A 237801-nucleotide genomic window follows, 5' to 3' on the forward strand; every position below is an offset into this window, starting at 1 on the left:
CACAAGTATCGTATCAAAAACAGAGGGCAAAAACAGCAAGGTTAGTAGGACTAGGTAACTTGAGACTGGGAAACTTGAGACTGGGAAACGTGAGACTGGGAAACTTGAGACTGGGAAACGTGAGACTGGGAAACGTGAGACTGGGAAACGTGAGACCTGAGTTCAAATCAGAACAAAGACACCGCAAACATCAAGACAAAAAGCCAGGTATAAATACTTGAGTTAATTGGTCACCTGACTCACTGATGAGCAGGTGAAAACAGAAAATTGCGGGAAAGCAAGGACAGGAAGTAAACTGCACCTGCATACACAACAGGCAAATAGTGTTTTCCGTGGCATCCTATAGAGGCACATATCATGACAGATATTTACTTCTTCTATCATACTATTACGGCAGGGATATTTGGCAGTGTGTTGCTATCTTTTAAGTATCTACAATTACGTTAAAGCAGTGAGGGGGAAGAAAGAATCTGGCAGTCTTTTATGTCTTTGTATGTTTCACTGTTTCAGATAAGCAAAGAAGGTGGAGAGGCCTCATTACCCAGTGGGTATAAGACATACAAACACAGAAAATGGGTGTTGCGGTGATGTTCTAAATAAACAGTTTGTAATGGATTTTATTCAGCACAAAAATAGCTACGTACACGAGAAAGCATTACATATGTTTTTATCGTAAATTAAAGGTTGTTTCTTTGGAAGATCCCTCATTGCTGTTCCTTTTGGGTTTGACGTTTTTAGATGACAAATTCAAAGGTGTCTTTGGGTTCTTCTCAAACGACCCGTCAGAGCGTTGCTTCCATTTTGACTGTAAGCTTTTCATTTTGAAGGTTACAAGCATGACACACACATATACAGGAGGAACTCATGACTCATGACAAGAGGGCAGGGTATACTTCACAATGACGTTCACGTTGATGGTGGACAGATAAAACTAACACAGGGATCAATCGAGAAGACACAAATTAAATGGACATTACACATACACCTTTACTAGCCACTATAGGGATACTTAACCCGAACGTTAATGAATTAGTCCGCACAACAGTCCAACACATGCTGAATGCAGGGAACACCCCCAGCACACTACAGTACTGTCAATATCCTACCCGACACACACTGTATAAGATAAAGCTCTTTTGCATGTTATCACAAACAATTTTGTGTGAAACCCTCCACAACAGTCTGTACCATGGAATATTTACAGCCTTACACTAACATTCCAAGAATGGAAGATGGGAACATTTCAGTTATCATGAAACGCCACTCATGCGGTCAAATATTTTAAGACATTCTCATCCCTCCTTTAGTACATAGCACTGAAGAGGGATGTGGTCACACACACACGCACACACACGCACACACACGCACGCACACACACACACACACACACACACACACACACACACACACACAAACACACACACACACACACACACACACACACACACACACACACATCACAGACAGGCGATCCAGGAGAGTCAACAGGCTTGATTCAGGATACCTATGAGAAGTTGACATTAACATGGTAAATCAACTATTTTGTCACCTCCTTATGCCAACACAGCGGGGTCTGGAGATGGAGGCTGGAGCCGGGATGTAGTCACTGTGCAGAGTACATCTGTCTCACACAGACATTAAAGATGCACCTGCACACGTACACACAGAGGTTACCTGGGGTCAAAGTGTAAGACTGGTATTTGTCCATGGAGTTTCCACACAGCAGGGGACCAAGAAGACACTGTTTGAGTTAAAAGGAGACAAAAGTACACAGTCTGTGACGTCACTCTGGATCTGACAAGAACAAGACATGAATGGTATATTGGTGTTGAGAGCAACATACACACATAACAGATAGCACGTCTGTAGTAGAATATTACAGTATTCTGTATTCAGAAACGGTTTTGATGAACACAGAATCACCTAATTGCAGAAAAAGGCCGTTTTATTTTCTTCTCACTGAATGAATGATGAATGTGAATCAGACTTCAGTTTACCTCACAACCACAGCACAGTGACTTACTTAACTTAAAGCAGGGCCTGACTTAGGTGTCACTGACCCAGGCAGCTTGCCGAAGAGAACGTGTACAGTCATCATTAATAGCCGTCTGTTTCCGTCCGGCTTTTCCAGAAACATCTCTCCAGGATGTGGGTAAACTTCACACCAGTGACGGACGATGTTCTGCGATGATGACAGAACCAGGATCCACGGCCCCATAGCAGGTTAATGATCCATCTGCCGTGATGAAACATGACAGATGGCAGCTGGAGGAGAGTGATACATCCTTGTTGTTGGAACATTGCGCCACCATCTCTCACTGATGCATATTGACATTCACATCTTTACCCCCAAAGCCTTCATTATAGGACTCTTTGTACTACACACACACACACACACACACACACACACACACACACACACACACACACACACACACACACAGACACACACTTGATTATTTTATTAGGAGTGACTAATACTGACTAATACATCAACACAGCATCCAAATATTAACAAAGGGCATGTTATGCTACATAAGTCGCAACACACATTGTGCAAATACAGTGGCTTGCAAAGGTATTCAACCCCCCTGAAAGTCATCACCATTTTCACAATTACAAAAGATCAGTATATATTATTGCAAACATTTATGGTGTAGTATATTTCTAAGGGCAATACATTCTGTGCATTCACATCATGCTGTGGTGATATTTCTCATCTGCAGGAACTGGGGAACTTTTTAGAATTGAAGGAGGAATGAATTAAAATAAATTCTTCACAACAACACAAGACAACACCTGTTGCACAAGGCACAAGGCTAGAGCAACACTGGGCTGGCTCAAAAACAGTAAAGTGAATATTCTAGAATGATCCAGTGAAAGCCCTGTTCAACATCCTCCCGAGAATCTGTGGCAGTGCAGTCCAGCGCCACCATCCCATGAACCTAGATGTTCTTTATAAATTCTACCAAGGGGGAGAATGGGGTAAAACACTGAAGGAAAATATCCAAAACTGTTAATGACATACCAAAAGATTTAAGGCTGTCATTGCAGCAAAGGGTGTCTCTACCAAGTATTAATGTCAAGGGGTTCAATACAAAACAGCATATTACACAATTTCACAATGAATATGCTGATTGGGAAAATAAGTGTAAGTATCTTTTGTAAACCAGTTGCATCACTTTAAATGTGTAAATTCGGCTAATTTGCCCTCAAAATCACAACCTCAGTCATGGCAAAACAAAAAGTCCTGGCTCTGGAAATGGGAGACAAAGTGGCTTAGACCGAGCCATACGTTAGTCCAGCCAATCAACAATGTTGCTTCAGGACGACTGAAGGAAGGGGTGTTTTTGATTGGCTGTTAAATTCAAATGGTCTTTTGCCAGGGTGGAGGGATTTTAAGTGACTCAATGAACTGCTGTTAAAATAAGACCGAGCCAATACGGGACCACAATAATTGGGGAAGGACATGATTTAGTCTGCAACTCTATTTAACTCTAATTTCCAAATATACAGTTTGTAACGTAAAATCTTTTCCAAAAAAAAACAGTTGCAGCACAGCTTACACCTGTCAGAGTCTATTTAACACTGCGTAGAACAGTTTGAGTAACACAATAGTGTGGCTCATAACTGGCCACTTATACCAACCGTGTTCTTATAGCCTTTTATTTTCTCACACTCATCAATTTCTCATTTTCTCAAAGCATCAAAGACTTTCTTGCTGTCTTTAAGTATATGGTGGCGTAGGTGAACGCTCTTTAATGTTTTTACAAATGCGTGTTTAAATTTTGTTTAAATATTTACATTATGGTATATATAGTGTACATAAGCTGCCAAGAATGATATGTGAAAGTCATAGGATTGAGTGATGCATCAACAGTCTGCTCTCTTATTATTCTCCAGGATTAGGCATAATGGTAAAAAAAGAAAATTTGCCAAGGTTTAAGAGGACCCATTGGTTTAAGAAAAAACCCATACGTCAATACTTTTCTTGTTCAGCGTGTCAATATTGATCACTTAAAGGTTTATAAAATGCATATAACTAATGTGATGTTTATGATGCATCCACTTTTGCAGCTTATGTTGCAGTGTTGTGACATTCAGTGCATTGTGAAATGGGGGCTTCCTAGCGTAGCTCAAGATCATGCTGCTGTCACTGCAGTCAATGCAGCCACTGCTTCCTGTGGTTTTCAGCTATCTCTTAGTAGATTATCATGATCATTTAAAGGCTCATATAGACACATGCAGTCATAAAATCTGTTATTTTATTCTAATTTTATTTTAATACATTAATTGAATAGACTCAGTAGTCAGGAACTGTGCAGAATATTATAATATGTAAGTGTGTGTGTGTGTGTGTGTGTGTGTGTGTGTGTGTTTTATTTTTTTTCTTCTGAACTATTTTTGAGTTATAACCCATGTTTGTCCATCAAACATATATTTTCCTCGCAAATTTTTGTTAGGATCTTAGGACTGGTCCCTACGCCCACAGGAGGAACAAAGTCTCTTTCAAGTCCAGGCCAGGCCTTCTGTTTGCTGTGTCACCGGCAAGCATCTGCTGTGGGTGTGGAGAAAGTGGGTGTTGAGCAAGTGGTTTATAAGGTGGACACTGCCACAGGTCTTCACTTAGCTTTGACCCTCTGCCCAGCTGAGGAGACAGCCTAGTGACCGCCATGCAGTGGATGACGCCCAGACTCTGGGCCCTGGTGTGGGCACTCGCCTATGCCGCTCAGGCGGACGCCAAGCTTGGTGAGCCATGATTCTGAGATGCCGTGGGCATCAGAAGGGTCTTTCTCCCACTGAAGCATTTTCCTCCGTACATATTTGTTTCTACCAGGGTGAAAATTTGCAGGATTAGGTTTTTTTTATTCGATGGTAGTTGATTTTTTGTGTTTGGGTTGTGATTTCATCAGTTCCTGAGGTGGGCTGTCGTGTATTTTGAGTGATTGAGATTTTGATTTGTACATTTGTTTAAATGTTGCTGTTGTGATCCTAGAAATGGCTTTAAAATGTCATGAAGTATATTCACCAGCTATCTTTTGGTGCTAGGAACATGATATTTGTAGTGCGTTTACTCATTTGAACACAGCAATTTTGAGTCATTGATTGCATGATAAGAAGCTGTGTTAGGGACAAATAAAGTAGACAATGCCTTCCTGTAAAGCATGCTGTTTTTGTTGTTGTGATTTTTGCAGTTCGGAGCTACAATCATGTGAACAGCATCTGCAGCATGTGGGGCAGAGATCACTTCAAGACCTTTGACGGGGACGTCTACCAGTTCCCGGGGATGTGCGAGTATAACCTCGCCTCCGACTGTCACTCGTCCTTCCAGGACTTCTCCATCCACATCAAGAAGCGGGTCGATGACAAAGGCCAGATCACGGTCAGCCGAATCATGGTGACAATTAAGGAGCTGCCCATTCAACTGACCAAACAGCTGATTATGGTTGGGGGAGAAATGTGAGTCTTCATGTTAAACACAGAACCTTTGTGAATGGGTTAGATGATGATTTCATCTTTTATTGGTCCTGCTGCCCAGTGAGTGAAACTTATGACTACTAACTACTGTTTTTAGTTTTGTTTTGTCTCTTGACTGTGCTGCTATGAATTTTTTCTATGAACGATGATTGCCGTTGAGCTGAAGTTCATAGGAACTAATCTAGATGAAAGGGATAATATATTGAACCTGCTCCTACTTAATTTGTCCCCTCATATGAAGTGTCCACTTAGACATCTTGCATATCTCCTCCTTATTCATTGTTAGTACACTATCGTTATCGTGTTCTGCTTTCATCCAGTATACTAGGTATTGTTATATATATGTTTTTACATACCTTTTCCATATGGGGTTTTCACCATGAAACCTGTTGTCATGCACGTAAGTCACGGTTGTGGGTTTGACTCCATAGCGTCTCCACTCCCTACCATGTGTCTGGAGTCTTGATCGAGGAAAACTCGGCGTACACTAAACTCCACTACAAGTTAGGCCTCAGCGTCATGTGGAACAGGGAGGATGCCGTTATGGTAAGACAATTCCAGAAACAGAGAATAAGAGAGAAAGACTTCCCCCTGAATCAGCAGCAGTCTTTAGACACATACGTTGGACACTGCTAACATGCCTAACACTCTTACACATAAATACTGTTGGACACCGCTTACATGCCTAACACCTAACACCCTACTTATGTCAGTTAGTATATATAGTATAAGTATATATATTTCAGTTATTCACTTAATGACCCAGTTCGAGGTCAGGGTCATAGTTTTGAATTTTCTTTGTCATTTCCTGTCTTTCTCCAACTGTTTGTTAGAAAATACTATCGATGAGTAAGTATGTTGTTTAATCTGTGTTTAATATCTTGTCCTGAGTATAACTCAAATGAGGAATCAGTGGTCAGTTTGCTTAGTCAGAGGAAGCCTTCTATGAATGATATGACACTGGGTGTAGTTTTGCAATTTGTGTGCGGTAAAAAACGAATGTGTTGTGAAAACTCAAGATTATGCAATAGATTTTTGAGTTTGCTGAACTCTTGACCACGTAGTGACTTACAGACTAGAGCAGGGGTACTCAATTAGAAACCCAAAAGGTCCACTCGCCAAATTTCCATTCAGTCCAGGGTCCGGAACAGTGACGGTCAAAATCCAAAAACATAACTCCAACAAAAACGTTCAAACTACCGTATGCACAAACGGTTATGTGGTCTGGCCTTATTTGTGTGAAAGGTGACACTTTTTTGTGGTTTAAACTTGGGCATAAAAGGTGTGACGGCCAGGCGGAGGCACTGATGTAAGTGTTCATTAGTGAGTGTGCTCCTGTATTTGTTTTTCACCATATTCATGGTTGAAAAGGCAGACTCACAACAGTATCTATATCCTAAACTGTTGTGTTATACTGCATATTTTCAGTTTAAGTACATTGAGAGCAACTAAACCCAGAAAAAATTCCTTGTATATGAAAATGTACTTGGCCAATAAACATGATTCTGATTCTGATATATGTTGAGGTATGCACGCTCTTGTTGTGTGGCTGATCTAACTATTACACTGCATGTTGCTTGGTATGATTGCAGATGGTTTATTTTTCTGCCCCTTACCTCAGAGTTCTGCGGGTATTTTTGTTCGAAGTGTGCATGCTTTGTTTCATAGTGACGTTTCACGTTACCACTTTTGACAAGGGCAACCGTCTCGTTACAGATTAAACACATCGGTTTTGTGCTCCCCACAGGCAGCACAAATGCATACTTGTCAGTCCACTCTGTCTTAAATTCGCGATTTTTGGAATCAACTTTTCTCTTTTGGTCGGGTTTAAAGCACGCCATGATTTTCGTTCGCTGAGAAAAAAATACCGTTCACATATCTATCTGCCGGCATTGTTGCCATTGACACACACAACATGCGTGACCCACAGAGCTCGCGGCCAACATTGAGTAAGTGAGTGAGTTGTCATAGTGATGTTGTTATATTACAGCTCCTGATTGGACCTCTGGATTGGACACGGAAGATAGAAACCACATCGAGTAGGAAAAAAAATTATAGCGCGAAATCACGCACCAATGAAACCTCGCTTGATCATGATTAAATTAGAATTTTGATTTAGGCTTCGGTCCAAATTTGATTGCGTCTGGGTCCGGATCCGGACCGCGGTCCGCCTATTGAGTACCCCTGGACTAGAGTGTTCTCATTTGAACTGAAATAAGAGTTTCGGCTTCTCTGTTTGAAATGCTTACCAGGTGGAGCTGGACCCTAAATATGCCAATCGCACGTGTGGCCTTTGTGGCGACTACAACGGTGTCCCAGTCTACGATGAGTTCATCAGCCAAGGTGAAGAAGAGCCCAAGGATGAACTAAAATAATTTAGTTCATCATGTCCCCCCCCCCCCTTTATTGAATGTATGCTTCTTTCCTCATTGCTGTTTTGTGTGTTTTGTCATCCTAGGCCGTAAAATAGGTGTTATTGAATTTGGCAACAAACAGAAAATCCACAACCCAAATGTGGATTGTGAGGATCCTTATGAGGAGGAGGAAGATGACGAAGAACAACAACAACAACAACAACAGGAAGTTGACTCGTGTTTGGGACCTGTAAGTGGCACCTTCTGTTCCCTCTGATGTTTCTGCTAGAAAGATCTAAATGGAAGCAAAATGTTAAATAAACCAAATAATCAACTGTGAAAACGATGATATGGTCCCCACAAGGATGGGCATACTTGGGTATTTAGGGGTTTTTAAGCCAGATTTCTCCACCAGTGTTGAGTGGCTGCCACTCAGACAAGTGATGCATAGTCTCAGACTATCAATGACTACATTAAGTAGGTGGTTTGCTCCAAAGCGAATCATGTCTGCGGAGGGAATCAAAGCCATTACCTTGGTCTGTGTAGCATCTTGCTGCGGGTAACCACAGGAACTCAATACGCAGTTGCTTCTAGTGAGTACGTTTTGCATGGTTTATCTTTTGCCGTGCTTGATCTGTGTGTGTGTGTGTGTGTGTGTGTGTGTGTGTGTGTTTGTGTATGTATATGTGTGTGTGTATGTGTGTGTGTGTGTGTGTGTGTTTTTTGTCTTCTGAGCCCCTCTAACCGCTCCGTTTCTTCACCTAATGTGTATAGCGCAGCAGCTGTGCCCAGCGACTCCTCTCTCCTGCCTGGGCCTCGTGTGCCAGCAGGCTGGACCCCAGCCCCTACATCAGCGCCTGTGCCATGGACCTGTGCCACCCTTCGCCGCCCGCAAACGAGTCCTCCATGTGCGCCACGCTGGCAGAGTACTCCCGTCAGTGCTCCCACGCCAGGGGCACCCCACCGAACTGGAGGACACCCACGTTCTGTGGTAAAGACCCGCACACACACACACACACTCACACACACATACACACACGCACTCACACACACATACACACACGCACACACACACACAGGCACACACGCACACACACGCACACACACACACGCACACATACACACACGCATACACACACACACACATACACACACACACACACACACACACACGCACACATACTTCTCACCCTCTAGTCTTTCTTTCTGTGTTTCTTCTTGTTCTTTTTTTTTTAGCCCACAGGCTGGTGAGCAGTCATGTCTAGCTGAACTGCTACATGAATGTATTTAAACTGTTGTTTTTAAGTACATGCTATTAATGTGTTGGCTTGATGTGATGTGATGTGATGCGATTGGAGCTGTTTACTTAAGTTAAAACCCCTAAAGGTCTATTCAGGAAGTAAACAGCACCTTAACAGTATGGCTTATGTGTTCCTGTCTGTCTAGCCATGAAGTGTCCCTACAATATGGTGTACTTGGAAAGTGGATCCCCTTGCATGAACACGTGCACTCACATGGAGACCAACTCACTGTGTGAAGAGCACAACATGGATGGCTGCTTCTGCCCTGAAGGTGAACTTGAGAGAGTGAATGAGTGAGTGAATGAGTGAGTGTGTGAGTGAGTGTGAGAGTGTGTGAGTGAGTGTGTGTGTGTGTGTGAGTGTGTGTGTGCGTGAGTGTGTGTGTGTGAGTGTGTGAGTAATTTGTGTGTGTGTGTGTGAGTGTGTGAGTGAGTGAGTGTGTGTGTGTGTGAGTGAGTGTGTGAGTGAGTGAGTGTGTGTGTGTGTGAGTGAGTGTGTGTGTGAGTGAGTGTGTGAGTGAGTGAGCGCTTATGAGGCATTTCATAGACTTTCAGAGTGAGTGAGAGTGAATTAGTGCATTAGTTGAATGAATGAATGAATGCATGAGTGAGTGAATGAATGAGTGAGTGAGTGAGTGAGTGAGTGAGTGATTATATTATGAGGCTGATAACAAGGCATATTATACTGAGTGTGAGTGAGTCAGTGAGAGAGCGGGTGAGTGAGTGAGAGAGAGTGAGTGAATGAGTGAATGAATGAGTGAGTAAGTGATTATATTATGAGGCTGTTAACAAGGAATATCATACTGAGTTTGAGTGAGTCAGTGAGAGAGCGGGTGAGCAAGTGAGTGATTGAGTGCCTGACCACTGAGACATGTTGATCATTTCTTCAGAAAAGTGGATTTTCAAACACTGTGTAGTTCAGAATGTGAACCATTGCGAAGTTGAACATCAATTGTAGTCATTTTCAAATGCTTATCTAATTTGGAATTCGGAAAGATTGTGGAATTGAAATCCATATTAAAGTCAGTTGAATTTGAGTGAGTGAGTGAGCGAGCGGTAGAGCGAGCGAGTGAACGACGCCTAAGTTAGTGATTAGAGAAGGAGATTGAGTGTGCCAGTGTTTGAGTTAGGAAGATGTTATGAAACTCTACACTCTACAAACATCCTGGCTGATTTCAATATAGAGTTGTTTACCCCCACCCCTCCCCGCTCTCTCTCTATGCTTCAGGAACTGTGTTTGATGACCTTTCAAAAAGCGGATGCATACCCAAAGAGCAGTGTCAGTGCAAGCATGATAGGATCTACAACAACGGGGAGGTGCTGAAGATGGACACTGAGGAATGGTACAACTGCACACATGCATTCCAGCGCTGTACACTGCACATAGGAGTACCCTTGCTGAAAATAGAGTAGACACACACACATGGACACACTGACAGGCGCGCATGCATACACACACACACACACACACACACACACACACACACATACAGACATACATACACACACACGCACACACACACACACGCACACACACACATACACACATGCATACATACACACACACGCACACGCACACACACACACACACACACACACACACATACACACACACACACACACACGCAGGAGCACACACACCGTACATGATCCAGTCAAACACAAAAGCCATTTCCAACTCTCAGCAGCATTGCAATGTTAATTATGATGATGTCGTGAAATCTGGTGAACATCTTCAGTCGATACATTTGTCAGTAAAGTGATGATCAGGAGAGTCAGGAGAGTGATGTTCTGGGAGCCCACTGTGCTGGTGTGCTGTGTTTCAGTGTCTGCCATGAGGGCCGGTGGTCGTGTAAGAGCCATGCCGGTCCAGGGGCGTGTGCAGTGGAGGAGGGGTCTCACGTCACCACCTATGATGGCAAAACATACAACTTCCATGGAAACTGTTTCTATGTGCTCTCCAAGGTACTGTCACTCAAGCAGAGGGTTACGTTTGGAAACTTTTAGTTAACTAATAAACTAGAAAGACTAGAAAAAGTCAAAGCTTTACATTAGAGTTCTATTATTTTTTATTTATTTAAACAAAGAAACTACTAATGTGGTACTTAACATGGACAAACAATACAAGCCATACATGTCCATTTTGACCTCTTCTTATATTTTGTGTTAAAGTATTTGTCTATTTACATTCCACCACATATCATTTCAGTGGAATCTAAGCAATCAAGCATCTCAACAACCAACAATAACTGGATAAAATACTAAACACGGTCATTAGAAAATATTTTGTATGTTTTTTATTATTATTTTCTATACATATTGTGTTTTCTTTCTCCCTTTCTCTCTATATCTATCTCTCACTCTATCTCTCTCTATCTATCTATCTATCTTTCTATCTCTCCCCCTCTCTCTCTCTATCTATATCTATCTATCTCTCCCCCTCTCTCTCTCTGTCACTCTCTCTTCCCTCACCAGGACTGTGTTGGATCAAAGTTCTCCATTTTGGGAGAGTTGGCACCATGTAGTTCCCAGGACTGGGACACCTGCCTTAAGAGAGTTGTTTTCAGACTTCTGAGTGACAAGAGAAATGTGAGTTCAACTTGTGCCCGACTATCATAGAGACAGAATGTGAGTTCAACTTGTGCCTGACTATCATAGAGACAGATCGCACCTCATGTGAGTTCAACTTGTGTCTGACTATCATAGAGACAGAATGTGAGTTCAACTTGTGTCTGACTATCATAGAGACAGAATGTGAGTTCAACTTGTGTCTGACTATCATAGAGACAGAATGTGAGTTCAACTTGTGTCTGACTATCATAGAGACAGAATGTGAGTTCAACTTGTGTCTGACTATCATAGAGACAGAATGTGAGTTCAACTTGTGCCTGACTATCATAGAGACAGATCGCACCTCATGTGAGTTCAACTTGTGCCTGACTATCATAGAGACAGATCGCACCTCATGTGAGTTCAACTTGTGTCTGACTATCATAGAGACAGAATGTGAGTTCAACTTGTGCCTGACTATCATAGAGACAGAATGTGAGTTCAACTTGTGTCTGACTATCATAGAGACAGAATGTGAGTTCAACTTGTGTCTGACTATCATAGAGACAGAATGTGAGTTCAACTTGTGTCTGACTATCATAGAGACAGAATGTGAGTTCAACTTGTGTCTGACTATCATAGAGACAGATCTGACTGTGCCTGACTATCATAGAGACAGATTGTGAGTTCAACTTGTGTCTGACTATCATAGAGACAGATCACAACTCATAGCTAAGAACATGGCTTTCTATGTTAACTACAAACATACTGTCTTTTGTGCTTCAGGACATCGTCATCCAGGCTAATGGTAAAGTGTATCACAACGCAGAGGTCAATTTGCCTTACAGCACTGGTAAGAGGAAATAAACCACATCTAGAATTCAGGACATAAACCTCAGCTGTGTGTGTGTGTGTGTGTGTGTGTGTGTGTGTGTGTGTGTGTGTGTGTGTGTGTGTGTGTGTGTGTGTGTGTGTGTGTGTGTGTGTGTGTGTGTGTGTGTGTGTGTGTGTGTGTGTGTGCGTGTGTGCGTGCGTGTGTGTGAGAGAGACAGAGAGAAAGAGAGAGTGATTGTTCCTATATAGAAACAGTCAAGTATCATACTCATGCCAGTCTATCAAGTAAGGTCTGCCACTTAGCTGGTTAGTAAAATGTACTGATTAAAGTGTTCATATTTGGTGAGTAATCACTTGATAATGACATGAACTATAACTGCAGCTTTATTATGATACTTTATTTGCAAAGGATGAGGATGCATGTATTTTACTAGCTCATTATTCGGTTGACCTCTTTTTTTTTCACACGATTCATCAGTATTATCTCTCTCTTCCCAGGCGATCTGACCATATTCAAGCCCTCCTCCTTCCACATCATCCTGCAAACCCATTTTGGGCTGCAGCTGCAGATCCAGCTGGTTCCCATCATGCAGCTGTACATCTCGCTGGACCCGAGCTTTAGGACTAAGACTTGTGGTGAGTGGCGGACCCGAGCTTTAGGACTAAGACTTGTGGTGAGTGGCGGACCCGAGCTTTAAGACTAAGGCTTGTGGTGAGTGGCGGACCCGAGCTTTAAGACTAAGGCTTGTGGTGAGTGGCGGTAGAGCTTTAGGACTAAGGCTTGTGGTGAGTGGCGGTAGAGCTTTAAGACTAAGGCTTGTGGTGAGTGGCGGACCCGAGCTTTAAGACTAAGGCTTGTGGTGAGTGGCGGTAGAGCTTTAGGACTAAGGCTTGTGGTGAGTGGCGGTAGAGCTTTAAGGCTTGTGGTGAGTGGCGGACCGAGCTTTAGGACTAAGGCTTGTGCTGAGTGGCGGTAGAGCTTTGAGACTAAGGCTTGTGGTGAGTGGCGGACCCGAGCTTTAGGACTAAGGCTTGTGCTGAGTGGCGGTAGAGCTTTGAGACTAAGGCTTGTGGTGAGTGGCGGACCCGAGCTTTAGGACTAAGACTTGTGGTGAGTGGCGGACCCGAGCTTTAAGACTCCACAGCGGCACCCAGTGCAGATCAGAGTTAACCGGAGGCAGCGGGAGTTAGCTTATTCACAATCGTTACATGCTAAAGGGCTTTATGCCATTTTAGCAGGTAATATATATGCAAGCTCTTTACCACAGATTTATCATGCAAGTACTGGTCCTGACAAGAGTGATTCCTGTATGTTTTGTACAGAAAAATAATGACAAAAAAATTAAATAAAAAAAGAAATCACTAAATGTACAGACCTTTTCCATTTGGAAAAACTTGTTTTATTAATTTAAATTCCTGCTCTCTCTTCAGGTTTGTGTGGAAACTACAACATGAAGCTGTCTGATGACCTGAGGAGTCCTCAGGGTATGGTGGAGGGCACTGCATCCTCTTTCGCTAACTCCTGGAAGGCCAAAACCACCTGCGCAGACAGTCCAGACAGGCTGGATGACCCCTGCTCGATCAGTGTTGACAATGGTGAGGCTTTACCCATTCTCTGGGATTATTCTCCACTGAGACAAGTTGATCATTTCTTCAAAAAAAAATTGGACTTTCAAACACTGTTAAACATTGTGAAATTGAACACCAGTTGAAGTCATTTTCAAATGCTATCTAATTTGGAATTTAAAAAAGATCCATATTAAAGTCAATTGAACTCCTCAGATTTCAATCACAACCAACTGAACTACTGAACTGCTCACATTTCATGCTTGTTCACCCCTCTTTTCATGCTTGTTTACCCCTCTTTTCATGCTTGTTTACCCCTCTTTTCATGCTTGTTTACCCCTCTTGTTTACCCCTCTTTTTCTCTCCTTTCAGAGAACTTCGCCGAGCACTGGTGTTCCTTGCTCAAAGACAAAGAGGCCGCTTTTTCAAAATGCCACAAAGCTGTGAACCCAGACATCTACTACAAGGTTCAGTACAGTGATTCTCTTGCTTTTGTCATTCAACACAATCCATAGTATAAAAAAACAACCTCTAAAGAATCAGAGAATTTAGAGATTAAGTCACAGAATCAGACATTAAATCATACATAAACTATGTACTCTGTCTTATATGAAACGTGATCTGAATGTACCTGTAATGAGGAGCTGTCTTGTACACACGGTAGTGAGGTGACTGATGTCTGCTGTGTGCTATCTGACGTGTTTGTAGAGGTGTAAGTACGCCAGCTGCACCTGTGATAGGAGCGAGGAGTGCTTGTGTGCTGTGGTCTCCTCGTACGTGCGCGCCTGCTCCACCAAAGGAGTCTTCCTGCCTGGCTGGAGGGACACCGTGTGCAGTAAGGACCATGCTTACATCAAAAGCTTTTTAAAGACCCGATGAAAGTTACTCATATTTCACATTAATGTCACAGTTAAATTCAGTATTTTTTGGGACTTAACACATAAGAACAACAATATACTAATCATCTCACAATTCAGTGCAATATGTTTTGAATTTGTATATTTGGAATTGGACTTATTTATTTATTATTTATTTGAGTATTCATCACTTGTGAAAATCTTCTGTTGTAAAAAAAGGTGCATTTATAAATATAAAATTGAGTAAAATCGACCTGAACTGAACCGTCCCATCCACAGAGAAGTACACAGACCACTGTCCAGCCACCCAGACCTTCTCCTACCAGCTCCAGGGCTGCCAACGCACATGCCGCTCCCTAGGCTCCGACCGCCAGGCCTGCTCCCCCGACTTCCTGCCTGTGGACGGCTGCTCGTGCCCCGACGGCCTCTACCTGGACGACTCAGGTGTGTGTGTTCCCATGAACAAATGCCCCTGCCAGCACAATGGAGACTACATCAAGCCCGGCAAGTCCATCAACATCAAGGACGAGCACTGGTAAGAACAGATGCCCACACCTTTGCTTCTTACTCTACAACCTCACAAACGTACATTTGGCATGACTCCGCAAATGATTCCTTTTATTTAATTCATTATTTATTTTGCTCACATTATGTGATAATGGTTATATTGTAATTGCATATGCTGATTGTAGTGTTACCTCCTGGTATGAAATGCACCGTATAAATAAAGTTTGAATTGATTTGATTTGTACATCATATACTGATTAAGTATAAGCATATAATCTGCATGTTATTTAGTTTTAAATTCATTACACTGGACATGGGTAAAAAAATATGAATTGTGACAAACTAAATGTGTGTCTTTCAGTGTCTGCACGAATGGGAAGCTCCACTGCCGATCTTGGAAAAGAATGCCCAAGGGTGAGCAAGCTGGCACCATGCTTCTGAACATGATCACACAGATTACTGGCACCATGCTTCTGAACATGATCACACAGATTAATGGCACCGTGCTTCTGAACATGATCACACAGATTACTGGCACCATGCTTCTGAACATGATCACACAGATTACTGGCACCATGCTTCTGAACATGATCACACAGATTACTGGTCTCCTGCTATAGAACGATGAAACTCATTCTTAATAATCTTGCGTCACAATTTTGAATATGATGACAGAGACTACTGTGTGTGTGTGTGTGTGTGTGTGTGTGTGTGTGTGTGTGTGTGTGTGTGTGTGTGTGTGTGTGTGTGTGTGTGTGTGTGTGTGTGTGTGTGATTCCCCTACTCCTAGGCTGTCAACTGCTACAGAATGATAAAACTCACGTCGTAGCTGATGAGTCATTGCTAGAGAGTCATTGCTAATTTGTGTGTGATTCCCCCACCTTCAGGCTGTCCCGCTCCCAAGGTCTTCTTCAACTGCTCTGCCGTGGACAACAACGATGCTGAGATGGAGTGTGTCAGGACCTGCATGCAGCGAAATGTTGACTGTGTGAGTCTTCCTTTCTCCTCAGCAGCTGATAGCATCACAGCATGTCTGTACCTAATGATGCAAAAGTGACTAAATGTTTATTTAGGTCTAGGTTTAGGTATTTTAGAAGATGACAGATTAATTTAATTTTTTAGGTGTTTTAGCAGATGTTCTATATGTTGTGTTCCCCACTGTATCAGTTAGCCTGCAGACTGAGCTGTTGCAGAAAGCTGAGGAATAGGCGAGCCAAGCTAGCATCCTCTAGTCATGAACAGAGATGATGTTGAAAATATCTTGAGTGTTTTCTGAGAGCGTGTTTCTCTGGACAGATCGCAATGGAGTGCGAGTCTGGTTGCCGGTGCCCTGCTGGTTTGTTGGATGATGGCAGGGGGCACTGTGTGGAGGAACACAACTGCCCGTGCCACCATGACGGCCACTTCTACTCCTCGGGCGCTCAGATCCCGCTAAAATGCAACAACTGGTGGGTGACTGTGAAATATCACCCTCATTTGTAATGCTTTTTCCAGTAAGGTCTTGACAATTATATATGTTAAGCATCCTTAGATACTATGTACTTTATGAAAATGTACTTCTTATAGAAGTAGATAGTTTTACAAGATGAACTTCGGGTTAGGTAGAGGAATATCCAATAATGTGTACTTATAGGTAAAATGTAAAGACATTTGCAATATTTTTTAGGAAGGTTGAAAGGATCAAAATACATGCCACAGCACATGAAGCTAACAGTGAGCCATGTTTGTCTAATGTCATCCAGCACTTGCAATAGTGGACAGTGGATCTGTTCAGATAAGACGTGTTCAAGCACCTGCACCATCTATGGAAGTGGACATTACCAGACTTTTGATGATCAGAGGTTTGGATTCAATGGAGAATGTAGCTATGTCGCTGTTCAGGTACTAAAATAATACTACAAAAAAAAGTTGTTTTACAATACAAAAGAGTTAAACATTACAGGGCATAACTACGTACCGCTTTATCTGACTGGAAATTCAATATGCTCAGTCAACACAGATGTTGTGCATTGCAGTAATGTGGGTTTGACAGGTGTTATCTTTCACAACACTGTGTTGTGTGATTGATTTGTGATTTATTCACTGGAAGCTCTGATGCTCTGAAGACTCAGGGTTGTATCTGTCTGGAGCACTAGGATGAAATTGGTTTTAGTTTTGCATATTATTATATTATATTTGGCTAAAGGTCTTTGGTATGGATTGCAGTAGAGTCACTTTTCTCTCTCCTAACAGGACAAATGTGGGGACACACCTGGCAGCTTCAATGTGATCACTGAGAATGTACCTTGTGGAACCACTGGAACCACATGCTCGAAATCCGTCAGGATTGTTTTAGGGGTAACACAGTGCATTTCCTATTTCTCAAAAGCTATATTTTTTCCTTCGTACTGCAGATGTTGATGTAATTGGCTTTTACATAACCATTCTGACGCCAAACACACACCAGCACACTTAATTTCTTAGAAACCTTGTTTCTCTCTACACACTGTATACAAATGCAGTGTGTCTGATTCACATGTCTCTGAAACCTGACTTTCTCTGTGTATCCTGTTTTTGATTTGAACAGAGAACGGAAGTGAAACTGTCTGATGGGGCGTATGAGGAGATTGACCTGGGGGGAACTGGGCCTCCGATCAAGTATACAGTGCGGAATGTGGGCCTGTATCTCGTCATAGAGTCAGTCATCGGCCTCACTGCATTCTGGGACAGAAGAACAACAGTTCGCGTTATTCTGCAGCCGGAACTCATGGTGAGTAAATGACTAGGCCTATGGGCTTTTTATACTTTTTGTCACACTTTAGTCTTTCTCCGATAAACTTCCCACTGTGAACAGGCTCTCTAATACATATATTCATACTTTACGTCACACTTTAGTCTTTCTCCGATAAACGTCCCACTGTGAACAGGGTCTCTAATACATATATTCATACTTTACATCACACTTTAGTCTTTCTCCGATAAACCTCCCACTGTGAACAGGCTCTCTAATACATATATTCATACTTTAAGTCACACTTTAGTCTTTCTCCGATAAAAGTCTAAACAGAAACCACAGAAAGCTCAATATACAAAGACAGTGACTGGATGTGTTAATATTGTCTATAAATAAGTAATGTAATGGCTAGTAATGGCTTGATAAAATATATTACAATAATATATAATATAATACAATAACATTGGCCCTCATTCTCGAACATTTTCTGAAGTTTCTTCTGAAATGTTTCTTACGGGCTTCGGAAAAACAACGTAAGCAAAAGACATCCGCCAAATTCATGCACGCTTGAAAATGCGGTCCTACGCAGCAGAAGTTTTCTGGGCTGTGCTCCCCCGGAAGAGTTTTCTTAAATTGAAAGCGCGTTCTCGTGCTCCTGAATTTGCATACATACACGCCCTGCCAGCTCCTTATAAGGGCACGCAACCGTAGTGACGTGTGCAGTCGGAATCGACCGAATCTACACGAAAGCAACTCGTAAACGAGTCATGTCAAAGCGGTTTCGTGTACATTACATTTAGTCATTTAGCAGACACTTTTGTCCAAAGCGACGTACAAGGGATAGAACAGTCAAGCTACGAGCAATAGAGACCTAGTGTAACAATAAATACTACTTTACATAAGAAATAGAAAAACGAAATAGGAAATAAAAACGAAGTGCAGGAATGTAACTGCTATAAGTGCAAGTTAAGCACTAGTCGAAGTGCCAGTTAGGAAGGGAGGTGCTCTCTGAAGAGTTGGGTCTTCAAAAGCTTCTTAAAGGTAGAGAGGGACGCGCCTGCTCTGGTAGTGCTAGGCAGTTCGTTCCACCAACGTGGAACTACTTGAAAATTCTGGATTGCCGTACTTGCACAGACGGCAGTGCCAAACGACGCTCACTAGACGAGCGCAGCATTCCGGTGTAGTCCTTTTATTTATTTTATGACATCACGGTGCCTCGTAGAATCATGACTATAGGCCTACATGTGAAACGTAATTGTTAATGATACTTTAATCCGAGGATCTGTAGAGTTGATGTGAACGCAATCACCAACGATTTCTCACAAATTCATTAACACGGAGAGTTTTCTTAAATGCGATTCCTCAAAAAACCACAAGATGGCCCACGGGGCCATCTTGTGGTTTTTTAAGGAATCGCATTTGAGAAAACTCTGGCCGAGTTACGACTGCTATTTCGAGTTCGGAAAGTCTTCTGAAGTTCAGAGCAAATCCCAGATGAGAAAACTTTCATGAATGCCGAATGTTGTCCTAAATCCAATTCCTCTTAAATTCCTCTTAAATTCCTCTTAAATTCTTCTTAACTGCGTTCGAGAATGAGGCCCATTGTTGTCAGTGAATCATCATGCAGTAAGCTAAAGGGCTGTGATTTTTGATGGCTCCACAGGGTAAGGTATGTGGTCTGTGTGGAAACTTCAACGGAGACGGCAAGGACGACTTCACCACTCAGGGTCAGCTGCTCGTCAGCGACGTCCTGGAGTTCGCCAACAGCTGGAAAGTATCTACCTGTCCAGACGCAGAAGACAACTTTGACCCCTGCTTTAAAACGCCCAATCGACACACGTGGGCGAAGATGCAGTGTGGCATCATTAACTCAGACACCTTCAAAAACTGTCACCCGAAGGTATGTGGGGCTTTTGAACAGGGTCTTAAAATGTTCTTCAACATTTGATGTTAGCTAGCATGTAAAGGTAAAGGACTGGTATTTGGCAGACGCGTTTATTCAAAGCGACATACAGACAACCTGCAGCAATCCAGAATCGGACCCAGGTCAACCGCTTGAACCTAGGTCAGGCGGCAACACTAACCACTGCACCACCGCACCCAGCATATGCAGCAACATGTCATGTTATCATGTAGTGATACTCTTAAGCAGGCCTACAGTATAATGTATTGCGCAACAGAGAATAACAACATAAATGTAATTATATGAAACTATGTTTAGTGTTATGCGCTGTCACGGACTGAAAATTAGGGTGCTCTACTGTACTTGGTGTAACCTGATCTTTTTTATATGTATATGCGCAGGTGAACCCTAATCCCTTCTTTGAGAACTGTGTGAAAGACTCCTGCGCCTGTGACAATGGTGGAGACTGTGAGTGCTTCTGTACGGCTGTGGCTGCCTACGCACAGGCCTGTAATGAAGCCGGGGTCTGTGTGGCTTGGAGGACCCCAGATATATGTCGTGAGTACCTGAGAATTATGACGCTCAGTCTTTTTCAGGTTATATTTTCAAAGCAGTGCAAAGCCTCCTTTTAGGAGTAAACCAGCGACAATTTTGCAATTATGATGAATGATTGTGATGAATTCGGAGAATCGTGTCTTTCTCAGTTCACTTTCCAACACAGTGTGAAGCCTGCTTTGAGGATGGGGTCACATAATCATGCTCACAGCATACTTAATGTACACTGTGCATCGTGTGCATTTACAGAGTGAACCAGTGTACATATATACACTGTACTCCATAACTTGTTGAGATGACTTAAGTTTGAAGTTGGTCGAAGTTGGTAACTGTCAAACTTCCAAATGAAAACCCATAAAATGACAACAACAATCATGATTTAAAAGCAGTTTGCTTCAAAGATTGTCTGTCTTTTGCCCAAAATGACTGTTACAACGGCACACTGTGTGAATTAGAGGTTATTTTTTCAAAGCAGTGCAAAGCCTCCTTTTAGGATGGCTAGCCAACGGTGAGTAAACCTCACACCCCAACACCTTAAGAGATGGATAGAGATGCCATGGAACATTAGTGCTATCAATCTGTGCTGTACGTAGCTTTCTAAAAAGCTTGACATTTTATGCTCTGATGACATAAGTATGATGACACGCATGAAACATCCGCCTTCTGTGCTTACATGTAAATGTTTGTTTGAATTTTAGCCGTTTACTGTGACTATTACAACGGCCCACTTAATTGCACATGGCACTACAGCCCTTGCCACACCCCCTGCTACAAGACCTGCCTCAACCCTGAGGGAATCTGCAGCGCCCCGATTCCCAATCTGGAAGGTGAGATGGGGTTTTAGATTAGTTTGTTAGATTCAACGTTATTGTTATTGTGCAGAGAATAGTTACACATAGTTAGCATCTTACCAGAAGCGTACAAAAATAATATTATTTACTGAAGTGCAGGTTTGAGTACGTACTACAGCATAAGTGATGTGCTTTAATTATGATCATAAATTACTAAAATGTCAGTTATTTTAATGTCCAGGTGGTAATACTGAGCAACATAGAATATATGAGGAAGACAAACAGAATATATATATATGTATGTATATATATATATAGAGAGAGAGAGAGAGAGAGAGAGAGAGAGATAGATAGATAGAATATGAGGAATATAGAAAAGGTGAAGACTTTACTTAATGTTCTTTTAATCTGGAGTGATTAAAGCACCAAAAAGGTAAATCCTGTTGCTTTGCAGGTTGTTACCCCATCTGTCCTGAGGACAAGCCCATATTTGATGAGGAAAAGCAGATTTGCGTTGAGGAATGTGAAGGATGCATCATCAATGATCACGTGTACAAACCAGGCGAGGAGGTCCCCACTGACAAACTCTGCAATTCATGGTAAGTCATGTAAATGGTGTAGTAAAAATGATGCGTATTGCAAATGTCATTGCGCAAAGCATGCCATGTGAAGTATTAAGAAGGACTGGGGTGGTTGTTTCTGTCCTTGAGAAAAAACATGCTGATACTCCCTGCTCTTTCCTACATTTACATTTAGTCATTTAGCAGACGCTTTTGTCCAAAGCGACGTACAAGGGAGAGAACAGTCAAGCTAAGAGCAATAAAAAACCTGGTGTAACACATAAATACTACTTTACATAAGAAATAGAAAAACGACCTAGAAAGGAAAAAGAAGTGCAGGAATGTAACTGCTGAAGTGCAAGTTAAGCGCTAGTCAAGGTGCCAGTTAGGAAAGGAGGTGCTCTCTGAAAAGTTGGGTCTTCAAAAGCTTCTTGAAGGTAGAGAGGGACGCCCCTGCTCTGGTAGTACTAGGCAGTTTGTTCCACCAACGTAACTCTGTTAAATAGACACGGCATGTGAGAGATTTCATCCTATTCTCAAAGACTGCTTTTCTGTTCACTCTGTGTGTTTCTGATCCTCCTGCAGAAGTCCAATAAACGTATTACTAATATGTAATTAAAAGACTGATCTCGCATTAGACTGGTTATTATCAGATTTTCACCACAATGACCAGTCTAGTTAAGAAATATTCATAATTTCCCCCAGAACAACCTCTTTACATGATAAACACAATATAAACACATGTATGAACTTTCAAAAAAATGTATTCTACAATGCACTGTAGTAAAATATAAATTTTGTGAAAAAGTAAATGTACTGTAAAAATATGCAACTGTTACATAAAATAATTCCATGTATTTACCCATATAAAAAAAGGTCTTTCTGGATCCATTGTTCCAAAACAAGTGAACTGATTCATGGCCCTTTTATCTATCTATCCTTAGGTTCTGATTGGCCCATGGCCCTTTTATCTATCTATCCTTAGGTTCTGATTGGCCCATGGCCCTTTTATCTATCTATCCTTAGGTTCTGATTGGTGTGTGACCAATTTCTGACTCTTAGTGTTGTGTGTTAGTTGGGTTTGAGCTATGATGACTTGAATTGATGATATTAAATGCTAGTGCTTGCTAAATGAGCCCATGGTGCAGTTACTGATATATTAAGGGAGTTGTGTGTGTGCACAAAACAATTAAACAAATGTGAATCATGTGTGAAAACAGGAGAATAGTGTTTATAGTTTTGGGAAATGGGTCTGTCTTTAGGTAGATAGCGTCATGGTTTGGGATGTTTAGTTTATAGGCCTAGTTATAGTGTGTAAGTAATCGAGAAAAACTGTAATGCATAACTGTGTTGTTTTTTGCAGTATCTGTAACCAAAATGGAAATCTTACCTGCAACCGAATTCCTGGTAAGCTACAAGAAATAACTTGAAATATGACATTTGGAAAATAAGCTTCCTCTACAGCATTATTAAACATGTCTGCTCATCTTTGTTAGGGTGTTGTGTGTACAATGGAACTGAGTATGAAGAAAATGAAGTTATTTACAATGTGACGGACAAAATGGGGATGTGCTACTATGCTATCTGCATAAACCAGACAGTTATTCATGAGAGTAAGCCTTGCATTCCCACACCATCACCACCAACACCAACGCAAACAACAGCACCCCCAGAACCAACATCTACAACAGGGAAAACTACTGTGGTGAGCCCAACCCCTGGAACACCATCTACACCCAGTCCTACACCAACCGAAACAACAGGACCAACAACCCCTGGAACATCTCCCACAACCCCAGCTTCTGGCACTCCACCACTGATATCTACACCAACACCAACCAAACCTCCAGGAACACCATCTACAACAGAGAAAACCACAGTGGTTACTCTGACCTCTGGAACATGGCCCACATCCATTCCATCAGAACCTCCGATGCAATCAACAACAATAACAACCCCACGAACAGAACCCACAACATGCGCTCCCTTGTGTGAATGGACCGAATGGTTTGATGTCGACACACCCCATGAAATAGTGGATGATGATGATGAAACATATGAAAATATTAAGGAAAACGGTAAAACGATTTGTGATAAACCAGAAGACATAAGGTGTAGGGCTGTAGGCTATGAGGATTCCACCTTTGAGGAATTTATCAGCGTGACGAGTCAAGATGTTCAATGCAATGTTTCATTTGGGTTGCTGTGTGAGCAACACAAACAAACACGTCCACCTAAAAAGTGCTATGACTACGAGATCCAAGTATATTGCTGCACACCATGCATCCACCCACCGACACCAACAACAGTCTCATCAGAGAAAACTACTGTATCAAGCCCGCCACCATCATCAACACTAACCTCAACAACAGGGCGCCCAATATCAACCACGACAATGTATACCCCAAGAACAGTATCTACAACAGTGGAACCAACAGTGACAACAGCAGCAACTAGTGCCGGATCGTCAGCAACAGAAACACCAGTTGTAACAACTATGTTTACTGTGAGAACAGAGTCCACCTTGTCCCCTCACTTTACATCAGCCCCTCAAGAAGTGTTTACTACCTCAACAGTAACAAACCCAGAAACATCCACAACCACAGGACCTCCAAAGCCAACGCCACCAATCGGAACCCCAGAAGTATCGCCTACAACAGGGAGAACTACTGTGGTGAGCCCAACCCCTGAAACAGCCCCTCCACCCAGTCCATCCACAACCACAGGACCTCCAAAGCCAACGCCACCAATCGGAACCCCAGAAGTATCGCCTACAACAGGGAGAACTACAGCCCCTCCACCCAGTCCATCCACAACCACAACCACAGGACCTCCAAAGCCAACGCCACCAATTGGAACCCCAGAAGCATCGCCTACAACAGGGAGAACTACTGTGGTGAGCCCAACCCCTGAAACAGCCCCTCCACCCAGTCCATCCACAACCACAACCACAGGACCTCCAAAGCCAACGCCACCAATCGGAACCCCAGAAGCATCGCCTACAACAGGGAGAACTACAGCCCCTCTACCCAGTCCATCCACAACCACAACCACAGGACCTCCAAAGCCAACGCCAACAATCGGAACCCCAGAAGCATCGCCTACAACAGGGAGAACTACTGTGGTGAGCCCAACCCCTGAAACAGCCCCTCCACCCAGTCCATCCACAACCACAACCACAGGACCTCCAAAGCCAACGCCACCAATCGGAACCCCAGAAGCATCGCCTACAACAGGGAAAACTACAGCCCCTCCACCCAGTCCATCCACAACCACAACCACAGGACCTCCAAAGCCAACGCCACCAATCGGAACCCCAGAAGCATCGCCTACAACAGGGAGAACTACTGTGGTGAGTCCAACCCCTGAAACAGCCCCACCACCCAGTCCATCCACAACCACAACCACAGGACCTCCAAAGCCAACGCCACCAATCGGAACCCCAGAAGCATCGCCTACAACAGGGAGAACTACTGTGGTGAGTCCAACCCCTGAAACAGCCCCTCCACCCAGTCCATCCACAACCACAACCACAGGACCTCCAAAGCCAACGCCACCAATCGGAACCCCAGAAGCATCGCCTACAACAGGGAGAACTACAGCCCCTCTACCCAGTCCATCCACAACCACAACCACAGGACCTCCAAAGCCAACGCCACCAATCGGAACCCCAGAAGCATCGCCTACAACAGGGAGAACTACTGTGGTGAGTCCAACCCCTGAAACAGCCCCTCCACCCAGTCCATCCACAACCACAACCACAGGACCTCCAAAGCCAACGCCACCAATCGGAACCCCAGAAGCATCGCCTACAACAGGGAGAACTACTGTGGTGAGTCCAACCCCTGAAACAGCCCCTCCACCCAGTCCATCCACAACCACAACCACAGGACCTCCAAAGCCAACGCCACCAATCGGAACCCCAGAAGCATCGCCTACAACAGGGAGAACTACAGCCCCTCTACCCAGTCCATCCACAACCACAACCACAGGACCTCCAAAGCCAACGCCACCAATCGGAACCCCAGAAGCATCGCCTACAACAGGGAGAACTACTGTGGTGAGTCCAACCCCTGAAACAGCCCCTCCACCCAGTCCATCCACAACCACAACCACAGGACCTCCAAAGCCAACGCCACCAATCGGAACCCCAGAAGCATCGCCTACAACAGGGAGAACTACAGCCCCTCCACCCAGTCCATCCACAACCACAACCACAGGACCTCCAAAGCCAACGCCACCAATTGGAACCCCAGAAGCATCGCCTACAACAGGGAGAACTACTGTGGTGAGTCCAACCCCTGAAACAGCCCCTCCACCCAGTCCATCCACAACCACAACCACAGGACCTCCAAAGCCAACGCCACCAATCGGAACCCCAGAAGCATCGCCTACAACAGGGAGAACTACAGCCCCTCCACCCAGTCCATCCACAACCACAACCACAGGACCTCCAAAGCCAACGCCACCAATCGGAACCCCAGAAGCATCGCCTACAACAGGGATAACTACTGTGGTGAGTCCAACCCCTGAAACAGCCCCTCCACCCAGTCCATCCACAACCACAACCACAGGACCTCCAAAGCCAACGCCACCAATTGGAACCCCAGAAGCATCGCCTACAACAGGGAGAACTACAGCCCCTCCACCCAGTCCATCCACAACCACAACCACAGGACCTCCAAAGCCAACGCCACCAATCGGAACCCCAGAAGCATCGCCTACAACAGGGAGAACTACTGTGGTGAGTCCAACCCCTGAAACAGCCCCTCCACCCAGTCCATCCACAACCACAAGACCTTTAACGGCACCAATCGGAACCCCAGAACCATCGCCTACAACAGGGAGAACTACTGTGGTGAGTCCAACCCCTGGAACAGCCCCTCCACCCAGTCCTACACCAACCGAGACAACAGGACCTCCAACAACCCCTGGAACATCTCCCACAACCCCAGTTTCTGGCACTCCACCACTGATATCTACACCAACACCAACCAAACCTCCAGGAACACCATCTACAACAGAGAAAACCACAGTGGTTACTCCGACCTCTGGAACATGGCCCACATCCATACCATCAGAACCTCCGATGCAATCAACAACAATAACAACCCCAGGACCAGAATCCACAACATGCGCTCCCTCGTGTGAATGGACCGAATGGTTTGATGTCGACACACCCCATGAAATAGTGGATGATGATGATGAAACATATGAAAATATTAAGGAAAACGGTAAAACGATTTGTGATAAACCAGAAGACATAAGGTGTAGGGCTATAGGCTATGAGGATTTCACCTTTGAGGAATTTATCAGCCAGACGAGTCAAGATGTTCAATGCAATGTTTCATTTGGGTTGCTGTGTGAGCAACACAAACAAACACGTCCACCTAAAAAGTGCTATGACTACGAGATCCAAGTATATTGCTGCACACCATGCATCCACCCACCGACACCAACAACAGTCTCATCAGAGAAAACTACTGTATCAAGCCCGCCACCATCATCAACACTAACCTCAACAACAGGGCGCCCAATATCAACCACGACAATGTATACCCCAAGAACAGTATCTACAACAGTGGAACCAACAGTGACAACAGCAGCAACCAGTACCGGATCATTAGCAACAAAAACACCAGTTGTAACAACTATGTTTACTGTGAGAACAGAGTCCACCTTGTCCACTCACATGACATCATCCCCTCAAGAAGTGTTTACTACCTCAACAGTAACAAACCCAGAAACATCCACAACCACAGGAGCTCCAAAGCCAACGCCACCAATCGGAACCCCAGAAGCATCGCCTACAACAGGGAGAACTACTGTGGTGAGTCCAACCCCTGAAACAGCCCCTCCACCCAGTCCATCCACAACCACAACCACAGGACCTCCAAAGCCAACGCCACCAATCGGAACCCCAGAAGCATCACCTACAACAGGGAGAACTACAGCCCCTCCACCCAGTCCATCCACAACCACAACCACAGGACCTCCAAAGCCAACGCCACCAATCGGAACCCCAGAAGCATCGCCTACAACAGGGAGAACTACAGCCCCTCTACCCAGTCCATCCACAACCACAACCACAGGACCTCCAAAGCCAACGCCACCAATCGGAACCCCAGAAGCATCCCCTACAACAGGGAGAACTACAGCCCCTCCACCCAGTCCATCCACAACCACAACCACAGGACCTCCAAAGCCAACGCCACCAATCGGAACCCCAGAAGCATCACCTACAACAGGGAGAACTACTGTGGTGAGTCCAACCCCTGAAACAGCCCCTCCACCCAGTCCATCCACAACCACAACCACAGGACCTCCAAAGCCAACGCCACCAATCGGAACCCCAGAAGCATCACCTACAACAGGGAGAACTACAGCCCCTCCACCCAGTCCATCCACAACCACAACCACAGGACCTCCAAAGCCAACGCCACCAATCGGAACCCCAGAAGCATCGCCTACAACAGGGAGAACTACAGCCCCTCTACCCAGTCCATCCACAACCACAACCACAGGACCTCCAAAGCCAACGCCACCAATCGGAACCCCAGAAGCATCACCTACAACAGGGAGAACTACAGCCCCTCCACCCAGTCCATCCACAACCACAACCACAGGACCTCCAAAGCCAACGCCACCAATCGGAACCCCAGAAGCATCACCTACAACAGGGAGAACTACTGTGGTGAGTCCAACCCCTGAAACAGCCCCTCCACCCAGTCCATCCACAACCACAACCACAGGACCTCCAAAGCCAACGCCACCAATCGGAACCCCAGAAGCATCACCTACAACAGGGAGAACTACAGCCCCTCCACCCAGTCCATCCACAACCACAACCACAGGACCTCCAAAGCCAACGCCACCAATCGGAACCCCAGAAGCATCGCCTGCAACAGGGAGAACTACAGCCCCTCCACCCAGTCCATCCACAACCACAACCACAGGACCTCCAAAGCCAACGCTACCAATCGGAACCCCAGAAGCATCGCCTACAACAGGGAGAACTACAGCCCCTCTACCCAGTCCATCCACAACCACAACCACAGGACCTCCAAAGCCAACGCCACCAATCGGAACCCCAGAAGTATCACCTACAACAGGGAGAACTACTGTGGTGAGTCCAACCCCTGAAACAGCCCCTCCACCCAGTCCATCCACAACCACAGGACCTCCAAAGCCAACGCCACCAATCGGAACCCCAGAAGCATCACCTACAACAGGGAGAACTACAGCCCCTCCACCCAGTCCATCCACAACCACAACCACAGGACCTCCAAAGCCAACGCCACCAATCGGAACCCCAGAAGCATCGCCTACAACAGGGATAACTACTGTGGTGAGTCCAACCCCTGAAACAGCCCCTCCACCCAGTCCAACCACAACCACAACCACAGGACCTCCAAAGCCAACGCCACCAATCGGAACCCCAGAAGCATCACCTACAACAGGGAGAACTACTGTGGTGAGTCCAACCCCTGAAACAGCCCCTCCACCCAGTCCATCCACAACCACAACCACAGGACCTCCAAAGCCAACGCCACCAATCGGAACCCCAGAAGCATCGCCTACAACAGGGAGAACTACAGCCCCTCCACCCAGTCCATCCACAACCACAACCACAGGACCTCCAAAGCCAACGCCACCAATCGGAACCCCAGAAGTATCGCCTACAACTGGGAGAACTACAGCCCCTCCACCCAGTCCATCCACAACCACAACCACAGGACCTCCAAAGCCAACGCCACCAATCGGAACCCCAGAAGCATCGCCTACAACAGGGAGAACTACTGTGGTGAGTCCAACCCCTGAAACAGCCCCTCCACCCATTCCATCCACAACCACAACCACAGGACCTCCAAAGCCAACGCCACCAATCGGAACCCCAGAAGCATCGCCTACAACAGGGAGAACTACAGCCCCTCCACCCAGTCCATCCACAACCACAACCACAGGACCTCCAAAGCCAACGCCACCAATCGGAACCCCAGAAGCATCGCCTACAACAGGGAGAACTACAGCCCCTCTACCCAGTCCATCCACAACCACAACCACAGGACCTCCAAAGCCAACGCTACCAATCGGAACCCCAGAAGCATCGCCTACAACAGGGAGAACTACAGCCCCTCTACCCAGTCCATCCACAACCACAACCACAGGACCTCCAAAGCCAACGCCACCAATCGGAACCCCAGAAGTATCACCTACAACAGGGAGAACTACTGTGGTGAGTCCAACCCCTGAAACAGCCCCTCCACCCAGTCCATCCACAACCACGACCACAGGACCTCCAAAGCCAACGCCACCAATCGGAACCCCAGAAGCATCGCCTACAACAGGGAGAACTACAGCCCCTCCACCCAGTCCATCCACAACCACAACCACAGGACCTCCAAAGCCAACGCCACCAATCGGAACCCCAGAAGCATCGCCTACAACAGGGAGAACTACAGCCCCTCTACCCAGTCCATCCACAACCACAACCACAGGACCTCCAAAGCCAACGCTACCAATCGGAACCCCAGAAGCATCGCCTACAACAGGGAGAACTACAGCCCCTCCACCCAGTCCATCCACAACCACAACCACAACCACAGGACCTCCAAAGCCAACGCCACCAATCGGAACCCCAGAAGCATCGCCTACAACAGGGAGAACTACTGTGGTGAGTCCAACCCCTGAAACAGCCCCTCCACCCAGTCCATCCACAACCACAACCACAGGACCTCCAAAGCCAACGCCACCAATCGGAACCCCAGAAGCATCGCCTACAACAGGGAGAACTACAGCCCCTCCACCCAGTCCATCCACAACCACAACCACAACCACAGGACCTCCAAAGCCAACGCCACCAATCGGAACCCCAGAAGCATCGCCTACAACAGGGAGAACTACAGCCCCTCTACCCAGTCCATCCACAACCACAACCACAGGACCTCCAAAGCCAACGCTACCAATCGGAACCCCAGAAGCATCGCCTACAACAGGGAGAACTACAGCCCCTCCACCCAGTCCATCCACAACCACAACCACAGGACCTCCAAAGCCAACGCCACCAATCGGAACCCCAGAAGCATCGCCTACAACAGGGAGAACTACAGCCCCTCTACCCAGTCCATCCACAACCACAACCACAGGACCTCCAAAGCCAACGCCACCAATCGGAACCCCAGAAGTATCACCTACAGCAGGGAGAACTACTGTGGTGAGTCCAACCCCTGAAACAGCCCCTCCACCCAGTCCATCCACAACCACAACCACAGGACCTCCAAAGCCAACGCCACCAATCGGAACCCCAGAAGCATCACCTACAACAGGGAGAACTACAGCCCCTCCACCCAGTCCATCCACAACCACAACCACAGGACCTCCAAAGCCAACGCCACCAATCGGAACCCCAGAAGCATCACCTACAACAGGGAGAACTACAGCCCCTCCACCCAGTCCATCCACAACCACAACCACAGGACCTCCAAAGCCAACGCCACCAATCGGAACCCCAGAAGCATCGCCTACAACAGGGAGAACTACTGTGGTAAGACCAACCCCTGAAACAGCCCCTCCACCCAATCCATCCACAACCACAACCACAGGACCTCCAAAGCCAACGCCACCAATCGGAACCCCAGAAGCATCGCCTACAACAGGGAGAACTACTGTGGTGAGTCCAACCCCTGAAACTGCCCCTCCACCCAGTCCATCCACAACCACAACCACAGTACCTCCAAAGCCAACGCCACCAATCGGAACCCCAGAAGCATCACCTACAACAGGGAGAACTACAGCCCCTCCACCCAGTCCATCCACAACCACAACCACAGGACCTCCAAAGCCAACGCCACCAATCGGAACCCCAGAAGCATCGCCTACAACAGGGAGAACTACTGTGGTAAGACCAACCCCTGAAACAGCCCCTCCACCCAGTCCATCCACAACCACAACCACAGGACCTCCAAAGCCAACGCCACCAATTGGAACCCCAGAAGCATCGCCTACAACAGGGAGAACTACTGTGGTGAGTCCAACCCCTGAAACAGCCCCTCCACCCAGTCCATCCACAACCACAACCACAGGACCTCCAAAGTCAACGCCACCAATCGGAACCCCAGAAGCATCGCCTACAACAGGGAGAACTACAGCCCCTCCACCCAGTCCATCCACAACCACAACCACAGGACCTCCAAAGCCAACGCCACCAATCGGAACCCCAGAAGCATCGCCTACAACAGGGAGAACTACTGTGGTGAGCCCAACCCCTGAAACAGCCCCTCCACCCAGTCCATCCACAACCACAACCACAGGACCTTCAACACCAACCACACCAACCACACCAATAAGAACCCCAGAACCGACTACTCCATGTGTCTGCACAGTAAATGGGACCCAGTACAAACCTGGTAAGATGTTAACTCTTTTTTCTGTATTACAATCCAGAAGTGCTTTCATTACTTTACACCTCTGCTAATTTAGATACAAACTCAACTAGGTTAAATGGCATTTCAATTTATTTTATTGAAATATTAAATACTGAAGAATTACTGCCTTTACAATCTTAACTCCCTTGATATGGATTTTTTATTTTATACATATTGAACTACAACAAACACTTAAAACACAGCAACTTCCCTCGAAATCAAGAATTTTAGGCCGCAACTATCTCAAATAATGTCACCAATATCACCATGATTCCTTTAAGTGCCTGTCGGTAGCCCCCTTTTTTTAGCCATGCATAGTCTCTATTTATGAACATGTTTTGTGGTATATCATTTTTAGTTGGTCATTTTAAAAGTAGATCATAAGCCAAAAAAGTGTGGGCACCCCTGCCCTAGATAGTAGCCTCTGCCATCGGTGTGTGAATGGGTAGATGTCTGAGGCATTAAAATATAAAGCACTTTGAGTGCTCTATGAATAGAAAGGCGCTATATAAATTCAGTCCATTAACCATTAAATGGCAGTGATGGCCAATATAAACTCCTAAAAAAAAGTTCGGGCCGCTACCCACACGGTTAGCTGTGTTGCTCTTTCAACGAATACACGATCCTTACAAGTTTTACCTCGTTGTAAAGGTGACTAATCAGGCTTTCCAACAACATAAAATACAATACCAATTGGTTTTATTAAAGGGGAGGAATAATCGACCAAAATAACGTTTCCGAACTTTTTTTGAGGAGTTTATATACATGAGTGTTGTATATACAAAGGAAGGTGGAACATTCGTTTTTGTAGTAACCCTCGTGGTCTGTTTATGTTGCATACTGTTGAAGTGTTGTAATGTTTGAAATGTGATTACGTATAAATTAGTAAGTAAATTAGGAGTAAATTAATGAAACTGAAGTGAAATTGTAAACTAAATGAGATTCAAAAGAAAAATTATAAGGCACAACAACTGTTTAACATCTCTGCTTGTTAATGTTTCCAGGCGATATCATCTATGATAAGCATAACATTGGCTCAGGGATCTGTCTCACAATGATTTGCTCCGCTATCTGTGAGATTCAGAACAGCACAGCACCTTGTCCCACACCCACCCCCGTTCCCACTCCCACTCCTACTCCCACTGTCACTCCAGACTGTCCTGAGTGGGACAAAGTGGTGAGTAACCACTGATGAAGTACTTTCTCGAAAGGTTAAAAGAGTTACTGAAGTGAACTAAGTGAAATGTCAATGATATCATTTTAAAACGTGTTGATCATTACAAAAGTATGATGTAAATGGTTTCTTCATACATGTCAACCCCTTCGGATGCCCACCTGTATAACGCTCTGGAAAAAATACGGAAAGTCCATAGAGAATCTGTATGATCCAGAGTCCACAACTGCATGTTACATTGTAACTATAAAAATGTTGTTGAAGTTAAATTAAAGTGTACGGCAGTGTAACAATGCAACGATTATTAACAGCACACTAATAGTTCACCACGGACACTGTTGTACAAAATGATATACAGAGCATACAAAGTCATATTTCCCTCTTTGTTTTCCTTAGCAAAATGAGACCTTTTGGATCTGCAACTGCACACTGGCACGCTGCATTGAGGACAACATCATTGAGATTATCCCTTACGAGTGTCCACCTCTCGAGACTCTCACCTGTGCTAACGGAAAGAAACCAGTGCTAGTTTGGGATGAGAACCTCTGCTGCCAAAAATACGCCTGTGACTGTATGTCCCTTGATTATTACTTACTCATTTAACGGAGAAATCTTAACTGAGGTTTAAAAGCAACCAAATCTTAACTGAAATGTTTAAAAGCAACCAAATCTTAACTGAAAGGTTTAAAAGCAACCAGTGCTGGTTTGGGATGAGAATGTCTGCTACCAAAATACGCCTGTGACTGTATGTGCCGTCATGATAACATAATTGTTGAACTGAAAAGTTTTAGATAGTATATACGTGAACATGCTTACCTCAGCTGCTATTTTAATTTGTTTTACATTAACACCAGAAAGGTATTTATGCTGTCCATAGTTTATGCCTGAGATATGACTGTTGTTCATTTTAACTTCAGTTGGTGGGTTGAACATATATATATATTTGAATACATGTTGAATACTAAATATAACCATAAATTATGTTTTTTAGGTTACTGTGAAGGATGGGGAGATCCCCACTATGTGACATTTGATGGGCTTTCCTATAGCCACCAAGGAAACTGCACCTATGTGCTAATGGAGGAGATCCACCCCGTGTTCGATTTTAAAATCTACGTTGACAATGTCAAGTGCGACCCCAGAGAGGATGTGTCCTGTCCACGCTCCGTCATCATCTCACACAAGTCAGACGTCATCACGCTGAAGAACAACAACCTCATGGGCCCGGCCAAACTGGAGGTAGGTTACGGTACCTCAGGTGCGGAACCCACCTAGGCAGCATTTGGAGGTAGGATGGCTAGTCACCCACCTAGGGAGCATATGGAGGTAGGATGGCTAGTAGTCACCCACCTAGGGAGCATATGGAGGTAGGATGGCTAGTAGTCACCCACCTAGGCAGCATTTGGAGGTAGGATGGCTAGTCACCCACCTAGAGAGCATATGGAGGTAGGATGGCTAGTCACCCACCTAGGCAGCATTTGGAGGTAGGATGGCTAGTCACCCACCTAGGCAGCATTTGGAGGTAGGATGGCTAGTCACCCACCTAGGCAGCATTTCGAGGTAGGATTGCTAAAATCACAGATTCATAGACAGCAGAGGGTTGCAAGGGAGCAGCCAGCTGCTTTCCATTTTGGATGCAGCCAAGGAGTGACTGGAACAGGATTCAGAGGTAGCATTACTAAGGCAACTCATTTGTTAGAGTTTCCCGTTTTGGATGCAGCCGAAGGGTGACTTTAACAGCATTGACTTTAATATTTTGTATGTTGTCTTACTGAAAATTATTACTTGTTATGGATGTTTTACCGCATAGATCTTCAGTACATGAAATTCAATCAAACGGGACTTCTCACCACCATGAATTATCAGTACTAGGTATAAATTAAATAAACACTTTTGAAATCTTCATGAGGAATAACCAAGGCTTTTGTATCTCTGCTTGTCCCATTCTTCATATTTAGGCACAGAAGGATGGCACCACACTGAAGCTTCCGCATGCAAAGAACGGGATTAGGGTCTCAGGCTCTGGTCTGAAACTGATCTATGAGATTCCAAAGTTGCAAATAGTGGTGACCTTCGGAATAGTAGGGTTCACAGTCAACCTTCCTTTCCAGCTTTTCGGCAATAACACACAAGGACACTGCGGTGAGACCGGCTAATCCTTCTCTGTGCTACTTACTTAAGGGATAGTAAATTCAAGTGACAGGACAGTGTCTCCAACATATGTTGAAATTTAACATAATGCCATAGCTTTAGTATGTAGAGAAATGTAGATGTAGAGAAATGTATGTAGACAGATACTGCTGAATGCCTGTTGAAGTTTGCTCTGAGACACTTAAGTCCTGTGTGTGTGTGTGTATGTGTGTGTTTGTGAGGCTGTGTGCGGGTTTGTGAGACTGTGTGTGTGTGTTTATGAGACTGTGTCTGTCTGTGTGTGTGTGTGTGTGTGTGTATGTGTGTGTGTGTGTGTGTGTGTGTGTGTGTGTGTGTGTGTGTGTGTGTGTGTGTGTGCGTACATGCGTGCTTCACTCTCTCAGGAACCTGCAACAACAACCCACACGATGACTGCAGGCTGCCTGACGGCCGGCTCGTTGACAGCTGTGCTGTGATGGCTGACTTCTGGCCTGCCCAAGACGTCTACAGACCAGACTGTCCGGTGCCCGATGTGGTGCCCACTGGCATGCCACTCCCATTGCCATCACTCAGACCTTGTGGCGAACACCCAGTGTGTGATCTCATCAAGAGCGAGTAAGTCAGAGGGCATTTTCTTGGGCATTTCCCCCCTGGCATCACCACACGTAGGTGAAGTTCAGGTCCACATGGCCTGCACATTACTGTACAGTCTGAATGGCCGAGTTTCATTTCAAATGTGTTCATTTAGGAAACACTTTTATCCAAAGCTAGGTACCATACAGGTACACTTTTTCTCAGCATGTGTACAAGTGACATCTTTTTTTAATTTGTCAGATGCTTTTAACCTGATATTGATATTTGAATTTATTAAAGGAACAGTGTAGTTTTTAGTGGAATCTAGTGGCTAAGTTGCTGAGTTGCAACCAGCTGAATACCATTCCCATGTGAGAGTACCTACGGTGGACATCAAACGCTATAACAATGCGAAAAGCCCTATCTTGAGCCAGTGTTTTGGTTTATCAATTCTGGGCTACTGTAGAAACATGGCAGGACCTGCGGACTTGCTCCCTATGTTGTTACAAAGGGCTCATTATAGGCTAACGAAAACATATCGATTCATAATCACAAATAATTATACACTAATGAAAACATAATTATGAATACTATATTCCATTTCTACTAATAGATGCCACTAAAAACTACACACTATGCCTTTAATGAAGTAGATCCTTTTCCCAAAGCAACTTCCTTGCATGTCGTCTGAGGCCTCTGTTGTTGTTGTGCTCAGTTTGTTTGCAGAGTGTCATCCGCACATCTCTCCCGACCGCTTCTTCGACGGATGCGTGTTTGACAGCTGTCACATGGTCAATCCGGTTGTTCAGTGCACCAGCTTGCAGATCTATGCGGATGCTTGCATCCAGGTCGACGTGTGTGTCAACTGGAGGAACCACACCACTCTGTGTGGTAGGCCTGCATTCTCTCACTGATACACAATACTGTTGACATATCTCACACTTACACAGACTACCCAAGTGGAGTTGCTTTTACATTAAACAGTGTTTTGGTAAATCTTTCAAAACGTAAAAAAAACAGTCAACACTGCACATATCCAGACTCTTTGCTGTCTTCACTGATTAATGGATTGTATTTGACTGTATATCATTCAAATACATCTTCTCACTGTAACCTGTGTAGCCAGCGACTGCCCAGCTGACAAGGTCTACAAGCCTTGCGGTCCCGCTGAACAGCCAACATGTGATGAAAGGTAAGTGGCATCTCCTGATCTGTGCTAACATGATTTCTCCTGTTAAATAACATGTCCCATGAAGCTTCTTTTCACTTTACTGTTCATTACACAAGCTGAGTTTCCATCCAACCCAGTTCAAGCGCATTCATGAAACTCCGGCTGAAGAAATAATCAGCTGTGTCGCTAACACTTAGTTGCAAATCACGGAGTTAATCTACCGCTCTCTAGGGAATACATTTCTTATTCGACCCAAAAGATTTAAATGAGATTTTCATGTGTTTCCACTCAGGATTTCCTATTCAAATGCTCAAAATGTACATTAAATAGATTCCTATTCAAATGTTCAAAATGTACATTGAATAGTTTCCTACTGAAATGCTCAAAATGTACATTAAATAGTTGGACGGAACCAAGCTATAATCTGTTACACAAACCTACCTGAGTAATCTGAGGCTGCATTTCTATTCATAGATGTATGATGACATTTCAAGGCTTTTGCTTTTACACACCGTAGGTTTAAGCATTAATATTTGTGGATGTGTTTGAATTGCAGTCTCAGTGGCCCAGGCATGAATGTGGTCACGGAGGGCTGCTTCTGTCCTGAGGGCACCAAACTCTTCAGCAAAGACTCCTCTGTGTGTGTGGACAAATGTGGTGGGTTAATTATATCATATTATATTAGATTACATTACATTATATTATATATTATATTATATATATCATTACATTACATTACATTACATTACATTATATTATATTATATTATGTTATATCGTATTGGTGCAAGAGTTCACTGAGTTCACGCTAATTAACTGGTGAACTTCTGTTTATCTAGGATGTTTGGATCCTGATGGTAAAGCACGAGAGGTGAGTTTGACTTAGCATTTCCTTATCCTCACAACAGGAACCGGTCTGGTATAGTGAGCAACCTGAATGGTGCTATGTATTATAACGACATGCTGTCTAACAGTCACGTTAATGGGCAATATAAGGAAAGCATTTCACCCCATACTTTTGACTTTTTGACCATTAATAATTATAACCATGTGTGTATGTGGTTGTGTGTGTGTTTGTGTTTTGTGTGTCTTTTGGTAGTTCGACGAGAGGTTTGAGCACAACTGTCAGGACTGTGTATGCGAGGAGTCCACCAAAGCCATCAGCTGCAAGTCGAAGCAGTGCCCGCCACCCAGTATCACCCCCTGTGCTCAACCAGGTTTCGTCCTGGTCAACACAACCGACCCATCTAACCCCTGCTGCACACTGCTCACCTGCCGTGAGTGTCCCCCCCTCTTCATCCTACTGGGTTCACATGGGAGATGCAGGGGGTACAGAGAACACTGTGGGGGGAACAGAGAACGCTGTGGGGGGGGGGCTGTTAAAGAAAACGCTGTGTAAACCTCAGTCCTACTCGCTCTATTCTGCACGTCTACAATGCACGAATCACAGTCCTGCACCGGACTCAAACCTGAAACCACACCTTTGGTCATGGGAGGCAGGTGGGCTGACAAGGAGGCTGAAACCCACGGGTGCTACCATCTATCGCCGGCACGTCTCTTAAGGCGTAAGGCCTGGCAGTGAGGTTTGGTGTTGGTGTTATAGTGGTTAGCATTGCCACCCTCCAGGCAGTCAACCCGGGTTTAATTCCCAGCCTGCAGGATGCCTATGTAAATAGATGACAGCAATAGTAAATAAATGTAAATACCGGTTTACTTAGTGCTTCACAGCTCCCTACCAGCAGGCTGCACTTGCACCTGTAGGTTTCAGCCTCTGTGCTGCTGGCTCATTCACCTGCCATGCCTGAGATCGCGGGTTTGACCGTAGTGTGAAACGGTCCTTCTCGCAATGCAGAATATAGAGGTGCAGTCCTTGATTATAATCCATTGCACTTTTCTTCTCACGTTCCTCTGGCTGTCCATCTTGTGTGTGCGCTTAAAAAAAGGAGAAGTTTTTGTTCAGAATATGGGAAGAAAAACAAAGTCGCTCAGACCGAGTCCATACACTATTCCAGCCAATCAACAAGTAGCTTCAGGAACATTGAAGGGAGGGGTTTACTTTGATTGGCTGTTGAGCTCAAATAACTTTCGCCACAATCGAGGACCATACCTTGAAAAGGTAGTGACAGACCATCAGTGACAGAAATGGAAATGGGGATAGAAACACTTACAATACAATAGCCAGTCGGCTTGGTAGTTGGTAGTCGACAGTGTTTTAGTAGTTGGCTTGGAAAGTGTTTTAGTAGTTGGTTTGGAAAGTGTTTTAGTAGTCGGCTTGGACAGTGTTTTAGTGTTTCAGTGTTATAATACACCACGTAAGATAGTGACTTTCATTGATTTAAGATGGCACCTAAAAAGACAAAACTTGCTGATGCCTTTCTAATGTGCTTCAAACCTTTGTACGTGTTTCAATACATTGCCATCGTCAATGCGTGAGCACAAATATATTAACACGTGAATACATACAAACTTTCTAGTGTTTCCTCAAAAAGCACTTTTTTCTGTCTGCATTTTCTTCCTTCAGGATGCGACAGCTCACTGTGTCCTACCCCTAATAAGAGATGCTCTGCGGGCTACGAGCCAGTGCTAATGCTAACAGAGGGAAAATGTTGCCAGGAGATCGGCTGTGGTATCCCCCTATTCTTCATCTCATTCATATCAGCATACTATTTTGTTTATTTTCCTATTTTGACTCAGAGTAACTGTGTTTGTTTGTACTGTTCCCAGAGCCCAAGCCAGTCTGTCTACACAAACAGTTGGAATATAAGGTAATCTCACTAAACCTTCATGCAAAGAAATGAATTAATAAAATAAAATAAATCTTTCCATTGAGGATCTCAAAAGGACATTTCCAGTTTTAATTTACAGTACATAACAGTACATATAGAGTAAACTGTATATATAACAGCAGTAAGGAGTTTTAATCTTAAACTATTGAGCTTACTACCTACACGGCATCGCAAACTTTGCAGACACCCCCAAAAGCCCAGTTGGCACTGATATAAGCTTATTATTATTATTATTATTATTATTATTATTATTATTATTATTATTATAAGCTTGCTAACTGTTGTCTATTTTGGAGATATAGTTAACTATGTCGTGCTGTCACAGTTTTTCTTATATTGTTGTGGGGAGTTCGGCCCAGAACACAGAACTGCACAGTGCATACCCTGCATGGCTAGATGTGTATTTAGTGTATTCATGAAAATTAATTTGAAGAAGATACCAAAACTAGATGAAAACAAAACATTCCTCAAAAAGTGGTCAAACTGTTGCATAGTGTTGCTTTGAATAGGTAATGTGAAGGTAAGCTTTGAGGTAATGTGAAAAGCATTTACTTTAGTTTGAAAATGAGTTTATAGAGTTTATATAAAAGATCATAGTTACGATTTAGCAGAGTATACTACTGCATTAGCTAATGTTCATTCATTCTTGCACATGTGTCTGGTGTTTTTCTTGCTCTTTAGCCTGGAGAGAGCGTACCAGTGATACCCTGTCAAGACTGCAAATGCTCTGAAGAGAAAGATCCCAAGTCACCATGGTTAGAAGTCAAATGCCATATGATGAATTGTAATGAAGACTGCGAACCTGTGAGGACACTTATCGCATACATCATGAATACTATTGTTTTATTTAGTTCACTTTTCTGTGTGTGTCTACTACTACAAGTGTAGTTGTAATTGTGTTTTTTAGTACACACATTATTCAATTATTTACTCTTTCTCTCTCTCTATCGCTTTTTCTCTCTCTCTCTCTCTCTCGTTCCTGCTGCTGTTTTCTCTCTGTGTTCCTCTCCTCCTGACAGGGATATGAATACCAGACTGACGATTATGACTACGATGCGTGCTGCGGCGAGTGCATCCAGACTCACTGCGCTCTTAACGTCAGCGGAACAGTGCAACTGCTGGAGGTGCAGTATAGCAGACATGAGCTGAAGCACCAATCTCAACTCTATGTGACCCTGTCACCAATCTCAACTCTATGTGACCCTGTCACCAATCTCAGCTCTATGTGACCCTGTCACCAATCTCAGCTCCAGCTCTAGCCATCCACACTGTGTAAACCAACAGTGTACCATCCCAATCGAGAAGAGTGAAATGTATACTCCAGTTCCCAGTAATGGTTTCAATGGCCTGTCAAACACAGAGGAAGAAGTACAGTATCCCATGTGTAACATGCCTTGATATTCACTCATTCCATGACTGTTGAATAAGTTACAAACACTAGATGTGTGTGCTGATCTTGGGTACCCTCCACGGTACAAAACATGAACATCCATTTGACATATTTCTAGTGAAATGATGCTACTATTCTATCCTATACTATTCCACCTGAGTGGTGTTTGATTGCCCACTATACTGTATGTGAACCTGCCCCCTCTTCTACATCTGAACTGTGTGCCTTTGTCCTGTGTGTGTCCATAGCCTGGCAGCACCTGGTTCCCCCATGACAGCAAATGTGTGGCATACAGCTGCACTAAAGTGGGAGACAAATTTATAGCTTTCAAGTCAGACATCCAGTGTCCCCCATTCAAGGAGAGCAACTGCCAGCCTGTAAGTATTTGCCATAGTGGAGAGGCTGTACTTACTTACACACATTCACACATACACACACACACACCCACACACACAAACACACACACACACACGGGACACGCGTGCCTTTTAAATACAAGCATTCTTATTTAGTGTCCATTGTATAACACCCAGTATGTTAAGCTAATTGTAAAGGTAGATCCCAGATTTGGTATATTCTTGTAGATTGTCATATTACGGAAGGGCATCGAGCAAACCAATGAGCAAAGTCTGTCGCGCATGAAATTAAGCTAATATGTGGTGTGTGGGAGCCTTGCACATTGTTTGTGCTAAGGATCTTGCTCATGGTATTAAATGAGCAAAATGATTTTGCCGAGTTATTAAATGAGCTTTATGCTAATTGAGTAGCATTCATGCTCCTTGTTTGTTTCTTTGCTCATTACCAGTTGCCCATCAATAAAATTAGGGTCCTATATTTCTAAAGTGGTGTCATTTTTCCTCCTTAGGGAACCATTCAGACTCTCTCCAATGGCTGCTGCAAAGTTTGTAAGTATGCCATACCAAATACATTTTAAAAATGACAATAAATTGGGCGTGGGTTCTGGACAGCCGTGCATATTCATGTAAATTCTATGCAAACTGCAAACCTTCTTAGCGCTGATCACACTGCATTTGCTGGAAGTGAACCGTGTGAGCTGAGCAAATAGCTCCTCTGTAAACACAGTCCGTCTCCACAGGTGAGCAGGTGAGCACCGGCTGCCAGGTAGAGACGATGCTGAAGACAATCACTTACCAAGGCTGCCAGTCTCAGGAAGAGGTGGAGATATCCCACTGTGAGGGATCCTGCAATGCATTCAGCAAGTGAGTCTCACAGACTGTGCATCTGATGAACACTTGGATGTGCATGTGTAAATCCTGTTTGATTTGAACACACACACACACACACACACACACACACACACACATACACACACACACACAAACAAACAGACTGCAGTATTAACAAACAAGTATGATTAATTGCTGTAGTATTATTTTAGGCCTATTTTTTTTTTATATAACGGCTTACATCTGTCTCTCACACACACGTACACACCCTTCAATCTCGTCCTCCCAAAGATGTCAAATGCAGACACCTACTTTGAATACTTAGTGTTACATCAAAACTTACATCAACCCTGAGAAGAGTCAAGCTCTCCCACGAATACCAAAGAACTGACAAATAGACAAAGGCAGGCTAAAGATAGATCCCATTGAGGAGAGACCTCAGTTACTAACGCATGCATGCAGAGGTTACATTTACATTTACATTTAGTCATTTAGCAGACGCTTTTGTCCAAAGCGACGTACAAAGGAGAGAATAGTCAAGCTACGAGCAATAGAACCTGGTGTAACAATAAATACTACTTTACATACGTAAGAAATATAACAAAATGAAATAAAAAAAGAAAAAGAAGTGCAGAAATGTAACTGCTGTAATTGCAAGTTACGCACTAGTCGAAGTGCCGGTTAGGACGGGAAGTGCTCTCTGAAGAGTTGGGTCTTCAAAAGCTTCTTAAAGGTAGAGAGGGACACCCCTGCTCTGGTAGTGCTAGGCAGTTCATTCCACCAACGTGGAACTACAAATGAGAATAGTCTGGACTGCCGTACTTGCACAGACTGCGGTCCTCATCTTAATGCCTCCGTGAAGGGCAGCGCCGGTCCAGTGGACCAGGACCTCACTGACCCCTCTTCCCTGCTCCACAGGTACTCCGAGCTGGAGGCCTCGATGAAGCACACCTGCACGTGCTGCCGTGAGTCCCGCACCAGCAACCGCACTGTGAGTCTCACCTGCCTGGACGGCTCCAAGGTGCCCCACACCTACATGCACGTGGAGGAGTGCCAGTGCAGCGCCAAGCTCTGCGACGACAGCAGCCCGTGGGCACCGCGCCGCACAGGGACGGGCTCGTTCGGCAGGGTCACGCCGAGAAGGAGGATCAGCACCGGAGGCCAGAGCCCCATAGTCAAGAGAAGCCTTTCAGACAGAGGGGGTTAGAGACAATAGAGATGCGTATACATGGTCCTGACCTTTTGCTGTCATGATGATGTTGATCTCTCTCAACCCCACCAAACCTAGTTCATTACACATGTTAGAGTGAAATGCACAGGGACTATGCTATCTTATGTCACTTTAAAGCGCTTTATTAGTTTATCTGTTAACTACTGCATATGTTTAAATGTCTCAATAATATATCCTTGCTTCCTGTGGTATATATATATATATATAATATATCCTTGTTCTTCTTATGAATTAAACTGCAATTACAAAAAAAACTGTTTATGTGTATGTCAATGTTTTGTTGTTGCATTGTATTTTCTCAAGAGTTGGAGTTGGAATGGTCTTATCCAGGGTTGCAAAATTCCGGGAATATTCAAAGTTGGAAACTTTCCATGGGAATATATACGGGAATTAACGGGAATATATAGGAATTAACAGGAATATATGGGAATTAACAGGACATTTTGGGGTTATTTATACTAACTGTATTTACCTTGTCATATGGCAGACAATGGGCCTCTTAAGTGTCTTCTTAAATATCTTCTTATGAACTTCGAAAGACCAACCTAAGATAAGATCTCCCCCGGATTCATGAATGCCTGGAAATGTTTTCTTAAACTGCCAAAGTGATTCTTAAATTGAACGCAATTACTCGTAAACCTTAATTTGCATATATAAACATCCCACCAGCTTCTTATAAGGGCATAGCAACGTGTGCAGAATCCACAGGCAACGCGAAAGCAACTTGAAGCGGAAAGCGAACACCGGTCTGTTATGCCGTGTAGTGCATTTTAAAATACTACTCTCACACGGCCAGCGTGGGTTTTGCTCGAACTTTACTGGAACGACTTTCAACATGTAACCATCACATCTACAGTCGTATGGCTAGTGCATTCTGGGTAATGCAGTTCACTTAATCTGCACATAACAACACACAGTCCATTAAACGCAGACCTAACTTAATAGAATGGATGTGAACGCAATCACCAACGATTTCTAACAAATTCAGCCCTATAGAACATGGGCGCACTCCAATCTGACAGATTTACGACTGCTATTTAGCGTTATAGGCTAATTTTTGCAACAAAAAAAAAAAACATTTTTCAAAATTTCCAAAATTCCCGAGTTTAATTTCCCATGGAAAGTTTCCGGAAAGTTTCCGCCCCTTTGCAACCCTAGTCTTATCTTATAAACAGATTTCTATGAACAGGCCTCGAAAATGGAAGCTTATTGTCAGCTTATTGTCAGATGTGAGGTTTTGGACTTGGGGAGCATCTCTTACATTACAGAAGAAAGACATGCCCAGTCCCACTCTGATAGGGAGGCATTGGTTTTTGAAAGACTGACTATCCCATGCTTACAAAAAAAGACCTGGTTTAATACTAATTTTTCCCCAATTGCATCCTTAACATCAGATTATACAAAACACACACCTCGGTCAACACTCCCTGAAGCGTTTCCTCTGGTTGCTCACTAAGTTACCTGTCCAGGTGAGGATGCCAGATCCCATCCCTAACTCCACCCTCAGTTTAAACACTCAAAGCACACTAGCAGTGTATATAAGAGGGACACGGAGGCTCTACCAGCCTCATCCTACCCGTTCCTGACTCTTACGGGCACTGCAAGCATGGCACTCTGCTGGATGCTACGACTGATCGTGGCCCTGGCATACCTGACACAGCGGTCCGCGTCTACAACAGGTTGGCAGTTATGACCTGTTCGATTCGATTTTAGTTTGATATTAGTTAGTGTGGTGGACAGTTAGGAGCTTGTAGTATTAAGAGCGGTAAAATTCGTAATTCAAATGTTACATGGGTACCACACAATTTGTGTCTGTAATATAATGACCTGCATTAGACTTACAATATTCTCATAGTGAAATGCAACTTGACATTTCACAAAAAATATATCTATTTGTTGCAAAAGCGCCATCTTAAAGTCCATTTAAGGTACATTGTCTGGTTTAACACACAGGTGCGAGTCCGGCTCACAGTGGTGAAGTTTGCAGCACATGGGGTAACTTCCATTACAAGACATTTGACGGGGATTTCTTCCAGCTGCCCTCCTCCTGTAACTACATACTAGCGTCTCTGTGCGAGGACCCCAGTGACCTCAACATCCAGCTCAGGAGGGTCGTACAGAACAGCCAACCCACCATCACGGCACTCTTCATGAAGCTGGAGGGAGTCGCTATACAAATCTCCGATGAGTCCATCACCATAGATAACGAGAAGTAAGTATCTTACACATGGTAAAGTGATGAGATGAGATGAGATGAGATGAGATGAGAATTAATTTAGAAACACTGCTCATGACTTAAGAATGTATTAATCAAGTGCCTTATATTAAAAATGACCTTGTATGCTGACATTAGAAACATTTATGGCGGCAGAATGAGATAAATCTTAAGTATATAAACCCTGCGCAATGTTAGTGAAATTGCTTCACTTTCATCCTTGTGCTGTGAGTGAGCCCGATTGCAATTGTTACTGAATAAATATACTGATCTACTAAACTACTTAACTCTACTTATAAATATACTGATCTACTGAACTCCGGAGTCCTGAGATAACTTGAGTGAATTTTCACCTAACAATGTGTGTGATGAGATGAGATGAGATGAAATTATTATCACATAATTTTAAAATGCACCTCATATTTCATCCTAGAGTCAACCTGCCTTTCTCTGCCTATGGACTCCATATTGAGAAAACAGAGTCCCACCTGAAGATCACAGGAAAACTCGGAGTGGTCCTCACCTGGAAGAAAGACGACTCTGTCTCGGTATGTTCCTATGTATCTATTTCGCGGCCTGGTTCGAAAATGAATTTGTGTTTACTTGTGTGTGATAACACTGACAGTTACCTGAAGTTTTATGTAAACCAGTAGTAGCATGCCATGAACAGCAGAATTTCACATACCTTTCTTAACACAAACTACTATTGTGGCACCCTGGAAGGAGGCCAATAAGTCCCCAGTTGCTCTTTGTAAAGCCCCTCAGGGGCTCCCAGTAATAGTCATTGATTGCTCTAGCCGCTCCCAGAGTTAGGTATATGGACTGTAGGTGTCAAACAAGAAAGGTAGGACTTGTCTGCAAAAGACTGTGCAACTACAAGACAGAGAATGGCGGCTAAAAAAGACCCCACTGTTGCTAAAGAGCAAGCTCTTCCTGTCAGGCTTAAATAAGGCAGAACAGAAGTGCTTTTCGCAGTTCTTTTCAGCAGATAATTAAGCATATTCAATTAACCTTAATACATCTTAAAAGTCAGCAGAGTGTGGCTTCAGAAGAGGAAACATGCTCAGAGAACTTTTCCCAGATAAATTAAGCTTTAAACAAATCACCATTTGTTTGTTTTGTCTTATGTTCAGCTTCATCCATCCATGCGTCACACCAGGAAAATGTTGTTTCCTGCGTATACAGTGCAGAGACAATGTAAAGTTGCTCAAGAGCAAGCTTTTCCTGTCAGGCTTAAATAAGGCAGAACAGAAGAAGGAAGGGTTGAAAATCGCAGTGCTTTTCAGCAGATGATTAAGCATATTCAAATAACCTTAATACATCTTAAAAGTGAGCAGAGTGTAACTTAAGAAGAGGTAACCTGCTCAGAGAACTTTTCCCAGATAAATTAAGCTTTAAAAAAATCACCATTTGTTTGTTTTGTCTTATATTTGGCTTCATCCATCCATGCGTCACACCAGGAAATGTTGTTACCTGCGTATACAGTGCAGAGAGAATACAAAGTTAGTAAACACTAGCCCAAAAACCAGGCAGTCAGTAAATCAATTGATTTGTCTATTTCAACTTTGTGAAAAAAAAATTCACCTTGTGTTTGCCGTACACCCCTTGGGCTCTGTAAAGCACTTTGATACAACGTTTATTGTCAAGGGCACTATATGAACTAATACAACTGAATTGGATCGAATTTCACTTGAGATTTTTGAACCTGCCACTCTGCTGGTAGAACAAGGTTGCCAGCAACATCAGCATTGTGGGTTTGATTCTTGGGGTGCGCACAGACCGATGTGATGAGGGCCATTGTTCTTTTAGATGCAGGCACAGCAAAAACTGTATTTCATGTGGGGTGGGGTGCTACTAAAAGAAGTCATACTTTAAAATTGCCGTCTTACGGATGCAAAAACCGATGTGGACCTAGTTGAAACGTATCAGGTTTTAATAAATGTTTATATTATAAAAAAAATGTTTTAATGTAAAAATTATTTTAACCTAGGATAGGTCAGCTGGATAGAAATGTCTGCTAAGTAAATACATTTGTAATGCCTGAGGGGCTTGAGGTAAATGGGACTGTTATCAAGACACATATCTGTGGAAATAACCTCCCTGGGAATCTTGATGATCTTATAAGTGGTTTCTATTTGTTCAAGATTGTTAATCAAACATTACTCATCAGTGAACTTAATGAACACTGACAGCTTCAGTATTATGTCAACAAGACACTGGCAAATATATACATTTTCCATTGCAATGAGTAATATAATGAACAAACAAAGAAATGTCAACATTGACTCAAAGTACATATTTTCTTGGATTCTTCACCATTGTATGCAAATGTGTGACTTGAGTAGGCTGTAGGGATATTGATTCATGATTAAAGTAAGATACGACGTGAATACACATACCATAATAGCACTGAAGCCCTGGAAAATTTGATTGGTCAATCTGAGAAGTTCCTTACTGTTACTAAAAAACACTGTACCTAATACAGCATAGGGGCCGTTTCACTTTGAATGCCTTGCTTTGCTTTTAGGTGGAGCTGGCAGCCAAGCACAGAAACAAAACATGCGGGCTTTGTGGAGACTTCAATGGTGTCAAGATCTTTGATGAGTTCATTGAAAATGGTATGTCATCCACTCATAATATACTGTATGTTTAAGTGTCTTTGAGAACTTTGAAAAGTGCTATATAAATGTGATGTATTATTATTTGTATTATTACTATTATTACTATTATTATGTGTGCTCACATCCATAACATGCTTCCTGTGCTGAATTACTTTAGATCATGTGAGCCTCATGGCAGTGGTTGGGGAATGTAATTTTTTTTGTATGATTTAGATGAGAGACTGGAAGTTGCTGATTATGGTAGCAAATGGAAAAAAGATGGCCCAACTGAGTCCTGTGAGGAAGTTGATCTTAGGCCGAAGGATGAATGCCAAAATGCGGTAGGTGTTTCATTCTGACAGGTATTTAACAGGATGGTAAAAGTAGTTAGGAGCCCTTCTGACATTTTGTCCACACCAGCTCTTATTTCCCTAAATGGTTCAGCAAGAAACTTTTCTTTTGTCTACATCTGACTTGTCTGTTACCACCATGGCCAGCTCAGCACCCACGCTCCAAGTTTGAACTTTCATGAAAAGCAACTGGGCAGAAATATTTTTGATCTGTTCTTTTGTTTTGTTTTGTTTTAAATGTGCAACTAAACCAGACTTTCTGGTTTTCCCTTTCTGCAGACGGACATATGTAGAAGGTGGCTTACGCTTCCTGCGTTCAGCAGCTGCCAGTCGCTGGTCCCCGTGCAGCAGTACGTGGATGCGTGCGAGAAGGACGTGTGTCAGTGCAACAGCAGCAGGGAGGTGTGCATGTGCGACACGCTCGCCGAGTTCTCACGCCAGTGCGGCCACGCCGGGGGGAAACCCCAAGAGTGGAGGACCCCTGACTTCTGCAGTACGTAACCATTTCCTACAGTAGACCAAAGACATGCCGGTGTCCCCTAGTAGGCTTAAGGGCCTTGATTGGGCCCTTTCAATGATGCTCACTTTGTTTGATAAGAACTGCCAAAGTTATTGACCTCCATCAACCTATAAGTCAGTAAAAAGGAACATATTGCAGCATAGTATTGAATAGTACCTAATAATGTGCAGTGCCCAGTGACACCGCAAGAAGATACCCATTACATAGAATCCCAACTCAGACAGTTCAACTCCTTACTCCCAACCAATCAATCACTTGCTGCTTCAAACAGGAGCAACGTGCCCTTCGAATATGGAGCACCAGGAGTGTGGGAACCCATGCGCCGACACCTGCTCTAACCAGGACAGGAGTAAGCTGTGTGAGGAACACTGCACTGATGGGTGCTTCTGCCCCAATGGTAAGATCAACAGGACACACTAGGGTCTCTCAAAAATCGAAATTAATGACCTGATGATTAACCAGATAACTGGGCAAAATACCATCAATAATAATAGTCTTGCAACATATGTATATGTAAATGGGGCCAAATATGTCATATTAATATTATATCATTATCTATAATATATAATATATATATAGATCTGTGATCTATTCAGACTTTGAAAACATGTATTTTATATAATAATAATAATAACTACAACAAAATATGCACCAACACGAAACACTGAGAAATGTACTCTCTCAGTACAACTAATTTTGTCTGTCTTGCCCCTAAGGAACTGTTTTTGATGACATCACACAGAAGGGCTGTGTCCAACTGAATGACTGTCCCTGCTATTACAAAGGCAAGGTGTACAAGGTTGGAGAGTCATACTCCAGACCCTGCCAGAACTGGTGAGAATGACGAGGGAATGTTACATTATTTGTCCATTAGTATTTGTAATGCACAAGTATGCCACACTTACCACTGGACTAGTTGGGATTAACAGTTTCATTGAACTGCCTGACTGAAGACACCTGAGTGCTATAATTTAGATTTACATCAAACACAAACAACAGGACTCGAACCAAATAAACAACTCTGTTAAATGTCTTAGAGTTAATTTAATCGTAGATTCCCTTTGTTAGCATCTCAGGCTTTGTGAACAATCTGTGTTCTTGCACTGATGTCCTTATGAAGTCCTAAATATGTGAAATTATCAAAAGGCTGGCCAGTAGACACCCGTCCACATCCTACATTGTTTGCTTTCAGTTTTGCAAATGATCCGGTAGCTGCCCTTAAAAAATCCATGAAAAAACACGCTAACGGTCTTCACGCATAACGTATGAATGCTGTCTGCATCACACAAGCCCACAATCAGTCTGTGCCATTTTGTTGAAAATGCTTCTCCTTATAGTACCTGTGAACAAGGCCGCTGGAGCTGCACCCAGCTGGACTGCCCAGGCACCTGTTCCCTGGCGGGTGGTTCCCACATCAGCACCTTCGATGGCGAGACGTACACCTTTCACGGAGAGTGCTCCTACGTGCTCGCAGCGGTCAGAGACACACACAACTGTTACACTTACATTCTATGATTTCTATGTCCTTTTGTTTCAGCGGTCACAGAACGTTTATTCTCAAACACAGAACGTTATTTTTACTCCTTTTAACTTTTATGTATATAGTCATGATTTTTTATCGTCAATTTGGTACAACTCCTTTAAATTTACTTTAATACACAAAGTGGCAGTAAGTTTTTGTTCAGTCTGGCATGTAGATAGCAATTTAGTAGGAAGTCTTTATTGTAATTCTATAGCTACATCTCTGTATAGTCATGATGACTCTCTTTCATCAAGGTCTGCCTCACCTGACTTGTTGCTGTTTTACATTTAGTTTACATTTGCATTTAGTCATTTAGCAGACGCTTTTATCCAAAGCGACGTACAAAGGAGACACCAACACCAACCCTTACATGCACGCTAACACTGGCTCTTTTTTCTCTCTTACAGCTGGGTAACATAACAGTCCTGGCAGAGATCAGATCGTGTGAGGAGAGTCCCACGGTGTCCTGCTTGAAGTCTGTCACTCTAAATGCATTTGGAACTATTGTGAGTCATCATCTTTAAAGATAATGTAACATTCAAATGGCAAATGATAAAATCAAACGGCGAAATAGATTGTTATCACCCGTTTGAAAGCCAGCGTCACTGGCTAAAAGGAGTGCAGTCGACACCTTTGTATTATTATTGCTATTATTTAATTTGATTCTGTTGATCACACATTTTTTTAACTCAACAGGTCATCATCAAATCAACCCTGAGTGTGTCAGTCAATGGAATGGTTACCACAATGCCGTTGGTCCACCGTGAGTGCTTGGTGCTTACTCAAACAATGCCTGAGCAACCTTATCATTTGTTTTTTCCTTTACATTTTTGATGTGTATTTCTTACAGAACACGTTTTTCTTTTTGCACTCATGACAGACCATTTGAAAATCTTTAATATGTTGCTTGCTATATAAAAATGTGTGTTTGCAAACCAGTCAGACTTGAAAATACTGTTATTTCGTTTTAATGACAAAAACAGCTAAAAGAAATTGCAAGTGCAAAAACTGTAAAGAAAAAACACTAACACCATCACAGTCAGTAGGAGGACGTTCTTTCTTTCTCCTTTTCTTGAGTGTTTCTTTGTGGTTCCTTTTCCTGATTTCATGCTCATGTGACATATGACCACTCATCTACATGAGTGTCTGTAACTAAGTAAAACTGTAAACTAAAGAACAACCTACATTACAGACAGTACTTTAAGCTCAGGCAGTTGGTTATGTTTTATGTTTTGTCTTTGCCACTTTAGCCTAAATACACACCTTGTTTGTTTGTGAGTACACACACTGCCTTTCCCACCATGCCTTTTTCATGATCTCTGCATTATTTTCTTCTTGCTTAAAGGCCACTTCATGATCTCTGCATTATTTTCTCCTTGCTTAAAGGCCACTTAATGATCTCTGCATTATTTTCTCTTTGCTTAAAGGCCACTTTATGATCTTCAAGCCCTCCACATTCTACATCATTGTTCACACCTATACTGGGCTTCAAGTGGAGATTCAGCTGACCCCCATCATGCAGGTTAACATCATAGCCAGCACCGCTTCCAAATCAAAAACAAGCGGTACGTTGTTTCTGTGTGTTATCTCTTTCTACTGTAGTTATCAGTTACATACATGTCCTATTGGTTAACTTTATATCACATATTCATTATACAATATTTTTCTTCCTGTGAAAAACAAAAATGCTACTAGACGTACAAAAACTGTTTTCACATAGTTTTGTTGTTGATCTTCCTTCAGTGTTAAGTATTATGGTTGGAGGGTTTTATGTTAAATTATATAGAGCATGTTATCACAAAATCAGTTCAGTGCACATTTTTATACTTGTCAGCAACCTGTTATATATTCCTTGCTCAGGTCTGTGTGGAAACTTTAATGATGTCCTGAATGACGACTTCAAAACCGAGAGTGGGTTGACTGAGGGAAATGCGGTGACTTTTGCCAACACCTGGAAGGCCCTGTACAGCTGTCCGGATGTGAAGCAAACCAATGACGACCCCTGTGACATGAGTGTGAGCAGAGGTAGGCCTACTGCTCTGATGTTCCTTAGGAACAGACTGCTCCAGAATCCCAGATTGCTCTAGAATCACCTGTTCTAGAATCCCAGATTGTTCCAGAATAATTTACTATCTAGGCTGTATCTTTAACAGTATACGCACAATCTGTTTTGGCTTGTCAATACTAGCATTAATGGGAGAATTTATCAGGCCATATATTCAATATAGTCACAGTTTGGTTAGTTAACATGTTAAATTACATAGTAAATTGTTAAATAGAAAAGGATAGAAATACATAGTGGTTGAGTATTCCATAACCACGTGGCTGCAGAAATGTTTGCAAAATCAATGTATAAACCGCAGTTAATAGTCAGGACATGACAGTATTTGTACATACAGTGTACTGGACAGAATAAAAGGGCCCTCTCTGTGTCTTTGTTACAGCCAACTATGCCAAGGAATGGTGTTCCCTGCTCACTGCTCCCAATGGACTTTTCTCCCCCTGTCACTCAGAAATCAGTCCAAAATTCTACAAAGACGTGAGAATCCTTTGACCGTGTACTTACTGCTACATAAAACGGGCGCTAGTTAAAAAAAAGATGTATTGGTGTTATATGTTACAACATCGTATGAAGAGTTGCTTGTGTTTTGTGACAATGGTTACTTTAGTTTTAGGCTTTGTGAAGCCTTTTGTATGCCCTATTGTTAACAGTGTTTTATAAACAAACACATAACAACAATAACAACAACTAATAGTAGTAGTAGTAGTAGTGACGTAAATCAACCAAAATATCTCCTAAATCATGTTTGTCTCAGTAGAGGTGTGTATCAGTGATGTTATGTTCCTGTTACTTGCTGTAGAACTGTATGTACGACAGCTGCAACTGCCACAAGAGTGAGGACTGCATGTGCGCGGCTTTGTCCTCCTACGTTCAGGCCTGTTCAGCCAGGGGCATCCTGTTCCCAGGCTGGAGGAACACCACCTGTGGTAAGACCCCCCTCCACAGAACCACGTCACACTCTCATCCAAACACTCCACGTATGTAGTTAGCACCAGTGCTTAGAGTTAGTGGCAAGTTTCATTGTAACGCCAAAACGTCACATACTAACTAGTGTAAGTGCATTTGTACAGGTAGCTTGCGTACAAGTTAAAACAAGCGCTACTTAGTAATGTTGCAAGGATATCTGCTGCAAATATCAGCCATTTGCATTCTAGCTTTGTGGCACTGGTGGTCTTTAATTAAAAGTAAATAAAAAGTTTTAAAAAATACGCTGTGCAATAACTGCATGTACTTGAAACAACCATGATGCATTCATGAACAGTACTGAAACGCTTCAGTACAATTATAATGTAAAAAAGAAAAACGTTAAAAAATGTGTATTTGAAATCTTTAGAAATCAGTTAGTGTATTTCAGCATAAAAAATACAGGTCTTTTGCAGGGAATTCATTTTTGACAAATGGTTGAGAGTGCCAATGCAAATGCCCTAGCGTACCTATGTCAGTTATCGGACAGTGTCAAACATCGGCCATTCTGTTAAACAATCAAAATGCTAAGTTTAATAATGGATTAAAAATCTATAACTTCAGTTTAATAATGGATTCACATGAGAATGTGAACGTTTGCCGATAACACACGCCGTCCGATAAATAACACCGTTACGATACTGGATGTTTCCTTTACAGGCAATGCTACGACCTGTCCCCAGACCATGGTCTACTCATACAACACAGTGAGCTGTGAACGGACTTGTTTATCGCTTAGCAACCAAGAGCCCAGCTGTCGGGTGAAGTTCGGACCAGTGGATGGTTGTAGCTGTGCACAGGGCACCTACATGAATGACAAGGGCGAGTGCGTGTTGGCGACCGCCTGTCCCTGTGTTCACAACAACGAAATCTTGCAGCCACAAGAAATCATCAAGAAGGGTGGGATTTCTTGGTAAGATGATGTGACAAGAGTCATTTCATTGTACAGAAGGAACTTATAAACTGCTGTCTGCTCCAAAGTAAAGTTATTAAATATGTATAGTTGACATTTCACCTTCTCCAGTTGTTCTTCTGTTTATTGGGCTAACAACCTTAACAGTGTGTAGTTTTTAGTGGCATCTATTAGTAGAAATTGAATATAGCTTTCACAATTATGTTTTCATGGTATACAATTACCTTTAACTATGAATCATTGTGTTTTCGTCATCTTAGAATGTAGCCTAGAACAGACAAACCAAAACATTGACTTAAGATAGGGCTTTTCACGTTGTTATGGCATTTGATGATCACAGCTGGTACTCGCACACGCTTGTAAAGGGAAGGGCATTCAGCTGGTTGCAATTCAGCAACCTCACCACTAGGTGCCACTAAAAACTACACTCTGTACCTTTAACTTAGCACCTCAACCAGTATGTGTGTGTGCACGATCTTGGACTTCACTTAAACCTATTTCATGACAGCAGTTTGCATTTGACAACAACGTTAACTTAGTAAAGGTTAGATATACTTGTAATTTGCTCCTTGCTACCACATTCCTTGCTCCCAATTCTAACAACTGACTTCAATGTTAGCATCATGCTCTACCAATTGACTGACAACTGACCTCAATGTTAGCATCATGCTCTACCAATTGACTGACAACTGACCTCAATGTTAGCATCATGCTCTACCAATTGACTGACAACTGACCTCAATGTTAGCATCATGCTCTACCAATTGACTGACAGTACTTCTCGCTTGTTGAGACGTTGCTTGTTTGTGTTGTGACGTTCCAATATTGCATAGATTTTTAACGGCTGTGTTGACTGAGAGAGTGTTATTTTTATACAGTACCTGCAGACGTGGAGCACTGCACTGCACTGGACATTCACATGAAGAAAGTGAGTAAATCATTAGTTTTTCATCTTTAATAATTCAATTAAATTTTATTTATTTAGTGTCAAAACAATAAAATTGTCTTAAGGCGCTTTACAGAGCCCAGGGCCTGAACCCCCTTAGAGCAAGCACACATAATAACACTGGAAACATTTAGGAGACACCTGATATGAACAAGATACAAACATCCCTTACAAACATCCTCTCACAAATAAATGTCTATCATGAATAAATGACTTATCTCACAATAAATGCAAACGCCATGACAAACATAAATTACCTCAGGAGCTACCAACTAGCTGTTATTAAATCAAGGAGGAGGCAGTCAAGCAACTCCTGCAGAGGGATTGTGAATGTACAGCCACAAAACCATACCTGGGTCATGCAGCCGTGCTGTTTAGTTTGTGGTTACAGGCACATAGAGCTATTAACAGGCCAAATTTATCTTCATGTTTCTCTCTTTTGGAAACACCACAGTTACCTGAAAGGGTAGAAAATAGAAAAACATCTTTTTTTTTTTGGTAGGATAAGTTCATGGTATTTTAACAAACATGGGTCAGATGTTGCTTGTAGGTTGGTAGTTTAAGATTGATTATTTAGAATGTACTATTAATGTAAAAATTAATGGGGAAACATACGTTTAATATAATTTTGCTAATAATATTACTAAAAGTTCTTGTAGTTCAGCTGACAAAACGACTTCACTAAACACACAAAGCATATACAGACAGACACATGCTAATATGCTAAATGTTTTTTTTTTTTACTCTGTTTTTTCTTTTCAGCCTGCTCAAGTAGTATGATCTATGTGAACTGCACCACCTCCCTGCTGGGAGCAAAGGGTGCAGAGTGTCAGAGAACCTGTCATACAGGATACGATGGCTGTGTAAGTCAAATCTGTCTAATGTTAAATGTCTGTCTGAAGTCTAACGTTAGCCTGACAGTACAGCCAAAGTAAGTCAATGGTGTAAAGTACGTCAAGCATTAAATATATGTAATTATATACAGTAACAGAAGTGAGTACTGCCTGGTGCAATATCACTTAAATGTCAAATGATTAAAAATGGTTTCACCTTCGGGTAATTGCATTACTTCTAAGTTGAACAGTAGGATATTTGGTCTTATTTGAAACAGTTCAGATTCAGGCCCCACAGTAGGAGGTCAATGCAACACAAGTCAGCACACCTTTCGTTACAGAGATTCAAATCTTCTATCTTTTCAAAACTTGTATGATCGCCTTTATTTTTGACAACAGACTCGTGGAGGATACCTGTGTTTTGGTATACTCTTTAAAATATCTAATCTTGCAGTTCTGTTGGTTTGGTTTTTAAATTATCATGGGTTTTCTAACTTTGTTGCACAGAGTCTCTACTTTAAGGCCTGTATTTTTCAATATAATCTTTCTAAAGTATTTGTTTTTGATTGTTCATAAGAGGAAATACTCCACTTCATCATTTGACATTTAAGTGATAATGCATAGATGTGTATTCACTTCTTTGGTATATATATGTTTATAATACGGGTCGATGAAATCAAGCATTCTGATTGGTTGAAAGGAGGTCACGGGGTGTACTGTATTGAGCCATAATGTACTGTACAGCTGTTTACATTTACCTGAGCAGTGCGCACTCAAAATATACTACCTTAGTTAGAAAAAAACAAAGTATTTGCTTTGCGTCGGGCCTAACAACACCCTTGAACAGTACATTATTGACGATACAGCACTGCCTCTCGTACCTTATTGCTTAAATATAACACACTGCAGATATAAGTATAAAGGTATGAATGTGATTTACTATTGTTATGTGACTATTATATAGTATTATATAATGTTATTATTATAACATCTCTCTGTAGGTTAGCACACAGTGTGCATCTGGCTGCATGTGTCCCTCTGGTCGACTGTCTGATGGGAGAGGTGGGTGCGTGAAGGAAGAGGACTGTCCGTGTGTCCACTACGGTGTCTACTATCAGCCAGGAGATACCGTCAAGGACGACTGCAACACATGGTGAGGGCTTGCGTAAATATACTTCTCATCTAGATCAGGGATTTTCAACTGGGGGTCCGCGACCCCCTGGTGGTCTGCAACGGCATTGCAGGAGGTCCGCGACATGAGCCTATGTTGATCAGTTCACCATTGAATTTTTTTTTTTTCACTTTGATATTTCAACACATTTCCAGATTACTCTTGAATATCGTGGAAAATATCTAAAATAAGAAAAATATGTCAATCTAAATAGTCTGAATAGCCAAGTCGCTTTGCCTGAAATATACCGATGTAGACCCATATTCAGCGAAGAAATTACACTGACTAAGTGCTACAGGCGGAATATGTGCGCTGGGGGAGGGGCGTGGCGGCGGCGGTTAGTGATCTACCCTGATTATTTCACATATTTAAGTGTTATAGGCAGAATATCTGTGCAGGGAAGGGGGCGTGGCGGCGGCGGTTACAAACACAGCACATCAGTGGGCCGCAAAGTACTTTCTAGTCAGAATGGTGGTCCCTGGGACAAAACCAGTTGAAAACCCCTGATCTAGATCATGCTGGATACAGGCTCATGCTATTGGATGGTGCTTGACTGTAGGAACAAAACAAATGTGAGGTATTTAGGTCTTTCAAAGGATTTTTCTGATATGTTTCACATTTGTGGTGTCTGTTTGTGATATAGCACTTGCAGAAACAGAAAGTGGCAATGCACAGATGAAAAATGCTACAGCACTTGTGCGATCTATGGTGATGGACATTACGTAACCTTTGACGGGAAACGCTACACATTCGATGGAGAATGTGATTATATACTCACTGAGGTACTATACACAGTATATGACACACAGTCAATTCTTAAACCCATTCAATAATTTATGTACATGTTGATTTTTCTACGTTTCTATGTTTTACCACTAAACAACATATTATATGTTTACTTTTCTGTATGAGCCCCAGACACACATTGTGGTCTCTGCCTTATTCATATGGTTCACAGGCGTGAATGAATGGCTTCATCTCTTACCTCGCTTTAAAAGAGTGTTTATTGTTATTGTTATTGTGTATTGTTATTGTTTATTGTTGTGGTCATGACCTGCAGGATGCCAGTCGTTCAGATAACGGCTCATTCCACATCATCACTGAGAATATCCGCTGTGGGACAACGGGGACTACGTGCTCCAAAGCTATTAAGATCTTTGTTGGGGTGAGTGGACATCCTCTGTATATCTTTAAAGCAGCAGAAAGGAGTTTTTGGTCTACTTACTAGCAACTGGCGAGCTAACTAAAAGGCATGCAAAAACCTTGCAAACAACCAGCAGCCCAGCTAGTACTGATAAAAGCTAACATGTTAACAGGTGTCTTTCGGTGATGTAGTTGGCAGTGTCGTTGAAGCATTTCTTACTGGATGGCTACTGTGTCTCTCTGTCCTTCACCTGACTATATGCCATCAAAATGAAAAAATGCATGAATAAATGCCTGTCAAAACACACCACAAATTGTTGCATAGTGTTGATATCAAATCAATATATACAGTATGTCAAATGAATAAATCAACCTAACCTATTGAATATATAAAGTACAACTAAAATCCACCAGTCAGGATTTTGTTGCTGTAGTATCAATGTCATCACTGAGATAAAGACATGTTCTGCTTCTTTCACTGATTCAATTACTACCTGTATCAATTGTAAAATCTTACAGGGAAATGAGATTAAACTGTCAGAGGATGATACCGAAGTTATTAAACAAAGCGACCATTCAGAGCCATATCATATCCACACCATCGGGATATATCTGGTGATCGAGACGAGACGATTCATTCTGATGTGGGATAAAAAGACAACTCTTATGATAAGACTGAGCCCAGAATTACAGGTAAGTGAATGGAATATCTGAATACAAATAGGCCGTACTTTTCATGACTTTAATCTTATTTTAGCGAAACCTCAGGCCTGTCCACACTGCCAACAATAACTATAACGATTACTGTAAATATATCAATATGAGCATCCATACTGACCAACAATTAAGGAAGTCTCTCAGAAATATCCTTTATGTTTCAATACGACACCTTTAAAATTTTATGAATTCTGATCGGCTATCTGATTTCTATTATTCACACAATCACTCTAAAAGTGATGCCCACCAATATCGTTCTTCGTGCCATTATTGTTATAGTGTGCAGTGTGGATGTTGCCGTTATTGTTATAGTGTGCAGTGTGGACGTTGCCGTTATTGTTATAGTGTCCAGTGTGGATGTTGCCGTTCTTATCAGCTATTGCAATATTTAGAACTAAACTACAGTTATCATTGCAAGTGTGGACTGGCCACAAGAACAACATTTCCTGACTCAACACGTCCCTAAAAAGCCATATAACAGTAGGGTAAATAACCAATGAAAAAGACATATTCAGACTTAGTCATTACATAAAAGCTATAGTTTGGCTTTGGCAATGTATGTGCAGAGTGTTAAAGTGGCATTAATAAACACTGATAATATGTGTCGTATACGTGTAGTTAACTGTATGTAACGTTTCCACTGTTGAAAAATGATATAGTTCATCATCAGCCCAAAACTGTAATTTATAATTTTGTGATTGCACTTGACCAGGGCAAGGTCCGTGGCCTTTGTGGAAACTACGACGGCAACGGCAACAATGAACTCATCACTAGGGCAGGGGCGGACGTCCTTGATGTTTTGTCCTTCGGGAACAGCTGGACCTTCTCTGCTAGCTGTCCACAGGCGGTGGAGGTGAAAAACCCATGCGTCACCAAGCCCCACAGGGAGGCCTGGGCACACAAACAGTGCAGCATCATCAAGAGCAAGGTGTTCGGTGACTGCCACCTTCGGGTAAGTTCACACACACAGAACAGAAATATGGGATGGGATTGGGGGCAAATGAGAGCGCCTCCCTTCGATAATCGACTGCAGGCACTGAAAGGGGTGTTACTTCAGAGACCGGAAGAAGAGAAAGCTAAAACACTGACTGCTCAAACAGCCATTCTACAGTTTCTTTATAGTTAGTGAGGCAAACAGACTCAGACTCCATGTTGTCAAAGCCTTCTAAGAATATTTAGCCTCATTTAGGCGAAAACAAGCAGTTTACTTCGACATGCTGGCTTGTTTCATAGAATTCCCCTGTATAGCCGTTTTGCGGATGGCAGTTTTAGCATTCTAACTCAATAGTGGGCCGATTTTGATCTGTAATTGTACTTAGTATAAGTTTGGACCCAAAAAGATCTAAAAAAAAGAGCACAGGTTGAAAATCCTGAAGTTTCCCCTTTAAAGGCATACGGTAAAGAACTGGTATTTAGCAGATGCTTTCATCCCTTTAAGTGGCGATGCTTTTGGGAAATCCTCCGAAAAATACTCTGATAAATTTAAAAGGATCCAAAAGAGGGATTCTACAAACTACTTAAGCGTATGTCGCTTTTTGGAAACGGAAAACAAACAAGGTGGCTCGGACTGAGCCATACACTATTCCAGCCAATCAATGCATTGCTTCAGGAGCACGGAAAGAAGGGATGTTATTTTGATCAGCTGTTGAACTCAAATGTCAACAACCTTTGGCCAGAATCGCTGACTGCACCTCAGACTGCACCTCCTCTTACTCAACCTGAAATACACTATCCTCCTGGACATCTACACTGTCACATTCAATGCATATTGTACCATAGGGTCAGACCCATTCTTGTATCTGTAAACACCCCACTCCTTGTGAACATGTTCTCCCTATGTGTATGTGATTTATGTATGTACGTCTGTGAGTTGTATAAGTGTATAAGTGTATAAGCTACTGGATGACCTAAATTTCCCTCTGGATTAATAAAGTATCCATCTATCTATCTATCTCTCTCTCTCTCTCTGTCTCTCTCTCTATCTCTCTCTCTCCCTCTCTCTATCTATCTGTCGCTCCTTCTAGGTGGACTCCTCTCAATACTACGCTGCATGCGTGAGGGACACGTGTGCCTGTGACAGCGGGGGGGACTGCGATTGCTTCTGCACAGCCGTGGCGGCCTACGCTGCAGCATGCAGGGCTAAGGGTGCCTGCGTCTCCTGGAGGAGGCCTCACATCTGCCGTGAGTGCCCACACCACAAACAATCACAATAGAAACAAAGGAAACACACCAAAAAAAGGCTATGCTGTCGGTAGAGGATGGGTGGTAACCAGAGAATGGGTGGTAAGTCAGGAAGTAAAGAAGTAATTCTGGTCTCTGATTGGTTAAGACCTCTACCATCCATTCTCTGGTTACCACGCATCCTTTACCGACATATGCTGTCTCCGGAGGAGGCTCAGTATCTGCCGGAAGCACTCACACAACAAAAAAACATAAAACATCCAAACAAACAAAACACAAAAAAACTGTCCATATTACAAGGAAAAGAAAATCCAACAGCCCTGATGCACAGCACTTTCTCCAGACTGAGAAAGTTAGCAAATCCAATCCAGTCCAATCATGATTTTTGCAGTGATTTGGGAGAAATTAGTTCATTTCCAATAGTTTCCAACGTGCTAAAATGTCTGTAGAAAACTTCAACTGAACTCAGTGCAATGAAAACATTTGTATTTTTTCCCTATCCAGCACTATTTTGTGACTACTACAATCAGCCTGATGGGTGTGAATGGCACTACAAACCTTGTCAGGCACCATGCATGAAGACCTGCACTAACCCCTCAGGAAAATGTCTTGACCACATCCCACTCATTGAGGGTACATTTCTCATACAGTAATCTGATGCACATCTGTAACATTTAACCTTCAGTGATAGGCTGGAGGTAACTCTATATCAGTGTTTTTCTTGTTTTTGTTTTCTATCTGGTGTGTTTTTATTTACCTCCTTTGTTTTTTCTTGTAATCGTGCTTTTAACTCGTATTTCTTATTCCTTTTAGTAATGTATACTTGTGTTGTTAATTGATCTGCTTTGACTGGAAAGCACTTGGTCATGTCAACAGGTCAACTCCTATTGTTTTTAAATGTGCTGTATAAAAAAAAGTGACTTGACATGATAGTGTTTACAATCTCAAAACACAAGAAAATTTAGTTGGAGTGGAGGTCAACGTTAATGCCTGCTGTTGGATTAAGTCTCACCATTCTTATCTTTGAAAAACAGCCCTCCTCGCAACTAATTACCGGGGCTGACTAATGTGCCGTGGGTCCGTACTTTTCATAGCTTTCGCCAGACACCATGCTGCCTAGCCTCCTAAACAACGCCCCTGTAATGTTCCCTCCACACATGTTTTTAGGATGCTTTCCTAACTGCCCTAATGAGAGGCCTTACTTTGAGGAGAAAACCATGACGTGTGTATCAGGTAATGCGCTGTTTTTTTACTTTGACTTCTAAACAGGTAAAAACATTGAAGGAACAAAATACATTGAGCATTTTTTCTCAGGTTAGGCAAAAAACCTTTGTTTCTGTTTATTATCTCATAACAGCTTGCGACTGCGAGTACAACGGGAAAACATATAAATTCGGAGAAGTCATCTACGAAACAAATGATGGAGACGGATACTGTTTAGAAGCTGTCTGTGGAGTGAATGCAACTGTGTCCAGGTTTATCACTAAATGTCCGACTACGACAGCACCGTCTACACCTTTCACATTCACCACAAGTAAGTTCTGTGTTCATCATTTAGGTTTTTCAAAATAGTGGTCTCTCTTCATCAGAAACATTTCATTTCTGTGCACATCACAAAAAATGACTGACACAGCGTAAAGAAATGCATGAAACAGGAACTATCAACCGTGACACATATAATGGACTGAAGCATAAGGAATTCATGTTCCTCCACAACATTGCTGTTATGATAGGTTGAAAGACAACAACAATAACTAAATACCGCCCATTTATAAACTGTCACAGAAACCCTAAAAGAAAATGGCCGAATATTAGAATTTCTGTTTCATGCCTTCTTGTTTACACACACTAGTCCGCACCTTTGGTGATGGGTAAATGACACCTATGTTTTTTAACAAACTGCTGTAACGTTCTGCAACCAGGGTGTTCTCTTGTTATTGTGTGCCAAAGTATATCAATGAGAATGGGAAAATGACTTTTATATATCTATGAGAAAATTACTGTTTTCGCAAACAACTTGGAACTTGGTTTTTATCTCTCTTTCCTTATTCAATTCAATTTAATTTTATTTATATATAGTGCCAAAACAATGAAATTGTCTCAAGGGGCTTTACAGAGCCCAGGGCCTGAACCGTATTATCTCTTTTTATGTATAACTTTAACCATGACGCAGTTACATATTACAAAACTTTGCTCTGAGTATAATGCACATAGCATAACGTATGGCAGTAGCACTCCCTGAAATTATTAGCTTATTCAGTTGTGTCATATTACATTCATTATGTCATGTTTAGAATATGTTTGATAACCTATTCATCTGGAAATGCTAGTCATTTGTCAGTAATTACTAATTTTGTTAAATAATTGTAGCCCTCTATGACACTGGAAGTGTATGAAAACTTGACAAACAATAGATCTTAATTTTTTTACCATTTGTATCACGTTTTTTTGCCAGCCACTCCGACAACAACCCAGACCATCACAACAACAACAACAACAACCATAACCCCGACAACAGCCTCAACAACAACAACACAACCAACCAGTACATCCACTGAAATCACAAGCACTGAGACAACAGGCTCAACTACTACAGTTTGTCCGTACGAATTAGTGTGTAAATGGACTGACTGGATAGACAACAGTTATCCAAAGCCTGGAGTAGACGGAGAGGACATTGAAACACTGGAAAACATCACATGCCATATTTATCGAGAGGTCCAGTGTAGGGCCAAAATGCTTCCATTGTATCGCATACAAGAACTTGGCCAAGTAGTGCAATGTGGTCCTTCTGGATTAATCTGTAGAAACAGAGACCAGTCCAATGAAACCTGCCGTAATTATGAAATACGTGTCAGATGCTGCACATGTCCAAGTACAACAATCCCAACTACTACCACAGAGAGCACGATAACAACATCAACAATCTCTCCAACTACACCTACTGTGACCACAACGGCCAGCACGACTACAAAAGAACTCACAACCACAAGAATTACAACTGGACCAACAACTACAACACAGAGCACCACTACACCAACAACACCAAATATAACTACCACCACTGTTGGCACATCCACACCGACGACTCCAACAGAGAGCACAAGCACACTGACAACAACTAGCCCAACGACCACCACAGAAAGTACCACGGCAGGAACCACAAGTACTCCTACTACGACCACCACAGGCACAACGACAGTCACAACTACAACACCCCCAACCACAACAACATTCACAACTACAACATCAACAATCTCTCCACCTACACCTACTGTGAGCACAACGGCTGGCGCAACTACATCAGAACAGACAACCACACAAATTACAATCATCCCAACATCTACAACACAGAGCACCACTTCATCAACAACACCTCAACCAACTACAACAACTTTGACCACATCCACACCAACAACTCCAACAGAGAGCACAAGCACCCTAACAACAACTAGCCCAACGACCACCACAGAAAGTACCACGGCAGGAACCACAAGTACTTCTACTACGACTACCCAACCAACTGTGAGAACAGGGGCTCCTCCCTCAACATCTTCTTCTAGAACGGAACCTCAAGTAAAATATTCAACTACTGCAACACAGAGCACCACTTCATCAACAACACCTCAACCAACTACAACAACTTTGACCACATCCACACCAACAACTCAAACAGAGAGCACAAGCACCCTAACAACAACTAGCCCAACGACCACCACAGAAAGTACCACGGCAGGAACCACAAGTACTCCTACTACGACCACCACAGGCACAACAACATTCACAACTACAACAACCCCAACCACAACAACAACTACAACAGAGAGTTCAAGCACATTGACAACAACTAGCCCAACAACTACGACACAAAGTACCACTACAGAAACAACTGGAAGTCTGACTACAACAACCCCGACATCAGCCTCAACAACACAACCAACAAGTACATCCACTGAAATCACAAGCACTCAGACAACAGGCTCAACTACTACAGCTTGTCCGTACGAATTAGTGTGTAAATGGACTGACTGGATAGACAACAGTTATCCAAACCCTGGAGTAGACGGAGAGGACAATGAAACACTAGAAAATATCACATGCCATACTTATGGAGAGGTCCAGTGTAGGGCCAAACAGCTTCCAATGACTCCCATAAAAGATATTGGCCAAGTAGTGCAATGTGGTCCAGCTCCATTTGGATTCATCTGCAGAAACAGAGAGCAGTCCAATGGAACCTGCCGTAATTATGAAATACGTGTCAGATGCTGCACATGTCCAAGTACAACATCCCCAACAACAACAACAACAGTCACAACTACAATATCAACAATCTCTCCAACTACACCTACTGTGAGCACAACGGCTAGCGCAACTACAACAGAACAGACAACCACACAAATTACAATCATCCCAACATCTACAACACAGAGCACCACTTCATCAACAACACCTCAACCAACTACAACAACTTTGACCACATCCACACCAACAACTCCAACAGAGAGCACAAGCACCCTAACAACAACTAGCCCAACGACCACCACAGAAAGTACCACGGCAGGAACCACAAGTACTCCTACTACGACCACCACAGGCACAACAACATTCACAACTACAACAACCCCAACCACAACAACAACTACAACAGAGAGTTCAAGCACATTGACAACAACTAGCCCAACAACTACGACACAAAGTACCACTACAGAAACAACTGGAAGTCTGACTACAACAACCCCGACATCAGCCTCAACAACACAACCAACAAGTACATCCACTGAAATCACAAGCACTCAGACAACAGGCTCAACTACTACAGTTTGTCCGTACGAATTAGTGTGTAAATGGACCGACTGGATAGACAACAGTTATCCAAACCCTGAGGTAGACGGAGAGGACAATGAAACACTAGAAAACATCACATGCCATACTTATGGAGAGGTCCAGTGTAGGGCCAAACAGCTTCCAATGACTCCCATAAAAGATATTGGCCAAGTAGTGCAATGTGGTCCATCTCCATTTGGATTCATCTGCAGAAACAGAGACCAGTCCAATGGAACCTGCCGTAATTATGAAATACGTGTCAGATGCTGCACATGTCCAAGTACAACATCCCCAACAACAACAACAGTCACAACTACAACATCAACAATCTCTCCACCTACACCTACTGTGAGCACAACGGCTGGCGCAACTACATCAGAACAGACAACCACACAAATTACAATCATCCCAACCACTACAACACAGAGCACCACTTCATCAACAACACCTCAACCAACTACAACAACTTTGACCACATCCACACCAACAACTCAAACAGAGAGCACAAGCACCCTAACAACAACTAGCCCAACGACCACCACAGAAAGTACCACGGCAGGAACCACAAGTACTCCTACTACGACCACCACAGGCACAACAACATTCACAACTACAACAACCCCAACCACAACAACAACTACAACAGAGAGTTCAAGCACATTGACAACAACTAGCCCAACAACTACGACACAAAGTACCACTACAGAAACAACTGGAAGTCTGACTACAACAACCCCGACATCAGCCTCAACAACACAACCAACAAGTACATCCACTGAAATCACAAGCACTCAGACAACAGGCTCAACTACTACAGCTTGTCCGTACGAATTAGTTTGTAAATGGACTGACTGGATAGACAACAGTTATCCAAACCCTGGAGTAGACGGAGAGGACAATGAAACACTAGAAAATATCACATGCCATACTTATGGAGAGGTCCAGTGTAGGGCCAAACAGCTTCCAATGACTCCCATAAAAGATATTGGCCAAGTAGTGCAATGTGGTCCAGCTCCATTTGGATTCATCTGCAGAAACAGAGACCAGTCCAATGGAACCTGCCGTAATTATGAAATACGTGTCAGATGCTGCACATGTCCAAGTACAACATCCCCAACAACAACAACAACAGTCACAACTACAACATCAACAATCTCTCCAACTACACCTACTGTGAGCACAACGGCTAGCGCAACTACAACAGAACAGACAACCACACAAATTACAATCATCCCAACATCTACAACACAGAGCACCACTTCATCAACAACACCTCAACCAACTACAACAACTTTGACCACATCCACACCAACAACTCCAACAGAGAGCACAAGCACCCTAACAACAACTAGCCCAACGACCACCACAGAAAGTACCACGGCAGGAACCACAAGTACTCCTACTACGACCACCACAGGCACAACGACAGTCACAACTACAACAACCCCAACCACAACAACAACTACAACAGAGAGTTCAAGCACATTGACAACAACTAGCCCAACAACTACGACACAAAGTACCACTACAGAAACAACTGGAAGTCTGACTACAACAACCCCGACATCAGCCTCAACAACACAACCAACAAGTACATCCACTGAAATCACAAGCACTCAGACAACAGGCTCAACTACTACAGTTTGTCCGTACGAATTAGTGTGTAAATGGACCGACTGGATAGACAACAGTTATCCAAACCCTGAGGTAGACGGAGAGGACAATGAAACACTAGAAAACATCACATGCCATACTTATGGAGAGGTCCAGTGTAGGGCCAAACAGCTTCCAATGACTCCCATAAAAGATATTGGCCAAGTAGTGCAATGTGGTCCATCTCCATTTGGATTCATCTGCAGAAACAGAGACCAGTCCAATGGAACCTGCCGTAATTATGAAATACGTGTCAGATGCTGCACATGTCCAAGTACAACATCCCCAACAACAACAACAGTCACAACTACAACATCAACAATCTCTCCACCTACACCTACTGTGAGCACAACGGCTGGCGCAACTACATCAGAACAGACAACCACACAAATTACAATCATCCCAACCACTACAACACAGAGCACCACTTCATCAACAACACCTCAACCAACTACAACAACTTTGACCACATCCACACCAACAACTCAAACAGAGAGCACAAGCACCCTAACAACAACTAGCCCAACGACCACCACAGAAAGTACCACGGCAGGAACCACAAGTACTCCTACTACGACCACCACAGGCACAACAACATTCACAACTACAACAACCCCAACCACAACAACAACTACAACAGAGAGTTCAAGCACATTGACAACAACTAGCCCAACAACTACGACACAAAGTACCACTACAGAAACAACTGGAAGTCTGACTACAACAACCCCGACATCAGCCTCAACAACACAACCAACAAGTACATCCACTGAAATCACAAGCACTCAGACAACAGGCTCAACTACTACAGCTTGTCCGTACGAATTAGTTTGTAAATGGACTGACTGGATAGACAACAGTTATCCAAACCCTGGAGTAGACGGAGAGGACAATGAAACACTAGAAAATATCACATGCCATACTTATGGAGAGGTCCAGTGTAGGGCCAAACAGCTTCCAATGACTCCCATAAAAGATATTGGCCAAGTAGTGCAATGTGGTCCAGCTCCATTTGGATTCATCTGCAGAAACAGAGACCAGTCCAATGGAACCTGCCGTAATTATGAAATACGTGTCAGATGCTGCACATGTCCAAGTACAACATCCCCAACAACAACAACAACAGTCACAACTACAACATCAACAATCTCTCCAACTACACCTACTGTGAGCACAACGGCTAGCGCAACTACAACAGAACAGACAACCACACAAATTACAATCATCCCAACATCTACAACACAGAGCACCACTTCATCAACAACACCTCAACCAACTACAACAACTTTGACCACATCCACACCAACAACTCCAACAGAGAGCACAAGCACCCTAACAACAACTAGCCCAACGACCACCACAGAAAGTACCACGGCAGGAACCACAAGTACTCCTACTACGACCACCACAGGCACAACAACATTCACAACTACAACAACCCCAACCACAACAACAACTACAACAGAGAGTTCAAGCACATTGACAACAACTAGCCCAACAACTACGACACAAAGTACCACTACAGAAACAACTGGAAGTCTGACTACAACAACCCCGACATCAGCCTCAACAACACAACCAACAAGTACATCCACTGAAATCACAAGCACTCAGACAACAGGCTCAACTACTACAGTTTGTCCGTACGAATTAGTGTGTAAATGGACCGACTGGATAGACAACAGTTATCCAAACCCTGAGGTAGACGGAGAGGACAATGAAACACTAGAAAACATCACATGCCATACTTATGGAGAGGTCCAGTGTAGGGCCAAACAGCTTCCAATGACTCCCATAAAAGATATTGGCCAAGTAGTGCAATGTGGTCCATCTCCATTTGGATTCATCTGCAGAAACAGAGACCAGTCCAATGGAACCTGCCGTAATTATGAAATACGTGTCAGATGCTGCACATGTCCAAGTACAACATCCCCAACAACAACAACAGTCACAACTACAACATCAACAATCTCTCCACCTACACCTACTGTGAGCACAACGGCTGGCGCAACTACATCAGAACAGACAACCACACAAATTACAATCATCCCAACCACTACAACACAGAGCACCACTTCATCAACAACACCTCAACCAACTACAACAACTTTGACCACATCCACACCAACAACTCCAACAGAGAGCACAAGCACAATAACAACAACTAGCCCAACGACCACCACAGAAAGTACCACGGCAGGAACCACAAGTACTTATACTACGACTACCCAACCAACTGTGAGAACAGGGGCTCCTCCCTCAACATCTTCTTCTAGAACGGAACCTCAAGTAAAATATTCAACTACTGCAACACAGAGCACCACTTCATCAACAACACCTCAACCAACTACAACAACTTTGACCACATCCACACCAACAACTCAAACAGAGAGCACAAGCACCCTAACAACAACTAGCCCAACGACCACCACAGAAAGTACCACGGCAGGAACCACAAGTACTCCTACTACGACCACCACAGGCACAACAACATTCACAACTACAACAACCCCAACCACAACAACAACTACAACAGAGAGTTCAAGCACATTGACAACAACTAGCCCAACAACTACGACACAAAGTACCACTACAGAAACAACTGGAAGTCTGACTACAACAACCCCGACATCAGCCTCAACAACACAACCAACAAGTACATCCACTGAAATCACAAGCACTCAGACAACAGGCTCAACTACTACAGCTTGTCCGTACGAATTAGTTTGTAAATGGACTGACTGGATAGACAACAGTTATCCAAACCCTGGAGTAGACGGAGAGGACAATGAAACACTAGAAAATATCACATGCCATACTTATGGAGAGGTCCAGTGTAGGGCCAAACAGCTTCCAATGACTCCCATAAAAGATATTGGCCAAGTAGTGCAATGTGGTCCAGCTCCATTTGGATTCATCTGCAGAAACAGAGACCAGTCCAATGGAACCTGCCGTAATTATGAAATACGTGTCAGATGCTGCACATGTCCAAGTACAACATCCCCAACAACAACAACAACAGTCACAACTACAACATCAACAATCTCTCCAACTACACCTACTGTGAGCACAACGGCTAGCGCAACTACAACAGAACAGACAACCACACAAATTACAATCATCCCAACATCTACAACACAGAGCACCACTTCATCAACAACACCTCAACCAACTACAACAACTTTGACCACATCCACACCAACAACTCCAACAGAGAGCACAAGCACCCTAACAACAACTAGCCCAACGACCACCACAGAAAGTACCACGGCAGGAACCACAAGTACTCCTACTACGACCACCACAGGCACAACAACATTCACAACTACAACAACCCCAACCACAACAACAACTACAACAGAGAGTTCAAGCACATTGACAACAACTAGCCCAACAACTACGACACAAAGTACCACTACAGAAACAACTGGAAGTCTGACTACAACAACCCCGACATCAGCCTCAACAACACAACCAACAAGTCCATCCACTGAAATCACAAGCACTCAGACAACAGGCTCAACTACTACAGTTTGTCCGTATGAATTAGTGTGTAAATGGACCGACTGGATAGACAACAGTTATCCAAACCCTGAGGTAGACGGAGAGGACAATGAAACACTAGAAAACATCACATGCCATACTTATGGAGAGGTCCAGTGTAGGGCCAAACAGCTTCCAATGACTCCCATAAAAGATATTGGCCAAGTAGTGCAATGTGGTCCAGCTCCATTTGGATTCATCTGCAGAAACAGAGAGCAGTCCAATGGAACCTGCCGTAATTATGAAATACGTGTCAGATGCTGCACATGTCCAAGTACAACACCCCCAACCACAACAACATTCACAACTACAACATCAACAATCTCTCCACCTACACCTACTGTGAGCACAACGGCTAGCGCAACTACAACAGAACAGACAACCACACAAATTACAATCATCCCAACCACTACAACACAGAGCACCACTTCATCAACAACACCTCAACCAACTACAACAACTTTGACCACATCCACACCAACAACTCCAACAGAGAGCACAAGCACCCTGACAACAACTAGCCCAACGACCACCACAGAAAGTACCACGGCAGGAACCACAAGTACTCCTACTACGACCACCACAGGCACAACGACAGTCACAACTACAACAACCCCAACCACAACAACATTCACAACTACAACAACCCCAACCACAACAACAACTCCAACAGAGAGTTCAAGCACATTGACAACAACTAGCCCAACAACTACGACACAAAGTACCACTACAGAAACAACTGGAAGTCTGACTACAACAACCCCGACATCAGCCTCAACAACACAACCAACAAGTACATCCACTGAAATCACAAGCACTCAGACAACAGGCTCAACTACTACAGTTTGTCCGTACGAATTAGTGTGTAAATGGACCGACTGGATAGACAACAGTTATCCAAACCCTGAGGTAGACGGAGAGGACAATGAAACACTAGAAAACATCACATGCCATACTTATGGAGAGGTCCAGTGTAGGGCCAAACAGCTTCCAATGACTCCCATAAAAGATATTGGCCAAGTAGTGCAATGTGGTCCAGCTCCATTTGGATTCATCTGCAGAAACAGAGACCAGTCCAATGGAACCTGCCGTAATTATGAAATACGTGTCAGATGCTGCACATGTCCAAGTACAACATCCCCAACAACAACAACAACAGTCACAACTACAACATCAACAATCTCTCCAACTACACCTACTGTGAGCACAACGGCTAGCGCAACTACAACAGAACAGACAACCACACAAATTACAATCATCCCAACATCTACAACACAGAGCACCACTTCATCAACAACACCTCAACCAACTACAACAACTTTGACCACATCCACACCAACAACTCAAACAGAGAGCACAAGCACCCTAACAACAACTAGCCCAACGACCACCACAGAAAGTACCACGGCAGGAACCACAAGTACTCCTACTACGACCACCACAGGCACAACAACATTCACAACTACAACAACCCCAACCACAACAACAACTACAACAGAGAGTTCAAGCACATTGACAACAACTAGCCCAACAACTACGACACAAAGTACCACTACAGAAACAACTGGAAGTCTGACTACAACAACCCCGACATCAGCCTCAACAACACAACCAACAAGTACATCCACTGAAATCACAAGCACTCAGACAACAGGCTCAACTACTACAGTTTGTCCGTACGAATTAGTGTGTAAATGGACCGACTGGATAGACAACAGTTATCCAAACCCTGGAGTAGACGGAGAGGACAATGAAACACTAGAAAACATCACATGCCATACTTATGGAGAGGTCCAGTGTAGGGCCAAACAGCTTCCAATGACTCCCATAAAAGATATTGGCCAAGTAGTGCAATGTGGTCCAGCTCCATTTGGATTCATCTGCAGAAACAGAGAGCAGTCCAATGGAACCTGCCGTAATTATGAAATACGTGTCAGATGCTGCACATGTCCAAGTACAACATCCCCAACAACAACAACAACAGTCACAACTACAACATCAACAATCTCTCCAACTACACCTACTGTGAGCACAACGGCTAGCGCAACTACAACAGAACAGACAACCACACAAATTACAATCATCCCAACATCTACAACACAGAGCACCACTTCATCAACAACACCTCAACCAACTACAACAACTTTGACCACATCCACACCAACAACTCCAACAGAGAGCACAAGCACCCTGACAACAACTAGCCCAACGACCACCACAGAAAGTACCACGGCAGGAACCACAAGTACTCCTACTACGACCACCACAGGCACAACGACAGTCACAACTACAACAACCCCAACCACAACAACATTCACAACTACAACAACCCCAACCACAACAACAACTCCAACAGAGAGTTCAAGCACATTGACAACAACTAGCCCAACAACTACGACACAAAGTACCACTACAGAAACAACTGGAAGTCTGACTACAACAACCCCGACATCAGCCTCAACAACACAACCAACAAGTACATCCACTGAAATCACAAGCACTCGGACAACAGGCTCAACTACTACAGTTTGTCCGTACGAATTAGTGTGTAAATGGACCGACTGGATAGACAACAGTTATCCAAACCCTGGAGTAGACGGAGAGGACAATGAAACACTAGAAAACATCACATGCCATACTTATGGAGAGGTCCAGTGTAGGGCCAAACAGCTTCCAATGACTCCCATAAAAGATATTGGCCAAGTAGTGCAATGTGGTCCAGCTCCATTTGGATTCATCTGCAGAAACAGAGACCAGTCCAATGGAACCTGCCGTAATTATGAAATACGTGTCAGATGCTGCACATGTCCAAGTACAACATCCCCAACAACAACAACAACAGTCACAACTACAACATCAACAATCTCTCCAACTACACCTACTGTGAGCACAACGGCTAGCGCAACTACAACAGAACAGACAACCACACAAATTACAATCATCCCAACATCTACAACACAGAGCACCACTTCATCAACAACACCTCAACCAACTACAACAACTTTGACCACATCCACACCAACAACTCAAACAGAGAGCACAAGCACCCTGACAACAACTAGCCCAACGACCACCACAGAAAGTACCACGGCAGGAACCACAAGTACTCCTACTACGACCACCACAGGCACAACGACAGTCACAACTACAACAACCCCAACCACAACAACATTCACAACTACAACAACCCCAACCACAACAACAACTCCAACAGAGAGTTCAAGCACATTGACAACAACTAGCCCAACAACTACGACACAAAGTACCACTACAGAAACAACTGGAAGTCTGACTACAACAACCCCGACATCAGCCTCAACAACACAACCAACAAGTACATCCACTGAAATCACAAGCACTCGGACAACAGGCTCAACTACTACAGTTTGTCCGTACGAATTAGTGTGTAAATGGACCGACTGGATAGACAACAGTTATCCAAACCCTGGAGTAGACGGAGAGGACAATGAAACACTAGAAAACATCACATGCCATACTTATGGAGAGGTCCAGTGTAGGGCCAAACAGCTTCCAATGACTCCCATAAAAGATATTGGCCAAGTAGTGCAATGTGGTCCAGCTCCATTTGGATTCATCTGCAGAAACAGAGACCAGTCCAATGGAACCTGCCGTAATTATGAAATACGTGTCAGATGCTGCACATGTCCAAGTACAACATCCCCAACCACAACAACAACAGTCACAACTACAACATCAACAATCTCTCCAACTACACCTACTGTGAGCACAACGGCTAGCGCAACTACAACAGAACAGACAACCACACAAATTACAATCATCCCAACATCTACAACACAGAGCACCACTTCATCAACAACACCTCAACCAACTACAACAACTTTGACCACATCCACACCAACAACTCCAACAGAGAGCACAAGCACCCTAACAACAACTAGCCCAACGACCACCACAGAAAGTACCACGGCAGGAACCACAAGTACTCCTACTACGACCACCACAGGCACAACAACATTCACAACTACAACAACCCCAACCACAACAACAACTACAACAGAGAGTTCAAGCACATTGACAACAACTAGCCCAACAACTACGACACAAAGTACCACTACAGAAACAACTGGAAGTCTGACTACAACAACCCCGACATCAGCCTCAACAACACAACCAACAAGTACATCCACTGAAATCACAAGCACTCAGACAACAGGCTCAACTACTACAGTTTGTCCGTACGAATTAGTGTGTAAATGGACCGACTGGATAGACAACAGTTATCCAAACCCTGGAGTAGACGGAGAGGACAATGAAACACTAGAAAACATCACATGCCATACTTATGGAGAGGTCCAGTGTAGGGCCAAACAGCTTCCAATGACTCCCATAAAAGATATTGGCCAAGTAGTGCAATGTGGTCCAGCTCCATTTGGATTCATCTGCAGAAACAGAGAGCAGTCCAATGGAACCTGCCGTAATTATGAAATACGTGTCAGATGCTGCACATGTCCAAGTACAACATCCCCAACAACAACAACAGTCACAACTACAACATCAACAATCTCTCCAACTACACCTACTGTGAGCACAACGGCTGGCGCAACTACAACAGAACAGACAACCACACAGATTACAATCATCCCAACATCTACAACACAGAGCACCACTTCATCAACAACACCTCAACCAACTACAACAACACCAACAGAGAGCACAAGCACACTAACAACAACTAGCACAACGACCACCACAGAAAGTACCACAGCAGGAACCACAAGTACTCCTACTACGACCACCAGAGGCACAACGACAGTCACAACTACAACACCCCCAACCACAACAACATTCACAACTACAACATCAACAATCTCTCCACCTACACCTACTGTGAGCACAACGGCTGGCGCAACTACATCAGAACAGACAACCACACAAATTACAATCATCCCAACCACTACAACACAGAGCACCACTTCATCAACAACACCTCAACCAACTACAACAACTTTGACCACATCCACACCAACAACTCCAACAGAGAGCACAAGCACAATAACAACAACTAGCCCAACGACCACCACAGAAAGTACCACGGCAGGAACCACAAGTACTCCTACTACGACTACCCAACCAACTGTGAGAACAGGGGCTCCTCCCTCAACATCTTCTTCTAGAACGGAACCTCAAGTAAAATATTCAACTACTGCAACACAGAGCACCACTTCATCAACAACACCTCAACCAACTACAACAACTTTGACCACATCCACACCAACAACTCAAACAGAGAGCACAAGCACCCTAACAACAACTAGCCCGACGACCACCACAGAAAGTACCACGGCAGGAACCACAAGTACTCCTACTACGACCACCACAGGCACAACAACATTCACAACTACAACAACCCCAACCACAACAACAACTACAACAGAGAGTTCAAGCACATTGACAACAACTAGCCCAACAACTACGACACAAAGTACCACTACAGAAACAACTGGAAGTCTGACTACAACAACCCCGACATCAGCCTCAACAACACAACCAACAAGTACATCCACTGAAATCACAAGCACTCAGACAACAGGCTCAACTACTACAGCTTGTCCGTACAAATTAGTGTGTAAATGGACTGACTGGATAGACAACAGTTATCCAAACCCTGGAGTAGACGGAGAGGACAATGAAACACTAGAAAACATCACATGCCATACTTATGGAGAGGTCCAGTGTAGGGCCAAACAGCTTCCAATGACTCCCATAAAAGATATTGGCCAAGTAGTGCAATGTGGTCCAGCTCCATTTGGATTCATCTGCAGAAACAGAGAGCAGTCCAATGGAACCTGCCGTAATTATGAAATACGTGTCAGATGCTGCACATGTCCAAGTACAACATCCCCAACAACAACAACAGTCACAACTACAACATCAACAATCTCTCCACCTACACCTACTGTGAGCACAACGGCTGGCGCAACTACATCAGAACAGACAACCACACAAATTACAATCATCCCAACATCTACAACACAGAGCACCACTTCATCAACAACACCTCAACCAACTACAACAACTTTGACCACATCCACACCAACAACTCCAACAGAGAGCACAAGCACCCTAACAACAACTAGCCCAACAACCACCACAGAAAGTACCACGGCAGGAACCACAAGTACTCCTACTACGACCACCACAGGCACAACGACAGTCACAACTACAACACCCCCAACCACAACAACAACAGTCACAACTACAACATCAACAATCTCTCCAACTACACCTACTGTGAGCACAACGGCTGGCGCAACTACAACAGAACAGACAACCACACAAATTACAATCATCCCAACAACTACAACACAGAGCACCACTTCATCAACAACACCTCAACCAACTACAACAACTTTGACCACATCCACACCAACAACTCCAACAGAGAGCACAAGCACACTAACAACAACTAGCCCAACGACTACAACAGAAAGTACCACGGCAGGAACCACAAGTACTCCTATTACGACCACCACAGGCACAACGACAGTCACAACTACAACAACCCCAACCACAACAACAACTACAACAGAGAGTTCAAGCACATTGACAACAACTAGCCCAACAACTACGACACAAAGTACCACTACAGAAACAACTGGAAGTCTGACTACAACAACCCCCACATCAGCCTCAACAACACAACCAACAAGTACATCCACTGAAATCACAAGCACTCAGACAACAGGCTCAACTACTACAGTTTGTCCGTACGAATTAGTGTGTAAATGGACCGACTGGATAGACAACAGTTATCCAAACCCTGGAGTAGACGGAGAGGACAATGAAACACTAGAAAATATCACATGCCATACTTATGGAGAGGTCCAGTGTAGGGCCAAACAGCTTCCAATGACTCCCATAAAAGATATTGGCCAAGTAGTGCAATGTGGTCCAGCTCCATTTGGATTCATCTGCAGAAACAGAGAGCAGTCCAATGGAACCTGCCGTAATTATGAAATACGTGTCAGATGCTGCACATGTCCAAGTACAACACCCCCAACCACAACAACATTCACAACTACAACATCAACAATCTCTCCACCTACACCTACTGTGAGCACAACGGCTGGCGCAACTACATCAGAACAGACAACCACACAAATTACAATCATCCCAACATCTACAACACAGAGCACCACTTCATCAACAACACCTCAACCAACTACAACAACTTTGACCACATCCACACCAACAACTCCAACAGAGAGCACAAGCACCCTAACAACAACTAGCCCAACAACCACCACAGAAAGTACCACGGCAGGAACCACAAGTACTCCTACTACGACTACCACAGGCACAACGACAGTCACAACTACAACACCTCCAACCACAACAACATTCACAACTACAACATCAACAATCTCTCCACCTACACCTACTGTGAGCACAACGGCTAGCGCAACTACAACAGAACAGACAACCACACAAATTACAATCATCCCAACATCTACAACACAGAGCACCACTTCATCAACAACACCTCAACCAACTACAACAACTCCAACAGAGAGCACAAGCACACTAACAACAACTAGCCCAACGACCATCACAGAAAGTACCACAGCAGGAACCACAAGTACTCCTACTACGACCACAACAGGCACAACGACAGTCACAACTACAACACCCCCAACCACAACAACCTTCACAACTACAAAATCAACAATCTCTCCACCTACCCCTACTGTGAGCACAACGGCTAGCGCAACTACAACAGAACAGACAACCACACAAATTACAATCATCCCAACCACTACAACACAGAGCACCACTTCATCAACAACACCTCAACCAACTACAACAACTTTGACCCCATCCACACCAACAACTCCAACAGAGAGCACAAGCACCCTAACAACAACTAGCCCAACGACCACCACAGAAAGTACCACGGCAGGAACCACAAGTACTCCTACTACGACCACCACAGGCACAACGACAGTCACAACTACAACACCCCCAACCACAACATCAACAGTCACAACTACAACATCAACAATCTCTCCACCTACACCTACTGTGAGCACAACGGCTAGCGCAACTACAACAGAACAGACAACCACACAAATTACAATCATCCCAACCACTACAACACAGAGCACCACTTCATCAACAACACCTCAACCAACTACAACAACCCCAACCACAACAACAACTCCAACAGAGAGTTCAAGCACATTGACAACAACTAGCCCAACAACTACGACACAAAGTACCACTACAGAAACAACTGGAAGTCTGACTACAACAACCCCCACATCAGCCTCAACAACACAACCAACAAGTACATCCACTGAAATCACAAGCACTCAGACAACAGGCTCAACTACTACAGTTTGTCCGTACGAATTAGTGTGTAAATGGACCGACTGGATAGACAACAGTTATCCAAACCCTGGAGTAGACGGAGAGGACAATGAAACACTAGAAAACATCACATGCCATACTTATGGAGAGGTCCAGTGTAGGGCCAAACAGCTTCCAATGACTCCCATAAAAGATATTGGCCAAGTAGTGCAATGTGGTCCAGCTCCATTTGGATTCATCTGCAGAAACAGAGACCAGTCCAATGGAACCTGCCGTAATTATGAAATACGTGTCAGATGCTGCACATGTCCAAGTACAACATCCCCAACAACAACAACAACAGTCATAACTACAACATCAACAATCTCTCCAACTACACCTACTGTGAGCACAACGGCTGGCGCAACTACAACAGAACAGACAACCACACAAATTACAATCATCCCAACAACTACAACACAGAGCACCACTTCATCAACAACACCTCAACCAACTACAACAACTTTGACCACATCCACACCAACAACTCCAACGACCACCACAGAAAGTACCACGGCAGGAACCACAAGTACTTCTACTACGACTACCCAGCCAACTGTGAGAACAGGGGCTCCTCCCTCAACATCTTCTTCTAGAACGGAACCTCAAGTAAAATATTCAACTACTGCAACACAGAGCACCAGTTCATCAACAACACCTCAACCAACTACAACAACTCCAACAGAGAGCACAAGCACACTAACAACAACTAGCCCAACGACCACCACAGAAAGTACTACGGCAGGAACGACAAGGACTCCTACTACGACCACAATAGGCACAACGACAGTCACAACTACAACACCCCCAACCACAACAACATTTACAACTACAACATCAACAATCTCTCCAACTACACCTACTGTGAGCACAACAGAATGCTTCTGTAGATTCGGATCTACATATTACCCACCAGGTAACTTGTGTTTTTATACATTTAAATATATATACAACCTACAAATTTCTAATTGATAACCAAGTCTGGCAGTCAAAACAATGTGTTAAAGGGCTTCCAGGTAAAACAAAATACTGAATGTTCCTCTCTTTTCTTTACAAATCAGGCTCTTACATGTACAATAAAACCGATGCGGGTGGCTGGTGTTATACTGCATATTGCAATGCTTCATGTCAAGTTGAGAAAGAGACAAGGCCCTGCCATTTCACTTCCCCTCATCCCATTACAACATCTAGCATACCTTGCACTCATGTGATACCACCAAAGACGGTGAGAGACATTTGTTTCTTTTACTTCATATTTTAATAATTTAGTCTGAGTTATGAGAGAATGCTGATCTATAACCTGTTGTTATTGCTCCAATGACAGCACGGAGAAACTTGGACTAAAAATTGCACCACATACACTTGTGTGAATGGTGAAGTGACCTCTGAACCGGTGCAGTGCAACCCCCAAGCCCAGGAGAAACCTCAGTGTGAAAATGGACTCTCTCCTGTAAAGGTCTATGATGGCTGTTGTTACCACTATGAGTGTCAATGTAAGTTGAACAGGTTTGAATAAGAAACCAAGATCTGATATCACATGCTTTGAACCATTTATCATAAACATGTCATGAAAGGTGTTCATGGTGGATCATAGGAGTTTGGTTACTGTTATCTATCAGAAATACGTTAGATAGTGTGTGTGTGTGTTACACACTACAGTGTCATGTGACCATTTTCAGAAGTTTTCATGACAGTCACAACCCATGACCGCTAATATTAACACGTGCCCTGGGTGATGAGCATTGTTGGAGCTTTCTTGGTAATCGCTGATAATGGGAACATGATAATGTTAAATCATTACACAGTAATGACCCTGATATCTTAGGATAGAATATGGCATCATCAACCATGACATATTTATATTAGGATGTAGGGAATTTTAAGGGACTCTGGAGAGACACTGAAGAGGCTGGCAGCCGCATACCAACAAGTTGAAAACACATTGAGCTCCAAACCAAAGGGCCTTCAGAGAGGCATAACAGTTTTTGTCTACAACTAGTGAGCTAACTAGGTAACAACCAAACAACGTTTGCTTGCAATGGCCTGGACCTGGGGCACAGAACTACACAGTGAACAGCCTAGACAGCTAGTGCGCATTACTGGTGTGTTTATCAGTCCTTCACGTGACTATATAGCAACCACATTCATTTATGGATATTGAATAGTTTCAGTAAGATGAACATGAACACATTTTAGGGAATTTTAAGAACTTTGTCTTTTTCCTGGTTTACATTGTTAAATGTCTCCCACACAGGTACATGCACTGGAATGGGAGATCCTTATATCACCTTTGACGGGACATATTATGCTTACCATGGAAACTGCACATATGTTTTAGTCAAAGAGATAATAGCAAAATACAATTTCAGCGTTCACATCAAGAAGAGCTACTGTGACAACTCAAGCCACTTGGCCTGCCAACAGTACTTAACCGTTTACTACAAGTCACACAAGGTCCTGCTTGAACAGCAAGTAAATCCAAAGGTTAGTGTGGTGTGAGGAATTTGGAAAACATGTGAGCAGGCTTGTTGGGAATATACTTACTGCCTGAAGATTCACTTCCTGGTGCATTCTCTGTTGTCTATGCATACAGAGCTGTGTGCTTCACAGCAAAAATCATACGTATCCCGTCTGTATTTATATGCAAGTATACAGTACGTATGTATGTAAATATGTGTCTATATATATGTAATTATGTGAAATCATATGCAAATGTATGTAATATGGTATCCTCAACAGCTGTGCGAGTTTTTGCACTAACATAGTTTTGGGGCATAGTTACCTCTGCAACCACACCATAACATATTACATATATTGTAAAATACACTGTATTGTCTTCTTGCAGGTACATGTAAATGGCAGAAGAGCATTCCCCACCTTTTCTAACAATGATTTCATCATAAGAAGCACAGGGATTGAACTACGAATGGACATCCCTGACATTAAAACGACAGTGGTTTTCAAAGGCTCTACATTCTACATCACCCTGCCCAACTCGCTTTTCCATGGCAACACGGAGGGCCACTGTGGTAAGAACATGATAATTCATGTGGTTCACGCAAGTGTGGGAGTGGGATGGGGGAGTATGAACCTAGGGTTGACACTGGGTTCAAACCTTGCTTAGGGTAAGGGAAGGGGATAGGGGTAGGATAGGCCTCTGGGGATGTACATATAACTATAAGTGTGTAATTTCGTTTTTTGATTTCCACTTCTCTTATGATGAAATCAGGAAACTGTGACAACAACCGCACCAATGACTGCAGCCTTCCCAACGGCCAGACTAAACCGTCATGCCCCGAGACGGCTCGGCACTGGGTAGTGAACGCCTCTGAATGCCCTGCGCCACCAACAACACCCCCCACGGCCCCACCACCTACTTGCAAGCCTGCTCCGCTCTGTGAGATCATTCTAAGCAAGTGAGGAAACCTCCACCCCTCCTCTCACACACACACACACACCCCATTTAAGACTCTGACCCCCCCCCCAAAAAAGGCAAGAGTAACAGTTGGGGCGAGGGGGTGAAATATTTACAGATTGTGTATACTTTTTGAACTGTCATTCTGTCTAAGTTCCATGTATGCTAAGAAGAAAAAGCTCCCCCTCCCCCCATTTGCCATTGCATACCTCGCACATATACAATATATATAATTCCTCTAGAACGATTAGTTGGTCAACAAACACACAGTTGGCCATATCCAATCATGCAAAATTGTGATGAAGTTCTGCGATCGCACAGAAGCAGTCTGAGAGTGAGGAGGACTCAAACTGAAGCACAGGGCATTTGTGCGAACAACAGTGTACCTGTATATCCGTATAACAGCATACGTGAGTGCAGACTTTTGAGCAAGAGCAAAGCACATTTGCATGCGAGAAGGGGCTATTTGAGAGAGAGGGCAGGTTTTGAAGAAAAACATTACAAAATCTTAATGTGAAATGAATAAATAATGCTCTCAAATTGAAACACTACGCTCTTGATTAAAGAACCTCCATACATCTGCTATATGAATTGTATAGCAGTACCGTACAGAAATCTACACGTATCCCACTTACTCTGTGACTCTTTCTTCCTGTCGAAGGGTTTTTGAAAAGTGTCGGGAAGTTTTGCCGTACGAGTGGTACTACAAGGCCTGCCAAGACAGCGTGTGTGGGGGTAACAACAGCTCAGGCTGCCACAGTCTGGGAGCCTTTGCTGAGGCCTGTGCGAAATACTCAGAGAAATACTGTGTTGAGTGGAGGAGTCTTACCAAAGGGGTTTGTGGTACGTCGATATTTACACTATATACAGAATCTCTACAATCAGCCAAGTTATGCAAGGACAGTGCAACAGCCATATTTGCAAAATAAACATCAGTCAGAACAATTCTTAGGTTGTAATATAGGTTTATAACTGCTGAGAAATGCTGAAACTACATCAATTTCTTCCATTTAATAGAGCACGAGTGTCCAAAAAATAAAGTGTACAAGTCATGTGGATCCGTAATACAGAAGACATGTAGGTAAGGTAACAACTATCAATGACATCAATCAATGACACCACACTTTTGGTGGTGTGTTAGTGGTGGATATGTATATGTTTATCTTTATTATTTTGAACTATATTCTACACAAGCGCTTATGAAATTGATTGAGCTATATACGTATTTCAAATCAAGGGTGAATAGACATTGTTAGTATGGGAAAAATACTGTCCTTATCCTAAGACCTCTAACACCCTAACATGTCTAACTCAAACTTAAGCTGTGTTAACGTCTGTTTTGAAGCTGTCAGAGTCTGTTTTACATACTTATCCTATGGAGTAGACTGTGTTTCTGTTTGGTGTTTGTCCTTATTACAGTCACTAGCAAAACTAACCTGTTACCTAATTTTCATGTATGTCTGATATGTATGTATACAGCTGTACAGAGGAGACAGACTGCCAGGGTGATGAACAGTTGTGTCCCAGCACGAAAGCAGAAGGCTGTTACTGCGCTGAAGGAAAGGATATCTTCAGTCCCTACTCAGATGAGTGTGTAGTTTGCCATGGTAAGTCACGGCAAACAAGGGTGTGTTTCATTCTCGTGCTTCTAGACCCCCGATAACTATCCGAAGGGACAATAGTTGAGAATTATTTTTGTGTTCATGTTGGGGTTTATTTTTGGACTTTTTGCCTTTAATCAGACAGGATAGTGAAGGTTTTTGACAGGAAATGAGATGGAAAGAAGAGGTGGGGAGTGGGATCGGGAAATTACCTCGGGTCGGATTCGAACCCGGGTCCCCATGGGCGCTCAAGCCCGTTCATGCGCCGCAGCCCCAATAAATTGTATTATTTTATTAACATTTATTAAATGTATCTTATAATTTCAGATGTTTGCACAGGCCCTGGTGGCATGCCCAAGAAGGTAGGTTTGAAAGACAACTGCCCTGCCACAATAGTGCTGTGGCCTAGCTAGCCTGGCCTAGTATTTGTTTACAGTTAATATTAGTTATATTCTTAAGAACGTGTTGGCATTGCACTTAGATATCAGTGTTTTTTCTAAATCGTGGTAACTTTGACATAGCTGCCATGTTTTACATTAACCTTATCTTCTTCTTGACCTTGTCTTTGACCTTGCCATCCGTGTGTAATTTGTTGTGAAGCTTGGCGAGACCTGGCGTTATGGGTGTAAGGAGTGTGAGTGCAGCTTCGCCTCTTTGTCCGTTGAGTGCTGGCCTGTCCAGTGCGATCCCAAGCCCATCACCTGCCCACTGGGCAAAAGGAAAGTTAGTAAGACTGTGGACTGCTGCATGCAGTATGAATGTGGTAAGTGAATACAGGGTGGAGATATATTATATTTACATTATCTATTATTGTCAATTTGTTTTATGAAGTAACCATATAACAGTGTATACCACTTAGTATATAATATTGGAAATGTATGCTTAAGTCTGCTTTACCTTTGACTATTTTCGATACCTATTTTTCTCTCCTCAGAACCTAAAGAAGTTTGCGTTTTCGACAACACGGAACGGCAGGTAAGAGTAGCATTACTGTAAATATGTAGGCATCGTTGTGTCGTCATTCACTGATCACAAATATCATTGCTGTTTCAACTCTCTTCAAACTCTGAAATCTATACAATGTAGGCATATTGCCAAGTTTTGGGAACTTATATAGCCTTTTGAGTTTATTACCAGAATATTACATCGACAGAGAAAGCCTGCTATTATTCAGTAGACTATTTAATCTAAACAGGGAATTTAGCCCCCCTGAGCAAGGGGAGCTGAGGTACAGTATTAAGAGAGTGTTGTCCCCTTATCTGTTAAATATATACATTATACTCTACAATCATCGACCAATTTACATGGCAACAACTGACATAAAAAAAGGTCTGAATGATCATTTAAATATATAATCCTGTTGCTGTAATGGTAATATGTCCAATACCTTTGCGAGGCAGAACTTATGAGGTAATTTCCTTTAGCGCATAGTTGTTTTTTTTTGCCACACAAATACACTAACATTACCTCTATGATTTATGAGAAAACTAACTTGACTAAGTAATCATCCCCAATTACCTCTCTCACTGACAGCCTGGTGAGAAGTGGTCACCTTCCAATGATACGTGTGTGAAATACACCTGTACTAAACAAAATCATCAGTTTGTGGTCGTGGAGGTCATAACCACTTGTCCTAGGATCAACACTGAAGACTGCATACCCGTACGTAACTAACACCATCTGAATCAAGTCTGTGACATATCTGTCCCACACCTACAGTTTTATGTTGGCCTTTGCATTGTGTTCTGTGTCTTTACCCAATCTCAGATGGAAGCCTTTGACTTTTAACTTTTAACTTTTAACATCTTTTAACTTTATTTCCACCTTTAATCGTTTTTAGGGCACTGTGCGCACCGATGCCGCTGGATGTTGCAAGATCTGTGAGTAAACACGATATGCTTGTTATGACATTGTCAATACAAGAATACCCAAATATTATGTTTCCTTTCAAATTACGAATATACATTACTTTGTTTTTAACCCTGTTTTTACCCCGTTCAGTATTTCCTTGTTTTAGGTTGTTTTTGTTACTCACATTTGTAACACATGCCTCTAAACTTTCCATTTGCTGTCTTACCTGGCAGGCACTCCGAAGAGCTGCAAAGTCTCAAAGAAGGAGGCCTACCTGGAGATCAGTGACTGTAACTCCACAGCTCCTGTAGAGCTGACTGTCTGCTCTGGGGCTTGTGCCACTTACTCCATGTGGGTTTCACTGCTGCCTCTGGCAAATCCTGACAGCACAATATGCACACAAAGCCACAAATGATGTCTGAAGACACATAATTGTAGCACCAGCTTAATATTGAATTAATAGCTATTATTTATAAATGAATACAATTATATAATATAGTAAATTAATAAACTAATTATATGTGTATACATTCAGCTTGATAACATCATCAAGATGCATTGAAATGAGTAAAACTGTTTGATTGTCTATATTCACGTCTATATTCTAAGCCTGGACCGCAGAGACTATACTCTACACCATACTGTACTATACTATACGTGCTTTACACAGCTGCAGAACTGCAGAGAGTAATTGACTATATTCGACTATTACTTGTAGATTCGTGTATACACCCTCTGATTGCTGATGTGTCATTGTCTTACTTTATGCTTTTCTTGTCTTCAGTACGTTTCACATTGGGCATGTTTTTCTGACTGCCGTGTCCTTTCCTACCCCATCTGCAGGTATTCGTCTGAGATGAACACTGTGATGCACAACTGCGCTTGCTGTCAAGAACAGAGAACAAGTGAGAAACAGGCAGAGATGCGCTGTACCAACGGGACAACCATCACCCACTCCTACGTCTACATCGAAGAGTGCGGCTGCGAGACACAAAAGTGTGTGGAGAAAATAAATGGATAAAACTCTATTTATATTTTCACCCTTGCCCTTAATGGTCATGAGCGAGATGCATCAATCTAAGCTCAGCCTTGATATACTTAGTTGAGCAAACCATCCTCACAAGTTAAGATTTGTTCTGTAGGGCAGAAACTATTCTTTATAAACATAATGTAGTAAATGTTATTATTCCGATAAATCTCTTTGAATCATTAAACATTGTCTGTTACAAAGTAATTTCTATCTCTTCTGTGACTTTTTGCTCATAGAATCATCAATATATAAATACTTTCTGTATAATTTTTTATCTGTTGGTGTGGTGATGCATGTTTTAAAATATATTCATTTCTATTAAAGTCTATGAACAGCATTAAGTGCATTTGTATTGCTTATAAACACCATTTCGACATCTTTCAGCTGTGAAGAATACTACAACTACTTACTTATCACAGCATTGAACACTCTTAGGCCTGCCTATCTATAATAGTCTTGCTATGATGCAGGAATCAAGAATGTTGTGCTATTTATTACAGTCTACTGATATAGTATGGACTGGATGGCAGGGATCTTACATGCAGGGGTAGAAAAAGAAGCTAACACATGAGAAAAACTACACCAGGGCATTTACGCACCGGGGCATTTATGCACAACACACTGACTCTTATCGCTATCAGAAAATACATCAACACAAAAAGGGTTACTTTTCACAAATATGTGGGGTACAGGTGGTACAGGAGGTAAAGAAGTCGTTTAGTAATCAGAAGGTTGCTAGTTCGATTCCCTGTCGAAGTGTCCTTGAGCAAGACACTGAACCCCTAATTGCTCCTGATGTGCAGTGTGCCATCAGTGTAAATGTAAAATGTGTATACATTGTAAGTCGCACATATGTAAGTCGCTTTGGATAAAAGCGTCTGCTAAATGACTAAATGTAATGTAAATGTAAATACATTAATCACAAAATCAACGTGAACAGGGACACACAGAATTGTGGGAACTACACACAATCAGGAAAAGCACTCGGAACACACAACCTCACTCACGCACTACAATAATTGTATAACTTTTAAGAATATATTTATGTCTATGTGCCAAGCACTCCCACCCCTAACAATCTTTACACCTGCCCAAGAACATTTTAAATACTGTATGTATGCTAGGTAGGGTTGCAGTATTGTGAAACCCATATGTCTACATTGCCTAATAGAATGTCTGTGGGTCACAAACAGAAAAGGCACAACAGGTTTAATGTGATATAATCCATGATTGAAATGTAATCTTTTCCTACATAAACAAACCTCTACTGTACTTTGCTAGTCCCCTGACTATTGTAGCGATCTCACTGAGTCAGGTGTATTTTTAGCTTTCTTGACATTTATTAACACACAATTACAAGAATGCAGACACTGATTACAGAATGGCAACTGGAGCAGGCTTATATGTGAAGACACATCAGACTTGGTGGACCAATATCTGTAATGGACTGTAATGTTGTGAGGAAATTAAGCCAAAATTGGTCAGCCATACTGGCAAAGTTGGAGGCAGAGTATGTGCAGTAAGTGCTTTTTGGAGCCAGAGCATGCACAGTAACATAGACGTTATAAGGGAGGAGACAAATCACTGACGGGAAAATTAATGGGGTAAGTAAGCGGGACTCCATACAGCTAAACATGGCAGATTTGTAACTGGAAGTCCTGCCCTGTATTATAAAGAGCCAATCACATTGTTGGAAATGCCATAACTGACCCTGCATTTCCACTGTAGATGTATCATGAGCGGGGTAGAATTAATGCATGACAGCATCCCACAGTGGAGACAGTCTAGACTAGGAGGCGAAGAAAAGAAACAAAGTGAGTGGGCAGAACTCAGATGACTATGCCTATATTTACTTAATGGTTATGGTGATAAGGAACAATGGTTTCACAGCATTTGCGGGCAAAGGTCATGCTATGAGAGAGAGAAAAAAATGGTTAGTAAACATCAATTTGATTAACAGATAAAGATATATCTTATGATTTAGATAAACAATTAATTGCAGGTAATATGGACACTTTATCCATATTTATACCTTATCACATAATACGATAGATTAGAAGGAGATGAAGAGAGGGAGGCTGTCAGGCATGGTGTAGCCTATGGGATTTTGTAACTAAAAATACTCTTAGACATTAACATAAGAAACACCAAACACTTGAAATTAGAACACTAAAACCAAATTTACAGACATAACATTGTATACTAGAACATGACAAGCACAACACGGAAGTACAGACACATATACATCATTCACGCTACACGCCACAATATAATTTCCCCGCTCACTCACCTATTGGAGTTCAGTTCACATTTGTAAAATGTCTCTTTTGAAATAACCAGCCTAGACACACTTAAGATACGTTTGTATCGTTTGTTGTAACGTTGAAGTCAATTGTGTTAATATTTAAATAACTTTTATGTTATAATGACTTGTCATGACATTTTGTCCGCATTTCTGGTAGCCTAATTGGAACACACCTCTGTGGAACAAGATAACGGTTTTCTGTATACTTGTTCATCCCGAACTGTGTTTAATGTAACAATCCGTTCGCACTGACAGCGAAAGCGCGGAGCTAGCTAATCTTCAGACAGTACTGAAAATAGGCAAGGTTAGATGCAGGATTGTGTCAGCGTTTGACAGATACTTATTGCTGTTGAGGTCTCCATTTTCTCAGAAGACAGAATTTTGAAATATGACGCATATTACGAGAACCCGTTCAGGGAGACTAAAGTTAAGTGAGCTACATGGCCTTTGTTGTGTTCCTATCGGATACATTTATATGTGACACAATTTAGTTGTACCACAGTGTCGATGGAAGAGTCGATGGCGGTGGGGTATGACACGTTAGTCGTTACTTTTCACCGTTTGGGATATATGTAAATGACTGAAGGCACTGTAACCAGTTTCTTCGCTGCGTCCTCCATCTGAACGGTACTCGGACAGGGAGAAGTTCTTTGACCAGGTATTGTATGTTGTCTTTAATGGGTAGTGTGAAATGTCAAGAGGAAAACCGTTTCATTGCTAGGAAAAGGCTAGCTAGCTAACTTGTTGGCAGACCCTTTGACATGCTAAGAATATAACGTTAGCCACTTAACTTAGTCAGCTAGGTAGTTGGCTAAGTAACGTCTGCGTGGTCTTATTTATGAAACTTTGGACATTTAACTGTGTATTTCAGAGAGTGGAAACAGCCATGTGTGCCAGTATTGTTCCCAAAGAGGTTAACTGTACTTTAGCCAACGTAAAATGATCATGACAGGACAAGGTGCCAGGCAAGCAAAGCATGTTCGCTTGGTTAAGTCAGCTAATGCTTTAGGCTGCCAGTTCGTTCAGCTGCTGAAGTTTGTTATATAGAAAGCTTGATAACTCTTTGTTACCTGTTATCAAAAATATAGGTGTCGCTAAATTATATGGGGCTGCTGCTGGTAAACCCTAAACTTTGGCGAGTATGTAGCTAGCTCGCTGGCTAGCTAACGTGCCGTCAAATCGGCGACACCTACAAGGGGTAGAATTCTGATGGAATACTGGACTGTAATGGTTGTAAACATATTATCATTATTTGCACATTAGGAAATGCTCATAGTTGCACTTATGATATTGTTATTGTGTGTACATGCAATTCGTTTAGCCTTTGCTGCTCCTGTTGTGGACTGAGTGCTTCTGAGATGTTGCGTTTCGGATTTTAAACATGATGATGTATGTCTTGTAATTATCTGTTGAAACAGCCATGACGGCACTGTCGGAGGAAGTGTTGCTTGTGGTAAAGAGGGTTCGGCAAAGGAAACAGGATGGAACCTTGTATTTGATGGCTGAACGCATCGCATGGGGTCCAGAGGGCAAAGATCGCTTCTCTGTCAGTCTCCTCTACGCTGACATCCGATGTAAGTTGTGCATTGGTGCGCTCATCTTCTGCATGAAGTTTAAGATGCAAATAACTTTTTAGACAGTTATCTTGATACTTGCCAGAAGTATGGACTGGTGATGGGTAACTCTGGATAACTTTTTTCTGGCAAACCTATCTGTACAGTTGTTGTTATCAAATATTGCATCATTGGTGTATTTGATTTTGTGTGTGGGAGGGGGGGACGGACCTGTAACCTGCCACCAAGGCGGATTGTGGGAAAGTCAGAGAGAGGACCCAAAGGGAATACAGAATGCAACTTTGGAACTAAGACTGCAAATCCTTTGTCTTAAAGGTCAGAAAATCAGCCCGGATGGGAAAGCCAAGATCCAGCTACAGCTAGTTCTGCACACTGGAGACAGCACCACCTTTCACTTTGCCAATGAGAGCAGTGCCCTCAAGGACCGGGAGGCCACGAAAGAACTGCTCCAGCAGCTGCTACCCAAGTTCAAAAAGAAAGCCAACAAGGAATTAGAGGAAAAGAACAGGTGACGATTATGTGACATGGTTTGCGCCTTTACTCTCTGTCTTCAATATTTACATACACACACACACACACACACACACACACACACACACACAGATACATTCACACACACAAAGATTTGTGTTAAATGAAGCACTCCTTAAGGCATGCTACTTAATCAGTAACCTGGAGCAGGAAGGCAGAGAATCATATCTTTAACCTTGAAGACTGATATTGTATAGGCTCCAATGATTTGATGTATATAGGCAGGCTATCCAAATAGTTATTGAATGATCAGTAATGATATTCTGAGTTGAGCATGTCAAATGCTCATAAGCCATTTTTACATTTGGTGCCTCTTTCACCAAACTCCAATTCCCAGGATGCTGCAGGAAGACCCTGTGCTGTTCCAACTCTACAAGGACCTGGTTGTGAGTCAGGTGATCAGTGCTGAGGAGTTCTGGGCCAATCGCGTGAGCACGCCTTCAGTGGAAAGTTCCCTCTCCAACAATAAACAGGAAGTGGGAATATCAGCTGCTTTCCTGGTGAGCAGATGTGTCCAATATATTTACATATCTAATGATGGGGTGTGTCCACCATATTTAGATATCTAATGATGGGGATTACAAAGTTGAAATCAGTGCAACAGTGCACTGTTATTAAAAATCTCTAGCTGTGTTAAGTCAGTAAAATATACTGTTTAGCCCAGTTGTTCTGTTCAACAAATAACATTAAAAAACAATTTATGTTATTTTACTATTTTTACTTTTTTTATCAGTATACTCTGTTGTGTCGTGGGATGCCTGCTGAAACCAGACAATTTGCTCATGTGACAATGTGTACGTTTCAACACTGGTGTCTTTGTTTCCCTGACTCACAGGCAGATATTAGGCCACAGACGGACGGCTGTAACGGTTTAAGATACAACCTGACTGCTGACATCATTGAGTCTATCTTCAGAACCTACCCTGCAGGTGAGCGTTGTTGTTTGGCTGAAGTTAAAGCAGCATAACGGAACAATTGCTAATCGCTAACGAGATGCTAGCGGCTAAAACTAGCGAAACCTCTTGAAATGTGCTTACTTTGACACTATGACAAACTAGTTAGTCAACAACTGTCCTAACACAGTCAAACATCAATCAAGTAAGTGCAACACAAGACAAAGCAAGACGGCAAATAAGCTACAGTGTTTCCCCTAGGTTAACAGCTTGGGGGGGGGGGGGGTGCGGCATGGTGTGCGGCGCGCCGACACAAACGCTTAAAGGAATCATGGTGTTCATGTGTTTCTTTTAATGACAGCAGTCAATATAACAACTAAACATCGGAACATGTCTTTTTATGACAATTATCCACAAAGTATGCAGCTTTTGTCGCTGCAGTGGTGTATCTTTCTGGGCTTCTAGAAGAAAAAAAATTGAGATATTTGCGGCCTAAAATTCCTGATTTCGCAGGAGCTTTTCCAAAAAGTTGCGATGACAGTTTTTATTTTTAGGTTTTTGTTGCAATGAAATTCGCGAAACAAGTGAAAGTTGCGATAAAAAGTTGTGAATTGTCCTCTTTGTAATTATAATTGAGTTATTTGTTGAAAAATAATTGATTAATAAACAAACATTAATTCATCAAGAACAAAACGATTGAGAAATGGTCCTCTTAATAACCTCACCAATATGCCAAACAAAAGATTACCAGGACTACAAAAATGTAGCAAAATAGGCTTTACTTATCCACAACGAAGTGCACATGTTGGCATTACAAAAGGACCAGTAAGACTGAATAAAATGGTATGAATGTCTCAGCCTTCATATGACGGGGGGAAAAAAACAGCCTGTGTCACTATGATCTGTCTCGTCATCTGACGTCCTGCCTGTGTTTCTGCCGTTCTCATTGCTTATCAATCTGTTTTGCTATCCTTGTTTATTTATTTTATCCGTATAGGTGTTGATGTTCAATTTCATATATTAATTTGAAGTCGTCCAATTTCAAGTCATCCATTCTTCAACACTAGCTGCTACCTTGTCTTCAAACAGAAAGTAACGTTAAATCTCCATGGCAACAGCTCTTGAGGGTTTGGCAAATAATCGGATTTATTGCTTCCTTCATTATTCACAGCAAAATAAATAATTTTCGTTACATTTCATAGATTTATTACCAGACTCTATGTAAAAAGGGCCACGCACAACTCGCGGAAAATAATAAAAAATGGAAGCCAGATCTATTTCTGAATTTTCGGTGCGGACATTCTGTATGTACGTTCTGTTTCCACGTCTGTTTTAGCCATTCTCACTGGGCCTCATTGTCGACCTTACCTAGGAAAAGATCTCTGCCGGATTCATGAACGCCTGGATATTATTTTTTTAAAGCTTAAAAGTGTCCGTAGCTGTGCACTGATTCTTAAGCCCAATTATCTCCGCTGGTGGGAGCGTGCTCACCTGTGTGTGCGCGCACGTGTCTGTGTGTGTGTGTTTGTGCGCATCGCGGCGGAACTCCGCCATGCGCGATACAGAGAGCAGAGAATTGTAAATGCGCGACCATGTAGAGACAGAAATTACATGCCGTCGTGTAAATAAGATAAATAACATAAGGCTATTTATTTTGTTTAATAAAAGAACAAGCTATAGACCTGTTGGGTAGGGGAAACACTGAGCTACTTACTAGTTCGGCAGACAGTGGAAACCGGGCGGCTTCAGCCAAACCTACATAACCCAGTAATATGCCTACGGACCCTGGTATGGCAACGGCACGGAAGCGGTTCTCCATATTAAAAGTCATTGTAGCACCCCAATTTTTTTTAAGCTGTTATTTTAAGGTGAAACTGCTTATCCTAACCCTAACCCTGAAGTACAATTACTGCATAATGCCACTTTAAGTCATCACATCAGATTGAGTACACCTCGCTGGTATGTTTCTGTGAAGGGTTGCTTAAACTATACTTTGGATATGTGAACGTTATGCTGTCTCAAGGTCTGTCTGTATCTCTTTCTCTTTGTTCGATTTACTTATTAAAGTGGATAAATCATCTGGCAGCATCCGCTTTTACTTTTTGTCAGTGTTTTTTGCGCACGTTTAGTATCTCACTGCCATTTGTTGTATTTCTCTTTGTGTCTAACTCACATATGCACTCTCTCTCTCTGTCTGTCTGCAGTCAAACAGAAGTATGCAGAGAATGTGCCTCATAACCTTACTGAGAAGGAGTTCTGGACACGCTTCTTTCAGTCCCATTACTTCCACAGGGATCGCATCAGCACTGGCATGCAGGACATCTTCTCCGAGTGCGCCAAGCAGGACGAGCTGGGTGAGAGGCCACACTGACCCAGACGTGTCATTTAGGCAGCGTGACAACCAGAGTCATGTGCAAATGGTTTTGTGTGTGTGTGTGTTAGTGTGTGTGAGCGTGATCTACAGATAGAGAGAGAGCAACAAACAGCAGTAGCGTAGACACAAGTAGTAAACACTCAGTTAAACATTCGGCTCTTAGATGCTTCTAAAGTTAAGTAGTGCACTTGGACTCCCATGTATCAGTTTCTCAGTACTTAGGTTCTTGTGGAACCCACTCGGGTTCTTAAAGTAAGTAGAAGTGAAGTGGTGTTGGATAGCAGTCCACTTGATGAACTCAACCACCCATGTTACAGCTCTCAAAACATCTCAGAGAGGGTCCGTCGACAGACAAAACACCATGTACACGCAAAGCACCGGAGTCTTTGGAATATTTTTGGAGAAATGCTTTTGTTAACTGTCATCTAAAGTCTAAAATCCTTACCCCCAGGCTTGAAATCTATGGTGGTTCAAGGTGTCAAGAACCCAATGGTAGACCTTTTGTCGCTGGAGGATAAGAGCTTGGATGAGGTAAGACCTAACACAGATAAAGGTTATACTATTAAATATAATTATTTCGAGTATAATGAAATATATGTTTATATTTCAAAATATATAGATATATTATATACTTTTTTTCTAAAATTTTACTGATCTCATCTGGTTTGTGTTCCTCTTTACAGGGGTATGGTAGCAAAGTAGCCGCCTCCACCTCGAACAGCAAACCCACAGTGAAGGAGAACAGCAACTCTGCCATCATCAAGCGCTTCAATCACCACAGCTCCATGGTCCTCGCCGCTGGGATGAAGAAAGGGTGTGTGTGTGCGTGATCATGTTCATCTTGTGAGCAGGATGAGTCATGCCATTGACCCCAGACCCTGTTTATAAATGCATCTTGGGCTATCAGTTTACAAGGGGACAGCGGCAAATACAAGTGTAAACAACCACAAAAATGTATTGTGATCCGATCACTCAAAACATTTGCTGAGGCAGTCTGGAACTCATTGGACCACGTATCTTTTGTAGTATAGACGCTAATGCGTCCTGATGCATCCCCGACAATCTTTGGAGACTTCTAGTGGAAGTGACCTAGCCAGTAACGAAATCTGAACCGCTGGACACCTTGGGGACACATGATAGACACAGGTGTAAACAGGCGATGTGTCTCCAAGATGTCCAAGATGCATTTTTAAACCAGGTATAAACAGGGTCTTAGTAAATTCCTCTTGGAACCCGTTTGAAGTCAATATAGTAGATCTCTAAACTGTGTGTGTGTTTAAATTCTGTCTGTGTTCTGATGTTGATGTGACTTAATTACTCTTGGAACACATTGATTTTGAATTGTGGTTTTCTAAATTGTGCACATATGTATGTGTGTGGATCTGCATGTCTGTCTGTACGTGTGTGTGTGTAAACAGTTGGCATAGTGCCGTTCTGTCTCATCCATAATTGGAAGTCTCCGCATTTGGTAGGAAAGGTGCCATAAGCTTTGTTGTTGAGTCACATGTTTGAATCATGTCTGAGCAATCAATACATCTGTGGAGTAAAGAAGTAAAATGTGTGTGTTTTAGGGATGGTCCTAATGACCAGGCCAGTGAAACTAGCAGCACAGACGGGAACTCCAGGGACTCGGACTTCTTCCAGCTGCCCATTAAAAAGGTATGGAAGCGCTGAGCGGCTGGAAGACCAGCTGAACAGCAATTTAAAGGTGCGGTCTGTGATTCTAATCCAGTACCCTTTTTTTGTCAAATTTAGCGAATGGCTCTGTCTGTTCAGCGTGTGTGGTCAAAAAACAAAACTCTGGTGTTCGTACACGGTCCTGGCTCTGTAAACAGGAAACGAGCATAGTGGCTCAGACCGCGCCACAAACGATTCCAGCCAATCATCGCCGTTGCTTTAGCGCTACGGAAGGGAGGGGTGTAGTTTGATTTGCTGTTGATCAACTTTTGCCAGAATCACAGACTGCACCTGTAACCACTGCTGTCAGTCAGTCATACCTGAACACTTGCATAAAGCGCAAAGTGTTCAAAGCAGTGTGCAATGAAGTGTGTTTAGATATGTCAGACTTAGGAAGTAGTTCAGAGTGCTCTGGCCTTTTACAGATATACTGACAAATTTCCCTTGGTTACGCAAAGGAAAGAGGGTCAGGTTCCTCTTGCTGTATGATTTCTCGAGTATAAGTCTATAAAATGCAGCTTGCTGTGACTGACATTAATTCTTGTATTTGTAGCTGAAGCTGCAAGAGGCCATTGAGTATGAGGACTTGCAGAATGGCACAGGACCCAGAACAGTTGCCCTTAACTTGAAGAAGTCTGACAGGTACGCAGCCCTTTGAGCTCAGGGGGTGTATATAGACAGGTGACTTGTGGAGATGTCACAAAAAAGTATCTCAAACGTTAAATGTCTGTGTGCAGTCAGCCTTCACATCATGATTATGATTTTTCTGTCATTAAGTCCTTTAGAGCTCACTGTCCATTTTCTGTGTCTGTCTCTGTCTGTCTGTCTGTCTGTCTGTCTCTCTCTCTTCCAGGTATGCTCACGGTCCAGTGCCTCTGCAATCTCACCAGTACACCACCACCCAGGACATAATCACAGCGGTTAACTGCATCCAGCACGAGATGGTCTTCTACAAACCTAGCCTTACACAGGTACCTAGTTTACCTTTTTTCTTGGCACTGGAAAGTGATTATAAGAAGTTTATAGAAAATAATCTAAAAGAATATAAGTCCAGAGAAGTTAATTATTATGTCCTACATCAGACATTCTGAGACAACATTTATAGTAGTCATCCCATTTTAAGAGGATTTCAGCAATGTGAACTCATCAAGCCCCTGATATAATATCTGATGCCTGGTGCAGCCAAGTAGTCATATCAGGGTTTTGTGTTCACAGAAGTAGCATTTCAAAGCACTAAAAGTCTTAATGTGCGGCTTTGTGGTAGCTTGACAACACGGCTTTGTAATCTGCAAACCTAACCGTGTTACAAAGGCTCTAAAATTCCCAGTTGGACTAGATGAAGATGATGATGACTTTATCCAAGAAGATTTACAGAGTGTGTGTTTGTTTGTTTGTTTGTGTAGCACACGAAAACTCATTTAATGTCTGCTGTCACAGGTGATGTCCAGCAGTGCTGCTAGCTCTGCCATCGCTGCTCTGTCACCAGGAGGAGTCCTTATGCAAACCTGTGCTCAGCAGACCATGAACCGTGAGTGCGCTCTCACTCTCACTCGCTCTCACTCTCACTCACTCACTCGCTTTCTCACACACTCTCCATCACTCACTCTCTCTCACTGTCTCGCTCTCCCTCTCACTCGTGCTTTTTTTTCGCTAGAAGAACAAACATTTAACAGTGTAACTGGTTTAACAACACAATATGATTTTTGGCTGGCTCTGCTACTTCCTAGTATCTCGTATGAGTTGCACAGTGCTTGAACAGTGCACAAACACTCATGCCTAACTTAAGCAAACTCCATACCAAACCCTCAAAACTAGAAAAGAAATTGCTGTGATTTTTCTGAGCCCACTGTTGTTTGGATAGATGCACTGTGATTTTTAACAGTGTGACCAAATACTGTGTTTTGTATTTTTAAATGGCTGTGTGCGTATGTGTCTCTCAGAACTAGTGCCCAGTGACTTGCAAGCGGAGTTGAAACAGTTGTACACGGCTGCAGGAGAGCTTCTGAGGCACTTCTGGACCTGTTTCCCAATCAACACACCCTTCTTGGAAGAAAAAGTAAGACTTCCCTACCAGCCAGTGGAACTGGATGTCTCTGACATCCAGTACAATCAGAACCCACTATGCTGATCTGCCCAGATAAAAACACATCACACAATCAGTCAATAACCATGACAATAAAATATTGAGATTGATGTCGAAAAATAAATGTGTGATCTTCACAGGCAGAGAAGATGAGGTCTAACCTGGAGAGATTTCAGATGGCCAAGCTTCGTCCTTTTCAAGAAAAAGTCCAGCGGCAGTATTTGAGCACTAACGTAAGGCCCAACTCTCTTTATGCTGCACAAGAGCCTTTTTATTAATATATTAATCCAATTATTAATTTTATTTAATAGAATATAAATAATAAAATAATACAATATTAAATGGAAACACTGCAGGTGATCAGCAGTATAGTGTTCGTCATTTGTTTGCATTGAAACTGAGACATTCAGTCTATATTCACCAATAGATTTACATTTCCTCATTCTGGTATCCAAAGCGACTTACAAGTGAGAAGCAACACTCAAGCAAATGTTGATTTGCTGACTGAGGGATTTTGTTTGTTTTTGTTTTTGCTAGCGCAACAAAATACTAGATGGAGGAGGCACCATAATTTCACACTCAAACCTCTCAACACTTGAAAGTACTCAGAGTGGCATTCTGAATGTAATTCCTTTGCTTATCCCCTTCCCAACCCCTACAGATCACTGGTCACCTGGAGGAGATGCTGCAGGCAGCCTACAACAAGTTTCATGCCTGGCAGACTCGGCGAATGATGCGAAAAACCTGAAGGACTCGTCACATGGGCTGTATATGTAAACATCATCGAAGGACTTACAATGATGGAGACAGACAAGTGATGAGAGAGAGAGAGAGAGAGAGAGATGGGATGGGGGGGGGGGGGGGTGAGAGAAGACTCTCCTAACTGAGGCCTTCTAGCCTGCTGAGATGTGGCCTGCGACGTTAACGTCTCCTGTTGGGGCGAGTGACAGTTGTGTGTACGGGCATTGGGTGGGGTTTTGTCACGGCCCTGTCGGCCCAGCACAGAGCAGCTGTGGTGACCATGCACAACTGTACTTCTGTTCTGTTTGGTCCCTTTTTTGTTTTCCTGAGGAGGTTGTTTGGCACCCCGATCACAGACGTGGCGTGACGTGACCAGGCCTGCTGTCAAACAGTGTTGTATCACGACCAAACCGTTGGGTTTTCATAGAGACATTATAGGAGGGGGGAGGGGGGGGGATTCTCAGGAAATAAAGACCTGCAATGCAAAAGGACTGGAGGAGGAGCACAGCAATGTGGTGATCCATGATATGGAGGACTAATTAAAACAGACAAAAAAGATGATCAATGTAGACCCTTCTGATAGTATTAACTGCGTTGAGGAGACTCCCTCCCAAGAGTTTGGGCTACAGAGAGAGAAAGTTGATTAAAGCAATACCAAATGTAATACATGATGTGTGTGTGTCTGGTGGGGCTGAAACACTGCCCACTGCACTGGTGTTTTGTTCTGTTTTTTTTAAACGTCTGCACGTTCTAGCTGCACTGAGGAAGCTCTGGATGTTGCTGAAAATAAAAATACAAACATCATGAATTCCTTTTGTGCATTTGGAGGGGGGGAAAATAGTTCTGAAAGAAGACAACTGCTACTTCCTCAAAAATAGTTAGTATTTTATTTACTTCCTGAAATAACATCCTTATCAGGTGTATTCCTTTTTCTACTTGTGATGTATCTCAGATTTGGTCTCATCACTGTGGGAAAATGAGAAAATATACTGCCTTTGTTAAGGAGCTGAAGGGAGGTGTGAAAATGACACTTCTGTCTCAGAAAAATAGTAATTATAGCATGCATTTTAGGGATAGCTTGTACAGAGTATTTCTCCGCAGTGTGATCTGTTCATCCAAAGAGATTCTAACATGGTGATCATGGCTGCAGTCCTTTCAGGGCGGTGATTTTGTCGACCACTGTAGACCATACCTGGGTCCCCTGGGCCACTCAAATTTCAGTCAATACGGGGGCTGTAATGGATGCAGTAAGTGCACCGACACACGCCTCTGCAAATGCGCCTGAATCATAGATGCGAACAAGAATTAGTGCCATTCCTTTTTACGGACGATGTTCTGACGCGCTGATGTGATGGTCAATTGAAATTTAGGAATCTTTGTAAAGGACTTAAACTTACAACACTATTGTCATATCATCTGGAAACGCTCCATAGGCACGAGATACGTGCGCAGCCCCCTTCAAAAAGTAGTGCCGGTTGAAGCAGTGCGCGAATCCAAACGTACCATTTCAACTTTCGCTATCGCTACTGTCAAACATTGACAGCCCAGACAGAGTTAACATGGACATGTTTTTGCACCGCCTGTAAACCTGGACTTTGGGATGACACAAATACAGCATCGTGGACAGTAACACCAGGTTTGTCCGCAACAATCTGAGTCAATTTAAAGCTTTAGTTACTAACTTACATGCTAGCCTGGAAATGATTAAGCTAACGAGAGTCTACAGTAAAGGAACCAGGTTGAGTAGCCAGGCAGAGATGGGGGAAACGACACAAGTTGGGGCACGCTAGCTTATAAACCAAAGCCACTAACTAACTTAGCTAAGGATATGTTACTGTTACTCTGTATTAGTTTACTTGTCAAGTGAATAACATACAATATGTTTGAGAAAGTTAAGTTACTGTAATATCAGAACGGCACTATTTTATGCTTGCTCTGGCTAACGTAATTGAATGCACTCTGGCAGAAGTATGAGTCCCGTGACACTGGGTCATGCTGTTTCATGCTAAGTAGTCAACACTCAGCCACCGGTAGAAAGAAGCGAGTCCTCTCAAAACCGTTGATTTGGTTCATGTATGGCTTTCTCGTTGACATTCGAAGACCAACTTGAGTTAACATCCAACCATTACAAACAAGTTGCTTTTTGGTAGCTAACGGCAGCTTGAGGAACCCATGCCAGTCCCAATGGCTGAGCAGAAGCCGTGCCCTGGAATGTGTGGGTTTGCTGTCAAATTTACATATTGTTGTTAGAGTTGACTTTATGTTTACATTACGTCACTGTCTCTTAGTACTTAATTAAGTTAGCAGCGTCTGACAAGTTGTTACCTTCCAACTGAGTTGTTCACACATCATTTAGCTGACTCGTGATAAATCACTGATTAAAGCTAGCTGAGTTCAATAGGTTAATCTTTCCAGTTGATTGGAGTACAGTGGTACTGTACGTGTGGCCATAATAACTTAATCCTGTCACTGTTGTTGCGTTGGTGCCTTGTCCTTTAACTGATGTTTAGCAGCTGAGAAGAAAACAATGGTGGTCATGCGTTTGCAATTGAGGATGCTTCGGATCATATGACGGTAACCCATGGAGCTAGTGATGAGGTAGCAGAAGGACTAAACGTAGTCTCAAGTTCTGATTGATAAGCAGACTGTTGAGATAAGTGGGTGTGGGGTTCTGTGATTCCTCTTTTCTCCTTTGCTTAGAAAACAAATCGGTTTGCAGAACAAGATGCCTTAGGTTCTGCTATACAGCCTATATACCCATTGGCATTCCATTTATTTATTTGGCATATCCCAAGAAGAGGCCATTTCTCTCGCATTCAGTCTCATCTTTTCACTTGTCTCAGCTCTACAGGATGATTCCTGTCCTTCCGGAGTCCAGCACCCATGTTCTGGCAGAGTTCGACTGCCTGGACCCACTGCTCTCTGCGCTGCGGCTGGACTCGGGCAGACTCAAGGTACCCACACCCTGTCCATTGACTGGCTGTGTCATGCGTGAAGTAAAACTACGTGACTTGAATAGTTTGAGGTACATTTAGAGTGTTTCGCAGGTGAATTCTAAGGCTGCGTTGGCTTTTGTTTACCTTTTGGTCAATCTGGCCTGCCTGTGGTTAATGTGTAGCAGTAGCTAGAATGTAGGTCTGAGAGCTGTGGTAGATGTGTGTGTGTGTGTGTGTGTGTGTGTCTGTGCATAGATGTGGTTCTCTGGATGTGGATGTGGAGTGTGTCTCTTTACATCTCTGTTTGTGTATGTATGTATCTGTGTCAGCATGTGTACATATACAAACAAACTACACTACTATGTGTGTGCATTTGTGTGTTGCAGTGCACATGTCTGGCCGTGTCCAGGAAGTGGCTTGCTCTGGGGACATCTGCCGGGGGTCTGCATCTCATTCAGAGAGAGGGCTGGAAGCAGAGACTCATCCTCACACACAAGGTGATTATAAGTGTTATTGGTGTGTTTGTTTGTTTGTTTGTTTGGACTTATTGGATTTGTTAGTGATAACAAAAAGTACCTTCACTACCAACCAAGGATAATTTATGAATTCACAGATAGATTAATCAGTTCCTGAAAAGCGTCAGGTTTTCTGTCCATTTTCACCATCTGTGACATATATGTATTTTTTATTATGTGTTATAATATTTATTATATATGTTTTATTTATTATATTATTTATTATTTTAATATGCTCATGTCCGTTGTGAAATTGGTGGTCATCTCATAAGCCTATTTGCTGTGTTATCAGGAAGGAGCCATAACCCAGGTTGCTTGCTGCCCTCACGATGAAGACTTTATCGCCGTTGCCACAAGGTAGTTATTTTCCCAACTCTGTTCCTCTTCCCTTTTCTTCCTGTCTGGGTGACGTTTATTTGTAGTGTTTCTGTATTTTATTGCACTGGACACTGTGTGCATTTGTGTGCATCAGGTATAGTTTATATTTTGGCTTATAATCTTATAGTGTGTCTGACATGTTTGCGTGGCGGTTGTGTGTGTGTGTGTGTGTGTGTGTGTTTTTATGTGTGTATTTATGAGTGTGTGTGCTGTTTTTTACAGTTAGGGGTGTGTGTGTGTGTGTGAGTGTGAGTGTGAGAGAGCATGGTGGTGCTGGTGTCTGCATGTGTGTGTGTGTTTCTTGTAGTCAGGGTGCGATTGTGTGTGCATGCACACATGTGTGTGTATTGTCTGAGGGAGTCAGGGTGTATTTATCAGGGTTCCTGCGGGTCCTTAAAAAGTCTTAAAATGTCTTAAATTAAAATTCGGGTAATTAAGGTCTTAAATTGTCTTAAATTTCACGTAAAGTTGCTGTAGGTATTATTTTTTTGGCCGGTGCGCTTAATGACGATGAGAAAGCACAGTGGCGCATCGTAAAACATCTAATAGTTGATTAATTTAGTATTGTGTGAAATGAGTCTCCGTAAAATTGAATAGCTGTTTACAGTACGTCGGCTACAGACGCTGACGTCAGGCTGCGTGTCGCCATTACGCGGTTGTCGATGTGAGGTTCGACACACACACACACACACACACACTTGGGTATCTCCAAGTAACCTGTGAACGCAAGCTGTCATGAACATTTCTTTCAAGCTTGTTTGTTTGGCCAACCCATGTCACCATGACACGCTTTTTATTTCGAGTCTTCTGGTCTGTAATAGACAGGTGTATTACAAGACATGTCTTTCGGGTGAAAGCGTTGGTTTTGAGCGGCCTTTTTAAGATGGAATTTACGGTAACGTGTAACGTTGGTACGCTGCAATAACGTTATGCTATCTAACGTAGGCTAACGTGCTAAAGTCAGACAGTTGGCTGACAGACGCTTTGCAAATCACATCAACCATTTTTGCTGGTTACAATAACGGTGCTATCGGATAGTACAGTGTCTTTTTCTCGGTAACTTTTGACAAATCTAAGCGTGAAAACGCCGAAAAATTTACATTTACATAAAAGACATGGCCGTCAGGCGAGTTTGGTCCGGAGTTTAGCTGCTAAAGTTATCTTCTGTCCTGTCGTTTGAAGCAAACCTTTTAGCTCTGGCATTGGTCTCCCATTATGTATTTATCACTTCACTGGATTGGAAGACCATTTTCCAGGCTCTTGCATGCCCCGTTCATTGAGGCAGAGGTTAGGTTTGCCTCCCCTATGTGCTTTTTCACTGTGGTTTTATGACAGATCAGCAAGACTAAATAGCTTCTTCACATACGTGAAATACATTACATTACCTATTCTATGGATACAAACGACATATAATAACAGTGTCTACAAATATTTCAGTGATGACAAACAATGAGAAAGCAAAAGTCATGCGCTCAACCCAGTGTGTTAGGGATTGCACAATCTGAGATGAGGCGCAGCTCGTTGCTGCCTCACCTCGCGAGTCGCCTCTGTTTGAACAGGACATGGTCAAATTCAGCGATTTTAATTATAAAAATGATCGGAATCATACAGACATTTTATTTAAAGCACAGATCAGTAGATACATATTTATTTAGTTTTTTTTACTTTTTATGAGGCTCTGCCTCCCCTGACCACACGTCCCTATCTGTAATCTGAAACACTGACCCGTTTTCTACTGCCGGGCGCTTCACTGCAACTGAACAAATTTACCACTCTCCTACTTCAGTTTGTTTTCAGAATGAGAGAATTTTAGGAGGAGGATGCCATTACTGTGGCTCAACTAGAGGCAGTTTGGGTTGGCCTGTGCCCCTGCAACATTCAACACAGGAATGTTTATGATTGAACTGTTACCAGAGCACACAATTGTTTACAACAGCAAAGCTCTTCATAGATCTAGCCTCATCATTTTGTTGTCAAAGTGCACCAGATTGATGCATTGGACTTTAAAATGTGCAAAATGTTCTTATATATAAAATATATTCCCCGGGGAGCATGCCCGCATCGTTGTCACCTTTTTCATCCCTGATGAGTTTGCACCCCTGAATTGAGTATTCCAAAGAAATTGTGACATTTTTGGGTCTTAAATTATATTTGTTGAGGTCTTAAAAAGGTCTTAAAAAGCATTACATTTTACTTTTGAAATGGTGCAAGAACCCTGTTTATGCATGTGTGTATTTATTGTGTGTGTGACAATCAGGGTGTGTTTATGCATATGTGTATTTATTGTGTGTGTGTGTGTGTGTGTGTGTGTGTGACAGTCAGGGGGTGGTGGTGGTGTGGGAGCTGCAGCTGGAGCGTCGGGGTCGGCCTGAGCGAGCGTGTGTGTCCTGGGAGCACCGTGGCCAGGCTATCACTGCTCTGTGCTGGGACACCGCCAGCCTGCGCGTCTTTGCCGCGGACGCTGGGGGAAAGGTGTCTTTCATCCGCGCTGGCTCCTCCAAACTCGGCAAGGTAATGGTGCCAGGGTTGGGTAGCAGTGCTAACACGTGATTGGCTGCTCACTGAATGTCTCGGGATCATGATACATTGCTACGGGCTTGTGTTTGGTCTTGCAGTTTGTGCCTGATGTAATTGGGTGCATGTTTGCAGTTGAGTTTGAAATATCTAAATGAAAATGAAATTTTTGTTTTTAGACTTGTTTAAATTAATGGTCTCAACGTTATTACGTGTGTGTGTGTGTGTGTGTGTGTGTGTGTGTGTGTGTGTGTGTGTGTGTGTGTGTGTGTGCATACAAACATACAGGGCTCTGCGTTCGTGATCTTCCCCGTGCAGACAGTCACCACAGTGGACTCCAAGGTGGTGCAGCTGGGCTACCAGGAGGGCCGGCTGCTTGTGTCCTCCCTGAGCCGCTGCTACCTGTGCGACACAGACAGGTGTGTGTGAGTGACTGTGAGTGCGTGTGTGGGAATGTGACTGTGTGGGAGTGTTGGAGTGTGACTGTGAGTGCGCGTGTGTGTGTGTGTGTTTGTGAGAAAGAAAGTGAAAGAAAGAAAGAAAGAAAGAAAGAAAGAAAGAGTGCCTATTAATGGTTCCAGTGCACAGCTCTGTTACGCCGTGACACTTGTGCATGCATTTGCCAAGAGGGCTCGAATACGGATGTATTTATTTCAACCATTGTCATTGTCATTGTCATTACTTCTATTCAGAACTTTCTCAGAGTCTTTCTCCCTCTATCCCAAATCCCACCTCTGTTTTCCTTCCTTCCTTCCTTCCTTCCTATTTATCTATTTCTGCTACACTCTTTCTCTTTCTATCTTTTTCTTTCTTCCTTTCTCTTTTCAACTCACAATGTGTCTCCGTTTGGGAGAAAATGGTGTGTGGTGGAGCCAGACGTCTCCATTAATGACTCTTAATGACATTTATAACGTTTAAAAAAAAAAAAAAAATGGTTCAAAACTTTTCTCTCTTTCTCTTTCTGTTTTGCTACCCCCCCCCCCCCCCCCCTTCTCTTTGTCTTTCATTTGTCCCAGAGAGAAGTTCTGGAGAGTGGGTAATAAGGAGCGTGACGGGGAGTACGGGGCGTGTTACCTGCCCCAGGCGCGGGGATCTGGGGGGAGTCCCCCCCCCCTGCTGTACTGTGCGCGGCCCGGCTCGCGTATGTGGGAGGCCAGCTTCGGTGGGGAGGTGCAGAGCACACACCAGTTCAAACAGCTGCTCGCCTGCACACCAGTGCCCCTCATCACCTACAAGTACGCACCTGTTTGTGTGTGTTTGTGTGTTTGTGTGTGTGTATGTGTGTTTTTGTCTGTGTGTGTGTGTGTGTGTATCTGTCTTTGGGCGCACCTGTGTGTGTTGGCACCTTGTCAGATCAAGTGTGCATGTATTTGATCACAAGAGTGTGTGATAGCACCATGCCAGGTGTAGTCTCAACTTGTTTAAGAGTGTGTTCATGTTTGCGCGAGTTTGGCTGATTCAATACTGACTGTGCATTTGCCTGACTTTGTCTTATGAAACTTTAATTACATTTTGCAGTAGTCTGTATTTACATTCCTCTGTCTGAAATATTCCTCTGTCTACCAGGAAATCAACCGCACCTGAAATGACTGCGCTTGAAATGACCCAGATGTTTCTGTTGTGTTTCGCAGGCATGAGCCACACTATAACCCCAACCAGAAGAGTCCTCAGTCTCTGGCTTTCCCAAAGCTGTTGCACCTTGGGTAAAAACATCAAGTCTCTGGTTTTCACTGCTGTATTGCAAATATTGTATTATGTGGATCTAAACCACCAGATGCAGTATAGTTTAAAATGCTGTGAATGGATAGAAAATAAAATAGTGAAATAAGCCACAGGATCTAATCTTCTTTCAGGTGATTTTTGAGTAAGTGTGTGTCCTCCGTTCTGATATAATCTGTGTGTATGTGTGTACTATGCAGAGATCAGCACCTTCTGACCTGGACTGATTCTGCCATCTATATCTTCACACCTCAGAGTGACCAAGTGCTCTTATGGACAGAGGTTAAAGGTTAGAGTCTCCCTGTTTCTGTTTACTGCTTGAAAGGTGCCGTCCTCAATTACAATCCAATGCACTTACTGTCAGATTCATCAAATTTCTTATTTCCTTGAGCTGTCCATTGTGTGTGTGTGCTCAAAACTCTGGTGTTCCTACATGTTGCTGCACACGATGAGGTGGTTCTTGGTTCCTGCTGTGGTCAGTGTGCGAGTGAGTTTATTTTGTGTCTAAAGGCATTGTGGAGGTGGCAGTGTTTCGCAACGAGCTCTTCTGTCTCTATGGTGACGGCCGCCTGTCACACTTCTCGTTGCTGTCAGCCGAGCGTTGCGTGGAGAGGTTGCTACGGCGAGAGGCCTGGACGCTGGCAGCCACTGTCTGCTGCATGTTCCCGCACACTATTGCGTCCAGCAGGGTTAGTTAGCAACACACACACACACTGCATCATGTCCCAACATGGCATTACCTGCTGGCCTTTACACACATACACATACACACACACACACACACACACACACACACACACACACACACACACACACACACACACACAGAAACAGAGATAGCACATCTTCCACACACACACAAACACAAACTATATGCATTTTAAATATAATATTAACTAAAGTCAATGCATCTGCTTTAGGTTGTAGATCATTTTAGAGTTTTCATGTCTGTCCCTCCTGCACCTAACCCACCCAACAGGCCAGGAAGTCCGTCCCTATGGACCGTCTGGAGCACCTCAAGTCTCAGCTCAGCGCCGCCTCCCACACTGAGCTGATTGGTCAGCTTGAGGACGTCATCACCAAGCTGGAGCCCCTAGACTCCGCCTGCAGCAGCCGCCGTAGCAGTATCTCCTCCCACGTGAGTCGCGTTAGCGTTAGCGTTAGCACTCTGGTCAGGTGCTTTTGACATCACCAACTCTCCATCCTTACTACCTCATGTTTATGATCTCAGAGAAAAACAGTCTGTTGCTGATACTTGAGTTATGTATCTTGGAAGTGTGGATTGAGTTTGTTGGTTGATGCTAGCTTGTATAGTGCTGTGCGGTGTGTACACGTCACTTCCTAGCACGTTAAAAGATAAGAGTTGTATTAATAACATGCTTCCTCCCTTGGAGTGTAGCATCCTTGCTTACTGATTCCAGCCTCAGATGGTGCATAACACCAGTTACATTAGATAAGGATTGCACAAAAAAACAGGCAAGTCTATGTACAGGGAAGTCAATGTGCAGGAGTACTGTAGTGCCCACAAGCTGAACCAAAAGACACAAACTCTCTTTTATTTCTTGTGCTCTTAAATTGTGTCTCAAATTTGATGTTGATGTTGATCACTATAATGCTTGACGCACTTCAGGTTTCACCGTTTTAAAAAACTGTTTTTTATGCTGCTGTACCCTGCCATGTTTAACTTTAATAAATGAGTCTGAGAAAGGCAGGGTGGTCTATGTAAAAAAAAAAAAGGCCACCTTAAAAATGAGTGTCCTTGAACCAGCATAAATCAAATAGAACATCTATATGGATATATGTTTTAGTTTAAATGTTATTTTTACGTATCATAATTTGTCCTTTTAGGAGAGCTTCAATGTTCTGGACTGTGGAATCTACCGGGTCATCAGCCGCAGGGGAAGCCAATCAGATGAGGACACCGGCTCCCTGGTCAGCCAATCAATGCTTGAGGAGGAGCGACTGAAGGAGTTTAGCTTTACTCAAGAGGAAGAGCCAGGGGAGCCGGGTAAGGGCGGAGCCTCTGGCAGACTCCACCACTGAAAAAGGGACACACCCCTTTTTAGAATTTCCCACTTTTCTCAGGACCAACATCTGACCTTGGACCTTTGTTAAATCCTAGGTGGATGTTGTTTAGTATTCGAAAGCAGGTCTTTAAAAGGCTATACAATAGCTTTTTACTTTTTATTACTGTGAAATAACTCAGGAAAATTGTTGATGAGATTTGTTGATGAGCTGAGAATTTGAAAGCAGCTGAAATAAAAGACAAAACAAAACAAAGCCCATTGAGGTTTTCATTACATCTTTGTCACGCTGCCGTCGCCTGTGCCTCCCTATACTTTAGTTTCTTTGGTTTGGTGTTCTACATTCTACGGCATCTACAGCTCATGTGTTTTTGCAGTAAGCCTTTGCTCAAATCCTCAAGTATGAGATCACAAATATGTCAAATATATCCCCCCATTTGTTGTTATGACAGATCATTTAATGATGATCTAATCTAATGATCCAACAGTAACCTGAACCTAAACTCAGGACCTGAACACCCTGTATCCCTAGGCAACAAGCTGTCATGGCATCAAATGACATCATGACAATTTTAAGTAGTGGTAACGTGACTAAATTGATCTGCCATGGCCACATCTGACATTTGCTGTGACATGTTTCTGATTGGCTCACCAAATAGGGATTGAGTAAAGCTTTACTTGTTTTGCTACATCTGCTTGCATCATCTCATCTCCGTCTTCTTCCACCTTCCATGTTTTCCCTCCTTCCTCTCCTCCTCCACCTCCTCTCCACTGCTCTTCCTTTCGTTCTTTTATTTATCTGTCTCCATCTCTGTCCTCTCTTCTCCTCCTCCTCCTCCTCTCGTCTTCTCTCTCTTCCTCTCCTCCTCTCTCCTCCTCTCCTCCTCTCTTTTCCTCTCCTCTCTCCTCTCTCTTCCTCTCCTCCTCTCTCCTCCTCCTCCTCCTCTCGTCTTCTCTCTCTTCCTCTCCTCTGTCCTCCCCTCCTCCTGTGTCCAATGACCCTCCCATCATGCCCTGGGGCTCAGACGTGCATCAGGGAGAGCGAGCGGAGGCCGAGCGCGTGGAGCCAGGGCTGCAGTTCCACCTCCCACTCTCATTCCGCCACAAACCACCACGCATTGCCCTGCAGGCCGTCCGAGACAGGTGACACATACACACACACACACACACACACACACACACACACACACAGACACACAGACACACACACAATCACATCAACCTCTACAAATACATGACACACTCTGTGAAAAGGGTGGCCTTCACACATACATACAGCCTTCTCACACACATCTCCAAACTCCAAATCTGTTGACATGAATAGATAAAACAATAGTGCACACACACTCCACCTTCTCAGAGAGTAGTGCGACTCATGCAGTCACACTCGCACATCCATCCAGCCTCAAACATACACTACAAACCTTTTAAGATATCTATCCAAAGAGTCTTTAAGCACAGGCAAGGGGTACAAACCTGCAGTGTTGGTTTCACTCTTAGATCATTTTTATGTTGATTATTTATTTAGTACACATATATTTAAAAAATCCACACTGTCGTACAAGTGAGAGCAAAACATCAACATTACAATAAAAATGAGTAAAAACATGAAACCTTGAGTTTCTGGCATATTCCCAATACTGGGTGTTGAGCTAAGGTTTGACAACTACAGGAAGTAGGTTTTTGTTTTTGGTCCATGAGAAACACCTGGCAGTGGGAAGCTCAGTGGTGCGGTCTGATGGAGACCGATAGAGAGAGGAAGGGAAGTGAAACTGACCCCTCAGAATAGCAGCCCAGTGTGATTGAGCTTCCTCTTTCGTACTGTGTACATGGCTGCTATATAAATGCATCAGTTCCCCTCCACTGTAGTCTGCTTACTCTAACCAGTGGCGCTGACGGTCGCATGATATGGTATGTACGCAGGGATGTTTTGCTTGGCATGTCATCAGTGTTAACTGTTCAGTTATATTGACCCTAGAGGAAACACAGAACGATCTTTTGACCTCATGGCATTTGGAGTGCTAAAATTGTAGCTGTGTGAATCTCATGCTGTGTTGATGTTTGCTTGAAACTTTACTGTGTTACGTAACGTTTTCCCCCTTTCTGAGTAAACTTTCCAGTAATGACATTTCATTTTCTCTTACTTTATTCTTTCATGTTTTATTGTATACTGACATAAGACAATGACTGTAGGTCAGTATTTGCCAAGCGCTTTTATGATTTTGTTTGTAAAAAGTTTATTCTAAAAAAGCAGAACTTCAGAAACCGTAAGTGAATCAGTGGTTATCATTACTCTGCCATGTTTGTATTGATTTCATGTTTCCGTGTGTGTGTGTGTGTGTGTGTGTGTGTGTGTGTGTGTGTGTGTGTATTGCAGTGTGTCTAGTTTTGTGAAGAAGACCACAGAGAAGATCAACACCCTTCAGATGAATGCTGACCTTTGGCCTCGGCCTGACCTCAGGGACGGGTCACAGGGAGAGGTCATCATCACCACCATCACCCCCTTCCCAGAGGTGGAGGACCACGAGTGAGTTCTACGCTTATCTTACATGGTCACCTGTTATTAAATAAATGGTAAATGTAACACTTACAAAGAAAAAAATGGAAAATGCATACAGTAGTTTTGTAAATGTTTGGGTTTAAATAATCAACAAATGTCACAATACAAATCACTGAGAAATACTAATATCATAAAAAAAAGAAGTTTCATTTACATGAACCTCTGAAATTCTTGTTTAAATATTGTAATCATTTTTAAATGAAATATATTCTTCTTGAATACTTTCTAAATTTGGTTTACTTCATGGATGAACAGTAGTCTATGAAAGGATAAGTAGAAGAGGCAATGCATGTCAAAGTGCTTGTCAGCACAACACAGGGTATCACTGAGGCGGTGCGCTGTAGGTACAGTGAATACTTGTTTTGGACTTCCTGTAATAACTAAGCATGTCTGTTCCCCAGGCCCACTGGAGAGCAGTCGAGTGCCGAGAATGACCTACAGGAGCTCAGAGCAGCCACAGAGAAAGCCATGTGAGTCTCCTTCAACACACACACACACGCACATACTACATATACATCACACACACAACTACAGGCGTGCACACATACACATACGTCACACGCACGCACACATACACGCACACACACACACACACACACACAAACACATACGACATGCGCACATACACATACGTCACACACACACACTCACACACACACACGTTCCCCATCACAGCATTTACATGAAGTAATTCCACAGAAGCTTTGGGGCTGTCCTGTATTCCCATGTGTGTCGGTACCTACACGCCATGGTGTATTTTTACACATTGTTGGTGTATTTTATACACATTGTGGGTCTGTGTATTTACCCACCAAGAAAACAAAGAGTTTGTCTTTCCCAACGCATGAATTTGCGTATAAATATATATATACAGACGTGGACAAAATTGTTGGTACCCTTCCGTTAAAGAAAGAAAAACCCACAATGGTCACTGAAATAACTTGAAACTGACAAGCTCCAGTTTTGTCTCATCTTTCCAAAGGACATTCTCCCAGAAGCCCTGTGGCTTGTCAATATGCATTTTGGCAAATTCCAGTCTCGCCTTTTATATGATTTGCTTTCAACCAACAGTGGTGTCCTCCTCGGTCGACTTTGGCTCAAACAGCGACGTATGGTGCGATCTGACACTGATGTACCTTGACCTTGGAGTTCACCTCTACTCTAATCTCGTTGGAAGTTGTTCTGGGCTCTTTGGTTACCATTCGTATTATCCGTCTCTTCAATTTGTCATCAATTTTCCTCTTGCGGCCACATCCAGGGAGGTTGGCTACAGTCCCCTGGACCTTAAACTTCTGAATAATATGTGCAACTGTAGTCACAGGAATATCAAGCTGCTTGGAGATGGTCTTATAGCCTTTACCTTTAACATGCTTGTCTATAACTTTCTTTCTAATCTCCTGAAACAACTCTGTCCTTAGCTTTCTGTGGTCCATGTTCAGTGTGGTACACATCCTGATACCAAACACCACAGTGACTACTTTTCACCCTTTAAAAAGGCAGACTGACTGATTACAAGTTTGAAGACACCTGTAATGCTAATTAAAGGACACGCCTTAGTTTAACATGTCCCTATGGTCAAATTATTTTCAATCTTTTCTAGGGGTACCATCATTTTTGTCCAGGCCAGTTTGATTAGTTTATTTTTTTTAATTATTCTGTTGAACCACAATTCAAAAGCAATGTCTGATTTTCATTAGTTAATTTTCAGTACATTTGTATTTATTATTACTTTTGTCAGTTTCAAGTTATTTCAGTGACCATTGTGGCTTTTTCTTCCTTTAGCGGAAGGGTACCAACAATTTTGTCCACGTCTGTATATACAGATGCATATATTTTTTAATAAATTGTTTTTATTAACAAATCTTAATTTGTTTTAGTATTTAGTTGGTTTAAATTCAGCAACCTAACCACTAGATGCCTCTAAATCCTACACAATGCACATACAAATAAAAATACAAAATCTAGAAACAATCCGTACATAAATTTAGACTGGAATGAATTGACACCAAAGCACGTATCTCATCTCATAGTTCTCCCTAGCATAGGTGTTGATGATGTGGACATGAGGAAAACACTGAGCTTTGATTAACTTAAAGAGGAGGGAAATGCCTGTGGACATGCATTAGGCATGTGCCCATGTATGTGATCCTTGCAGATCACATGTTGATAACAGGAGAGACCATCACAGTCATGTTACTCAGGGCCTAAGGCCGTGACATTATCAGGCATTGACAGTCAGGGCCTAAACCCTTGACATTATCAGGCATTAACAGTACAGCACTTCTCCAGCAGAGCTACATTGACATGATTAGGGGACTCCTCAGCCACCACATTCACCCCTCATTAGCAGCCTAACGGGTCTGGGGACACTTCATGCTCCAAATCAGCCGCAGGAACTCATCACAGTTCTGTGTGAAAATGTTCTATAGCCTGTGTAGGCCCCGATGGCACATTCTATAGCCTTTGTAGGCTGCTATGAAATGTTCTATAACCTGTGTAGGCTGCTATGAAATGTGAGAATGGCTACCCCTAGTTTATTTCATGCACCTGGATAGTCTCAGGTGTCAGGATTGGTTGCCATGAAATGAAAGGCATGAGTGATTTAGGATGACTTGGGATAAGGTGACATGTCAGAAAAAAGAGGTTTTTTTTGTTGTTGTTTTTTTTATGATAGACTCTTTTGAATAATTTCAAAGTAATATGAAAGTATGTAAAGTTTTAAATGAAAGCATTCATTTAGAGCAGTCCCTTATGTGGTGTCCTCTGTGCTGCTGTGAACAGAGCTCAGGTCCAGGATCTGCATGTTCTGTTGGACCCAGCCAGTTTGGAGGAGGCCCTGCTGGAGTGGCTTCCAGTGTTGGAGCGGGTTCTGGGCCCAGAGGATCTTACAGAACCGGATCTGGAGCGGGAGGAAGATGGTGAAGAGGAGGAGGGTTTATTGGAGAGAGAGCTAGAGGTTCTGTCCTGCTCTGCAGCTCAGCATTCCGAAGAGGTCACAGGGTCAACAAAGAGGGGTTCAGAGGACCCTAAACTCCTGGCGGCTGAGAAGGACCTGAGAGAGACCAGTAGCGCTAGGCAGCACAAAGACATGGAGCCAATCTGCCTGCTTTCGTCGCGACCTTTGCCCTCTGACCTCCAGGCTGACATCTCCCAGCTGACCTCCCTCTGCCTGGACGTGGGCTGCGTGAGCCGGCGGGGCCCTGAGGCGGGACTGAGTGGAGAAGAAGGAGGGAGTGTGTGTGTGGAGAGTGTGTGTGTTTTTCTGAGGCGCTATTTCTTCCTGCTGGACCAGGAACACACACGCAGGGTGTGTATGCAGAGGTACAGACAGCATCCGGGGGTCCTGAAGGATTTCATAGCGGGAATGCTAGGTGAGGACTCAAAGCCTAAAAGAGTGTGTTTGTCTGTTCATGTGTAGTATGTGTATTTTCACTTCAGCTGCCTGGTAGTCTGGGTGTTATTGACCATGGCACACCAGTATGAACTGGGATTTGTTTTCATTGTTTTCATTTTTTGCCATTCAATTCTTCTTATTGACAATTTTTCATTGCTGTTGACAGATTTATCCGTATCAGCTAAATTTGCCTATTGGTAAAGGTGTTTTGTTTGATTGTGTGTGTGTGTGTGTGTGTGTGTGTGTGTGTGTGTGTGTGTGTGTGTGTGTGTGTGTGTGTGTGTGTGTGTGTGTGTGTGTGTGTGTGTGTGTGTGTGTGTGTGTGTGTGTGTGTGTGTGTGTGTGTGTGTGTGTGTGTGTGTGTGTTGACAGAATACACTCAGTCCAGTAAGGTGGTGGAGATTATCCAGAAGGGGGATCTGCTGAAGTCTCTGAGGAGCCTGAAAGAGCTCCGGCCCTGGAACACCCCTCTACTCCTGTCACACCTGTACAGGTGTGTGTGCGTGTGTGTTTTTGTTTTGTTTTTTGTGTGTTCTTTTTTTGTGTGTTCTTTTTTTGTGTGTTTGTGTGTGTGTGTGTGTGCGTGCGCTGCACCCAATACACTCGTCTGCATACACACATTTACATGAGCACAATGAAAGGCATGACAGTGGTGCTGGAGCGATAACTTGTTTTGCTTTTCTTGAGAAGCAAACTATGTAACATAAATGACGTTAGCGTTGCCGCTCTCTAAGCAGTCGACCCGGTTTCGTTTCCCGAGTCACAGGATAGCTATGTATGTCGCTTGGGATAAAAGCATCGGTTAAATACCGGACCTTTACCTCTACATACATGACGACTACTTGGTATTATGAGAAGCATATTGGTATTGTGGAAAGCATATTGGTATTATGAGACGCATATTGTACCAAGACAGACCCCAGAGCCACAGACACTATGTATTCTTCAGTCATTTAACTGTAGCAGCTGAACATGACAATATGAAGGTATGAAAGAGGATTGGAGATGGTAGTTGTGAATAACTGGTGTGTGTGTGAATAAATTACTTTAGCAGAATAATTTCAGAGTAAAAGGACCATACCGTTTGTTAGCTGGCTGTGTGTTACTTTTGAACTATTTCATACTTCTTATTTCATACTCTTACTTCTGTTCTTTAGACTGTATGAGAAGCATGGGGAGCTAGCCATTCGCTCGTTCCCCCAGTTCTATCCCACAATCCTCCCCTCTGACGTACTGGCCATGGCCCAGCGCAGCCACTTCCTGCCTTACCTGGACAACCTGGTGCAGTCCCGCGCTGAGGAGCAAAGGTGAGAGAGGTCTCTCGTAGCTCACCTGCCAGAGTGCAGAGCTAGTCGTGATGAGGTTAACGATACTAATCGCAGTGATGAGATTAAGGATACTAATTGCAGTGATGAGGTTAAGGGTACTAATCGGAGTGATGAGGTTAAGGGTACTAATCGGAGTTCACAGACTTGTACTTTTCCTTTATTACAAGTTACTTCGGTGCAAAGTTTGTGCAAAATAAAATATCTTGTATTGTTTGCCATGGAGACTGTCAGTGAAGACTGAGTCATACATATTATGTTTTAGTCAGCAGCTCGACTTGGTGAAATTGTAGACTGTTGTGTTGTAAGACCATAAATATTATGGTGTGTGTCATAGGACATATGTTGAGGAATGTGGCTTAAATGTGGTTATAAATGATTAAAGGGGTTTTAACTGAGTGAACATTTTAAGAGCTGTCCAGAGCCTTGTGACATATAACTGGTTTTGGATGACTACTGAATGATTCCAATGCTTTCTCCTCAGACTGACCTTCCTTGGGTCCCTCCTTCAGCCTGAATCCCTGCGACAGGATTGGCTGGAGCTGGCTCTTTCCCATGATTCACCACAAAGGAGTGACACTTTAACAGAAGAGGGACAACCTCGGTACAGTCTCCGAAAGCACCATTGTTGTTCCATTGTTGAGATTTTGTTATTTTCCAGCCGTGGATTCTGATGCAGTGTGTCTCTCTGTCCCATAGGTGGCACTCTCATTATTTCAGCTGGGGGTACGGCCGCCTCCTCTCCCTCCTTATCCGTCAGCCGGCTGACCTAGCGTCGAAACAGAAGATGCTGGACACATGCAAAAGACATGGGTGAGAGATAGATATTCATATATAATCACCTGTGCTGATGTCGGTGTTTAACAGAACCCAGCACCCTCACGACTAAATGCCACTAAAAACTATACACTGTACCTTTAAACCTCTCTGTGTGGACTCTCTTGCTCCCCTCAGGTACTGGACGGGCTACCTGCAGCTGTGCAGTGAGCTACAGCGCCGCCCAGAGGCCTTTGCTGCCATCTGCAGTCTGGATGACATGAGTCTGCTGGAGTTGCCCAATGGTAAATGTTGTGAACTACCCTACCAGCCAGCTACTGGTTTTCACTGTTCTTTACTTAGCTCTGACATAGTCAGCTTTGTGCGTAAAATCTGGACAAATTTTGAAGTAATGTTTTGGGTTATATTAGATTAGATTAGTATTTGAAAGTAATGTATTAGATGTTACAAAATATTGGAACATACCAGATGTTTTTTTCTAAAGTTTTTTTTTTTCTACCTTTTTTTTTACTGTTTTACTTTAATATGTTTTCTCTGTTCCTTCATCCCCCTGTTGTTGTGTCCAGGTATTGTGCCTCAGACCCTGGAAGAGTGGAAGCTGCTGATACAGCTCGCCCAGCAAAGCTGCAGGGGGAGTTTGGACGCGACCAATGGAGCCACTAGCACTAGCGCTAACAACAGTAGCACTGTTAACGGTAGCAGCACGGCTAATGGTATCATTAATGGTAACATTAGTAACAGTGCTAATGGAACCAGCTGTGCTATTGGCGCTAGCGGTGCTAGTGAAGCTAGCGCTACCAGTCCCAGCAGTGCTAATGGAACCAGCTGTGCTACTGGGGCTAGCGATGCTAGTGGAGCTAGTGCTTCCTGCCCCAGCAGCGCTAATGGTGGTTTAGCTAACGGCTCTGCAGACAGGAGCAGCCAGATCACCCGAGAGTCCCTGACACTCAGGTTGGCTCGTGTGGCAGGGCCAGACCAGGCCCTGGAGGCCCTGCAGGAGTGTGGGGTCCAGCTGGAGCTGGGGCACCAGTCTACCTGGGTGTGTGACCTGCTGAGGGTGGCAGAGAAGAGACAGAGGTGAGCCAGAGGGTCCCCTGCTGGTGGATCAGTAGCACTGACATATTCTTGCTATTCTAGTGACATGTCGTACATATGTTTTAAAACTGCACCTCCTCACTCATTCGCCTTCATATCCTTTTTCCTCTCTCTCTCTCTCTCTCGCTCTCTCTCTTCTTTGTAGGGCTCTGATCCACACTATGCTGGAGCGATGCGATCGTTTCCTGTGGTCCCAGCATGCCTAGAGTAAAAGGCTGCCTGCCTGTTGCAATACTGGTCAGGTTATCTCAGTTACCTCAACTATGCCCTAATCTCCAGCCCCATGCCACAACCTCCCATGGGACCTCCCTAATACAGCGTCAGCCATTCCAACTGTTACTTAGTATTTCCAAGCACAAATATCATATGGGAATTTTAAAAAGACAGTATTAACATTTTTGTTTCATATTTTAAATGATAATAATAATAATATAATATATGCTTATAATTATTTATCTATTTATCAACATCAGAGGATGATATTTGTATTTGAATCATGGGCCTTATAACAAATCTTGTACTTATTAAGCATAAGATGTGAATGTATGTTTACTTTTTCTGGCCAAAGTTAGATGTGTATTAATCTAACTTCACTAGGAGAGTGGCATCTCACAGTAACACTCACATATTTAAAGCCTTACTCGGCCACTACTCTAAGAGCTGCCTCTGGTTAACTAATAGTTCTGTGGATGCTATCAGAAGTCGCAGGTGTGTAATATTTTTTAAGATTGTCTTCCATTGAAAACATCAATTCTCTCTATAAATAACAGCTCGGTAAAAGTGTGTATGTGTGTCTTGGTGTTTTTATTTGGTTGTTCTATGCTGCCTGTTTCGGTTCCCAGTCATTAGCATACGCTTTCCTGAAGGTGTTATGATCTTATAATGATGCTAATTTCATGTTTGTGTTGACCATCAAGCTCTAAATACATAAGCCAGCTGTACAGAAGAGGTGATTTGTAATAATGTCAGACATGAATGGAGTTTTGGACCATGGTGTGTGTCGAACTTGAAAGCACCGCTCCAAGGTTGGTGAGGTCAGTCCCTCGCTTGCAAGAAAAGAAATATGTTGTTTTTCCTCAAAGTAAACTTCATCATGTTGGTGGCATGGAGTGGACCATCTCAGTCCAAAAACTGCCAACTTTTTAGGCGCGCTTAATTGGAAATCATTTTTGTGTATTTTTCCCAATAAAAGAATAAAGCTGGCAGATAATCCAGGAGTATGAACGTGCTCTGAGATGCCATCTCCCCCAGAACAGGTGTTTGAACAGGCAGCTGTTACTTCAAAGAGAGAGTGTCAGGGCAAAGGAGAACAGTGCACACACACACAGATGGAGGATAGTAAGACCAACAGTCAAATTCACCTGTTCGCTCCAAACACAAACACACCCTAACCTGTTTCCCCTTACCCCCTCCCCGGCCACGTGCTGAAGAGTAATCCTGCCCCCCCGCACACACACACACACACTGGTTTTCTTCCAATCCACCTCCCACACACACCTGTCTTCTTCCAATCCCCCCCCCCCCCCGCACACACACACCTGTCTTCTTCCAATCCCCCCCCCCCACACACACCGTCTTCTTCCAATCCTCCCCTCTGCGACCATCTCTCCTATTGATGACACCAGAGGCCTTGGCCCTGAGTCAGATCAGATAGAGCTCACACACCTGGACGGGTAAGCCAGAGGGAGAAACAGAAGACAAACAGTTCAAATTGGAAAGTGAGGAATAGCAGTGATGTCAGTGGGAAGTCCCAGTTAATTAGACGCACAGCTCAGCGTTGAAGTGTGTGCTCTGAAATAGGACAAGTGATACTGATTATTAGTCAAAATGTTTTTGTCTGCTGTCCATCCCGTTGCATTAAAGCATGGCAGGATTTGACAAGCTGGATGAGGCATTTTGGCACACAAAGTCGGCACAAAGTACATAAGTGATTTAACAATCACTGCATTGCATTTGCTTAAATAGCACAAGCCGATGAAAGTGATCTTGTTTGATAAGTCTCTAACTTATTAATTAATTACACCCCTGTAATTTACATCACTGACCAGGCAGTTTTATCAAAAGCTCACTCTCAACTAGTGTGATACAGTGCAGAAGCAACCTGACCCAGGGAACAGTGCCTGTGATGTCCATTCGCGGTTCCCACACATGTGGTTATGTTTTGTGCTGGATGTTTGACCTCTTCAAAATGTCAAGCAGGCCCTGAAGCATTGGAGTGACTCATGATGAGATCAGTAATATGAAGTAACACACTTTTAATTAAAGGTGGCACATGATATTTGACCTGGTCCCAACAAACCATTTAAGTCGTTTGAGTTCGATGTAGATAAATATCTCCTAGAGAGGTAATAAAAGCTCCCTGCTTTCATTCTTTCACACTGCCTTAGAAGTTGCGTCTCCAGAAGTTTGGCTGAATTGGAGTTTGAAGTGAAAGGTTATTGAAGCAGGAGAAAGAGAGAGAGAGAGAAACAGAGAGAGAAAAGGAACATTCAGTGGTGTTTGATGTTGAATACTTGTCACCAGAGGCAAAGATAACAGGATTCTGCACATATTTGAGGACGCTGCCAGCCTATAAAAGACAACTGTCCGAAACCAGGAGCGGTAGATCCTCACACATGCCAGCACACACCCACTCACACACCCCCTCCGCAAAAAATGACCTGCACTTTTAAAATGTCAAACACACCGACATAAAACTCACACAAGTGCAGACAGTAGCAACAGGAACGCTTGTAGTTGACCTCAACAACTTAGTTGCCACAGCAGGACATACATTGTCACAATTCCACTAAACTGACTTTGGTGGTCGGCTCACTCTTCTGATGCATCAAACCAACATAATGGTAATGCTGCACTAAGATTGGGAGACCGCGGAACTCTCAGATGGAATCTGCACCTATGGTAAGAACTGGATATGTTACTCACAATTATAGATTGCAAATTAATGATATCGTTTTTTAAATGATTATTTAATATTATGTATTAGTTATATATAGTAAGTTTTAATTAATGAATTACTTTCTAATTGTCTATTTATGATCTCACTGTTTTGGGTAGTCAGAGGTCTTAAGTGCTTTCATGCAGCTTTCATAAGTGCTTTCATCTTGTGTTTCCCCCACAATCCTTTGGTTTCAGGTGACCCTTTTCCCTCTAACTCTGGTAGTGTGTCTGAAGCTATCATCACCCCACCAGATGCCTACTCCATCACACAACACCACAGGTAAATACCTCATCATTTGATCTGTTAAACACAAAAGCAGGAGGTGGTGGTGTTTTATGATGTGTTGGTCATAGACATTCACAAGGTTAATAGTATTGTGATGGTGCTGAAATTCAATTCTGTTAAATTCAGTAGAAGTACCGTACCTAGATTATTCTCACTCACCTCCACTTCCCTTCTGGACCATACAATGCAGTCTTTTGTATACTAAAGTTGACAATGTACTTTAGTCTGTTAAACCTTTTATATCATGTTTTAGGATTGACATACTGCAGACGTGTCGTGTGTGTGTGTGTTTATATGAGTATACTACATTGTTATCTGTAGTAATCATAACTGAATGTCTCTGAAGGCTATTGTATGTTAACTTGGCATTCCCCTTTCCTATGGCATTTTGAGCAACGTCTTCCTACCACCACATGAAGAACGCAGATTTTCTTTCTCTGATGAAGAAATGCTTTTGTTTGTATGTTGTGTATGATGTGTGTTTTTGTGTATGTTGTGTGTTTGTGTGTATGTTGTGTGTTTGTGTGTATGTTCTCTGCAGAAGTGGTCTATCTGGGTTCAGCATTCGTACAAGAGGCTCTCAAGCAAGCGGTTGAGCTGACCAGAGCTGCTTACACACACACAAATGACAGGTACGTGGCTATGATGGGCCTCAGCCAACATCCAGCCAGTTCATGTTCTTTTCTGTGAATACTGGTCATGCTGGCCCCAGCAGTCGATTGGTGTCAAAGTTATTTTGTTATTTCTGCTTTACATTGGGATTGCAGTCCCATTACTTATACCTAATGGCGTTCAGTTGCTTGTGATTCCTTTTCCTTGTCTCTATTTGTGTTAATTGGTCCTTCACACACACACACTAAGAAAGCCACACACACACACACACACAAACACACAATTTTCTCTCTCTTAGATTTAACTGAGCTTGCTTTATTGCCAGGAATATATACAGTATATCTGGTGATGGTGTATAATGTTGTGACTCTTTCTCTCTCTCTTTCTCTTTATATCTCTCTCTCTCCCTCTCTCTCTCTCACACACACACACACACTCTCTCTCTCTCTCTCTCTCTCCCTCTCTTTCTCTCTCTCTCTATCTCTGCCCCCTCAGAGTGAAAATGTCCCTGTCGGAGGGCTCCCTGAAGCCCAGCGACCTACTGGCCCAGTTCAAGCAGACGGGGCCCCAGACCAGAGCTCACATCAGGGCAGCGGAGGTGCTGGACAACACCGTGGAGCTCATCAGGGAAATGGTCTACACACACACCATGGCCATGCCCAACCTCACCGGTACTGTAACCACTAAGACACACACACACACACACACACACACACACACACACACACACACACACACACACACACACCATGGCCATGCCCAACCTCACCGGTACTGTAACCACTAAGACACACACACACACACACACACACACACACACACACACACACACCATGGCCAAGCCCAACCTCACCGGTACTGTAACCATTAACACACACACACACACACACACACACACACACACACCATGGGCAAGCCCAACCTCACCCGTACTGTAGCCACTAACACACACACACACACTCACACTCACATATACACACACACACACACACACACCATGGCCAATCCCAACCTCACCCGTACTGTAGCCACTAACAATTCTGTGTGTGTGTGTGTGTGTGTGTGTGTGTGTGTGTGTGTGTGTGTGTGTGTGTGTGTGTTTTAGAGCTGTTAAGTGCACAAGATTTTGAGACACTCATGCAGGCTTCAGGCTGCTCCTCAGAGATGCAGAGACCCCTATGTGAGACTGACTGTCTGTCTGACCGTTATCGCTCATTCACAGGACAGTGTAATAACAGGTAAAACACACACACACACACAATTCTATATGTAAAAAAAAAAACGATGTTATTTAACTATGATGTGAACAGGTTCACTTCAGTATAAAATAACTTCATCAAATTCATTATCAAAATTAATGAATGGCTTTCTCTCTGAAGAGTACAGTATTTGGTTGGTGTTAATTCTTGTCTCCACGGGCACTGGTTTTGTTTCTTGTATTGCATACTCACCTAGACAATACCCTTTATGGGGGGCTGCCAACACCCCTTACAAGCGCTGGCTCCCCCCCGAGTATGAGGACACCCACGGAGCCCCCAGAGGCTGGGACCCCGAGCGCATCTACCACAACTACACCTTGCCCCCCGTAGGTCCTCTCATCACCCACTATACTGTCTGACATTCAGGACCAATATTGTACTTTTACTCATTTCTCATTTCTGTTCCATAATCCACGCCAGAACTGGTACAATGACATTATCTCTCTCTCTCTCTCTCTCTCTCTCTCTCTCTCTCTCTCTCTCTCCTCTCACACTCACTCTCACACTCTCTCTCTCTCACACTCACTCACTCTCTCTGTCTCTCTCTCTCTCTCTGTCACTCTCTCTCTCTCAATCACTCACTCACTCACTCACTCAAGATACCTTGAAACAGTGCTAATGTGTGTGCTAATGCTAATGGCTGAACTGTATGGCTGTGTGTGGAGGTGCGCTGTGTGTCTCATAGCGTGCTGTACACCCACAATGAGAACATCTCCATGGACTCATCCCTGTCTCACCTGCTGGTGGAGTGGGGTCAGTGGATCGACCACGACCTGGCTCTGACCCCGCAGACCCCCAGCACGGCCGCCTTCAGGACAGGTGAGGACTGCAGCAGGACCTGCAGCCGAGACTCGCCATGCTTTCCCATAGAGGTGGGTGAGATATGGGGACTCACACAGCTACACACGCACACACTCACACACACTCACACACACTCACAATCATGGCTCCCTGCTTTCCCATACAGGTAGGAGGCATACAGGGGCACATACACAGCCAAATACATTCACACACACACACACACAAACTTATATAAACATACTGTGGTGATCTAGATCTATCTCTCTCGCTCCATTCACTTAGATCCACATACATACACATTCACTCAGACTCAGGTATCTACATGTAAACTGAAGTCTATCTATTCTCTCCATCCCTCTCTCTCTCTCTCTCCATACACTTAGATCCACATACATACATTCACTCAGACTCATGCATCTACATGTTAACTCAAGTCTATCTATTCTCTCCATCCCCTCTCTTTCTCTCCCGTTCAGATCCCTCTCTCCGACCCCCGCACCGGGATCCAGAGCTGCATGCCATTCTTCCGTTCGGCTCCCAGCTGCGTTGGGGCTGGGGCTTTGCCATCAAGCCGCCACAGAGAGCAGCTGAATGGCATCACCTCATTCGTCGACGCCAGCATGGTGTACGGTAGCTCCGACCAATCAGCCGCTGACCTCCGAAACCTGTCCTCCCCTCTCGGCCTACTGGCCCTCAACCCCCATCAATCAGACCAGGGGCTCGCCTTAATGCCCTTCCTGCCCAGGAAGCAGGCTCACCTGGACCCCTGTGGCCCTCGCACTGGGCGTAACGCCACGGAGGCAGAGACGCCGCCAGGCCAGGAGAACATGACCTCCTGTTTCCAGGCAGGTAAGGTCAGACTGTTCACACACATACTGATACACACAAATCACTTTTAATTAGCAATTAAGATGAGATTCTGTTGACATTTACAGAGGTTACAGAAGTTCAGATCGGAGACAGCAGAAGCATTGATCAAATATAAACTCTCATTGTGTCACAGAACAGCAAATAGAGCTTCTGCTAAATGATTAAACATAATGTTTCTAATGTTTCATAATGTTTCTAAATGTTTCTAATGTTTCTTAATGTTTCTAATGTTTCTTAATGTTTCATAATGTTTCATAATGTTTTCTAATGTTTCATAATGTTTCTTAATGATTCTAATGTTTCATAATGTTTCATAATTTCTGAAAAGAAATTAATATAAAAAATGTTAATGTACAAATGGAGAACAGATTCTTACATAATTGTGCACGAAAACACTGAACAGCAGCACCCCTACTACACCCCTACTACACACCAGCCCATACGACTGTGTGTGTGTGTGTGTGTGTGTGTGTGTGTGTCTGTGTGTGTCTGTGTCTGTGTCTGTGTCTGTGTCTGTGTGTGTGTGTGTGTGTGTGTGTGTGTGTGTGTGTGTGTGTGTGTGTGTGTGTTTTTCTCTCTCTGTGTGTCTGTGGGTGAGTGTGTGTGTGTGTGTGTGTGTGGTTGTGCGTGTGTGTGTGTGTGTGTGTGTGTGCTTTTCTCTCTCTGTGTGTCTGTGGGTGAGTGTGTGTGTGTGTGTGTGTGTGTGTGTGTGGTGTGTGTGTGGTGTGTGTTTGTGCATGTGTGTTTGTGCGTGTGTGTTTGTGCATGTGTGTGTGTTGTAGGCGACTCGCGGGCGAATGAGCACCTGGGCATGATCGCCCTGCACGCGCTGTTCTTACGGGAGCACAACCGTCTGGCCCGCGAGCTGAAGCAGCTCAACCCCCACTGGGCCCCAGACACACTCTACCAGGAGGCCCGCAAGATCATGGGGGCCGTCCACCAGGTGATGGAGACGCGGTCCTCAGCGTAGACAGCACCCTTTCCACCAAAATACCAATGAAGGGCCTGACGTCTGATAATCAAAGTAGCAGAGTATTAGCCCAGCACTATCAGACTATTCAGACATCTACATTTTCACTGGGATATATTGCAGTCGTAGATGTAAATGTAAAGTAGTATTTATTGTTACACCAGGTTTTTTATTGCTCTTAGCTTGACTGTTCTCTCCCTTGTACGTCGCTTTGGACAAGAGCGTCTGCTAAATAACTAAATGTAAAATCGAAAAGATACCTTGAAGTTTTCTGTTTTGTCAATAATAATAGAATCAAAGTCCCACAACATGTATCTGGTGCTGATGGACTATTAGACTGTCTACTTAGTTTTAGTTGCTAGAGTGTGTGTAAGGCCTCAGAGTTTGAAGTATGTTTGAGCCCTTCTGTCTCATAAGTCGTCTAGTTCAGGAGGTCAGTGTTGTTGATGATGTCCAGACATAATTGAAAACCAGTGGTGCTGCAAGCAGGCCCCTGCCTGCCAAGGGCACAAGGGCGTGTGCTTATGATAATGGCATCTGAGAATAACAGTCCCAAACCATTAGCCTGCTGCTGGCAGACTATACCTCACTCTACTGCCCTGGGGTATAAAGTCTGAAGTTGTAGATTTTCTGTTCTGTCAGCCCAGCAAGTTGCAAGAGTGGGTGAGGTGATAATGTTAGCGTAAGGTTTTGGTGTTTTGAATATAAACTGGAAAAGAGGCGTGTCGTGTAAGTGCTGAGTGCTGTGTGGTTAAAGGCTACAAACCTACAAAGGTGTATGACCCTGACAGAGAGAGTCAGCCTATAAGCCAGTTAAATCAGTGTACCTACCCTCCCAGTGCACAGGATTGAAACCGAGACTGCAGTGACATTGCCCTGTGAGTCAGTTCTCCAAATACGCTGACTGATCGCTTTCTCCTCCGTCTCTCTGTTCATCTCTCTCGTTTCCTCTCACGCCCTCCTTCTCTCTCTCTCTCTTGTATGCTCATTCAATTAAATTAAATTCAGTTTTATTTGAAAAGAACTTTGAATTCTACTTTAATTCTTGCTTGCCCCCCCCACAGATTCTGACATGGGAGCACTATTTACCCCGTGTGTTGGGGGAGGAGGTCACCTCTGAGCTGATCCCTGCGTACGAGGGCTACGTACCCCAGGTCGACCCCAGCATTGCTAACGTCTTTGCGGCCGCGGCGTTCCGCTTCGCCCACGTGACGGTGCAGCCGGTGGTTCCCCGGCTCGGCCCAGGGTACCGGCCCAGCCCCCGGCACCCCACGCTGCCCCTCCACCACTCCCTCTTCGCCTCCTGGAGGGTCATCCACGAGGGTGAGACAGACAGGCTCTTATTACCACTTACTTTAACTTTACTGAACACATTGTCACTGTAAAATCACACACATTTACGACTATTTAGCCATGGGGATTACTTTAATAGAGTTTAATGTCTATCCTAACCTGTTCAGACGGCTTTACATTGATTATTTTGTGGTCTGCTGTTGTCTACATGTCCATAGTGGTGAGTGTACTTTAGTCTGTTAGACCTTTTTATACAATATTTTTAGGATTCCTTCAGTGCTGACCATACGCACTGTACCTCTTTCTCATCCTCTCTCTCTCTCTCCCTATCTCTCTCATCCTCTCTCTCTCTCATCCTCTCTCTCTCTCTCTCTCTCTCATCCTCTCTCTCTCATCCTCTCTGTCTCTCATCCTCTCTCTCTCTCTCTCTCTCTCTCTCTCTCTCTCTCTCTCTCTCTCTCTCTCTTTCTGTTTCTCAGGAGGCATTGACCCCGTGTTGCGAGGTTTGCTGCTGTCCCCGGCAAAGCTGCAGGTCTCAGATCAGATGATGGTGGAGGAGCTGACAGAGAGGCTCTTCCAGGCTCAGGGAGGGCTTCCCTTCGACCTGGGGGCCCTCAACCTGCAGAGGGGCAGAGACCACGGCCTACCTGGTACGAAGCTTTATGCAGATTAACACCCACACACACACACACACAGAAACACACACAGACCCATACCCACACACCCCCCCCCCACACACACACACGCACACGCACACACACACACACACAGACACACACACGCACCCATACCCACACCCACACATACACACCCACACCCCCACACACACTCAGACACACACCCACAAATACACACAGGCATACACACATACACGCACATACACATGTATATGTATATGCACATACACATCACCGTACATACACACACACACACACACACACACTTACACACACACACACACAGAGTCACTCACTCAGAGTCACATTTTCTTACTTTACTTACATACTTTTCTACTACTTACTTTACTGACGTAGATTATGTGCTGACGTCTACTTTCCTGACGTAGATTATGTGCTGACGTCTGCCTTCCTGACGTAGCGGATGCATTCATTATTCTCTTTTAATTACCTTGTGACCATATGACCTTTCATCGCGTTCTCTGCCCCCCTCCTCCTCTCTGCGCCCAGGCTACAGCGCGTGGAGGAGGCTCTGTGGCCTGTCTGACCCCGGCTCTGAGTCTGAGCTGGCAGGCATCATGGGTAATCCGACCCTGGCTCAGAAACTGCTGGCTCTGTACGGCACCCCCCAGAACATGGACGTGTGGGTGGGGGCCATCTCGGAGCCTCCCCTGCCCGGGGGCCGCGTGGGGCCCCTCCTGGCGTGTCTGCTGGCCAAACAGTTCAGGGATCTCAGAGACGGAGACAGGTAGAGTCAGACACAGCTCTCACCTTTGACCTCACACAAGCACACACTGGGCACTGTTTGGGTTGGATTGGTGGACCTGCACACACTGTGTTCTCTCTGCTGTGGACCTGCACACACTGTGTTCTCTCTGCACACACCCTGTTCTCTCTGCTTCAGTCTACTGTCTTGGTGTTAGATAAGGCCCTGACATTTATTCACCCTTTTGGGATCAACTTTTTCTCCATTAAATTCAGTCTTACACTTCAGGTCACTTCTGAGACAGGGACTGATGAGCTGTTTGATACTTGTTCATCTTTTTCACATTGTTATTAATACTGCAGCAAATATGGACCTGTAAGAATTATTTTATGGTGAATGAATGAGTGAATGAATGAATGAATGAATGAATGGATGAATGGATGGATGGATGGATGGATGGATGGATGGATGGATAAATGAATCAACGAACGAACAAACAAACAAACAAACAGACAATGGCAAATAAAAACAACTGCAAATAAATAGTATAATATTTTATAGTATAATAATAAAAAGTAGACACTTAAATAAATACTCAGACAAGCAAAGAAGCTGCTCTTGTTGAGCCCCTGCCTTCATGTTGAGCCCTGCCCTCCTGCTCCTTCGTCAGGTTCTGGTGGCAGAGAGAGGGGATGTTCAGCGGGGCCCAGCGGACGGCGCTGCACGGGGTCTCCCTCTCCCGCATCATCTGCGACAACACACACATCCGGCTGGTGCCGCCAGACCCGTTTACACGCACGCTCCACACAGAGGACCTGCTGCCCTGTGCCCACCCCCTCATACCCCAGCTCAACCTCAGCGCGTGGAGAGAGCCCGACACAGGTCACTTGAGTTTGACTGAAAATGACAAAAAATCCATGGAAATGTATTCATTGAAGGACATTGATTTTATCACATTCAGTGAAAGAAATGGATGCGAGAAGGTCATCATAAGACATGATGTTCATTTGAATTAGTCCACAAAAAAAGACAATACTAACCAACAAAATCTATACTTTTCTTCTTCTTCTCTGTCAGATCCCTTGTGCGGCTTCATCCCCCGTGTCCACCCCGGTTACTGGCAGCTCTGTGACAACACCGTGCTGTACCAGTGTCCCGTCGGCTTCATCCTTGTTGGCCCCTCCCAAATCAGGTGTGACACACACACCCAGCAGTGGACACCAGCGCCCCCTACCTGCCAAGGTAATGCACTACAGGGTCGTGAGGAGAGTTTGTACTATACTTTGCTGCAGGACAAAGATGTTTAGTTACTGGTAGAGAAAAATTGTCTCATTTTATATCACAATATTAACTCTCTTTTGTCATATGGTATAATTTCAACCCTGTTCTGTTGCTCTTGGAAACATGCCGATATTGTCCTTTCAGTTGGGTTGTATCAAACTGTCAAAATCCCTCTCAGGTTCATCCCTTGTATTTTGCGAGGTAACTTGGTAGAGAAAGTAAATGAAAACGCGAGGCTGAATCCTCTAATTGTCTTCCCCTCAGACGTGGACGAGTGTGCGTTTAGTCCCTCAGTCTGTCCCCAGAACACAGAGTGCCACAACACACCTGGCTCTTTTACCTGCGCAGGTAATCAGCATGACTCCTGCACCTATGCTCACTTAGCAGTCATACTGTCAGAATGCCACATAGTGAATATGGACATAATGTGTGTTAAAGGCATTAGCTTGGCCAACCTACTGGGTCTGTATCAACTGTATCTAAGTAAATCACGTGCATACACGTATGACCAGTTCCACCATAAAATATCACGGAAGATCTAAACCTACGGCTGCAGGTACTTTCATTCCATTGCGTGGCATGACTGCTTGTCGATAAACATTCTGTACCCGTCTCCTGTGCCTGTTGGCAGAGCCTGCCCTTGCATCTCCATCTGCGTCTTCAGTGGCGGCGGCAGTCGGGGTGGTGGTGGGTGGAGTGGCTGTGATGCTGCTCATACTGGTGTGTTACAGGAGGTTAGTCTGGTCTGTGACCCATCCCAGCTACAGAATGTCCCCACACAAACAAGAACAGCGGCAGTGACAAAGCACACACACACACACGTCACTACATTTTAACAACAGAAAGGTGGTGTTGTTTAGGTTGTGTTGTGATCATGGAAACCAGGTGACAATAACGCACGACAGGTTTCACACTTGGCTTGCTGATTTGAGTTTCACTGTGATCCCAGAGAACAGCTGCCCGTCTAACACGCTCTGACACGTTTGCTGTTCCAGGTTTTTCCCCATGAAAATCGAGCTCCTGCAGAGGAGCCGCTGCTGTCAGAGGAAGAGATAATGCTCTGGCTCTGGCTGTTCCAACCAATGGACACATCAGTGTGTGCTTCTTTCCTGCCATACTAACTGCCCATTCATGGTTGATGATCATTTAAGGCTGTGAATTATTTTTGTTGATATCATTACATTATTTGTCTGTACAAATTCTCTCAAGAACACTCAAGTATGTATTGACTCAAATTTAACTTTTTCCATAAGATTTACTGGACCTATAGGAAAACCTAAAACCTGTTTGAAATAAATATGCCTATTTATTTTTACATTATTGACCCAGAAAATGTTTTCTATTTATTTGAATGTACTGCACACTGCATTGACACACTCTAGGTAGGCATATGGTGGCAACGTTCTGCAAGACTTAACAGCAAGATATAAAATGACTCTCTCAGCTGTCAGGTAGCTTTAGACATCAAGTCCCATGACATCTCAGAAATAGCTTAAAGTCAGGTTTCCTTTGAGCTTCCCTTGGTTCTTCCAGCTCCTGTCAATATAAATCAAGCTTCAGTCCCATTCGGAAGCATACAGACCTCCCAGCATTCATCGGTTCACTGTGCTTTGTGTCCTGGGGTCATTCCATTCCAGGGCACACTGGCTTCACATTCCAAAAGGCAGAAGTTGTGTGCGTGTGTGTGTGTGTGTAAGGCAGAAGTTGTGTGTGTGTGTGTGTGTGTGTGTAAGGCAGAAGTTGTGTGTGTGAGTGTAAGGCAGACATTGTGTGTGTAAGCCTGACCCTCTGGTAAGTTTGATCTGTGTGTGTTTTTCTCTCATCTGAAACCAGCTTTGCAGCTAAGGGTGTGGCCAGACTTCCTGGCTGTGTCATTTCAGCCTTTAGCAAAGAGGCAGCACATTCAGTCTGTCAGCCTTCATCACAATAAGAAGAACATCCATTGTCCCTTTAGAACACGGTGAAAGAGCTTCAGGAAGCGTATGAATGAAGGAGGACATATAAACACAGAGCATATTCACATCAACGTCAAATACTTGATTACTTGTATGCAATTTAGTCCTCAAGACACTCTTCTCTGCTGGTGTTATGTTGTGTTTATTGACCTGAACGTCCAGAGTGGCATGTTAATAGTGCACTTGAACAAATTCATTTCAGTATCACAGAAGGCAACCCATAGGCTGCACAGGCACAGACAGAGCAGTTACAATGCGGGAGTCTTGAAAGCATATAGGGTGCAGAAAAAGTGTTTCTAATGCAGACATACAGATGTTCAATCATGCAAGTGTCCTCTCCACTCACACCCTGTTTAGAGAGAGGGGGGTGTGGAACTAAAACATCATAAGGGCACAGACCCGTACACACAAATATGGCTGTATATCCGAGCAAAAGCAACAGTCCCTGGGACCGATCATGGCTTCTATATTTATACATTAACATTCTGGAGTGTCTACAGGCTGTGCTGAATGAAGCTGTGCTATAGTACCTGTGTACAACACAGTTCATATATAAAGCTAATCTTCTAACCACTGCCAGGCAGGCAGGAAGGCAAGCATTGGTATAGTGTGGCTCTGGAAGACATGGCAATGTGAAAGACAAGGCAAGTTATCCATTCAGATCATAAACAAAGACATTTAGCAGTACAGATTTATGAAACTAAATATGAACAGTTCAATAAAAAAAACAACACAAGGAGGTCACACTGAGATACATCTTAATCTACATCATTGTAGGACACCATGTACAGCTCATGGGGGATCTGTGAGTCACAAAAACAACCTTGAATGATCTTAAACATAACATGGGAATAATCTTGTGCAAAACAGGGAACCGTTATCTGCTGTGTTAGTTCTCAATGGGGAGTTCTCTGCACCAATTTAGTACTCAGGTGAAACCTATGTGGAGCTTGAAAAGAGAGGGAACTTCAGAGTGGTGCCAACTTAACTTAGATAGATCAACTTGTATTAAGTTTATCTATCTATGTATCTATCTAACTTCTAGACACTGAACACAACACTCTTCAAACTACAGAGCGTGGTTATCAAGCCTGTAGCAGCCGTCAAAGAGCTATCAAGGCCCAACACCATGGGACGTAGAGGAGTGTACAGGTCACTTTGGAGGAGTGTGTGAGGCAGGAGCCGCCTCATTCAGACTGAGTGCACTTGTATAAGGAGTGTGTGAGGCAGCAGCCGCCTCATTCTGACTGAGTGCACTTGTATAAGGAGTGTGGGTCTGTGTTAGTAACGCCTGCAGACAATCCACCCTGCCTGAGATGATCTCAGTGACGCTATGGCTTTGACCTTTGACCTAGAAGTTCACTGCAGTAACACTTGGCCTGCTTGGAGGTGGATGAAGACATATTCTGTGTTACTGACTCCAGACATGAATACACTTCACTACTGTGTAATTATACATATGCAAACATTTCACACGGCTAAACCCCCGATTACTAAGGGGGGGAAATAAATCATCATAATTGGGGTTCTGTGAGAAATAAAAAATAAACGCGATCTCAGCGTCCCTGTTCCCATCTTTATCTCTCTTATCCTCTAGATGCCTTTCAGTGAAAAGTCTCACATGAAGCGTCTTTCAGATTTATCTTGGCTAGATGGGCGAGTCATGACACTGACGTCTCTGTTGAATCAATCGTCTGAGCGCACTGAACAGGAGTGCTCACTGCTGGGTCATAATCCTCAGTTTGGCAACTTGTGATTCTGTCATCTAAGTCATAGCTCACAGTCCACACATCACTCTGTGTGTGTGTGTGTATTGTCACATAATGACAATGAAAGAACAATATTGCTCACAGCCCATTGCTCTGTGTGTGTGTGTGTACTGTCACATAATGACAATGAAAGAAGACACTGGAGATCAACAATATTGCTCATAGCCCATTGCTGTGTGTGTGTGTGTGTGTGTGTGTGTGTGTGTGTGTGTGTGTGTGTGTGTGTTGATAGTGCTCAGATGTTGACTTCCGCCGTTTCCTAGCTCTCATCGTTGACAAAGAAGCCCAGTTTTGCCACGGTCATCTCCCTCCGCAGGCGCATTACTTCCCAAAACATCTGCTCCACTACAGAGAGAAAATAAGATATAATAATATAATAATAATAATAATAACAATATCATTTATATTAACTTTTTACATTACATTCTGGCCATTTTATTGCCATATTTAGATTATATTATTAATTGCTCAAATGTATATTTTACATTTGAAACTTACCCTCTTGCCTCACTAAGCCTTGTTGGATGTACCTTATGTAGGTGAAAAAATTACACACTGCAGTGATCTGAGGATATAAGCATAAGCATTAATCTCATGTTGGAGACAGTCACACACCACATGAATGTAATAAATACGTACATAAATGATGACTGATAACATATATATATATATATATATATATATTATATACTGTATATATATATATATTAGTGCTGTCAAACGATTCAAATATTTAATCGCGATTAATCGCATTTATGTCATAGTTAACTCAAAATTAATCGCGATTAATCGCAAATTTTTATCTATTCTAAATGTCCCTTCATTTATTTATTTTTTCCATCATTTTATTTTTATTTTAATGCCCTTATCAACATGGAAAAGTGGATTGGCTTGCTTTATGCAAATGTTTTATTTTATTGAAAACCAACATTGCCAAACAGGGCGGTACAAAATACAATTATAAAGTGCACATTTCAGGTAAACAAGGACTCAGCCTATAGTGCAGTTAAACCATGGCTTAAAATTTTCTTTTTTTCAAGTTTGCTGGGAACATAGCAGTCAGGCCTCTTATTTCAGAAACAATGAACCGTAACAGTTAGGTTACCAATAAAAGGTAAGCCTACTACTTCTTTGCTTTCAGCCAGCTGCCTGACATTTTCAGACAACAGTGAAGCTCAACACAACTTTTAAAAGTAAACTTTCCATTCAGAAGCTTTTTATCATCCATTTCGCCGTATCGCACTCACTCAAACCGTAACGTTAGCCTACTACACAGTTTGCGAGGCCAAAAAGAACGTTAATCTAAAAAAATTTTTTTTTAAAAATATTTAAAAATCGCGTTAATCGCGCAATAAAAAAATGAACAGCGTTAAAATGGGTTTGCGTTAACGCCGTTAATAACGCGTTAAACTGACAGCACTAATATATATATAAATAACATACATATTTTTATATACACATATATATATATGGTATATATATTATAATATATAATATATAGGATAGACATTCAGCTGTTGTAAATGGAACTTAGCATAAGGCTAAAATTAATCTAAACTAATACAAAAGGGATGATAAAATAATAAATGGAGAGCGTGTGGCACAGAAGCTCACCCGTGCCCGGCTGGAGGGGGAGATGTAGTAGTAACTCTCTTTGTCACCCAGTTTGATGCGATGGCGGCAGGGGCGGGACATGCCACTCAGGGCACACTTCCTGCCAGAGGAAGGGAAAGCCAAACAACAACTCAGAGTCAGATCCTCTCTCTGAGCTCAACCCAGAGTGGGGGAGACACACCCTCACAAAACACACACACACACACACACGCACACACACGCACACACAGGCACACACAGACTCACACACACACACGAACACACACACGTACACGCAGACACACACAGAGCCACACACACACGCACACAGAGTCACACTAGGGAAGCATGCTGAGGCGTTGCCAAACAAACACAAGCAACACATCTGGTTATCTTAACACGATTAACCAACAGAGCACATCCAGTACGGAACTTATGCTCATACCAAACACTCATTTAATTCAGCTCTGATGAAACCTCTCCACAGAGGATGTGTGCAGCACGTTAACAACACACAGCACCTGACTGCTGTTGTGTGTTAGAGCGAGAGAACAGCTTAGAAGAGCAGGGTGTTAATCCAGGCCTGCTGAAGAGCAGTAAGAGACGGTCCCAAAAAAAAAACACACAGAACAGCAGCCAGACTCCCCACCCTGCCCACCAGAACAGAACAGACTGCAGGCCTGGGTGATATTCCAAGTACATGGTTTTGTGACAAACCTGGGTAAGTTAACTCAGTAAGTGGTAAACCTCCTAATAGAAGAGCCCTGTGGCTTCATTCTCCTAGCAAAACAAAGCAATATGGCTCTTCTTTTAGGAGGTTTACCACCTTACTCTGAGTTAATTTACCCAGGTTCGTCACTCAACCACATACTTGGAATCATAGACATATATACCTAGACGCGCTTTTGACTGCTTCAGCCCGTTGCCGTGACGAGTTATGTCGCCGCCATATTGGAGTGGGACCAGGTATATATGTCTATGCTTGGAATAGCCCCCAGGTGAGTGTTCGAGGGTCAGGTCACACAAAGAAACCACACAGATGTTAATGAATGGACTACGCGGCTGTTCAAGCTCCTCTACCAAGCAGGAGAGTCTGTATGCAAATCGTGTGTGTGTGTGTGAAGGAGTGTGTTAGTCAATGTTGGTCTGAAGGGAAATGATTGGCTCCTGCGTCACTTACGTTTCTACAGCACATCTCCAGCCACTGGAAGAAACAATTTCAAATCAGACGGGGATTAAAAAGCGTGATGTGGGGGGGGGCAGAGTGATTTTCTAATGATTCAAATAAAGGAAATGTCAAACTATTTGGGTAACTATAACACAGTCCTCCTCTTTAGGGTCATGTTCACTAGTTTTACTCCCGCTGTACCAACTGGGGTAAAGTCCAGAAGAGATGAATCAGTAAAAAAATCTGACACCATGCAGTTTTCATCGTGAGTGATTACAGTTGAATTATTTGAATCATTACTTTCCCCTCAAAAGTAAACAGTAGGTGTACAGTATGCTGGATGTATATTCTCCATGACCACACAAGAGGAATCCTGGTTATGACCAGAATCAAACAGACTACTAGCAATGTGAAAGAGGTGCAGAAACAGAAATCATAAGACTTGAGCCAAACACCAGCGAAGAGCTTTGGATTTGGATTTCTACTAAGCAATACTTGATATTTGACCTGTCGAGCAAAACCAGGTCAGAATTACTATTACTAGCTTTGAGCACTTGGCACATATCTACTGCAGGCATGCACCAAACTAGCAGTGGGATGCAACTCATTGGTGTAGGAGACAATGGCTACTACAGCAAGATACTACAGCAAGATACTACAAAGGGCCATTGTGACCGTAGCACTACAGCAACACTAGCTAGAATGTATTTTCCACAAACTGACAACATACAACCAGAGCTGTTGAGTCTTTGGGAAGGAGACCCTCAACAGTTACCTGTTTTATAGCCCAGAAAATGTATCTTGTATCTTCATGTATCTTAATTTGGTGTTATTCTTTCAAGTAACATGTGTTAAACATTCCTGCTTTTTAAACTCTCTGTAAATCACTGCACAGTAATTTGTCTGTATGTACAACTATTAGATCACTGTAAAAAAATATATTCTTATTATAATTCAATATTTCCTATAATTACATTTTTATACGAGATTTATTGTGAAATGAACACATGTGTGTATGTGTGTATCTTGACTTTGACTCACTTGGGTCCCCCACACTCAATGGCTGAAGCCTTCACCAGTGGTAGTGCAGTCATGGCCGCCGGCTCAATGGTCAGAGAGTTACTCTCCACCGCACCCTGGACTGACTGCGATAACTAGACAGAGTGAAATCAAATCTAAGACAAAAGTACGAAAGACAAATGGCATGCAACTAGTTTTAAACTCCACTTTCATCCACTACTACTACTACAATTACTATTGATAAATCCACTTAATGAAAAAGAAAGAAAGAGAGAACACTTGTATTTCATGACGATATTCAAACTGAGACTGAGCCCAGTGCTCTCTGACAGAAGAGAGAAGTGTACCTCGGTGCGGGTAAAGGAGAGGCAGGGTCCAATGTCCTCTCTGTAGACCCGGCCCATGAAGGCAGAGGAGCGGTTCAGACTGGGGGCCTCTCTCCAGGACAGGAACTCAGCAAACAGAACCGAATCCAGCTGTGTGTGTGAGTGTGAGTGTGAGTGTGAGGAGAGAGAGAGAGTGAGATGTTGATGATGACATGATGAAACATATGCCAGCATATGCCTATAAATCGAATCTATGTTGCCAACAAAGTCAGTTGATGTCAGTTTTTGAACTGAACTCATCACAAATCATGATTTAAATCTGAACTCATAGTGAACCACAGAAAGAGCACCATTAACAGAGAGTGGCTGAAAGAAAGAAAGAAAGAAAGAAAGAAAAAGAAAGAGAAGATGGGGGAGAGACAGAGTGGCAGCAAGACAACAGGTCAGCAGTATACATCACTGACGACTCCAGAAATGAAGGAAGGTCTCTGTGTGAGTGTGTGTGTGAGTATGTCAGCATTCGGGGTTAAAGCAATGCTGACACTTGCTACAAACTTGACCACAGTGACATGAACTCTCTTAGGGCTGAAACACACCAAGCGCGTTTTTAAAACGGCAGACGCTTCAAAAACGTCTTGGCAAAGTGTGGCGGGCAAAACAGCCGCGGGGGCACCAGGCTGTTTTACCCGGCGCCTAGGAAGCGGAGCTGCGTGCGCAACCTGCCTGGGCCGAGTGTGACATTGATGAGCGGTGCGCCTCCACACCTTGCGCTGGAAAGTTGAGAATCGTTCAACTTTTAAGCGCATCTAAAAAACGCTAAAAAGACGCAACGCGTGGCGGAGAAAAGGCACACACGCAAGGCGCGCCGTACCATAGGAAACAATGCATTTGCTAGCGTCCCGTTTTTAAAAACGCGTTTGGTGTGTTTCGGCCCTTACACAGAACAAATCCACACCTTTCAGCATAAAAAAAACCGACCATTAGAATTTAGATGATTTATCACTCTTTCATAACTCACCCTCTAAAAAGTCTCCAATAACACACACCTGGGCTATTGTCCTTTCAGCAGAAAGGTACGTGAGAAAACATCTACATAGTTTTTTCCACAATAGAAGTCCTTCATCACGAACAAGCAATACCCTTTAAACATGATTGGCTAATGGACTGGAGTGGCAGGGGGTTACCTGGCGACAGTGAGCCCCTGGCACCTCCCCCTGGCGTGGCCAGTAGGGCTCGTAGGTGACGCGGACCGACTGGCCAGGGACCAGACACAGAATCAGAGAAAGGAGAGCAGGAACCGCAGACTGAGAGAGAAAGAGAAAAGACAGAAACAGAGGAGAAGAGATGCGGGAAGAAAAAGAGAGAGAAAGTGCTGGGAGGATCAGGGGAGTGAGGAAGAGAGGAAGGGAAAGTTAAAAATCACACGCAAAAAGAGAGGAAAGGGTATGAAGAAGAGGCTGGGGAGAAGAGAATCAGAGGGGTAGTACAGAGTCTATATTCATTAAAAGCCCCTCAGCAGGTACCCTATCACCGGTGTGTTTACAGTGTTGTAGAATGAACATTCTACAATGCGAGTCCATCGAATAGAACATGGAACCTTAGAATCTTACATTGTTGACGAACGAATTATTTTGTTAGAATGTTCACAACTTCCCTGTTGAAGGGTTAAAACAAGAGAAGGCAGAAGTGAATTGGGTAAAATTGCATTTCCACATTCACGGGCGTCAGCAGAGAAACAGAGTTAGCGCTGCACAAAGGGATACTGTTGTTAGGCCTGTCGAGCATGTCCCACCCAGGCAAGGGCTTGGAGGTACGATTAGCATGCACTCCAGAGCATCGGAGCCGAGATGTGGTCGAGTGTGTTTTCTGTGTGGTTTGTCTGTGAGTGTACGAGTGAGGCTAAGGAGGTTGTCAGAGCTCTTGAGTTGTACTCTGAAGTGGGTGGAAGATGTAGAACTTGCCTATAGAACTACATATGACCATACACTCCTGACAGGCATTGAGCTGAAGAGTACGTTGCTTCCTGCGCATGTTTACCTCTTCAAACAATGACCCACATCAAATCATTCAGATGGACCCCACAGTAAAGTAAACATTGCCTCTACATCCTGTCCAAAATATATTGTCTCTATATAACATATCCTACCTTAACCTTAAGTATGTATACGGGTTTAGTTGGCTTGTGTCTGTGTCTGTGTGTGTGAGTTGTGCCCCATTCACATCAATAGATGTGACATTGATAGTACATCAATAGTTCCTGTCATTGGTCACTGCTGCATCGCTCGTCATGTGTGTTGGCCTTCAGAGTGTGTGCACGCCTGTGTGTGTGTGTGTCCATGATCTCCTACCTCCTTGTCCTCCTTGTTAGCTGCCTGTGTGTCCGTGGGCCCGGGCTCAGTCTGGCTGTGGGGGAGTGTGAGAGCGCTACTGGTGCTCTTGTTTCGGGTGTGCCCCCTCAGTGCCCCCCTGGTGCCCGGGGACTGGAGCTGGGGGTGCAGTTGCCGGTTGGGGGAGGAAGGGGTGGAGGTCAGCACCAGGGTCTTCAGGGCTGTCACCTCTGCCTGGAGGACATCAATCTGGCCAGAGGCAAGAGAGACAGAGGTGGGGGGGGTTATACTGGAGACACTTTCATCTGTGTGCAAAACCATAGAATGCCTTTGTAATCTCTGCAATCAATTAGTGTGACTATTGCATAGTCAAATGCCAACTTGACAAAAACAAAGCACAGAAGAATAGATGTAGAATTAAGGAAGAAAAAGAAAGATGGATAGAAAGAAAGAAAGAAAGAAAGAAAGCAAACAAGACAGAACGAAAGGAAGAAAGAAGCACGAAAATGAGAAGGAAGGATAGAATGAAGAAAGGAAAAGAAGAAAGTTAGAGAAGAAAGTAAGAAAGAAAGTGAGAGACAGAGCGAAAAACAAACCTTTCCCTGAGCCTCTTTCAGCTGTTTTTCAGATGCTGCCTGTTTCACGTTAGCTTCACGCACCATTTTATGGGCCTCCTAAAGAGGGAGAGGGCGGGTGTGGGGGGGAGATGAAGACAGACAGATCCCTGTGAGGTTCATCAAAGCTGTCTCATGTTTTCGGCACAGTTATGCAGTCTGGCACTGCTGCTAGAGGTCGAGGCATCTTCAGGGCATGCTCCAATAACACAGCACATCAGTCAACCAATTCCATTTAAAAACTAACTTCTTTGTAAGTTGGTCCAGAATCGTTTCATAAGGAGTACATAACATATTTGCTTTAATAACTGGGATTGTTTATGTCTTTATCTTGGTACAAGTGGTCTTTAACCATTTGAAGTAGATGTCAGTCTAGAAGCGCATAACAAAACCAAGTTCTGCTTAGCCTACCTCAAAAAGACTGGCAGTCAGTTCTTCCAGCTCCAGCTCAAGCTGCTCCCGAACATGCGAGAGACGTTCACATTCCTCCCCCTTCAGTTTCAACTCCTGCTCAAAGAGGCAAGGGAAAGGAAATATGTGTTTGTTTTGTTACTAATGTGTGTACAAGAGAGAGTGCATAGCGAGGAAGTGACTGTGTACGGCGGTAATAATAGCAAACATTACAGCACCTTCTGAGCGGCATCCAACTGCTCCCGAAGAAACTCGCCACCTTTCTCCCTTATCTCTATAGATGAGCTCCGCAGACGGGACACGTTGTAGTGTTCCCCATCACGAGAGCCCTCCTCCCCCTGAGGCATCGCTGCAGTCTGTCCCCCTCCTGCACTGGGTCCCGGGTCTGGATCCAGATCTACTAGCCTAAAATACAATATGATTGAGAAGATGTAGCCATACGCGTTTGTGGATGACGAAGCGTTACAAGACACTGCAGTTAGCACTAGCCACTGTCCCGTATCACTGCACGTTAGGCAGGAGGACGAATGAGAATGAATACTAACAGCAGACTCAATCCCAGAATATATTGGGTAAACTCAAACTACGCACGTAGCCCCATTACAACGCCCGGGTGCTTTAGTGTCTTCAAAGTTTGATGTAAAGAGGACGAACTGCAGCTGTTTACATAACTTTCAAGATAGGCCATTCTCCCACAGAAAACTTGATCTCCGTTTGGCCGATATCCCTTGGCAGACCCCAGCCCTTACCCTTAGACACGTCGGCCACACTAACAACTTCTCCCCGCGGTGTCCACGGAAACATCCGTTTACGCCCTGCTCCAGTATATTCCTCAAACCTCAACTCAGTTTGGAATGTCAACCTTTGGTCAGACACTATGAATTACGCTGTATGTGCACATATGGACACTGACAGCATACTGCTTGCAACGAAAAGCAGAAAAGTCTGTAGTAGCCTATATTTGCTTATTTGTCAACGGGTAACGCGTTATTGTCCGATCAGCCTGATCTTGTTTGAAGTCATCCTCCTGTCTGAAAGAAAAAAAACAATCTGTGCCGAAGACTACGACTATCTGTCACAAGTCACATGACGAGGAGTTCCAAAAAGTCGACCTCTCCAGGAAACACGTGACCAATTTGGTCTTCAACCCCGCAGTAAAGTAGCCTAGAGTGTGTGTCCCACTTGTGAAAAGTTCACTTTGTTCGGTCTTAACAGCTCTTCCTTTGTTAAATTAGTTTCCAGTGTCTTTCACCCTGGTCACATGAATGCAGTTTACGCTGTTCAGTGATAATGTGATCTCCCTCACCTAGGTCTAAATTCCAAGCTCATGGTCAGTATGGAACTATGGAATTGTTAGGCTAACTATGAGTTTGCAGCATTACATTTGTCAGCGTTCTGACAATTTTGAACCAATTTAAAGAAATTGTCCCAGTCTGGAAAAAACACAGTGCCATCTCATCTAATGATGGTTAGAAAAGCAGTGTAGACAAGCTACATCCTTAATTGCTAGGAGTGGACTTGGTCATGTGATCTGCCTTTGAGACACAGTTATGTTTATTAGACTGCATGTGGACTGCAAAGTGCTTTTAGTTCAAAACAAACGGGTGGTGATGTTATTCTGGAGGCATATTTAAGAGATAAAGAGCACCGGTCTTAACAGAGTCTATTCCTGTGTGTTTTGTTCTTCTTTGGTGTTTTATTGCTATAGAAATTGTAAACAAACATTTTAAACAGAACCCAGATTACACAAGAATTTAGGGAAATCTTGGGTGAATGTTCTACTTTTCCATTACCTTTACAATTACTTCACTGCAGGTCCAGACCTTTTCTGTTTTAAAAACCAAAACTGTTACTTTTTACTGAAATGTGTTTGTGATCTCAATAAGCATAACAGTTAATTCTTCCGTTTTCTGCAACTTACCTACAGGACTAATGAAGCTCACTACCGTACAACCAGGTAATGTCATGAATATCTTTCAGAGCCAGTGAGAGCCGAACAAAGCAGTAATATAGACCTAGAGCAGGAATATAGGCCTAGAGCAAGAATATAGGTCACAGGCTTTGGGAAACTATAACAGCCCATATCACTGCAGTCAGTAGAATATCAGGATACAGACAGTACAAGGCACTTCCACCACACACACACACACACACACACACACACCCACACACACGTAGGCCTCTGTACCTGTTGAGTACTGTTACACACACACACACACACACACACACACACACAAAACATTTCAGGCTTCTTTTTACCTTCCAACAGGACATCTTTCCTCTGCTGCCTTTGCAGTAGACTTGTACTTCGGGGCTCGCTGATCCAGGGTGTCCATTTTGCCAAAAAACACAGAGGAGGAGTACACGGCGATCCCCGAGCCGCCAGCCACCACCAACTCATATCCTGGACCAGATGGGGTGACAGGAGATGGAGAGGAGGAGAGCTGCACCCTGTGGATCCCTTCAAATACATCCATTTTTCAGACACTGCGCCTAGATTAGTCCCAGATCAGCTGGGCTCATGGACCGGGTTTCCTTTGTGCCATGAGTCGTTGAGTTTGCTTTATTTTGTAACAGAATGCATCTCCTCACCAAGAGCCCACTTGCGCAAATACTTGTTTTCTTCTGATGGACTCCACTTTTGGTCTTATCCAGGGACTGGCCTTCAGAACACTGATATGAAACAATATGATAGAGCTTATTTCATGACAATCAAGGACATAAATGTAACAGAGGTTGGCCTTTGTGTCACTATGGCTACAATCATGCTGGCTCGGCATTTTCGTTTTTTTAATCCTCTGGAGCCACTAACCGGTTGCCCCTCCGTTTTCCGTACACTCTTGCTACACTCTTGCTTTCCGTTATTTATGTGACTATTTCAACAGAAGATGCATTGCTTTGTATTCAGCAGATGAATTAGGCCAAACATGTAACGTACCTATTGTTACCACGGAGGGCTGTAGTGCCTCATCAAAAGAACTGTCCAAACGTGCTCCGCTGAAACAGGTGCGTAATTTGAATGACAGTCTATCTGTCTACAAGTCAGCCTGAGACTTTAAAGAAATCGGAGATTTTGTTACGCTGAAATTTAAGAAATAACTTAAACTCACTCGTCCTACCTTTTCACTTTCCACAAACTTTCCAGAATCAAAAAGGCAACGTCCGATTGTCCGCACACGAATGGTCTTCGAGTGGAACTCCAAGACGTGCACAAAATTAGCTATTACATTCCCTACTACAGCTTGCTTCAAATGTTAATCAGATGTTTAGTTAACGTTTCTCAAACACAAACCTGACGAACTTCGCTCTTCTCTTGCCCGAAAGTCGTGGTTAAAGGATTAATCACTAACTCCAGTTCGGTGGCCTGTGTTTCGCATTCTGTCCACCAGAGGGCATACGTGTGTCCTAGTTCCCCTGCTGTTCCTAATTTGGTCGGCCTCCCTCAAAGAATTAAAATCACTATGAAGTTGGATTAAAAGTGTTGAGATTTTTCACACTTCCTTTATCAGTGGTACAAAGGCAAGAAGCACAAACATTACATAACATATGTTATACATGCTATTGTGTTCTTCCGTTATTAAGATATTATACTCCTGGTTGGTGCAGGCACACACAGGGTGATTTGCTCAGATTAACTACTAGGCTACCTAGGTCTCACAATGCACCTTTGTTGCTGAAACAGATTAACACGTCAAGTGACCGGAGATGTGGGCGTCTGTTTCCCCCGTTCTCCTCGCCTCTCCTGCCTCCCTCGCCATTACACTCAATGTGAGGGCTGTCAACACATTTCCCATCCAACACAGTGAGTACAACCAACCTTTCTTACCCATCATCTACTCTACATTCAGCACAGTGTGGTTTTTCCATGACTGACAGATACGCCTGAAATAACTAAACAAGAATAATGTTGTGAAGTCACACTGATCTAACTATAATTTGCGTTTTCTTTCTTTCCCCCTCTCTCTTTTCCTTGCACGCTTTCTCTTGCTCTTGCACCTTTTCTCCCCCCCTCTCCCTTCCAACTTTAATACTAACAGTGCTTTCCATCCTGCCAATTACTCTTACATTTTGGTCCGTTAAGCCTTATGGTGACCGCCTTGCTTTTGTGGGTGTACGTTTCTGTGTGTGAATCTCTCCCTGTTTGCCAATTCAACATGTGAACCCTTCAACAGTGAGTGTGTCAGTGTGGATGCTGTGGAGTTTGTGCTAGCCTGTTAGCATTTTGTTGTGTGACCAGTACAAGTGAGAGACCTTCAGGGCACCCCCCTCCTCCTCCAACACTAACACCAGCACTCGTGGCGCTCTGTGAGGTTGGTCTTCCTTGCCACTAGGGGGCAGCAATGACAGTGACCTACTCACGCAGGGTGGCCGATGCTCGTCTGGGTACCTTCTCCCACCTGCTTCTGCGCTGGAGGGGCAGCATCTACAAGCTGCTCTACAAAGAACTCATCATCTTCATCATCTTCTACTCCGGCCTGAGCGTCATGTACAGGTAAGTGAAACCAAGCTGACTTCACACACAGGTAAACCAGCACAAGGGGCGCTGGAGACGTGGACCGGGTCTGCCATGCTGAACCATTACCTAATGAGTGCTGATTGTCTTTGTGAAACTTTTGGGTTTTACTTTGAACAATGAAGGGCTTATTTGAGAAGAGAGGTGGCCCAGTCTTATTTACAAAGGGCCTGTGTGCCTGTCCAAACTGGTGCACCCTTGATACAACCAATCAGTCTGGTGAAGATGAAGACGAAGATTAATGAAGTCAAGTTAGCTTCTGATTGGGTGAATGGTTAACCGCGCTGCAGCCTCATCAGCCCAGTGTGGAAACGGCTGCTGTTGGTTCACAGCCTTGGAGCCCAAGGTCTGTGGACGGCCTGGAGGATGCCGCTGCTCCCCGGGCGGAGTACACTGACCCTGATGTAATACCAGTGACCTTCACTTCTCCCCAGGGTCCTCTTGAACGAAGAGCAAAGAAGGCTCTTTGAGAAACTGGCCATCAACTGTGACAAGTATGCCAGTCTCATCCCTTTGTCCTTCGTACTGGGTAAGCACAAGAGGATTCATGATGCTCCATTTGATATTAAGCTTTCATGTAATTATTACTGGCAATAATGACAATGGTATATGATTACATAACACAGCAATGTAACTTCTCATCATTCAACCTTCTTACGTATGATTTTCCATTATCATAAAGATGAATTAATCAGATAATTAACCGTAGGCATTTGCACTCAAATTCCACATGCTAGTTTGAGTCAGCAGTGAAGCACAGTACAGCACTGCCATCATTCAGTGTCATATCTCAGGTTTAAATGTTTAATGTATCAACTATCAACACTCCGCTGGGATCAAAGTTTATTATGTTTAAACCTTGCGTATATTTTCTCTATGTTTAACAGTCTGTCTTACAACTTCTAAGCCATTCACAAACCACATAAACAAATGACATAACTAACAATATATGTCCATCTGTGTGTGTGTGTGTGTGTGTGTGTGTCTGTGTGTCTGTGTCTGCATACATGTGTGTGTGTGTGTGTGTCTGTGTCAGGTTTCTATGTGGCACTGGTGGTGTCTCGCTGGTGGGGGCAGTTTGAGAGTGTTCCCTGGCCAGACCGTCTCGGAGCATTGGTGGGCGGTCATGTGAGGGGCGCTGACGAATCAGGTCGCCTCATTCGCCGAACCCTGATGCGCTACGCCAACCTATCAGGCGTGCTCATCTACCGATCTGTCAGCACAGCCGTCTATAAAAGATTCCCCACCATGGAGCACGTGGTCCAGGCAGGTATGTCTTCACTGGCTGAGTGAGATTGAGCACGTGGTCCAGGCAGGTATGTCTTCACTGGCTGATAGAACATCCATCCACACACACAGATGCAGCTCCATTTACTCTGGTCTGTTTAAGACTGGTGCTTTTATTGGGTACCCTAGTTGCTCAAGAAATGTACAATATGGACAATTGATACATGTATGACAGAAAGTTACCTATACCTGAGCTCATACAATCAGCTGAAAACGTCACTTCTAGGGGGGAGGAATCTAGGCAACAGTGGCCTTCTCAAGGCGTTAGACTTTAGAGAGAGAATGGACCACAGCATATGGTTTCAACAGGAAGATGCCCTTGAACTGGGCTGTGATGGTAGCCTTCTGACTTGCCCGTCATTCTTTCATCACAGCCACCACTGTTTCTGTGTCAATGGAAGATGGAACCAGAGTCAAATCTCCCAAAATATTCTTCCATAACAGCAGCAGACTCTGAACAAACAGGATATGATCAGTGCTGGGAAAAATACTTGGAATAATCCAAACAAGCAACTCAGTGTCGGGGGAACAGGCACTTTTATTCACGGCGCGGGGGGGGGGGGGGGGGGGAGTCAGAGCAACTTCACAAGTTCTCAGATCGTAGTCCCAAGGCTCAGAAGGCTGAGCCTCCTCTTATGTTCATTACATATCATTTGCATACATCTTCTTCTCCATGTCTGTTAGGTGTTGTTTGATGTCCGTTTCTGTCATCTCCTCTCATCCTCTTCTTCACCTCCTCTCATCCTCCCTTTCACCTCCTCTCATCTTCCTCTTCACCTCCTCTCATCCTCCCCTTCACCTCCTTCTCTCATCCTCCCCTTCACCTCCTTCTCTCATCCTCCCCTTCATCTCCTCTCATCCTCCCCTTCATCTCCTCTCATCCTCCCCTTCACCTCCTTTCATCCTCCCCTTCATCTCCTCTCATCCTCCCCTTCATCTCCTCTCATCCTCCTCTTCTCCTCTCATCCTCCCCTTCACCTCCTCTCATCCTCCCCTTCATCTCCTCTCATCCTCCTCTTATCCTCCCCTTCATCTCCTCTCATCCTCCCCTTCATCTCCTCTCATCCTGCCCTTCATCTCCTCTCATCCTCCCCTTCAGGTCTGATGACTGCAGAGGAGCTGAGGCAGCTTGAGGAGCTGCCATCTCCACACAACAAGTTCTGGGTTCCCTGCACCTGGTTCGTCAACCTGGCAATGCGGGCCAGAACTGAGGGGCGCATAAACAACGACGTGGCCCTCTCCGCCCTCCTCAGTGTACGTCTGATGTGCCTCAACTGTGCCTCTAAACCCTAAAGGGTGGCATTTAGAACCTTAACTGCATACCCCATTTTGAACCTCTCTTAAAGGGGAACTTCAGGATTTTTAACCTCTCTTAAAGGGAAACTTCAGGATTTTGAACCTCTCTTAAAGGGAAATTTCAGGATTTATCAACCTGGGTCCTATTATTTGGAAATTGGTCCAGTATTGAGTTAGAACGCTATAACTGGCAACGGAAAAACAGCTATACAATGTAATCCCATGGGGCAAGTATCTGCATCAAAGTAAACCACTTCTTTTCGCCACTGACAGGTTCATAATGTTGTTTTAAGTGTCTGACAACAGACAACAGAAAGGATCCCTACAGAGATAGACCTGTGTCTATTTACCTTAATAACTGTAAAGAAACGGTAGAAAGCGACTGTTCTCTACAATAATGAGCCCAGCAGCAAAAGCTGCTTCTTTTTGTGGAAATGTTTCATTCAGGATTTTTTTTTTTTTAAAGAGTATGGAATGTTTTGAATGTATTTGCCTATTTGTTTATTATCAATTATATATTATTAATATTATTATATTATATACCTTAAATCACCCTCTGTTGTTTGCCTTCCAGGAACTGAACACCCTACGCTCCCAGTGTACGAAGCTCTTCAGCTACGATTGGATCAGCCTTCCTCTAGTTTACACTCAGGTTGAGCTTATCTCCAGAGCTTATCTACAATTCTACAATAAGATCTATTATACTTTTATCGCACCAGATTGAGACCAATAATAAAACATCTAACACATATGTCACACTGGTAAAAATAAGGATGATGTAGTATTTCAACAGCAATAGCTGTAGTTGTTGTATGCTGCCGGTCATTTAGCTCAATGCTAAACTAATAGCCATCACCTTTTACTGAAGGTGGTCACCGTGGCCGTGTATAGCTTCTTCCTGGCCTGTTTGATTGGTCGGCAATTTTTGGACCCTAGTCAGGACTACCCAGGCCATGATCTGGATTTCTACGTGCCTGTCTTCACCTTGCTACAGTTCTTTTTCTATGTCGGATGGCTTAAGGTAAGTAACGTGTGTGTGTGTGTGTGTGTGTGTGTGTGTGTGTTTGTGTGTGTGTGTGTGTGTGTGTGTGTGTGTGTGTACACAGTGTGTTTAAATATTGACTTATTAATCAAGGATGCCACTTCACTGCCCTTTCAAGCTTACCTATGAGTTATTTCAGTTCAGGTATAAAGATTTATTTTTAAAGACCCAAAGAAAGACTTTTGATGTATTTTTATATACACTTTCAGGTGGCAGAACAGCTGATAAATCCCTTTGGAGAGGATGATGATGATTTTGAGACCAACTGGCTGGTAGATCGAAATTTACAGGTAATACATCATAAAGTTTTGACTTTACTTTGTTCTGTCACTTTACTTGAGGTAACTTTATTCTGCCATTTACCTTAACCTTTAGTCAATTAATATATACCAAACTAAGCTGTTTCGTTATTGCACACATACTGTCTGTAATAATTCAAATCACATTTTTCCAACAACATCATTAAAACATTTCCCTCTAGAAGTTGAGACTTAATATCAAAGGAAAATGTATAAATATGTGTTTGAATTAATGAACATTATTTAACATCAGCAATGAGTGTGTTTACCTGTAATCTGGAGTAGAGAGAGTGTGTTTACCTGTGTAATCTGGAGTAGAGATAGTGTGTTTACCTGTGTAATCTGGAGTAGAGAGAGTGTGTTTATCTATAATCTGGAGTAGAGAGAGTGTGATTACCTGTAATCTGGAGTAGAGAGAGTGTGTTTACCTGTGTAATCTGGAGTAGAGAGAGTGTTTACCTGTGTAATCTGGAGTAGAGAGAGTGTGTATACCTATGTAATCTGGAGTAGAGAGAGTGTGTTTACCTGTAATATGCCCTCCTCAGGTGTCCCTGCTGGTAGTGGATGAGATGTATGACGGCGTGCCTCAGGTAGAGAGGGATAAGTACTGGGACGAGTCGGAGCCCCAGCCCCCCTACACGGCAGCCAGCGCTGAACACAAGAAGCCCTCATTCATGGGCTCGGCTCTCGACATCAGGTGGGTCCACCCCCCGCTGTGGTATTGCCTCGGCCCCTGATAGGCCACTGAATCTTGGATGTATGAACAGACTGGAACGAACTTACAAACAACAGATACTATGTAGCTGTTATAATAATCACACTTGGTAAAATAAAATAACAGTTTTCACTCAAAGAGATACTGTCCTACCTCTGCAGGCTGTATAGTTTACCTCTTATTGCTACACGTGCTGCAATTTATTATTTATAAGTTATTACAAGAATTACAACTGACACTCTCCTTATATTGATCATTTTAACATAATTTTTATCACTATGAATCTTCTGAGAAAATGGTTCTTGAGACATTCTCAGGTATCAAATGTTGATCTCATCTGTGCCTCTCTATTGATCTCATACGTGCCTCTCTATTGATCTCATACGTGCCTCTCTATTGATCTCACCTGTGCATCTCTATTGATCTCATCTGTGCCTCTCTATTGATCTCACCAGCGTGCCAAAGGAGGAGATGGAGTTCCAGTCCAACCTGGAGCAGATTAAGGAGCACGAGGAGGCCAACCACTCCACCCCTCTGTTGGGGAACCTGAGTCGTCTGCTGCTGGGGATTCAGTCGCCCAGCTTCCCCCGACCCACGCCCACCTCCCGGGTGTCCCTGCTTCGCAGACGCCCCCGTGCCCCTCTCAGCCGCTTCCCCCTCCACCTGCATCAGGAGGGGCCCTCTAATGGGCACGGTCGCCACGACGGCCACCGTCACGAGCGCGACATGGACTACGCCTTCTCTTCCATCCCCATGTCCGAGCGACCCGGCTTCTACAGCTGCCCGCAGACGCCCATCCACTCCATGCCCCCGCCTGTGCCACGCCCGAGACCCACCCGCCGGGCACAGGCCGATTGGGCATACAGCTCCTCCTCACTTGCCCACCACTCTGTGGGCTCCCAGCTCCTGCAGCCTGACACCCCCGGGCACCTGCCCCCGCCGCCGTCCTCCGCGTTCCCATGGCTTGGGGCCGACGGGGACACCTCCTCTGGACCGGCCTTCTCTTTCCCAGACCCTGTCCCCGAGCTCTGCCCCCTCCCGAAGCCCAGGCTCGGGCAGGGTCTTCACTCCCGACACCCTCTGCCCCCTCGGCTCTCCCTGGACACCCCTCCAGCTGCAGACGGTCAGCTAGGACCCCCCAGCGCCAGAGCTGGGGGAGGAGCTGGAGCTGGGGAGCGAATCTTCTCCTTCACCCCTCCCTCCAGGCCACTCATTCACACCACCAACAGTTCAAACAGCATCAACGGCGGTGGCGGTGCCGTTGCCACCGGCTCTCCGGCGAACCTGTGCAACGGCGGCGTGGCTCATGCAAACTTCACCGGCAGCGGCAGCGGCAGCAGCAGCAGCCCCCAGCGACCAATCAGCAACAGCAACGGAGCACTCAGCAGTAGCAGCAACCTCAACCCCATCGGTGCCACGCCTACCAGCAGCCAGCAAGCGGCCAATCAGCAACACTCCCCCAACGACTCCGGGATCTTATTGACTGAGGATCTTCTGAGGGGTCTGGTGGTGCCGGGCGGGGCAGGGACAGGATGAGCCAATTGAGCGAGGGAACAGGAGTAAAAACGGAAGTGTCACAGAGACTAAGGGACCTCTGACTTCCTGGAAACTGAACACTATTCCACTCTGTGATGCTTCTCTGACCAGTCCAATATGGGAACACTGAACAGAATCACCAATTCAACATAAACGAACCATCAGAGTATTATAAACCACCAGTCCCACTTTACTTTAAGTAGCCTTAGATACAATTTATGTCAGTAGTGTGTAAATCAAGTTTTTTTTTAATATATACAATGTATATATAATGTATATAGACTTTTTCCTTTTTACAAACACTGACTGTAAATATGTCTTAAAACATGAACTATATGTAGGAATATAAAACACTATGCTAAAAACATAATAAAAGAATGTACAGAACCTACAAGAAGTATAGTTGTGCTATGGTAGTACTTAAGGCTTCCTAAAATAAAAGTGGACCTATCAACCCACTCCACGGTCTGATGGAAACAGCAGAGGATATAGCACAGAATAACTGGGTTACTGTCATTTTTCAGACGTGATACTTTTCAGGAAGACCTCAAGAGCCTGTTCAGTTCCAGTGCTCCAGTCAATGGGCATGGCCACAGACCAACATGACCTCTCCTCTAAAACGTTTGGATGTTTTCTCTGGCCTATGTGTGTTTGTGTGTGTCTTATGTGGAGCTGTTGTTGTAACTATTCATCTAATACAGTATGTTTTGCTCCAGTTGCCATTCTGTGTACCACAAAGGGTGTTATTCAAGCCGGGCTGATCCTGTACTTCTGATCCCCAAAACATCCTGTTGCGGCTCTGGCCGATGCCAATACCACTGTAATAAGATGCAACATGGGATTTTCTGAGGAATTAAAATATTTTGTACCAGGTACTTCAGGTGTGCTATTTTTCTCTTGGGCACAACACCGGAAAACACGCCACTGTAATTCGACCAAAGGCGGAACAGCCAAAAGCTAAACAGCTTGTGACCCACGAGCCAGAGCTTGAATCTAGGTCCTCTTCCGCCTTCAAATTCAAGCAGTATTAATTTAAATCCACTCATTAAACCAACAATCTCATATGATTTACTATTTGAAAACACATTCAACCGAACAACATGACCTACATACACATTTATAATTCAGTTAAAGGGACATTAAAACTATTCACTTTTTTCTTTTCCTGACAGTCCTTTTCTGAACTGAGGTTTAAGTTTTTGTTTAAAATACCACTGACACAATGTTGGCTGGTTGTTCCAACAGTCTTTTATTGAACGCAGCGTATATAGGAGGAAGATCCTATATACACGCTGTATGTGATATACATGTGTTCTGCATATAATAGAAACTGCAGATGAGCAAGCAGAACACAAATAAATGTAGTACCTGCATTACAGAAGCAGGGATGTCTCTAAAGGGGAAACGGGATTGGGACGGAAAACAGGCTGAGCCTTTCAAAGGGAACATTACACATAAAGTGCTTATGGCTATCATTAGGACCACACTGGTCCTGGGACAGTATTTCCTCCGTAATATATATATGTATATATATACTGAATTTTAATCAAAGCAGCATACAGTACAGTGAGGATGTACATCTTGTCAATAAAACTATGCACAAGCTGTTCTTGATTATGATACGCCCGGGTTGGACAAACCCACATGCGACAGTCACAACAGACCCCTGATAGCAGCTAGTACTGGCCCTGATGTGGTGGTGGTGGCACTACAGTTCTTAAGTGCTCTCCTCCTTGCCCAGAGTGTGCTTGTCGAACAGGTACTCGGCCATGCCGTTCTGTGGCGCGCCCATACGGCGCAGGTTAGCCACCCAGTCGGCCAGCTCTTTGATGGACTTCACCTGCTCGTCCAGGTAGTGCGTCTCTATAAAATCACACAACTGGGAGACACAGGAAACAAGAATGTAGACAGAGAGAGAGGGATACCGAAGGGTGGAAAATGGAAAGCAGAGAGAGAAAAAGGGAAGGAGGGTACAATGAATGAAACTTGTTTTTTTTTTTGTTTCCCCATACCTCTCAACATCAAACATTTCCTCTATAACTCTGTAATACCTCCCACTAGCAAACAAACAAAACCATTGGTAATGCTGACAGCGCTTTATGGTGTGTGTGACTGACTCACGTGCGGGTCTGTGTGGTCAGAAGCGACCTTGTGCAGGTCCAGTAGTGACTGGTTCACACTCTTCTCCAGCTGCAGAGCGCATTCAAGAGCCTCTACACCACTGCCCCACTCATCTCTGTCAGGTTTCTAGAACACACACACACACACACACACACACACACACACACACACACACACACACACACACACACACACAAACAAGACACACACACATACTGTTGCAATCAGAGAAGGGGAGTGGGGGGAAACCACTGAGGAGAGAAGTCTGGAAAATTGTTTCTCGTTCTTCAGAGACCCTCAGCATTGTGCTCCTCAGGCATCTTGCTGCTCCACCATACCTAAGTTTAAACTCATAACTGACGATGCTAACAGTTATTCATTAAATCATGTCTGACCTAAACCTAAGAGCTTGGACAGATCAAGGTAATGCTTTAGTTAGGCATTGCATAAGGGCTGGCCTGGGCATCACTAAAAGTGCCTAAATGAATCCATAGAAACAGCAATTCAGTTGTTCTTCCTCATACCCGAATATCCTGTAGGAAGATCCTCCCTCCTCTCTTGTTCTGCTGACTCATCAGTTTCTCAGCATGCTCCTTCTCTTCCAGGGACTGTGCCCTAAAGAATTTGGCGAAGTTCGGCAAGGCTTTGTCATCCCGGTCAAAGTAATAAGCCTGCAGTTGTCCAAACACAAACATTTTTGTTCACTAGCGCCATTACAGCAATAGCATTAATAACATTTGTATCCTCAGTTCAGCCATCTTACCATGGAGAGGTAAACATACGAGGCATACAGCTCCAGGTTTATCTGCCTGTTTATGGCTGCCTCACAGTCCTGGTGATAATTCTGCCTGACTTGTGAAGTCATGATTCTGCAGAAACAAAACAGGACAAAAACATGTTAAGGAGTATTCATAACATTGACCGTTATGGGGAGAGATCCGCATAAAGTGTTGTGAAATCAATCACGGAACAAATTCACGGAGATGACATCACTGGCCGACACTGCATGAAGGCATAATGAACACAGAAAGGTCTTTGGGGAAGATTACCGTACACTTGGTCTAAACACAACCTACTGGACAATTTTACGGTTAAGTGCAAAATGAGAGGGTACTCTATCTTATTGCACTACAAGGTCTTAACCGCTAATGTACGTCGTGTGCACACTAATAATGTTTCCGTTAAATCGTTTAATTACTGGATTGATTTAACGTTAACCTTTTATTCTAGAGGATATAGCATTGCATCACATTAAGATTCAAAAGCATTTTGTGGGCACTGGGCAGTATGTGAACACACACATATCCCTCAACCGACACACTGGATTGTTCAACTGACATGTACAACTGGCTAATAGGCTTGCCTAGCTAACATTAGCGTCACTGTTTACTCGTGCAATGACTCGTCAGGGATTCAATGGTTTACTTATACGTTAATGGTTTTCAAGCCCAATAAAAGTAGTAAAGTGAGACGACAGTCTGTATACAAAGCTCTTCATCAAGCCCACACTTCCCTTGCACTTGGTCGAAATTGAGGCTACTGGCTAATGTCAGCTAGCTATTTTGGATCTTAAAACGTTTGAATTTCTAAAAGCAACGTCCATCTAATCAGCTTTTAAATCTAAATCAAAGGAGAAATTGTTCTATGCAAATACTCACTGTAAATGAAAACGTCTGTCCTTTGAAGCAACGCTGGTTTAAAATAAAATAGCGACAACCTCACTTTACTGTTTTCAAAACAGCTTGCTAGTGTTCCTACGCTTGACCTCTTTCCTGATTGGTCCACTACAATATTTGTGCGTGTGCGCGGTACGAACCAGCCTGTCTCATCAAAACTGTGGTTGGCTAGTTCTTCCATGATCATGACGTAAACAGACAACAAATAAATAATGCATAAAGGTATATAGTGCAGACACTGCGACAATTACTGCACCACTTTTAACGATCGTTGGGAGTCTTCTTCAGTTACTATACTCTAGTATCTTTTAAGATATAGCCGCCAACGGCATCACTGTGAATTACCAAGGTTTCCTAGGTATGCTTAAAAACCAATAGTTAGGAGAATACAGTTGTAATGTTTAAAAATAAACAAAAAAAGTGAACAGAAATCACGTGAATGTGTCATGTTGAGATTTATTCATCACAGCATCTAAATCAGAACGCGGAGGCCACTTTTGGATCAGATTTATAAGCAGCGATCACACAACACATTTACAGCAAGGTGAAGAAAAAATACAACACAGTAACTGTGTAAAAAAACTCTAAAATGCAGAATTAAAAACAGACAGAAAAATAGAATGACGCATCAGAGGAAAAACAGAATGATGCATCAGAGAGGGAAAAAACAAGTAAAACAATTCACCAATCACATCCACACTATTCCACGCATACGCCCATACACATAATTTTCTTCTACTAGGACAAACTTTATTTGAAAAGATCTTACCAAAACCTGACTAAGTACAAATACAGTTGGAAAAAAAAAAAAAAAAAAATTGAAAATAAAACTTATATCCCAGAATAGTCTCTTCAGTGGGCCAAACTGCCCATTCGAGGAGGTGAGTGCCATACAGCAGAGCTGGTTCTTTTGAAAAAGCGAGGTTTGCTTTTGTTGAATATCCGCTCCAGTTTGGGCATCTCCACGACCCCAAAGTACGCGTGAAGATCCGTAGGGTCGTAGTACTGCTTCATGATGGACTGCTGAAGCTGAAGACCTGGAGATGAAACCAAACAAAAAGAATCAGTGTCACCGTGTGTTTGTGTTTTTCTGACGACTTTGCCAACAAGAGCAGATACGAAACCTACCCTCTGCCCAGGACGGAATGGGTTTCTTTGGTGCCGACTCGTCGTCAGTGGAGTCATCGCTGTTCTGGTCCATCCCGTAGTCTTCAGGGTTGACCAGAGTAGTGATCTTCTTACCTTTCGGAGTGATTTCATAGGACTGTGGAGACCTCTACCAAAAGAAAAAAAAGGGAGAAGATGAAGGTCTTTGTTACATTCTCTAAGAATTGTGGCGTTTCACCATCCCAATTATGTCTGTATTGAATATGGTCTGGAACTCTAAGGATTTAGTGAGATTAGGGGGGGGGGGGGTTCACCAAAAGATATGGAAAGCAATCAAAACTAGTGGGTTAATAAAGCCCTTAAAGAACAGCACCGTGAACTTCCCAAAATCAACCCTAACCTACTACAGTTTTGTCTCCACTGGTTCACCAAATGGCCCTGTAGATTATCAATGAAGGATTTCCAGACCACATTTTGTGTGACAACAGTTGGCAGCAGCAGGTTAGTCAATCATGGACACGGGACGGGTCACCACGACTTTAGTGAGAGGAAAGTGAGGACCACTGCTGGACCCATGGTGCACGTGAACATGTGTGCATGCAAGAATGCCAAAGCACCATGAAACGTGTAAGTGACATGCCTATTTCAACAACTGTTCCAAGTCAAACCCATCACCAATGTACCTCAAGGTCTATTGTGACGTTAGGACATAGCTCTATAGAGGCATCGGGTTCTGATGATTTCCCCACTGGAGTCGTGTTCACTGTTTTCTGGGAGACAGAGAGGCCACGTCACAGGAGGACACCAGCTGGCTAGCTAGCTAGCTAGCTAGCTAGCAGCTGACTGGTGAGACAAGCCTCAATCCCCCAGTCAGAGTGAAACTTAACCTGACATCAAAATGACCAAATGTGAATAAATCTGGCCCTGAATAGAACCATGTCATAGGCTCCAAGCAAAGCAGACATTTTGGAGCAGGGAAATGAAAAATTACCATCTGAAAAGCTGGTCCATGTCTGTCAAGGCTGCTTGACTGATCCCAATTACAATGAGATCTTTGTTTTTACATCAAAATACAAGCTTAAAATCTATAATGGCACTGTACCTCAACATCAACAGTGATATTCAGTGCGGCCCCTTTCTGCACAGACATGTGGTAGAGAGCTGCTCCTTTGCCCACTGGAGTCCTCATGCCCTAAAGGAAAGAAAGAAAAAAGGCTACATTAAAAAGAGTCATGGCAAAAGAGCAAGATTTATGATTGTCCAGAAAATGAGAACTAAGATTTGAGCTAAATCATAAAGCTCAAACTAATGTAGATCAACGGAACAAAGACATTCACACCAAGCAGTTATGGATGCTGTCTGCGATTCGGTTTTCGCGAAATGTTGAGAAAAGGTACTTTGGCTACACAATGAAAGAATGTATCTATTTCTAGGACAGACCGTGTACCTCAAGATCAACTGTGACGTTCAGAGCAGACCCTTTGTTGATGGTTGTGTTGAGCAGAGTTGGCCCTTTGCTGGCTGCGGCCTTCAACTGCGCATTCTAAAGGCAGGAAAGGACACATTAGATTAACTTTACACTACATTAAATAGAAAAAAAAAATCAACATATAAGGGGTTGGGTTTACTTTTTAAGTTGTTAAATTGATACAGAAAAAAAAAAAAAAAAAAAAAAAAAGGAGAACTCCATTGTTCAGTTTACACAGAAACCATTTCTCCATTTCTGCACAGTGCAGACAAAAAGAAAGCAAGCTAAGGAACAGACCCCTGCCGCTCACGCTGAGTAGAATCAAATTCACAATCAGCCTAAAAGATACTGCAGCGTTGAATGTTTGACCCGTCTCAGTTCATACGGGCCATCAGAGAGCACTGTGGCAGCTGAAACCCTGCGGCTGCCATTAACAAGAGCGTGCCGTTATCATTAGCATCATTACGGACCTGTGCTTCATGGGCGGCAGCAACAGCAGCTGCAGCAGCACGTCTCCTCTCGTCCTCAGCCCTCCTCTGTTCATCCTCCTGGGACAGACAAGACACACAGACACTCATCAGATACACCCACATGCCAGTTAACACACCTCTGTCCTGAGGTGAAGCGCACACACACACACACACACACACACACCGTTGGGGGCTGCAGTGACACACACCAGCAGCAGAAGAACAAATTCATAATGGGTACACCATTGCACAAATGAGCCAACATTCTCACCTCTTGGCCATAATATTAAATAAGCATTGAAGTTTAATTAAAACCATTAAGTTATGTATGCTCAATATGGAAAACCTAAAACTGGCATTTAGATAAAGGTTATTCTGTGCATCTTGCAGGCATTGCCCCAGTCCATTTTTAGGTTAACTTCACGCGCCTCTTGAGCCACGAAACAGACGTTGTAACATGGATGTCTTTGTAAAAGAATCCTCTTTGATCCAACTACATGATCTGAAAATAGATTGAGCAACATATTTGAAAGCTGTGGCAATGGCTCCGGCCCTTGAGCTTTAAGGTCTCCTGGCCATATAGGAGAGACAATGGTCATGGTGTCTCACCCTCTTCCTCTTCTCATCCAGGAGCCTCCTCTTCTCGTCTAGCTCCTTCCTCTCCTTATCCCGAGCGGCCCTCTCCAGCTCTACCTGCAGAGCGATGGCCTTCTCCCTCTCCTGCCTCTCCCTGGAGCCGAGGAAACAGAGAGAACTTCTTACTATGCAGTGATCATCAAATGGAATCCCAGACAGTACCCATCCAGCAATACACTAACAGTGCCTATCCACTAGCACAGGACAGGCTAATCAGAAATGGGAAACGTAGCGAGGGTTTGTCAAACGAACCTTTCAGCAGCCTGTCTCTCGAGCTCTCGCTCCTGGTCCCTCTTCAGCTCCAGTTGCCTGCGGGCGTCGGCCAGCTTGCGTGCCCGATCCTCCTCCTCGGCCTTCCTCTTGGCACGCAGTTCAAGCTGCCGCTTCTCCTCCTCATCCTGTAGAGAGAGGTGGAGAGAGAGAGAGAGAGAGAGAGAGAGAGAGAGAGAGAGAGAGAGAGAGAGAGAGAGAGAGAGAGAGAGAGAGAGAGAGAGAGAGAGAGAGAGAGAGAGAGAGAGAGAGAGAGAGAGAGAGAGAGAGAGAGAGAGAGAGACGTTCAACTCCTGTTTTAAAACGTGCTATATAACTATATAAAGTGACTAGACTTGTCTATTTACACAGTAAAAAAATGAGGAAGTTCATAGAGATGGATGGAATTAACTATGTGGGAATACACTGGGCTGGAGCAAATCAACCCATCCATTTTCACACAAATCAGACCAAATGTGCCAGCATATTCCAATTTTACACTCAGGTATGCTCAACATGATACCACCATGCTGAGCTAAACAAAGTCAGCTTCCTTGCAGCGGACCTTGGCGAGCTACAATAAGAGGAGTAATGAACCATGGGTGACCGTGAAGAGGTTCCCCTACCTGCTGAAGCTTCTTCTTCCTGGCCTCTTCCTCTTTATTCCTGCGGACCTCCAGCTCCTGTTGACGCTTGGAGGCCACAATCTTTTTGGCCTGAAAGCAACAACAAGACGCATCGTGTTGACCTTGTTATTAAATCTATAGACATGATGTGAACCTGCAGGTGAAGTGAAATAGAATGTTTCTCTATATTCAAGTGGATTCTATAAAGCTATTTTTGGATGTATTCTCTACCGTCAAGTGCAGGAAAAGGTAAATAAAAGCAAACTCTGAAGACGTACGAGCATTACAAAGTACTGGATATTTTCATAGTACCATCAGAAATTATATTAGCATAGCTTGTATTTAAGCATTGCTATATGCTACATGAGCTACCGGTACACATTGAATCGTTAATCGGCTTGCTAACTGATTGACATACCTGACGGGAAACAGATTCCGTTTGAAAAGTCTGTCACAGTACAGCATTCTTTAACAGCTACTGTAATCCCCGCACCGTTTGATATCAGTGCCTCACCTTATCCTTCTCCACAAACTGGGCCATCTTCTGCTCCAGCTTCTTCCTCTTCTCAAACTCCTCCTTCTCGCCTCGCTCACGGGCCTCCAACACACGCCTCAACCTCTCCTCCCTCTGCCTAAACACAGCACACACACACACGTATAAGCAGGAGTAAGATCCACAATAGGCAACAACATGCTACAATGCAAACAAGTAAACCATAGGGAAAGTGTGTGCCATTTTTATTTCAATGTAACTTATGCTAATGACTTTGCTTTTTAATTGTTCTGTTGAACATATTTAGATTCTGCATTTAGTTTTACTGGTGAAATCGTTATACACAGGCTTAACATGTTCTATAAATGGACAGTGATCTGTATACAGTTAGTGTACTGTTGTTGGCAATTTGCTTAGACACATCTTTGGCCAACCAGTGCAACATACTTTTTCAGCTCTTCGTGTTTCTTCCTCCTCTCGTCTTCCATCTTTTTCTTTCTTTCGTTTTCTTGTTCAGATTTCTTGTTGAAAGCCTCCAGCTTCATACGTTCCCTCTCCTGTGAAGAGTTTTAGACAGCATTAGGTCACATCTACCATGATCACACCAACATCCAACACCAACATGTGCATAGGTTTTTAGCTACAGTGAAACAAAGGAGGTGTCAGTAAATTCTAACTCAACCAAGTTGAGGTGAGGTCTTAACTCAGCCCATGACTGTTAATGCAGTTAAATACAGGAAACATGGAGGGCAACACTTATTTAACCCCTGGAATGGCATTATAAATTCTGCATGAGATTCTTCTAAAGAAAAAAACATTTCGGTTGCAGAATTTATCAAGGAACCATTTCATCCAAATTCCAAAGCTATGAGTGAGGGGAGAGAGGAGGTGGACAAGGGGGAGGTGGGAGAGAGGAGAGGGGGGACTCAACATCCCTTTACTGGCTGATTTTGTTAAAAACATACACCCACACGGACATAAAGCACCAACAACCTCCACCAAGAGATGAAGGTTAGGATGAAGCCGGACGTCAAACGTCCCAAACACACAGATGAGACAGCGCTGCTGAGTTTAATCTGTGCTCAAAGCAGGTGTGCACACATAAAACCCCACAAACGCACACTTACCACTAAACCAACAGACAACTGTGGAAACAAAGGCACCCCAATTAGTAGCGCCGTCACAATATGCCTTCACCAGCACACGCTTTGAGCATATATACACAGCACATACACACACAGTGACAGACAAACACACGCAGACGCACATGGAGACAGCACATACACACGCAGACGCACACTGAGACGGCCAAACACACGCGCGTACCTTGGGGTCAACCCTGCCAGGAGTACTGTGCTTGATGAAGGACATGACTGAGGTGCGGCCCATGGAGCCGGGAGTCATCATCAACAGCTGGTTCTTTTGGACAGTGTGGATGAACGACTTCATGTTGGGTCTCACCGCCTGGTGAGAGACAGAGAAAGAGAAAAAGAGGTCGACATGATGAAACAGCAGGCCAGCATACGCCTAAAAATGAAAACTAGGTTGCCAACCAAGTCAGTTGATGTCAGTTTTTGAAACGTGCCTCTCCTTTGTATAGATCACTTTTTGTTCGAGACTAGACTACAAAACCATTTTACTACGAAGAAACACTGAACGAGATTCCTAACTGCTAATAATGGCTACAGGTACTTGGTCTCTAAAATGTCCATCACACCCATGTAAATAAGAAAGGGTCTTACCGACTGGCTAATTTTAGGAGACACCTTCTTCTTAGGCACATCCTCAGATGTAGAATCTACTCTGCGTTTAAAGCCAAATCGAGACAGCCTGAGAGAGAGAACAGTCAAAAAGAGTTAGGTATTTGTTTCAACAGCTCACACGTACAGACACAAAAATAAAATAAATAAATACACAAAGAAATGGTCACTCACGACTGGGTTCCTGCAGGCTTCTTACCAGAGTCATCTGCAGAGACAAGACGCACATTAAATAAACAGTTAAACACACACACACACACGTTATGTTCCCACTCAGTTCTGATTAAAGATTGTGCTGGGTGCTGATCCCTACAAAATGTTTTCAGTTGTGTATACACATGTTGTGCATGTGTGTAGACTTTCTGTCTGGTTGAAGAACTATCTTGTTCCCAGGTTGCTCCATGTGGAGACACTCAGATTTTAAAATGACCGGTGTGTTTGTTTGACAATTAACAAATTAAGGTTAACTCTTTGCCAGTCAATGACAGGGGCTTTTCATGATTATGGAGGGGGTGGGGAGAGGACGCCAAGCACTGTTGAACCTTCTGGAGGTGTTGTGGGCCTAATTTATCAGAACGCAGACGAACTTGACACCCCCCATGAAATACTCAAAGGTATCTTTTTGTTGTTGTTGTTGTTGTTGTTGTTGTTGTTGTTGTTGTGTGTCGGTATGATGGTTGTAGTGTACCCTGTTGTGTTATAATACTTAGGCTAGGTTATTTGGAATCAGTACTTGCGTGTGTCAGTGACAGGTTTGGCTGCAGTGGGAAGTCCCCAACTAATAGCAAAAAGAATTTAACACCTGTTCCTGTGTACAACAGCAATGACCTTTCCCGCTCTCCAATTTGCACATGTGATCGGAGTCAAATTACAATGACATTTCACTTGGCATTTAAGCATGTCCTAATTACAGTCAAGGAAACCTGTTGTTGGTGAATCATCACTAAGGTGTTAGTCATTCACCTGGTGCTGCTAGAGGGGTGTGGGTTTTCTCAATGCGGGAGGCGGAGCCAGAGGCCATGTTGGTGGGGGTGTTTTTGGCCATGGAGCGCGTGTAGCGGGTGACAGCCTCACCGCTCTTTCCCAGCATCTGCTCTTCCTCCTTTTCCTGCTCAACACAAAGAGTTGCAGGTGATGATAAACCCAAGAAGCATGGCAAAGACTAACTAAATGAAATACCGTCTGCTCAGATTGTTCTCATGTCTGCCCTTTAGTAATAGCACTCAGTCAAAGTTCAGTTCAGTATTTTGGCATTAAATTCACTAAACCAGTTCTCAAGCTCTGCTACATCTTCACTTCATTATCAATCCTTTCTGTTTCTGTGTTGAAGAGGAAGGTGGTTCCCACTGGGGACGGTGTTAATGCCACTGGTTTACCTCTGGATCCTTTGCATCCGGTTCCTGCAGCTTGATCTCTGGCACAGGAGAGGCCTCAGTCACAATGACAGCTGGTTCTTCAACACTAAGGAATGTATAGAGTGTTAAATAAGTGCCATTTTGTCACATTGGACTTTTGTTCTCAATGAGCACCTCCGTGCAAAACAGACCACCACATTTCTCAAGCACACATAAATAAAAACAAAATCTAAAAATACTTCTGCCGTTTAACCCAAAATAACAGAGTAACAAATGTCTCATACAATTCAGTTTGATCGCTTTTTATCCATAAGAACGAAATGTGTGCAAACCTAATGCAATGTTGAAACCCCTTATAGTGACAGTTCTCAATGAAAGTAAGGTTTTGTGATTTTTCTTTTTAATAAAAGCAAAACCATGGCAGCCTTTATGGAAACCATAAAAACGTCAATGCAGGCCTAGGAACGACAAGACTTGAGGTGAGTGGGTTGAGTGAAGGTTCATAAATCAGATACTCACTCTCCAACCTTCTCCTCCCTTTCCATCTCCTCAACCTCCTCTCCATCCGTGTCAAAGCAGATGTCCTCTAAACATACAGGAACAAGATCAGGATCAATAGACAGCAAGAGCAGAGAGGACAGCACTCTTTAATTTGACCTGCCCACCTATGCAATCATGCATGGATCTTTAGCTGTACCGAATCCAGATATGAATCCATTTTTTTTTTTTTTAATACAGAAACACTTTAAAAAATTTTTTTTTTTAAAAAAACACTAAAAAGGGAAAGCATTCATACTCATTCATGCTACACAGTAGGTTTGGGCAATGCCCTTAAATTAAACATCACAATAATTTCAGATTTACCATGATGATAAATCCACAATCCTCATATAACACCCCTGTGCCATGTCAACTCACCACCGACAGAGCTGCCACCGGCTGATCTACTAAGTCTGGCCTTCTTCTTCAGGAAGGAGCGCCTGGAGGCCCTCCTCACCGCTTCCTGTGTCATGCTTCTCCTCAGGCCGGCCAGGGAGTGCCGTGAGGACATTGAACGTCGCACAGAGGTGCGGGACGGACCTTGAGGAGTCTCCTGCACCTCTGCGGTGGTCATTTTGGACACTGATGCACGCCCAACCTGAGCCTCCTCCACTTCCTCTGACTCGTTGACGGCTAGCAGGGTTGGGGAGGAGACGTGGGGAGGCTGGACAGAGTTGACAGGCTCTGTTTCCATGGCTGTAACCGGTGCCTCCCCCTCTTCCTGGATGGGTTTCTCATCCTCGAAGATGTCATCCTCCACTTCCTCTTGAGATGCAGAGTTGAGCTTGTTGCGTGTGCTGCGCTTCACTGGCCCTTGCGCCGCAGCAGATTTGGTGTTGTTCCGGCGGGTTCTGCGCTGGGGCTCCTCAACAGAATCCTCAGGGACAACCTCCGGGTCAGCAGTGGCGGTGGGACTCTCTGGGATTACGTTAAGGGTCAGCTGCACTGAAGAGCGCCGTAGGTTGCTGCGCTTGCCCTTGGAGAGGCTGTGAAAGACAAAGTAAAAGCATGAAGATAGAAAACCAATTGGCTTAACAGGAAAAATAATATTAAAAAGATGTCTCTTTGGTGTACAATAAGCATTGACAAAGGCGATCACAGACATTCTACATCATAACCTGACATCATATTCAAATGACAAGTTGAAGAGAAATATGATACATATTTGACATAAATTGACACAAATTACAGATGGATAAAATCTAACCGTCTTTTGGCTTTATTCTCATTCCCCACAGACACTCGTCTCCTACGACTGGTCTTCTTTTGGGACGGAGTCTTGGGCATCAACTCTGGTTCTGTGTTGAAATCACTGCAACAATAAATAATACAAGGGTAAACTAAAAACATTGATAAGCAACGTGTGATGGAATTTCACAGAAGAGAACTCTTTTCCAACCTGGAAAACATTCTCTGCGCCTCCTGCTCAATCTCCTCCAGCCACACCATGTGGACATTATCAATCTCTTTGAGGAAATCCTCAAGTTTTCCGCTGAAAACCTGCATGAGGTTATTCGTCGACTCCAGTAGGGAACTCATGGCTACGACCCTGTAAGAAAAACAGAACCCACTAATGACTGAAGCAATGACATGTTATTGTGCATTTGTCATCTGAAAAACTACAGAACCGTTCTGGGGTTTCTGTTAACAGTATAATATAACTAGCAATGCAAATGGCCGATAACACAACAAATAAACGTGTCTAACGTTAAGAAATTTGACTGTTGGTAGGTTGTAATCTTGGTGGCTGACGGAGACAGAACAAAGACTTTCAGTTCACAGGTGACCGTGAATCTGCAGTTGCATGGCAGTGCCACGACAAATATTATATGAATCACATCTTGAACGTTTAAACCTGACAGGCAGTTTAGAGAAGGCAGAGCAGTGCAATTCACAAACATCCAAACGAATACAATTTAAATGTTAGTTACACAACGTTAACTAGCTAGCGATAGCTGACCAAGGAAATGGCCTTAGCATACAGGTTGACCTGTTAAAACTTAGGTTGCTTTGTTAGCTAAATTCCCATGCCAAGTTAACACATGTGCATACTATTGAAAAGTTACTTTCCCCCCAAATTGACGTTAACTGTCACGAACATCTGTGGCTGTACAAAGCTTCATTGGGAAACAACACACAACTTTTAGCTGCTAACAGTTATGCGTAGCAACTTGGTTAAATTAGCGGATTTGCAATACGTTTGAAAACATTACGGCTCCCAGTGGCTATTGACTGGCTTGCTAGGGTATATATCTACAATATTGATCCTCATAAATAACGCGACCTAATGTTATTGTTCCACCACAAGACCACCGTTAAGTCGGCTTCGTTAGTGAACGGAGTTGTTGATTTCCAAATTAGCATGCTAGCGATAGCTAGCCAACCAGTTGGGTGTGTAAGGAACTGTTCCTACCTTATTCCCTTTAAAAATACGATCTTCACAGACAAGGTACTGTAATCCTGAATTTTGCCGACCTAATGTTGTAAAAAAAAACTAGCTAGCTAAATTAATTCCTAAAATCTCATCTTTACGCTCATTCAGTACACCTCACTCCACTGACTGCTGCTTTCCACCCGCTCAAACGGTTTAAATAGTTTAAAATTCCAAGAAACCAATGGCAGAATTTTCCTCACCTCTGTTTCAAAAAGCATGTATGCAATTCAACGGAACGTCTGTCAATCGTCACATGACTGTCCAATAAAACATCTAAGGGGGCGGGATTTAAAAGTTAAGGCGGTGTTATCGCAGGCCTCTGAATTATCATTGGGAATTACAACTGGGAGGCGGGACTAAACTCAGAGCTGTGGTTGTTTTAGGTCCGTTTTGTGTCTCTAATTCAAATAATCCAATCGCAACTCCAGTTTAAACCGGAAAGGAAAGTGATGCATTTTGAAGACCAGACCCATGTTCTTATTTACTGTATGGCGCTCATATTTAAGCCAGCCCAGAGCCATGCAGAGAGAGACAGAGGTGGAGGCTCTGTGTAGGTCTAATCATTGTTGAACTTTCTGTATGTTAGGCTACTTCGTTAATATAAATAAAATCACAGTATGTTTCAGGTGGATTTTTGCACTTTTTAAAAATAAGATTGTCCACAATTTCCTCACAACATTCCATTTCTCAGGAACAAAATATTGCCCAACTGGCCTGGGAAATGTGAAAGCATACAGCAAAGTTAATCAGATTATTATTAGTTATTGTGCCATCAGATATGGGTTGTTGTTGACATCATCCAACAGTGTAATATCTGAGGTTTAGTTACGACAAGAATCTTGAATGGCGGAATTGAACGAAATGTTGCCTAGTGGCTAGCCTGTATGTGAAAAGTTCAATCTTCCGCCAAAAACAGTGTCCTCCAACAGACAACAATCTCTTCAGTTTCTCTTTCTGTCTGTCTATTTGAAAGAATTCCATTGTTAAACTTCCCCGTCTGACGAAGCTTGAAGCTGTGAAACTTTGTCTGGTAGATAAGAGCAGTCTTGTCACTGCAGTGACCCCCCTGCAGTGGAATTACCTGAAGGCCTAGCCAGTGGTGTGCCTACTTTAACTGTAGCCGAGGTGAGGCACTGCTTCAAAAAGATCAACCCTCGCAAGGCACCTGGCCAAGATGGCATATAAGGTAGGGCCCTCAGGGGTTGCGCTGACCAGCTAGCAGGGGTCTTCAGTGACATCTTCAACCTTTCCCTCAGCCTGTCTGTGCTCCCCACCTGCTTCAAAAGGACACCAGGGTCAGCTGCAAGAATGACTATCGCCCGGTAGCACTGACCTCTGTCATCATGAAGTGCTTTGAGCGGCTAATCAAATCATTCATTTGCTTAATTTGATACTGATGGATTGATGGATTGACAGAGTCGGATAGTTAAACAATTTGGGAGGTGCACGTCAGGCCACGGAGAGGTGCTCGGAGAGGGTTTGCAACGTCGGAGAGGGCTCTCCGTGTCTCTGTGTGTCCGTAAACGGACAACCATAAATTGCCCTTAAGGAGATGATTGTGGACAGGAAGAGGCGACAGGAGGAGGAGCATGCACCCCTTTACATCAACGGATACGAAGTGGAAAAGGTCAGCTGCTTCAGGTTCCTCGGGGTGAACATCTCACCTGGTCTGCTCACACGGACAAGGTGGTCAAAGCGGCCCAGAAATGCCTCTTCTTCCTGAGGAGACTGAAGAAGTTTGGCATGGACTCAGTCATCCTCACTAACTTTTACAGATGCACAATAGATAGCATCCTGACTGGTTGCATCACAGTGTGGTACGGGAGCTGCACAGCGAAGGCGCAGTGTGGTCAGGTCTGCTGAGTTCATCATCGGCAGGGAGCTCCCAGCCCTGCAGGACACCACACACGATGCTTCAGAAAAGCTGGCAGGATTCTGAAAGACTGCCCACCATCCATCCTTCAGACTTTTTACCCCGTTGCCTTCTGGCAGGCGTTACTGAAGCATTCGGTCTCGTACCCAGAGACTGGAGAACAGTTTCTTTCCAAGGGCTATCAGGCTTTTAAATGGACAGTGATGCACTCTCACCACTTTCTCACTCGCCACACTGTCACTTTCATCTACTGTTTGCACTATGGGTAATATTGCACTACCTGTTACTCCCACACTTGATTTGTCTTTAGGCTAGTATAGGTTATCATATGTGTATTATATGTTTAGCATATTAGATTGTATATTTATTTGTATATTAAGTAGGTTTATGTCTACTTTATGTTCAGAGTACTTATATGTTATGTTATATTATGTTATGTTATGGTAGGTTGTTGTGCGGTGTCTTGTCTTAAGAATTTCAGTGCCCAGTCTGACTCTGTGTTGTTCTGTGCATTTGACAATACAAGACTTGAAACTTGAACATTACACGGGTCCCAAGAAGATGCCTCTACCAGCTCTAAAAAGTGTTCCAAGAACAGCTACTGTCCAAGATAGCAGCAAACAGTCTTTCTAGAGCACAGAGAAGGGACGCTGCTGGCTCTGTCAGCTCCACTCCTCTCCTCTTCCCCTCGACTGGTCGGCCTACAATGTTGTGCAAGATTGTAATAATGGCAGTGCTCCTAGAATGAAGACAATAAGTGTCTTTGGAGCGCTTGACTCACCTCCTGCCCACCCTGGATTCAAGTCCCGTTGCTCCTCCTGCTTTGTTAGATGTCATCAGTTGTGGCTGCAAAGCTAGGTTAAAACCTTGTACATCTGTAAAGTGCAGCTGTGCAGCTGCAGGCCTGGCCTGTACTACTTATTGCTTCTGCAAAGGGAGTGATAGTACCTGTTGCAACATATTCACACAGCAAGAAGAGCATAAAGACAGGGATGAATGGTCTGGAGAAGATGAAGACAGAACAGACGAGGATGATTAGATTAGATTAGATTAGATTCAACTTTATTGTCATTGCACAGAGTACAAGTACTGAGGCAACGAAATGCAGTTTAGCATCCAACCAGAAGTGCAAAATAGCAAAAAGTGCAGAGTATGTGCATATGTAAAGTGTAATAAGTGAATAAATAGATATGTACAGTAAGAAATAGATATGCAATATGAACAGTAAGAAATGGATATGCAATATGAACAGTAATTGGGAGAAGAATAGCAGCAATTGAGGTAAGAAGTGTAGGTATGATAAGTATATGTAAAGTGCAGGTGTAAGTATTAGTGGTGGTAATAAGTGAGATGAAGTGAAAGAGGTATTAGTAATATTATATTTAAGAGGTATTGTATGTTATAAGTACGATTAAGACAGTAATAAGTGGTAGAAAAAACATTCTGGTGCAAATGTTCAGTGGCTGGAGGAGGGTGTGGCAGTCAAGCCAGGGTGGAGGAGGGAAGTACAGTGCAAATGTACAGTGGCTGGAGGAGGGTGTGGCAGTCAGGCCAGGGTGGAGGGGGGAAGTACAGTCACTGAGGGAGATGTGTGTGGGGGTGGGGGGCAGAGTTCAGTAGAGTGACAGCCGCAGGGATGAAGCTGTTCCTGAACCTGCTGGTCCGGGAACGGAGCACCCTGTAGCGCCTCCCAGAGGGGAGGAGGGCAAACAGTCTGTGGCTGGGGTGAGAGCTGTCCTTTTCGATGCTGCGTGCCCTCCGCAGACATCTCTTGCTCTGGACAGCCTCAATTGTGGGGAGTGAGGAACCGGTGATGCGTTGGGCAGTTTTCACCACCCTCTGCAGTGATTTACGGTCCGCGACAGAGCAGCTGCCATACCATACTGAGATGCAGTTTGTGAGGATGCTCTCTATGGTACAGCGGTAGAAATTCTCTAGAATCTGAGGAGACAGATGGGCCTTTTTCAGTCTCCTCAGGAAGAAGAGACGCTGGTGTGCTTTCTTTACCAGGGATGAGGTGTTGAGGGTCCAAGAGAGGTCCTCAGAGATGTGGACACCCAGGAACTTGAAGCTGGCGACACGCTCAACCTCCATCCCGTTGATATGGATGGGGATGTGTGTGCCAGCTTTCATCCTGAAGTCCACAATTAGCTCTTTGGTCTTCTTGGTGTTGAGAGCCAGGTTGTTGTCGGCGCACCACACCGCCAGGTGCTGGACCTCTTCTCTGTAGGCCGACTCATCGTTGTCACTGATGAGGCCAATCACCATTGTGTCGTCTGCAAACTTGACAATGGTATTAGAACCATGTACAGGTGTGCAGTCGTAGGTGAAGAGGGAGTAGAGGAGAGGACTTAGCACACAGCCCTGTGGCACGCCGGTGTTCAGGATGAGGGTTGAGGAGGTGTGGTTCTCTACCCTAACAGACTGGGGTCTGTTGGATAGGAAGTCCAGTATCCGGTTACAGAGGGAAGTGTTGATACCCAGGTGACTGAGTTTCGTGATTAGTTTGGAGGGGATGACAGTGTTGAAAGCTGAACTGAAGTCTATGAACAGCATCCTCACATAGCTGTTGTTATTGTCCAGGTGAGAAAGGGCGGAGTGTAATGCCGTGGATATGGCATCCTCCGTACTCCTGTTCTTGCTGTAGGCGAATTGGAAGGGGTCCAGTGTGGGTGGTAAGCAGGTTTTGAGGTGAGCCAGGACCAGCCTCTCGAAGCACTTCATGATGGTTGGAGTGAGTGCAACTGGGCGGAAGTCATTTAGGCTCACTGCGGAGGAGTGTTTTGGCACTGGCACGATAGAGGTGGTTTTAAAGCACGTGGGGACAGTAGCTTGGGCTAGTGACAGGTTGAATATGTCAGTCAAGACCTCAGCTAGCTGCCCAGCACAGGCCCTGAGCACGCGTCCGGGGACGCCATCAGGGCCAGCAGCCTTACGTGCATTAATCCTGCTCAGTGCAGCACACACGTCGGTGGAGGAGAGTGTGAGAGGCTGGTGGTCTGAGGTGAGCACAGCATTGATGGCAGCCTCCTGGTTGTCCCTGTCGAAGCGTGCATAAAAGCTGTTAAGCTCGTCAGGGAAGGAGGCATCATTGTTTTGGGGGGTGGTGTTGGTGGGTTTGTAGTCTGTTATGGCCTGGATGCCTTGCCACATGCGTCGGGGGTCGGAGTTGTTCTTGAAGTGCTCCTCAATCCTTAGCTTGTGGCAGTGCTTGGCCTGCTTGATGCCCCTCTTCAGGTCAGCCCTGGATGAACTGTAGGCTTGAGCATCACCTGATCTGAAAGCTGAATGATGTTGATGTTGATGTTGATGTTGATGATGAGGATTAGTACAGGGTAGCACTTCCCTTTGTTACTCAATTGTGAGTCACAGCAGATAAAGACAGTGAATAGCTATATTCAGAATCATTATAGAATTCATCATAAACTTGAAGGATCAAAATGTCTCCAAATACTGATGTTATTTAGTTCTCCCAAATGTCAAAATTACCCCAAAACTCATAAAAATCAGCTTAACAAGGGTTATAATGTGACCAAACTTAGTTTAAAAAGTAATTTTGAATTTAGAAAATGTCACTCTCACAATGCTTACCAACCCCTGAAAACACACCAATATTGTATAGTTTGGCCAAGTAGTTCCTTAAATATTGACAATATAGGCGATTATGCAAATTGTCCAACATATGCAAAGCTTCCGGCAGTTTCTGTATGCTGGGGGGACCCATACTATACATTTCTATCATAAAACATTGGCGTAGCTACTCAACATTGGGTTCACCTCGCTGGCAAGCAGACTAGCCTATATAGGTTGTAGTGCATGGCAAAGCAACGTTTGAATCGAGTCACATCACAAATCCAAACCTTCCAGGTTACGGCCACATGGTGGCGATATTGTGCATGGTATCAAGCAGGGAGTTCTTTGTTTGGAGAACGATTCCATCATCTCAGAAAGGATGCGAAGGACAGAATAGTAGAAACCCGTTTTCAAGCAGGTTGTGTGGTGACATTCCCCTTATGAGGACATAACCCAGATCATACAGTAAAGGTACAGACTCTCGTCCAATTATGAGGACAATGTAGTTAAAATAATCACATATTTCACATGTCTTATCTCTTCAATGGCACATTTTGGAATGTTAACGGGTTCAACTTCTTTGATCTATGGCTCTTCACGTTCGGCCCTCATTATGGATCTTTTCGAAATCCTGATAGTAGCCAGAGAATTTGCAACAGTGGACGGCCTCTATAGTAGCCTACTGTACAGATAACTTACTGCAACTGTGAAACTCTGAATTAGTGAGAAGTCGGTTGGTTAATGAAGAAAGAAACACAGCCACTCATGTTAAGTTGCGGTATAGCCCTACCCTCTAAGATTGCATTGGATAATGTGTTATGCATAGTCTTGTAATTTGTTAGTGAGTTGTCTAACGTCTAAATCATCTTCAACGATTTAAGTGTACAATCTTGCCCTTTTTACATAGGCCCTGATCGAGGTTCTTACACGATGACTACAATTCCCAGCATCCTCTGTACGAGTCAGTGGAATGCGGGGTCGGGGTCTGCTCCAAGCAGTCTTGTCTGAACTGGAGCTCAAGCTCGGTTCCTGGGAGAGTCAGAGTGCGACCGGTAGTGTGAGATGCCGTGGAGCTTTGGATGTCACGGAGCAGCTGGGTAGACGATGCAGAGCCCACGAGGACGCAAGGCACATCTGGACTTGATCGATCGACTACAAGGACCAGAATTAGAATTTTAGCAACAGCTGTAGAATTTTCTGAAATTCTACCATTCGGCTGTAACGGACAGAGGCATGTTGCCTGATTGTATCTGAAACCGATGTTAAAAAGTGTCCAGACCTCGATGCTTAAAACGACATACGGACTTCGATGGTCAATGGTAAATTGACAAGAAGAAGCGCTGACGATAACGTTTCATACAATTTGGAGAGGTGGATCAAGATTTGTGAGGTATGTCAAATGAAATAGAACCAGCATGTATCCTCTTTTTTTGTCAGTCGTCTGGATTGTTTGAATCGGGTGAAATTCACTATGCTCTGGGAATGCTAAGTTTTAGGCAATAGCCTAGTCAAGTGTAGCCTACATTGTAAATCGTGGGGGTCAGAATTCGTTGCCAAATTACAGCGTACTCTAGACTTAGATGTGTGGTTTCTGATCCACCTTTCCACCCCAATCACGGTCCCTTCTATGAAACCCATCGCCTTTGTATCCCCATACATCGCATTTCAGGCAGTAGGGTCTTTTCCTCTGTGGACCCCCGCTCCCTACCCATCAGGCTGCGTTGCTAAGATACAGCAGTACCAGTGGATGGTGGATGTTTAGGATCTTCCTGGGGTCAGAGCAGGCTCATCTGAAGCCCCCACGACGCTAGAATAACTGCATTCATTTCAAATAGCCTAGACAAGAGACCTGATCCGAACACATTCCTGTTGTAGTCTCTCTTTCTTAAAGTAAATATGATTTTATGAGATTGGTTTTGAACCACTTGACAGTCTGTTGCTAGTGTTGTAGTATTAAAATCCACACTCCGCAGTATAGTGGCCGTAAACAGACAAACAAACACACAGACAGACACACGCACTGCGTGCCGTAGGCCTGTATGTTTTTTCATTTCAGTCGCTGTGAACGTGGTAATTATCTGAAGCTTTTAATAAATGGCGTCCTCAACAAAGCCAAGTACAAAGTCTAACGTTACCTGACCCTGCACCTTTACCATTAGAACGTTTTGAACTATAATGACTTGCAAATCACGGGACTGAAAAGAAATATGACAATTTGAAGTGCATGCTAAGGGTTTTCTGGCTGGTTTATGGCTGATAACATTTCGTAAAAATTAATAATTAAACCGGGGAAGTTGAATGGTTTAATTATATATAAAGTAGTTTATGGACATAAGAACTAGTCAGTACTACCTGTTAGTGCAGCTTGTTTTCTGTGTAGTGTAGGCATATGCTAGTAAAATATATATATTTTTTTTTGATTGCCATGTGAAACATCATTTGCAGAGGGGAGAAGAAATAGTTCCCATTTAGCAAAAGTATTGTCTAAAAGGATTTTATAGAACTTTGCCTTCCAGACTGTTCAAAAAGTTAGTGTGGCGGACTTCCTGTTGCATGCCAAATGGCCTTTGACTTTATTGCAAGTCACAAGATTTATTTTCAGTATTCTGCATATGAAAGCATTTTAACCTTGGACGGGGACACCAACACATATTATAATACTGTTCAAAAACTTTTATTACTGTAAGTTTATTGTCTGCTGTAAGTCAAACACTAAAAAGAAATAATTAAAATGTCAAATCCATTTTATTATTTGTTTTGTAATTTGGACATTTGGATCACTATTGTGATTGGTTGAAGTATAATTATTTGATTTGATTTGATTAAAAAGATATATTTAATAATTCTCAACTGCAAATGTGGAACTTTACAAAAAAACTGGTTGCAAACTGATCATTTGAAAAGTTATGACACAATGATGATGATTGAACTAAATCAAACATCCTTTCATTGAGTCTGAAAAAAAAAATACATTCATCAGCCCACATTTAAAGTCAAGATATACTCCTAGTATGAAGATTTGTTCTTTGTTCTGTGCACAGATGAAGAGTCACTGCCAGCTGCATAAAGTATGAAGTTATAATATGGTAATATGAAGAAGAGTCAGTCTTAATGTCTGTGCCTGATTAAATAAGTAGATGCATATGACCTTTTACTGATCAAAGTCTAACCCACACAACTGTATTTGTGTGTGTGTGTGTGTTTGGTTGCATAGTAACACAGAGGTCTCAGATTTCAGGTTATTAAACAGGAGATAAATGCATGTAAATGAAGCTGAAAGGGCAGTTAGCGTTGCCTTCCCCAGCGATGGGGGGTGGTGGTAGTGGTGGTGGGTGTCGGGGGGGGGGGGGGGGGGGGGGGGATGTCAGGGGATCCAGTACAGATAGTAGAGCAGAGACAGTAGAAGCACACAGACTTGCTCTCACTGGACTGATGTTGTCATGTGGGATCCATGGATACACGTCTTTAAAAGAAATAGTGATAAGCATTTCTTTCCTATACATCCATCTGATTGCCAGACCTATTACTTTGGCCTACAGACCTATTCATTCCTATTCAGGGAACAACCTTGCAGTTCAATGTACCAAACTGCACAAGACAAAAGAAGAAGAGATCAGAAGGTAGTGGTTTTAATATGGGAATCAATGTGTAGCTATTGTGACACCTTCAAATTGTTGGTTAAGGCTCATTTTGTTTTAAGTTGACAGTTTTCATCTAAGAAAATATTCTTCAGGTGCTTCTGCACATCAGTCTGATCATATTCCATCAGAAGAACATATTCTGACCAGCAGAAATGGAGTTCTATATAGTTGTGGCTGGTCTGGCCTGACACGCCATTGTGTTATGAACTCTGCGTTGTGTTCGTGGATGATGAGGAATGAGTCAAAGACAACTGCTGCCTTGCCAACTGGGGTGTGTGTGTGTGTGTGTGTGTGTGTGTGTGTGTGTGTGGGGGGGGGGTTATTCTGTGTAAAACACCATAGTACAGCGGGTTTCAACGTGCACACCTCTCCTCAGCAAGGCTTTCAGCTGACTCACCAAATGACTTATGTGCCACTACAGTTTTACACATTCAGTCTCACATTAAATCAGTAAAACAAAATACATCTCATTCTGAACAAAACTAAAAACATCTCATTCTGATTGTGTAGTTACAATCACAATGTCTTCTTAAAAGCTATTTTCCCAACTACCTGCTGTAACTTTTAAAATATATTATGAATTAATATTAACTTTAAAGTGTGAACATAAACATATATAGAAATACACATCATGTAAATGAAAAAATCTGAAATATCAACACGAAACAAATGTACATGGCAAAATAACAGAGAGATCTTACATGCCTGTGTAAAACAATAATATCACCACAGCAACTGCATCTGCAGCATACAAAATGACGACTGTCACTTGCAAACTCTATATCGCAAATTCCCAGTAAGTACGTATGTCACCAAAATGTCCAAGGTCACGCAACAAAATGTGCAAAATTAACAAAATAATAATTCCCCAAAAGAAAAATATACAGATGCAAGTATATACATAAAAAACAACAAAATGGCAACAGAAATGGAAAAAATAATTTTTGGTGAAATATAAACCTATTATATTAATACATCGGCTACATAGTTCCAACCATGCCAGTTTGTAATGCAGGAAAAATGTTCAGCTCGTGCACAGTTTAGTTAGTATTTTGATGGTGTTCCATCCCCTAGGCACATTCATTCGTGTGTAAAAAGAAGACTGTGATTTGAATACACAGTTATGCATAAATATATACATTCTGAAAATCTAGTTAATGTAGGCCAAATTATCTATTTTGGAGTTGTTTGCTCCGTAGAGAGTTTGAGAGACGTAGCCAGTTTTGCTACATTGAACTGTGTGCGTCGATCCTCTTTTCTAACTAGGCTAACTTGCTACCGAGGGAATATCTAGTGCCAGGAAAATGTGCTGTAGACTTTGCTATAACTAGGTTAACTTTTCCTAGAGAGGCAGGTGCTGAAGCAACCACTGAACACTGTTAAATAGGTTATTCTATTCGATTGTATTTAAACAAAATAAATAGCTTAGCCCCCACAGCTGCTTAGTGGTGCTTACATATGTTACTGCTGGGTTATGTGAGTCTGTGACATGTCGTTACCCCATTTGCCTTTTTTTCGGCCACATGGACAATCGAGCACTGAGTGAAAGTGAGATTAATATATGGATTTAGGTCTGTCATCGGTGGATGTCAACAAGCGTATGACAAGTTTCGCAACCTGCTCCCTCCATAACCTGGCTCCTGATCTTTGCCAGATGGGAGTGCCTCCCCTGACAGGCGCAGTCATCGCATCAGCTAACAGAAAATTTGATGGCTTTTTCTTGATCCCATTACTAATAGGAACGTCCCAGTCGACGGAATCTGGTCCGAGCACTACATGGGGCCGGCGAGCCGGTGGTGACGTCAGGCAGTCTATTGTTAGACTCTATTGTTTGATTATTCTACTTCATTAGTCACTTCATAAATGTGCTGAGGAGTACTAAGATAGATTAGGCTACATTTAATAAACACTGAATAAGAATGTCATTAAAGTTCAAACACAATACCATATAATATTCTGTTAACGTAATATAACAGTATTATAATGTCTCAGCGTGGAGCGTGTGGAGATGGACTCCCTGGTGTGTGGAGGTGAAGGGTTAACAGGGCCATCCCACAGAGCTCGCTGTGACGGCGTTCCAGAGGCCTGTTGCCCCTGGTTTCCTCTGGATCGATGGTTCCTGCAGCGGGCCTTGGCTCCCAGTCAAGGGAGCCTGTGTGCGAGACCAGCGCACAGGGTGCAGCAGAGGGAGGGAAAGAGAAGGATAGACAGAGAGGAAGTGAAAGAGAGAGAGAGAGAGAGAGAGAGAGAGAGAGGGAGAAACAGAAAGCGAGGGGAGAACTGAGAGGGGAGAAGAGAACTGAGAAAATAGCCTGAGAAAGAAAAAAAAGTGTCTGGAGAGGAGAGTGATGAGAAAGAGAGAGCGAGAAAGATACCAGGAGACAGTAAGAGAGAGAGAGAGAGAGAGAGAGAGAGAGAGTGGCCAAGGCAAAACAATGTGTAGTAGGGAGAGGGAAGCCGGAGGGGATACCGCCAGAGAGGTGCTACTTTGTGTAGATGATGAAGTAAGAAGACATGACATTTGAAAAAGATTGCATTTAGTGGGTCGTTATGGTGCGAAACGATCAAATGGAAAATGATGGAAAATCGAGCAGCCTATTAGTTCTGCCGGGGAGCACACCGTGAAACGTGTTTTTCAGGCGTCAGTCTAAACAGCCTCAGGGTTCATCACAGCACTTTGGCTTTATTTACAAAACCTTCAAAATCTTACGTGGCAGATTAGAAAGATTTTGTCCTAGTAATTTTGGAAATGTGATGAGCTCTGATTTTGGTGGTGCTCGTGTTATGTTTTCAAGGGTCTGGTATTGACTGCTGTAGGATTATCTGTGTATAGTAATTACTTCAGTTTAGAGGTTTTGGGTTCACCTGTGACGTCCAAGTTTCTCTTAAAGGGAACCTGGGCCCTATTTTTAGAACTTTTACAAAGGAAGATTAATGATCAAAATCGCTCCACTATTGAGCTACAACGCTATGACTGGCAACCGCAAAACATTATAAGTGTCTGACATCATGGAAAGGTTCCCTACAGAGACAGACTGTAAAGACTGTAATGACGGTCTCTACCGTTTCTGTAGTTTAAGTTTCTGTTTCTGTAGACTGTTTCTTTACAGTTACTGCAGTAAACAGACACAGGTCTATCTCTGTAGGGATTCCATGTAGTCAGACACTTACAGGCAATTAACCTTATAGACAATTACATTAGGAACCTCTCAATGGCGGAAAAAAAGCTGTTTACTTTGACACGGATGCATGCCCCATGCCATTTTGCGGTTGCCAGTTATAACTCAATACTGGACAGATTTCGATCGTTTTTTGTCGCTAGTAAAAATGTGGACCCAAAAAGATGGGAAAATAGGGTTAAAAAATCCCATGAGTGACATTTAAAAGTTTGTCTCCGTTATGTCTTTGTTGTATTTTGGCTATTGGCTATTTTGAACACTTTAGGTAAAAGGTTTTATTCAAATGAATAACCGTATGTAACAGTAGCCTAATATGTATATAGAGATATAGCAGGATATGACTTTTTCTTCTTTTTCCATTATTCTTGTTTAATTGTGCTTGCAGTTTGTCCTGCACTGCAGTTGATGCTGCAGTATCACTAGTTTTGTCTGTAAGGTAGAGAGCAAGAGTGTGTGTGTGAGAGAGAGAGTTATTAAGAGCAGTAGAGAGAGAGAGAGAGGGAGTGTTTAAGAGCAGTAGAGAGAGAGATAGATGCAGAGAGAGAGAGAGGTAGTGATTAAGAGTAGTAGAGAGAGAGAGAGATGCAGAGAGAGGGGGGGTAGTGATAAAGGACAGTAGAGAGAGAGAGAGAGAGAGGGGGGGTAGTGCTAAAGAGTAGTAGAAAGAGAGAGAGAGAGATGCAGATAGAGGGGGGGTAGTGATAAAGGACAGTAGAGAGAGAGAGAGGGTAGTGATAAAGGGCAGTTAGAGAGAGAGAGAGAAAGAGAGAGAGAGAGAGAGAGAGGGAGGGTAGTGATAAAGAGTAGTGGAGAGAGAGAGAGAGAGGGTAGTGATAAAGAGTAGTAGAGAGAGAGAGAGAGAGAGAGTAGTAGAGAGAGAGAGAGAGAGAGGGTAGTGATAAAGGGCAGAGAGATGGGTCTTATCTGAGTGTTTTCCCCTCCTCGGTGTTCCAGGCCCCCCGGCTCTGTGTGGTTCTCGGTGTGGTTCTCGGTGTGGTTCTCTGTGTGGTTCTCTGTGTGGTTCTCGGTGTGGTTCTCTGTGTGGTTCTCGGTGTGGTTCTCGGTGTGGTTCTCTGTGAGTCATCCTCCTCATCTGCTGAGGGCCCCGAGCTCCCCTCCTGGGCACTGTTTAGTTTCCCATAAACACAGAACACACGGCCATCACTGGAGAGATAGAGAGAGAGGGAGAGATCACCTCGCTGAGAGATGGTAAAATGTCTCTCTGTGATTGTCCCCCTTGTGTTACCTGCGCTGCACTCTGAGCACTGGCTAAACATAGATGCGCCCACTGGGGACATTGGGGACACGCTGGGGACACGGTGATGTTTCGGCGTTGAAAGAGTAAAAGAAAAAGGGAGCAGGCAGAAGTGCAAAGACAGGAAGATGTGGAACCAGGGAGGTCCCACGGCTGACGTCCTGACCACTGCTGGGCAAGATGACCTGAGCTCACAACAGTTCACAGGAACCCTCCTTTTTCACGAACCAGTCTCGCCTCCCCCTTATCTGGATATGGAGGTGGTCTCACTGACAGTGATCTTTTACATGAAGGAACAGAGCGAGGGAGCTCGGCTTACAAAGGTGGTACCCCTTCCCCCATTCGCTACATCACCTCAGTGGTGGTCTGTTTCGGACGCTGGTGAGGTCATACAGGATAAACTGGGTGGCCCACTCTGGGTTTCTATCCATCAGGACAGAACTGACACTGGACGATGGGGGAGGGTAGCGGCTGATGGAGTGAGTGGGCTGTTGTCTCGAAGTGAGCTCCATGAGTGTGTGACCTGGTACACCTGCACTCTGTGTATTTACTGCAAGGACCCCATGTATGTCATAAAATATGTACCGCAAAGCGTTTGCTCACATGCCCTATTATGTATAAAGCATGTATACGCATATATTCCCTACGTGTAGGAAGGGTCCATGTATGTTATAAGATATGTATCCAGCTTGTATTCCTCACCTGTTTGTAGGGTCTTTGTAGGTTATGGGCTATGTATCCACCTTAAATGCATGCATGTTTATGCTATCCTATATATGCAATTGTTACATGGTAGTTGGAATTCCCCCATAAGGAGGGGGAAGACTGTTTGTGTGCACATACTGACCATTGGGGGGGGAAGAGTGTTCGTGCACATACTGACCATTAGGGGGGGAAGAGTGTTTGCGTGCACATACTGACCATTTGAGGGGATCCTTAGGAGCTGTTGCCTAGCTGCTCAGCATAGGGTTGCCATATACGAAAGGCCATTGGAGATTTATGCCAAGAAGACCGGACAATGTCCACTGGTAGAGAACGCCCTATGGTAATCATTATGTATATGATAATCGGTGTAACCATGGATAGGCAGAAGGAATGGCCAATGGAACTTAGAGGAGGACCAACCAAGTTTGAACAGGAGTAAAAACACAAGGACAAAGGACAAATGTGGTTTCAGTCAGTGTGCACGTGTTACCAGTAGGGGCATTAAGTGAAGAAGAAGAATGAATCACTGGGGGGCGGAGAAGCACACACACAGAGCCATGCTGTCTATCTCTCACATGCTGTCTATCTCTCACATACTGTGTCTCTCACATTCTGTCTGTCTCTCACACGCTCAGACCAACCGTGGAATGACTGCTTCCCTGAGAGGAAATGAAAAAAACATGCTGAGCCCCTCTCTCCGTATCCAAGCCCCTGAATATCAGGCCACACACACTCCTCAGTAATGTGAAGTCTGAAACTCACACACACAGATACACACACAGTCTGAAATAGGGCTGAACGATTTGGGAAAATAATCTAATTGCGATTTTTTACCAAAATATTGCGATTGCGATTTAATATGCGATTTTTTTTTTGTATCCTCTTTTTTTCCCAACAAAACAAAATGAATGATTTAAATATGACCAACAGAATATTAGATACATTTAGTGTAAAATATTCTTTCCCACATTTTACATTTTTATTTAACTGCTCATTACAGAAACAAGAACAACAAATAGGTGGCGTTGCCACTGTGCATTTAAGTAATTTAAAAAATGTAATTTTAAGTATAAACACTAGGCATGCACTTTTTAAACACTGTGCAAAATGTACCATCTTAAAAAAAAAAAAAAAAAAAAAACATTTTTTTTTTTTTTTTTTAGACCACGTTTTTTAATCGCTAACGTTGCGGTTAGAAAATCGCGTTCTATCATATCGCGATTAAATCGCAAATGCAATTAATCGTTCAGCCCTAGTCTGAAACATTAATTAGTGTGGAGAACAGAGGAGCAGATGGCTTGTAAGTAGGAGAGTCGCTCTAAACCGCTTCATTTGCCCATTAGCATGGCTGGGAGGAAGATGAGCGGACGGCATTCAAAATGAGTAGGACTGCTAAGATGAGGAAGATGAGGATGTGGACTGTGGACGCGCGCAGCACTAAAGGAACCCTGAAAGGTGTAATGGTCGATCATTACCCCTGTGCTGAAACTAACCCACAGCTAACACACACAGCACACACACACACACACACACACACACACACACACACACACAGACACACACACACACACACACACACACACACACGCTTCGTCTCGTCTTTCTTCCAATTGCTGAAGGTTGAACTGAGGATGGCAGATTTCTTTTGCTCAGCGGGTGGCCTGAACATCCAAATAGTTACTTGTGATTGAAGTATGTGTTTTTTGTTGTAAAATCCCTAAAAATTGTGTCTGGGGAGCGTTCTCAGGGGAATTACTTGTGATCTGTTGCCCGCGCGTATCCTTTAAAAGGCATCAATGCGTGCAGATTTAGAAGGCTTTAATCCATTAAACATGAAATTAGATTAGGCCATTGGTCTAAGCCATTGAAAATGACTATTTTATGATGAGATTAATCCCCCCAAGGCTAGAAAACACTGCTTCCCCGCGAGTGTGGTGTTAACTCTTCAATCCACGGGAGGCCCGTGACAGTGATCAGAGTGACATGCAGTGCGTCGCCACGGTTGCCGTTGTGTAATGGCAGACCAGCTGCATGGAGTGGCGTCTGGAGCGACAGTGACCACACGGCGGGTTAACACTCGCCATTACCCTGTCAGGACATTCTGTTCTTGGTGGTAAATGTGAGAGGTGAAATCCAGTGCCACGGTGTTCGGGTGTGTGTGTGGTGTGTGTGTGTGTATGTGTAGGTGACACGGTGTGTGAGTGTGTGTCTGTGTGAGAGAGAGAGATAAAAGGAGAGGGAGAGTAACAGAGACGGATAAAAGAGAGAGAAATGTGTGTGAATGAAAGAGACAGAGAAAGAGAGACTTAAATAGAGAGAAAGTGTATGTGTGTAAGAGAGACAGAGATAGTGTGTACCTGTGCGTGTGTGTGTGTGTGTATGAAAGAGTAAGATAAAGAGAGAGATAGAGAGAAAATGTGTGTGTGTGTGTGTGTGTGTGTCCAGAGGTTGTGTGAGGGTGGTGGCAGGAGGTCAAACTCAGACAGATGTCCGAACAGCTGCAGGGGGACTGGCACCAGTGCCAAGCCAATCTCACTTGGTCATGTTTGTGTATGTCTGTGTTTGTGTGTGGGCACATCTGTTTTTGTGTTTCTGTTTGCGCACCCGTTGTTTTGTTTGTTGACCGAGGCCAAATCAATCTCATGTAGCGGTGTTTGCATCCCCACACCTGTTTAATTTGAGTTTTAGTTTGTTTATTTTTTTTATATTTTGTGTATATATTCTTTATTTGGATTTGTGGTCGCCATTGTTGCGCATGGCGGAGCGCCGCCAATGTGACGTTGCGACGTATTAAAGTGACGTAAAAGTGACGTTACCTTCCAGGTGGTATATTTCTTGATACCGATTGTGTAGGAGAGGACTGCAACAAGTCAAGTGCACCTCAAGCATCCACATAAAAGTTTATGCTTCTGTGTTGCTCATACTACTAATAGATAATCTGTCTGTGAATTTTATCACTCATTAATTCGTTTTTTAGTTTATGTTGAGTTTAAATTTGGTTTATACAGAAACAAAAATCGTTTTGATTGCAAAAAATCACAAAAACATTGGTGAAATCGTGGAGGGACTGATTTCGTCCCTAGCTAAATCAATTTCGACAGCTGGAGACTGCCTGCCAGCCTGCCAGCCAGCATGTGTTAATGGTGTTTGTAAGCCGTGTGCTAGCAGCCTGGGTGTCTCGACTTGACTGAATGGAGCTGTGGCATAAAATAAATGATTCAGTGAACAAGGGCCGCCGAAAAAACCACCTCCCAGTGGAGAGAGAGCCATCAGGGCGGCTGTGAATCACAGCGCGCTGGTGTTCTGGCTGGAGACATGCATTGATGTGTGTGTGTGTGTGTGTGTGTGAGTGTGTGTGTGTGTGGTTTGCGTGTCTGTCACCTGTCTGAGTGATGCTGAGTGGAAAATCACATACAGGTTCGGCAGTCGCTCGCAGCCTGAGGCGAGATTCCACCTCTGTGTTTTTGGATGCGCGGTCCAGCGCTGCGATTGCTGATAACAGAGAGAAAAAAAAGAGCATCCTGTTTATCACGCCTGGGCTGTTCCCTATGCATCCCCCCCCACCCCAGCCCGTCCACCTCTCTGTTTCATTCTTATTCTCTTCTGCACTCTTTCTGTCTTATCATCTATCGCTCTCCTTCCCTCTTCTTTCCCTCTCTCACCCCTCCCTCTAAGCCCACTTGCTCAAGGACGCAGCCAGGCAGCAGCTTTAAGGAACTAATGCAGTGCTTGCGGGAGAAAATCTAATCTAGAATTCATTTTTCTAATTGGGAACAAAGGAGGGCATTATCCAAGCTTTAGCGGTTCGCCCACGCATGCAATCACAGCCCAACGCAGAGCAGAGCGGCAAAGCACACGCAGTGCTGCCGTACAGGGCCACCCCTCCTGCCCTGCCCGCCTGCCCGCCTGCCTGCCCGTCTATCAGTTCATCTGGTGCTAGGGTGGCGTACTGCAGCCTGCAGAAGTCACCTGTTTGGCTTGGAGTAAACCACCACTTTGTCTGCTTTGTCTGATTGTCGGAGTTCCTCTGGACCGCTGTGTATCCCTGGCTGCTTTGAATGGTTTTGGTACTGTGAATGGTTCTTGTACTGTGAATGGTTCTGGTACTGCGAATGGTTCTGTGATTTTGTGCTCTGGGGTATTTGTTAACAGCATGACCTTCGAATGTTACCGAATCTCACAGAGCTGCTCCCAATCGATGGTGTCCTTGAGTGGTTTCTAAGGCCACTGGTGTGTACCTCTGATGGTGCAATATGCTTGTTTTGTTACTTTGGATGTATGTTGGAGAAATATCCTTGAGGTAGCCATGGCAACATGACTGAATAGAAGGATGTCCTTCCCACCGCATATTGTGACAGTGGATACTGGTACTGCCATTTCAACATTTCAACATTCCTGAGAATTCACTGACGATGTAACTGATAAATGCGTTAAGTGATAAAACCACCATCACGTTAAGTGATGAAAGTCAAAATTTTGCATATGTTTGGTGTGTGTGTGTGTGTCAGTTTGATTGATATTGCCTTTAGCATCTTATCAGCTGTTTGACTTCTAGTCTGTTCAAAATCAGGAGGGGCTGTTTGTCCCTGGATTGTCCCTCTTCTCTGTGTGCACAGTGTTACTCACTCATTCACTCGTTAACTGTCATGGACTGTCTGGAAGGGATGAACAGGTGCGGGAGCACTGAAGTCTTTGTGTTTCTTGGGGAGAGTATCTCACCAGAGAGGCCTAAAGATAGAAGCACATCCCACACAGACCCACTCTGAGGAGTGAAGTGAGACCAACGGGGAAATGTGTCAATGGACGGCCTATGAATGTCTGTTCAGACTTCAAACTGAAGAGCTGAAGACCACCACTATGAAAAAATGAGCCATACTTTAATGGTATTTTACGGTATTTTACACTTCAAGTGGCATATACTGGGTGTTTTGCATGTTTGTTTTACAGTATTCAGTGGAATGACAATACCCAGCTTAAAATACATCTCTTAAGCTCCTTGTGCTGTTTGGCTGTACGATTTCCCTGTAACCAAAAGGTTCGAAAGCTTTAAGTAATCTGAAAATATGTTTTGCTTAGAGGACACACAGTAGGTGTGTGTTTGTGTGTGTGTATGTTAGAGAGAGAAAGGTGTCTGTGTTTGTGCATATGTGTGTAAGAGAGAGGGAGATAGAGAGAGTGTGTGTGTTTTGTGTGTTGCTGTGTATGTGTGTGTGTGTGTGTAAGAGAGAGAGAGATGGAGAGAGAGTATGTGTGTGTGTGTGTGTAAGATAGAGAGAGAGAGTGTGTGTGTAAGAGAGAGAGAAAGAGATAAAGAGAGTGTGTCTGTGTGTGTGTGTGTGTGGTGCAGCAAAGCATCAGCCGAGGGAATAAAGTGGGTCCTGCCTGAGAGCTTGAGGTCCGCTTGTCTAATGAGGTCACCCCATGGGCTGCCCCGTCAGATCCAGATTGCGGCTCCTGTCATCACTTCACTGTCACCACGCTGGCTTAGCCTAGCCTGGCCTAGCCTGGCCTGGCAGCTGAAATGGGCCACTTGGGTGGCAGGGTGCCAGGAGGGCCATACGGAGCACGCCCCGCTGGGCACGTGGCAACACCTCGTCAGGTGTTAAATGGGCATCTGCACCATGGGTAGAGAGTCAGGGTGGCGTAACCAGTGAAAGGGCAGGGAAGGAAGGTGAGGAAGAGAGAGAGAGAGAGGGTGAAAGAAGAGAGAAAGAAAGCAAGAGGGAGAGGGAGATAGAGAGAGAGAGAGAGAGAGAGAGAGAGAGAGAGAGAGAGAGAGAGAGAGAGAGAGAGAACTCATTCACACAGATGTTCTCACCATCATCCGGGCTGCATATTAACTCTAGCCGAGGTAATGATCCCGAGGGCTAATGTAAATTCAGGTATGGTCTGGCGGGCGAAAGGGAAGCCGCCATCAAAGCGCTGCCTGGTGAGGCTGTTTCATTTGGAATCGAAACCCTTTTCATCCTTATCGCCCTTCATCCCCCCAACCACCCCCCACTCCCCCCAACGCTGTTCTCTTATCCCTGCATTTGCATGTGCTGCCCTGTCCTTTCATCTAAGCGTTTCTATTGTGTCTTCACAGGTGTGTAAGGGCCTTAGTTTTCTGGGCGCCGCTGGAAACCGATGCAGTGGGAGAGAACTCCAGAGCCACGCATTTAATCGGGACATCTTCTTCCTTCATCTAACCCAGCGTGTGTGATACACACACACACACACACACACACACACACACACACACACACACAGAGAGAGAGGCCTGCCAGCAGTCACCAATGCCAATCAGGACAGATTGATGGATGCGTTGTCTGGAGGGCAAGTACCATGAGAGGATTCTGATCAGGCAGGGCACCAGCTGGCAGTCCCAGGGGAGCCAATCCAGCGGAGAGAGCCTGAGTTGGGCACGGCGCCGACAGCGGGCAGCGGCCTGGCAGAGAAAAAACCAAGAGTGGGCACGCTGGTGGGCACATAGATTAGGGATTAGGGGATTAGGGATTCCAATGGGTCACGGCTGAACCCCGACCCTACTCCCCTGTCAGAATCTGCACGCCCCCCCCCCCCTCTCTCTCTCCACATCAGACACCATTACGGTTCAGTCAGAGTCCACCTCTGCTGCTGCTGCAGGTATACCAGGACAGAGGCACAAGTACATTTAGACATTACATTTAGTCATTTAGCAGACGTCCAAAGCAACGTACAAGGGAAGTACACACACACACACACACATACACACACACACACATGCGCGCAAATACCCCAAATAACAGCTGCAACCTCTTTTCTCACTTAAGAAGAAAACAGCCTCACGGCTCAATTTTTATTTTTTCACAATTTTCAATCCAGTTGCCTCCTATTTTCATTAATGCCGTCCCTCCCTAAGCGCTTTCAAACTTGTGAAATCTTCTTTTCCAAGACCCTCCACTCTAATCCCCTTTGTGTGCCTGGGCCAGTCTTTAAGTTTTTGATTGTTTGAATTTTTTTTGGCCTGCTCATCTGCTGTCTTTCATCATTTTTGTTTCATTAGGTTATATTTTATTTATTTGTTGATTTTTAATTTCCCATGGCCTTAAAAGGAGGTGAGCAGAGGACACGCACTTGCCCATTGGCTGATCCCTGGTGTCCATCTGGCTCGGCATTGCCCAAAGGGCCCCGCCCCCTAAGACACTAGCAGACCCTGGGGGCAGGGCATCTGGAGGGCAGTTTAATGCCCCCTGCAGTGGCACAGAGCACAGCACAGCACAGCAGCACACTTTGGAACTGAGCGGAACCAGCACTTGGCGTCTGGTCTGGTGTCCTTAGGGTCTGAGTGAGTGAGCAGAGAGGAGAGAACAGAAGAGGAGAGGAGAGGAAGGGGAGAGGACGAGTGGCGACAGCAAAGACAATGCCAGGTAGACTTCTGAGCCAACTTCCTTAACAGAACTGAAGACAAGGGCCCAACGTCTGTGGAGAGAGAGAAAGAGAGAGAGAGAGAGAGGATCTTCAGAAATTAAGAAATAAAGAAAGGGAGTGGAGGAGGAGAGAAAAAGAACGAGAAGAGACAAAGAGAGGGAGTGTGTGGGAAGCCGAGACAGAGGATTGTTGAAAAGCATTTCTTTGAAGATGCAGAGAGCAGCCTCTGTGGCCATGTGTATTTTGTCCAAGCCCACGGGGAAACTCCGCCTTCCGCTCGGCGTAATTGTGAGAGTGTAAAGTGTTCCGCCGCGACTGGACGAGACCTCAGGCAGACGTGGACAATCAGGACCTGCTGACTGCCTCTCGGCCGCAAGACAGGAGAACCAGCAGAGAACAAAAGAGGTAGCAGTGGTTGGTGATTTTGGGGGAGAGAGGAACAATGTGCATTGGCTGAAGAGGAAGTGAGAGGAACGTGTGTTTAGACAGCACGGGACAGGACAGAGCCTCTGGTGCAGAGAGAAATACAGACAGACAGACAACGGACAGACAGACAGACAGACAGACAGACAGACAGACAACAGACAGACAGACAGACAGACAGACAGACAGACAGACAGACAGACAGACAGACAGACAGACAGACAGACAACAGACAGACAGACAGACAGACAACGAACAGACAGACAACGGACAGACAGACAGACAGACAGACAGACAGACAGCGGACAGACAGACAGACAGACAGACAGACAGAGCGGTACGTCCAGTGCTGAGGCTCCTGGCACTGGTGCGAGACTCTGGGCTTGGCAGGCGAGGGAGCCCTCCGTGGCTTGGCAGAGGAGGAGGAACCACTGTGGCACATTTCAGAAGCATTCTGCAACGGCCTGGCGTGACGGACTGAGGAGGAAGAGGGAGAACTGTTTCTCTCTCTCTCTTGCGTGTCCCTGTCTCTGTGACCGTGTGTGTGTGTGTTCTCTCTGACCTCAGACGCTCCGTGGACCGGTGTGTGTGTGTGTGTCCGCCTGCAGGCTGAGTGAGCCTGGGCACAAGGTGGGGACGGTGGCAGGGGCCGGCGTATGGCAGTGGGGGGGGCGCGTGTCGCCAGGGGAGGGTCGGGGCGGCTGGGGGTGGGGGGCATGGGTGCGGACACAGAGGCCCGGGGATCTGCGCCCGCTGCTGGGGGCGGCGGGGGAGAGGACCAGCCGTGTGGGGGGCATGCGCTGCTCCCTGCGTGTGTGGGTGCTGCTGGCATCCCTCGCCTTGCTGTTCCTCACCTCACTGCTGTTCTCGCTGTCGTTGCGGGGAGGCGCTGCTGCGCTGCCCTACCTGGACTCGGAGGGCTGGGAGGAGTCGCGGCGGGTCAAGCTGGTGCCCAACTACGCCGGCGCGCACAGGCCCGGGCCGCTGGACAGCGCCCAGCAGAAGACCTGCGCCTGCCCGCGCTGCGTGGCCGACCCGGGCGTCTCCGACTGGTTCGACGAGAACTACGACCCTGACATCTCACCCGTGTGGACGCGAGACAACATCCAGCTGCCATCAGACGTCTACTACTGGTGGGTGGTAAGTGACCCGATCTCTATGGGCTTGTGTTGCCTTCAAGTGGTGTATTGAGTAGTATGCATAGAGTAGTACAGAGCTATATGCAGCACTGCATTGTTAAAGTGCACTGCATCTGCTAAATGACTAAATGACTAAATGTAAATGTAAATGTAAAGTGATCTGACCAGTGTGTTGTGTTGTCGTTGTGTTGTTGTGTTGTGGATTAGTATGCTAAATGCTTCATTGCATTGTAAAGGTTTAATGCAGTCCATCTTACGTCCCGTCCCGTCCCGTCCTCTCGCAGGGTGAGTTGGTTTTTCGAGAAAAATGCTGAATCGGCTGGTTCTCAGAGGGATGGGGGTGGGGGGTTGGGGGGTGTACACCAGAGGCTGGGTCATTTCTGAAGAGGACATTGAGTAATGTCTGAACATGAAAAAGCAGTGTGTCAGCCAAACTTTACGGCTCCCAAATGCTCCTCGTTATAGGCGAGAAAATGAAGCTGCCTCTGGTCTGTAGTCACTGGAAAACATGAACAAGACCATTGCGTCGTTAGTCAGGTTTGAGCATGGAGCTCGTCCCAGAAGTGCACTTCATTTGGCTGTTTGTATTGTTTACATAACACTAGTGGCTGTTACGTCCTTGGGTTAACCCTCCTCACTGAAAAAGACACCCAGCGAGACGATACGCTGATGCATAAAAACTGCAAACTCCTCACAGGCAGACCGCTGCCAAGCAAGTAAATAATGCATAATGAATGTGTGAGGGGAGGATGAATGATTCAACGCAAGAAAAAAAAGGAACCATAGAGATAAAAAAACAGAGGTCAAGGCTTATTCTTGACAAACTGTTGAAAGCATGTTGCGATCTCGGTAGTGTCCTCTTCATTGGTCCGCCAGTCCGGTGCAAACAAACCGGTCCTCTTACATCAGCTCTCCCTCTGTCACCCTGCGCAGGGCTGTGTGCCACCGGGGGCTTTGGTCGGGGAGGAACGCTGAAGAAAGATAGAGCAGAGCAGAGAGAGAGAGCCGGGCCCCTGTGCCAACGCAACATCTGCCAAGAATTAGTGGCCCCTGCAGAGAGAGCTGGTGGGCAGAGCCAGAAACTGGCATCAGAGAAAGAGAGAGGGGGAGGGAGAGAGAGGGGGAGAGAGAGAGAGAGGGGGTGAGAGAGGGAGAGGAGGGATGAGAGTGAGAATAAGAGGGAGTGGGAAATGGGGGAGAGAGAGATGGAGGAGTGGAGAGAGGGAAGGAGACAGAGAAGGAGAGAGAGAGGGGAAGGGAGAGATAGAGAGGGGGCAGAGAAAGAGAGAGGATGGGAGAGATAGAGAGGGGGCAGAGAAGGAGAGAGAGACAGGAAGGGAGAGATAGAGAGGGGGCAGAGAAAAAGAGAGAGAGAGGAAGCGAGAGATAGAGAAGGGGCAGAGAAGGCAAGAGAGAGAGGAAGCGAGAGGTAGAGAGGGCGCAGAGGAGAGAGAGACAGGAAGGGAGAGATAGAGACGGGGCAGAGAAAGACGGAGAGAGGATGGGAGAGAGAGAGGGGGCAGAGAAGGAGAGAGAAAGAGGAAGGGAGAGATAGAGAGGGGGCAGAGAAGGAGAGAGATAGAAAGGGGGCAGAGAAAGAGAGAGGAAGCGAGAGATAGAGAGGGGGCAGAGAAGGCAAGAGGGAGAGAACGAGAGAGGGGGGTAAGGGGGGTGGTTGAGATGAAAGGAAGGGATTGCCAGTGGGAGCTGGAGTGGAATTGTAATGGCGCGTCTGTGTTGTTTTATTGTGTGTGTGTTTTCCTGTGTGGGTTATGGCACTCGTGGATGAGTTTGTTTGTTTGTTTGTTTGTTTGTTTGTTTCCTCCGCCCAGGAGGTTATTTTTTCGGTTTGGTTGGTTTGTTTGTATGTCTGTCTGTTTGTCTGTCAGCAGGATTTAGCAAAGATTCACCAGGCTGATTTTCATGAAACTTGGCAGAGGGGTGTAGCGCGCGCCAAGGAAGAACTCATTCATTTTTAGTGGGTTCAATTGATTCTTCATAAATATTTAAGGGGATGGCACATTAAAATATATTTTGTTCCAATGTTCGGAGGGTGAAGGGCTGTTGTGCGAAATTGGTGGTGATGGGCAGAAGTCTGACAGGGAGGGTAGTATTCTTATGTGAGTATGTAGGCTAAGTGTGTCGGGAATTGTGATGTTGTATATGTTTAAGCATGTGAGAAACTGAGGCAATGGTTTAATAAAGGAGTGTTAAACCTCTACATCTCTCTCTCTCCCTCTCTCTCTCTCTCTGTCTCTCTCTCTCTGTCTCTCTCTCTCTCTCTCTCTCTCTCTCTCTCTCTCTTTCTCAGATGCTCCAGCCCCAGTTTAAGCCCCACAGTATCCAACAGGTGCTGCTGCGGCTCTTCCAGGTGATCCCCGGCCGCTCCCCCTACGGCTCCTGGGACCCTGGCCGCTGCCTGCGCTGCGCCGTGGTGGGGAATTCTGGGAACCTGCGCGGGGCCGGATACGGACCAGTCATCGACAGACACAACTATATCATGAGGTACCAGACGAAGGGAGAGGAGCAGTGTGTGTGTGTGTGTGTGTGTGTGTGTGTGGGGGGGGGGGGGGGGTGGAAGTAAACAAGTAGGGGATTGAGTCTGAGGGAAAGGAGAGATGTGAAAGCAAGGGAATTGTATACTGATCCAGAGGAAAGCATATCACGGTGGTCACGGTGATGTGTACGGATATAATTGTGGTCTTTTTTTATATGATTGATTGTTACACATATGAGTTGCTCTCTTCGCTTTTTACATGCAAGAACCTGAATGAACAAAGGAACGAGAAGAAGGTGTGAATCTGACGAGAGACGCAGAACAATAAGGCTTCTTAACGAAAGACTAGAGAGAGCAGCAGGGCCAACATCCCCCCCAGAGAAATGCCGAGGTGTTAAAGACTTCCTGCTCTGGTGGGAAAATCGAATGCAGGGCAAAGGGGCATGAAAGATGACAAAAGAGCGAGGGAGAGACGCGTGCTGTGGAGGTGTGGCAGCAGCAGCAGCTTCTCCATTCATCCGCATCTGGCTTCTGCGTTCTCTCCATCTTCCTTTCTACTTCTTTCCAGCTCTTTCATCTTCTTCTATCTTCATTCTTTCCTGAGGCCTCCTTATTTTATTCATTTATTTTAGCATTATTACACTATTGTCTATTTTAGGTGTGTTGGACCTGGTGCTCTTCTCTATATAATCTTGGCACTATTGTAAGTGAGGGTCTTTTCCCTCAATATGTTTTCACGAGACTTAATAAATACATTTAATAGTAATAATAAAATAAATAGAGGAACTAACCAAGCTGTCCCCAGAACGGCCAACCAGTAGCCAATTCTACTCTGCCCACCTGCCCTGCTCTGATTGTAGCTTTCTCATCTATTCTTTTCAGCCCGGGTTGTAACAATTAATTAATTCATCCAAACTTAAAGTGCGGTATTTGATCTCTGTCTCCCTCTCTCATATTTTCAGGGGGCATTATTACGCATTTATTTCAATGACATTTTGATGAAATAATAGCACTTAGCTTTTCTATTGATATTTTATAATGAACTGTTACATAACTGTTCTTCTGTGTGGCCACACGGCCACTGAGGGAAAGCTCAGGCAGTTTCATAAACACAAACCCCAGGCAGTTTCATAAACAGGGGAAAGGGACGTGTAATCTGTGTTATTCGTTTAAATCGCCACTGTGAAAGTTCACATTTCTATACGTCTGACCAGGAGATATTGGGTGATTAAACGTCCCCTTGACCTCGGCTCATAAAGAGGCTTTGAGTCTTAAGAAGATCAAAACATACAGATCAGAAGCGTAATGCACTAAAACCTGAGATCTGTGAAATCCTGCAGCCTGAATCCCACTTAGTAGCACCATAAACCAACCCCAAACAAAAACACAAACATCCCCAAAAACACACACACACACACACACACACAAACACAGACGTTACCACTTATCTCCAGTGCTGAAATATTCATTTATTCATGATAAACGCCACGCAGCCACTGCGGAAACGGCAACCATGCATAAACGATGCTAAAGCCAACGTTTTCCGCGTGCCTACTCGGTTAATGAACGCAGAGGCGGACACAAACAGAGATGCTGTTTCAGGGGAGGAGAGGATGGAGGGAGGGAGAGCAGGAAGGAGGGAGGGAGGGAGGGACGGAGAGGAAAATTGAGAAGAGGTAGAGAGAGATAGACAGAGAGGATGAGATGGGGGAATGGAAGGGGAGAGTGAAATAGACAGAGGACACAGAAAGACAGAGAGAGGAGTGGGGAGAGAGTGTGTTTTTGTGTATAATGAGAAAGAGATAGTGAGGGGGGAAAGTGAATAACAATAATGAAACTCATTACATCACAAGCGCTGTGGCCCTCCTCCCATCTCACCTCTACTCCTTTCCTCTCCTCTCTCCAGTCCTCTCCCCTCTCCCCTCCTCTCCTCTCCTCTCTCCAGTCCTCTACCCCTCTCCTCTCCTCTCCCCCCCCTCTCCTCTCCTCTCCTTCTGTCCTCTCAGGCCTGTGTGAGCAGGTCCTTGTTATTGCTTGTCTATTGTGTGTTTGTCCTTAGTCGCTCAGTCAGACCTGTCAGGCTGCGTGTGGCTCTCTGTAGGGGTTTTGTCCAGTGTGTTTAGAGCCTGACCTTCAGTGATGTGTGTGTGTGTGTGTGTGTGTGTATGTGTGTGTGTGTGTGTGTGTGTGTGTGCGTGTTACTGACTGTGTGTGTATTTGTGTTCAAACCTCCTCCAGGATAAACCTGGCACCCACCGTGGGCTATGAGGAGGACGTGGGCAGCCGAACTACCCACCATTTCATGTACCCGGAGAGTGCCAAGAACCTGGCGGCCAACGTGAGCTTCGTCCTGGTGCCCTTCAAGACACTGGACCTGCTCTGGATCACCAGCGCTCTCTCCACTGGGCAGATCCGCTTGTGAGTTGCCATCGATCGTGCCATCTCGCCCCACACACACACACACACACACACACACACACACACACACACACACACACACACACACACACACACACACACACACACACACACACACACACACGGCTGCCAAGGGCCACCTTTCATGCTGCCACTCAGTGTTGCTTGCTGCCGGTGTAACGGAGCAACAGATCTTGCTCGCAGCGTGACATCAGAAGAAACATCAATACACAAAATGCAGCCTTTCTTTGCCTGTCTACCTAATATCCTGTCTCCCTCCCTCACGATGTCGCCTTCTCTCTCCATCCCTATATCTCTCTCTCTCTCCCTTTCTCCTTCTGTCTCCATCCCTATATCTCTCTCTCTCTCTCCCTTTCTCCTTCTGTCTCTATCCCAATATCTCTCTCTCTTTCTCTGTCTCCATCCATATATCTCTCTTTCTACTTTCCTCCTTCTCTGTGTCTCTCGCTCGCTCCCCCTCTCTGTCTGAGTAGGCAGCTCCTAGAGAGGTACTTCACAGAGTCCAAATGCAGACATGTCAGAAAGCTGCCATTTTGAATGCGTGGCACCTACACACTCTGTTCACAGGTTCAAAGTCACCTGCTGTTCTTACCTTTCCTCTATCTTTCTCTCTCTCTCTCTCACTCACTCTCCCTCTCTCTCTCAGTATGATTCAGGTCAGAACACATGATCAAAACGTTTATTCTGTTGGAAATCATGGAATAGTGTCATCTACAGCTCCCCTTTATAACTTTTCTCATCTGCTCTCTTTCTCTCTCTCTCTCTCTCTATCAATCAATCTCTCTATCTCTCTCTCTCTGAATTCATTGACACTGATTCATTGTGTATTAACTTCTCGCTGCTTGATATTTTTGGCTTTTAGCAATTTAGTCTTGATTTTATTTTTATTGATTACTGGTAGTTAAAGGAAGCTTAAAAGTCTCTCTTTCTCCGTCTCTCTTGCAGTACTTATGCGCCTGTGAAACAGTTTCTGCGAGTGGACAAAGACAAGGTACATTACTCTCTTCTTTATCTCTATAATTTTTCCCGCCTGCCTCCATGTTGTTCAGTGCTCATATTTTGTCTCTTTATCACATTATCTGTGGCAGCATCCAGGCTCTTACTGATAACTCAAGAACATGTCAACAAATATCTGCTGTTATATGTGCTATGGATCCCACGGGCTAATCTCTCTCTCTCACACACACACACACACACACACACACACACACACACACACACACACACACACACACACACGGACACACACTCTCTCTCTCTCTCTCTCTGTCATGACATTTGATAGGTCTTGTACACTAAATTGCTAGTTTATTATGTACACCTAGTAAAAACTATTGCGGTCTAAAACAAAATCCCCTTTCATGTTAGTTATGATGTTCAGTTTATGTTGAAACAGAGAGAGGTGGCGATTCAACTGTGTGATCATTTTGGATGATGTCGTTTGTGGTGCTGTTAAACCAAATTTAATGAAACACAAAGTTATTTCTGTTTTTTTAGCCCAGCCTCACTGATGGAAATGGGCTGATCAAAATAGAAACACGTGTCAGTCCAACGCAATAGAATTCACCACAAACTTCAGCCTACAAAATGAAAACACAAGTTGAATCAATAACCTCTAAATTAGTTTAAACAAATATGATTATAACCTTCGTGAAGCTAAGATTTATGGTGCATTACACTGCATTCGTTTTAGCTCAGTGTTTCTAATAAATTGGCTCCTGTGTGTAGGCCAATGCTGAATATGTTTTAAGGGAGCAGTAGCTTTATGTAAAGGTTTGAATACTGGTTACATAAATTTGTTATAAACCTCAACCTTTCTCTCTCTCACTCTCTCTCTCTCTCCCTCTCCCTCTCCCTCTCCCTCTCCCTCCCCCTCTCCCTCTCCCTCCCTCTCCCTCTCTCTCTCGCTCTCCCATTTATCCTCTGTCCTTCGCCCTCAGGTTCAGATCTTCAACCCGGCCTTCTTCAAGTACATCCACGACCGCTGGACCCGGCACCACGGCCGCTACCCCTCCACTGGCATGCTGGTCCTGTTCTTCGCCCTGCACGTGTGTGATGAGGTGAGTGAGTCTGAGAGGCTGTAAATCAGATTATTAAACCACTCGTCAGAACGCTGCAGAAAGTGCCATTGATTTCAGTGGGCCATCCCAACATGTAGACGTTTGATATTTCTTGATAATGAGCGCTGAAAATGAGTAATGACCACTGCCATTGACAAACAGGTTTTGTGCTTCTCATTCACATCTTTCATATCATGCTGCAAGTAGCCCGTTCACTTATCGTAATGGAAATGTACGTCAGGGTCCTGTCCTTTTTTTTTTTTTTTTAAGAATGACCGGCAAATACATAAGGCTACTCCTTACATAAGCCGCTGTGGTGTTAAGCGGGTTTTGAAAGTTCTGGAATGTAGGCTGCTAGAATGGAACTCCTAATAGTATTGGAATTTACTGGAGTACTTTTCCATTTTTCCACTTTTCCTTTCCATTTTCCATTTTTAAGAACTTAAGCTTACTTCTTAGGCTACTTACCCAATAGGCTGCACACGTATGGACATAACACTGTGTGTAATTGTGCCGCCTGGCTAGTTTCCATCTACTATCTCAGGGCATGTTGATGTAGAGGTTGCCATTTAACCAGTTACAAAACATGATGAGCATTTGTGAAAGAGATAGCCCTCTTGCACTGAACCATTGACCAACATCAACATTGCACAAGAGGACACCTCACATAGACATGATGTTAGTACAGTTGGGAATCAAGCAGAAATCAAGTATCTACACGAGTTAGAATGGATAACAGGAATGTTTGTCTTTGTCTCAGCTGTACAAGTGAATGTAGGTGAATAAGTGTATTTGCCTTTGTCTCACCTGTGCAGGTGAATGTATTTGGCTTCGGCGCCGATAGCCGAGGAAACTGGCACCACTACTGGGAACAGAACCGCTATTCGGGAGAGTTCCGCAAGACGGGGGTCCACGATGCCGACTACGAGGCCCAGATCATTGACTCTCTGTCCAAAGCCGGCAAGATCACCATCTTTCCCGGAAAATGAGGACAAGAGGGGTCGGGATGAGGAGAGTGGATGAACTGAAACACCTACCACCCCACACACTATCTTTAAAAGCAGACTGTGCTTCATCCGCCAGACTGTGTCTTGAGGAACTCTTCCATTGATGTTGTATGTGCTTTGGACTGAGAGGGCTCCAAAAACCAGTCCTAATCAGGACTAAGTGACTCATGTGCCCTGCCCTCAGTGGACAGGCAGTACTCTCCTGTGATTGGTGGCCTACCTCAACACTAAAGAAGACGTGGGCCAGACTGTGGAGCTTCCACCCCTCTTTTTCACTACTCTATGACCTGTGGACACGTTAGTAACAGCAGAGACATGGAGGACAACCACCGCCCACCACTCCCACACCTCTCCCGTTGAGTCCTGGGGGGGGGGGGGGGGGGGGGGGGGGCAAGGGGACAGGATTAATCACACGCCTTAGAATCTCAAACCACCACTGACCTACTAAGAGGGCAGTTAGCGATTAGCAGTACGCTGCCACTGCTACCTCTGGCACCAGCACAGAGCACAGTTGCAGTGAGGTATCTTGCTCCTCTGAAGGCCAGCCAAGAGGACTGGATTCAAGTTTACATGCTCTTATACTGAAGAATTTGTCCCCCACGAATCAGTTGATTTTATTTGTTTTGTTGGTCCTTTGTTGTGTTTTCACAGACCATCATTAATGACACTGTGTGCTTACAGGTATATTATTAGCCTAATCAGTGGTTTTAATGGTTGTTATTGCATATTTCTTTTGCTAACGGGACTGACTAATTATCCTGCTGAAACCAGTGGAGGAGAGAAGACGGCAGAGCTCTCATGAGAGATCACCTACACGCGCCTACAACAACAATGCCGATATGAAAACCACTTGCTAGCAGAATATCTTCGTTAAGCACATATAAATGTGCCCACTCGCTTATTAGTCCCCGCGGTGTCTATCGTCATAGAAACAAAGCAGTCTGTGAAGATGAGTAAGGATGCTTGAGTGCACAGGACAACCCAAACAGACACTAAACAAAAATAGTAGAAGGATGTGCACTGCCCCCTGCTGCCTGTAGTAAGAAACAGCTGTGTTAGTGCCAAATCTTGTATCTGACAAATCGGTTGGGTTGTATGGAAATCAGATGACATCCATGAATCCTAAATAAATACCATTACACAAGACGTTCAGATAGGGGGAACAAAATGTTCCTGCTATATAACTAGCTTACGGCAGAACAGTGGGAGAACAAGATTTCATGTGGTTTAATCATTGCAGCTTTCACCACAAATTCTCAACCTGATTACACATTATTTGTCTGACAATAGAGATTATGTAGGCATGCTTGTCAATGTCCAGGTGACTGCAATATCAGAAAGTAGGTTATGTACTGTATAACTGACTATGTGAGAGGTTTCAGTCTGTAAGGCTACCTAGTCATTCACATCTTTTGACTTTGTCAGCACATCCGTGGTATTTTTTTTGTTCTTTACTATTACTATTAAGATTACTGTTATTATTAAGATGTGTTGGCACATCATAGTCCTTTTAGGATAGACGACAATGGTCCGACGATTGTATTCTCGGATCAGACAGATTCCAAACAAATATTTGAGAACCGAAACCCGTAGCTAACATGTATCAGCCGTACTAAAATGAAAATGACATTGAAGATGCCAAGTGCATGCAGGGCCTCGACGTTTCTCTGGCAAAAGATCTGATAATGGCCAAAGCATACGTGATATTTCAGTTGTTTTTGATGTTATATGTGTACCGATTTTTTTTTTTGGTTGAATCCAAGAACAAAGAATGTGAAGAAGAGGGAGAGATAACTGATCATCATCATTTATTTTTCTAGGCCCTATCAAACTCTTCAAACTATTCAGGTTTAGCATAATCCCTTTTCTCATAATGAAATGATACACATATCAGTTAACTCTAGCTGTGTGAGCACAAGAGTGTACACACATACACATACACATGCTTGCGTGCCTTGTTCTAGCTCTAGAAACAGTACCCCCCTCTGCAATGGGTCTTGAATCCATCTATTTCGAGTTAAACTGAGCCATATGAAAACACAAGCATGCTTTTCCAGAACTGCCCCATTAGTAGCATCCGACTGTTCATTGGTTTACACACGGGGTCCATTAACAGCAAGGTGAAACAATCCATACGAGGCCATTTGAGGTGTAGTCTGGCCTCTCGAGCCAATAATCATCCACTCACACACACTGACCTTCAGAGGGCTTCACAGACCACTATATGAAGGACAAAGTCACAGCCTTTCCCTTGCTTTTAAGTCAATCCCCACCTTTTACCCCCCCCCCCATGTTGGCCTAGCTGAGTGCCTTGAGAACACGTGCAGGCCATGGATGTCGGTGGTTGACTAGTCTGGCACGGAGCAGCGCCAGATCTGGGCCATAACTACGCCAGAACCAGCCCTTACCTGGGGTGTGTGTCCCTCTCACTCACACGTGTTTTCTTCTCTTCACACACACTGCACAGACATGTTGCCCCCACACACAGGTGGAGACTGCTTGTCTCAGAGAAAACCACGGTGTTGGCACGGCGAGGCTACCTGTTGTGTTTGAGTGAAAACGCTGAGCATGCAGGGCGCCCTAGAGGCACAGAGGGTCTTTGACTAAAGATAATTTCCCTCGCTGTTAAGTTAATGAACCACCAACAGGGGAATAGTCTTTATAAGTTAATGTGCAATGCATGGCCAAAGAATTGACATCCCCAAATAAGATAATTCCTGGTCATGTAAATCAGAATTAGAAAAGTAAGTAATTCTACATTTTATATTAGACCCAAAGGCTTTGATGGGCTGATCCCATCTTGATTTGGGGTATGGCCTACATATCTGATTTGGGGTGTGGGCTACATATCTGATTTGGGGTGTGGGCTACATATCTGATTTGGGGTATGGGCTACATATCTGATTTGGGGTATGGGCTACATATCTGATTTGGGGTGTGGGCTACATATCTGATTTGGGGTATGGGCTACATATCTGATTTGGGGTATGGGCTGTGTTCCAGCCTTCACTGAGGAGCAAACATTAGGGGGAGAAATCTGCACACTGCTTAGACAAAATGAGTTATATGCTTACACTCCAATTAATGGTTTTGTGGCTACACACACTTTTTAATTGATTTAATTGGCTAGTTATGCTTTGGGATCACATACTCGTGCCTGGCTTCTTCAGATAAAGGAGTCCTTAAATGAGAGAAGAAAAAAAAAAGGAATTTAAACGATTAAAGGTTTCAATCAGGGTCATTTAATTTTTCTCCTATTTTCAAGTTGGCCCACTCTATCGGGGTCCAAATGGACTTGTTCCGCTCAAGAGGACCGTTCTACTCTACCATGGCATCCACTGACAACCCAGACTGTACATATCCTCACTGTTAACGATGATGTTATTACTGCTCTTAACGATAATCCTCATTAGTCCTCTCGTGACTTATCAAGTCAGTGCTTTCACCATCCCTCTTTTGAAAAGCTCCGATCTCCATAAATGTGTAATTACGGACTGTTTTTATCTTATGCTATTGTAAAAAATAAAAGCAAAATGGAAAGAAACATATGGTCCCCTTTCTGTTGTTTACAGGAAAAAAATTAGCACTTGACTTAATAATGCATTCAGAATCTGACTTGTATATACTTTAAATTCATCAGATCTTAATGGAAATTCCTAATCTTGAAAATTAGATTGCATATACTCATGCCAAAGTAAACAATAAAGAATAATAAATGCTAATCCCCCCCCCCCAAAAAAAAAAAATCACCACTGATTTATTTCACAGGATCTTGAAGTTTTCATGAGCTAATCATAAGATTTAGAGTCTTTGTTGAGAGATAATCAGATTTTCCGGTCGCCCCCAGAGTTGAGGAAGTTCGCTTCAGTGAGGCGACTGAACAAACCCCTCCCTTCAGGGCTATATTAGTCTAAATCAGCATATGGCCAACACAACTCAAATGCAAAGACACACGACACACACACACACGAAAATACACACACACACACAGACACACAACGACACGCGCACACACACCTTGACCCGTGGTTTTATTCCAGAAAGTCAAACTCCTGCAAACATTCAGAGTCTGCAAATGTTCTTATCCACTGGACAACCATGAACATTAACAATTTGTTAACGTACAATAATCCCTTATTTATTAATTCAATTTTTCTTACATGAAATGACATGAAAAAAAAGGGAATGGCTCATGTTGATGTGAAGACTATGTTACAACTAGTGGCATGGTTATGCTCTGCTTGATGACTGAATCAGTATTATAATGTCTACTGGGACCCTCACATTACGACCTCTACGTCCTCCAAGTCCACAGACAGACACAGGAAGAGCTCGACAAACACAATGTCTAAGAGTCTAATGGAATAGAGAACAGGCTTCTATCTCGTTACAAGGAGTTTCCATCATCAATGTTTCCATCATTAGCCTGGTGCTCACAGTGGCCTCTGTCAGCTACGACAGAAGTGGGCGGAGAGAGATCATAGATCAGTTACTCTGCAGCGTGACTCTGCACCTGTCAATCAAAGTTTTAGAAACCAGCCAATCAGAGGGTGTGATGTATTATGGCAAAGCCTTCTATGTGCGTACACGGGCCAATGAGAGAGCTGCTTAGACAGTGGTGGTGGTGATGATGATGGGTAGTGGATGAGGTCATCTTAACATGCACACATCTGTTCAGCTAGTGGAGGCGGCAGCAGCCTGGGGAGGAAGTGGGCAGGGGGGGTTTGGGGGGGGGGGGGGGACTTGGCTGCTGGCCTGCCTAACCACGCTCTTCAGTGAAAGGGTCTGTACAGTGTCCTGCCTGAAGCACCCAACTCAACAGAGATGGAGCACTCCAGTTCATTAAGGGGTTTCTGGGGTTGTGTAATGGTGGACAGGTATTTCTCCGTCTTCCTCTCTCTCTCTCTTCTCTTTGTTCACCAGTACCCAACCCCGGTGTTGCTTATTCACGCCATCCTCTCTAGTTTTCGCCCAGTTTGAGTCGGGCGAACTCGTTGGCCAGCTGCAGGGCCTCCTGCATGCAGTGGACGTTGCGGCCTGTGGCCTGGGCAGACATGTCCTTCCCGCCGCCCTTACCGTCCATGAGGGGGCACACTTCCTGCACCCACTCACTCGCCTTCAAGCCTTGACTGGCCACCTCCTGCAGACCAGAGAGAGAGAGAGAGAGAGAGAGAGAGAGAGAGAGTGTGTGTTAGACATACATGTGGAGAGACAAAAATTTAAAAATTTTGAGAAAAGGGGGAATAAGATTGAGATAGAGAAGTAGGGGAAGAATAATAGACAGTGAAAGAAGCAGAAGATGAAAGAAAGAATGAAGGAAGGGAGGAGAGAGAGCGACGGAAAGTTAAAGACAGTTGCTGTCACCATTTTGCTGTGTTCCAGAACTGTTCCAAAGTAGTTCTAGAACTATGTTGGGAAAGATAAAGAGCTCTTTGTTCTGTTTTGATAGCTGGGTTTGGAGAGGGAGCACTGAGAGCACTGAGACTGACACCGCAGTCTGATCAAAGCAGAGATGGGCACCTCAGATCTCTAGTATTTTAAACTTCAACATCTGCAGTACAGGATGTGAGTGGAACAGAGCACCAGGTTTCTAAAACCCTTGACGAGCCCAGAAGTTAGCCCAGCAGGGTGGTGGCACCCCTAAGGGTATTTGGAGGGTGGCACACCTCGGGTATTTGGAGAGTGGCACCCCTGGGGTATTTGGAGGGTGGCATCCCTGGGGTATTTGGCCTTGGAGGGTGGCAGCCCTGGGGTATTTGGCCTTGGAGGGTGGCACCCCTGGGGTATTTGGCCTTGGAGGGTGGCATACCTTGGGTACTTGGCACAGGCAGATGATCTTGCCGGCATCGGGGTCCACAGTGAAGAGCATAGCGGCGGTCTGCGGGGAGCTGCTCTTCAGCAGTTTCAGGGACTCATTTAGAGCCTGGGGAGGAGAGATGGACAGTCCCATGACAGGGATGGGGAGGATTAAAGGTCAAGAAATTAACCTTTGTTTAAGCCATTCAGGTCATCACTAACCATATCATTACACCGGTTAATACATTTACCAGAGAACAGAATTCCATCACACTCACACACAAGAGTCATTGTGAGTGTGATTGTTTCAACCTTGTTTCAAACCTCAGGCCCATTTTAGTCAATTGTAGATTTGTTTAGGAATGTTTACATCACGGCCGCATTAATTCTGACTCATCAAGCAGCATACAGGAAACATAAAATTCATGTAGTCATGGCAGGAGAGGCTGGGGTGGGGGGGGGGCTGTTTCTGTGTCACCTTGGCGGAGGCTCCACTCTCGATCTCCATCACAAGCAGAGGCTGGTTAGGGCTGCTCTCAATCAACTCCTTTGTCTTCTCTAGAACCTACAAGGAGAAATGGAAAAATGACACTCAGCACACAAACCTCCTCGACCAATCACGAGACTAGGATGCTCCAGTTGAGCAGAGCCATTTAAGGGCAGCAGAGCCATTTCAGAACACTTTTCAGTTCCCGCCTATTTTAACTGACAACATTTCAAAACTCTTACATGACTTTTCAGGGACCTTTAATTAAACTTCACAACCTACAAGTACACAAAATTGTGCAGTTTACTCCACAGGTGGGGCCGAATTATTGAAGGAAAATGAAACATCCTTTTCCATTCTTTCTCCAATAGGCTAGATAGGCTGTATCAATTGAAGAGGGACATTTATCACACTTAAAAATTCACAATTCAAATGTCCAAAGCTAATGTAAAAAAGGGTGTCTAGAACCACAGAAGGATCTATGATATGAAGTAGACCCACGCCAGACGGCCAGATGTGCCCTCGACTCACCCCTCCCCTGCCCCTCTCAATCCGTCTCCTTAACTCACCCTCTTCTGCACGTCGGCCTTGCTGGCGCGGTCCAGGTCATCCATGGTCTTCTTCAAGCCCTTCAGGGTGTCCCTCATCTCATCTTTCTGCCACTGTGAAGTGACTGCAGTGCCCAGAGACTACAACACAGACAGACAGATGGAGAGAGAGAGAGAGAGAGAGAGAGAGAGAGAGAGAGAGAGAGAGAGAGAGAGAGAGAGAGAGAGTGAGATGGAGAGAGAGAGTGAGAGTGAGAGAGAAAGAGAGAGAAAGAAGGCAGAGAATGAGCAGAAGAACAACTTGATTTTTCTACAACAGTTAGAGGGAAAATTATGTGCAATTTCATTCCGACTAATAATACTCCTTCAAATGTTAATTATATCTGTACCTCAAATGACCAACTCTCAGACACTCCAGTGCTGGTGACTGCACACTGAGGAGATATTTCTGGACGTGTGATGTCTGCTCGCTATTAGGAGTCACACACTCACCTCAGTCATGTCAGCGATCTCCTTCTGCACGTCCTTATTGGGGGCAGTCTGAGCCTTAACTTTCTCTGACATGGCAGCCAGACTCTGCCTGAGAGCGTCTGCTTTCCTCTGGGCCTGTCACACACACACACACACACAAAACTTACAGAAACTGCCAACAAAACAAAATCTAAAACTGGCAAGCTAACTCACTAAAAGCCAACAGAACTGTCTTGCAAACACTAACAGCAGCACAGTTGGCACTGGAAAAAGCAAGTTTGCTTGCTAACTGGTGTATTCTGGTGACATACATGTCTTCTGTAAAGACTCTTCTTACAGATTGACCTCTGTCCTTCACATTACCACATGCCATCAAAATGAATCTGAGGCTGTTATACAGACTAGCTACTTACAAATAAATACCATAAAAAAAAAACAGCAAAGACCTGCATAAGGTGCCAGTGAAATGACAGGGACAGAGAGAGAAGGAGCAGAGGTCTGTAGAAAGACTGGCTGATACAGAAATGGCTTCCTCTTAGACTAGATTAAACGACTGTCTGTCTTTCCCTTCATCCAACCTTCTGTGCCTCCGCCCCCGTCACTGCCACGATGCGGCGGACGCCCTTGGCGATGGCCTCTTCGGACACGATGATGAAGGGGCCTGCGTGGCCAGAGTTCTGCAGGTGCCTGAGGTCAAAGGGGAAAGGTCACACAATGAGGACAGGAAAAGAGTGAGTGAAGATTATACGCCCTCTCAAAGTAGGTTTTTCACAGATCTCGTCACAGGCTGTTAGAAATTAAACTATAAAGCTCCTTTTATCTTTAAGGAATTAAGGCTTACCTACAGACACAATGTCAATGATAAACCAGTGTTAACTTTATGGAACAAGTTTACAGACATTCTATGAGGCCGAGGATAGAATGAAGGGGAAATGGCCTTGGTGATAAACAGTTCAATCACTTCAGCTCATTAAACTAGGCACTGCTCAGGCGGTTTTGTTTGTTTACTTTTTTAATTTATAATGAAACATCAGAAACAGTGGAAAGGGGCAAAAAGATGGCAATACTGGAATACTAGCAAACACTGATGTGTCCAAGATTTAGATCATAGGTCTCACAGATGTACTCTTTGGATGAAAAAAAAAATACCTATACTAATACTAATACCTTTCAATCACCTCAAGACTAATGTTAATGAACCTCTGGAATGATTTAAATATAGTATACGTTGTCTGGTAATGTGCATTCATTAACATTAGTGTGGAATCTCCAGCTCTGTTGTTAATGCTGGTAACCAATGAAAAGTGCCCTCCAGCAGTCAAAGAACTGTTACAGCCATTTTGTTTTACAGCTGCACAGCGTTCTACTCACGTTCCACCGCAGAACTCAATGGAGGTGAGGGAACCGGCTGGGCTGTCAGGGTCAGAGAGCAGGTCAGTGACGGGGATGCCGATGGACACGACTCGCACAGGGTCGGGGTAGGTCTCGTCAAACACGGCGCGCAAGCCCTGGATGGCCTTGGCAGCAGCCAGAGGGGCCTCCATAGCATACACAGGCTGCAGGGAGGGAGGGAGCAGGGAGGACAGATAGAGGAGGGCAGAAGGGAGACAAATGTCTTTAGACAACTGGACACAAATTGTGCAAATAGATAAAAGCAAAACAAGATTATATAGTTATATATATAATATAACGTATATATTTTGCATACATAATACATTATGCACATACATAATTTGTCCTCATAATACATTAAGGGCCTACATATCAGTACATACCTATCTACAACCCACCTACATAGCTAACCACACCTACAGCCACTCAACCCCACACAGACCCACTCCTAGCCCCCAGACGCACACAGTGTGTGGTGACCTCTGACCTTGTTGTCTCGGATCAGGGCGCAGGCGATCTCCTCGGTGCGGCGCACTTCCCCGGTGGTGAGGGCTCCTTTGGCGGTGAAGTCGAAGCGCAGGCGGTCGGGGGCCACCATGGACCCGCGCTGGTCCGCCTCGCCCAGGACCCCCCGCAGGGCGAAGTTCAGGATGTGTGTGGCGGTGTGGTTACTCATGATGGGCCTGCGACGTGCCTGGGGGAGAGGGGGGTGGGGGGGAGATGAAGGGCAAGGGACAAAAGTGTGTGAGGGACAAAAGTGTGTGAGGGACAAAAGAGGAGGAGAGTGAAATTGGATTATCACTCATACTACAGATACCTATTCAGAGTATTGCAATTAATTATAAGGCACACACACACACACACACACACACACAGACACAAAGACACACACACACACACACAGAGAATTAAAACCCAAAGAGATGACTCACCTCATCTACGTGTAGAACGAGGCGGTCTCCGACTTTCAGTGTGCCGTAGACAGTCCCCACATGCAGCACGAAGCCTCCCCGCACCTGTGTGTTCTTCACTGTAAACTCCATCTTCTACAAACACACACAGAAGAAAGACTGTTTTTTTCCTCACATGAACACAAACATTATGTAGAAGTGTGGCAGAAATCTATTGACATCTACCACAAACAAACACACACACATCAACAGATGGAGGTATCCAAACACAAGGAGACACTCACACACACACACACAGAAACTGAAACACAGTCAGACATCCAAGGACACAAGGAGACATACGCATTAGGACACTTATAATGTACAGTCAGTCAGTCAGTCAGTCAGTCAGACACACACTTACATCCTCAGCAGAGTCGTTCTCGCGCAGCATGTATCCCTCGTCAAAGGTCTGCCCACCCTGCTCGGCGTAGAAAGACGTCTGGTCGAGCACCACGCCACACTCCTGGCCTGTGGTCACCTCGTCCACGAACGTCCGCTCACGACGCAGAGCCAGCACAGTGCTCACAACCTGCTCAAAGTCTGAGCACAAGAACACCGCTAAATATTACTCACACACTCACAGACTCCAAGTCCCAGAAGAATAAAGAATATGACTCAAACACACACACACACACACACACACACACACACACACACACACACACACACACACACACACACACACACACACACACACACACACACACACACACACACACACACACACACACACACACACACCATCTCAAGGCCCAATCAGGAACACAAGGAAGGAAGCCTGAGCTAACTACAAGTATGGCCACGTCTGTATGCCAATGCTCCAGTGCTCCCTTGAAGTTCTTACGATGCTGTTGTTTGTCCTACTCTGTACTCATCACACAGGCAACTACTGACTGGAGCTCTACTAAGCCTGAAAGGCCTCAGGAACTGTTGATTTTGAATCCATCGCCACGCACCGTAGCTGCCGCTGTCGTCGGAGTTGTAGCGGTACTTGGGGCTGTCGTCCGTGGCTGCGATGCCCTTGTTGCGGAGCTCCTCGATGGCGTAGATGTCCAGCATGAGGTGGTCCGCGTCTCCGGAGCCTTTGCCCTGGGACTTAATCTGTGTTTGTGCATAAAGTATTAGTGTTTAGAACGTAATAATAATAATAATAATAATAATAATAATGCATTTTATTTGTAACGCACTCTTCATTCAGAAGAATCTCAGAGTGCCAAAATCCAAGTAACATTGCGAGTAAGCAAGACAAGCTGTACTACTGTTCTACTGTCTCGTTGTTTTTGTGACAATGACAAATAAAGTACTTTGAACTTTGAACTACTGGCCCTCCTACAGCTGGCAAGGGAGACTAAGGCTTCAACACACGATAAACTGTTTCAGCAGAGGAATGATTTAGCAACTGCATTTTGTCCCATGAAACACTCCTCATTTCTCTTTCAGTCCTTTGTTTTTCTTTTTGTCTCCGTCCCTCGTTACCTGAGCGGCCTTCTTCTCCTCCTCGAAGCCCTCGATGTCCACCCCCATGCCCCTCTCCTCTGCGATCAGGGCTGTGAGGTCCAGGGGGAAGCCGTAGGTGTCGTACAGCAGCCAGGCCGTGTCTCCTGCACAGGGGGGGGGGGGGGGAGAGAGAGAGAGAGACACACGGTCACATTCCTTAACCAGGGAGCAGGTGGCACTTCAACAGACTGTTTACGGGGTGCTTTGCCTCCACAAATGAAAATGGGGCTCACTGTAATGTGCGAGATACTTCATAATTCATGATAGAAAATTATGTTTCTAAGGCGATAAAAAAAAAGATTTTTCATAAGAACCGTTGGTATTAACAATTCAAAAATGCTTTAATATTTCATATTGTCCACATCTCACAGCCTGAATGGTGTTTAGCATAAGTTCTATTTCCAGCACTCAGCTGGCAAAACATTTGTCAGTATTTGCATATTCTTGTGACTTGGAAATGGCTTCCAGATAAACTCATTAGCATTCAATGCTAGCATTCAGTGCTGCAGCAGCTGAGCCCAAAAGCCTGTGAGTTGCTTTGAGTGCCGTCGTATTTCACCTGGGATGGTGGTGCTCTCTCCCAGGCTCTGGATCTTGCGGTCTAGGATGCGGCGCCCTCTGCTGAGGGTCTTGAGGAACTGCACCTCCTCCTCATTAATGATGTCCTTCACCATGTCTGGGTCCTTCTTCAGCTCTGGGAAAGCATCTCCCTAAAAACAAAACACACACACAAACACACACACACACTTAGCCAATAATATCAAAGCTCACGAAGGGTGGAGTAGGGTCCAAAAGACAGGTGTAAACTGCGACAGAACTACTCAATGTGTCAGATGTTGTAGAATATTCCTGTGATGGAGTGCAGTCTCTATTATTGAGCATGTGCTCTGACTGCCATAGCAACAAGCCTGTCTCTAAGGCGCTGTGGACAGGGTGCAGGTTTGTTACATCATAGACTCAGGTTCGAGGTCGGGTGGGACAACTGCTCAACTCTCTAACATTCTCTAACACAAGTACTGTCTTAAGAAACCCAAAACCTTGGGGAAAATGTAACAAGCTTCAGGTGACAGCAACAGCTAACATGAAATACAGAAAAGGAGAAAAAAAAGGGAAAAATGACAAAGACAACAGAAGGGACACAATGGAAAAAAAGACACGAAACCAAACGAACAAGAGGGTTCTCTCACCAGTGATTCGACCACCACGTCCACCAAGGAGGCAAAGAAGCCCCTCTGAGCACCCAGCTTCTCATGAGAGTATCTCACCGCACGCCTCAGAATCCTCCTCAACACGTAACTGTGCGCAGACAGACAGCAGGGGTTAACACAAACACACACGTGAAGGCCTGGTTGATCTGATGCAACCCAGCAACGGCAAGATCAATTTATGTTCAGTTTTGCTCTCTCTCTCTCTCTCTGAGGTGCAAAAGAACCAATAACCACATACGCTGGTGCACTGGATACTCCTGCCAGCTCCTAGTAGAAAAGGAAAGGGAGCCGTGACTCACCCTCTGCCAGTGTTGTCAGGTCTGCCTCCGTCTGATAGGGCAATGGTGATGGTGCGGGCGTGGTCAGCTAACACACGGTAGGCCATGTCAATGCCATCAGTGTCCTCAACGCCAACCTTGCCGGTGTACGGCCTGGCACCAGTGCCCTAAGGACAGGAAACAAACATGGGGCTTTCAGACAAGAAACATCAAGAGGGAATCAAACAGTTAACACACCCTTTAATTACTAGATGTGTTCAAAGTTACCATCAGAAGCTGAAGAATTAAATATTTTTCAAAATAAAAGAAATACTTTAAATTACTTTAAAACCAACCTCTATACTTGTCTACAGACACCAAACTAAGGCTACATATTTGTCATTCTCAAAATACTGTCTACAGAATGTTGGGTTGGTTGTTGGTGATAGCCACTCATAATGCTGATCAGGTTGGTCTGGCAATGTAGTTGCCATGAGAGTAAAGGTGGCACCCTGACCTTCTGGATGGCCTGGAAGTAGGGGACGAAGAGGTCCGTGTCGTAGTTAGACATCTTATTCTGCAGCACGGACACCAGACGCTCCAATCCCATGCCAGTGTCAATGCTCTTCTTGGGCAGAGGCTTCAACTCTGTCTCGGACTCCCTGAAGAACAACAATTAAGCGGCAAAATTAGGGCGGATGAAACTCTGTGCGTGTGTATGCGTGTGTGTGCATGCATAAGTGAGAATGTGAATGTGTGAGAGGGTGGATGTGTGTGAGTATTAAAAAGTGTGTGTGTGTGTGTGTGTGTGTGTGTGTGTGTGTGTGCAAATTCTCACTGCACAAAGTAAACAGTCCCAAAGCATTTTCTTCAGAAACCAGTTTCTGAAAAGGATCAGGTGAAATCAGCTACATAATCATTTCCTCTAAAGTTCAAGGGTGAACACAAACTCCTGTCCACACCTGTTGAACTGGATGAAAACCAAGTTCCAGATCTCCAGCACGTTGGGGTCATCCATGTTGACCAGGTGGGCGGCATCTCGGCCCCCGATGCGGTCGTAGTGGATCTCACTGCAGGGGCCACAGGGGCCCGTGTCCCCCATCTCCCAGAAGTTGTCCTTCATGCTGCCAGGAAGGATGCGGCACTCCTCCATTCTGCCGAAAACAAAGAGAACACATGGAGCAAGAAGTGAGACAAGTGAGATGCAGGTGAGATGACTGTGAGATGTAGGTACAATTAGATAAGAGACAGGTTAGGCACAGGTGAATAGCTGAGAAGTTCAAAACATTTTTTTTTCTTGAAAGGCCCCACTCCACACACACACACTACTCCTACCCTGATGTTAAAACACTGTACAATTCGTTATCACATACTCTTGTTTATAACATGGGGCCTGTCCATGTGCCCTGCTCAAAGGAACGTGTACACACACACACACACACACACACAACATGGGGCCTGTCCATGTGCCCTGCTCAAAGGAACGTGCACACACACACACACACACACACACACACACACACACACACACACACACACACACACACACACACACACACACACACACACACACACACACACACACACACACACACACACACACACACACACAAAAACAGAATGCTGGCCTACAACCAGTTCTTCCAGTTTATAATCAATCTAAATAATATTATTAAAAAAAAAAGAATCAATAAAGAAAAGTGCATTGCCAGTGCTACTCTGAATAACTTGCCCATGCTGTCAAAGCTGTCAAAAATCCACCAATCAGATGAACATCTTTTTTCAGAGGCACCACCAAGACACAGACAAGATGTTGACAAGTGTGGAAAAAACACAGGTAGAAAGGCGAGGAGCTGCCTCTGTAGACACACAGTACATGCTTCTGTACCCCCAGAGGACAGTATCAGTGAGGATGCAACACTACCTGCCCTGAGGGACAGGGTGATGCAGGGAGGGAGAAACATTACATGAGGGAGTTAAACAGGGGAGAGGAAGGAAGGAGAGACAGAGGGACAGAGAGAGATGGAGAGGGGGACAGAGAGAGAGGGAGAGGGGGACAGAGAGAGAGGGAGAGAGAGAGAGAGAGAGGGAGAGAGAGAGAGAGAGAGAGAGTTAAAGAGAGGAGAGGAAAGAGAGAGAGAGAGAGAGAGAGTGCGCTCCTGAGACACAGATCACCAGGAGAAAAATAAGTGTCTGGAGGATTAGAGGACAGAGCGGAACAAAGCAGGAGATCCCCAGAGAGACAATCACTTAGGAATGAAAGTTTTAGATCTTAAATCACAATGATGACATCTGGACCACACCTGTGACCTATTGCTCCCATTAACTGTGTCTAGATTTGACACATTAAAAAAAAGCTACGGTAGAGAGAGCTTGATTTGATTTGCAGAATGAGAAACCAAATTACTGAGCTCTAGATTATAGCACATTTCTTGTCATTATTATAATGAGAAATGTCAATGGGACTTGGCGTGAAACAAAAATGAACTTGGCGGAGAAAACTCCACGTTGTGGAGTTCTTTGCCTCCATCTCGTCGAATATTTTCTTATAACACCCTGGCGGCCATTATCCCTTGGATACTACAGCTATGGTTTACTAACTCCATCTTCCAATGCAGACTCACCCCAGGTCCAGCCAGATCTGTTTGCACTCCAGGTCAGGCTCCAGGCCGGCCTCGGCGTGGCCCCCGAAGTAGGTAACATAGAGGCGCTCGATGGGGATGCCCAACTCCTGAGTCAGCAGCTCCATGGCCATCTTACAGGCCAGTTGCTGCAGAGCAGACACAAGCCACCAGCAGACAAGGAAAGGAGGAATAGAGAGGAGAGGAAGAGAGAAAGGAAGGAAGGACTTGGTTAATTATAGACTGACTGACTGACTGACGCGCACTCTCTTAATGGAGCAGATAGCGCGGAATGCAAATGCATCACAAAATAAATGCTGAATAAAAACAAAACAAAGAGTATACATAAAAGGCAACTAAAAAAAAAAGTTAAACAACATTCAATAAGAATTCCCAAACATCTACCTCTAGACAGATATATAGTTTAAATGCAGTTAATGGGAGAGTTTATAATATGCCAGGCTCTGTTAGACTGCTGTTAACCAGCATCTCCCCTCAAAGGCCTAACCCTTACCTTAAAGTAGTCTCCAAAGGACCAGGAGCCCAACATCTCGAAGAAGGTGTGGTGGTACACGTCCTTCCCCACGTCGTCAAGATCGTTGTGCTTGCCTCCAGCACGGATGCACTTCTGGGTGTTGGCAGCGCGGCGCAGTCTGGCCATGGGGTGCGACGGGTCGATGGTGTTAAGAAATATGGGCTTGAACTACAGGTGGAACAAAAAAAAAACAGGCTCATTCTTTGGTCTTTGATAGAGTCGGACACCATCTTGTAAAGACCTCTGAAGACCTCATCCGCTTCTTCTGATCTGACCTAGTTTCAATTCCCCATAGTGAAATACTCCAACATACAACCAAAGACAACCATTCAGGTTCTCATTCAGATAAATGTGACAACAGTGGTATAGCTTGTGCCAAACTGTTGAAATCAAGTCTCCATTTTATAACTCCCTGCACCGTCTTGCAGCGCAGGCCCAACCTACCCATAATTAATCTGCAGTCAGCCTTTCTGAAGGGCTCATAACAGCTGGCTATGTGTCATGATAGCAGGGCTCACCTGGTTCATGCCGGCGTTGGCAAACAACAGTGTGGGGTCGTCCAGAGGGATGGTGGCGGACGAGTGGACATACTGGTGCTCGTGGCGCCGGAAGAAGTCGATGAACTTTTCCCGGATCTGGGCTGCAGTCAGTGAAGAGTCCATGATGAGAGGGCTGCTAGCACGTGACTGTGAGGGGGGGAAAGCACACACACACACACAAAGGTTGAGGACAAACAGTTGTACAATAACCATCAGGGAGACAGAGGCCACCAGGTGCATTGTGTGCATTAATAACAACAACTCAGACTCTAATTAGTTCAGCCAAATACCAAGAGAGTCACCAAGTTAGGAAGGGATGCAGCATCTATTTGGCAAGGATCCCTGCCCAAAAGCTTATACGTCCTATGGTCCTTTTAATATGTCTGTCCACACCAGATGAGGACCATATCCATTCCACAGTCACAGTATGAAAGAGGACCTGTTGATCGGATCATCCTGATTGGTTCACACCTTCTGTCCAAACAGGCCAAACCTCATGTTTTAAAGACAAAGGTTAGGCTACAGCTTAGTGGACCGAAATGTGCCTGAGGTTAAGAAGGTGAAAACCTAAACCGCTGTTCTACATGAGGAATCCTAGAGCTGCTTTTCACCAGCACAGCCACTAACATTTAGGAGAATAAGAACTTCTGTATTAGTATTGACTAAATGTAAAGTATTGACTGCATGCTGTGCTCTACACTCCACAAACCAATCTGCAGAGAGTCTTTCTTGTGGGGTTATTTTTCCATCACCCTATCCTCTGATGGTCCTTATTCAGCAGTCTGCCTGTGTGCGCCAGGTATCCCCCTGGAGCAGAACCAATGGAATGGTGTAGCTTCACCAAAGATGAGCGTCCTTAGGGAGAGGTGTGCAAAGTAAACAGGCCAGGTCCCCTTCCTACCTACCGCACCCCCTGCAGTGACAACCTCCTGCATGCAAACAGCAACACACCCTCAAAACAACCAGTCACGGCAAGCGCAGGCTGAAATTGCCAATCGTTGCAGAAAACCAAAAGGTTTTTCGCAGTCCTCACACTCCTTAGTATACTGTGATCAACTCTCAATGCACTCTCAGCAGATTTCAAAACGACCAGGGTTGCATTATAGGACAGCAAGACAATTTCATGACTTCTCATAAAATAATAATAACAAAAATCCACACTGGGTTAATGTGTCAGGGGCTCACAAACTCAAGCACCTGACTTCACTGCAAGTACAGTCAATTCAAAGCAATGCAGTCTATTCACCACAACCTTACAAACTGACTAAGTGGTCAAATGCAACTACGGTTTCTCCACAGAGACTCGCAGGACCTGTGAAGGGTTCACCTGACAGCACCCGAGAGCTTTGGCACATAAAACAGTGAGATGCAGACCCATCAGCGACAGCGTATGCACCTATGGTGGGCGAAGACACAAAAATGCTTAACGTTATACCAAACTATGACAACATAAAGTCGTTTTTCAGGCAGAATCGTAATGCACTTCATAAAGATAATAGTAGCTTGAGAGGTAAAACAAATAAGAGCGCATTGGTGTTAATGAACAACCACTGAGAGCTATTTTATGATAACGAATTGCATATGAGCTGACTGGTTATAGCTCACGTTAGCTATTTAGCCTAGCCAAATCTCATAGCTTCCGTCAGCTAGCTAACTCAGTGACAGCTGACCGACTGCTAAGTATGGGACGGAAAGCTTGCCTGTTCCGTATCAACAACACTGGCACATTGAACATACAGCTTAACTGGTTAACACCTAATCACATTCATATTAGGGGGGGCAGACAGCAGTGAAAGCTCGCTACCCATCACAAAGAGCACCTGGTGGCACGAGAAAGCGCTAGCTAACTTTGCTAGTAACTAAACACTGGTCATTCATTGGAGTTAGCTTCGCAGCAAGCTAATCGTTTAAGGGGGTTTAAACGGAGTGGCTCAGCTCTTAATCCCCAAATTTATAGATGGAATAAATACTGCGATATCAGGTACTATGAAAGCCAATTCTACAATGGTCCAAAAATCACTGTCGTACTCACAGTAGTTAATCTTCCCGACACTTCTTTCTGCAGTCACACTGCTTCCCCACGCCGGTGCACTCAAAAAGGGACGTACATCGTTTACCCACGCAGAAATGCCATTGGTCTGTCAGTGACTGCGCCCGAAGACGACTTTCCTGATTGGTGAGAAGAGCTACCCATCTAAACAGACCCGCGCCCAGGGTATGTTACTTTGCGCACACACAACGTGGAGTTGGATGATGCAATAAAATAGTAACAACTCATCTCATGATTTCTGTAGCATGTGATGATGTTTTGTACATTATCTGTACATTATACAGTACCTAATCTGTACAAACAGATGTTTCCAAGAAATTACAAAGTAAACAATCTAAGGGAGTTTTTGTGCAGTCACTTTCTTGGGTTTGGCAGCAGAGTTGTTAAATTACCTGGTCAAATAAAGTCAGTCAATCAATGAATCCTTTTAGGACAATGTCTGATGCGACCATGCTACATATATTTTGTAAAACGGGTCTGACATTTTTTTTAATGTTTCGAAATCATAATATAGGGACAGTGTCTGTTAACTACATTAAACATCAATACAGTCCCTTACTGTGTAGGCCATCGTAAAATAAGTAAATAAATCAGATTAAAGTGTTAATTCAGCCCAACTCCACCCACTGCATAATTCTTAAAGATGCTAAGAAGAGGACACGGGGCTGAGAGGGGGCAGGGCGGGCAGAGCCATACATTAATTATTGTTTTTATAAATATGCACAATATTGTCAATATAAACACCATTATTTATGTGTTTCATCATAGTTCAGTCATATAATTTAGTTCACAGCTCAAAAAAAGCATTTGGTGGTGCAGGTGGCAGCAGGTGAGGGATAGAAATAGCATGAGAGGATGTGTGTGTTGTCCTCCAACCAGCAGGTGGCGATAAGGCTTTGAGTTATAATATTCCAGTCAGTCTGTTTGTGCCTGCAGAAAACTTCCGTGGCGGAACTTATTCTTCTGAGGGACCACGCGGACCATAGTGAACAAAAATGCCAGTGGATCGTAGGCGAATTCGGGGCCCTGATGAATCCCAATCTCCTTATCATTTCATTTCTAAGGAGTCTCAGAAATGCCTCGCTTCTGGGGATCGTCGTTCAGATGACAGCCAGCGCGGCCCCTTGGACATACGGCCGATTTTTGCGCGGTGTGGACTGAACAGTCAAGCTAAAGGCTCTGCTTACATTGAGGCAGGCAATACCAAAATAATCTGCTCTGTGTACGGGCCCCGGGAGACTGAGCGCAAAGATGAAACTGACATGAAATCAGGACGTCTCGTAGCTGACATGCGGTTTGCCCCCTTCGCCTGCCACAAGAGAGGGGCATGGGTTCAGGGTAACGAGGAGAAGGATCTTTCTCTGGGCTTACTTGAGAGTCTTCGGCCGGGAGTCTGCTTGCACAAGTATCCCCGCTCTCAGATTGACGTTTGCGTCATGGTTCTAGAGAGTGACGGCCCGGCGCTGTCCCACGCGGTCACTTGTGCATCCCTGGCCCTCGCTGATGCGGGGATCGAGATGTACGACATGGTGTTGGGATGCACCGTCCGACACACCGGAACGACGCAGCTACTCGACCCCACTTTCTCAGAGGTTCAGGACGACCAGGATGGCGTTTTCGTGGAGAACCAGGGAAGTGTGACCCTTTCTCTGATGCCCAATATGAATCAAGTGTCAGGTTTGCAGTCGGACGGTGTTATGGAACAAGAGTCCCTGAAGGCAGCTGTTCAGGCGTGTATTGAGGGCTGCTACAAACTGTACCCTGTCATTCAACATACCCTGCTGAAGACAGTGCGAAAAAATGCACCTCCTTCAGAGAACTGAGATTTTGATAAGCCATTTTTAAAGGCCATGCCCTTGTAGTTGTATTATTTGCAATAAACACGTATTCAATTGTGTAGACATATTGCTTTATTTGCAGACTTAAGCAGAGAGGGTGCGAGAATGCACTGATAATTATGCTGTTGTACTACAAGGTAACTGATTACAGTACATGCGATTCATAACTAACTTCACAAATTATGTTACACTTATGTTTCAGGAGTACACAAATTTAGTGCAAATATTACAATGACCTAAACCTTTGTAAAAACAAAAGCTTGAAATCTATTTTAAAAGGCACTTTTTCAGAAATGCTGGTACACATATTTATGGGAAGCTTCAGTATTCCACTGCTGTACACATGGAATAGTTTCTACTGTTTATTCTGTTAAAAAAAAAAAAAAAACACAATTTATCTGAGTTGATAATCCTGGGTTTGTTATTTTACGTCCGGTTCCATTTCTTGCGCCGGACAATCACAGTGGCCTCCCCCTTGACATCCCTCAGTCTGTCTGAGTCGAAGTCTACTAACAGTTTTCTCAGGCCTGGGCGGTTTGGCTTGAATGAGAACTTGACCGTCACCTCTTCACCTGGTCCAACATTTGTCCTGTGTGGGAGAAAGAGACCCTTATGGAACAGCAAGATTGGTAGAGTTCCTTTAGGCATGAATTATGACCAGCCTATTTGTGCATCACAGCAGGGTGTGACTACAACCTGACATATTTCTACATAGAGACATCTAGTGTTCACAACAAATTATTTTGGTTCTTCTCGACATGCCGGGTTCCGAGACTTATTTTCTTTTCTGTCTCTGTGGAAGTACACTTCCAATGACGCACAAGCATAGACCTTCTAGTCCATCTCCTCACAGTTCTACAATTTTATTTATTTTATTTGCACATTCCATTTCACATATTTCACACCAATGTTTCCTTCCTGCAGAAACAGCCTTACAACCTCCCAAGGCTGTCTGACTTGAAGAGGCATTTGTCCTGTATTTAGGCAGAGATCATATGTTTACCCAAGGGTCTGGCGAGGGGACCACCCCTGTGGTAATGTTTGGCCTCAGAGTGTCTAGAAGGGCAGTGTGTTGTAGAAGAAATTGCCCTTGGACTGAGATGAGGGGCTTATGTCTGTTTGTTTTTACGTGTTTTGGAGTGGGGGGGTGGCGGGGTATATTCTGTTCGCTCAAGTGAAGCATTGCAGTCCAACAATGTGGCTGAAACTGCATGTCCTGCCAAGGTATCTTGGCCTGAGGCTGTTACTGACGATCCTCACCATACCAGAAATGGAAAACTTCAAATCTAGAGGTTTTATTCAACCCATTCACTAAGGTGGTTGATGTGTCCATTAATTCTATTACCAGATTAGAAAGTCACATGGAGTTTATTACCACAAACTACTAGGGAAGAACGCTCCAAAATATTTCAGGATATAACTGCATGTCTAACATGTGTTTAACATGTTATTACTGCCTAGTTTGACTAAAATCCAATTCCTGATGTCCACGTTGTTAAAATGTTAATAACAAATGTATGTCGTGACACACAAGGCTTGTACTTACGGAGCAGGAACCTCCGTTGCTGCTGTGAGGCCTGCACCTTCCACCGTAAACACTCCGTCTTTCAGCGTGACGGGCAGTGGGTTTGTGAAGGTGATGTGGGCAGTCACCTTCCGAGTGACTACAGCATCTCCTACAACCTGAAGGGAAAACACAAGCCAGCTTTTTATTGTCTGAGCAATAACAGGGTAAGTAAAGGATACGTTTTAGCCAACTTCATCTTTACTTATAAGATTTTTTCCTTCAGTAACACATGAATTCCTAAAGGTACATCTACACCTCTAACTATATACTTGTGCTCATATGTCAGCCTGGTTCCTGGTTACCTTAATGAGCAACTTTGGCATCCGCAATGGGATATTGACTTCCTCTAGGATCACTTCATCCTGATCATTTGACTTGACGAAGGCAGTCACCCTGATCATGTGATGCTCAGACACACAATGTCCGTAGTGGTCATAGCGAAGGCGTAGAACTTCCTTGTGAGCTGAAATACCCAGACGAAAGCTGATTAGTAATCACAATTCAGAGAATTGACAATCACAATTTTAAAGACTTGGAAACATGAAAATATGTCACTGCTTTCATAAATGAGGCTACTAGGATTACATACATTACTTATCTCTGCAATACTTCAAACAGTAAATCATCTAGGTAAGTATCGAGTTGGTTGACTTAGAAAGTACTTTCTGAAGTATTTTAACGTTATTTAAGCATTAGAAGTGGAAGTATTAGCGATGTATGAGGAGACTGTCTTGGGCAAGCAAGGCTCTGACTCACCCTTCTGGGCAGGCACAGTGAGGCGGGAAGTCTTCTTCTGGCACTCGCCCCTGTGCAGGCTGTTATAGGTCACGGCAGTGGACATGACCGTGAGGTGGGCGCGTGTGTCCTCGCTGCCAGCGTTGTGCACCTCCACGATCACGTCAAAGTCTGTCCCGTGGATCGCCTGCGCATGCTTGATGGACAGCTCCAGCTGGCCCTGAACTCCGTTCTGTTGGGAAACCCGCCGCCCGGCCTTCTCGAAAACCTCACGCTCCTTCTCTGAACCTGAAACAACAGGGCAGGATTTTGAGTTTGACTATATCCCAAGGCTCAGTACAGTATTTATAGCCTTGAGTTGCCGATATAAAACAAATATAATTAAAAAAAATCAGGGTTATAAATGTGTTGGTTTGCTGAAGTAAAATAATGCATGATTTTTTACAATGATTCGAGATGAGGTTAATAAACACATTGATTGTAACTTTCATAATCAAGGCTAATTCTGTATTTTGTGCATATCTCTGCACATGTGTGATTCCATGGATGAGAAACTGAAAACTGGATGTTGAAGATCAGTCTCACCTATCTGTCTAATAGTTTTGCACAAAATTACAAATTATTTTCGTGAAGCCAAGGAGGTTTTATCCTTGTACAATTTTGATGTGCGAGTTTAAATGTATTAAACTGTCTTTATTAAACGTTATAAGATTGTCTCTATTGACTGGATCACCTTCTGGGTATTTGTAGTGTGCGGTGACGTCCTCCCGTGTGTCTCCATAGACGCTCTTGGTGCTGATGTTTCGGCCAACTGTCTTCTTGTTGACCGAGGCTTGTAAGCGCTGACCATCGGGGAGAAGGACCCAAAATGCCAGGTCAGCGTTCACCTCGGCAAAGATGAACGGCGCATCGTACTTCACCCCGACCTCCCCCTCGCGTATTGCTCGCACAGGACAAGGCCCACAGCAGTACACACCTAAGAGGGACCAAGACCATGGTTATTCACTCTCTCTCTCTCTGTCTTGAACTCAAGGTCATATATATATATATACTATATATCAATATATATACTGTATATACTGTATATAGTTTTACCTTATACAGTATATCCATGGTCTATATTCACAATATCAATGTTGATAATAGGTTGATAAAAGGTTGATAATAATGGAATTTGTATACAGCATGCAGATCAAATATACAGATACACAGAGAGATATAATTAGATGAATCCTACCATCAATGTATACAGTGTGTAGGTCAAATATGCAGATACTTATACACAGCGAGATATAGTTCGATGAATCCTACCATCAATTTATACAGTGTGTAGGTCAAATATACAGGTACTTATAATATACAGACAGGGATACTTATACACAGAGAGATAAAATAAGATGAATCCCACCATCACTTCTCTCCTGGGGGGTAGGATCAAGAGCCTGCCATCCATCGTATCCTTCTGGAAGGTCCTCTCTAGCCATCCAGGACTCTACCCAGCAGTGGTAGTTCCTGTGCACAGGGGAAGAGAGAGATACGCTTATAGTGACCAAAGCACAGAGAGTCTCACTGAGAGAGAAGTCTCAGGGGACAACCATGGGCGAATATGGCTTAAATGATGACACAGCAAGTATCATGGAGCTAGACATAAATTACAGAGGTGAGAGAGGTTGGATGGGTGTGTGGGAAGGTCTTGAGGCAATTTTATTGTTTTGGCGCTATATAAATAAAATGTAATTTCATTTAATTGAAGGTGGGAGGTCGTGATCTTGTGGGCCTCACCAGATCATGTCCTTTCTCCCGTTAGTGGAGACGCTCTCCATGTTCTCGTCGAGCAGGTAGTCTATCATGAGGTTCCCATCTGTGTCATGGGCAGAGGAGTAGTTTGTGATGCAGCGGGTGGGGATGCCCAGACATCGCAGAACTGCAGGGTGGAGATCAGAAAACCAATGAGAACACAACATTCTGCCATGTGTCGAAGTGACAAAGTGAAAATAGTGTTTTTGGTTCATGTGTGATTGACATACACAAGGCAAACAGTATGAAATAATATGAATTCCCAGGGTCTGCACACATACAGATTCAGGGTAAATTGGTCGAAGAACCAAGTGTGTGGGCTAACCATCTGTACAGGCTGAATTTACACAAATGACTGTTTGCAACTTCAGTCTACTAAGAATCAACCAGCGCATAGACTGTCAGAAATGACACCATCACACTGAAAGCTAAATTATTCCCCACCATATTTTTTACATGAAGCAGGGGGACTCAATACAGCGATACGGTACTGAATGTGATGCCAATGATTCGTCACCTGTGCAGGCCACTCCAGCGAACACCCAGCACTGTCCGTAGCGCACTCTCTGTGCGCCTCCTTCGCTCCAGCGTCTGAGGATGGGCACGCTGCCCGTCCAGCGGGTGGGCGGCACGCCGTCAGAGTAGTCCCCCGTCCAGTTTCCCGTCAGCACCCCGCGGTCATCATTGGAATTCACCTAACGGGAGACAATAACAAACGAGTGTTGATTTGTTTGCTTTTGTTTGTTTGTTTTGTTTGTTAAAACTTCATCATATCATGTCCATGTAGGAAGGAAGAGGACGTTTCCAAAGATGCAATCTTGTACACTATTATTTATCATGGCAAATGAACAACGCCCACTAATCACAAAGCCTTACCCAAATAAAGCATGCGTGTGTGTGTGTGTGTTTGTGTGTGTGTTTGTGTGTGTGTTTGTGTGTGTGTCTTTGTGTGTGTGTGTGTGTGTGTGTGTGTGTGTGTGTACATGCATGCGTGTTTGTGTGTTTGGGTGTGTGTTAGCTTGGGAAGTTGCAGTGAGGTCAGTATACCTGACATCTGCTTCCCTCAGTCTGCCCAGTTTCTTTCTAAGAGCTGGCAGACTCTGACCAGCTCGGCATTGATTTGTAGTGTTAAGTTTCGTTAGTTGTGCAGTTTAATCGATGATGGTATCCAAAACAAACTGTGACGGGAACCCAAAGAAGCAGTCCAAAAGCTGGCACAGTTTACAGAGACACGCAGAGTTGCCAAACTACAGAAAGAGGAGACGAGCTCCAGCGCAGTCCGAGTATCCAACAGCCAGAGTGCAGGCCAACTTTTTTAAGACGTGTACCATTTCATTGGCCATAACTAAGTGATGTCATCAGAGTTTCAGCAACAATTTGTGGTCTGTCCCTAATCATGTGGCCACAGACTACCAACTCAACCACACACTTTCTTACAACTCACAAATAGGCCAGGGCATACATTTAAGTCCGCCGGCGTTTTAATAGTCGAGGAAAAAACTCCCAAGCATGAACACATATTTTTGACTAAAACAAATCCATGTGCAATATCCAATATTCTTCAAACCCTCATCATCGTTGAAAGCAGCAGAGGCCAGGGTAGTCAGAGGTTCATATTGCTGTCTGTATGGAATGGGAGACTTACCATGGCAGTGATGGTTCGGCTGACGTAAACAGGACTGGTTCTGTTGAGGGTGTCCATCTCTGGGTTTTTGAGGGCAGTGGGGGAGTTGTCCAGTATTTCAAAGCAGATGTCCACGATGTCCTTTTCAAACTGTGAGATGATGGAGAGGCTGTTTGTGTCTGTGGTTTTTACATGCGTGTCAAGTATGAGAGTGCCAGTTCACATTACACTGATCAAACAGTTAATCAAAAAACTGTCAGCATTTCAACACTCCTCCATAAATATTCTGCTATCTCTGCAGCTTCAGGCAATAATAAAAATAGTTTTAAACATTGTTCTTGTAGTTATTATAGTTATCTGATTTGTTCTTGTAGTTACAGTAGTTATCTGATCTGATATCCTGTGTTTTCACTAGATGGTGGCATTTCCCCAGAGGCAAACAATCTAGCAGGACTGAAGACTCTTAATTAATCGCCACTTTCTCTTCATCTTCTCCCTCTCCCTCACATTCATTATCTTTCTAACAATCACTTATCTCTCCCTTTCCCTCACCACTTTCCATTCATCCTCTTCCTTCTCTCTCTCTCTCTCTCTCTCTCTCTCTCTCTCTCTCTTATTCCCTTTCTCTGTCCCCTTGTGCCTATTTGGCATGCTTTGGTAAGGGAAGAATAGGCTCTTGTTTGTGCGGGCTGCCATTCTCACACACCCCAAACAGAAATGCCTTACATCCATCAAAGAGGTTACTAGGGCTGGCTGGCTCACGGCGGCTGCCCTGCCACCTAGATGTCACAATTCACACGGGCCACCACCGGCCTGGCAGCACTGACAGAAAAGTGCTGACCGCCTGCCCGTCTCCCAGCTTCCACCTCTGTGCCAAATCAGCCCACAGATCTTGTCACCCCCATTTAATCCCTCCAGTCTACAGTGGTGTTTTCTTGGGCCAACACAAAGGCCTGGTGTGATATCCAGGTCCAAAGGCTAAGTTCAGCTCATATGTGGTTTTATCAAAAGAAAGTCACCAGGTTATTACAGGGGGACTCCAAGAACTCCTAGGAAGGCAGTGGTAGGGTAAAATCACCTGAAACGTTGACATTTTGAGCCACATTACCCTGCAATTCACCTCCCAGCATCAATCTTCAATGTTAACTGCACTTTACCTAACCTGACCACTAGTTCCATGGGTAAATAACGTGTTACCTGTCCTGAGTTTCACCTGTCCTCTGTTCTCTGTGATACCTGTCCTTTAAGTTACCTGCTGTGCCGAGCGTTACCCACCTGTCCAAAGTTCCATGGCAACGAGGTGATGTCGTCCCAGGCGCCCTGGTACAGGAGGCCGTTCTCATTCAGGATGTACTCCTGCAGCAGCTCCTCGTCTGGCACATGCACCGCGTCGGCTGCAGGACAAAACCACACAGATGTAATCCCTCGTTTCAGTACACGAGCACACAGTTGCGCTTGTCAGATGGCATAACTGCATTGGCTGCATACTAACTACACAGAGGATTTCCAGAATCCCATACAAGAGCAGAATTAGTGGTCCAGAGCGTTATGATGGAAAGAGTAATCGAGGAGACAGGAGTAATAATATAGTCAGGGGTAAGAATGGGATGACAAAGACGGACGTGTGTTTTCAAGGAAAAACAAAAATCCAGTTTCATCCAGATTGTGTGTGTGGATACTCGTGAATGCTCTACAAAACAAATGCATAAGGATTATTGTGTGTTTGTGTTTGCATTTGTACATTTATTTTATCTTCCTCTATGAACGCAAACCTCTGAACTCCAGGGCCAGTTATCAAAAGAGAAGTTCAGTGAGAGATGTGATACAATGCAAGTTACATATGACTGTGTGTGTGTGTGTGTGTGTGTGTGTGTGTGTGTGTGTGTGTGTGTGTGTGTGTGTCTGTGTGTGTGTGTGAGTATGTGTGTGTGTGTGTGTGTGTGCGTGCCAGGTGTGTGTGTGTGTGTGCGTGTCTGTGTGTGTGTGTGTGTGTGTGTGTGTGCGTGTATGTGTGTGTGTGTGTGTGTGTGTGTGTGTGTGTGCGTGCCGGGTGTGTCTGTGTGTGTGCGTGTCTGTGTGTGTGTGTGTGTGCGCACCTTTGCACCAGGGATTGAAGAGCAGGTGGAAGCTCTCGGGCGCGGTCTCCTCCAGGATGTGGCCCTCGGGGGACAGCAGGAGCACGGCCAGGTTGTAGGGCCCCACGGGTGCGTCCGCTGGACTGTGCAGCGTCACGAGCAGCTCGCCCTGGGCAGCCTGCTGGCTGAACCACCACTGACCCCCACCCCTCTGGTACTCAGATACTTTCACTGTCACCTCGCCCTGCTTACCTGCACACACACACACACACACACACACACACACACACACAAACAATAAATACACACAATACATACAGTTAGACAATGAGAGAAAAGAAGAAAGTGAGAGAAATGAAAAGAGAAAGAATAAAAGAACTGTCACTTACCGGTAGGTAGGTTTTCAGTGATGACATTTGAAATGTAATACTTACTCACTGCTGCCTTATCTGAACTTCAAACTATGAGGAAGTTTTCTGTTTAGTGAAAGTTCAGTTCCGCTGAGTTCATTTCCTGAACTACAAATTTCATTGCAAACTTTCTGAAAGGCTCCATTGAGCAATCTGGTGCTAATTACTGCGCAGCCTTTTCACACTCGAGCACAAATGCATGTCTTTGCATCGCTTTGCCCTGCCTTGCTGCCTACTGCATCTCAAACGCCATCACTCAAAGCACAGCTTATATGTATGACACCAAGCCCCTTCTGCCTCGGCTGCATTTGAAACTCAAGTTAAATCAGACTTAGATCTCATCATCAGACTCATGGGGGGGCTGGGCGTGGTCGACTCACCCACTCGGAGGACGATGGTGAGCTGGTAATCGGGGGCCTGGGTGGGTTCCCCGGAACACTGCAGGGCGATGGAGAAGGGCTGGCCCCTGCGCACCAGCAGACGGTCCACATCTATCTCTCCTGTGCGGTGAGCGTGGTTGTTCACTTGGCTGCAGAGGTCCACACCTGTGAATACACCTGTGCAACACACAACACATGGACATCAGCCCCAGGTGACATGCGCATATGAGAGGGTTGATCAAACAACCCCTTCCTGTCCAGTAGAACAAAACTAAAATATGGTTTTATGACACGTTCTCAAGGTTTTCTCCTCAACTGGTTATTTGCTTGTATTGCGCTGTACTTGTAAATCGCTTTGCTTTGAATGGAAGCTTCTGTCAAATGAATAAATGTAACTGTAAATGGAATTTAAATGTGCTTGACAGAGATTGTGTGTGAGTAAACATGAACATGGTCTTGTACTTCATAAAGGTTAGGTGGATCTCAGACAGGTCAGACTGCTGAAGTGCTGTAAGCACCCTATTATCACACAGTCAAGAGCCCTCATCCATATTTTTAGAGATGTGGGCTATTTAAAATCCTAGATTAGGCACACAGCATGAACTTATGTTTAGCTGCATAGTGATGTAGAAGTATTTATTTAAGTGTAAAACAATGTTTTCCCTTTTCAAATTTAAACCATTTTTAGGTGACAATTTTATACTCCTACACTCCACACGAATGAAAGCTAATGCTAATACTGAACGGTCTCTCTGGGTTAAAAACATCTCCCAATTACTCCTGGGAATTACACAGTGAAAGGGAGTCTGGCATTGTCTATGGTCTTTATGTAATCTCCAGGCAACGGTAATTGTGGTCCTGTGGAATGGGAGGGTAGACTGGCACAGAGCTCCGTGGGCCGGATGCCAGGGCATATGTCTGAGTACAGTACTGAGTACATTTGAATGACCCGTTCAAGAAAAAAGACGAGCGCAATCACATATATTTGTGACTAATACTAATACTGTATACAGCATATGCAATATCTAAGGCTCTGGTGTTAATGCCTGAAGTCTAAGGCACTGATGTTAAAGTCATCTTTGCAGTTCTCGAGTATGAAAACAGTATTGTGGTATGCAGTTGGAGATATATTACAGGAGATATATTGAGTTCCACAGATCCCTGGCACTTCATAGAGTTCATCACACTGATATGATAAACAGCGCCTCCGTTTAATGCAATGTCCATTGGAGAAGTAGCTACTTACCATGGTCAGCCATTGTTATTGCTCTGTATGTGACAGCGACAAGCGATCACTGGGTCCTCTGTGGGTTCTGCTTCTGTGTAAAAGTGTCCTTAAAAGAGTATGGATTCGCCCTCAGATGCCCTGTTGGGGAAGTTCTTTCACGTTTCTACCTCTTGTCTGCATCAGGACCTTGTATTTATAGAACCCAGGAACAGCCCCCTCCCATCTCTTCTCACTCTCACTCTCTCTCTCTCTTTCTCTATCTCTCTGTCCCTCCCTCCCTCCCTCACACACAGACATACACACATACATACCCACGCGTGAAGGTGCTTCATCTCCGTCAATATTTTACTTCAGTGAGAAAAAAAGTATTTACTATGGAGTGAGTCAACAGGCATTCAGGAGGAACTACCGTCTGCTGCTCTCTCTCTCTCTCTCTTTCTTTCTCTCTCTCTTTCCCTCATCTTGCTCTCTCTCTCTCTCTCTGTCTACCTATCTCTCTTTCACTCTCTCCTCCCCCTCTCTTTCATCCTAGTTCTGACACGCTGCGCTTTGACAGACAGGGTGGGCGCTGGAAGGCACTGGGTCTTCTATGCAATCCACTATGCACTATTCCAGTAAAGGTTGTTGCATCACCAGTTTTTTCCTTTCCCTTTCCCTTTTCTTTCCAGGGCATCTCTGAGCTGACCTCTTTTTTTCTCTCGCCCCTTCCCCTTTCCAAAAAAGCACAAGCCAAGAAGAGAATTGCTCATCGTGTCCAGAGTCCAGACACACAGGACATCATACGAGTACGGAGGAAATACCCTCTGACTCTCCACGTTTACAAATTCAGCTGAATTTGAGTCAGGGGCACGGACTGGACTCCCTCTCGTTTTACCTGACTCCTTCCCAACCGTGGCAAATAGCCAACCTTTCGTTTTAAACTAGTTAAACAGTTCTTCCAGCATGTGGGTCCAGTTTAAATCATGACATCATATGTTTTTACAAAATGTTATTTCTATCTTTAAACCAACCATGAAAACAAGGAAATTAGAATGGTTGCTGTAACCCATAATTATTATTATTTTATTGTCTTATGTTAGAGAATAAACTATTGGTCTTAACAGCTCTCTAACATACTACAGAGATTTCACAGCAGTAAGACTAAAGATAAAATCTTTCTCTAGCATGATGATGCAAAAGCCACAAACTCACTGTCCAGTAAAAGGTTTCAAAATGGAAAGTGAGTACTGGGGACTTTTTAGATATTAGCATCTTCGTCCACAGTTTGTATTTTAGGTTTTTTCACTGTTTTTCTGTTTGGCTTCCAATGCTGTCTACACTTACAGAATGACATTTGCTGAATGCTGTTTTCGTTTTAAAACCCTCTGCTTTTGATATTTGGCCTATAGATGTCATTGTTCTCTTTACCTACTGGTATAGTATATAGGCCTTCAGCTTTTATTGTTCTGTTTACCTACTGGTATAGTATATAGCCCTACAGCTGTCATTGTTCTGTTTACCTACTGGTATAGTATATAGCCCTACAGCTGGTATTGATAAACATTTTGCTCTGATTTAAAATACAGTGTACATTTATATATTTAATATGCTTGAATAAAATCATGTATGAATTCACTTCACAGTCAATATGCCACAGACCTGTTAGTGTGACAAAGTCAGATCTGCTTTAAACCACCCTACCAGTAAGTGTGTCTTCTTGAGTGTGTTTTTTTTACGACACTGCCAGTAAACTCCGGAGCTGAGTCTGCTTTTCTATTTGTTCACCTGAGGAGGAGCAAGCCCAGCAGAGCCTCCTCAAACCTGACATCATTTCTCAGGAATCAGACAGCATTGCAGAGACCAGTTTTCAAATTCCACCATCGTTTTATTTTTATACTGCGTCGCAGATTCTGAAGCCTGTGGTCAGTCGGTTGACCACATTGTGTTAAATAGTTTCTTAAGTTCCAGCGTCTATAAATAAGAGGTGAAGCCTGCTGAATTGTCTGTGGAGTGGAAGAGGAGGAGAACAATAATCTCTCAAACGTCTGACATGACAACGGATTCGCACCCCGCTGCTACATTGCGAAGATGGTGCTTGCTGGAACTGACACACAGACAGACCTCTGTCCCTCAAACTCAGGAGGGAACAACGCCCACTAATCACTAAGCCTTACCCAAATAAAGCATGTGTGTGTGTGTGTGTGTGTGTGTGTGTGTGTGTGTGTGTGTGTGTGTGTGTGTGTGTGTGTGTGTGTGTGACCCTGATCTGAGGAATGCTTGGCCAGTCAGGTTTTGAGAAATTCTGAATCACTGACTACAACGTAGTCTTCCTCTTGGCACTCGAGTGACAGCATGGCCCATGTCTCCACACCTCATAACAAACTTCGCTCTTGTCGACATCTCTTCACCCGTTATATATTACCATTATAGTGCTTCATATGCATGCAGGTTGGAGCTGCCTTCTGCACATTAAAACAGTAAAACAGTCATTCATGGGTATCTTCAGGATAGCTTCCTCCTAATTATGCCTTCACATGAGGTTACAATGAGAGGACTTAGTATTTGAATTCACCATAAGATAATATCCAACAAGGAAAAGAGGAAATCATACTCAAAATAGTCTTGACATAGTATACAAATCAGATTTGTGATTTTGAAAAGAATGGCCATGTACTTGGAGGCAAAACATTTAAAATAAAAAATTTGACTTTAATCCTTTTTCCAGTTTACCTGTATATTTGGCCAGCAGCTAGCACTGATATGGATTAGATGTGCACATCTTTCTCTGGTCTGTCTATAGAGACTTTCACAGCTGTTATTGAGGCCATAAAAGGCAGAATAAATGTTAGGATAACTGGCTTTGGATGTCTGCCTGAAGAAATAACTACACAGTTTGAGGTTGGTCTACTATTCAGTGTAAATTCTGCAAGGGCATTCTCTTTGGACGTTCTGTCACCATATACAGCCAATGTCTATTGTAAGTGCTTCCTGTAAAGCATTTTTCAAGTATTTTCCTTAAAAAAAAAGAAGCTTTTTTAATTTCTCATAGATTCATGTCTCATCATAGATCATGCTTAGCAGTCAGTCTTATTTCTTAACCAGCAAAACTGCTGGCAAGTCAAGTAACTCTGAACCTGCAAATAACCTCTAGGTGGCTGCCTTCTGAGCTAATCATGATCATCAAAAATAAACATCGAGTTAACTGATTACCTTCACCACTCCTCTGACATGAACCTATTTCCATAATACTAAAAACTATCAAGGGTAAAAAATAACTAAGTCTAAAGTAACAGTGAATCGAAAATTAAACAAGGTGCTTAAAAAAACTCATCAATAATAAAAGGACATTTACGGTATTAATGTGTACTCATATGGCCATGACGACTGACGGTTTTTGACCATTTCTGTGACTCACATGTAGCTTGCTGTCATTCGACTTAGAGGAAAAAATACTTCTGAAACACTTCTAAGAAATGCTCATGTTGAAATACTTACGGTACGAGTAGATGGTGCGTAGATGGTGTTGGCACTTTTTGATGTTCACATAATATTAAGTGTCTTGTCATAGGTGCTGAGAAAAAAAGAGTCAGTTATAGGCTCTCAGGCACCTCCTATATGAATGCTGGAGATAATTCAGTCCGGCCATATGATATGAGTAATATCCCTCTGAATAGAACGGTAATGGGACAGAAACTGTAGCGATCACCTAGGTAGGCCTACGCTGCCGGGTTGTAGGGTGAGATGCTGGATTAGCTAACAGACACTGATAGCATATGTACTTTAGTGGGGCAGCTTAGCTAGAAATTCCACAACAATTGTTCATTTTGTGATACAAGCATGACATGTGGTACAGTTATGGCCAAAGGCATTCCAAAAAGAGGTGGATATGGAGCCATCATGGATATACAATATGGCGCCCATGGCATCAATTTTCTTATCAAGGATGGATATTTAATGATATATAGAATATATATTGAATATATAGAATGATAGATAAGAAGTGGGTGTGACTTAAAACGGGAGTTGTTTTATTTTTGCAATTTCATTTGAAACATAGAAAATGGATTGATTGAGTTGGAAATTGGTATTTTAAGACTGCATTTGGTATGGGTTGACTAAAAGTTACTACTTGCTATATTTTGTCTATTAGAAAGTTAGAGAACAGCATCAATTCAAGATCAAGGTTTTTGATCACAAGAGTAAAATAACTATTTACACTGAGTTTTATATTAACTTGAAACTTGAATTGCACAATTGTGAAGGGCATACCACTTCCTGTCTTTAAACTTCTGGCAGACATTGTTCCCCATCTATGTGGTGAGAGCATGATCATATGATATGCTCAACCCCAGATGTGCCATTCTCTCCACAAGTTCCCCCTTGCGTGTGGGAATGCAGCATCAGTCCTATGTATAAAGGTACTGGTGTCTCCTGTGAAGTCCTATGTCTGACAAAACCTGCTGTGCCTGGCGCCCGCTTGTGAATTCAACGCAGTTGCATAAATCAATAACTGGTTCTAGTTTAACTTTATAAAAAGACTGCTTAACAGATTGTATTAATATTTACGACAAGTGGAGACAACAAGACTGGAGATTTACTAGACTAGGAATTATTGGAAGAGACATGTTGATATGAATCATATTTGGACATATTGGACGTATTTTAAGTTAATTTACTTCTCTCCGAACGTAGACTGTCTTTCTGACAGTGCTGGGAATAGTACCTGTGTGAAAGCTATTTTAACAGTTTTTCCTAATGCACATTTCCTAGTAAACCAAATGGTAGTTTTGTTGTCTGGGAGAAAGTGATATGGAGGGTCATTTAATGTAGTACTTAATACTTAACTCGCACTTACAGTAGTTACACTCCTGCACTTTTTTATATTTCTTATGTAAAATAGCATTTATTGTTACACTAGGTCTCTATTGCTCGTAGCTTGATTGTTCTCTCCTTTGTACTTCACTTTGGATAAAAGCGTCTGCTAAATGACTAAATGTAATGCAAATGTAATGGGTAGAATGAGAACAAATATCTCTTAAAGATTTACAACAGCAAACGCCTGAGGCCTCAAAACAACAACTAGATAACTCAATCTGAACAAATAGACTCATTACCTTGTGGTTTGTGTGATCTGCCAAACGGAAAATAACTTTGGCAGATGTGTCCGTTGGACTCCTGGTGTAGGCCTCAACTTAGCCAGTATAGCCAAAGAAAACGGTTGCCACTGGCGGTCATTTTGAGAAATGGCTGCAATGGGCACAATATTGAAAATTCATGATGGCTCTGTCATGGCAAAAAGTGACCGGGTGCTGTCATGGCAAAAAGTGACCGGGTGCCAAAAACCAATATTACATCACCCGGGCTCTTTTTGGCACCCGGTCACTTTTTGCCATGACAGTGCCAAAAAGAGCCCGGGTGATGTAATATTGGCTTTCGAACGACTTTTGAGTGACAGTTGCTATACCAACGCTTGCATTACGTAACCCGGACACTACGTAACCCGGGCACTTTTTGGTCAGTCTCAAGAGTCGTTCGAAAGCCATCAGCTACTTGTTAGTCACTTAATATTGTGCCTAAAACTATTAAGTATTCCGTTTTAGCTACACCTGCCGGTATCCTGTACATCAACATTTGCAGTCAATACTACTTTTTTAATCGCTATATATTGTGGCTAAACAAATTTTTACCCGGTAAATAAAGTGTTCCATTTTAGCCGTTTACATCATCATTTGCATTTCAATTGAAATTGTTTAGAGTAGAAATTCGTTTTTATAACAAGGAGAAAACATACTGATATACGGTGCTTGTTTATCTACCGTTTTAGCAAGCCAGCCAGTTAATTTGCTAACATCTTAAATAATATACGGCGCTTGTTCATCTACCTTTTTAGCAGGCCAGCCAGTTAATTTGCTCACATCTTAAATAATATACGGTACGGTGCTTGTTCATATACCTTTTAAGCAAGCTAGCCAGTTAATTTAATAACATCTTAAATAATATATGGTGCTTGTTCATCTACCTTTTAAGCAAGCCAGCAAGTTAATTTGCTAACATCTTAAATACTATACGGTGCTTGTTCATCTACCTTTTTAGCAAGCCAGCCAGTTCATTTGCTAACATCTTAAATAATATACGGTGCTTGTTCATCTACCTTTTTAGCAAGCCAGCCAGTTCATTTGCTAACATCTTAAATAATTTAAGATCTACCATTATTTGTTGATATAGGCCTATTTAGAAAGACTTGGGAGAGTTCATACTAGCTTGCTAGCTATACACTAAGCAAAATAATGTGCCCCAGCTAACGGAGTAATCGCTAACGAGATGCTAGCGGCGAAACCGGTTGAAATGTACTTACTTTGACACTATAACAAAGTTGTAAGTCAACAACTTTCCTAACACAGTCAAACATCAAGCACATGGTTGTTTTGCTTGGTTTATTGCAGGTAAAATACAGGCAAGCTGGTCTCAGGTAGCGAAGTATAATGCGAGATGCTCTGGGGTAAATTGCGTTATTGAGGTTGTCTGACTTCCAAAAAGAGCCCGGGTGACGTAATGCTAACGTTGGTATGGCAACTGTCACTCAAGAGTCGTTCGAAAGCCAATATTACATCACCCGGGCTCTTTTTGGCACCCGGTCACTTTTTGCCATGACAGCTCCATATCCACATCTTTTTGGAATGCCTTTGGCTATAACTGTACAAAATGTCATGCTTGTATCACAAAATGGACAATTGTTGTGGTTATCTGCACCACTATGTAGCTTGCTGTGTCATTCTACTTAGAAAAGAAGGGAAGCCCCTTGTGAAATGCTCATGGTGAAATGCCTTATGTTACAAGTAGAAGGTGTGTAGATGGTGTTGGCACACTTACAAACCACACGTACCGTCATCATAAACATGGCGTCAATTTCCATTGCTAAGCAAATGACACTCAAATACATTTATCTGTCAATCTGTCAGGTGACACAGGCACAAATGAAATTGAGGTTATGGTAGCAAGCCCTAAACAGCCACTAGACACATTGTCTATGTATCTGTTTACACTTGATGGCATCTCCTTGGCATCTAACACCACTGTTAAAAGTCTTAGTATGACCACTGACTCCACTTGTGTTTGCTCTGGGATTTTGGTCCTTGAGCTGAGAAAGATGCCTTTAGACAATGATCACTGGAATAGCATAGCTAAATACAGCTGAAACTAAGTTTAAAATAAAAATGGAGTGTTTATATATATATAGTGTTGGTTCTGATATACACAATACACAGTACAGTATTTAGAAACCTGAAACCATAAACCTGTAGTATAAGTATACATCTGCATTGCCAGTGGAGTTAGCTTTGGTACTGTCAGGTACTGGGTAGTTGTTGAATGTTTGTAAGATGATGTGTCAGTGTGTTCAGTGGTGTAGGCCTCCATATTGGTAGTTTAAGCTGGTTTGGTGAATGTTTGATGTGTGTCAGCTTCTTTGGTGATATGATACTGCTTGTTCAAGTGTGTTTTGATGAATGACTTATCTCACTGTCTTTGGTGGTGTATGATACAGTTAGGTATTGAATGATACATGTTTGATGTTTAGTGGGTGCTGTGTTGTATTGTCATATAAAGACGACCTCTATGTACTGGAACAAAGAACTGAATCCCATCCTGTGCATCATTAAGTAGAGAGGGGTTAAATCCAGTTCAGTAAAAGTTCAGGAAGACTACATATTCAAAACAAGGAATGTGTCAGGGTTTCAAATGTCAGCGTTGGCAAATGTTATGCTTCTGATATGTCTCTACCTAGGACTTATTACTATTACTATATTGCCAAACATATCAAACTAATTAGCGGTGGGCAGATGCATTTCACAGTGATTAGTAGTTAAATTGCATTTAAAAAAACGTTTTCTTTTGTACAGATACAGTTTACGACATAATTTATTTTCTAAGGACATAACATGCGGCATCAGCTTTGTGGAAGCGCACAAACCAAACCAAAGTACTAGCGGTCTGGCAAAGTGCTGGCATAGTTTGAAAGTTACCTTGTCTGAATGAGGTTGGAATGTAACCTCACCAAACATCCGGCTAGCGGTGCACATATTGGTTAGGACACCTTCTCCGGGCACTCTGACGTCTGAGTAATCTATAGCAAACAACAAATTATAGAAGTTTGGTAAACATGTCTGCCCACCTAAAATAAAGATTGTATTTTCTTGGTCCTGTGTTTTCACTGTCTGCCCCGCGTGTGCAGACATCTTTGTC

At 44.0% G+C, this 237801-nt stretch overlaps 17 protein-coding genes and 4 long non-coding RNA genes across 34 annotated transcripts; 12 read left to right on the forward strand and 9 right to left on the reverse strand.

The window, feature by feature from the left end:
- Positions 1-4618: 4618 nt before the first annotated feature.
- On the forward strand, positions 4619-44287 carry LOC105892413 (mucin-2-like). 2 transcript variants are annotated; one of them, XM_042705461.1, is made up of 51 exons: positions 4619-4749; positions 5196-5460; positions 5910-6024; positions 7731-7821; positions 7937-8082; positions 8607-8823; positions 9279-9404; positions 10361-10475; positions 10959-11097; positions 11608-11721; positions 12469-12535; positions 13015-13152; positions 13948-14112; positions 14455-14549; positions 14791-14917; positions 15219-15474; positions 15808-15860; positions 16334-16434; positions 16743-16894; positions 17189-17327; positions 17679-17783; positions 18013-18195; positions 19823-20059; positions 20464-20620; positions 21316-21444; positions 21863-22007; positions 23332-23375; positions 23465-26542; positions 26645-26759; positions 30252-31240; positions 31445-31570; positions 31799-32050; positions 32153-32374; positions 33397-33569; positions 33963-34137; positions 34558-34805; positions 35525-35708; positions 36101-36311; positions 36985-37160; positions 37392-37461; positions 37997-38097; positions 38279-38310; positions 38539-38716; positions 39961-40065; positions 40164-40204; positions 40907-41029; positions 41245-41349; positions 41864-41992; positions 42481-42520; positions 42712-42835; positions 43721-44287. In XM_042705461.1, the coding sequence occupies exons 1-51, from the start codon at positions 4674-4676 to the stop codon at positions 44007-44009; spliced, it is 10983 nt and encodes a 3660-aa protein (XP_042561395.1). In that variant the 5' UTR covers positions 4619-4673; the 3' UTR covers positions 44010-44287. The 2 variants fall into 2 exon arrangements, with proteins under 2 accessions (XP_042561395.1, XP_042561386.1); XM_042705452.1 differs by lacking the exon at positions 26645-26759 and adding an exon at positions 29375-29932 and having other exon boundaries at positions 23465-26188; positions 30263-31240.
- LOC122130757 lies at positions 26607-28072 on the reverse strand. The gene is made up of 2 exons (XR_006151956.1): positions 27902-28072; positions 26607-26689 (listed from the first exon to the last, which is right to left on the reverse strand). It is a non-coding gene; the product is annotated as an uncharacterized LOC122130757 (long non-coding RNA).
- On the reverse strand, positions 28122-28823 carry LOC116220018. Its single transcript, XR_004163414.2, has 3 exons — positions 28766-28823; positions 28538-28639; positions 28122-28207 (listed from the first exon to the last, which is right to left on the reverse strand). It is a non-coding gene; the product is annotated as an uncharacterized LOC116220018 (long non-coding RNA).
- Positions 30564-31494, reverse strand: LOC116220019. The gene is made up of 2 exons (XR_006151953.1): positions 31388-31494; positions 30564-30619 (listed from the first exon to the last, which is right to left on the reverse strand). It is a non-coding gene; the product is annotated as an uncharacterized LOC116220019 (long non-coding RNA).
- On the reverse strand, positions 31560-31848 carry LOC122130745. Its single transcript, XR_006151952.1, has 2 exons — positions 31742-31848; positions 31560-31615 (listed from the first exon to the last, which is right to left on the reverse strand). It is a non-coding gene; the product is annotated as an uncharacterized LOC122130745 (long non-coding RNA).
- A 1325-nt stretch (positions 44288-45612) lies between the features above and the next one.
- Positions 45613-49725, forward strand: LOC116220017 (mucin-5AC-like). The gene is made up of 6 exons (XM_031564868.1): positions 45613-45712; positions 45987-46245; positions 46682-46796; positions 48776-48866; positions 49083-49189; positions 49478-49725. The coding sequence occupies exons 1-6, from the start codon at positions 45640-45642 to the stop codon at positions 49697-49699; spliced, it is 867 nt and encodes a 288-aa protein (XP_031420728.1). The 5' UTR covers positions 45613-45639; the 3' UTR covers positions 49700-49725.
- Positions 49725-51234, forward strand: LOC122132801 (mucin-5B-like). Its single transcript, XM_042707427.1, has 4 exons — positions 49725-49730; positions 49926-50115; positions 50435-50552; positions 51056-51234. Exons 1-4 carry the CDS (start codon positions 49725-49727, stop codon positions 51231-51233), a joined length of 492 nt encoding a protein of 163 aa, XP_042563361.1. The 3' UTR covers position 51234.
- Positions 51235-51669: 435 nt separating this feature from the next.
- Positions 51670-62201, forward strand: LOC105892415 (mucin-2-like). The gene is made up of 16 exons (XM_031562496.2): positions 51670-51746; positions 51937-52003; positions 52668-52805; positions 53101-53265; positions 53685-53779; positions 54102-54228; positions 54926-55178; positions 55625-55635; positions 55972-56106; positions 56887-56987; positions 57959-58110; positions 58772-58910; positions 59189-59293; positions 59791-59964; positions 60701-60940; positions 62013-62201. Exons 2-16 carry the CDS (start codon positions 51976-51978, stop codon positions 62199-62201), a joined length of 2052 nt encoding a protein of 683 aa, XP_031418356.2. The 5' UTR covers positions 51670-51746; positions 51937-51975.
- A 346-nt stretch (positions 62202-62547) lies between these two features.
- Positions 62548-82151, forward strand: LOC105892416 (mucin-2-like). The gene is made up of 7 exons (XM_042705439.1): positions 62548-62802; positions 63337-63402; positions 63527-63703; positions 64625-76858; positions 79391-81496; positions 81642-81805; positions 81905-82151. The coding sequence occupies exons 1-7, from the start codon at positions 62643-62645 to the stop codon at positions 82094-82096; spliced, it is 15099 nt and encodes a 5032-aa protein (XP_042561373.1). The 5' UTR covers positions 62548-62642; the 3' UTR covers positions 82097-82151.
- Positions 81994-88814, forward strand: LOC105892417 (mucin-2-like). Its single transcript, XM_012818663.3, has 14 exons — positions 81994-82073; positions 82835-83064; positions 83426-83609; positions 83810-83996; positions 84657-84838; positions 85013-85076; positions 85475-85602; positions 85924-85958; positions 86197-86359; positions 86531-86571; positions 87130-87258; positions 87437-87476; positions 87681-87798; positions 88291-88814. The coding sequence occupies exons 2-14, from the start codon at positions 82849-82851 to the stop codon at positions 88466-88468; spliced, it is 1665 nt and encodes a 554-aa protein (XP_012674117.2). The 5' UTR covers positions 81994-82073; positions 82835-82848; the 3' UTR covers positions 88469-88814.
- Positions 88815-91025: 2211 nt separating this feature from the next.
- On the forward strand, positions 91026-101459 carry gtf2h1 (general transcription factor IIH, polypeptide 1). The gene is made up of 15 exons (XM_012818792.2): positions 91026-91440; positions 92201-92356; positions 92672-92864; positions 93225-93387; positions 93723-93816; positions 95985-96134; positions 96606-96685; positions 96838-96968; positions 97726-97813; positions 98385-98473; positions 98685-98802; positions 99269-99359; positions 99772-99887; positions 100055-100147; positions 100576-101459. Exons 2-15 carry the CDS (start codon positions 92203-92205, stop codon positions 100660-100662), a joined length of 1647 nt encoding a protein of 548 aa, XP_012674246.1. The 5' UTR covers positions 91026-91440; positions 92201-92202; the 3' UTR covers positions 100663-101459.
- A 146-nt stretch (positions 101460-101605) lies between these two features.
- On the forward strand, positions 101606-120675 carry hps5 (HPS5 biogenesis of lysosomal organelles complex 2 subunit 2). Of its 3 annotated transcripts, none has more exons than XM_031564870.2 (23): positions 101606-102870; positions 103499-103609; positions 103978-104088; positions 104399-104463; positions 106803-106995; positions 107287-107417; positions 108015-108233; positions 108630-108701; positions 108918-109006; positions 109228-109406; positions 109697-109855; positions 110566-110725; positions 111767-111884; positions 113119-113268; positions 113703-113771; positions 116083-116672; positions 117068-117188; positions 117853-118002; positions 118505-118624; positions 118720-118833; positions 118975-119081; positions 119364-119874; positions 120038-120675. In XM_031564870.2, exons 2-23 carry the CDS (start codon positions 103508-103510, stop codon positions 120096-120098), a joined length of 3591 nt encoding a protein of 1196 aa, XP_031420730.1. In that variant the 5' UTR covers positions 101606-102870; positions 103499-103507; the 3' UTR covers positions 120099-120675. The 3 variants fall into 3 exon arrangements, with proteins under 3 accessions (XP_031420730.1, XP_012674244.1, XP_031420729.1); XM_012818790.3 differs by having other exon boundaries at positions 101606-102291; XM_031564869.2 differs by lacking the exon at positions 101606-102870 and adding an exon at positions 102885-103253.
- A 3557-nt stretch (positions 120676-124232) lies between these two features.
- On the forward strand, positions 124233-132643 carry epx (eosinophil peroxidase). The gene is made up of 15 exons (XM_042707428.1): positions 124233-124406; positions 124874-124968; positions 125186-125315; positions 125410-125414; positions 125675-125861; positions 126267-126639; positions 127443-127603; positions 128695-128953; positions 129403-129573; positions 130111-130348; positions 130977-131188; positions 131384-131548; positions 131852-131935; positions 132219-132321; positions 132583-132643. The coding sequence occupies exons 1-15, from the start codon at positions 124233-124235 to the stop codon at positions 132641-132643; spliced, it is 2418 nt and encodes an 805-aa protein (XP_042563362.1).
- Positions 132644-133665: 1022 nt separating this feature from the next.
- On the reverse strand, positions 133666-146019 carry rab3il1 (RAB3A interacting protein (rabin3)-like 1). Of its 6 annotated transcripts, XM_031564871.2 has the most exons (14): positions 145890-146019; positions 145709-145767; positions 145030-145443; positions 142989-143175; positions 142771-142866; positions 142342-142419; positions 141767-141994; positions 140603-140722; positions 139440-139568; positions 139114-139226; positions 138085-138108; positions 136926-137025; positions 135810-135876; positions 133666-135656 (listed from the first exon to the last, which is right to left on the reverse strand). In XM_031564871.2, exons 3-14 carry the CDS (start codon positions 145245-145247, stop codon positions 135571-135573), a joined length of 1446 nt encoding a protein of 481 aa, XP_031420731.1. In that variant the 5' UTR covers positions 145248-145443; positions 145709-145767; positions 145890-146019; the 3' UTR covers positions 133666-135570. The 6 variants fall into 6 exon arrangements, with proteins under 6 accessions (XP_031420731.1, XP_031420732.1, XP_031420735.1 ...); XM_031564872.2 differs by lacking the exon at positions 145709-145767; XM_031564875.2 differs by lacking the exons at positions 140603-140722; positions 145890-146019 and having other exon boundaries at positions 145709-145796.
- Positions 146020-146209: 190 nt separating this feature from the next.
- Positions 146210-154333, forward strand: best1 (bestrophin 1). Its single transcript, XM_012818666.3, has 9 exons — positions 146210-147262; positions 147718-147812; positions 148320-148553; positions 149670-149824; positions 150441-150518; positions 150735-150887; positions 151118-151198; positions 151753-151904; positions 152378-154333. The coding sequence occupies exons 1-9, from the start codon at positions 147111-147113 to the stop codon at positions 153456-153458; spliced, it is 2181 nt and encodes a 726-aa protein (XP_012674120.2). The 5' UTR covers positions 146210-147110; the 3' UTR covers positions 153459-154333.
- Positions 154334-154683: 350 nt separating this feature from the next.
- On the reverse strand, positions 154684-157376 carry fth1b (ferritin, heavy polypeptide 1b). The gene is made up of 5 exons (XM_012818763.3): positions 157238-157376; positions 156343-156448; positions 156104-156250; positions 155580-155705; positions 154684-155337 (listed from the first exon to the last, which is right to left on the reverse strand). Exons 2-5 carry the CDS (start codon positions 156442-156444, stop codon positions 155176-155178), a joined length of 537 nt encoding a protein of 178 aa, XP_012674217.1. The 5' UTR covers positions 156445-156448; positions 157238-157376; the 3' UTR covers positions 154684-155175.
- Positions 157377-157693: 317 nt separating this feature from the next.
- On the reverse strand, positions 157694-168610 carry incenp (inner centromere protein). 4 transcript variants are annotated; one of them, XM_031564879.2, is made up of 22 exons: positions 168594-168610; positions 167359-167508; positions 167167-167271; positions 166338-166945; positions 165939-166005; positions 165441-165525; positions 165028-165172; positions 164239-164272; positions 164047-164134; positions 163631-163768; positions 163432-163449; positions 162752-162861; positions 162326-162443; positions 161812-161901; positions 161189-161334; positions 160910-161030; positions 160301-160378; positions 159810-159905; positions 159465-159554; positions 159046-159132; positions 158384-158531; positions 157694-158292 (listed from the first exon to the last, which is right to left on the reverse strand). In XM_031564879.2, exons 2-22 carry the CDS (start codon positions 167496-167498, stop codon positions 158108-158110), a joined length of 2697 nt encoding a protein of 898 aa, XP_031420739.1. In that variant the 5' UTR covers positions 167499-167508; positions 168594-168610; the 3' UTR covers positions 157694-158107. The 4 variants fall into 4 exon arrangements, with proteins under 4 accessions (XP_031420739.1, XP_031420738.1, XP_031420740.1 ...); XM_031564878.2 differs by lacking the exon at positions 168594-168610 and adding an exon at positions 168373-168546; XM_031564880.2 differs by lacking the exons at positions 163432-163449; positions 168594-168610 and adding an exon at positions 168373-168546.
- Positions 168611-190790: 22180 nt separating this feature from the next.
- Positions 190791-199955, forward strand: st3gal2 (ST3 beta-galactoside alpha-2,3-sialyltransferase 2). The gene is made up of 6 exons (XM_031564882.2): positions 190791-191571; positions 193882-194075; positions 196306-196485; positions 197452-197497; positions 198447-198566; positions 199382-199955. The coding sequence occupies exons 1-6, from the start codon at positions 191227-191229 to the stop codon at positions 199553-199555; spliced, it is 1059 nt and encodes a 352-aa protein (XP_031420742.1). The 5' UTR covers positions 190791-191226; the 3' UTR covers positions 199556-199955.
- A 3632-nt stretch (positions 199956-203587) lies between these two features.
- On the reverse strand, positions 203588-218022 carry aars1 (alanyl-tRNA synthetase 1). 3 transcript variants are annotated; one of them, XM_012818785.3, is made up of 22 exons: positions 217910-218022; positions 217190-217273; positions 215857-216024; positions 215318-215506; positions 214807-214952; positions 213145-213336; positions 212700-212844; positions 212225-212370; positions 211905-212013; positions 211277-211427; positions 210697-210821; positions 210177-210321; positions 209582-209760; positions 209200-209313; positions 208755-208961; positions 208247-208431; positions 207454-207562; positions 206897-207010; positions 206426-206545; positions 205848-205934; positions 205383-205496; positions 203588-204713 (listed from the first exon to the last, which is right to left on the reverse strand). In XM_012818785.3, the coding sequence occupies exons 2-22, from the start codon at positions 217253-217255 to the stop codon at positions 204534-204536; spliced, it is 2991 nt and encodes a 996-aa protein (XP_012674239.1). In that variant the 5' UTR covers positions 217256-217273; positions 217910-218022; the 3' UTR covers positions 203588-204533. The 3 variants fall into 3 exon arrangements, with proteins under 3 accessions (XP_012674239.1, XP_012674240.1, XP_012674241.1); XM_012818786.3 differs by having other exon boundaries at positions 217205-217273; positions 217910-218021; XM_012818787.3 differs by lacking the exon at positions 217190-217273 and having other exon boundaries at positions 217910-218019.
- Positions 218023-218850: 828 nt separating this feature from the next.
- exosc6 (exosome component 6) lies at positions 218851-219826 on the forward strand. The gene has a single exon (XM_012818832.3). It carries the CDS (start codon positions 218923-218925, stop codon positions 219748-219750), a length of 828 nt encoding a protein of 275 aa, XP_012674286.2. The 5' UTR covers positions 218851-218922; the 3' UTR covers positions 219751-219826.
- tgm2l (transglutaminase 2, like) lies at positions 219820-229776 on the reverse strand. Its single transcript, XM_012818668.3, has 13 exons — positions 229600-229776; positions 228354-228530; positions 227585-227815; positions 226764-226882; positions 225510-225638; positions 224382-224559; positions 223850-223991; positions 223476-223579; positions 222801-223043; positions 222089-222355; positions 221635-221795; positions 221312-221448; positions 219820-220354 (listed from the first exon to the last, which is right to left on the reverse strand). The coding sequence occupies exons 1-13, from the start codon at positions 229610-229612 to the stop codon at positions 220192-220194; spliced, it is 2064 nt and encodes a 687-aa protein (XP_012674122.2). The 5' UTR covers positions 229613-229776; the 3' UTR covers positions 219820-220191.
- Between the last annotated feature and the right edge of the window lie 8025 nt (positions 229777-237801).

This window comes from Clupea harengus, chromosome 3, assembly GCF_900700415.2.
Source record: "Clupea harengus chromosome 3, Ch_v2.0.2, whole genome shotgun sequence".
Classification (NCBI taxonomy): Eukaryota; Metazoa; Chordata; class Actinopteri; order Clupeiformes; family Clupeidae; genus Clupea; species Clupea harengus.

What these genes read in the sequence shown, in the direction of transcription:
- LOC105892413 (XM_042705452.1), top strand. Translation starts at nt 4,674, where the DNA reads ATGCAGTGGATGACGCCCAGACTCTGGGCCCTGGTGTGGGCACTCGCC. An exon ending in TGTGTGTGTGGACAAATGTG is followed by an intron (nt 38,098 to 38,278) that starts GTGGGTTAATTA and finishes CTGTTTATCTAG; the next exon opens with GATGTTTGGATCCTGATGGT. An exon ending in ACAAACAGTTGGAATATAAG is followed by an intron (nt 40,205 to 40,906) that starts GTAATCTCACTA and finishes CTTGCTCTTTAG; the next exon opens with CCTGGAGAGAGCGTACCAGT.
- incenp (XM_031564879.2), bottom strand. Translation starts at nt 167,498, where the DNA reads ATGAGTTCCCTACTGGAGTCGACGAATAACCTCATGCAGGTTTTCAGC. An exon ending in AGGGAGGAGAAGGTTGGAGA is followed by an intron (nt 165,526 to 165,938) that starts GTGAGTATCTGA and finishes TACATTCCTTAG; the next exon opens with TGTTGAAGAACCAGCTGTCA. An exon ending in AGTTTGTGGAGAAGGATAAG is followed by an intron (nt 161,902 to 162,325) that starts GTGAGGCACTGA and finishes TGTTGCTTTCAG; the next exon opens with GCCAAAAAGATTGTGGCCTC.
- hps5 (XM_031564869.2), top strand. Translation starts at nt 103,224, where the DNA reads ATGACGGTAACCCATGGAGCTAGTGATGAG. An exon ending in TGGACTCGGGCAGACTCAAG is followed by an intron (nt 103,610 to 103,977) that starts GTACCCACACCC and finishes TGTGTGTTGCAG; the next exon opens with TGCACATGTCTGGCCGTGTC. An exon ending in TTTATCGCCGTTGCCACAAG is followed by an intron (nt 104,464 to 106,802) that starts GTAGTTATTTTC and finishes TGTGTGTGACAG; the next exon opens with TCAGGGGGTGGTGGTGGTGT.
- LOC105892416 (XM_042705439.1), top strand. Translation starts at nt 62,643, where the DNA reads ATGAAAACATTTGTATTTTTTCCCTATCCAGCACTATTTTGTGACTAC. An exon ending in AACCATGACGTGTGTATCAG is followed by an intron (nt 63,403 to 63,526) that starts GTAATGCGCTGT and finishes ATCTCATAACAG; the next exon opens with CTTGCGACTGCGAGTACAAC. An exon ending in TTCATCAACAACACCTCAAC is followed by an intron (nt 76,859 to 79,390) that starts CAACTACAACAA and finishes CAACACCTCAAC; the next exon opens with CAACTACAACAACTTTGACC.
- best1 (XM_012818666.3), top strand. Translation starts at nt 147,111, where the DNA reads ATGACAGTGACCTACTCACGCAGGGTGGCCGATGCTCGTCTGGGTACC. An exon ending in TCTATGTCGGATGGCTTAAG is followed by an intron (nt 150,888 to 151,117) that starts GTAAGTAACGTG and finishes ATACACTTTCAG; the next exon opens with GTGGCAGAACAGCTGATAAA. An exon ending in TGGTAGATCGAAATTTACAG is followed by an intron (nt 151,199 to 151,752) that starts GTAATACATCAT and finishes TGCCCTCCTCAG; the next exon opens with GTGTCCCTGCTGGTAGTGGA.
- epx (XM_042707428.1), top strand. Translation starts at nt 124,233, where the DNA reads ATGTCCCTGTCGGAGGGCTCCCTGAAGCCCAGCGACCTACTGGCCCAG. An exon ending in ACAGGACAGTGTAATAACAG is followed by an intron (nt 124,969 to 125,185) that starts GTAAAACACACA and finishes ATACTCACCTAG; the next exon opens with ACAATACCCTTTATGGGGGG. An exon ending in GACCTCCTGTTTCCAGGCAG is followed by an intron (nt 126,640 to 127,442) that starts GTAAGGTCAGAC and finishes TGTGTGTTGTAG; the next exon opens with GCGACTCGCGGGCGAATGAG.
- exosc6 (XM_012818832.3), top strand. Translation starts at nt 218,923, where the DNA reads ATGCCAGTGGATCGTAGGCGAATTCGGGGCCCTGATGAATCCCAATCT.
- st3gal2 (XM_031564882.2), top strand. Translation starts at nt 191,227, where the DNA reads ATGCGCTGCTCCCTGCGTGTGTGGGTGCTGCTGGCATCCCTCGCCTTG. An exon ending in TGCGAGTGGACAAAGACAAG is followed by an intron (nt 197,498 to 198,446) that starts GTACATTACTCT and finishes CTTCGCCCTCAG; the next exon opens with GTTCAGATCTTCAACCCGGC. An exon ending in CCCTGCACGTGTGTGATGAG is followed by an intron (nt 198,567 to 199,381) that starts GTGAGTGAGTCT and finishes TCACCTGTGCAG; the next exon opens with GTGAATGTATTTGGCTTCGG.
- LOC122132801 (XM_042707427.1), top strand. An exon ending in TGGGTGCTTCTGCCCCAATG is followed by an intron (nt 50,116 to 50,434) that starts GTAAGATCAACA and finishes CTTGCCCCTAAG; the next exon opens with GAACTGTTTTTGATGACATC. An exon ending in TCCAGACCCTGCCAGAACTG is followed by an intron (nt 50,553 to 51,055) that starts GTGAGAATGACG and finishes TTCTCCTTATAG; the next exon opens with TACCTGTGAACAAGGCCGCT.
- gtf2h1 (XM_012818792.2), top strand. Translation starts at nt 92,203, where the DNA reads ATGACGGCACTGTCGGAGGAAGTGTTGCTTGTGGTAAAGAGGGTTCGG. An exon ending in GAATTAGAGGAAAAGAACAG is followed by an intron (nt 92,865 to 93,224) that starts GTGACGATTATG and finishes TCCAATTCCCAG; the next exon opens with GATGCTGCAGGAAGACCCTG. An exon ending in GAATATCAGCTGCTTTCCTG is followed by an intron (nt 93,388 to 93,722) that starts GTGAGCAGATGT and finishes CCTGACTCACAG; the next exon opens with GCAGATATTAGGCCACAGAC.
- rab3il1 (XM_031564872.2), bottom strand. Translation starts at nt 145,247, where the DNA reads ATGGATGTATTTGAAGGGATCCACAGGGTGCAGCTCTCCTCCTCTCCA. An exon ending in AGTTGGATGCCGCTCAGAAG is followed by an intron (nt 142,867 to 142,988) that starts GTGCTGTAATGT and finishes CTCTTTGAGCAG; the next exon opens with GAGTTGAAACTGAAGGGGGA. An exon ending in AGGCTTAGTGAGGCAAGAGG is followed by an intron (nt 135,657 to 135,809) that starts GTAAGTTTCAAA and finishes TTCTCTCTGTAG; the next exon opens with TGGAGCAGATGTTTTGGGAA.
- tgm2l (XM_012818668.3), bottom strand. An exon ending in TGCCATGGAACTTTGGACAG is followed by an intron (nt 225,639 to 226,763) that starts GTGGGTAACGCT and finishes ATCATCTCACAG; the next exon opens with TTTGAAAAGGACATCGTGGA. An exon ending in GCCGAACCATCACTGCCATG is followed by an intron (nt 224,560 to 225,509) that starts GTAAGTCTCCCA and finishes GTCTCCCGTTAG; the next exon opens with GTGAATTCCAATGATGACCG.
- LOC105892415 (XM_031562496.2), top strand. Translation starts at nt 51,976, where the DNA reads ATGGTTACCACAATGCCGTTGGTCCACC. An exon ending in TGACATGAGTGTGAGCAGAG is followed by an intron (nt 53,266 to 53,684) that starts GTAGGCCTACTG and finishes TCTTTGTTACAG; the next exon opens with CCAACTATGCCAAGGAATGG. An exon ending in CTATTAAGATCTTTGTTGGG is followed by an intron (nt 59,294 to 59,790) that starts GTGAGTGGACAT and finishes AAAATCTTACAG; the next exon opens with GGAAATGAGATTAAACTGTC.
- fth1b (XM_012818763.3), bottom strand. Translation starts at nt 156,444, where the DNA reads ATGACTTCACAAGTCAGGCAGAATTATCACCAGGACTGTGAGGCAGCC. An exon ending in CGTATGTTTACCTCTCCATG is followed by an intron (nt 156,251 to 156,342) that starts GTAAGATGGCTG and finishes GGACAACTGCAG; the next exon opens with GCTTATTACTTTGACCGGGA. An exon ending in CTGACCACACAGACCCGCAC is followed by an intron (nt 155,338 to 155,579) that starts GTGAGTCAGTCA and finishes TGTGTCTCCCAG; the next exon opens with TTGTGTGATTTTATAGAGAC.
- LOC116220017 (XM_031564868.1), top strand. Translation starts at nt 45,640, where the DNA reads ATGGCACTCTGCTGGATGCTACGACTGATCGTGGCCCTGGCATACCTG. An exon ending in ATCACCATAGATAACGAGAA is followed by an intron (nt 46,246 to 46,681) that starts GTAAGTATCTTA and finishes ATTTCATCCTAG; the next exon opens with AGTCAACCTGCCTTTCTCTG. An exon ending in TGATGAGTTCATTGAAAATG is followed by an intron (nt 48,867 to 49,082) that starts GTATGTCATCCA and finishes TGTATGATTTAG; the next exon opens with ATGAGAGACTGGAAGTTGCT.
- aars1 (XM_012818785.3), bottom strand. Translation starts at nt 217,255, where the DNA reads ATGGGTCTGCATCTCACTGTTTTATGTGCCAAAGCTCTCGGGTGCTGT. An exon ending in ACTTCCAGGCCATCCAGAAG is followed by an intron (nt 212,371 to 212,699) that starts GTCAGGGTGCCA and finishes TCCTGTCCTTAG; the next exon opens with GGCACTGGTGCCAGGCCGTA. An exon ending in AGGCCGACGTGCAGAAGAGG is followed by an intron (nt 205,935 to 206,425) that starts GTGAGTTAAGGA and finishes TTCTCCTTGTAG; the next exon opens with GTTCTAGAGAAGACAAAGGA.
- LOC105892417 (XM_012818663.3), top strand. Translation starts at nt 82,849, where the DNA reads ATGGGAGATCCTTATATCACCTTTGACGGGACATATTATGCTTACCAT. An exon ending in AACAGCAAGTAAATCCAAAG is followed by an intron (nt 83,065 to 83,425) that starts GTTAGTGTGGTG and finishes GTCTTCTTGCAG; the next exon opens with GTACATGTAAATGGCAGAAG. An exon ending in ACACTGAAGACTGCATACCC is followed by an intron (nt 87,259 to 87,436) that starts GTACGTAACTAA and finishes AATCGTTTTTAG; the next exon opens with GGCACTGTGCGCACCGATGC.